The sequence below is a fragment of the Equus asinus genome, chromosome 14 (assembly GCF_041296235.1).
Source record: "Equus asinus isolate D_3611 breed Donkey chromosome 14, EquAss-T2T_v2, whole genome shotgun sequence".
NCBI classification, from domain to species: Eukaryota; Metazoa; Chordata; class Mammalia; order Perissodactyla; family Equidae; genus Equus; species Equus asinus.
In genome coordinates this window covers 16,315,010-16,600,036 of record NC_091803.1, presented here as the reverse complement: position 1 = coordinate 16,600,036, position 285,027 = coordinate 16,315,010, and the positions used below count along the sequence as shown (strand labels likewise).

Sequence of the window (285,027 nt, the reverse complement as noted above, 5' to 3'; positions counted from 1 at the left end):
GGGAAGTACCTCAACATGATAAAAGCCATATACGACAAACCCACAGCTAACATCATACTTAACGGTGAAAAACTGAAAGCCATCCCTCAGAGAACAGGAACAAGACAAGGGTGCCCACACTTATTCAACATAGAACTGGAGGTTTTGGCCAGAGCAAGTAGGCAAGAAAAAGAAATAAAAGGTATCCAAATTGGCAACAAAGAAGTAAAACTCTTGCTGTTTGCAGACAACATGATTTTATATATAGAAAACCCTAAAGAATCCATTGGAAAACTATTAGAAATAATCAACAACTACAGCAAAGTTGCAGGGTACAAAATCAACTTACAAAAATAAGTTTCATTTCTGTACTCTAATGACGAAGTAGCAGAAAGAGAACTCAAGAATACAATCACATTTACAATCACAACAAAAATAATAAAATATCTAGGAATAAATTTAACCAAGGAAGTGAAAGACCTATACAATAAAACCTATAAGACATCATTGAAAGAAATCAATGGTTACATAAAGAAATGGAAAGATATTCCGTTAACATGGATTGGAAGACTAAACATAGTTAAATGTCCATACTACCTAAAGCAATCTACACATTCAATGCAATCTCAATCGGAATCCCAATGACATTCTTTATAGAAATAGAACAAAGAATCCTAAAATTCATATGGGGCAACAAAAGGCCCCAAAGAGCTAAAGCAATCCTGAGAAAAAAGAACAAAGCTGGAGGCAGCACAATCCCTGACTTTAAAATATACTACAAAGCTATAGTAATCAAAACAGCATGGTTCTGGTACAAAAATGGACACACAGATCAATAGAACAGGATCAAAAGCCCAGAAATAAAACCACACATCTATGGACAGTTAATCTTCAACAAAGGAGCTGAGAACATACAATGGAGAAAGGAAAGTCTCTTTAATAAATGGTGTTGGGAAAACTGGACAGCCACATGCAAAAGAATGAAAGTAGACCACTATCTTTCATCATACACAAAAATTAACTCAGAATGGATTAAAGGTGTAAGGTAAGATGTGAAACCATAAAACTCCTGGAAGAAAACGTAGGTAGTACTCTCTTTGACATTAATCTTAGAAGGATCTTTTCATCAGACTAAAGAGATTCTGAAAGGCAAAGAAAATCAGGAACAAAATTAAAAGACAACCCACCAACTGTGAGAAAATATTTGCAAATCATATATCCGACAAGGGGTCAATCTCCAAAATTTATGAAGAACTCAACAAGAAAAAAAACCAAACAATTCAGTCAAAACGGGCAGAGGACATGAACAGACATTTTTCCAGAGAAGATATACAGATGGCCAACAGGCACACAGAGATGTTCAACATCACTAATCGTTAGGGAACTACAAATCAAAACTACAATGAGATATCACCTTACTCTTGTTAGAACGGCTGTAATTACCAAGACAAAAAACAGCAAATGTTGGAGAGGGTTTGGAGAAGAGGGAACCCTCATACACTGCTGGTGGGAGTGCAAACTGGTACAGCCACTATGGAAAACAGTATGGAGATTTCTCAAAAAATTAAAAATAGAAATATCATACGACCCAGCTATCCCACTACTGAAAGAACTTGAAATCAACGATTCAAAGAGACTTGTGCCCCACTACGTTCATTGCAGCATTATTCACAATAGCCAAGATGTGGAAGCAACCCAAGCGCCCATCAGTTGATGAACGGATAAAGAAGACGTGGTGTATATATATATATATACAATGGAATACACTCAGCCATAAAAAAGACAAAATCATCCCATTTGCAACAACACGAATGGACCTTGAGGGTATTATGTTCAGCGAAATAAGCCAGACAGAGAAAGACAAACACTGTGGAAGATATGTGGAAGATAAACTAACACACGGGCAAAGACAACAGATTAGTGGTTACCAGAGGGGATCAGGTTGGGGGGGTGGGCATAAGAGGTAAAGGGGCTCATATATATGGTGACTGACAAATAATAATGAACACCTGAAATTTCACAGTGTTATAAACTATTATGACTTCAATAAAATTTTTTAAAAATCAAAACAAAAACAAAAGGCAACAGAATGACGAAAAAAAATTCTGGCTAGTGGTAACTGGGTGGGACGAGGGGAGGCAGGAGATGGTAGGAGAGGAGCACGAACCCAAGTGGACACCTTAAACATTGTGGCAATGCTCCAGTTTTTAAGGTGTGCAGAGGTTCCCAGATGTTCAATTTATGAGTTTACATTCGAGTGAGCGGGAGCTCTATCTTGCAGTCTGTTACCCTCACTCACGGAGGTTCAACCGACGAGAATGAGCAGGAACGGTGGCGGAGGCCCCTGAACCTGAACAATCATAGTCAGACTTTACAACCTATGGCAACTGGTGGTGAAGGTCAGGCCATCTGGGGAAAAGTCTGAGTTGTGAACCAACCAATTTTTGTTTTTAAATAGACTTTATTTTTAGAGCAGTTTTAGGTTCACAGCAAAATTGAGGAGAAGACACCAAGATTTCCTGTGTACTTCCTCCCCCGACATAGGCATAGCCTCCTCCATTATCCTTACCTCCCAAGCGGCATGTTTGTTACAATTGAACCAACATGGGCTCATCATTATCACCCAGAGACCACAGGGTACGTGAGGGTTGACTTTTGGTGGACCAAGCAATTTTAAAAAACAGTTTTGTTGCTTTCAAGTACCTCCGTCTCATTGATGACAAGGATAAAGAGCAGTGGGTGTGGCTGCGTCAGAGTATTCATTCTCACCCCTTCCAAAGACTTGCAAACCTATAATCGTGGGATTTTATGATTCTTCATACTCCCCCTTGCACCATTATGTACATAAATAAGAAAAATAACTGTATGACATTTTAAAAATTGTTTTAGCTTTTAGAAATCTTTAATATTTAAAAACAAAATCTAAAAGATTTTGACCAGAGCCAATGGAAGAGTGTCAAGCCATTTACTGAGATGGAGAAGAAAATCAAAACAAAACAAAATCTTTGGTACAGTCAAAAGAAAATATATAATGTATAATTTATGAAGCTGATAATAATCATAGCTGTTTGTATATAGCTTTTGAAATATGTATTAGGCCCAAGGAATACCACACAACTGTTCTACAAGTAATGATCTTATTCTTTGAAAAAGAAATACCTATTTCCTACCTCTGTCCACTGAAAAGTCCTAGAAACAATGACCATTATGTAGCAATGAGTACCCCTAATGCCCAGATGGTGGTCTCTAAATATGATTTCCCACTCAAGAAACCAGGAAACTTTGGAGAAAATGGCTTATTTCAGTTCTGGAGTAGGAAATGTCCAAGAGAAGCAAAGAGGCAATCAAACATAACTGAGGTTGTTGGGGCTGGCCCAGTGGCACAGTGGTTAAGTTCACGCACTCTGCTTGTTCAGCCTGGGCAGCCAGTTCGAATCCTGGGCGTGGACCTACACACCGCTCATCAAGCCATGCTGTGGTGGCATCCCACATACAAAATAGAGGAAGATTGGCACAGATGTTAGCTCAGGGCCAATCTTCCTCAAGCAAAAAGAGGAGGATTAGCAACAGATATTAGCTCAGGGCCAACCTTCCTCACCAATAAATAAATAAATACATAAATAAACAAAAGATGACTGAGGTTGTGTCAAAGGGACTCAGGAGCCAATGTGAAGAGGCCGCCCCTGACCAAAGACTGGACAATTTGAAACTTATCAAAAGGTAATACCTGCAATGGATTAAAACAAAAAATATTTTAAAATTGGTGAGTTCATAATAATATTTAAAAAATAAGACATTGGTCACTGTATTAGTTTCCTAGGGCTGCCATAACAAAGTGCCACCAACTGGGTGGCCCGAAAGAACAGAAATGTATTGTCTCACAGTTTGGAGGCCAGAAGTTGAAAATCAAGGTGTCGGCAGGGCCACGATCCATCTGAAACCCTCAGGGGAGAATCCTTCCTTGCCTCTTCTTGCTTCTGGTATTTGCTGGCCATCCTTGGCATTCCTTGGCCTGTGGGAGCATCACTGCTCCCATCATCACGTGGTAATCTTCTCCCTGTGGGTCTCTTTCCTCTTCCTCCTATAAGGACCCCACTCACATGGGATTGAGTGCCTGCCCTACTCCGGGATGACATCGTCTTAACTAAATACATCTGCAATGACCCTATTTCCAAAAATCTCACATTCTCAGGTACTGAGGGTTAGAACTTTCACATATCTTTTTAGGGGACACAATCAACCCATAGCAGTCATTTTTAGGGGATCTTAAAGAACTAACTCATTCTGAAAACTAAATAAAGGGAAAGAATCAAGTGATCAACCTGGCTTTCCTGTACAAACTGTGTCTCAGGACAACCAAGTAGTGGGCAGGGGAAAGTCTTCCTCTAAGAAGAATTTCATCTAACAGATAAAAAAGAAACAATGGGATTGAAATATCACATTCTTCAAACTCCTAATGAAATAATGGACCCAGGCAATGATCATTTCTGTCCACTACTACAAAAAGACAGAGAGAAAAAGGGACATTAGATGCCTCCCAATGGAAAGACACAATACCCCCATGCAGTAGTCTTTGCAAAACAATTGAACCTGAATCAGACCAAACCTCTAATCGCAAGTTTCCTAGAAATACTGGGGTTGAGGAATGTGTTAAATAACACCCTGGGGATGCAATCAGCAATGTAGGAACTCTACAAGACCAACAACCCAGTTTCCTCAAATGAAAAATTCCAAGGGGAGAAACATACCAACTGTAAAAAAAAATATTTATTATGGAGTTATTGGGGAAATTTGAACATGGAATGATGAATAATTTTTAGTTGTAATAACGGTATTGTGGTTATGTTTTAAAAGAGAATCCTTATATTTTTCACGTACGTACTGAAATATTTGCAGCTGAAATGAAGTGATATGTGATCTGGGATTTGCCTCAAAATAATACAGAAGGGAGGGAGGGAGAAGCGAGGGAGACACATGTATGAGGAACGACTCGCCATGAACTGATGATTGCTGAGCTGAATGACGAGTTAATGGAAGTTCACTGTAATATTCTCTCTGCTTTTTTATATGTTTAAAATATTCTATAACACAAAGTGGGATAAAAGCAATATACTATTTCATGATAAAAATATTCTAAAAATAAACAATATGGAAATAGATATTTTGTAGATATCACAAATGGCTGCTTATGACTTGAGAGAAGATTTCTAATGATGGCCTCATATACAGTTTCAGAAAGTGCTCTATTTAAAACCTGACACGACTTAAATATGATGCACTCTGGACCCTCTGGTGAACAAATCAAGATGTTGCTCTAGATACACATGAGTTGGAGTAAAATCATTTCATGAAAGGTGAGAATGGGAGAAGCAGTATTCTTAATCAGTATATTATTTCCTATAATAGGTGCAAATACGTGAAAATTAAATATTGTAAGAAAGACAGAGATTTAAGAAACATTGCAACTGAGTGTGTGTGTCATCCTAGTTGGGGTCTCCTTGGAACAAACCAACTGTAAAAAGACATTTTTGAGACAATTGGGGAAATTGAACACATACTGGGTATTAGGTGATACTCAAAAATTATTGTTGATTTTGAAAGACGTCATAATGGTATTATGGTTATATTACCCACAAAAAGGCCTTATTTATTAGAGACATAAACTGAAGCATCTATGGGTGAAATGATGTGTTGTCTGGGATTTGCTTTAAAATAATACCAAAAATGGAGGTGGAAGAGTAATGAAACAATCAGTAAAATGTTGATCACGGTTGAAACCAGGTGATGAACGCATCCTTTGCTTGAAATTTTCCATTGTAAAAAGTTTTTAAAAAAATAAAAACTAATACATTTGATCATAATCATTATTTATCATCATCAAATATAATTATTTGATCATAATTGGCACTATGATGGTATTATACTGGGACTAAATAATATCCACAACCTGCCTTGGCCCCTTTTTGTGTCTTCTTGTCACAAGCTCTTCCAGGAGATGTGTGCACAAAAGAAGCACAGAAAGATAAGTATCTCAGGCCTTGATCTCAAATCTCAGCGTAGAACCCAGGGGAATGGCTCGGCATGGCTTCCTCGAGCGCATTAGCCCTCAAGAACCTCAAGCCCAAACAACCCTTCATTAGGCTGCTTGGTTTTTTTCAATGGCCAAATCTGAATTCAGCCAACTATTCCTCCAAGAAGACAAAAGCCACTCCTGGAGTAACAGAGTCATTGCCACAATGTCCAGGGTGAAGATGGCCTCAGATGTTGTCCCCAATCTTCCTGGGCTTGGCTGCCACATGAGAGGCAGAGAGTGAAGATGTTATATTCTGGAAAATGATTAACTGATTCAACCAGGGACTATGACATATGTTTACATAGGTAATTATCTGATGCCTGAAATTTGCTTCAAAATAATATGGGAGGTGATGAAAAAAATGGAAAATAACGAGTGCTGGCAAGGATGTGGAGCAATTAGAACCTGGATTGTTGGTTCCAATGCATTGCTGGGAATGTAAAATGGTACAGCCACTACGGAAAACAGTTTGTCAGTTCCTGAAAACACTCAGCTTAGAATTACCCCATGACCCAGTGTGTTAAGCATATCTTTTTATCTTTTCTATTTTGATGCTTTGACATCTGGGACCTTGCTGACCCTGGAGAGACTGTCCCTCCCAGGGTTAGCTAATTCCCAGAGATAACAAACAACTCATCTGGCCTGTCAGTGGGCCTTTCACATGCAAACTGACCAATCCAGAGCTCATACCCCCCACCCACCTCCTTTATCAGGCTCTCACACTCCAGGCCCCATCCCCTGCCCTAATCACCCCACGGCCAGGTACCATGCAACTAAGGGCAGCCCCTGTGATCCAAAGCCCCCTGGAATTACTCAAACCAGCCAAGCCTAACCCTGTTTATGCTGCCTTGTCTGTTCCTTCCCACAGAAATAATAGTAGAGGCTCTTGCCCTTGTTTTCCCCCCTCCCTCTGCCTCCTGACCAACCCTGGTGCTTCCTTGTGTGGCCCTTCATGATGTGTTGTGCCTCCTGTTTCTAGGGATATGTGAGTATTAGAAACTTCCTTCATAACAGTGATTTCCATGTCTGAATGTCTTACCATACCTGATTAGATCAAATTCCAGTTACCTTTAAAATACCCAGCAATTCTACTTGTAGATATATACCCAAAAGAATTGAACGCAGGCACTCAAACTAACACTTGTACAAGAATGTTCATAACAACATTATTCAAAATAGCCAGAGGGTGGAAAAAATCCAAATGTCCCTCAAGGGAGGAATAGATAAAGAGATTAGAGGACATACATAAAATGGAATATTATTCAGCCATAAAAAGGAATAATGTGCTAATATATACTATCAATATGGATGGACCTTGAACACATTATACTAAGTGAAAGAAGCCCGACACAGAAGGTCACATATTGTATGAAATATCCAGAACAGTAAATCTACAGCAACAGCAAGCAGAGTAGTGGTTGTCAAGGGCTGGTGGGAGGAACTAATTCTTGATGGGTATATGTTTTTTTCTGGGTATGATGAAAATGTTTTGAAACTAGACGGAAGTAGTGGTTGTACAACATTGTGAATGTGCTAAATGCCACTGAATTGTCCACTTTAAAACGGTTTATTTTATATTACGTGACTTTTACCTCAATTAAAGAAAAGGAAAATAATAATACAGGAGAGAAAAAGTGGGTGGGGTATAAAGGAAACAAGATTGGCCAGGTGTTGATAATTATCGAAGCTGGCGATGGATACTTGGCATTTCACTATACTCCTCTCTTGACTTGTATATGTGTTTAAAATGTTCCATAATAGAAGGGTCTCTGTGTGTGTGCATGCATGTGTATGTGTGTGGGGGAGGGTTCCAGTAATAATAAGGACACTGGTGTCAAAGATTCAGGGGAAGATTTGAAAAAAAAAATTAGTGTCATGAAGCCAGAGAGTAGAAAATTCAATATTCGTAAATTAACAAATTGTTATCTATTACACGTGAGTTAAAAAATGAATATATACCAAAGTTAATATGTACAATATTATAAATATACTATTACAAATAGGCATCTGCCTCCCTAAAAGTTTATATACTCAAGTTGGAAAAAAAACTTTATTTTAGATTTCTTCAGAAGAAGTGTTGTCTTTGTGATCTTCTTATATTCCAGCATGTGAAGTATATTTATGTAGCAAACAAGAGAATCAAGCCTTTAGAAAGGCATCGTCATTCCTGGATCAGGGCTACAGCCCCCTCGCTTTAGCAGAGCCTGTGCAACATTTGGTGCCTTATGAGTCCCACCAAGCCACTTGGCTCCAGGTCCTTGCCCACCAACCACCTCACTTTACCAACTTGGTTTCCATGTTGAATAATTCTGATCTTCTGTCCACAAAAAAGGTAAGTCCAAGACCTTTCCAAATAAAGTCACGTTATTTTTGTTAAATCCCCAAATGAGATTTACTCAGAGTCTACTTTGCCCATGCTGGGACCCAGATCCCCTCACATTTGCCATCTCTTATTTCTGCATGTCCCCCAAGGTTCTGCTTCTCATGGGCTCAAGGTGAATTTCTGGTTCTTCCCCTCTGGCCTTCTGACCACACCTGTCTCCTGTGAGATGACCATGCCCAGGGCACACATCTTTTCTGACAGTGGTCTTCACTGCTCCTGCCTCTCTGACTCCTAGAGAAGGCACCAGTCAACCTTTGATACCATATATCCCTTAATTCCCCACAGCACAGCCGAGATCAGACTTTAACATCCGACAAGAGTAAACTGCACATTAATAGATAACAACCCACAGCGGGGTCACCAAACTTGTTTTTGTAAAATGATAAATAAATGAGATATTGCAGGCGACATATAGACTCTATCACATATTCTTCTTTGTTGTTTGAACAACCGTTTAAACATACAAAACCATTCTTAAGTCCTTGGGCTGCACACAATGGGCTGGGCATCAATTTGGTTCACAGGCCATAATCTGCAGACCCTGGTCCAGACCCTCCCAGTTGAGTCCTGGAAGGGGCTGCAATCGGAGTCCACAAATGCCAATCCACCCACAGGATCCCTTCCAACACTGTTCCTGCCCAACTCCCAGCCTCAGCCCTAACAATAGGAGTCCATGTCTGCAGAAACTACCTGTGAAAGTCATGATGCTCAGAGAAACAGAACCAATAAGATATGTAGAGATAGAGATAGAGATTTATTTTAAGGAACTGGCTCATGTGATTGTGGGTGCTGACAAGTCAAAAATCTATAGTGATACTGACCCTGATATCAGTTTTCCCACATTAAACCCAGTATATATGGGGTTAAAACCAAAACACTCTTTCCCTGCTTACTCGCTGGCTTCCTGGCTCCAGAATCCACTATCCTCCATGGAGACAGACACCGCCAAGGACAAGCACCTGGATGCATTATCTCCTTCCTGCAAAGAGACATGGGCTGGTGGGAAAGCTGCTGACCAGCAAGGTCATGGGCCCCCTCCTCTCTGCAAGTAGTCTCAAGACCAAAGACAGGCTGGTGGGAAAGCTCCGACTAGCAAGGCCGTATGCTCCCCCTCTCCTACCTAAAACCCCAAATAAAAACCCTTCCTTTTAGCTTTTTGGGGAGTTTGGGATTTCAGCATTAGCTGCCCTCTCTCCTTGCTTAGCACTGTGCAATAATAAAATTCCTACTTTCTTCCACTACACCTGGTGTCAGAGATTGGCTTGCTGCGCAACGCGTGAGCGAACTCACTTCAGGTTCGATATCAATAGGACAAGATGGCAGGCTGAAAATTCAGGCAAGAGTTGATGTCACAGTCTTGAGTCCAGACGCCACAGGGTAGCAGACTGGAAAGTTGGGGGGGGGGGGATTTCTATGTTAGTCTTGAGGAGGAGAATTCCGTCTTCTTCAGGAACCCTCAGTCTTTGCTCTTAAGGCTGTCAACTGACTGGTGAGCCTTATCCACATTATAGAGGGTAAGACGCTTTACTCAAAGTCTACTGATTTAAATGTTAAACATGTCTAAAAAATACCTTCACAGCAACATCTAGACTGGTGATTGACCCAACAACTGAGCACCTTAACTCAGGCAAGTTGACACACAAAATGAACCATCCCCTTGCCTGTGCCTCAGAATCCAGGTTCAGGGAGCCGGAGGCCAGGAGAGAGAGAGAGAAGACTTTCACTTTCCCTTCACTCTGAGACCTGTCTCCCATGCCTCATTCATTGTCCAAGGATTGGCCTCTCTCCAGGATCACTTACAGGGAAATTTCCCCTCCTTTCAGGGGAAACACAACTCCCACCCACAGAGATAAAGGACACTTCCCTAGTGCTGAGTCAGGATGATGAGAATCGAATTCTAGTTTCAGTTCAGCTACTAACCCACTGTGCAACCTGGTTTTGCACCAGCTCCAGGCCTCCTGCTGACCACAGGACCCAATACACAGCAGAACCCTGTAGGACAAAGCAGAAGTTCAACAGATACTTGTTAGGCCACCTTAGCTTTAGGAAGCCTTATCTGATCATAAAATACCTTTATTTCCCCCAGGCCAGGCCTCCCTGCACCTCTTTTGCCCCCAGCTTCGTGTCATAGTGTTTGTATTTGGACCCAAAGAGCAGTACTCGAGTGTTTGCAGCTTGGACCCAAAGCTGAAAGTTAGTTTCCAGCTGAGTAATGAGAACTTACCACTGACGAGTGTCTACCACGTGCCAGACACTGTAAAAGTTCTATCTAACCCTCAAAACAGCCCATAAACAAGAAAGAGGCCATGGTCCCCATGTTGCCATTCCCAGGGGCCAGCACTGGGACAGGAAGCACCCCTCTCAGAGGGGAACGTAATCAGGAAGACCAATTTACATTTCCAAACCAGGACAGTAACTCTTCTTAAATGTTTCCCCTGGTAGAGGGGACTCCACCAATTTCCCATGATATTAGCTTGTCATGTGTGTCATCACTTAACGATTCTGTAATACAAGAGAACAGTCATCCCACAGATGAAGCAAGCCAACATTCCTAAGATCCAGGACACTGCTTGCAGCTTCAAAAGACTAGTTTTTCCAGACTCTACTTGTTCCAAACCAACAAATAAACATTCACACTTGACAACCCTTGAGATATGTTGAGATATGCTAGTCCCTGCATCCTGCTTCTCCAGTCCTTCAGCCTTTCCTCATGTCAAGTCATCTCAAGCTCTCATCTCACCCATCTTGTCAGCTCCTCCCAGAACTCACCCTATTCAGTGGTTCTCAATGGTGGCTGCTCATTGGACTCACCCATGAAGCTTTGATAAATACTGAAGCTTGAGAAAGTTTGAGGAGGAACAGGATATTTGTATGGTCCTCAAGTATCTCCTCCAAGACTGTATTAAGTATAAAGAGAAAAATAGCAACTTAACACTGGAGAATCCCAGAAGACACCACTTTAACCAAAAGATCAAGGTGAATCTTGATTTTATTAGGAAAAAACATCCAGGAGTCTTTCCTCCTGTGAGTGTCCTTTACATTCACATGGGACATTTCACTTCTGACACTTCCGGTCACCAAATATGTGGAGATTTTCCCCCACCAAGCAATTCTGTGTGACACCAGCTGAGTGTCCTACAATTTAACTCGGTTGTCCCTGGAGTTGGCATCAGACCCCACAGCTTAGGGGCTCAATCCCACAAGACTTCCCCCCACTTCAGATGCCAATCATGCATGGTAGGTCCTCAGGTTACTCACAACTTCTGTCCAACTTGGCTACAAATCAGATGTCCCCATGACCTCCTCCCCCTTTGGTTCGATTAAAGTGCTAGAGTGGCTCATAGAACTCAGAGAAATGCTTACTTACCTTTACCAATTTATTATATAATAAGGGATATGATAAAGGATGCAAAAGACAGCCAAATGAGGAGATCCGGGAGGGTCCCAAGCACAGGAGATTCTGTCTCCTCGGAGTTGGGGGTATGTCACCCTCCTGGTACTTGGATGTGTTCACTAACCTAGAAGCTCTCTGAACCCCATACTTTTGGAATTTTATGGAGGCTTCCTCATGTAGGCATGATCAATTATTAACTCCATTTCCAGACCTTCTCCCTTCTCAAAAGAATAGAGGGTGGGGCTGAAAATTCCAAGCTTCTAATCATGGCTTGGTCTTTCCAGTGACCAGCCCTCATCCAGGAGTCCAGCAAGAGTCACCTCATTAGAAAAGGAAATATTCCTTTTACCCAAGAAATTACAAGGGTTTCAAGAGTTCTATGCCAGGAACGAGGGGCAGAGAGCAATACATACTTTCTATAATCTCACAAAGATGTATTGACATCATGAATCCTCTCATACAATGCACTGAGAAGGACACAAGTTCACCACTATGGTATCCTTGACAAAAATGTGTAACTTCAATCTAATTATGAAAGAACAAATTGACAGATGTTTTACAAAATAACTGTCCAGCACTCTTCAGAAGCGTCAAGGTCATGAAAGGCAAAGAAGAATGGAGGACCTGTCCCAGAGTGGAGAAGGCTAAGGAGACATGACCGTTAAATACAAAGTGGGATCCTAGACAGGATCCTGGGTCAGAGAAAGGACAATAGTGGAAAAACCGGTGGAATCTGTATAAGGTCTATCATCGTTATTACTAGTACCAGCACCAATGGTACCAATAGTACTGTACCAGTGTTCATTTCTTAGCCTTGGTCATTGGGCTGTAGTTATGCAAGACACCAACATACAGGGAAGCTGGGTGAAGGGTATACGGGAGTTTTCTGTACTATTTTTGCAACTCTTCTGTAATTCTAAACAAATTTATTTTAAGTTTAAAAAATACTGATGCCTGAGCCCCTCTCCCAGAGATTCTGATTGGTCTAGTGCATGGCCTGGGCATCCAGAATTGAAAGCTCCCTGGTGATTCTAATGTGTAGCTAGGGTTGAGAACCATTGTGCTGGTTTGTCTGTCTATCACAGAGTGCAATTTTCAGAACCAAACACCATAGTCCACGTGTGGTCTGACAGGAACACAAGAGGACTCTCATCTCCTTCCTTCTGGACACTGGACCTTTATTAATGCTGCCTGGAGCCCAGTAGCTTCCTTTAAAGTCACAGACTTTAGCCACCCACAGCTTCTTCTTTTCTAAAACCTCTGAGTCTTTCTTCACAGGCTGGCCTGCTGGGCCACGCCTCTCCTTTCCTGGGCTTGTACAAGGTTTTATAGGCTGAATCCTGAATATTTAGTCTTCTCAGATTTGGCCCTTTGCTCCAGCCTGTCAGGATCCTGAATGCCTCCTGCCACATTCTCTCCTCTCCCACCCCCTAGATTTGGGCACACACTCTTGAAAATGACACAAGTGACAGCATTGGACAGGCGGAGAGAGCCCTACAGCCCATCCCCAGATGTCCTGGTTAGCATCTGTCTGATTGCCTCTGTTAGGGGCCTGGGCTTGTGGTTCCGAGGGGCAAAGCTGGCCAATCAAGGAAGTTATCCAAATTGTTCAGGACTAGGAAGGGCCAGAGGAAAAGTAGGAGCCAGGTCCTCAGAGAGGACCAAAGATCCAACCAGGGAAGCTGTGTATTGTCACCAAGGTCAAGGGAAGGAGAAGACAAGAGGCTGGAAGGCATGCAGATCCTGAAACAAAGAGGACAGCAAGAGCGATGATGGGAATAGAGTGGGGGCCAGGCTGAACTGCCTCCAATTTCCCATTGTGCCAGCCGCCAAGCCTTGCCCATATCATGCCCTCTGCCTGGATCGCTGTTTCTCCTGAGGGCCATTGTGAACCCCTATCCTTCTCTTAAGACACTGCTTAAGTGTCATCTCTTCTGCGAAGCCTTCCCCATCTTTCACAGGTAGAACTGGGGGAGAACGGAAGGAAGGGGAAAACTGCTCCTCTCTTGGAACTGGGAATCAGTTGAATCCTTGATCCAAATCTGGAGAAGCCTGGAGTGGTTCAGGGAGCAGAAGGATGAACCGCGCCTGGCCTCGAGGAGAAGGGCAGAAACAAGGTGGTTTGTGGCCCATGAAGGGTACGCCTAGTTAGGACGCATCACACAGGCGTCTGACTATGAGCCCCTGGAGGACAGAGCCTCGTTATCATCGTCTTCCCGGCCAGTGCTGAGCCCAGAGTAGCGCTCCACGACCCCACCTCTCCTCATCGCCGGTTGGCCATTCTTGAATGATCCATTGACCAGCCTGAAGGTAACAGCACTCTGCTGGGTGAACAGCTCTGCAGAACAATGGATTCTGAATCCAAATGTATCTCAGCAGTTAGAACAGTGGAGTGGAACAGCTACAATGACTTATAACATGGAGGTTTGGAAAGACCTAAATCTGAGCCGGTAAACCCAATCGAGTGCTCAGAAATCGTGGCTGAACTGCAGCTCCTGTGACATAACTCAGGAATGCGGCTGATTACAGGCAAGGGGAGTCAATGACACAACAAGGTGCCTGCCACAGCTGTCATGGCCTGTAACTGCAAGGCTGGGGGGACAAGGTTCCGAGTAAGGAGACTTTGGCCATGGTCTGCTCTGTTTACATAGCCCAGGCTGCCCCTGGAGTGGGCCGTTCAGTCTAGATGCTGTCCTATGAGAGAGACGTGTTGCCAAGCTTGAACCGCCCATAAAAACCACTTGTAATCCCACTACCTAGAGGCAGCTCCTGTTTATGTGCGGCGTATGTCCTCACAGTCTTTCAGATATATCATATATAGGAGCTTATGCTGCATACAAAGTTTCATATTTTGCCAATTCCACCTAATATTATAACACAAACATTTCCTAATGTCATTAAAAATTATTTGGTAAACATATTTTTAACAGCTTAATTGAGACATAATTCACGTACCATACAATTTATCTGTTTAAATCGTACAATTCTATGGCGTTTAGTGTACTCAGAAGGTTTTGAAATCACCACCACAATCAACTTTAGAACATTTTCATCACCCCAAAAGGAAACCCACACCCATTAGCAGTCACTCCCCATTGCTCCATACCTCCAACCCCTGGCAACCACTAATCTACTTTCTGTTACCGATTTGCCTGTTCTGCACATTTCATATAAATGGAATCATACAGTATATGGCCTTTAGTGACTGGCTTCTTTCACTTAGCATAATTTTTTCAAGGTTCAGCCATGTTGTAACATGTATCAGTACCTTGTTCCTTTTTAAGGCTGAATAATATTCCATTGTGTGGATATTCCACATTTCTTTATCCATCCATCAGTTGATGGACATTGGGTTATTTCTACCTTTTTGCTATTATGAATAGTGCTGCTGTGAATACCCTGGTACAAGTTTTTCCATGGACATATATTTTCACTTCTCTTAGGTTGATAAACATAATTTTAAACTACAGCATAATATTGTGTGCAGCTATTTCATACTGGACTGTAAACACATAACCATTTCACTAACCTTAGAGATAAATTTTGGATTCTTTCTGCCTTACAAACAATTCTGTGATGAATAATGTTGCATGTGAAGCCTTGCTGATGTTTTGGGTTATTTTCTGTGTAAACGCGATTAACAAGGCGGATTGTGTTTAGAGGAGAGTGACCAGGATCGAGACTGGATTTCAAATCCACGCATTGTAATAACTTACAGTTACGTGACACTTTACATTTTATGAAACACTTATCTCTTTCTCTCTTTTGAAGATATACAAAAAACACGGGGATATTTAACTTGAAGAAGACGAGATTTAGAGGGTCATAATCTTCGTCTGTAAGTACCCGAATGGCCGCCATTTGAAAGGCAAGAGACTAATTTTACACAGTTCCAAAGGACAGGCTCTGCTCACTGTTGGCCAAGCCTCTTGGGATTGGACTTTTTCTCCCAGCCCTGCCATACAGTGGGCAGCCTTTGCATATCTCGGTGCTTCTGCTTGTAATTCAGAGTAGACCTTGGGGGCCTCCTATGAAATAAAGATGGGTTCTGTCTGTGAAAGAGGATTTGTAACTCTTTAGTAAGAGAGCTCAATCTAAAGTTGGGCTGTCAGCAGAGATGAGGTTTACCACAGAGCTGACTGCTAGCAAGAAGGGAACATTTTGGTCTGGGGACTTGTCCAGGGATTGAGGTAGGGGCGTGTGTTGAGAAATTTGGCTGCAGCTGGAGAGGAGGCAGAGGAAGTTGGGCTAAAATGTGTACAAGAAGTTGTGGCTGGGGTCCAGTTAGACTGAGGGCTTGTTTCTTTGGAAGGCACAGGGAACATTGACCTAGGGTGGCACTTGGCAACATCGCAGAAAGAGATTCTCTAGGTCATCGTGTGCTCACTGTTGTTGAAGACATGTCAATCACTGAGAGATACGAACCTCCTGTCAGCACTGGGACATGGGAAGAGAAGAACATTTGCCCTAAATTTGTTAATGTTTGCCCGAAGAAGATGATTTTTAACTTAATTAGCATATATTTTAATAAGCAGTTCTAAAATGTCCCTGGGCATACCTTGCAAAAGTTTCCTACCTGGGATTGGGGGGAAACTCCTTGACTTCCAGACCTACCCCCAGTACTCACCAACATACGATGTGGAGTAGGAAATGTTAACCACAGCAAACACTCCCAAGTAGGGGGAAGATGGAAGGCTGCCTACCAGCAATTGGGCAAAATTACTTGACTGGATCTTGGTTCTGTCTCTGGAAATGACTCCCTGTGGTTCTTGGGTCCACTATTTGGGAGGCTCTATCTGTACCATTATTCCCAGTGGCCACATCTGAAGCAGGCATGGGACCGTATGTTCTCCACGGAGGCTGAGCAGCTTTCTCAGCTTGCTTCCTGCCTGTAGAATGTTGGGGGATCCAAGGGTTATTTCAAGTATTGAAATACACTGTTTCTTTTAGTTCAGATTAACGGGTTTTTTTAGCACTACAACTTTCTCAAAAATTTAGTTGGCTTTACGAATATTTGTCAAACGCAACCAATAGAAAACAACTCATACTAGCAAAATTCTGCTTTCCCATTTCTTTACCCAAAGCCAAAAACTCGTTAGCTAAATTATCTTCCTTCCAAGTTATCTCAGGTGATAATTTTAACAAAGGCTTTGCCATTGCATGACATGGACTGCCATTTTTCCAACTTCCAACGATAGTGCCCTCATAATCCACCACCTCGCCCCAAAGCCAAAGCCACTTACTCTAGATTTTCATACTTCCAGGTACCAATTTTTGTATAGGCCAGTGTTCACTATTATGCTACAATAACCACCCCTAAATGTCAGTGGCTTACAAAATAAAATAAAGGTTTATTTCTTGCTCACTTTACATGTTATTCTAGAGTTTGCCCCAGCTATGCTCACGGGTCCCAGACTGGCAGAGCAACTCATATCGGGGTCAAATCAAGATCATGGCAGAGAAAAAGGACAAAAAGCAACGGTGGGAGCATGCATTGGGTCTTAGGACTTCTTCCGGGAAGCGGCACCTGTCACTTCTACTCACGGGTTCGTTAGCCATGTTAAATAAATGATCAAGTCTGACTTTAGTGGGAGTGGGGGGAATCATCTCACGAGGCGGACAGTGAATATTTGGAACAATAATACAATCTACCACAGAGGCAGCTAACAGACCCCTCTCTCTCACCTGAGTCCCGAACTAAGACATAAAACAAATGAGCCCACACGTGGACAGTCAAAATGACTCCTTTATTACTAATATAGGCTAGACTGGAGGATGGCAGCTTGGTGTGAGAGCCAAAATGGGCCTGCTAATAAAAAGCCCGCACTTTAAAAGCTTCCTGCCCAGCCGCTGCGTTGCCGAATGGGGCAGGCCTGTAGACACCAGCTCTCAGCACATGGGAGGAGGGTGCAGGATGGATGGAGACCTGGTTTCTCCTCCCACACTTTCCAGGCAAATAAGTTATTCCAAATTCCCTGAAACAGAGTGAGTGCACAGACAGAGGAAGGCCAGGAGCGTAATGCTCATAAACTCCAGCCACCGGGAAAGAAACTTCAGGAGTGAGGAGTGAAGTGAGTATCTTTCAGATGAGGAAACTGAGGTCAGTGAAGACCAATAACTTGCTTGAGTCCCAGGTGGGCAGCTGAGTGCCACCCAACTCTGAAGAGGAAAGGGGTGGCTCTCTACTTAGAGATCAGGGTGCACTCCATGGAGAGGAATCTGCGATCCGGGTAGAAAGATTAAGGTTTGAGGAACATTTTCTGTGTACCTTCCTGTACCCTTCTTGTGTCTGCTGATTTCATCTAAATCTTCTCTTTGCGTTTAGTGAGCAGGAACGGTGGTAGACCCTACCCCCATTCCAAGCCTCAGGACGGTCGTTCAGGAAACCATAGAATCAGTAAAAATTGGTTGACTGAATAAGAACAGGCTTTCGGGGACTTACTAGGCCTACTTTACAGGCCCAGAAGGCCTGAATCCCAGGCCCTTGGAGGCAAGGATGGGATGTAAGCCCTTGTCTTATTCCATGCAGTGTTCCTTCTCCTACCTCACACCGCCTGTCTCCCCCGGAGAGGGGCCTTGGATGTCTCAATGCACCCGTCCCTCTCCCCAGTCCTCTGAGATGGGGGATGGCTGCCCGGACGGATGCAATCACACATCGGGAGCCAAGGCCAGGCCCACCCATGCAGGGCTCCCGATGACGGGTCTTTGCCTTTCATCAGGCTGTGATTCCTTCCAGGCAGCAAAGCCCACAGACAGAAGAGGTAAGAAATCACAGACGTGCAATCCCAGGATTTGAGGCCCGAAGAAGCAGGCCAGGAGCAAGTTGGTGGTCCAAACCCCTTCCCAAATTCTCCCCAAATCTGCCCCCAAGTCGGAGCTAACAAGACCGTGCGTCAACCTGATCCTTCAGGACTCCTGTTTCCCACCTCTGCTCGTGTTTTCTCTCCTGAGGCATCCCCAGGAGTGGGGTCGGAGTCTGTTGCCAGAGCAACCGGAGTGGCATTCCCTCAGATTCATTTTTTCAGATTCCCTCTGTGTTCTCGGCTTTCCTCACTCTTGCTGCCAAAAGAATGCAAACCGTGTCATCCTGCTGCTTCCTTTTCTCTCCTTATCTTGTTTCTTTCTCCAAGGTTTGAATGTCTCGCAGCAAGATCACGTTGATCTCTATCGTTTCCTGCAGTCTACTCACTTGTGTCTCTTTATTCCTCTTGCCAGTCTGGATGCCTTTGCCATCTTCTGGATAACAGACTCTTGGATTTCTCCCTCAGGTCCATACTTCCCAGCGGTGAGGACTCTGTAGTTCGTTTCTGACCCACAAGCACTCGCAGGTGCGTTTGAGCCCCGTCTGTTCTTTGCGGAGATTGATCTGGCTCCAGTGGGGGGTCAATAATAGTGGCTATTATTTATTGACCTCTCACTTTGCCATATTACTTCTAACGTTTTGAGGGAAGCTTTACTGTACCCATTTTGCAGCTGAGAACATTAAGTCTCAGAGGATTAAGCCAGGTCTCCAGCCAATGAGTGGCAAAGTCAGGATTCAACCCCACATCTATATGGCTCCAACTTCTGCGTCCTTCCTGTGTCCCCTCCAGGAAGGAGCCAGAGGTAGGGAGGCCACTTGGGAAACCACTGGGGATGACCGAGGCCAAAATGAGGACAGTACACGGGGAATTTAGACGTATGTCTGCAGGAATGTAGAGTCCGTGTTGGCTGGTGGTCCCGGGGAGGGACAGGCATGGGTGCGGAGTAATTGCAGTAAATATTTTTGTCTAGTACTTTATAAAACACTGCTCCAAACGTGAACTTGTTTGTTCCTCTTCACAGATTTGGGAAGTACAGCAAATCCTATCCTCCCCTTAAATTCAGGTATTCTGACTCAAAAGCTGAGGCATCCTTGCCCTCTTACTCCCCGGCCTGCATCACAAACTCTAAGGAATAAACTCTGGGACGGAGATTTGACTCTCGGGTGTGGTGTAATTTAGGGTGAGTAGCAATGGCAGCTATAACAGGGTGGGCAGGACATTTTCCATTCTCCAGACACACCCTCCACCCTTCTCCATCCTTCTCTGTGGAGTAGGCTGACCTTTACGCACAGGAGGCTCCCTGGCCCTCTGGCTTAAGGAGACTTGACCAATGGAAGGCACTAGCAAGCTGGCTCATCCTTCTACTGGTACAGCCACTCTCATCAGGGCCAGGAGTGACTCCTCCCCTTGCCCCTTCACTCCTAGGCAGTGTCATGGCGGTCACTCATTCCCAGCCCTGGGGACTGCCCCATCCCTACCTCACTCGCACCGTATTTATAGTCCCTTCAGTAAGTTCCCCTCAAGGGCCCATTTTGCACGTGTGTGCCATCTGATTGCTTCAGGGCCTCGATGAGACGGATAAACCTGTAAATCTCAGTGGCGTGACCCAATGAAAGGTTATCTCTTGCTCGTGTCACAATCCATTGTGGGTCTGTGTGTGCGATATACATATATCTCTCTCTATAAATGTATTCTTCCCGCACATGTGTAGAGACTCTGGGAAGGAGACAGAGGAAGTTGGGTCAGAATGTACAAGAGAGCAGTTGTGGGTGGAGGACGGTCTTTCTAGTCAGACCAAGGGTTTGTTTCTCTGGAAAGCATAGGGTACACTGACCTCTGTCAACAGTTGATCTCATCTCCGAAATGACTCTCCAGGTCAAAGCGCACTCAATGTAATGGAAGGCTTGTCAATCACCAAGAAATAGAAACATCTTGTCAGGACTGGGCCATGGAAATGAACGAGCAGTTGCGCAACGGTGGCAATGCTTGAGCAAAGAAAATAATTTTGACTTAATTATCATTTACTTTAGGACACAGCTACTAAGCAAAAGGCATTGTACTGGACTTTCTGGGAGGTACACATTTGATCCAGATATAGGGTCTACTCTCAAGAAACTTGACATTTCCTCACATTTAAAATTTATGTTTAAAGTCACACGCAGTAAAATTCATTCTTTTTGGTATATGCTTCTATCAGGTTTTTAGTTTATATTTTAATTTGTATTTCTTTGTGCATATTTTTTATGGAGATATAACTCACATACCATAAATATCACTGATTTAAGGTATAGTCATGTGTTGCTTAACGACAGGGACACGTTCTGAGAAATGCATTGTTAGGCGATTTCGTCGTTGTGCGCACATCATAGAGTATTTACACAAGCTGAGATGGTATAGCCTACTACACGCCTAGGCTAAATGATACTAATTGTATGGGCCACCGTCATATATGTGGTCCGTCATTGACTGAAACATTGTTATGTGGCGCATGACTGTATATTCAGAGTTATGCCACCATCAACACTAACTTTAGAACATTTTTATCCCCCCCAACAAAGAGACCCGTACCTATTAACACTCACTCCTCACTCCCCGTTCCTCTCACTCCAGGGCAACCACTAACATATTTTCTGTCTCTATGGATTTGCCTACTCCGGATATTTCATATAAATGGATTCGTACAATATGTGCTCCTTTCAGACTTGTTTCTTTCACTTAGCACAATGTTTTCAAGGTCTATCCATGTTATAGCACTTTTCAGTACTTCATTCTTTTTTATGGCTGAATATTTCGTTGTACGTATAGACCACATTTTGTCTACCCATTCATCAGTTGATGAGTTGTTTCCTATTTTGGGCTATTATGAATAATGCTGCTATACACATTCCTGTACAAGTTTTTGTTGAACACCTGTTTTCAATTTTCTTGGGTGCATACATAAGATTAGAATTGCTGAGTCATATGATAATTCTATGTATAACTTTTTGAAGAACTGCCGCTGTTTTCCACAGTTGCTTTACCATTTTACTTTCTCTCCAGCAGTGTACAAGGGTTCTAACTTCTCCACATCCTTGCTAATACTTTGCTTTCTGTTTTTTTTTTCCTGAGGAAGATTGGCCGTGAGCTAACATCTGTGCCCACCTTCCTCTACTTTATATGTAGGATGCCTGCCACAGCATGGTTTGACAAGCGGTGCCATGTCTGCACCCGGGATCCGAACCAGTGAACCCTGGGCTGCTGAAGTGGAATGTGCAAGCTTAATTGCTGCGCCACCAGGCAAGCCCCCCCCCCCATTTTTTTATTATAGCCATCCTAGTAGTGTGAAGAGGTATCTCAATATGGTTTTACTATGCATTTCCCAAATGATTAATCATGTTGAGCATGTGCTTATTGGCCATTTGTATATCTTCTTTGGAGAAATGTCTATTCAAATCCTTTGCCCTTTTTAATTGGTTTGTCTTTTTATTGTTGAATTATAAAAACTCTTTATATATTCTGGATACTAGGCCCTTATCAGATATGTGATTTACAAACATTTCTCTCATTCTGTGAGTTGTCGTTTCATTTTTTTGATAGTGTCCTTTGACACATAAAGGTTCTTAATTTTGATGAAGTCCAATTTATCTATATTTCCTTTGGTTCCTTGTGTTTTTGGTGTCAAAACTAAGAAACAATTGCCTAATCAAAGGTCACAAAGATTTACACCCACATTTCCTTCAAAGAATTTTCTCCCATTCTGTGAGTTGTCTTTTCACTCTCTTGATAGTGTCCTTTGATGCACGAAAGTTTTTAATTTTGATGAAGTTCAACGTATCTATTTTTTATTTTATTGCCTGTACTTTTGGTGTTATATCCAAGAAATCATTGCCAAATTCAATTTCATGAAGATTTTCCCCCATGTTTTCTTCTAAGAGTTTTATAATTTTACGGTTTTGATCCATTTTGAGCTAATTTTTGTATATGATAAAGATCCAACTTTATTCTTTAGCATATGGATATCCAGCTTTCCCAGCACCATTTGTTGAAAAGATTACCTTTTCCCCATAGAAAGGCATCCATCATGGATCTTGGCACTTCTGTTGAAAATCGATTGACCATAGATGTGAGGGTTTATTTCTCAGTTCTCTATTCTATTACAGTGGTCTGTATGCCTGTCGTTATGCCAGTACCACACCATTTTGATTACGGCTGGGGGCAGAATCAACATTTGATCGGCTGTTTGACAGGGTCCAGCCAATCGAGAAGAGCTGAGGGGTGCAGGGCGTGCCTCTGCAAGAAAATGAAAAACCGGCCTTCCCCCAAGCTATGCTGAACTTTAAAAACTTGTTTTTCTTCTCTTTGTCTTATACCCCATTTTCCTACTCATGCTGTAATTTTCCAGATGGCCGCTTTAGAGAAAAGGGCATGCTCCCCCCACGGGGTTGGTACTGAGAAAATTATGTGACCACCTGCACATAGTCTTCAGGATATCGTAAGGGGCAAGTTCCCCCTGAGGCACGTAGATAGTGGGAGAACATTCCTCCCTAATGAGGGGTTCATACTGAAGAGAGTATTTGGATCAAAGCAGCTGCCTCCTTCTGGTTAATGTTTTGCTCTTCCCCCACTTTCCCTGATAAGAATAGATATACCACTTCCTCTGTAGTTGATTAGAAAATTCCTCCATATGTTAGTTATTGAAAATACATTGTTCCTTTCAATGTGTTTCGCAAGACTTTATAGAAGTCTTTTTCTTAGAAACTGCTGATAATAGATATTACTGAAGTCGCTTTTGCGCAGGAAAAGATAGTTAACCTCGGCCCCCCTAAAAGTTAACTCTGTTCCCTGTAAGATTATGCTTATCAATGATTGCCTTTTGGTTTACTCTGCAAGAACATCTGTACTGCTATATGTATCCCCTGCTAAAAAAGATATAAAAACGCTGTGAAAGCCCAGTAAAGCTAGACTTGCTTGCACCGACATCAAGTCTCACGTCTCTTGCTTTCACTTGGCCGACTCCATCTCTCCCTCAGGAACCTGGACTCTGCTGGAGCTGGACTCCGGCAGATTACTGCAGCTGTGTACAGACTCATTCTTGATTCACCCTGCTCCCTTGCCCCCAGTGCCTTCCCCACCTTTCAGATTCTTCCAATCCTTCCTTTCCTTCAAAATGACTTCTACTGGGGCCAGCCTGGTGGTGTAGCGGTTAAGTTCACACACTCTGCTTCAGCAGCCTGGGATTCACGGGTTTGCAACCCCAGGCATGGACCTACACACCACTCATCAAGCCATGCTGTGGCGGCATCCTACATACAAAGTAAAAGAAGATTGGCACAGATGTTAGCTCAGCAACAATCTTCCTCAAGCAAAAAGAGGAAGATTGGCGACAGATGTCAGCTGTTGGCTCAGGGCCAGTCTTCCTCACTGAAACAAACAAACAAAGAAACCAAAATGATTTCTATTGCTACCCTAATCTTGTTCTCCTCCTAGTTTTCCCCAGGTCTTCACGGGGTACCATAATTGATGTAGGAGTTCCCCTTGGTTTCTCCCTTTGTCTTAGTCTGCACACCCATATCATCAGCCATCTCCTAGGCTCCAGATTCCATTCCAGTTCCATCCCCTTCCCTCCACCTCCACTGCTACTGCCTGTGTCCAGCCATTGTCCTCTCTCTCCAGGACCCTGCACTACCTAATGATGGGACTCCTTGTTTTCACTCTCTTTTTGGTTTCATTTTTAATATTTTTATTTGTATTCAAGCATTTCACCAAATGGCCAACAATCACTATCATTAGCCATCATGGAAACGCAAATGCAAACCAGAATGCGCACAAACCCATACCAAGAAAGCTGTGAAGCAACTGGAACTCTTATTTGCTGCTGGTGGGAATATAAAAGAGCACATCCACTTTAGACTTCTACTACAACTAAACTTAGGTTGTCGCAGGTTGCGTTCTCCGGGAAGCACAGTCTGAGGGTGGGGTTAGCATTATTGGGGGAGCGCTCTTGGGATCAGAGCTAATGGAAGGGAAGGAAGCAGGATTGAGGAGAGAAACTGGGGTATAACACAGTCTCCGTGGAGGCCTCAGCCAACCCCAGGGGAGTTTGAAACGGCAATGATCCTTCAGCGTTGTCACACGTTGGGGTGAGGGGTGGGCCTTTGCACCCCAAAGCTTACAGTCATTTAATGTGGGCCACCCAGAAAAGAGCTGTGACCTCAGGTGAGGCAGCTCTCTTTAAGTGAGGCTATCATCATAGGGTCCCAATGGTTGAGCACTTTCTGCTGGTAGCATGCCCAGCAGCTGGAAAAATAAGGGCTTCATTTTTAAAGGGTGCTCTGAAGAGTACATCACAGAGTCCATCACACACACCTAGCCTCAACTCCTGGATATAACCTAAAAATACCCAGTGCATATATATACACACACACACAAACCAGGCCCAGGAATGCTCATAGAAGCTTCGCTCATAATAGCCGAAAAAAAAAAAAAAAAAAAGAGAGAAAGAAAACAATCCAAATGTTCATGAACAGGAAGCTGGATAAATACATTGTAATATATTCGCACAACACAATACTTACACACAGCGGTAATAATAATAGAACAAACTACTGCCACTTAGAACGATGCAGATGAATCTCATAGACAACACAGTGTGTAAGAGAAACCAAGCATAAAGGCACACTATATGATTCTGTCTGTATAAAGTTCAAGAAGAGACAAAATGAATCCATGATAACAGCAGTCAGAATAAAAGTTACCGGAGGATGAGGGTGGGGGGCCGGGGGTGGGGTGGGAGAAGAGCGTAAACCAAAAAAGGGCAGCAGGGGACCTAAGGGATGCAGGAAATTCTCTTCATCTGGGTGGAAATCACATGGGATACGGATATAGATATAGATGTTAAAACTTGCCAATTATATTTAATATTAACACTTTATATGGTAGATATGCCTTCATAAAAAAATAACTGAGTAAAAACTTTTTATCAATTTTATTTACTTCTTAAAATAGTATTACTTGCACATATGTCAGTCCACGTGGGCAGCTATGACAAAACACCCCAGACTTGGGGGCTTGAACAAGAGGTACTTATTTCTCACCGTTCTGGCCACTGGAAGTCCAGGATCAAGGTGCTGGCAGGTTCTGTCCTGGTGAGGGCTCTCTTCCTGGCTTGCAGAGGGCCGCCTCCTCACTGTGTCCTCACAGGCCAGAGAGAAAGGAAGCTCTGGTCTCTCTTCTTGTTCTTATGACACTAATCCCATCGTGGGGGCCCCACCCTCCCGACCTCATCTAAACCTAGTGACCTCCCAAAGGCACCACCTCCGAAAACCATCACCTCGGGGGTTAGGGCTTTGACATACGGATTTGGGAGGGACACAGTCAGTCTATAACAATATGGTTCAAAATTTATATTGTAGAAAAGAATTTACAAAAAAGGATATTCTCCCAGACCTGTTCCCCAGCTGCTCAGTTCCTCTCCCTAGAAGCCTCAGAATTATTCTATGCAGAGTAAGGCATTTTGATCTCTCTACCTCTTTACATTTATGGTAGCACGTTATATCCACTGTGTTAACCTGGCTTCTCCCACTCAAAAATGTATTTTCGGCATCATTCAATATTGATAAATCGCTTTCTCAGTTTTCTGTTTTGTTGATTTTGTTTTTAAGACTGTAGAGTATTCCTTTGAAGGGATGTGCTAGAATTTATTAGTCATTCTCACACTGTTGGACATCTGGGTTTTGTCCAGTCATTTAATTTACTATTGCAATCAACACTGCAATGAAGAGTTTTTTGCATAAGACATTTTCCATTTATGCAAGTATTTCTGTAGGTTAAAATCGTGGCCAAGTGGTTAAGTTTGAGCGCTCTGCTTCGGCAGCCCAGGGTTTCGCCAGTTCGGATCTTGAGATTGGACCTAGCACTGCTCATCAAGCCATGCTGAGGCAGCATCCCACACGCCACAACTAGAAGGACCCATAACTAAAATATACAACTATGTACTGGGGGGCTTTAGGGAGAAGAAGAAGAAGAAGAAGAAAGAAGATTGCCAACAGATGTCAGCTCAGGTGCCAATCTTTAAAAAAAAAAGAAAGAAAACAGAAAAATAAGATCTTTTAAAAAAAATCCTAAAAGTGGAATTGCTACATCAAAGATATGTGCATTAGTCATTTTGAAAGGTATTGCCAAATTTCCTGCTACAGAAACTGCACCAATTTTGAATCCCTTCTGCAATGTAACCAGCGCTCATCCCTCCCTCCCCAGCTTCTAAATGGGGCGTGACGCTTCGAGCTTAACCCCTCCAAGCTTCCCGGTGTCTTGGAATCATATCCACATTCCTCACAGCAGCCTGCGAGGACTTGCGCTATACCGCTCCCGCCTGCCTCACTTTCCACGCCCGAGTGAAGCAAAGCGTTTGGAGAGATCCAAGAGGATCATTGTAGACACCGGGATTCCGGCCTGACCAGGTGGGGGAACTGGCATCCTATCCCGGGGGGCATGTGTGCTTAGGCAGTGGGCCTTGCTGCTGGGCGCCCCATCCTGTGAGTGTGGGAAAAGAGAACTGGGGAGAGATGGCATGGCAAACGAATGCCACGGAAGGCTGCAGTTACATTACCTCGCGGGGGGGCGCGTACCATCCAGGATTTTGGACCTAAGGAGGCTACTCAGCTGATTAAAGCCATCCGCCTGGATGTGAGCCGCTTCTCAGGACAGCCAGCAAGGGGCAGTATTCTGCTTCGGGATGGGGTCTTTTCTCCATCAGACTAGAGGGACCCCGCGCCGAGCTGTCCACCAGGGGGCAGTAAGGACATGGCTTGGAGGCTGAGAGCGGCTAAAAGAAGCTGCCATCCTCAGGGGACTGAGGAGGGAAGAGAGGAAAGTGCGGGCCAATAAGGAGCCGCGCGACTCAGTGGACTCCGGCCCGAAAGGCTGAGTGGGACCACTCGGGGGGGCCGAAGGACCTGATGTCCTGTTCCCCCGCAACGCCCGTGGGGATGGGCGAGGTTCAGTCCCCACCCTACCCCCGCCCTCCGGAGTCCTGCAGACGTGCCCTGGGGGCGGCGGGTGAGGGAAGTGGTTGGCACTGGTCCGAGAGCTGTCTCAGCTGTGCAAAGTGCGACATCTGTGACTTGTTTATCACCTCCTCAAACCCTCCACTCACCACAGCCTCTTCTTCCCCACACAGAGAGAGACACCAGCTGTGTAAAGGAGCGACTGACAAGTACTTCTGAGCACCGGCTGTGTGCTGGGCTCTATTCTACAGGTAGGGGGCATAGCAGGTCTCTGCCCTCAGAGTACCTATGGTCTAGTAAGACTGACAAGCAGACAAGTAAAGACACAAATAGGAGAGAGAATTTCGAGACTGTGACAAGTGCACTGAAAGAAGTAACAGGGCGAGGTGGTGTGGGAAGGCCCTTCTGAGGAAGCAGCATGTGAGCCAGAGACCTGCTGGCTGAGAAGAAGGCCACCACAGTAAGAGCCAGGAGAAGAATGTTTCAGCAGAGGGAAGAGCACGTACAAAGGCCCTGAGGTGAGAAGAACCTTAGCCTGTTTGAAAAACAGAAAGGAGACCAGTGTAGTGAGTAAGGGTATGTATTCGTTTCCTATTGCTGCTGTAACAAATTTCTGCAAACTTAGTGGCTTAAAACAGCACAAATTTACCACCTCACATCCATTAGGATGGCTACTATCAAAAAAAAAAAAATAGGAAACAAGGATGGATGAGGATGTGGCAAAACTGGAAGGCTTGCACATTGTGGGTAGGAATGTAAAATAGTACAGCTGCTGTGGAAAACAGTATGGCAGTTCCTCAAAAAATTAAAAATAGAACTACCATATGATTCCGCTATTCCGCTTCTGTATATATACCCAACAAAGTTCACAGCAGGATCTCAAAGGGATATTTGTACATCCATGTTCTTAGCGGCATCATTTACAGCAGCCAAAAGGTGGAAGCAACCCAAGTGGCCCTCCACGGATGAATGGATAAAGGCAATGTGGTTTATCCATACAATGGATTATTAAGCAGCCTTAAAAAGGAAGGCAATTCTGACACATGCTACAACACAGATGAACCTTAAAGACATTGTTAAGTAAAATAAATCAATCACAAAAAGACACTGATGTATGATGCCACTTATATAACGCCTCTAGGCTAGTCAAATTCATAGAAACAGAAAACAGAATGGTGATTGCCAGGGGCTGAGGGAGTGGGGAATGGGGAAGTTTTGTTTAACGGGTACAGAGTTTCAGTTTTACAAGATGAAAAGAGTTCCAGAGATGGACGGTGGTGATGGTGGCACAACCTTATGAATGTTCTTAATGCCACTGAACTGTACACTTAAAAATGGTTAAGATGGTAGATGTTATGCGTACTTTCCAAAAATAAAAAAATTGGGGGAATCCCCCCTCACAAATTCATAATATTACAGTTCTGGAGGTTAGAAGTCCAAAATGCGCGCTGGCCCCGTGGCCAAGTGGTTAAGTTCACGCGCTCCGCTTGGGCGGCCCAGGGTTTTGCTGGTTCGGATCCTGGGTGTGGACATGGCACCGCTCGTCAGGCCACGCTAAGGCAGTGTCCCACATGCCACAACTAGAAGGACCCACAACTAAAAAAAATGTACAACTACATACTGGGGTGGGGGGATTGAAGGGGAAACAAAAGAAGATTGGCAACAGATGTTAGCTCAGGTACCAATCTTTAAAAAAAGAAGAAGAAGTCCAAAATGAATTTTACAGGGCTAAAATCAAGGTGTTCACAGAGCTCTAGTCCTTCTAGACGGTCTAGGGAAGAATCTGTTTCCTTGTCTTTTCCAGCATCTAGAGGCTGTCTCATTCCTTGGCTGGTGGCCCTTGCCTCCATCTTCAAAGCACAGAGCTCCAACCTCTGCTTCTGTCATCACATCATCTTCCCTCCCTCTCACCCTCCTGGCTCCTTAAAAGGACTCTCATGATTCCATTGTACCCACTCAGATAATCCAGGATAATCTCCCCATCTCAAGACCCTTAACAATCACACCTGCGAACTCCCTTTTGCTACATAAGGTAACATATACGTAGGTTCCAGGCATTAGGACATGGACATCTTTGGGGGCCACGATTCCATCTCCCACAGGGAGTGTAGGGTGATGAGATGAGGAAGATTAGCATGGAACAGAACACGCGGGATGGACCCAGGCTCATAAATTGTAACAAGAGCAGCAACACCTTCTGAGTTACTTAAAAACAAAACAAAACAACAACAACAACAAAACCCTACCTTCTGGGCAAAGAATGGGTTGGAGGTAGAGCTTGTCAACTGAAATAAAGAGTCTGGGTGATATTAGCGAAGGAGTTTATTCAATAATCAGCCTCAGAAATTTAACCCTGGGAAAGAAGTTCAACAGAGTGCTCCGATGGAACTGCTGCGAGGGATATGAGTTCAAGTGCAGCTAACATCTCTTTCACAAACGGTGCATGTGCAGGGAAAAGGAAAAAGAACTTACAACTGGATATCCTACATGTCCAAAAAGGGATAGGGCATATCTGGGTTTTCCTCTAGATTATACATTGAAGGTAACATAAACAAGAATTCCTTGGTTCTACATCAAACAAGTTCAGAGATGCTGAGGTTATCTATGAGTGGAGGGAGGCAAGGACCAGGGTCATTATTTATTCCCTCAATCTCCAAGAAATGCAGCTGTGGATGCAGGAGCTGGGTACTCTTTATCTCTTCCTGTTGCGGATGTCTCCAGCTGACGTCTTCCGAATGAGGCATGGTGTTGCAGGGTCATTCAGACACAGGCTGAAGATGGCCTGCACAGCTGCTGCACAGGACAGCGTGGATTTTATTGTACTGACTTCAAGCCTATGCAGTTTGCTTGCTAGATTCGGCTGTTGGACCAGGGAGAGGGGTCTCAAAAATCTGTCCAGAGGATGACAGTATTTGCTCATGGATTTGATCTCGAAATGTCCATACCATTGTGTGTGCACTCCCTGGGAAGTTACCTGTCCCCCAGATTCCAAGTCTGGCACGTGGAGAATCAGACACTCCCCAAGTAGGAAGAGGACGCCTGGTAAAACTGTAGAGTGGTGTCTCCGGGTAACATATTTGAGGCTGGAAATCTCTTTGTGGATCAAGGGTGAAGCAAATAGGACAAAGGTGATTCATAGTCCAGCGGTGCCATAACCCCATGCCCGCCTGCTGAAGAAGACTCTGCTTTGCTCATTCCAGTTCTCTATCCCCTGAGCTTAAGAGAGGGTTTTAGGGTTTTTTGGAGGCATAATTGGAAAAAATGAGGAAAGGGAAGCAGAATCAAAGACGGGAGACCATTAGGTGCTCTCTGCATTAGAGTACACGGTCCTTGGCTGCAGGCTCTGTAAAGTCACCACAGTGCTCACTCTGCAGGGAGAGCAAATTCAATTATCCACGACCCTCTGGTAAATAGAAAATGTATCAACACTCCATATGCATTTGTGTTTGTTTATGGAGCCTTAGAATTAAGGATCCAAAGAGACTTTAAAAGGCATCTACTTCCACCTCCAACCTATGCTCAAATATCTCTTCAATATTCTCATCAAGTCACCAGATAGCCTCTGCTTGCACACTTCTAGTATCAGGGAGATCACCACCCATCAAGGTTCCGTGGATGAACAACCCAAACTGTCAGAAAGTTCTTTCTTAAGTCAAGTGTGTCTTCCTGTCATTTCCGTCTTTTTGCCTCAGCTCTCCCCTTGGGGGTCACACAGAGTAGATCTACTGGCTCTCCTCAAGAAAAGCCCTTCAGACAGGTACAGCCAGGGGCCAGGACCCCGGAAGCTTCTTCAGGGAAGTCTCTGTGGTCCCTTTAATTGTTTCTCATCAGACATGATTTGAAGTCCCCTCTCCCCCTCCCAATCCTGGTCACTTTTTGTTGGACAAGCTCCAATTTTCTAGATCCTTTTTCAAAGAGTGTATCTGCAAGTAGACCCAGAACTCCTGGCATGGCCTGACTGGCACAGGGGAGATGAGACCAACACCCCGTTCCTCTCTCCAAGGCCCAGACTTCGGTTCCAGCAGCCCAAGTTCCCATTTGCTATTTTTGGCAGCGCCATCTCATTCCTGATTCATTCCTTGCTTCCTGTTGAGTAAAACCCTAATTAATTTTCGTGTCCACTGCTGCATCATAAGCCACATTAGTTTAAATGTGCGCAGTATTCATTTAAATATGTCCCATTGCTTTATATTCAGATCTGAAAAATTATGTGGTTATATTTCAGCACTAAACAGAAGAGTTCAAAAGAATCTCAGGTTCTCTTCCAGAGGTTCACGGGGACACAGGCACTGGCAGAACTACAGAGAGGAGGTCCGAGAACAATCTGAATGTCCAGCACAGAGAGTGAAGCATTTTTCGTTTGTCAGTAGTCTGTGCGGCCTCAAGTCAAATTTACATACAGGGAGTAGTAGGCACTATATTAGAGGGAAATAGTGAAAGGGGCAGAAAATTGGGACCTAGCAAAACCCGATTCGAATCCTAGTCCTACCACTTCCCACTGGTGGCCTTGGGCAAGTTTCCCCACCTTCTGGAGCATCTATAATAGGGGAAACAATATTCCAATTGTCTGCCTTAAACAGCTGTCCTCTCGCAAGGCACTTTTCAAATTCGAAATGCGGAAATAGACCTTGGTTATTAAGGTGAATACACATTTCTAACACTTTGCTGCCTTCAGTAGAGTCCCTCCCTCGTCTCCCGCCCCTTCATCTCCGATCCAGCCACCGAAGGCTGCCCCGGCTGGACCCAGCCAAATCCAGGTCACAGCAGCGAGGGGGTGGACCAGAGTTCTAATTCTGTCTTTGCCATTTAACTGAATTACCCAGGGACCTCCCCAGACCTCAGTTTCCTCATCGGTATAATGTGGATCAACACAGATAGTGGAGGTGTGTGTGTGTGAACGGGCTCCGTAAACCGCAAGGCACAATCAGCATTAGGCATCTACAGCGGAGACGATGAAATCCAAGCCCTACTCGCTAGAGCGGCACCCACCCGGGACGCCGGGGGACCCAAGGACTAGCTGCCAGGAGCCGCGGGGCCGATCCTTCACCGCCTACGCGCGGGGGAGGGCGATCAGCGCGACCGCATTGGGCAGCTCGCCGCGGGGCGGGGCCTCGGGGAGGCGGGGCTTCCGGCCGCCGCCTCCGCTGTTGCCAGGGGAGACAGCCGCAGGGAGGCGGAAGGAGCTGAGGACCGGCGGGTGGCGAGCGGGCGCGGGAGCCGGCGCCAGAGCGATGGCGGCCATGGCGGTCTCGGAGCCCGGGCTTCGCAGCTGGTCCCTGTGCCCCGAGGTGCCGTCCGCCACCTTCTTCACCGCGCTGCTCTCGCTGCTGGTGTCCGGGCCCCGCCTGTTCCTGCTGCAGCCGCCCCTGGCGCCCTCGGGCCTCTCGCTGCGGTCCGAGGCCCTGCGCAACTGGCAAGGTGAGCAGGGGCGGGGCCGGGGTGCCAGCCCTCTTCCCCCGACCTCGCCGGGCCCCGGGCTCCGGACCCCCAGTACCCGCGCCATCAGGCCTCGCCCCCAACCTCTCCGTCCATCGTTCTCCTCATCCGGAGGACCAGCCCCATAGTCCACGTCTTTGTCTCTCCAGAGCCCCGTCGTCGTCGTCACCGTAATCCTTCCCCACCCGAATTTGTTCCCTTCCCTGTCTCCACACAAGGCCCCCACATCCATTCGCTAGCGAACTGGTTTCGTTCACCCATGCTCACTCTCCAAGGAGAAGGATTTTTGTTCTCCCCCCTTCCTTGTCACAAACACACCCACGTCTGCTTTAGGGCCTAACCCCCACTGGAAAAAATTTCTCGCGCCTTCGTGAAGACGCTTAAGCCTTATCTGTAGTTCCCCCTCTAAGCATCTTAGGGTTTAGAATTTCTTCTGCTTCCTCCGTTGGTATCTTAATCCTGACTCCGATTCCCAGCTCATGGGAGGAGGGGGTATCTTGTGCCTTTGGGAGAGGTGCTTGTTTTCTCAGGGAGAGAAATTTTACAGACCGATTAAGTATAAATATCCGCTCATAAAAGACATTCCTAGTCTCTGTTTCTTCCCCATTTTCTGGGGAAGAAAATGGGAAATGTGTATAGCTCTTGCTGTTTTGCAAAGCACACTCACCTGCTTTAATCTCATTCAGTTCTCACGATGATCCCATGACGTAGGCTTTGTTATTGCCCATTATTTAGATGAAAGTGAGGCTTAATGCGAAGAGTCTCAGAGCTGTTCAGTCATACAATTGGACGGGAACCCAGATTTTTCTTTTTATTGTGTGATGTTTTGGAACTGGAGCCTTGGGGTATGTAATCCTCGAATCATGTAGAGTTGCTGCTAGAATCTTCACATTTATACTTGGAATTTTGGTTTTGGAAGTACTCAACAAGTGGTCGAGTACTCTCAGACAATGAAGGCTTATAGAGATGGCCTGACTGAGTATATGCTTCACAGCCTGCCTCCCTGCTCAAATCTAAAACTCCCCCCACCCCCGTACACACAGCACATCTGTCCTCATAGACAGATGCAAATGCCAGCCTAAACTGAGCTCTCTTTTTTTTTTTTCTTACTTCACAGCTTCTCTGAGTGTGGGGTTCATGGGCATGTGAGTATCGGACTCATAAGAGACCTTTGAAGGCCTCAAGTGTAGTCCTCTTACTTTACAAGGAGGAGACTGAAGCCAACAGGGCCGGTGGCTTGCTTGAGCTCAGCCAGCTTGGACGTAAGAGGGCCAGGAATCCCCTCCAAGCCTTGAGGCTCTCAGGTCCAGTGTAACTGCTGCTTCACTGGTCCATCTCCTTCAGTTTAGTGTTTTGACCTGCAGGGATGTAAAAGTACGTAAGAGATGACTGCTTCTCGAAAAATAGAAATGAGAGTGTTTGCTGTCTTACTCCACGGAAACATTGCTCTACCTGTAAGAGTGGATGAGCACTTTCAAGGAAGACTTCTGAGTTCTATATCGATATTATTAGTGATAGTTTTGTAATCTTTATAGGCGCAAAATAATTCATGGTCCCTTTTTTCTTCCTCTGAACAGCCACTATGGAAGGAGAGGTCAGGATTACAGCCGAGGAGACTGGCACAAAGAGTGTTAAGTGACACCCACTCAGTCCACCCTGAAGCTGTTACAATTAATTAACCCTCAAACTGTCTGGTGAGATAGGTCAGTATTAAAACCAAAAAAAGGGTTGTAAAGCACATTGTAAATTCAAAGACCATCCCATGCTAAAAAGTGTTATTTTTTTCCCATATGGAAGCCAGTCACTGATAAGACTTGCTCCAGGTCCGGGAAAGACCAAGAGTTAGATATTCACACCTCTACTTTGAGTCCTGGGTCCTTCATTGTTGCCTCCCACTGCTTGTCATGGCTCCTGACTGATTTTCACTGGCACTGAGAGCCAACGACTGCCCCCTTCCTAGGTGGGTTGTAACCTGGCTTTCCCTCCTTGGAGCAGCCCACCATCAGGCCTCTAACGCAGCTCCCTCTACAGTTTACAGGCTGGTGACCTACATCTTTGTCTATGAGAATCCAGTCTCCCTGCTCTGTGGTGCTATCATCATCTGGCGCTTTGCTGGCAATTTTGAGAGAACCGTGGGCACTGTCCGCCACTGCTTCTTCACCGTGATCTTCGCCATCTTCTCCGCTATCATCTTCCTGTCGTTTGAAGCTGTGTCATCACTGTCAAAGCTGGGGGAGGTGGAGGATGCCAGAGGTTTCACTCCAGTGGCTTTTGCCATGCTGGGAGTCAACTCTGTCCGCTCTCGGGTGAGGAGGGCCCTGGTGTTTGGCATGGTCGTGCCCTCAATGCTGGTGCCGTGGCTCCTGCTGTGTGCCTCCTGGCTCATTCCCCAGACCTCATTCCTCAGTAATGTCTGTGGACTTGGAATTGGGCTAACGTGTATCCTTTCTAGAAGGGAATTGTAGAAGGATAACGTGCCAAAGGGTAAACCAAGTTGGAGGGTCTCAGGAGTGAAGTAGACAGAGCTGTGGGCTCAGATGTAGGTTATCTGGGTTCTAGCTTCCGCTTTGAAAACCACGTGGCGTTGGGCTGGTCATTTCCCTTCTCTAGGCCAGAATTTCCTCATATGGAAAGTGTCAACAGAGCTATTTCCTCATGTCAGCTTAGCACTGTCAGTTAGTGAAATATTCTGATTTGGTTTTTTTCCTTGCAGACTGAGTTGTAAACCTGCATTTGACTAATTATGATAAGAATTTTCCTTGGAAGAATGTGAAGTACCCATGAACTGGAGATGTTCCATGAAAGGAATAGGAAACATGTTTGTTTATTCGTTTTTGTTTGATTTAGTCATTTTCTCAGAAAAAAAAATTTTTTAAGATAGGCTCTTACCATATGGGTGGTTAAAAGCTTAGGCTAAGCCTTACATCCCTTGTATAAATATTCTGGCAATGAGGGGGTGGGAATTCTAAAATACAATGTGGGTTACTTTTTAAACGTCAGAATTGATAATGTCAGGGGTTGGACAAGGTACGTTCCTAAAATCTCTTTCAATTTGTGATTCTGTAAGCTATTAGAGTAGGTAGTGTGTAAATACACATTGATAACATTGCTCTTCTTTATCTTATTTTTCAATTTTGATTTCATTTATTTTAAACCTTTTTTTCTACTATGAAAATTTAAAACTATAAACTCGTCTGTAAGTACTACTTTAGTTGCATCCCACAAATTTTATAAGTTGTGTTTTCATTATCACTCAGTTAAAAGTATTTTCTAGTTTTCCTTGGGATTTCTTCTTTGATACAAGGATTATTTATAAATGAGTTGCTTAATTTGTAAGTGTGTGGTGACTTACCAGATTTCTTTTTGTCATTGATTTCTAATTTCAATTCAAGTGTCAAAGAACATTCTTTGTAAGACTGCAGTCTTTTTACGTTGTTTCTGGCGCAGTATTGGTATATCTTGGTGAATGTTCTGTGTGTAGTTGGAGAGAATGTGCCTTCTGCAGCTCATAGGTATAATGTTTAACATATGTCAGTTAGGTCAAGGTGTTGATGTATTCAAGCCTTATAACTTGCTCTATCAATTACTGAGAGGACTGTCAAGATCTCCAGCTAAAATTGTGGATTTGTCTATTTTTTCCTTTCAGTTCTTCTCAGTGTTTACTTCAGGTGTTTGGAACCTCTGTTATTGGATGCATACACATTTAGGATTGTTATGTCATCTTAATGAATTCACCCTTTATCGTTACGAAATTGCCCCTTTTACTCTGATAATAGTCTTTGCCCTAAAGTCTTCATTGTCTGATATTAATATAGTTACTCCAGCTTTCTTAAAATTAGGATTTACATGGTATATATTTTTCCATTCTTGTGTTTTTAACATGTTTGTGTCTTTATATTTAAAGCATATTGCTGGTAGGTGGCATATAGTTGGTCCTTCAATCTGGCAATCTCTGCCTTGTAAATGGCATGTTTAGCCCATTTACATTTAGTGTAATTATTGATATGGTTGAAGTTAAGTCTCCCAGCTTGGTGTTTGTTTTTAATTTGTCCCACATGTTCTTTGTTCCTTTTTATCTCCTTTCCTGCCTTCAGTTTGCATGTTTTTTTAGTATTTCATTTTATCTTCTCTGTTTGCTTATTAACTGTTCCTCTTTGTTTTATTTTGTAGTGGTTGCTGTAGAGTTTATAATATGCATTTTTAGTTTATCACAGACAACGTTCAGATAATATAACACTTTGTATATAATGTAAGAATCTCATAGCATTGTTTTTCCATTTTTCTTCTTTCCATCCTTTGTGTTATTGTTGTCATACATTGTATTTTCACATATATTTTAAGCCTCACGATACATTGCTATTACTTTTGTCTTAAACAGTCAATTATATGTTTTTTAATTAAAAAGCAACATTTATCCACATATTTACCATTTCTAGTTCTACTCTTTCTTTTGTGTAGATCCAAGTTTCCATCTGGTATCATTTTCCTAAAGCCTGAAGAACTTTCTTTAGCATTTCTTGTACAGTGGGTATGCTGGTGTCAACTTCTCTCAGTTTTTGGTTCCCTGAAAATGCCTTTATTTCACTAAATAGAGAATTCTAGCCTTCTGTGATCTCCTTTCACTTTTAAGATGTTGTTTCTAATGAGAAATCACTAGTCGTTTTTATTGTTTCCCATTATTTATTGTTTTTCTCTGGCTCCTTTCACAATTTTTTCTTTTATCATTGGTTTTCAGCTATTTAATTGTCATGTGCCTTAGGGTGGTTTTCTTTGTGTTTACCTTGCTTGGAGTTCATTGATCTTGAATCTGTAAGTTTAGTTTTTATCGAATCTGAAAAAAACAATTATTATTTCTTTGAGTATTTTTTCTATTCTCTTTTTCTCTTCTTCTTTTAGGATGCTAGTTACACATATGTTAGACTACTCGATATTCTTCAGTGGGTCACTGAGGCTCTCTTTATGTTTTATTTTTTAGCTTCTTTCTCCTCTGCATTTCAGTTTGTATAATTTCTATCACACTGCCGTCAAGTTCAATGATCTTTCCTTCTGCAGTGTCTACTCTGCTGTTAAACCCATCCAGTTTTTTATTTCTCATGTATGTTTTAGCTCAAGAGGTTCCATTTGGTTCTTTTTTATAGTTTTCATTTCCGTATTGAGATTCTTTATCTGTTCCTTCATGATGTTTGTGTTTTCCTTTAAACACGTATACTTACACCTTTATAATAGCTGTTTTAAATTACTTCTCTATTGATGCCATCATCTCTCTCATTTCTGGATCCGTTTCTTTTGACCGTTTTCTTCCTGATTATAGACCACATTTTCTTGTTTTGTCACTTGTCTTGTAATTTTTTATTTGATGCTAGACGTTGTGAATTCTATGTTATTGAGGGCTGAGTTTTTTTGTTTTCATTTAAAGAGTGTTTTGGGTGTGTGTGTGTGATACGCAGTTAATGTACTTGTTAAGGCATTGCCTTTTTGGAGGTCTCTTCTGAATGCCCCGGGTGTTCAGTGAGGTCTCTTTACTCTGTCTGGTTAGAATGTGAGTGTGTCGCTCCCCTGAGTGAGCTCCAGTAGTTGTTAGGCTTACAGCTCCTTGATAGTTGTTATTTCCTAAGTAGCTATTCTTTGCTAGGCTTGAGGAGTCTCCCCCTACGTGTGTGCATGTTAGTATTCAGCCAAAGTCTCAGAACCCCTGTGCACATTTCTGGAGCTCCTTCTCTGAGCAGCTCACTCTTCTCCATTACTCTGACCTGTAAATCCCAGGCACTTTTGCCTCTCTGAATTCTGTCTCTCCAGCTCAGCAAAAAATGCTATACTCTGCTTTGATTCCCCTTCCTGTGCTGTAGTTAGGAAAGTGCCTCCAGGCAGAAACCCAGCTTGATCTTGAGGCTCAGTTCATTTGTTTCCCTTTTCTTAGGTATCACAGTCTGGCAGTGTTTGTTGTCCAATATTTATAAAATATTATAGTTAGTTATGGTGGGAGGACTAGTCTAGAATTATTACTTCTTCGGAATCAGAATCAGAACATATTCTTGAGCTCATTCTGAAGTCATCAGCCGTGACAACTTTTGACTTCCTTATAGCATTGGGTATCACCTGGAATCAACATTTGGAAATATACTGCCCTCCCTGAAAGAATTTAGAAATATGCAGGGGCATCTTTGGTTATCTCATGACTAATGAGATGCTACTGCCATTTAGTGGCTGGTGGCCAGGTGCTAAATGTCCCACAATGAGTGACACAGTCTAGACTAGCAAAGAATTGTCTTGCTAAAATGCCAGTAGCATTCCAGTTGGGAACACTGCTTCCAGGAACAGCTTTCTCTTGCGCTTCCCTACAGCCTTCTCTCCACCACCACTCCCCTTCCAGCTATTGCTATTCACAAGGTAGGTTCAGCGTACACACCACTTCCTTAGATAAAGAAAGCCTTCTCACTCTCCCTAAACTAGGTTAGGATCCCCAACATGGTCTTCCATAGATAAGCTTTTGCTTATCCCCACTTATTCTACCCCAGTTACTGATTCCTTGTCTGGAACTTATTACTTATTCCTTAGTTTCTGGTATACGCTAGATGGTCTATAGATATTTGTTGGAAGGATGGATGGACGGATGCAGGCTGAATCTTTGACTTCTTAGGCGGTGGTGGGTTGACACAAGTCAGATGACCAGAGTGCCATCACGTCATGGGGGCTGGTGACAGTGTAAGACTAATGCTGCCAGAGCGGCCCTCATGAAGCTCATTTGGCCACATTGAGGCAAAGTGCCTTCTATTTGGGACAAAAAGTGCAAAATGTTGTCAGTCCTCCTGAGAAGGTATTAGGACAGCCTCCTGCCTCATCCCACTGCAAGGACCAAGGTGTGTGCTGCCTCATGACTGTGCTTGCAGGGATTAGAGCAGCTCAGGAGAGAGGCTGGGTTGGCATGGGGGAAGGTGAAGTGTTAGCACCTCTCTGCCCTTCCCTCTTGCTGGGTCATATTCCCTCTGAGGTACGGTGGATGGAAACTCAACTCTTGGTTTCCCCTGAGCTTGAAGCTTCAGTCCGAGTTTCTGTGGAAGGAGCGCCAGTGGCCCTGCAGAATAAATGGGGGACTTGTGTTCTTCTGTGGGGAGTATTCAGCCCTCCCTTTGGCTGCCTCCAGTTTCCCTTAACGTGCCGACCTCAGATGGCCTCACTTACTGCTATTCCATCGACCTCTCAGAGCGAGTGGCACTGAAGCTCGACCAGAAGTTCCCCTTTAGCCTGATGAGGAGGATTTCGGTGTTCAAGTACGTCTCGGGCTCTTCAGCGGAAAGAAGGGCAGCCCACAGCCGCAAGTAAGTTCCGGAACTCTTAAATCTTATTCTTAAAGCGCTTTTAGGGCCTGTAGAGGCTGTGACTGGTTCAGTGTCATCGGGGAAAAGAGTAGAGTTTGGGCAGCCCTGGGCCCGGAAAATCTATGTGCAGATGTCTTCTGAGCACTCTAGATTCTGCCCACCTGCATGTGGAGTAGGCACCGAGCAGGAATGGGAGAGGGAAGGCATCTGAAGCGCTTGTGCGTAATCCTGAGTGACTTGTGGCAGACTGGGAGCGAGTGGCCCTGTGCCGCGTCCTTCCTGGCTCTCAGCACTGACAGGCACTCCGTGCACATCAGATTGGGCTCCGGCCTGTGGCACTGGTAAGCAGCACAGACAGGCCACACGGCTGACCAAGTGCCTTGGGAAGTGGCACAGCTGGGCCTGAGAGAGCGGTTTGCTTGGCCACCCAGCAAGAGGAGGTGAGGTTTACTGTTTTCCAGTCCAGGCTCATTAACTCTCAATGGAAAGTGCTAGGCACGTGGCCAGAGCTCATGTAGCCTCACTCCTTCCTTTTAGAGAGGAGGCCCAACGAGGACAAGAGTCCTTCTCCAGGTAACAGAGAAGCAGGAGAGCCAGTCTCGAGCCAAGCCTCCTGCTTCCATGTCCTCCCCGCTCCCTGTCCACTGTTCCACACTGCCGGCCTCTCATGTCCTTCCCTGGTTTTTGTCCATGCTGAGTCTCCACAGCGAAGGAGGTTTTCTTTTCTTCACCAGTCCGTCCCAGAGAAAGGACTCGCTGTGAAGTCAGGATGCTCTCGGCAGCCCTTTTGGCCTGCAGCCAGCGGTGGAGTCAATGCTGCCCTCCGTGCTGGCCTGCATGCAGGGTTTTGATTGAATTGGATGTTGCTCCTTGTAGCCAATTTCAGCTGATGGGTGCTCCCAGCCCTCACTGGCTCAGGCCCTTTGACCCTTTCTCAAGGCAGGGACGGGTACTGGGAAAATAGACATGCAGACTCACCCATTGTGCCTTGGGCCGGTCCTTCCTAGAGGCTAAATGTGTGGGAGGCGGTTTAGTTTAGAATTAGTGTAGTGTGGCCTTTTGGCTTTTCATTGTTCTCACAGAATCTAGAGAGGACGTAAGGGGTCCACGATACAAACTCCCACCCTGTGAAGGAAACCCCTCTAAAACAGCCGAGGGTGGTCACCTGGCCTTAATTCACCCCCGCTGGTGACGGGCCTCACTCTCCAGGGGGCCCCTGCTGAGAAAGTTCTTCCACACTGAGTGCAGTCGCTTCTGTGTAACTGTGACACGTGGTACCATGTCTGATCCTGCTTCACCATAACATGCAGATGTAGGGTAGGTGATGGCCCTCTCAGCTCCTTCCGTGTTCCTCACGTGCTGTGGTGTTCAAGCCCTCGTTATCCTGGCCCGCTCAAGGCACTTGGAACAGAACATGATGTTCCAGAAGGCCTGAGGATGGGACACAGGCAGTGTTACAACACATGTTTGTTTTGTTGATTGACAGGCTATCTGGACAGCTTCAATTCCCTGGAGGCTCTTGTCGAGCTTCTGGGTAAGCCCAAACCTCTATGTTTTTAAAAATCCCCGGAGCGCTGTTAGAGTGTCCTGTATATGTACTTAAGCAGCAGATTTGTAAGGTCAGGTTTTAATTGAAAGCTGTACAGGGTCAGTCCAGTCAGCCAACAGAAACATCAGTGGTGTTCACTCATTCTCCATATTTGGAACTTTGCACAAAAGTTCGGAGGATAAACCCTTAGAATGTGTCTCCATTCATAGTTTTAGTCACATGTGTCTGTGGTGGGATCTTTAACCTCAGCACAGGCAGCCCCCCGACGTCTGTCGTGTCGGCTCCTGCCAGCCAGGACTTGGAGCTGTGACTCTTCATTTCTGAATTCACAGGTAGAAAGTCTCACCGTGGTCACAGCCTGGGCCCAAGCCCTGTGTTATGCCACTAGGGCCCCTGCCCTCGCACCCACAGAGGTGGATCCATTCTCATTGGGTAGAATTGCTGAGCCAGCCACCAACACACTGACGCTGTGACCTGGTCCCCATTGCCTCCTCCAGGTTACAAACTGCTGTGTGTAGGTTCCACGTCAGGTGGTCTGCTGCTGGCCGGGGGGTGGGCCCTGCGCTCTCTGGGCATCTGTTTTCTGATCAGTTGAGATTAGCCTTTTTCCCCACTTGATCCTTACAGCTTGTTCCAGAAAATGCCCAAAGCATGTTGTAACATAAAGCAGTACAGCGACCCCAAGCTTTTCTCACGTGGAACGACAGCTGGGGGTGCTGTGCCTTGGCATGACTAGCTGAATGACCGTTTTCTCTCCTGTTCCTTTCCAGGCTGAACCCTGTACCTGGCTCCTACCCCTCGCAGAGTGGCCACCCTCACCTGACCCCGAGCCACCCTGTCGCCCAGATGCAGCATGCCAGTGGCCAGAAACTAGCCTCCTGGCCAGCCTGTGCTCCTGGGCACATGCCCAGCCTGCCTCCATACCAGCCTGCCTCCGGCCTGTGTTACGTGCAGAACCACTTTGGCACAGTCCCTAACTCCTCTGGTGTCTACCCGGCTTCTGCGGGTGCCTCCCTGGGGGTCCAGCCCCCCGCCCCCCTCAACTGCCCTGGCACAGTGTATTCTGGGGCCCTGGCCGCTCCAGTGGCTGCAGGCTCCAAGGAGTGCTCGAGAGTCCTGATCCCCTGACAGGGAGTTTCCAGGGGAGCTGTCTCACGTCTTGGCCTTCTGAAGAAGGTCCTCTCTGAGCTAAGATTTTCTTGACAGTTATTTATTGAACACCTCTGTATGCCAGGCTCTGTCTTGAGTATTTTGATATGTGTCCCTATTTCAGTCTCATTCATCCTCACGATGCCTTTGTGAAGTACCGTTTATTGCCCCAGTTTACAGATGCAGAAAGCGAGGCACTCTGATTACATAATGTCAGGTAGCCCTGTGGTGGCACAGCTGGAGTTCTTGGAGAGCTCTTCCCACCCGCTGTCCTGCCCCTCAGAGGACACCTGGGAGAAGAGGACTTTGGTTGTCAGTGGCTGCCAGTAGTTAATTCCAGCTCTGTACTTCCTTCCTGCCATTGTGCATAATGCTCTTGGTTATATAGTGTCCGTGTGTCTGTGTCTGCCCTTCAGGAGCTCTAGCTGGTGTGCTCAGCAGTCTCCAGGCCTGTGTAGTGTTTCTCCCCCGCAGTGACCTCCCCACCTGGACTTCTGCCCCAGAAGCGGTGAGACAGGCCCCTGTGAGCCGCAGCAGCATGCTGATGGGTCCTTAGTGTTGATGACCTTTGTATAAAGAAACAGCGTCGAACCTGCCCTCGGTGTGTCGTCTCTCTGTGGTCTGGCTGGGGAGTGAAGAGAGTGTGATTTGGGCAGTGGTGATGTGGAGAGTGTTGGCCAAGAGGAGAGGTGTGTCAGGGTTGAGTCCGGCAAACGGCCTCCGCCCAGTGGGGATCTGACGTGGGGAGTGAGGCGCACAGATGCTGAGCTGAAAGGGCAACAGGAAGCTGTGGCAGCCCTAACATGGGCAGCAGCAGGAAGCCACCACTGCCCCTAGGGAACAGGGCTGTTCCCAGAGCTCCAAGCTGGTCCCGCCACGAGAAGGGCTGCCTGGCAGGACATTATGCCAAGGAGTGGCACGGGTGCTGGCAGCAATGGCACCTGAGGCAAGGGTCAGGGAGAAGCTCTCTGGCTCCCTCTGCCTGTCATCTGATCTACCGCCAAGGTCTTCCACTGGCCAAACGAACCAGAAGCCCAGTGGCAAGTGAGCCCAGGAAATGGAGCTTGGGGAGGTTGGCCCCCCTGATGGAGGGCAGGACAAGGACGGGAATGTGACTGAGCCGACAGGCACCTGACCAGCCTGAGGAGAGCTCATGCCTTTTGATCAGCCATCGGCTGGAAGTCCTCACAGTGGGCTCACGTCGAGAGAGCATGCCAACTTGCAGGTGTTTTCACAGACATCCCAACACACGGCCTTCACTTGCTCCAGTAGCTGAATGGCCTACTCTGGGCTGGCTTTTTGATGGGTCTTGGGTATTAAAGGTGACTAAGACACACAATCTCCCCAGCCTGGGGAGGGTGGGGCAGTGACAGGCCCAGTGGGGTGGGGGATGAGGCTTAGAGAGTGACTCCTGAGCTGGATTGTGAAGCAGGATTTGCCAGCCACAGAGCTGGGGGCCCAATCTGCAGCTGAGATTCATCTTCAGTCACAGAACAAGTCTGGGAGGGCCTGGCCTGGGGTCTCTGACCACAGCCACACCTGACACCTCTCCTATATTGTCACTTGGTGAGCATAGGCTGCTGTGTCTCCCTTAGACATTTTCCCTTCACTCCAGTCCCAGGCCTCTACCCAGAAACAGGTGAGAGGGCTATCCACTCCCAGTATGGCAGAGTCACATCCCTTGTGTCTGGCCTCCCTGCGTGGGCTGTCTGGCCGGAGCTGCAGAGGCCATGGGCTGTGGGGATGGTCAGGCTGGTAGGCCCTCTGCCAGGTCCCTGAGTAGCAGAGCCATGAGGGGCCTCCGGGGGTTCAGTCCAGTCATCTCCTCCACCCCTCTTTCACTAACGGGGTACCAGGGAGGCAGGAGGGGTCTGGCAGGGCAGCCAGGAGCAGCTCCTGACTCGGGTATCTGCAGCAACTGCCTCTCTGACACTGGTGAGTCTTATTCTGGTGGTTCCTCTGGACTTTCCTTGGTCTGGCCGTAGCTGGCAGCCTGGAGCCAGGTCAGAGGGGGATGCTTCTCCCCACAAGAGGCATGTTAGAGGACATGGAGGGGATCCCAAGCCCTCCCCCATTTGCCTGTCAATCATCCACTAGTGTGTCCCACTGAGTGTGTGCCAAGCCTCAGGCTGGGGCTAGGGACTGAGATGAAAGTATGCTTCAGGAGCACAGAGAACTCCAACACAGGGCTGGCGCTCAATAAATATTTGCTAATGAATGAATGAACAGGTGATGCCCGCCCTTGGGGAGCTCAGTCTAGGGGGAAAATGGAGAAATAAAGAATTGTAATTTAGCAATGCTTTTCAGGGGCTCAGAGTGTTGCCACCCAAGGGGCATTGTCTGCTCGCTGCAAGACATGCCAATAGGAGGCAAGGTGCTAGGAGAGAAAGGGTTTTTTATTACAGCTTGCTAGCAAGAGGGAAGATGGCCGACTTATGTCTGAAAGAACCATCTTATAGAACAAAGACTTACAGGCCAGTTATACATGGGGCTGGTCTCCAAGTGAGGGAGGTGGCTGGTCCGAGTGGGACCTCCATCTGATCTGCCAGTGGGGAAAGACATCTGGTCTTAGTTCCTGATAGTCTTTTGTTTTACTGGATATGCATCAGGGACCCTGGGATGCCCTATGCCCTGATCTTTCAGTTGTCATTGATGATGGCTGTCAGCACAGACTCTGCCCCGGGTCATCACATTCCTAAAGAACTCAAAAGAACAAAGTTAGCAACTTATAGCAGCTGGAAGAGACCATAAAACCCACAAGAGCCTGTAAATCCCTCAAAGACAGACCCTTACTTATCTGGGCAAATTAAAGCAAAGATTCAAAGGGGCTGGTGAGCCTGGGTTAGTTAATCAGAAGTCATTCAAAGGTACAGTATGGTTTCTTTTCTACAGTATGGCTTCCCTTATGTCAACCTTGTGTTGAGCAGGTATCAAGAGGAGGCCCCAGCCCAGTTAAGAGACTTGGAAAGCTGGGGATCAGTCTGACACCAAACACAAACCCTTCAGCGGAGAGAGAGGGGCTTTGGTGAAGGGGCAGAGGGAGGCACTAACCATGTCCTCTGGCAGTTGTCAGGAGAATGAAGAGTATGGCACATTCAGCATAAAGGAAAGTCATGTCCTGCATGCCAGAAACTTTGCTCCTATCCCCAGGCAAGACAGGACCTACTGCAGCCAAAGAAGCTTCCAGACTTTGTCCAGTTTCCCTGCTTCGTCAGCAGGGGGCAGCAGAGAAGCCGAGTGGTACCATGGCAGCGTCTACAAACCTTCCCTGGGGCAGGCTGTGCTCCCCAGCCTTGGAGGTACAGGAGGAAAAAGGTCCCCTCCTGTCCTCCGTGGAACACACCTGTCCTCCCAGGGACACACATCCTGTGAGGAAGTCAGATTTGCAGATAACTGATGCAGGCTTAGTGAGCCAAGGAGTTGAAAGAAAGGTTTCTTGGACTCTCAAGGTCTGGAGGTAGTGCTCCTTTACTCAGAGAATTGCATGGAGTAGCATGGGGACAGGACCCATGGGCAGTGAACTGCAATGGGTTGAGGGCAGGGCTAAATTTATAAGGCATAGGTATGTGAGTTATTTCTTTACAAGACAAGGGAAAGATCATGTGAAAAACCATTAAAATGGTATTAGTGCAGGTGGGGTGTGGTTATCAGGTTGTCCTATAACTTTGGATATGAATCAGGTTGGATCAGGTCAGGATGGCCTATGCTTCCCAGAGGATACTATAGATCAGTATGTAGGCCAGGACGCCTTGGGCTTCTCTCCCTGGGACAGCCTTGATTCTCATCAATAACCACAACACAAGATAATGACTGCCAGTAAACTCAACCCTGTGGGGCTTTGTTCCTTCACATACCTGTTCACTCATTCCCTCTCTCATTTAACAAACACTTTGTGAGCCAGTGCAAAGCTCTAGGGATGTGAAGATGGAAAGAAGTGGCCCTGTCTTGGATGCACTCATAGTTCATTCAGGGAGACATGCTATGTGGAGTGAGAGGGAGAGAGGAGACCACCTGGGAGGGTCAGAGAAGGGACTTCAGGAGGAGGAGAGTTAATCATGCAAGGACAGGGCAAGGAGGGCAGAGAGTGACAGCGTGAGCAAAGACAGGAAGATAGGGTGAGTAGCGGGGTGGAAAATGTGAGCATGGAGGCTGGGAGGGCCGGTAGGAAAGAGATGGTTGCAGTAGCCCAAGCTGGAAGTGCTGAGAGCCAGGCCAGAGGCCCTGGCAGTGCACTCTAGAAATGGAGCTCAGAGCACAAGGCGACTTTGTGGGGTCACACCAAGCATGTGGCCAAGCTGAGAGTGTGCACACAGCTTTCCCACTTAAGTCCAGTCTCCTGTCCTGCCTGAAGGTGCCTGCTGCTCTCAGTGAGTGGACGAGGGCCCAGAGTAGGGTTGGAGGCAGGACAATCCTATAGGATGAGGTTCCCCGAATCATGGAGTGTGTGGAAGAGGAGAGCTAGCTTCAGAGTTAGGTTCTGGACCCTTGGGCTCCTGAGGCCCACAGAGGCATCTCCTCTGGCCTCTATCCCAAGATGTTTCCCGAGCTCTGATATGCTGGTGCATGCCTGGACAACTGCCAGCTGCAAGAGCAGCACCCCGACTTGGACCTGCAGCTTGGCTCCTAAGGGCCCTCCATATCATCTCCAGATCACAGGATGCCTGAGACCTTGCTCCGTGGTTCTGTTTTGAGCCTAGAGCCCCTCCCCAAGAAAGGTCTCCAAAGGCTTGCCTGCCAACCCTGCTCTTGAGCTATGGCCAGAACCTTCCAAGGCTTTCTCCTTAATGGAGCTCCTCCTCCTGGGGGCCTAGCTACAGCCCCCCAGGCACCAAGGGCCAGGTGGGCTGCCCAGTGAAGTAGCTCTAGGATAGCTCAGGGCTTCCCAGTGCCCAGGGCAGTTGGAACCCTGCAGGGTCTGTTTGTGTGCACACATACACACCCACACCCTACACAGGCACATATAAACACATGACATTTTGAACTCACAAGTCTGGGCCCTCACCCACACTTCAAGTTCAAACAGGTAGATGCTGTAGGGGAGGAAGAATTATTCCTCTACCTTCTAGGTCTTTCTGGCTTGTCTAGGAATTAAATTGACATGAGACAGAATAACAGGAGAAATAACAGGAGAAAATCAAAGTTTAATAGCATGTATACATGGGAGAGACACAGGAACACTGAGTAACTCACCAAAATGGCCAAAGCCACCACCTTAAATACCATCTTCAGCTAAAGACAAAGGAGGATATTGGGGGTAGTGGTTTGGGACTTCAAAGGAGATGAAGGCAATTTATATGGAGATGGAAAAGCAAGCGTTTGATAAACAAATGTTTCCTGAGCCATCTGTAGACAACAAGATCTGAAAGAGAACTTTGATAAAAATGGGCTCAGCAAGGATCCTCCCAGTCTATTCTACCCAAAGTTATCTATGGTGATAACTCCTTCCAGGGACAGGCCTTCTATCTTAAATTCTTTTAGGGAGTTGAGGAAAGGTCAAAGTTTCTTTCAGAGTCTTTTGCCCTTAAAAATAATCAAGCCAAAGAGACACATTTTCGCATAGCTAATTCTGATCCTCCCGCCTTTGAAGCTTGAAGAAGTTTCACAGTCCAGAAGCTGGGTTGGTAGATTGTACCATCTCATTAAACACATCTCTTAGTCCTGATAATAGATCAGTCCACTTAAATTCATTTCAAACAGTGATGTAGGTAGGCTCCCATAGTTAGGCCTATATCATGTAAGCAAGCAACTAGGTATTTAATAAGAAACATTTCTATGGAAACAAAAAGAAAAACAAGGTTAATGGTTGGAGCAAATTATAAACTAGGAGACAACCCAGGAGACAACCAGGCAAGATTTCTAGATGTCAGGGTCAAAGCATCTTTTGCAGTTTAAAATGTCTCTGATGATGTCATTGTGTGTTCATGTGTCTTTTGAGTAGTTTACATATCAATTGGCTGCTATTGTGGTGATCTCTCTTAAGTTTATATCAAGTTGTCCAGCTTCAGTTTGCAGGGCTTCAGGAACAAGCGTGATTTCAGTTCTTAATGATTTCAAATGGAAAAATTGCAAATGTTAGTTTGGAGACTTGTAGCTAGATATGTCAGGAGACTACAAGAATTCAGGATCCAGTCTAGTTTACACATAGAAAACAAAAACCTCAAAGACAATTAATAGAACTAGAATCTAATGTCTACAAATGAACACTATAGTTTCTACTGAAACATAATTTCTCTCTCTAAACTCGTCATCATTTTTACCAAAGGATCACCAAATTAAGACTAATTGGCATGTAAAATAAGTCCAGTTTCAATAAACTTAGCCCAGTTATTTACATAAGTACAGCAAGAATAGCAATTGATCATATAGGCTCTTTCAAATCTGTTTTGCTGGAACTTTTTATAAGGAATCTCAGATTGAAGGCCTCTTGAGGCCAGGAAAACAAAGCCAAAGACTTGTCATCAGACTCTGCCTGCAATACCTATTGACTTGGATGAATTCCTCTCTTCTTGAGATTCCCAAAATATCCTGAGATTCTTTGCATCTGCCAAGGAAGAGATCTTCTTTACTCACCTGGTAAGGTGGCTGGGAACCCTGTAAGCAAGATACTAGGTCAATATTTCCGAGTGCCTTTATTTGTTTCATAAAGTCAATCTTTGTCCCTTAGCTGTCTGGTCAGATCTAAGTCTATGCATGTTTTTCTCAAATATGACATTCCACTCTAAGCTTTAGTAATATAACCAACATTTCTAACTGTGTCCTGTTGTAAGAAGAATAGATTCTTATTGAACTTATAAGTTCATGGCAAATAAGTGTATTGCCATGAAAATAAGATACTCACTTACTAAAAGTTTGCAAATTCTGGAGGGATCAGGTAGGGAGAAAAATATAAATGTTTCAATTCTGCTTACAAAGGTATAATTTATGAAATTGCTCTAAGTCATAGTTAGCTTAAGAGAAAAGAGAAAAACTTTTCCTTAAATCTGAAAAAACAAAACATTAAAAAATCAGCAATATTTCAAATGAAAATTCATAAAAATTATAATTGTCCTCATCAGTTCATTCAGTCCCATGAAATCAACTCTTGATCTTGATCTTTTTTTTTTTTTTAAAGATTTTATTTTTTCCTTTTTCTCCCCAAAGCCCCCCGGTACATAGTTGTGTATTCTTCGTTGTGGGTTCCTCTAGTTGTGGCATGTGGGACGCTGCCTCAGCGTGGTCTGATGAGCAGTGCCATGTCCGCGCCCAGGATTCGAACCGACGAAACACTGGGCCACCTGCAGCGGAGCACGCGAACTTAACCACTCAGCCACGGGGCCAGCCCCCGATCTTGATCTTTTATTAACAGTTTCTTGAATTCATCAGTTTCTCCATTAGAGTTCTGTAACTTCTTACCCAGTTTAGTTTTATGATCTGAAGGTTTGTCAGAAATCTGTATTCTAGGGTAAGTGTCAGAGCCCTTTCCGTGAACCTTTCTGAAGATGAAACATATCTGCAAAAGCAGAGTAAAACAAAACTGTCTCAAAATGACAAAAGAGTTAAAAATGGCAATTGACAGAGAAATTTGGTTATTTTTGTGACATATAACACTTTAAGACAATAAGTAGAATTATGACTGACAATCAGGATAAATCAGAATTTTAGGAATGTTATATAATTTTTAAAACAATAAAATTAATAACATTTACCCACACAATATCATAGGTCCCTATGAAACAATGCTTTGTTATCCATTTAACCTTGGTGACAAAGATTTTCAGGTGAATGCAGAGAATTAAATAGCTGTAAGAAAAATGTTAGCACATGGGATTAAAGTCCTGGTAAAAACAGCATAGGAAATTTATTTTGATAAAACGTAAAATCCCTACACTTCTGGTAGACTGCTCAAAAGGAAAACAATCCATAATCTCTTTATCAAGAGCAGACTAAAAATTCAAGAAGATTATCCTTTTAAGAGAGAGAACCAAATTCTAATTTTGCACCAGCTTACTTTTGACCTTAAAATTCATTTACTTAATTAAATTCATTTTAATCTTAGCAAACTCGACCATGCACGAAGCTCTTAGTTTTTATTTTACAAACCTTTTAACAAACAAAAATGTCTGCGTTTTTTATACCTTTTTTTAAACCAAAAACATACATCTTAGTTTTCTTGAATACTAAGACGTTTTCCTATTAAATTTTGGTAGCTTTATTCACATATTAATTAGAATTCTTAACCCTTGCAGACATTTTTTTAGTGAAAATGAAGAAGTAAGCAATTATAAACTGTCTTTTACATCAGCATTTTGTGGCTTGGCAAGTTTACAAATACTTTTTATAATTTCTAGAAACATGCTACTTCCTAGTACAATCCTTTAATAAAACACAAGACCTGTTTACTAATGGACCCAAACATACTTTAGTTTCTCTGCAATAAGCCAAAGTAGATAAACTTATATTTAATAATTAACATCTAATATTTTATCTTATTTGGAAATGACCTAAATATTTAATTTTCCATCATTTAATTTAATGTAGCAAAACTTCAAAGTTTCAAATTACCAAAGAGATTTTGGAAGGTATTTTAAATACACATGCCATAAAATATACTTGTTGCTAAAAGTTTATCTACAATTCTTATCTCATTTAAATCTAAATCATTTGCTCCCAACAATTATGTTTATATTACCCACAAAAACTTCATGAGACATTAGACAAAATTAGCTTATCATTTTAAGTTATTATTTTGCTGACAGATTTTTAACAGGATAACATGAGCTTATTTGGCTAGTAAACCCAGGCTCCGTGTCTGCATCATATCCAATGCTGATAACTCTGAGGAGTCCATTTCAATCTACATGTCTATTTGAATCAAACCAACAAACTTAAGCTTTTGTTTACCAAAGATTATTTCATATCATGTTAACTTGAAAGACATTCAGGTTAGTTTCTATTACATTTAGAAATAATTTATGTAAGCACTTACTTTAAGCCAATTGAACAGAGTTCTCTTAGAAATTATTCCATCCAGAGGCAAAATATCACACATATATAACATACATATAGACACACATACACAGACTCCACAGCTATTGTTTTAAAACTAGAATAATGCACCACACCTCTAAAAGTCTGCACAAAGTGTTTAACAAAGGCCCTCTTTCTAAGTGTACAATTTAACCCTGGGCCAACTTACCTTATAGGGGGTGGGGCCTTTATTAGCATCTATAATACCATGAGAGGAAGCTGAGACCCCAAATTTAATTAAGGCTAGTCATTATTTCTTTGTATTTCCTTTTTAATTTGGGCATTTCATGGGTGCCAATAAAACAATTATGATAAGAACTCTCTAAAAATGTTTCCAATTTAGAAGTTTCTCCAATTTAAATGATCCATCATCTGGCCATTCACGAGTAGGATCTTAATAGCAACTCGAACCAATAAGCCTGGGCTGGCCTGGTGGTGTAGTGGTTAAGTACTTAAGCTCTGCTTCGGTGGCCCAGGGTTTGAGGGTTCAGATTCCTGGCACAGACCTAGCACTGCTCATCAAACCATGATGTGGCAGTGCCCCACATACAAAATAGAGGAAGATTGGCACAGGTGTTAACTCAGTGACAATCTTCCTCAAGCAAGAAGAGGAAGATTGGCAAGAGATATTGGCTTAAGACCAATCTTCCTCACCAAAAAACCCAAACAAACCAACAAACAAAAACCAATAAGCCTTGTATGACTTAACCATGGACACAAGAGATGTCCCCAAAAGAGAGTGCAAAAGAAGCAGCCCTCACAAGATCCACAAAGTCCACCCCCAAAAATAGTCTAAGAAAGCAAAGCCCTTCATTGCACATTCAGTGCTGCGCTAGCAAGCAGCAAAGGTTGAGACAACAAAGGCCCCTTACAAAAGAAATTGAGTCCCCTTGTGACAAACCCATCTGAGAGCTGATACAGCCGGACAAAGAGACTTCATCTTGGAGCCCCAGTCTATTCGACTGGCTGCCAAAATGCATCCTCCAGATGGTGGAGACCAGGAAGGTCACAAAGCCAAGCTCTCAAGACATAGAACAAGACGAAAGAAAAAACCTCATCTGATAAGCACATTAACAGCTTTGGCTAAGCCTTGGGTCTCTTGGAGCCAGAATAATACCTAGGAGGGAGGGGCCATGGAGTTGGGAATTGTGTGTGTTTTACAGAGTATCCCGTTGCAGGGACATTTTCTTGAGGTTGGTGGGGGATCTGTGCCATTTTACCCTGTTCTGTGATCAACTTATTCTATCAAGGGAGTCTTCTTGGGGTGGTGAGCACCCTAGTGGTTCTTAACTGCTCGACCCATGCCTGCTAAATTTCTGGCCTCTTTGGCTTCCAGCATGGCCCTTGGTGACAGCTTTCACCTTATGCACATATTCCAGGACAACAGGATTATAGAGATGCCTGCATCTTGCCCAATAATTTTTCCTTTGTATGACGAGTGACAGAAAAGACAAAGACAAGGAAAAATAGTGACCATCTCTGGGAGGCAAAGGATCAATAAATCAATGAGTACTCAAACCAAATTTCCCAGAGTCACTGAGTCTGAGAAGCTAGCTTCACCAATATTTTCTCTTGCAAACCTACATTTAGAAAAGGAAACTCACAAGGGCCAGCCTGGTGGTGTAGTGGTTGGGTTCACATGCTCCACTTTGGGTGCCCAGGGTTCACAGGTTCAGACCCCAGGCACAGACCTACACACTGCTCATCAAGCCATGCTGTGGTGGTATCCCACATACAAAACAGAGGAAGATTGGCACAGATGTGACAAACAGAAATGGAAAGCAGTAGTATATATTGGAGTATATGAGGAAGCCATTTGGTGTAAACCTAATTCAGCCTGACTTTGTTTTTCCAAAAGGGCCTGACATGGCCATCAAACATGCATTGTATATCTGCTTTAAACATTTACTATGGCAAGAGCAAATGCCCTTACGATTAAGGTGCAACTTCCCCCACATTGGCATTTCCTTAGGGATAAGCATCTTTCTTTAGACTAGGAACTGATTGCTGTGCTCACCTTTGACCACCCAGCTCACCTGTGACCACCTAGCTCAAGACAACAGACCTGCTTCCTGCTGCACCTGCCGAGACAGCAGACCCACTACCTGCTGTGTCCATCAATCACTGTGCCCATAGAGCAGTCTTGTGACTACTATAAAAGGGACATTTCAATCATATGTGAAACATCCTCTTTGGGGGTATATAACCACTCTGTACACCCCACTTCTTTGGTGCCCTTTCTTCCTTTGGGAAAAAAGGTCCCAGGCCATGGACCTCATATTTTAGCTCAGAATAAACTCTCCAAAATTTTCATTTATAGATTGGTTATGGATTATTTTTGTCGACAGATGTTAGCTCAGGGACAATATTCCTCAAGCAAAAAGAGGAAACTCATGACTCTTGCTTCCACTGGACCCTGCAGGCAGAGATCCAAGAGACTGACGTGATAAGAACATTTACCTCCTACCGGCTCTTGTCGGGGTCCAAGATCTTTCAGCTGCAGTAGTCCAGGAGCAAGCAGCATCCACCCAGTGAAGTTTTATCGCATTCTCGTTGCCAAACTATAAGGAAGGAAGAACGATTCCTCTGCCCTCTAGGTCCTTCTGGCTGGTCTAAGAACTAAATTGACATGAGACAGAATAACAGGAGAAAATCAAAGAAAGCTTTATAACATGTATACGTGGGAGAAACCCAGGAAAACTGAGTAACTCAACAAAATGGCTGAGCTGCCAGCTTAAATACCATCTTCAGCTAAAGACAAAGGAGGATGTTGGGGGTAGTGGTTTGGGACTTCAAACGGGAGAAAGGCGATTTACATAGAGATGGAAAAGCAAATGTTTGCTAAACAAACATCTGCTGAGCCATCTATAGGCAATGAGACCCGAAAGAGAACTTTGATAAAAATGGGCTCAGCAAGGATCTTCCCAGTCTATTCTACCCAGAGTTGTCTATGGTGATAACTCCTTCCAGGGACAGGCCTTCTATCTTAAATTCTTTTAGGTAGTTAGGGGGAAGGTCAAAGTTTCTTTCAGTCTTTTGTCCTTAAAAATAATCAAGCCAGGGGCCAGCCCAGTGGCACAGCGGTTAAGTTCACACGTTCTGCTTCAGCAGCCCAGGGTTCGCCAGTTCGGATCCCGGGTGCGGACACGGCACCACTTGGCATGCCATGCTGTGGTAGGCGTCCCACATATAAAGTAGAGGAAGATGGGCATGGATGTTAGCTCAGGGCCAGTCTTCCTCAGCAAAAAGAGGAGGATTGGCAGCAGTTAGCTCAGGGCTAATATTCCTCAAAAAAATATTAAAAAATTTAAAAAAATAATCAAGCCAAAGAGACAGATTTGGGGGGGCCCAATCCTGATCCCCCCCCTACATCCCCAATTTTATCTCCCACCACCTGCTTGCCCTTCCCCCCACATGATGTGCTGCTGGCACTGTGTGAGATGACCAGACAGCTGGCAGGAAGTTTCTGGAAATGAGTGAAATGTTCAGGAGCAGATGTAGCCACTTGTGGCCCTTGAAGAGCAGGGCAACAGGAAAGTCCTCTGGGCCTGAACCTTGCCTTCCATCTGCCCATCACACACCGCCTGGGATTCCCCCATCAGAGGGCCATTCCTACTGGAAAGATACTGCATCCAACCTCGCACTGTCCTCAAGATCATGAGGCCCAGAGAGGGGAAGTTACTTGAGTAAGGACACACAGAGAATCTATGACAAAGCCAGCACAGAACCCAGATCTCCTGACTCTTGTCTTGGCTCCACTGTTCTGACCAATGTGTGGATGAGTGGCTGACAGACACCTGGGATCAGGCCCAGGCCCAGGCAGGGGCTCTCATCTGGTTCAGCTGAGCCCACGCAGGTGCGCTTACTCCAGGAGCCTAGGCATGAGTCTGGGGCCCTGGTGCTCCCAGGGCGTCCTGAGGCCCTCTTTAATCAGACTCTCTTGTGGATGGGGGTGGCGTTGGCCTGTGGTAGTATTCCAAATCCTCCCAGGGTGGTTGGGAACTCTGGAGAGAGACCAGGAACCGGGACAAGAGCAGGTGAGACCCCTCTCCCATCAGGCTGGGCCAGGCCCTGAAGGCAGGACACACAAGACCCCCGCCCGGCCCCATCTGCAGCCTGGGCTCTCCCTGGGGAGAGGAGAGCAGAAAGGACCCCCTCCTGGGGCTGCATGAGGCCAACCTCCACCCGTAGTTCCCCTTGCCAGGACCAGACCCCCTCCACTCAGCTTCCTAAAGGGAGATTTCAGGGGATGTTTTACCGGCACAGGAGAGATGCTCTCCCCTATGAACCTCAGCCCTGCCCCTTGCCCCGGGCAGGGACGTATGCCCTGTACCCTTGGCAGAGCCAGGCCTCACCCAGGAAGAAGCAGATCAGGGTGATAAGGAAAGTCGAAGCTGCAGGGTGGCCCAACCCAGCAGCGGACGTGCCACCTGGGCTGTGACATGGAGTGTGGCTTGGGGAGCAATCAGCCTCTCCCCAGGGGCCCACCCTGTCAGTGCAGCAGCCTCCTGGCCCAGCTTCAGTCATCTCCAGGATCTTCCAAGCCACCCTGTACCCTTTGATCAGTGTTGCGGGTTGAGTGGTGTCCCCCCAAAAAGATAGGCTGAAGTCCTGACTGATGCCTGTGAATGTGACTTTATTTGGAAATAGCATCTTTACAGATGCAGTCCAGTTAAGATGAAGTCATACTGGATTAGGGGGCGTCCTAAATCCAACCACTAGTGTCCTTATAAGGCCACATGAAGACACAGGGTCACAGACATGTGCAGGGAGAAGACGGCCATGTGAGGACAGAGGCAGACATTGGAGCGATGTGTCTACAAGCCAAGGGATGCCAAAGATTGCCAGAAGCCACCAGAAGCTGGGAAGGGGAAAGAAGGATTCCTTCCTAGGGCCTTCAGTGGAAGCATGGCCTTGATTTTGGACTTCTAGTCTCCAGCACTATGAGAGAATACATCTCTGTGTTTTAGGCCACCCACTTTGTCACAGCACCCCTAGGAAGTCAATACAGGCAAGTTCATCTTCCCAAATGGCTACATTTGGCACTTTGCCGTCCTGCTCAGAGCCTCTGGGAGCTCCCACTGCCAGCTGCACCCAGCACTCAAGGCCCCTCTAACCCCACTCCACTCTTTGCCATCTCTCCACCAGCAACCTTGTTGGCTCCGTGCACCCTGTTCTCATTCAGTGGGAGGGAAAGAAGGAAAGGAAGAGAAGAGAAATGAAATTATAAACTTGGGTGACAGGAGTCACTGCTGGAAATCAGAAGGCTGTGTTGACGAAAATAATCCATAACCAATCTATAAATGAAAATTTGAGTGAGTTTATTCTGAGCTGAAATCTGAGGACCATGACCCGGGGCCTTTCTTCCCGAAGGTAGAAAGGGCACCAAAGAAGTGGGGTGCACAGAGTGGTTATATACCCCCAGAGAGGATGTTTCATATAGGATTGAAATGTCCCTTTTACAATAGTCACGAGACTGCTCTGTTGCCACAGCGATTGATGAAACAGCAGGTAGGTCTGCTGTCTCGGTGAACACAGCAGGATGGCAAGTCTGTTGTCTCCAGCTGAGTGGTCACAGGTGAGCTGGGTGGTCAAAGGTGAGTGCAGCAATCAGTTCCTAGACTGAGGAAAGATGCTTATCTCTAAGGGAATGCCAATGTGGGGGGAAGTTGCACCTTTATCTCAAGGGCCTTTGTTCTTGCCATAGGAAATATCTAAAGCAGATATACAACGCGTGCTCGACAACCACAGTCAGACCCTTTTGGAAAAAACAAAGTCAGGCCGAATTAGGTTTATACCAAATGGCTTCCTCATATACTCCAATATATCCTATTGCTTTCCATTTTTATTTGTCATTTTCCCCTTTTGATCTATAATCTTTTGATAGAAAGCATTAATGATCAAAATATTGTCCCTCGGCACCAGTGTGGTTGCTGCCTGCCCTGGGTCCATCATGTCCCTCGCTGCTAGGCTTTTATCTCATTATTTGCCTAGTCATCCACGTTGGGGGGAAATAGTGGACAAGCATGGAGTTATATATATTAACAGAGGAAGCATTTCATATGTCATGTAATTTCCAATTAATTTTAGGTTGTTGCACAAACATTGTATATGTGCTTTTCTATGACACTTCACATTTACATTGCATATGATTATAGAACAAGCACAGTAACAATAATAATTAAACATATTTGAAAGGATTGGTCTGAAATGAATTCTTAGTCATAGTCCCTATCAGAAAAGGAAATTTGTCCAGGGTTATAAGACAGATCGACCATCTCAAGCCATAGAGCAATCATTACTTTAGTTTGTATGCTACTCTTACAACACTGAGTAAAGAAAACAACAATTAGTTTGAATATTATGACCAGTACAAGGATTCCAATAAGTAATAGAAATAGGAATTCCAATCCGGATCGAAAAAGGGAACTGATACTGAAAAGGGAGCCAACCAAACAAATCAAAACTGGGTGTAGGATCGCATAAGGCATCCACCTGCTTCTTCATGTGCTTTAGCAGAGATGACGCATTGGAAGATTCATCACGTATAAAAGCACAGCATTCAGTCTGAATGACTGTATATGTACCACCTTGGGATGCAGTAAGAATATCTAAAGCCATTCTGTTTTGAAGGACAGCCCTTCTCATTACAGACATTTCGGTATTTGAATAAGGTTATTCCTGCTTGACTATCATTAAGGGCTTCTTGAGTAAATTTAGCCAGACCTTCCATATGTAATAATGACACATTTTAACTGCAAAGAAGAAGCACATATAGCTGAAAATATAGCCATACCAGTGTAACAATGAACAAGCCCATCTGGCCTTAACAGAGGGAGATTGACACCAGGTTTTAACTCAGCCTGACTCCTTCCCTGCTTTTAAAGGAAACTCAGGGTGCAGTGTCTTAGCCATCCAGGCAGTAGCCAAGGCCAAAGATTTGTTCCACATAACCACTGAGTTCCATTAGGTGTCACTCGATAAATGCCTGGCCTTCAAGACCACTCTGTTCCAAATTAATCAGTTTCTTTAAGTATAATAATATTCCAAACAAATTATAAAATACGTATACAGTTTAAGCATAACAAACATTTAAATGAGGAGATATAAGGTTGAGAATACAGGCCTGGTCCGGAGTCTTGGGACAGCTGTCTACAATAGATGCCATCTTCTTCTCTTCCTGGTTTGGTCCTTTCCAACAGGGCTGTATAGAGTATTATGTTTGATGTCTTTTTCAATAAACAAATTCTCCAGGTTATAGTCCAAGATCCTTAAGTTCTGGGAATTCTCTGTGAAAGAATCAGCTACCAATCTTTCATTTCTTTTCAGCACATCAATAAGACCACGACAACAATGTAATACATCCCTTAAGCAAAGCTGGTTCATATATTTCTTCATCCAATTGCATAGGCTGTTTTATTATTTCAAAAGGAGACAGCTGATGTTTACAAAAAGTATAGATCTAAGATTAAGGAGCACTAACACAAGAGCTTTCGGCCGTGAGAGATTAAATGCTTCTGAAAGCTTGCCAACTAAGTTCTGGTTGTGCCATTAGTTCTTTTTACCAGTCCTGAGGATCGAGGATGGTAAGCGCAGTGGAAATGCTGCAATATTGGCCAAACATTACAAATAGATTTGAGTTCCCAGTCACTGAATAACTCAGGAGGAATTCCTCAAACAGGAATTTATTCTTTTCAATAATAATTTACCTAAAGCCATCGCTCTTCTGTAAGGAAAAACCTCAAAACAATGTGAGAACATACAGATCATTACAAGACATATTTATCCTTGAGAGGGTGGCATTTGTACAAAGTCCAATTGTCATACCTCAAAAGGTCCCTTAGGAAGGGAAAGTGGCCTTGTGACTCGTGAAGTGGCTTCTCTGGATTATGCTTAGGGCATATAGCACAACAAGTAGAGGCTATATGAGCCACTGGGAGAAAGTTTCCAAAAGTACTGTTTTTCCCTTTTGTTGCAACCTATATATATATATTACATTTCTTCTTCCGTGGTGATTTCTTAAGCCTGTAGAAAGAAATCTTTTTACTGGGTTAACAGAGTTAACAGAAAGTAGCAGGCATTCTTGAGGCTGGACAGCATATCCAGCTTGATAACATCCTCACTTATCGTTTAAGTAAGACCCATTTGTAAACCAAATTAAACAATAGAATGCAGTCGTGGTCTTCTCTCCCTTGTGATGTTGGAAGCAAGGTAACAAGGTTAATGGTTGGAGCAAATTATAAACTACTTCCTGAGTCCAGGGAACAGGCAGTCAGGAAGACTTCTAGATGTCACAGTCAAAGCATCTTTTGCAGCTCGAAATGTCTCTGATGATGTCATCGGGCGTTCAGGTATCTTTCTGAGTGGCTTACAGCTTACACAGCAACAGACAGGAATCTCTCTTAAGTTTCTATCAAGTCGTTCAGCTTCCGTTTGCAAGGTTTCAGGAAAAAGAGCAGGTCAATTCTCAATGATTCCAAATGAAAATGAGGGAAAAATGGAAAACATTCGTTTGGAGATTTGTAACCAGGTATTTCAGTAGAAGAATTCAGGATGCAGTCCAGCTCACAGGTAGAAAAAGCCTCAAAGACAATTAACAGAACTAGGATCTAATATCTACAAATGTGCATTATAGTTTTACGCTGAAACATAACTCTTCTCTCTAAAATGACCCTCATTTTTACCAAAGATAGTCAAATTAAGACTAATTGGTTTGCAATATAAGTTTATTTTCAAGAAACTTGGCCCAATTATTTACATAAGTGCAGCAAGAATAGCAATTGATCATATAGGCTCTTAAATCTGCTTTTGCTGGAATTTTTTTATGAGGAATCTCAGATTGAACCTTAAAGACTTCTCGAGGCCAGGAAAGCCACGCCAAGGATTTGTGCCATCAGGCCTTGCCTGCAATACCTTAGATTTGGGTGAATTTCTCTCCTACCTTGAGATTCCCCGGAATATTTCGAGGTTTATTGCACCTGCCGGATAAGCAAGCTTCCTTACTGACCAGGTAAGATTGCTGGAATGTCTCTCTGTAAAGCAAGGTACCAGGCCCATATTTCCAAGTGGCTTTATTTTCAGAAAGTCAACATTATTCCTCAAGGGCAGTATTGTCATATCTGAGTCTGTATGTTTCTCTCAAATATGACATTCCAGTCAAAGCTTTGGTAAGATAACAAACGTGCCTTGGGCTGGGCAGTCACAGATGAGGGCTGCAATCGGTTCCCAGCCTAAAGAAAGATGCTTGGTCTTTAAGGAGATGCCAACGTTGGGAGGGGGAAGGAAGTTGCACCTTTATCTCAAGGGCCTTCGCTCTTGCCACATGGAATCTCTAAAGCAGATATACAATGCATGCTCAATGGCCTTGGTCAGGCCCTTTTGGAAAAACAAGGTCAGGCCGAATTAGGTTTACAAAAATGGCTTCCTCATATACTCCAATATATCCTATTACTTGCCATTTTTATTTGCCATTTTCCCCTTTGATCTCTAATCTTTTGATAGAAAGCATTGATGATCAAAATATTGTCCCTCGGCACCAGGGTGGTTGCTGCCTGCCCTGGGTCCATCACGTCCCTCAGTGCTAGGGTTATATCTCATTTATTTGCCTAGTTGTCCATGTGTGGGGAAATAGTGGACAAGCATAAGTTATATATACTAACAGAGGAAGCATTTCATGTGTCATGTAATTTCCAGTTAATTTTAGGTTGTTGCACACTGTATATGTGCTTTTCCACGACACTTCATATTTACATTGTCTATGATTATAGAACAAGCACAGTAACAATAATAACACAGCATTTTTAAAAGGATTGGTCTGAAATGAATTCTTAGCCATAGTCCCTATCAGAAAAGGAAATTTGTCCAGGGTTATAAGACAGATCAACCATCTCAAGCCGTCGAGCAATCATTACTCTAGGTTGTATGCTACTCTTACAACACTGAGTAAAGAAAACAACAATTAGTTTGAATATTATGACTAGTACAAGAATTCCAAGAAGTAGTAGAAATAGGATTTGTAATCTGGATCGGAAAAGGGAACTGATAGGGGAAGGGAGCTAACCAAACAATTCAAGACTGGGTGTCAGATCGCATAAGGCATCCACTTGCTTCTTCATGTGCTTCAGCAGAGATGACACATTGGAAGATTCATCAGGTGTAAAAGCACAGCATCCAGTCTGAATGACTGTATATGTACCACCTTGGGATGCAGTAAGACTATCTAAAGCCATTCTGTTTTGAAGGACAGCCCTCTCATTACAGACATTTCGGCATTTGAATAAGGCCATTCCTGCTTGACTATCATTAAGGGCTTCTTGAGTAAATTTAGCCAGAGCTTCCATATGTAATAATGACATCTTTTAGCCCCAAAGAAGAAGCACATATAGCTGCAAATATAGCCATACCAGTGTAACACCGAACAAGCCCATCTGGCCTTAAAGAGAGGGAGGTTGGCAACAGGTTTTAACTCAGCTTGACTCCTTCCCTGCTTTTAAAAGAAACTCAGGGTGCAGTGTTTTAGCCATCCAGGCAGTAGCCAAGGCCAAAGATTTGTTCCACATAACCACTGAGTTCCATTAGGAGTCACTCGATAAATGCCTGGCCTTCAAGACCACTCTGTTCCAAATTAATCACTTTAAGTATGATAGCATTTCAAACAAATTATAAAATAGGCATACAGTTTAAGCATAACAAATGTTTAAATGAGGAGATACAAGGTTAGGAATACAGGCCTGGTCCGGAGTCTTGGGACAGCTGTCTACAACAGATGCCGTCTTCTTCTCCTCCTGGTTTGGTCCTTTTCAACAGGGCTGCAAACAGTCTTATTTGATGTCTCTTTCAATAAATAAATTCTTCAGGTTACAGTCCCAGATCCTTAAGTTCTGGGAGCTCTGTGGAAGAATCAGCTACCAATCTTTCATTTTACTTTAAGTACCTCAATAAGACCGTGACAACAATGTAATATATCCCTTAAGGAAAGCTGGTTCATATATTTCTTCATCTAATTGCATAGGCTGTTTTATTATTATTTCAAAATGAGACAGCCGATGTTTACAAAAAGTAGAGAACTAAGATTAAGGAGCACTAACACAAGAGCTTTTGGCCGTGAGAGATTAAATGCTTCTGAAAGCTTGCCAATTAAGTTCTAGTTGTGCCATTAGTTTACCAGTCCTGAGGATTGAGGATGGTAAGCGCAGTGGAAATGCTGCAATATTGGCCAAACATTACAAATAGATTTGAGTTCCCCAGTCACTGTGTAACTCAGGAGGAATACCCCAAACAGGAATTATTCTCTCTAATAGCAATTTACCTACTGTTAAAGCCGTTGCTCTTCTGCAAGGAAAGGCCTCAATCCAATGTGAAAGCATGCAAATCATTACCAAGATGTATTTATACCCTTGAGATGGTGGCATTTGGACAAAGTCCAATTGCCATACCTCAAAGGGTCCCTTAGGAAGGGGAAAGTGGCCTTGTGACCCATGGAGTGGGTTTTTCCCCATAAAATCATCTTTTCAGGTGCCCAGTGGGTTACTTGGTGTATATGCTGGAGCAGTGGCAATTGTGCTCCAATAGGTACTATGGGTTTCTTACTGGGCCCGAACCACAACTGCGAGGGGCTGTCAAAAATTCCACCTTTTGACTGCCGTATCTGTTTCTCTTGTTCCATGGCAATTTCTTGAGCCTGTAGAAGGAAATCTTTTACTGGGTTAGCAGAGCTAATGCGAAGCAGCAGGCGTTCTTGAGGCTGGACAGCATATCCAGCTTGATAACATCCTCACTTATCGTTTAAGTAAGACCCATTTGTAAACCAAATTAAACAATAGAATGCAGTCGTGGTCTTCTCTCCCTTGTGATGTTGGAAGCAAGGTAACAAGGTTAATGGTTGGAGCAAATTATAAACTACTTCCTGAGTCCAGGGAACAGGCAGTCAGGAAGACTTCTAGATGTCACAGTCAAAGCATCTTTTGCAGCTCGAAATGTCTCTGATGATGTCATCGGGCGTTCAGGTATCTTTCTGAGTGGCTTACAGCTTACACAGCAACAGACAGGAATCTCTCTTAAGTTTCTATCAAGTCGTTCAGCTTCCGTTTGCAAGGTTTCAGGAAAAAGAGCAGGTCAATTCTCAATGATTCCAAATGAAAATGAGGGAAAAATGGAAAACATTCGTTTGGAGATTTGTAACCAGGTATTTCAGTAGAAGAATTCAGGATGCAGTCCAGCTCACAGGTAGAAAAAGCCTCAAAGACAATTAACAGAACTAGGATCTAATATCTACAAATGTGCATTATAGTTTTACGCTGAAACATAACTCTTCTCTCTAAAATGACCCTCATTTTTACCAAAGCTAGTCAAATTAAGACTAATTGGTTTGCAATATAAGTTTATTTTCAAGAAACTTGGCCCAATTATTTACATAAGTGCAGCAAGAATAGCAATTGACCATATAGGTCTTAAATCTGCTTTTGCTGGAATTTTTTTATGAGGAATCTCAGATTGAACCTTAAAGACTTCTCGAGGCCAGGAAAGCCACGCCAAGGATTTGTGCCATCAGGCCTTGCCTGCAATACCTTAGATTTGGGTGAATTTCTCTCCTACCTTGAGATTCCCCGGAATATTTCGAGGTTTATTGCACCTGCCGGATAAGCAAGCTTCCTTACTTACCAGGTAAGATTGCTGGAATGTCTCTCTGTAAAGCAAGGTACCAGGCCCATATTTCCAAGTGGCTTTATTTTCAGAAAGTCAACCTTATTCCTCAAGGGCAGTGTTGTCATATCTGAGTCTGTATGTTTCTCTCAAATATGACATTCCAGTCAAAGCTTTGGTAAGACAACAAACGTGTCCTGTTATAAGGAGAACAGATTCTTATTGAACTTATGCAAATAACTATAATGCTGTGAAATAACCATACTCACTCACTCACTAAGTTTCCAAACTCTGGAGGGATCAAGTAGGGAGAGAAAGATAAATGTTTCAGTTTTGCTCACAAAGGTATAATTTCACCAAATTGCCAAAAGTCGTAGTTAGGATAAGAGAAAAGAGAAAAAGATTTTCTTAAATCGGAGAAAACAAAGCAAAACATCAAAAAATCAACAATATTTCAAATAACAGTCACAAAAATTATAATCATCCCCAGTTCATTCAGTCCTGTATAACCGGTTCTTGATCTTAATCTTCTGTTAGCAGTTTTATGTGGTCATCAGTTTCTCCATTAGATTTCTGTAATTTCTTACCCAGTTCAGTTCTGTGATCTCAAAGTTTGTCAGAAACCTGTATTCCAGAGTAAGTGTCAGAGTCCTTTCCATGAATTCCTCTGAAGATGAGACATATTTGCAAAAGCAAAAAGCATCAGAGTAAAACAACTGACTGTAAACAACAAAAGACTTAAAAATGACAATTGACAGAGAAACTTATTATTCCTGTGATATACAACACCTTAAACTAATAATTGGAATTATGGCTGATAGCCAGGACAGATCAGAATTTTAGGAATGTTATATAATTTTCAAAACGCTTATATCAGTAACATTTACCCACATAATACCAACTAAGAAAGATTATCATCACTTATCTGACAATGCTTCCAATGTAATTTAACAGGCCAAATAAGCCTAATTACTTTAGAATCTTCCACCTTATAGGAAGAGAGAGCAAATTTCTCTGTGAAGTCCCAGGGGCCCTCTGAAAATCCTCAGAGAAATTCTCCTCCTTCATTCAGGTCAAAGGAAAACCTTTATTTAGGACTTGACTACTGTTTGAGGGAGAAGCCTATCAAAAATATCAAAAGATTTTTAAAAACTTATTTAAACAACATCAAGAGGTTGCTGACCTTGTCATTGTAAAACAAGGGTCAATGAAACAATGCTTCATAATATTTAACCAAAATGACAACAGCAAAAAGACCTTAATAGAGACACCTGTCTTTTATCTTAACAAAACATAGATCTTCTGTAAACTCACTCAGAAGGAAAAACCTTTTATAATCTCTTTATCAAGAGCAGACTAAGAGTTTAAGAAAGTTATCCTTTTAAGAGAGAAGGCCAAATTCTAATTTTTGTACCAGTTTACTTTTTCATATTAAAACCCATTTACTTAATTAGATTCGTTTCAATCTTAACCAACTAGACCAGGTACAAAACTCTTTTCTGACTTTCTCTCACACAAACCTTCTATAGCTTTCTTTTTGCTTTCAGAATTTGTCCCATGTCTTGATTCTTTCTTCTTTTTTTTTCCCACCTAGTACTTTAGGACAAATTTATCTTTCTTAACCAACCAAGCAAAATATTTCCATTCTTTATACCTTCTTTACTGAAAACTTACGCCTTACTTTCCTTGAATATAAATACATTTTCCTTATTAACTTCTAATAGCTTTAATCACATATATTACAACTCTTTAACCTTTAACGGACTGTAGTAAACACTAAAATGGTAAGCAATTACGAATTGTCTTTTGTATCAGCATTCTAAATACTTTTCATAATTTCTAGGAACACGTCACTTTACAGTAAAAGACCCAAAGACTTTTAGCCTCTCTGCAATAAGAAGGCAAAAGTAGATAAACTTAGATATGTTTAACAATAATGTTTCAGTGCTCTATCCAATCCAAAAATGACCCAGATATTCAGATTTTTTATCATTTCACTTAACTTGGCAAAACTCAAGATTGTTACCAAAAAGAATTTTGAAGGTGTTTTTTTTTTCCAAGTATACAGACCATAAAAGTTATTTTACCCAGTTTTATCTATTTAAATCATGTTTCCAACAATTATGTTCAGATTACCTACGAAAACCTCACGAGACATTAGACAAAACTGGTCACCATTTAAAGCTATTATTTTGCTGACGAATGTAACAGACAACGTGAGCTTATTTGACTAGTAAACCCAGGCTGCATGCCTGCATCATATGCAAATGCTGACAACTCTTGAGGACATGCCTTTTCAATCAAACCAATAACTTAAACTTTCATTAACCAAAGATTAACCTTTATCATGTTAACTTGAAAGACATTTGGGTTAAAACTTTTTGTAAGCGCTTACTTTAAGTCAATGGAATAGAGCTCTTTAGAAATTGTACCATCTGGAGGTAAAGTATCACATGGTCGTAACATGTGTAGACACACACAGACAGACATGTAGACCTTAGATTTCTGTTCTCATAGCAGACTGCGGTGGAAAAACTTCTTTTCCTAGTTTTTTTTCCCTCTTTCTCTCTTTCTTTCTTTCTTTTGGCCTTAGCAATCTGGCTTGGGATTCCCCTTTGTTAAGCAATTGCAGTCACAGTATGAAGCCAACCTGAGTCTGGAGGAGAGGCTGCGCATTCAGGAACTGATCGGGCTTTTTAAAAGCTCGATTTCCCGCTTCTCTTTTAATTTTGTTTTGTTTAAGGCCCTAACAACTTCTAAGGACAGTGTCGTGGGTCAGAAAGTGTGCTGCTTGTGAGTGTTACTCCCTGTAGAAAGGTCGTAAACACTCTCTTATGTGCCTCGCTTTCTCCTCCGGCGATCTAAAACCACCGTGGATCTCGGAGCATCGGGTGACCAGCCCTTATGTGCGCGTGCCCGGACGAGCCTGTAATTAATTACCGTGAATGAGAGTGGAGTTCCCTATGGGACCTGACAAATAAAAATGGCAAGTAATAGCATATATTGGAGTATATGAGGAGGGCATTTTGTGTAAACCTAATTCGGCCTGACCTTGTCTTTCCAAAAGGGCCTGACCAAGGCCATTGAGCATGCATTGTATATCTGCTTTAGAGATTCCATGTGGCAAGAGCGAAGGCCCTTGAGATAAAGGTGCAACTTCCCTCCCCCTCCCAACGTTGGCATCTCCTTAAAGACCAAGCATCTTTCTTTAGGATGGGAACCGATTGCAGCCCTCATCTGTGACCGCCCAGCCCGAGGCAACACACCTGCCACCCAGCAGTGTTCACTGAGACAGCCGACCTATCTGCCGTTTCCATCAATCGCTGTGCTGACAGAGCGGCCTCGTGACTATTGTAAAAGGGACGTTTCAGTCACATGTGAAACATACTCTTTGAGGGTATATAACCACCCTGTATACCCCCACTTCTTTGGAGTGCTCTGTTCCTTTGTGGAAGGACTCTCCCGGGTTACAATCCTCAGATTTAAGCTCAGAATAAACTCACCCAAATTTTCATTTATAGATTGGTTATGGATTATTTTCTTCGACAGTTCTTGGCGTAGTCACAGCAGGATTTCAGAGAAACCCACTGGAGGCCACCTGGAATCTACACTGAGCTGGCATTCGGTACCAATAAGGACCCATTGAGCCCCCTGGATCATTGCATTCTTCAGGTGACCTTGGTGAGTTCTCCTGAAACCCGGACATCCTTATTTTAAGTTGACGGTCCAAGAGTTTATATGAGCTAGGTAAGGTCTTAAGACTAGAGGTTTGAGAGGTACCGGTACATACCCTAGGCAAGAGGAACCTAGGAGGAATTTGCTAGGCCAGAGGAGCCTAGAGGGAGGTTCCTAGGCCAGAGGAGCCTAGAGGGAAGTTTCTAGGTCAGAGGAGCCTAGAGGAACTTGGGAGTGAATGGAGAAGGCTGACGTTTTTAATTTGGCTTTAAATTGGAAAGAATTGTGTTTATAAAGTCTGAACAAACTGCTTGATAGAGAAATGAGAGACTGAACGTGTTCAGCTCTGAAGAAAAGGGACACTTGCTCCTCCCGGCCTTTACCAAAAGGCGTCCTTAGGCGACTAAGGACCTCAGTGGGAGTGTCAGAGGATCACTCCTCGCGACGTGCAGTGGTCCCATAGGGAACTCCACTCATTCACGGTAATTAATGACAGGCTCATCCGGGGATGCGCACATAAGGGCTGGTCACCTGCGCTCAGAGCCCCACAGTGGTTTTAGACTGCCAGGGGAGAAACCGAGGCACGTAAGAGAGTATTTACGACCTTTCTATAGGGAGTAACACTCACAAGCAGCACACTTTCTGACCCACGACACTGTCCTTAGAAGTTGTTCAGACTTTATTATTAGAAAAAAAACAGACAAGCAAAAAGAAAATGGGAAACCTTGCTTCTAAAGCCGGCCAGCTCTCGGATGGACAACCTCCCACTGGCACTCCAGCTGGTTTCATGTATAATGCATATGGAAACAATGCATGCAAGTATTTAACAAAATGGGAAGGATTAACTAAGAATGACTTAAGTCTTAAATGGCCAAAGTGGGGAATGTTCGATATCTCAAAGCTACTGTATTTGCACACACAAGTAGAAAGAGTTGGCTCTAAAACTAAAGCAAAAGAATGGGAAGCTTATTATCATTGGCATGTAGAGGCTTCAAAACGTAATAACGATAAAATGAATTCTTTACAGGAGACTAACCGTAAATTGGCAGAGACTGTATCTGAATTAAAAAAGGATGAGAAGTCAGAGACCGTCCCACCCCGCTTATCCCTTCCATGTCCCCTGCAGCTGCCTTTGGAATCTCAGAGCTCATCTCCTTCTTCTCCCTCAGCACCCTTACAATTTCTAAAGAGCTCTATTCCATTGACTTAAAGTAAGCGCTTACAAAAAGCTTTTCTGAATAGAACTAACCCAAATGTCTTTAAAGTTTATGGTATGAATTAGGGCTGCCCCAGTGAGAGAAGCCCAGGGCATCCTCACCTACATACCGATCTATATGATCAGATTCATATCTAAAGTTATACCACCGCACAATAACTGATGAGGATTTTAGGCTCGTTAATTTTAAAACTGCAGATGAGAAGCAGGCTCCGAGGAGCAGAGTTTGCTTGCCCTTTGAGAGACATTTGCATTTGTGAAGGAAATCTCCATGCCTTCCCCTCTACACCAGGAGGAAGAGGGGATGGCCTTATCTCTGGAAACTCTTAATGGGGGAGGCAAGGACTTAAGTTGGTTACTGTCTGGCAACCTCATGTAACTGATTTAGGGTGGTGGCTTCTGGCCTTTACTTAATCCGATTTGATTCTTATCTAAAAGTTGTGAGACCACCCAATGCCAGACCCCACCTGAACTGACACCATTTTAACTTTTTACGTGTTCTTTCCTTTGTCTTGTAAAGAGATGGCTCACATACCTATGCCTTAAATTTAGCCTGACTCTCCATCCATGTCGACAGCAGTAGCGGGGGCAGCAGCAGCTCCTCCTGCCTGTGGGTCCTGTCCTCATGCAGCAGCTCTGCCTGCCCATGGGTCCTGTCCCCACGCTGGCAGCAGCAGCTCTGACTGCCCATGGGTCCTTTCCCTACTACTGCCAGATCTTGAGAGTCCAAGAAATCTTTCTTTCGACTCCTCGGCTCACCGACCCCGCATGAATAACCAGACCCCATCTGCACTGAAATCATCATCCCTTGCTACAGGAACCCCAGTGGGGGGATTTTCAAGGTAATGGCTCCTTTTCTTTCATCTCTCTTAGAGTTACAATGGCCGTTTTCGTCTCCTTTTGAGCTTTGCAACTGGGAAACAAAGAAATCTTTAAAGAGTCAAAAGTTCCACCCCTGGGAGCCCCGACTTTGGGATTCTGGGCCTGATCACCCCAGCAACCCTAAGTGGGGTGCCCTCTCTTGACGCTTGACTCATTGAGTATTTTAGTCACCTACTGAGTCAGTTATAAGGATAGGAAACCTGTGATTTATTCTGTGAACTGTCCTGCTGGGGTTGTGTGCCCTGCACAGGAGCTGTTGTGTGACTCTTATCTTGATAACGCTCTGGAACAGGTCATGAGGGCGAGGTTTGATATCTTCTTTTCCTTTCTTTGTCTGTTTTGCTCATCATCTCTTCTGTTGTCACCAAGTCAAGGTTAAGTTCAGGCTGGACCTGAGCAGAACCTGGACCTTCTGTAAAATTGAAAACTTGAGGGGTTTCTCTGTGCCTTTATGAGGCAGTTGGACAGGTAGATCAACCTAGAACGTCATTCAAGTTACAATCCAGTTTCTGGGAAATGAGAGCAACTGTCCTTAGAAAATCCTTGCAAGAATGGAAATACAGCTCTAGAGGCAGTTCAGATTCCACCCAGTGCCTTTATCTCAAAAAGGATTATCATCTCCCCTATCCAGGAACTACTACCTAGCCCATCACTAATTCCTAAGACTGAAGAAAAAAAAAGGGGGGGGGGGGAGGAAAAACAGCTTCCAAATTCTTTTTGGTAGCAATCTTGAGTTCTGTTGAGTTAAGTGATAAAAATCTGAGTATCTGGGTAATTTTTGGATTGGACAGAACACAAACGTTGCTAAACATCTAAGTTTGTCTACTTTTGGCTTTTTATTGCAAAGATGCTAAAAGTCTTTGGGTCTTTTACTGTAAAGTGACGTGTTCCTAGAAATTATGAAAAGTATTTAGAATGCTGATACAAAAGACAATTCGTAATTGCTTACCATTTTAGTGTTTACTACAGTCCGTTAAAGGTTAAAGAGTTGTAATATATGTGATTAAAGCTATTAGAAGTTAATAAGGAAAATGTATTTATATTCAAGGAAAGTAAGGTGTAAGTTTTCAGTAAAGAAGGTATAAAGAATGGAAATATTTTGCTTGGTTGGTTAAGAAAGATAAATTTGTCCTAAAGTACTAGGTGGGAAAAAAAAGAAGAAAGAATCAAGACATGGGACAAATTCTGAAAGCAAAAAGAAAGCTATAGAAGGTTTGTGTGAGAGAAAGTCAGAAAAGAGTTTTGTACCTGGTCTAGTTGGTTAAGATTGAAACGAATCTAATTAAGTAAATGGGTTTTAATATGAAAAAGTAAACTGGTACAAAAATTAGAATTTGGCCTTCTCTCTTAAAAGGATAACTTTCTTAAACTCTTAGTCTGCTCTTGATAAAGAGATTATAAAAGGTTTTTCCTTCTGAGTGAGTTTACAGAAGATCTATGTTTTGTTAAGATAAAAGACAGGTGTCTCTATTAAGGTCTTTTTGCTGTTGTCATTTTGGTTAAATATTATGAAGCATTGTTTCATTGACCCTTGTTTTACAATGACAAGGTCAGCAACCTCTTGATGTTGTTTAAATAAGTTTTTAAAAATCTTTTGATATTTTTGATAGGCTTCTCCCTCAAACAGTAGTCAAGTCCTAAATAAAGGTTTTCCTTTGACCTGAATGAAGGAGGAGAATTTCTCTGAGGATTTTCAGAGGGCCCCTGGGACTTCACAGAGAAATTTGCTCTCTCTTCCTATAAGGTGGAAGATTCTAAAGTAATTAGGCTTATTTGGCCTGTTAAATTACATTGGAAGCATTGTCAGATAAGTGATGATAATCTTTCTTAGTTGGTATTATGTGGGTAAATGTTACTGATATAAGTGTTTTGAAAATTATATAACATTCCTAAAATTCTGATCTGTCCTGGCTATCAGCCATAATTCCAATTATTAGTTTAAGGTGTTGTATATCACAGGAATAATAAGTTTCTCTGTCAATTGTCATTTTTAAGTCTTTTGTTGTTTACAGTCAGTTGTTTTACTCTGATGCTTTTTGCTTTTGCAAATATGTCTCATCTTCAGAGGAATTCATGGAAAGGACTCTGACACTTACTCTGGAATACAGGTTTCTGACAAACTTTGAGATCACAGAACTGAACTGGGTAAGAAATTACAGAAATCTAATGGAGAAACTGATGACCACATAAAACTGCTAACAGAAGATTAAGATCAAGAACCGGTTATACAGGACTGAATGAACTGGGGATGATTATAATTTTTGTGACTGTTATTTGAAATATTGTTGATTTTTTGATGTTTTGCTTTGTTTTCTCCGATTTAAGAAAATCTTTTTCTCTTTTCTCTTATCCTAACTACGACTTTTGGCAATTTGGTGAAATTATACCTTTGTGAGCAAAACTGAAACATTTATCTTTCTCTCCCTACTTGATCCCTCCAGAGTTTGGAAACTTAGTGAGTGAGTGAGTATGGTTATTTCACAGCATTATAGTTATTTGCATAAGTTCAATAAGAATCTGTTCTCCTTATAACAGGACACGTTTGTTGTCTTACCAAAGCTTTGACTGGAATGTCATATTTGAGAGAAACATACAGACTCAGATATGACAACACTGCCCTTGAGGAATAAGGTTGACTTTCTGAAAATAAAGCCACTTGGAAATATGGGCCTGGTACCTTGCTTTACAGAGAGACATTCCAGCAATCTTACCTGGTAAGTAAGGAAGCTTGCTTATCCGGCAGGTGCAATAAACCTCGAAATATTCCGGGGAATCTCAAGGTAGGAGAGAAATTCACCCAAATCTAAGGTATTGCAGGCAAGGCCTGATGGCACAAATCCTTGGCGTGGCTTTCCTGGCCTCGAGAAGTCTTTAAGGTTCAATCTGAGATTCCTCATAAAAAAATTCCAGCAAAGCAGATTTAAGACCTATATGGTCAATTGCTATTCTTGCTGCACTTATGTAAATAATTGGGCCAAGTTTCTTGAAAATAAACTTATATTGCAAACCAATTAGTCTTAATTTGACTAGCTTTGGTAAAAATGAGGGTCATTTTAGAGAGAAGAGTTATGTTTCAGCGTAAAACTATAATGCACATTTGTAGATATTAGATCCTAGTTCTGTTAATTGTCTTTGAGGCTTTTTCTACCTGTGAGCTGGACTGCATCCTGAATTCTTCTACTGAAATACCTGGTTACAAATCTCCAAACGAATGTTTTCCATTTTTCCCTCATTTTCATTTGGAATCATTGAGAATTGACCTGCTCTTTTTCCTGAAACCTTGCAAACGGAAGCTGAACGACTTGATAGAAACTTAAGAGAGATTCCTGTCTGTTGCTGTGTAAGCTGTAAGCCACTCAGAAAGATACCTGAACGCCCGATGACATCATCAGAGACATTTCGAGCTGCAAAAGATGCTTTGACTGTGACATCTAGAAGTCTTCCTGACTGCCTGTTCCCTGGACTCAGGAAGTAGTTTATAATTTGCTCCAACCATTAACCTTGTTACCTTGCTTCCAACATCACAAGGGAGAGAAGACCACGACTGCATTCTATTGTTTAATTTGGTTTACAAATGGGTCTTACTTAAACGATAAGTGAGGATGTTATCAAGCTGGATATGCTGTCCAGCCTCAAGAACGCCTGCTGCTTCGCATTAGCTCTGCTAACCCAGTAAAAGATTTCCTTCTACAGGCTCAAGAAATTGCCATGGAACAAGAGAAACAGATACGGCAGTCAAAAGGTGGAATTTTTGACAGCCCCTCGCAGTTGTGGTTCGGGCCCAGTAAGAAACCCATAGTACCTATTGGAGCACAATTGCCACTGCTCCAGCATATACACCAAGTAACCCACTGGGCACCTGAAAAGATGATTTTATGGGGAAAAACCCACTCCATGGGTCACAAGGCCACTTTCCCCTTCCTAAGGGACCCTTTGAGGTATGGCAATTGGACTTTGTCCAAATGCCACCATCTCAAGGGTATAAATACATCTTGGTAATGATTTGCATGCTTTCACATTGGATTGAGGCCTTTCCTTGCAGAAGAGCAACGGCTTTAACAGTAGGTAAATTGCTATTAGAGAGAATAATTCCTGTTTGGGGTATTCCTCCTGAGTTACACAGTGACTGGGGAACTCAAATCTATTTGTAATGTTTGGCCAATATTGCAGCATTTCCACTGCGCTTACCATCCTCAATCCTCAGGACTGGTAAACTAATGGCACAACTAGAACTTAATTGGCAAGCTTTCAGAAGCATTTAATCTCTCACGGCCAAAAGCTCTTGTGTTAGTGCTCCTTAATCTTAGTTCTCTACTTTTTGTAAACATCGGCTGTCTCATTTTGAAATAATAATAAAACAGCCTATGCAATTAGATGAAGAAATATATGAACCAGCTTTCCTTAAGGGATATATTACATTGTTGTCACGGTCTTATTGAGGTACTTAAAGTAAAATGAAAGATTGGTAGCTGATTCTTCCACAGAGCTCCCAGAACTTAAGGATCTGGGACTGTAACCTGAAGAATTTATTTATTGAAAGAGACATCAAATAAGACTGTTTGCAGCCCTGTTGAAAAGGACCAAACCAGGAGGAGAAGAAGACGGCATCTGTTGTAGACAGCTGTCCCAAGACTCCGGACCAGGCCTGTATTCCTAACCTTGTATCTCCTCATTTAAACATTTGTTATGCTTAAACTGTATGCCTATTTTATAATTTGTTTGAAATGCTATCATACTTAAAGTGATTAATTTGGAACAGAGTGGTCTTGAAGGCCAGGCATTTATCGAGTGACTCCTAATGGAACTCAGTGGTTATGTGGAACAAATCTTTGGCCTTGGCTACTGCCTGGATGGCTAAAACACTGCACCCTGAGTTTCTTTTAAAAGCAGGGAAGGAGTCAAGCTGAGTTAAAACCTGTTGCCAACCTCCCTCTCTTTAAGGCCAGATGGGCTTGTTCGGTGTTACACTGGTATGGCTATATTTGCAGCTATATGTGCTTCTTCTTTGGGGCTAAAAGATGTCATTATTACATATGGAAGCTCTGGCTAAATTTACTCAAGAAGCCCTTAATGATAGTCAAGCAGGAATGGCCTTATTCAAATGCCGAAATGTCTGTAATGAGAGGGGCTGTCCTTCAAAACAGAATGGCTTTAGATATTCTTACTGCATCCCAAGGTGGTACATATACAGTCATTCAGACTGGATGCTGTGCTTTTACACCTGATGAATCTTCCAATGTGTCATCTCTGCTGAAGCACATGAAGAAGCAAGTGGATGCCTTATGCGATCTGACACCCAGTCTTGAATTGTTTGGTTAGCTCCCTTCCCCTATCAGTTCCCTTTTCTGATCCAGATTACAAATCCTATTTCTACTACTTCTTGGAATTCTTGTACTAGTCATAATATTCAAACTAATTGTTGTTTTCTTTACTCAGTGTTGTAAGAGTAGCATACAACCTAGAGTAATGATTGCTCGACGGCTTGAGATGGTTGATCTGTCTTATAACCCTGGACAAATTTCCTTTTCTGATAGGGACTATGGCTAAGAATTCATTTCAGACCAATCCTTTTAAAAATGCTGTGTTATTATTGTTACTGTGCTTGTTCTATAATCATAGACAATGTAAATGTGAAGTGTCGTAGAAAAGCACATATACAGTGTGCAACAACCTAAAATTAACTGGAAATTACATGACACATGAAATGCTTCCTCTGTTAGTATATATAACTTATGCTTGTCCACTATTTCCCCCAACATGGACAACTAGGCAAATAAATGAGATATAACCCTAGCACTGAGGGACGTGATGGACCCAGGGCAGGCAGCAACCACCCTGGTGCCGAGGGACAATATTTTGATCATCAATGCTTTCTATCAAAAGATTAGAGATCAAAGGGGAAAATGGCAAATAAAAATGGCAAGTAATAGGATATATTGGAGTATATGAGGAAGCCATTTTTGTAAACCTAATTCGGCCTGACCTTGTTTTTCCAAAAGGGCCTGACCAAGGCCATTGAGCATGCATTGTATATCTGCTTTAGAGATTCCATGTGGCAAGAGCGAAGGCCCTTGAGATAAAGGTGCAACTTCCCTCCCCCTCCCAACGTTGGCATCTCCTTAAAGACCAAGCATCTTTCTTTAGGCTGGGAACCGATTGCAGAGCTCATCTGTGACCACCCAGCCCGAGGCAACACACCTGCCACCCCACGGTGTTCACTGAGACAGCAGACCTATCTGCCGTTTCCATCAATCGCTGAGCTGACAGAGCGGCCTCGTGACTATTGTAAAAGGGACGTTTCAGTCACATGTGAAACATACTCTTTGAGGGTATATAACCACCCTGTATACCCCCACTTCTTTGGAGTGCTCTGTTCCTTTGTGGAAGGACTCTCCCAGGTTATAATCCTCAGATTTAAGCTCAGAATAAACTCACCCAAATTTTCATTTATAGATTGGTTATGGATTATTTTCATCGACAGACCACTGCACGTTGTGAGGAGTGATCCTCTGGCACTCCTGCTGAGGTCCTTAGTCACCTAAGGACACCTTTTGGTAAAGGCCGGGAGGAGCAAGTGTCCCTTTTCTTCGGAGTTGAACACGTTCAGTCTCTCATTTCTCTATCAAGCTGTTTGTTCAGACTTTATACACACAATTCTTTCCAATTTAAAGCCAAATTAAAAATGTCAGCCTTCCCCATTCACTCCCAAGTTCCTCTCGGCTCCTCCTGCGTAGGAATTTCCCTCTAGTCTCCCTCTGGCCTAGCAAATTCCTCCTAGGTTCCTGTTACCTAGGGTATGTACTGGTACCCCTTAAGACACCTAGTCTTAAGACCTTACCCAGCTCATATAAACTCTTGGACTGTCAACTTAAAGTAAGCAGGTCCGGGTTTCAGGAGAACTCACCAGGGTCACCTGAAGACTGCAGTGATCCAGGGGGCTCAATGGGCCCTTATTGGTACCGAATACCAGTTCAGTGTAGATTCCAGGTGGCCTCTGGTGGGTTTCTCTGAAATCGTGCTGTGACTATGCCAAGAACTGTCAATGAAAATAATCCATAACCAATCTATAAATGAAAATTTGGGTGAGTTTATTCTGAGCTGAAATCTGAGGACCATGGCCCTGGGCCTTTCTTCCCGAAGAAAGAAAGGGCACCAAAGAAGTGGGGTGCACAGAGTGGTTATATACCCCCAGAGAGGATGTTTCATATAGGATTGAAATGTCCCTTTTACAATAGTCGCGAGACTGCTCTGTTGCCACAGCGATTGATGAAACAGCAGGTAGGTCTGCTGTCTCGGTGAACACAGCAGGATGGCAAGTCTGTTGTCTCCAGCTGAGTGGTCACAGGTGAGCTGGGTGGTCAAAGGTGAGTGCAGCAATCAGTTCCTAGACTGAGGAAAGATGCTTATCTCTAAGGGAATGCCAATGTGGGGGGAAGTTGCACCTTTATCTCAAGGGCCTCTGTTCTTGCCATAGGAAATATCTAAAGCAGATATACAATGCGTGCTCAACAGCCACAGTCAGACCCTTTTGGAAAAAACAAAGTCAGGCCGAATTAGGTTTATACCAAATGGCTTCCTCATATACTCCAATATATCCTATTGCTTGCCATTTTTATTTGTCAGCTGGAAGAGGGAGGTGGTCTGCAGGCAGGGGCACAGGGGGGACGTGACACGTAGGCCAGTTTGATTTTACAGTCACAAGAGGCACATTGGCAGAGGTGGCCTGAGGCATCGGGAAGAGATAATGTTAGAATCCAGAGCTGGAGAATATAAATAAGGGTCTTCAGCCCTCGCCCCCATCCCCCAGGCCTGAGACTGAAGAAGAGAGACAGAGAAAGAGAGAGCGAGCTGCAGAGCTGCCTCTCCAGGAAGGCCAGAATTGACCTCGAGGCCCAAGGGAGGAGCTCTGAGCAGAAGACAGAGGGGGAGCTCCAAGGCTCCAGCAGCCTCCCCCCGCCTGTGAGGGCAATCACCCAACTTCGCTGAGCCTCCGGTTCTTATCTGGAAAGAGGGAGAGCTGTGCCTGCCGCACAGAGGGAGGTCGTATATGTAACCGAGGGGGGGGGGTGAAGCCCCTGCTTCTTTTTAGTGTTTAACCCGGGGCAGGCATGCAGGCTCCCTGAGCTTCCTGTCCTTCCCCCCCCCCCCCCGCCCCCGATGGAAAGCGTAATCCCCACCTTTAGGGAGGTTGTCAGCAGTAGAGCAAGGCACAGAGGTGCCGAACGTGATGTGAACTCAATAAATGCAGCTTCCGTGGGTGTGAAAGTTGGTAAGACTGTAGCAAATTGTACCAATTCGCCGTGGCGTTTTCCAGGGAGGTGTCTGTCAACTGCACCATCGACTCCTCCCTGAGGACAGGGACTCTAGGCTGGGGCCCTCATCACGAAGCCTGGCATTCACTAGTCCACTGAACACCTACTGAGCACGTCCCGTGTGCCAGGCTCCATTCCAGGTGTGGGGACACAGCCACGAGCAAGGCAGCCAAGACTGCCTTCGAAGAGCATAACAATCTCTGCATGTGTGTCGAGGGAGGGGGGAGGGAGAGATGATGAGCAAATAGACAAAGAAGAAAAACCTGAGCTAGTGGTAAGCATGGTGCAGAGCATTAAAACGGGACGACAAGACATAGAGAGTGGTGACTTTAATCAGGGAAGGCCTCCCGGAGGAGGGGGCTTTTCTGCTGGGACCTGATGAAATCCAGGGAGCAGCCACGGCAGGATCAGGGCAAAGGAAGAGCAGTCAAGGTGGACAGAGGAACGAGAGCAGAGGGCCCAGTGGGAATGGGCCAGGCGTGATCAAGGAGTAAGGGGTGATGCACACAGAAGGTGCCCAATCAATGCTGTTGCCCTAGGAATCTGCACGAGGCCGCCTGGGCTCAGGAGACCACACTCGAGCTCACAGTTTGGTGCTCTGAGCTCAGATGACCTGTTTACCCGGCCCACAAGGAGCTCAGAGTCAAGGGCCATCGATCCTGGGAGCCTGGGCCCTGCCAATGCCCACCCTCACCCCTTCACTCCTTCATTCATTCATTCCCTCACCAAATAGTTACCGAGCGCCTGCTACATGCTGGACCTCACAGCAGGGCCTGGGGACACAAAGACGGCCAGGCCTGGTCCCAGCACAGTCTGGTAAGGGAGACAGAACCCACAGTGATCCCAGGAGGCACCAGCTCTGGGAGGGACATCTGCTCACCCCCTGCAGAGCACAGAAGAGGGAGCAGCCAGCCCTCAGGACCCGGGGAAGATGTCCCAGAGGACGTGCTCCCTGAACCTGGCCTCTCCAGAATGGAACGTGGAGAAGGGCGTGCCAGCGTGTGCCCAGATGGATGTGTTCAGCCTGGCTAGACCAGAAAGTGGGGTGTGGAAAGAGCCACGGGATTAGCAAGGAGAGATGGGCGTGGAGAGGCCACAAGGGCCGGGGTGGGAAGGGCCCTGAGGGCCAGCCTGAGGAGCCTGGGCTGGATCCTGTGGGCGGTGGAGACCACCGTGAGGTTTCCCTGCTTGTTTCCTGTGCAGGGGTCTGAGGGGAGCGCACAAATTCACCCAGCGACAGAGCCTGAGCTAATCCCAGGGCTCGGTGGACTCGAGGAGGACATTTAGGGACAGGCAGAGCTGGCCCTTCCCAGTGCCTGAAACCTCTGCCGATGCACGTGGGCGCCTCCGCCCCATGCCGGCCACAGGGGCATTCCTGTGGTTGGTGGAGAAGGAATGGAAAACCCTTGAGCCTCCTGTTTGTTCTCTGTTATTTTCACTCCCAGGTGTTTCAAGCCCTTTTGTTAACTCTCAGGGCTCCAGGTGCACAGAAAGTTTACCTGCCATTGGAGGTGAGGTGGGGTGTACTCCAACTCCCCAAGGGAAGGATGGAGCCCAGATGTCCTGCTTCCAGGATCCCACCTGCCCCGAGCTCTTCCCCTCTCTGCCGTGAGGAAGTGGGCAGAAGACAGGAGGTTTCTCTCTGCCCTCACATCCCGAGGAGGAAAGCTCTCTGCCATCTTGGCCACGGGTGCTGGGATGGCACTGAGCCATGTCCCTCCCCATCCTGTAAGAGAAGACAGCTGGCCTGAACTGCAGGTGTCAAATCCCACTAAGCTGGTATCCCTTCTCCATACCGAGATGCAGGGAGGGAGGAAAAGAGGGACCGGAACTCTCCGGGGGCCTAAGGGAGAGGGTGGTAGGTCCCAGTAACAGCACCCCATCAGTCCTCCGTCCCTGGAGGAACCCAGAAGTGGACAGAGGAGTAACTGAGTGTGTGTGGGTGTGGCAGTTTGGGCGGGTTGAGAGCAGATGCACCGCTGTGTGCATTCAACGTGGGAGCGGGGGGATAAGTTCCAGGGGCAGGTGACACAGCACGGGCACCTGCCTATTGGATATTTCTCCATTGGAGGCCCTTCCGAGGCTGGTTGGACCTAGGGGCACTGAAGGAGGTGCTGGCAAGGGCCTTTGAGCCCCTCTGGTCCAGAGAGGAAAGAAGTCTTTCCTGAGGCTGCACAGGGCGTGGATGCAAATCCCACACATCACATCCCATTCCGGCTAGACTCTTTCTCCCTCGAGTGAGGACCGCCCTGGCCTGTGTCAGCCTCGGCCTGGCCTCTCCTGCCAACGTGGCTCAGTCCCTCTTGGTGTCCAGAAGCCATCGGGGATGTTTGGAGTGGAACTGTCTGCTGGAGTCTAGCCTTGAGCCCTCATGCTGAATCCCAGTTCCGACGGAAGAAGCCTGGGCCTCCCTGCAGGCCCCCAGCCCCTCCCTTCCCAAGGGTGCCAGGCCCTCCTGGTGGCTTCTGCACCTGGGAGAGGCTCAGCTTTCCTGAGAACCCAGATCTGGCTGGGAGTCGGGTTACAGCAGGCCACAGGGAGAAGGAGGCTGGAGCTCAGGTTGCTGCCCGCCTGCCCGGGAGGTGCCAGGTGGCATTAGGTAACAGCTCCAGCCCTCTCCAGCTGTAAGGTGCCTTACGGGGGTGGGGGGGGGGGCCAGGAAGGCATCTCTGATGAGGGGACCATTAAACTGACACCTGAAGGAAGTCAGGGAGTGAACCATGCAGACATCTGGGGGAGCCACCTCCAGACAGACAGTGCAGCAGGTGCAAAGGCCCTGAGCAGGGGGCATGCTCAACATGCAGTCCTAGGTTCAAGTGCTCAATAGGGAAGAACAGGTCACTTCTTTAGCCAGGATCCCAGGCTGGGAGCCAGTCCTTTGGTGGCCTGCAGGGGCCTTGGCCCTGCTACCGCATCCCCTGACAGATGGGCACTGATGAGAGGGAGAGTCAGCTGAGGCATGAGGAAAGACCCAGGCTTCATCTTTGCCCCGCTGTCCCGGCTGTGTGACCTTGGGCAGGGTTCTTCCTCCGTCTGCGCCTCCCCTGCTTTATTCTCATGGCATCTCCCGCCACCTGACTTCTTATGCAAGAACTCTTCCCCCACTAGAGCGTGAGTTCCATCAGATCAGAGCTTTTGTTTTGTTCACAACTCTACCCCCAATGCCCAGAACAGTTCAGGTTCTCCCTGTCATGGCACATGGCAGGCACTGAACAAATATTTGCTCAACAAACGTGGTGACTCATTGAATCACTCGAATGCCCCTCTGGAGTAGGGGTTACTTTCATCCCAATTTCATAGAGCAAACTGAGACACAGAGAAGCAAAGGAAAGCATCAAGGGTCCTACAACGCAGAGGTGAGGACTGAACTGAGGTGGCAGAATGCCAGAGCTCAGCCTCCTGACCATGATGCCAGCCTGCTGGGGTGCAGCCAGGTCCATTGCACGGCAGCGTGGGGCGCAGGGAGTGTCATGCTCAGCTGGAAACGCAGTTCCTGGGCCCACAGGCAGGCCTGGGGTGGCCAGTGTCCAGCCTTCCAAGCCCTTCTTGAGGGTTCTGCTGGCCCTCCTGGCCTCATCCCTCCTTTGCAGTGAGAGCCCAGCAGCACTGTCTCCTTGAGCAGAGAGGTGCTGGGCCCAGATGGGGACACAGACAGACAAAGGGAAGGTCCCAGGGAAAGGTCCAGAAGGCCCCGTGTGCAGCTGCTCACGGCAGAGGGTCAGCTTCCAGCACAGGTCAGGGGGAACTAGAAAGATGAGCAGGGGTGCTGGGTGCCTGAAGCTCCCTCTGCAGACGAGCCTTGGCGCGGGAAGCGTGCGTGTGCGTGTGTGTGTGTGTGTGTGTGTGTGTGTTTTCCTCTGGGAGGAGGAAAAGGAGGTAGACCAGAGCGGGCTGAGCATTGGAGAGGGAGGGAGCACAGGGCACTGCCCGCTCCCTGGTGGAGGGAGCCCGGCATGCGCACGAGGAGGCCCGCTTTTCAAAGTGACCTTGGGCAAGTCACTTGGCCTCCCAGCCCAGTTCATTGGGCTGCAAAGTGAAGATCCTGCTGCCACCTCGGAGGGCTTCTGGGAACCGCGTGGGCTGGTGCAGCGGCATAGCGGGGCCTCTCTGAAGATAAACGGCTGCTTGGGAGACGGTGGGTTCCCGTCACTGAGGTGCGCAGAGGAGGGGCACTGTGGAGGGCTGAATGTGACGAGCTATAGGGTCCAGGCATCTGGTCTTCTCTGCCCTGGGATCAGGAAAGATGTGGGGGGACGGGGTGCAGATCACAGGGCCCAAGGTCCCCCGGGAGCCCTCAGTCCCCCTGCAGGCTGAGGGGGTCAGGGCCAGCGGGAATGGAAACGAGCTGCCAGATAGGGGAGGGACTGTCCCTCCACACCCAGCCAGGACTCCAGGCTTGGCTGTCACCCCTCTCCCACCAGAGATGACCTGGGTGTGGCCCCACTGCCCCATGAAGAGTCCCCTTTTGCCCACCCTGGGCATCACTGAACTGCAGGCTCCATGATGAAAACATGCCTGGCCACGCCCAGCCTGGGCTGATTTCCCAAAATATCGCCACCACTCTCATGGGCACGTACTGGGATCCACATATTGCAATAACACCCTGAAATAATAAAGGTTATCATATAGCCCCCATTTCAAAGAGGAGGAAACTGAGGCCTCGAGGGAGAGTGTGACTTCCCTAGGCTTACCCAGCTAGTGTCGTTGGGGTTTGAATCCGGCTCCGTCTGAACCTGAGGCTGCTCCTCACTCAGAGGACAGCCAGGTTCGGCCTCTGCCTGACATTCAAGGCCTTTCCCAGTGTCAGCCTGCCTTGCTCACATTCTCTGTCACTTTTTGTAGTTGTTAGTGCCATTGAGTCTATTCCGACTCCAGTGACCCTGTGGACAGCAGAGCGGAACCCTGCCCGGTCTTTTTGTGCTATCCCCTCACCTTCCAGCACTGTACCAGACGATGCTCCCCTGCTGTTCATGGGGTTTTCACGGCCAATTTTTCCACAAATGGTGGCCAGGTCCTTCTTCCTCGTCTGTCCTAGCCTGGAAGCTCCGCTGAATCCTGTCCACCATGAATCACCCCGCTGGTGTTTGAAATACCGGTGGCATAGCTTTCAGCACCACAGCAACACGCAGCTGCCACAGTGTGACACCCGACAGACGGGTGGTGTGGTTCCCTGACCAGGACAGGGCCTCAGCGTTGAGAGCACCGAGTCTTCAGCACTAGATCACCATCTTGCTCCCCGCCCCTGTTCAAATGCTCTACTCCAGAAAGCTAGTCTCCACGTCTCCAGTCTATTGTGCAAGCAAGTCCCCTGTGTAAGACAGCTTCTGGGTCTTCATCATATCCCGCCCCATCTTCAGGGACCCAATCCTCTCCCCCTCCTCCAGGAAGCCTTCCCTGTACTCCCAGCCCACAGCTCTCAGTTACTCCTCCCCTCTTTGAACCCCAGGGTATTGGGTCCCAGATTCTTTGTGGGATCTAGTCTAGATCTTGTTCCTCAAAGTGTGGTCCCTGGACAGCAGTATCAGCATCACCTGGAGAGAAACGGATGATCTTGGGCCCACCCTAGACCTGAGAGTCAGATTCTGCGTGTTAATGAGATCCCCAGTTGACTGGCGCTCACGTTAAAGCCTGAGAAGAGCTGCTCCAGAGGCCAGAAGACCATTAAGTCTCTGAGAATTAGGGCAGAATTGGGGTGGTCACAGTCTGCCTGGGCCTCATCCATATACTGGGCATTTCTCCAGACGCTAGGCTTCTGTCTATTCCTTGCTGTCCGAGCTACGCCTGGAGCCAGCCTGTCTCCTCTCCTCCCTCATGGCCCTGTGCCGGAGTCCCATCCTTTGTGGGCTGTGCTTCCCTGGGGGCTCTGGAAGGGCAGGTAGAGGACGGGACAGTGGTGTCAGCAGCCCTTGCCTCCCCAGGGACCTGTGGATCATTGCTCAGGAGCAAGTGCACCACTCTTCTCCTCCCTGGTGCCCTGTTCGGGCTCTCCTGGCATTCGCTGGGTCCCTGAGGACGTTCCTGCAGATGACTAGAGAGTGCAGCCCACCCTGGACCAGCAGGTATGTACACAGGAAGGGGGCCACTCGAAAAGAATGCCATCACTCTCTCTGACGCCTTTGCCCCCAGCTGGCCATGGAGGGGACAGCTGGGCATTACCATCCTCTTCTTATGAGGAGAAAGCCAGATGCCCAGAGATGAGACATACGAGTTGGGAATCAGATCTTCTCCTTTTGCCCCATGGAGCCCTGTCTGTTCGGGTCTGGGGTCCTCAGAGACAGAAGCAAAGATCTGGATAGCATCCTATCTGGTCTATCTGGTCTCCCCTCTGCAGCTTGCCTGCACCTCATCCCCCATCCCTGTCCCCTGTCATCAGTGGGCAACGGAATGATGGGAACACAAGAGAAAAGCCACAGCTCTTCCCAGTCCACACCCTTTCAATGCCGCCATCACCCCCACCCCACCCCACCTTCACATTGCCCAGTGCCCACTCCCCTCTTCTTTCTTGCCGAAAGAACTCTGGTTTTCTCTGGAGCTGCAATGTTCCCAGCCCCAGCAATTCTTTAGGATTGGTCTAATCCAGTCATGATAATCCTATAGTCAACTTTTCCAGCCTCTCTTGCAATTAGATGTTGCCATATGACCCAGTTATGCCCAATAAGACATATGAGTGTGTCCCATATAATATTTGGGACATACTTGTAGTAAAAAAGATTTCTTGTTGACCTTAAATTCACATTTCACTGGGCATCCTGTATTTTTATTTGCTAAATCTATTTAGGGCTGTTTTCTACAAGGTGCCCTCACTTGTGTTGAGGGGCCCTGCAGTGGGCATGGATGGGGGTGCACCTGTCCATGAGGAGAGAGGCTATTCCTGGGGCCCGAGCTTGGGCAAAATGGGATGGGATGACTCTGGGGGCCTTGCTGGCTTTCTGGCTCCAGAATAAGTAAGAATGAAGCTGGTGATGGGGCCGGCCCAGTGGCATAGTGGTTAAGTTCGAGCGCTTCGCTTCGGCAGCCTGAGGTTCACGGGTTTGGATCCCGGACATGGGCCTATACACCGCTCATCAAGCCATGCTGGGACGGCATCCCACATACAAAATAGAGGAAGAGTGGCACAGCTGTTACCTCAGGGTGAATCTTCCTCAAGCAAAAAGAGGGAGATTGGCAACAGATGTTAGCTCAGAGCCAATCTTCCTCACTGAGAAAAAAAAAAAGAATGCAGCTGGTGAGGAGCCCCAGTGGGCCACTGCCAGGAGGGCCGGCGGGGTATATGGAGGTGCTGGGAACAATGAATCAGACTTTGTGGAAGGGCAGTGCCGAGGCCAGGCCCTTCATATCCTCTGGCAGAGGCAAGCATGGAGACCTCCTCCCAGTGGCCTATAGGTTGGAAGAACTGATGAGTTGGTGTCTGTTCCACCTGTCCCCTGTGCCAGGGCCTCTCACACAACCCACAGCACCTCCTGTCCTGCTCAGCAGGCTGCGAGGTGTCTGCCTGTCTCCCTTGCTGACCCCTAAGTCCCTTGAGGGGTGCACAGACCCCCACCCGGCACAGGGTGAAGAGCTTTGTAAAGGAACGTGGATCTTGAGGCCAAGGTGAGGGGTACGGCACTCCCTTCCTTCAGCAGCAACTAAGGAAGCTCCTGTGCTGCCTTCCTTCCCATGAGGTTCTTAGAGGACAGAAGCAGGGGCTGGATCCCTGCCCTCAAGGGCTCCTAGGCCTGGCCCTGAGCTGCAGAAAGGAGAGGAACCTGTGTTTCCTGAAAGCCACTGAATCAGGGGGCTGACTCAGGCTGGCCTTGCAGGACACTGTAAATGCCAGAGGCGCCATCCATCCTCAATCTGTCCAGCTGCACGGCCAGCTCCAGAGGGACGCAGCCCAGAGTCACCCCCCTGGAGAGGTCAACACCGGGGACTTAGGCTGGCTGCCGGCTGGGAGACTGGGGCAAGCCGCGCAGCACGGTTCCTGGGGCTGGGCTCTCCAGCCTTTGCACCCCGCCAACCAGGCCCCAGGCTGTGCCGAGGACCCACTGTGTGCTCAGGCAGGCTGTGGAGCCCCCCACAGCCTGGAAGCAGACCTGCTTCTGATTCAGGCCCTGCCACTGACAAACTGTATAATCTTGAGCAAGTCACTCCCCCTCTAGGAGCCTCGTTTCCCCCTCTGTAAAACAGGAATTCTAACCACCTCCTGGGGCTGGTTGCAGCAATAAAGTTTGTTTATGGGAAAATGGTCTGTGAGCTATAAAGAGAGGTGGATGGAGGCACGGCCCAGGTGGCTGGGGAGTGATAATAATAATCCTCGTTCACTCCAGGAAAGACAGTTAGGGGAATAAGATCTTGGTGGTCTAGGTCCCTGTATTAGTTATCTATTGCTGCAAAAACAGCAGACATAAATGTTACATTTAAGTAACAAATATTTATTATCTCACAGTGTTGGTGGATCAGAAATTTGGGAGCAGCTTAGCCGGGTGGTTATGCTCTAGGTCTCTCTTGAGATTACAGCCAAGCTGTCGACTGGTGCTGCAGTCATCCGAAGGCTCGACTGGAGCCAGAGGATCTGCTTCCATGATGGCTTACTCACATGGCTGTTGGTGGGAGAGCCCAGTGCGTGGCTGGCTGTCGGCAGAAAGCCCCAGTCCTGTACCACACAGGGCTCTCTGGGAGGCTGCTTGAGTGTTTCCACGATGTGCCAGCTGGCTTTTCCCAGAGCTGGTGACCTAAGAGAGAGTAAGGCAGAAGTTACAACATCTTTTATGATCTGGCTTTGGGAGTCACATATCATCGTTTCTGCATATTCTGTTGGTCACGTAGGCCAGTCCTGATACAGCATGGGAGGGGACCACACAGTGGTGTGCCTAGCAGGGGGTGGGATCACTGGGGGTCATCCCGGAGTCTGGCTACGACAGTCCTCCACTGCAAGACTTACACAGCCACCCCTCCTCCTCACACACCAGGAACCCGGCCGCTACCTTCCCCTCCTCTGTCACCCTCACTCTCTCCCTTGGTCACTGAGGCCCTACAATGTAGGGCCTGTTCCTTCTCACTGCCCCCACCTAGTACACTCCTTGTCACTTCTTTCCTGAATACCCAGGCTCTTCTGATCCAAAATGTACCCATTGCATAAACCCTTCCCTGGCTCCCCAGCACACACAGACTCCTGAGGCACACAGCCCCATACTGGCCTCCTCCTACTCCCCCCCAGCCCTTGCTCGTCACCCCCAATGGGCCTAACTTGAGTATCACCAGATATTCTCTAAGCAAGCTACACCCCTTCACTGGCCTTGTGACCTCTGTCTGGAACACGTTCTTTTTGGCTGTCCGTAAAACTCCTTGGCATCCTGCAAGTGCCACCTCCCAGAACCCTTCTCATACTGCCCAGGACAGTTAGTCCGTCCCTGCCCAGAAATCCTCAGTCTCTGCTCACAAGCTTGTAACCATCAAATTACCTGCCACTCAATCTCTTCAGAACTATGAACTTCCACAGGGCAGGCACAGAGCCTGGCTCATCTCGGGGTCCCGGGTCAGAACAAAGCCAGGGCTAGGCACGTGGCTGGGTGTTCTGCTGACTGATGATGAGGGCGATGCAGGTGGGGTTGGGGAGAAGATCAGGTAGGATACACTCCCCTGCAAGTAACAGAACCCTCATCTGAATTGGGTTAATGAACGAGGACATTTGTTATTTCACATGGCAAGCAGTCCAGAGGCAGGTGGACGGCTGGCATGGTGTGACCCGCGGTTCAGGAACCCTCTGCTCTATGGTCCTCACCATTGGCTTCATCCGCGGGCCAGTCCCCCTCACAGACACAAGACAGCGTTCTGGGTGTCACAACAGAATATGACAATATCCAGTGACAGAAAGGGGCCATTTCCTCTAGTATCTTTCCCTTGGGAGCCAGGAGTCCCTCCCCTGCAGCCTCCCAGCAGACCTCCCCTCCTGTTTCCTTGGTCAGAACCGGGTCATTTGTCACTCCTATGCCAATCACCACTGAGGCAATCACCTGGGCACAGGGGCTGTCGGGAGTCAACCAGCAGGACTTGGAGGGAGACACACCCTGACAGTGAGAGCAAAGTGGGGGACATTCATGGATGGAGGTGGGAAATGGGGAGAGGCCTTAGGCCTGTCTGGATCAGGCAAGGTGAGATGTTAAAGAAATAAAGTTGCTAAGATATGTTTGGACTGATTTCCAGAGACCTCATTGTCCTAGTCACCTTTTTGTCCATTCATTCACTCATTCATTCATTCAAATAGTGATTGATTACCCATGCAGTAGGTCCCATGTCAATCCTATGAACTGAGTATTATTATTTCTATCTTAGAGATGAAGAAACTGAGGCTCAGAAGTGGCATAACCCATTCAAGGTCCCCAGCGTAGGTGAGAATTGTCATATCTGTCTGGCTGCTGATGCGGGGGTCTGAGCCCCCCAAGAGAAGACCACAGGGCGCTGGGGAGGTCATGTGTCCTGAATGGGCCTCACCCCCCTGGCCCTGCTTTCAGCCCCACAGGAAGCCTGGGCTTGGCTGGATGGGCTTCTGTGCTGTTTGAAGGGTGAGGGCCACGGCCAGGGCTCAGGCTGTTCTGAAACCAGCTCCAGCCTCACCCTGCTGTCTTTGGTGCCTGGCAGCAACACTCAGGGTGGTGACATTTCTCAGGTACAGTTACCCTGGGCCACACCCCTAATCCCTCACACCACACCTCTCCGCCCCATAAAAGGCCACCACGGAGCTCAAGCCCTGGGACAGCCCTCAGCACTCGACGTGCCCCGGCTGATCGGCCAGCTGCCCAGGTGGGTGTCTCCTCAGCACCGGGACAGGGCAGGATGGTGGGGTGGGGGTGGAGACCAGAGGCTGAGCACTAGGAGGTGGCAGTCCTGCTGCCCCCATCCTTGGCCCTCAGCAGGAAGCCTGGTTCAGGGCAAGGAGGGCAGAGAGCAGGCTGGCTGCACCTGGCAGGTCAACAGGAACTGAGACCTGAGGGCATCTGGGGGCGGGATAACCAGAGCCAGGCCTCGGTGAGGGGGCAGAGTAGCTGGCAGGCTATGCCATGCCCTCTGTCCTGTGGCTCTCTGGGGGTGGGGGAGGGGGAGGAGGAGGGAGCTGCTGTGGGGCCCACCCCCACCTGTGCCTGGCCTGGTGGTGTAGCGGGAAAAGTCCTGGATGGGGATACTGAACCAAGGGCTCTAGTCCCAGCCCTGCCATTGATTTACTGTGTGACCTTGAGCAAACGCTTCCACCTCTCTGGACTGAGTTTTTTCCTCTGTAAAATGAGGAGGCTGCACGTGATGATCTTGAAGCTTCCCCTGGGCTGACCATCTCTGCTTTAAGTGTGTGGGGGAACAAGATGTTGGGGCCCCTCCCTCTCCCATCCTCCACCTCACCTGCTCTCACTCTCATCCCATCTGGTAGCCATTTCCAATTTCCAGTCCTGAGTCCCCAAGCCAAGGACTGGCGACTCTGGGTAATTTTCCAAGGCCTTGTGGGGCACCAGGCTTTATGGTCACCTCTCTCCCCAGGAGGCAGGCCAGGGAGGCACTGTCGGCTGAGAGAAGTGGAGTGGAGTACTCAAGGCCGCACAGCTGTGGCGGCATGGGGCCAGCCTGTCGTGAGCAGTGCTTGCTGAACATTTCCAGTGGGCCTGGGGTGGGGCGGTGGGGGCTCCAGTGGGTGCTAGCCCAGCTGTAGGGCATGGGGTGGAGTCCCTGGAGAAGGACCCCTAATTTCTCTGGCTCTGTGCTTCCTGGACCACCTGAAGAGTGAAAATGCTTATAAAAATGTGCACAGATTCCTGCCCCTGGCCTCCTGGATGGGGCTCCAGGGCGTGGTGCCTGGGGATTCCTCTGCTTAAAGAAGTTTGGAAAGCACTTCTCTGGATGACCTGGGAATGGGGGACGTTGGGGGAGACTGAGTCTGTCCTGCAAGCAGGCCTACAGAGATGATAAGGTGCCGATGGCAGCCTGGAGGCTCCCAGACTCTCCATGGGTGGGTGCCAACAGCCACCTGCAACTGGAGACCCCAAGGCACCTGGCTTAGGCCAGGAGTGATGGTGTTCTCTAGAGACTGTTTAAAAAGGAGAGGAGGATGACCTCGACAAAGGAGACGCCCTCTTCAAACCGAGAGTGTGGACAGCCACGTGCAAGCCGGGCAGCCTGGGCAAGGACAGACTCTATAGGTCTCTTTCCTTCCCACACCAAACACTAATCTCTCTTGAAAAACATGTTCTGGGGAATGAGGCCAGAGTTGTTTTAATTTCCTGAGCTACAGCATCATCTTTTTCTCTTGGCAGACTTGGCAGAGCCAATGTCACCAAAATGATTAAAATACTCCTGTTACCGTCCCGCGGATCTGCCTGATCCGGTTTCCTTCCTTGTGGGACATGACCTTCCAGAAGCAAAGCATTTCTTGCAGGTCCCGGTGAGCTGCCTCTGGGGTGAAAAGTCTCTCTGAGCCCAATTATGGGCAAAGCCCCTCCTCCAGAAATGCATTGAGGGCCATTTTGGAAAGAATCTTGTGAAAAATAATCCTGAAAACCAAAAACAGTGATTGGTGACAAGGGGTCATTTCACTATCTTTATGAGAGGGCTAGTCCTCTGAACTCGTTGGTTCTCCCACATGCAGAATGCTAAGCTGGGATGCCCTCTGCCACTCTCCCCTCCCATTGGGGACGGATCAACTAGTTGCCCTCACACCCTGGCTCCAAGCATTCCTCTTTAGGAATCAGAGAATATAATGATATCTTGGCATATATTTTCCCCTTCATTTAACCCTCAAATCAGCTTTGGAAAGTGGGCAGGCTCACCCTCATTTTACAAATGGGAAACTGAGGCCCAGAGACAGGGACAAATTGTCTGGGGTAGAGGCAGATTTCCATGAAGCTGAAGTTGCTTAAACTCCAGGATCCCCGTTTGCTGAAAACAATAATATATATGAAAATGATCACTGTGTCGATGAAAAGTAATCCATAACCAATCTATAAATGAAAATTTGGGTGAGTATATTCTGAGCTTAAATCTGAGGATTATAACCCGGGAGAGTTCTTCTACAAAGGAACAGAGCACTCCAAAGAAGTGGGGGTATACAGGGTGGTTATATACCCTCAAAGAGTATGTTTCACATGTGACTGAAATGTCCCTTTTACAATAGCCACGAAGCTGCTCTGTCAGCACAGCGATTGATGGAAATGGCAGATAGGTCTGCTGTCTCAGTGAACGCCGCAGGGTGGCAGGTGTGTTGCCTCGGGCTGGGTGGTCACAGATGAGTGCTGCAATCGGTTCCCATCCTAAAGAAAGATGCTTGGTCTTTAAGGAGATGCCAACATTGGGAGGGGGAGGGAAGTTGCACCTTTATCTCAAGGGCCTTTGTTCTGGCCATAGGGAATCTCTAAAGCAGATATACAATGCTTGCTCAACGGCCTTGGTCAGGCCCTTTTGGAAAGACAAGGTCAGGCCAAATTAGGTTTACACAAAATGGCTTCCTCATATACTCCAATATATCCTATTACTTGCCATTTTTATTTGTCATTTTCCCCTTTTGATCTATAATCTTTTGATAGAAAGCATTGATGATCAAAATATTGTCCCTCGGCACCAGGGTGGTTGCTGCCTGCCCTGGGTCCATCGTGTCCCTTGCTGCTAGGCTTTTATCTCATTTATTTGCCTAGTCGACCACGTTGGGGGGAAATAGTGGACAAGCATGGAGTTATATATATTAACAGAGGAAGCATTTCATATGTCATGTAATTTCCAATTAATTTTAGGTTGTTGCACACTGTATATGTGCTTTTCTATGACACTTCACATTTACATTGCATATGATTATAGAACAAGCACAGTAACAATAATAACTCAGCATTTTTAAAAGGATTGGTCTGAAATGAATTCTTAGTCATAGTCCCTATCAGAAAAGGAAATTTGTCCAGGGTTATAAGACAGATCGACCATCTCAAGCCATAGAGCAATCATTACTCTAGGTTGTATCCTACTCTTACAACACTGAGTAAAGAAAACAACAATTAGTTTGAATATTATGACTAGTACAAGAATTCCAAGAAGTAGTAGAAATAGGAATTCTAATCTGGATCGGAAAAGGGAACTGATAGGAGAAGGGAGCTAACCAAACAATTCAAGACTGGGTGTCAGATCGCATAAGGCATCCACTTGCTTCTTCATGTGCTTCAGCAGAGATGACACATTGGAAGATTCATCAGGTGTAAAAGCACAGCATCCAGTCTGAATGACTGTATATGTACCACCTTGGGATGCAGTAAGAATATCTAAAGCCATTCTGTTTTGAAGGACAGCCCCTCTCATTACAGACATTTCAGCATTTGAATAAGGCTATTCCTGCTTGACTATCATTAAGGGCTTCTTGAGTAAATTTAGTCAGAGCTTTCATATGTAATAATGACATCTTTTAGCCCCAAAGAAGAAGTAAATATAGCTGCAAATATAGCCATACCAGTGTAACACCGAACAAGCCCATCTGGCCTTAAAGAGAGGGAGGTTGGCAACAGGTTTTAACTCAGCCTGACTCCTTCCCTGCTTTTAAAGGAAACTCAGGGTGCAGTGTTTTAGCCATCCAGGCAGTAGCCAAGGCCAAAGATTTGTTCCACATAACCATTGAGTTCCATTGGGAGTCACTCGATAAATGCCTGGCCCTCAAAACCAGTCTGTTCCAAATTAATCACTTTCTTTAAGTATAATAATATTCCAAACAAATTATAAAATACGTATACAGTTTAAACATAACAAATGTTTAAATGAAGAGATATAAGGTTGGGAATACAGGCCTGGTCCGGAGTCTTGGGACAGCTGTCTGCAACAGACGTCGTCTTCTTCTCCTCCTGGTACGGTCCTTTTCAACAGGGCTACAAACAGTCTTATTTGATGTCTCTTTCAATAAATAAATTCTTCAGGTTACAGTCCCAGATCCTTAAGTTCTGGGAATTCTCTGTGAAAGAATCAGCTACCAATCTTTCATTTCTTTTAAGTGCCTCAATGAGACCTTGACAATAATGTAAAATGTCTCCTTTAAGTAAAGTTGGTTCATACATTCCTTCCTTTAATTGCATAGGCCGTCCGGTTATTATCTCGAAAGGAGACAGTCGATGTTTACCAAAGGGTGTAGATCTAAGATTGAGGAGCGCTAGTGGAAGAGCCTTCGGCCGTGAGAGATTAAATGCTTCTGAAAGTTTTGCCAATTGAGTTTTGATTGTGCCGTTGGTTCTTTTTACCAATCCTGAGTATCGAGGATGGTAAGCACCGTAGAAATGCTGCAATATTTGCCAAACATTACAAATAGATTTGAGTTCCTAGTCACTGTGTAACTGGGGAGGAATTCCTCAAACAGGAATTCAATATTTTCGATAATAATGTACCTAAAGCCATTGCTCTTCTGCAAGGAAAAGCCTCAAAACAATGTGAGAACATGCAAATCATTACCAAGATGTGTTTATATCCTTGAGATGGTGGCATTTGGACAAAGTCCAATTGCCATACCTCAAAGGGTCCCTTAGGAAGGGGAAAGTGGCCTTGTGACCCATGGAGTGGGTTTTTCCCCATAAAATCATCTTTTCAGGTGCCCAGTGGGTTACTTGGTGTATATGCTGGAGCAGTGGCAATTGTGCTCCAATAGGTACTATGGGTTTCTTACTGGGCCCGAACCACAACTGCGAGGGGGTGTCAAAAATTCCCCCTTTTGACTGTCATATCTGTTTCTCTTGTTCCGTGGCAATTTCTTGAGCCTGTAGAAGGAAATCTTTTACTGGGTTAGCAGAGCTAATGGGAAGCAGCAGGCATTCTTGAGGCTGGACAGCATACCAAACTTGATAACTGCCATCCTTGTTTAGCATTTAAGTAAGACCCATTTGTAAACCAAAATAAACAATAGAATGCAGTCATGGTCTTCTCTCCCTTGTGATGTTGGAAGCAAGGTAACAAGGTTAATGATTGGAGCAAATTGTAAACTACTTCCTGAGTCCAAGAGGCAGCCAGTCAAGAAGACTTCTTGATGTCAGAGTCAAAGCATCTTTTGCAGCTCGAAATGTCTCTGATGATGTCATCGGGCGTTCAGGTATCTTTCTGAGTGGCTTACAGCTTACACAGCAACAGACAGGAATCTCTCTTAAGTTTCTATCAAGTCGTTCAGCTTCCGTTTGCAAGGTTTCAGGAAAAAGAGCAGGTCAATTCTCAATGATTCCAAATGAAAATGAGGGAAAAATGGAAAACATTCGTTTGGAGATTTGTAACCAGGTATTTCAGTAGAAGAATTCAGGATGCAGTCCAGCTCACAGGTAGAAAAAGCCTCAAAGACAATTAACAGAACTAGGATCTAATATCTACAAATGTGCATTATAGTTTTACACTGAAACATAATTCTTCTCTCTAAAATCACCCTCATTTCTACCAAAGATAGTCAAATTAAGACTAATTGGTTTACAAAATAAGTTTATTTTCAAGAAACTTGGCCCAATTATTTACATAAGTGCAGCAAGAATAGCAATTGACCATATAGGCTCTTAAATCTGCTTTGCTGGAATTTTTTTATGAGGAATCTCAGATTGAACCTTAAAGACTTCTCGAGGCCAGGAAAGCCACGCCAAGGATTTGTGCCATCAGGCCTTGACTGCAATACCTTAGATTTGCGTGAATTTCTCTCCTACCTTGAGATTCCCCGGAATATTTCGAGGTTTATTGCACCTGCCGGATAAGCAAGCTTCCTTACTTACCAGGTAAGATTGCTGGAATGTCTCTCTGTAAAGCAAGGTACCAGGCCCATATTTCCAAGTGGCTTTATTTTCAGAAAGTCAACCTTATTCCTCAAGGGCAGTGTTGTCATATCTGAGTCTGTATGTTTCTCTCAAATATGACATTCCAGTCAAAGCTTTGGTAAGACAACAAACGTGTCCTGTTATAAGGAGAACAGATTCTTATTGAACTTATGCAAATAACTATAATGCTGTGAAATAACCATACTCACTCACAAAGAGTTTCCAAATTCTGGAGTGATCAGGTAGGGAGAAAAAGATAAATGTTTTAGTTCTGCTCATAAAGTTATAATTTCACTGAATTGCTATAAGGCATAGTTAGCATAAAAGAAAAGAGAAAAAGATTTCCTTAAATCTGAGAAAACAAAACAACACAGCAAAAACAATATTTCAAACAAAAGTCATAAAAAAATTATAATCATCCTCAGTTCATTCGGTCCTGTATAAGTGGTTCTTGATCTTAATCTTCTGTTAACAGTTTTATGTGGTCATCAGTTTCTCCATTAGATTTCTGTAATTTCTTACCCAGTTCAGTTCTATGTTCTCAAAGTTTGTCAGAAACCTGTATTCCAGAGTAAGTGTCAGAGTCCTTTCCATGAATTCCTCTGAAGATGAGACATATTTGCAAAAGCAAAAAGCATCAGAGTAAAACAACTGACTGTAAACAACAAAAGACTTAAAAATGACAATTGACAGAGAAACTTATTATTCCTGTGATATACAACACCTTAAACTAATAATTGGAATTATGGCTGATAGCCAGGACAGATCAGAATTTTAGGAATGTTATATAATTTTCAAAACACTTATATCAGTAACATTTACCTACATAATACCAACTAAGAAAGATTATCATCACTTATCTGACAATGCTTCCAATGTAATTTAACAGACCAAATAAGCCTAATTAGTTTAGAATCTTTCACCTTATAGGAAGAGAGAGCAAATTTCTCTGTGAAGTCCCAGGGGCCCTCTGAAAATCCTCAGAGAAATTCTCCTCCTTCATTCAGGTCAAAAGAAAGCCTTTATTCAGGATTTGAATATTTTAGAGGGAGCAGCTTGTCAAAAATATCAAAAGGTTTTTAAAACACTTATTTAAACAACGCTCACTGTGAAACAATGCTTAGGTACCAACAGCAAAACAAACCTTAATAGAGAGACCTCTGTCTTTTTGCACCTAGGAAACATAAACATAGATACAACAAAACATAGATCTTTTGTAAACTTACTCAGAAGGAAAAACCTTTTATAATCTCTTTATCAAGAGCAGACTAAGAGTTTAAGAAAGTTATCCTTTTAAGAGAGAAAGCCAAATTCTAATTTTTGTACCAGTTTACTTTTTCATATTAAAACCCATTTACTTAATTAGATTCGTTTCAATCTTAACCAAATTGACGAGGTACAAAACTCTTTCAGAATTTCTCTTACACAAACCTTCTGTAACTTTCTTTTGCATTCAGAATTTGTCCCATGTCTTTTTATTTTTATTTTTATTCCTCCTAGTACTTTAGGACAAATTTATCTTTCTTAACCAACCAAACAAAATATTTCCATTCTTTATACCTTCTTTACTGAAAACTTACACCTTACTTTCCTTGAGTATAAATACATTTTCCTTATTAATTTCTAGTAGCTTTAATCGCATATAGAACTTTTTAACCTTTAACAGACCATAGTAAACACTAAAAGGTAAGCAATTATGAGCTGTCTTTTATATCAGCATTCTAAATACTTTTCATAATTTCTAGGAACACGTCACTTTACAGTAAAAGACCCAAAGACTTTTAGCATCTTTGCAATAAAAAACCAAAAGCAGATAAACTTAGATGTTTAGCAACGTTTGTGTTCTGTCCAATCCAAAAATTACCCAGATACTCAGATTTTTATCACTTGACTTAGCAGAACTCAAGATTGTTACCAAAAAGAATTTGGGAGCTGTTTTTTTCTTAGCCCCCCCCCTTCCCTTTTTTGTATTTTTCTTCAGTCTTAGGAATTTGTGATGGGCTAGGTAGTAGTTCCTGGAGAGGTGAGATGATAATCCTTTTCGAGATAAACGCACTGGGTGGAATCTGAACTGCCTCTAGAGCTGTATTTCTAGTCTTGCAAGGATTTTCTAAGGACAGCTGCTCTTGATTTCCCAGAAACTGGATTGTAACTTGAATGACATTCTAGGTTGATCTACCTGTCCAACTGCATCATAAGGGACAGAGAAACCCCTCAAGTTTTCGATTTTACAGAAGGTCCAGGTTCTGGTCAGGTCCAGCCTGAACTTAACCTCGACTTGGTGACAACAGAAGAGATGATGAGCAAAACAGACAAAGAAAGGAAAAGAAGAGATCAAACCTCGCCCTCATGGCCTGTTCCAGAGGGTTATCAAGATAAGAGTCACTCAACAGTTCCTGTGCAGGGCACACAACCCCAGCAGGACAGTTCACAGAAGAAATCACAGTGATGCGGGAACGGTGAGCCGAGGAGTCGAAAGAAAGATTTCTTGGACTCTCAAGATCTGGCAGTAGTGCTCTTTTTATATAGAGAATAGTGTGGAATAGCATGGGGACAGGACCCATGGGCAGTGAGGAGCTGCAGGCATGGGGACAGGACCCATGGGCAGTGAAGAGCTGCTGCTGCTGCTGCATGGGGATAGGACCCATGGGCAGTCAGAGCTCCTGCTGCTGCCATGGGGACAGGACCCATGGGCAGTCAGAGCTCCTGCTGCTGCCCTGAGTTGAGGGTTAGGGCTAATTTTATAAGGCATGGGTACATGACTTATTTTTACTGGAAAAAGAAAAGATCATGTAAAATTCATTAAATGATTTTAGTGCAGATGGGTCTGGTTATTGTGCGGTCATATAACTTTAGATACGAGTAGGTGAGGATGCACTGGGCTTCTCTCCCTGGGGCAGCCCTAATTCATACCATAAAAAAATCCACCGGGTCATATAGTTTGGCATGTAGGCCAGGTCACCTTGGGCTGCTCTAGCTGGGGCAGCCTTAATCCACATCATAAACCCCCCCGAACCCATTTGGTCCCGAAATCTTTTGGGGATATGGACGATGGTCAGTCTTCTGTAACTACTTCTGGCTGTACAAGGTCGTAGAGCTGTCCCTAAATGGGGCCATAGGTATAGGTAGGAAGTTCAGTGGACCGGAAGGCTGCACCCGTGGAGTCCAAGGCTGACAAGGCGTACAGATCCTCTGGAGACGAGAGAATCATTTGACGAGAGGTGGTCCAGGAGGTGAAACTTTGTTGACATGCAGAAGACAAACAACGAAACAGACAACAAATCATAATAAGAGATACTAGCAATATGATTAACCCAATGAATAAGGTTTTGATAGTAGTCCAGAAACCTGGTCCTGACCAGGAGTTCAACCAATCGTTTAGAGATAGGGTAGGGTCAGACATGGACTTAATTTGGTGGTTCATATCAGATAGGAAGCCGGAGATATTTTGATGGTAGTCAGGAATATAAACACAACATTCGGTTTTTATAATGGCACAAGTGTCCCCTTGTGCTGCTGTCAAGACATCCAGTGCCATTCGGTTTTGGAGGACTGCCTTACACATTTGGGATACTTCTAAATCGAGCAGCGAAAGGCTATGTTGTGTATCATTTAATGCCTTCACAGTAAATTTGTTTAGGACTTCCATGTGCAAGATGACACTTTCGATTCCTAATTGGGGAAGGAAAATTGAGGAAAGATGGTCATACCAGTGGAAGACAGAGCGGGTCCAGCGCTGTTGCAGGTTGGGTAGGTTAGCAGGAGGAGATATAGTAAATGCAGTTCTACCTTGCATCCAGACGAAACCTAGGGTGCATCGTCCAATCCATCCAGGTGGCAGCCAAGGCCATAAGTTGGAGCCACATAGCCACTGAGTGCCATTAGGGGCTAACCAACATGTGCTGGGCCATCTATCCCAGTTAGTCCCAAACCAATCAGTGTTTTTTAAGGTTATGATATGAGAACACATATGAAGGGGAATTTTTCCCGTAGATCGGGTGCTATTAGGCCATGTGTCACAGGTGTGATTGGTTTGTTCCCAACATAGAGTGGCCTTTTGACTGAGTTAACCACTAGTAGGAGTGAGCCAAATGTATTCGCCCCAAATTTGATATAGTCCATCCTGTGTGTATCGATAAGTTGGGGACTTTACCTTTGGAACTTGTTGTTTATGATCCACCTGTGACAAGGCAAATCTAGTTAGTATTTGGGCAGTAGCGTTGAAGGAAAAGGTTTGCTTGTGGCCAGGGAACTCCCAGGTATCGGAGATGGATGGCCACAAGGAAACATTATGATTAGTAACAGATGAATCTTGCGGAAGAGAAGAGCTAGAATCTAATATCCATGAATGCGTACTATACCTTCTACTGAAACATAATTTGTTCTCTCTAAAATCACCCTCATTTTTATAAAAGATAGCCAAATTAAGATTAACTGGTCTGCCAATTATTTACATAAGTGCAGCAAGAATACCAATTGATTATACAGGCTTTTTTAAAATCTGCTTTGCTGGAATTTTTTTTTATGAGGAATCTCAGATTGAACTGTAAAGGCCTCTCGAGGCCAGAAAAGCCAAGCCCAGGACTTGCCATCAGATTTTGCCTGCAGTACCTCCAGATTTGGGTGGACTCCTCTCTTCTCGAGGTCCCCCAAAACATTTTGAGGTTCCTTGAACCTGCCAGACAAGCAAGCTTCCTTACTTACCGGGTAAGATTGCTAGAATCTCTGTAAACAAGGTACCAGGCCCATATTTCCAAGTGGCTTTAGTTCCAGAAAGTCCAATCTTTGTTCCTGAAAAGCTGTGTTGTCATATCTGAGCCTGTATGTTTCTCTCAAATATGACATTCCAGTCAAAGCCTTGGTAAGATAACCAATGTGTCCTGTTATAAGGAGACCAAATTCTTATTGAAATTATGCAAACAACTATATTGCCATGAAATAACCATACTCACAAAGAGTTTCCAAATTCTGGAGGTATCAGGTAGGGAGAAAAAGATAAATGTTTCAATTTTGCTCATAAAGGTGTAATTTCACTAATTGCTGTAAGTCATAGTTAGCGTAAGAGAAAAGATTTCCTTAAATCTGAGAAAACAAAACAATACATCAAAACTCAACAATATTTCAAACAGAAGTCATAAAAAATTATAATCATCCTCATCAGTTCACACAACCCTGTATAATCAATTCTTGAGCTTAATCTTCTGTTAGCAGATCTATGAGCTCAGTTTCTCTGTTAGAATTCTATAATTTCTTACCCAGTTCAGTTTTACAGTCTGAAAGTTTATCAGAAACCTGTAGTTTAGAACCCTTGTGTCAGAATCCTTTCCAGGAATTTCTCTGGAGAAGAAACATATTTGCAAAAGCAAAAAGCATCAGAGTAAAACAGCAACTATCTGCAAATAGACAAGACTCAAAAGGGCAATGAACAAAGAAACTTGACTACTTCTGTGACATACAACACTTCAAGATAAGAATTGGAATTATGACTGATAACCAGGACAGATCAAAATTTTAGGAATGCTGTATAATTTTAAGGCATCTATGTCAATAGCATTTATCCACATAATACCACCCAAGGAAGTTTATCATCACTTATTTGACAATGCTTCCCATGTAGTTTAATAGACCAAATAAGCCTAATTAGTTTTTTCCTCCTTATAGGAAGAGAGAGCAAATTTCTTTGAGAAGTCTCAGGGGCCCTCTGAAAATCCTCAGAGAAATTTTTCTTCCATCTGCCAGGTCAAAAGAAAGTCTTCATTCAGGATTTGAATATTTTTGAAGGAGAAACTTGTCAAAAATATCAAAAGTTTTTAAAATACTTGTTTAAATAGGAAACAACACTGTTAAACAATGCTCAGGTATCCATTCAAAGTGACAACAGAGACAGTCAAGAGCAAACAACACAGTCAAAAAATTTTAGGAGACCTCTTTCTTTCTGAATATAGGAAATTGTTTTAACAAAACATAGATTTTTGTCTTTAAGGTAGAGTTAGAGCAGACCAAAAGTTCAAAAAAATTATCCTTTGAGAGAAAACCAAATTTTAATTTCTGTACCAGCTTATTTTTAACATTAAAACTCATTCACTTAATTGGATTTACTTTAATCTTAGTCTACTTGACCAGGCATAAAACTCCTTTCAGAATTTCTCTTTCACAAACCTTCTACAACTTTCTTTTTGCCTTCAGAATTTGTCCCAAAGTCTTTCTTTTTTTCATTTCTAGTACTTTAGGACAAATTTATCTTTCTTAACCCCTCAAACAAAAATACTTCCATTCTTTATACCCTCTTTACTGAAAACATACATTTTAACTTTCCTTGAATACAGAGCTGTTTTCCTTATTAATTTCCAGTAGCTTTAATTATATATGTTAATTAGAACTTTTAACCATTAACAGACCTTAGTAAACACTAAAAGGTAAGCAATTACGAATTGTCTTTTATATCAGCATTCTAAACACTTCATAATTTCTAGAAACACGCTGCTTTACAGTAACAGACCCAAAGACTTTTAGCCTCTCTGCAATAAGAAGCCAAAAGTAGATAACTTCAATAAGTTTAGCTGTAATGCTTGTGTGCTATCCAATCCAAAAATGACCCACATGCTCAGATTTTTATCATTTAACTTAAGTTGGCAAAACTCAAGATTGTTATCAAAAAGAATTTGGAAGCTGTTTTTTTTTTAAGTATACAGACCATAAAACAGTGTTGTACCCACAAAAACTTCATGAGACATTAGACAAAACTGGTATTCATTTAAAGCTATTATTTTGCTGACGAATTTAACAGACAATGTGAACTTATTTGACGAGTAAACCCAGGCTGCATGCCTGCATCATATGCAAATACCGACAACTCTGACAACAAGACTATTTTCAATCAAACCAATTAACTTAAACAAGCTTTCACTTACCAAAGATTAATTCACATCATGTTAACTTGAAAGACACTGGGTTAATTTCTACTACATTTAGAATTTATGTAAGCACTTACTTTAAGCCAATTAAACAGAGCTCTTAATTTTGGCAATACATCTGGAGGTAAAATATCACACATATAACATACATAAGACATATGTACACAGAGACTGCACAGCTATTGTTTTTTTACCAATATTTGTGGAGAAGACACTCAAGATGCTAGATTTTTTGCAAGGGCACACTTATGGCTGTTTTTCCTCTCCCCTCCTCTTTTTTTTTTTTTCTCCTTCAGTCTTAGGAATTAGTGATGGGCTAGATAGTAGTTCCTGGAGAGGGGAGATGATAATCCTTTTCATGATAAAGGAACTAGGTGGAATCTGAACTGCCTCTAGAGCTGTATTTCCAGTCTTGCAAGGATTTTCTAAGGACAGTTGCTCTTGATTTCCCAGAAACTGGATTGTAACTCAAATTACATTCTAGGTTGATCTACCTGTCCAACTGCATCACAAAGCCACAGAGAAACCCCTCAAGTTTTCTCCCAGCTGGAATTTCTGGGGCATAACCCATCCAATTGAAAGTGTTCCTAATTAGTTAGAATGCACCCGAGCAGTGAGTCTCTGGGGATGCTTAGGGTGTTCCCCATGGCGGTAAAGCCAGCGTCCGACTGACAGTGGATTGGAGAAGGATGCAGAGTCCTATTGTGGGTGTTGACATAGTTATAAGATTTAGTCAAGTCTCGCTCAGCCTGGGCACTTTGTCTCCGAGCCAGCACTGTTGAGGCAGGGAAGCAGGAGGCAAAGGCCTGGAACTGGCTGGAGGCTGGGGCTCCCAGCACCAGGGTTGAGAGTTAAATCCCTGGCAAAAGGCTTATTTTTTCAATTTTACAGAAGGTCAAGGTTCTGCTCAGGTCCAGCCTGAACTTAACCTCGACTTGGTGACAACAAAGGAGGTGATGAACAAGACAGACAAAGAAAGGAAAAGAAGAGATCAGACCTCGCCCTCCTGGCCTCTTCCAGAGGGTTATCAAGATAAGAGTCACACAACAGTTCCCGTGCTGGGGCACACTACCCTAGCACAACAGTTCACAGAATAAATTACAGGTCTCCTACCCTCATAGCCGACTCAGTAGGTGATTAAAATACTCAATGAGTCAACCGTCAAGAGAGGGCACCCCCACTTAGGGTTGCTGGGGTGATCAGACCCAGAAACCCAAAGCTGGGGCTCCCAGGGTGGAGCCTTTTACTCTTTAAAGATTTTTTTGTTTGCCAGTTGCAAAGCTCAAAAGGAGACAAAAGTGGCCATTGCAACTCCAAGAGAGACAAAAGAAACGGGCCCATTACCTTGAAAATCCCCCCTGAACTTAGGGCAGCGTCCTACCCGTCGTTCCTACTGTGGGGTTCCTATAGCAAGGGGTGATGGGGGCATTCCCAGGCATTGCATCCTTGTATATCTTCCCTGTTATGCCTGGCAGTAACAGGTGCCTGGTGAACATCTTTCCTATTCTGCCTGTCAGCATAGGCCTGGTGAATGGTCCCCGAGAGAAAAGGAGAAAGAAAAGGAGCCATTACCTTGAAAATCCCCCCATTGGGGTTCCTGTAGCAAGGGATGATGGGGGCATCCCTTGAACATCTTCCCTATTCTGCCTGGCAGTAATAGGTGCCTGGTGAATGGTCCCCAGGATAAAAGGATAGAGAAAAACAGTGAGGAATTTTCCGCCAGTCTGGGGGACATTCTACCCAATTGCAGCCTGGAGCCATTCTCCCAAAGGTTAGAGTTTGGTACTTTCCTTGAACTGGAGTCCTGACTGGGACTTTCTCACAGTTCAGACCGTGGTCAGGTGCCATGGGAGGGATCCCAATCCAGCCTTAGGAAAAGAAACCTTCCACAGGAGTCTTGGAGATTGGCGACCATCCTAATGACTTAAGTGGCTGACCCATGCCCATGCAAAATTTGTCTATTAGAGATAGAGTCAAGAAGGAATGGATTAATTCATTCTTCATCACCCTGAGGCTTAAGGTATTGATTCTCTTCAAGCTGAATGCCACAATTTGCCCCATAGAGTAGCCATGGGCAGCAAACATGGATTCATACAGCCGTCCAAGAAAGTTCCCGATGGAGAAGTGAATTTAGATCCATCCTTGAAAACGAGAAAGGCACAAGGAAAAAAGGGCACTTACCAGAACTCGAGCTCACAAGCCGATGAAGCAAATTCCCCGTACGGGCCACCAGAAATGATGTGGGAACAGTGAGCCGAGGAGTCGAAAGAAAGATTTCTTGGACTCTCAAGATCTGGCAGTAGTGCTCTTTTTATTTAGAGAATAGTGTGGAATAGCATGGGGACAGGACCCATAGGCAGTCAGAGCTCCTGCTGCTGCTGCATGGGGACAGGACCCATGAGCAGTCAGAGCTTCTGCTGCTGCTGCATGGGGACAGGACCCATGAGCAGTCAGAGCTCCTGCTGCTGCCCTGAGTTGAGGGTTAGGGCTAATTTTATAAGGCATGGGTATGTGACTTATTTTTACTGGAAAAAGAAAAGATGATGTAAAAAGTCATTAAATGATTTCAGTGCAGATGGGGTCTGGTTATTGTGCGGTCATATAACTTTTAGATACGAACCTGGCCATATTGATCGGCATGTAGGTGAGGATGCCCTGGGCTTCTCTCCCTGGGGCAGCCCTAATTCATACCATAAAAAAATCCACCGGGTCATATAGTTTGGCATGTAGGCCAGGTCACCTTGGGCTGCTCTAGCTGGGGCAGCCTTAATCCACATCAACAGGTCTCCTACCCTCATAACTGACTCAGTAGGTGACTAAAATACTCAATGAGACAACCGTCAGGAGAGGGCACCCCACTTAGGGTTGCTGGGGTGATCAGGCCCAGAAACCCAAAGTTGGGGCTCCCAGGGGTGGAGTCTTTGACTCTTTAAAGATTTCTTTGTTTCCTGGTTGCAAAGCTCAAAAGGAGACGAAAATGGCCATTGTAACTCTAAGAGAGATGGAAGAAAAGTAGCCATTACCTTGAAAATCCCCCCAGTGGGGTTCCCGTAGCAAGGGATGATGATTTCAGTGGTTTTGATGCAGGGTCGGTGAGCCGAGGAGTCGAAAGAAAGATTTCTTGGACTCTCAAGATCTGGCAGTAGTGCTCTTTTATTTAGAGAATGGTGTGGAATAGCATGGGGACAGGACCCACGGGCAGGAGGAGCTGCTGCTGCCCCCACTACTGCTGCCGACATGGGTGGAGAGTCAGGCTAAATTTAAGGCATAGGTATGTGAGCCATCTCTTTACAAGACAAAGGAAAGAACATGTAAAAAGTTAAAATGGTGTCAGTGCAGGTGGGGTCTGGCATTGGGTGGTCTCACAACTTTTAGATAAGAATCAAATCGGATTAAGTAAAGGCCAGAAGCCACCACCCTAAATCAGTTACATGAGGTTGCCAGACAGTAACCAACTTAAGTCCTTGCCTTCCCCATTAAGAGTTTCCAGAGATAAGGCCATCCCCTCTTCCTCCTGGTGCAGAGGGGAAGGCATGGAGATTTCCTTCACAAATGCAAATGTCTCTCAAAGGGCAAGCAAACTCTGCTCCTCGGAGCCTGCTTCTCATCTGCAGTTTTAAAATTAACCAGCCCAAAATCCTCATCAGTTATTGTGCAGTGGTATAACTTTAGATATGAATCTGATCATATAGATCGGTATGTAGGTGAGGATGCCCTGGGCTTCTCTCACTGGGGCAGCCCTAATTCATACCATAAACTTTAAAGACATTTGGGTTAGTTCTATTCAGAAAAGCTTTTTGTAAGCGCTTACTTTAAGTCAATGGAATAGAGCTCTTTAGAAATTGTAAGGGTGCTGAGGGAGAAGAAGGAGATGAGCTCTGAGATTCCAAAGGCAGCTGCAGGGGACATGGAAGGGATAAGCGGGGTGGGACGGTCTCTGACTTCTCATCCTTTTTTAATTCAGATACAGTCTCTGCCAATTTACGGTTAGTCTCCTGTAAAGAATTCATTTTATCGTTATTACGTTTTGAAGCCTCTACATGCCAATGATAATAAGCTTCCCATTCTTTTGCTTTAGTTTTAGAGCCGGCTCTTTCTACTTGTGCGTGCAAATACAGTAGCTTTGAGATATCGAACGTTCCCCACTTTGGCCATTTAAGACTTAAGTCATTCTTAGTTAATCCTTCCCATTTTGTTAAATACTTGCATGCATTGTTTCCATATGCATTATACATGAAACCAGCTGGAGTGCCAGTGGGAGGTTGTCCATCCGAGAGCTGGCCGGCTTTAGAAGCAAGGTTTCCCATTTTCTTTTTGCTTGTCTGTTTTTTTTCTAATAATAAAGTCTGAACAACTTCTAAGGACAGTGTCGTGGGTCAGAAAGTGTGCTGCTTGTGAGTGTTACTCCCTATAGAAAGGTCGTAAATACTCTCTTACGTGCCTCGGTTTCTCCCCTGGCAGTCTAAAACCACTGTGGGGCTCTGAGCGCGGGTGACCAGCCCTTATGTGCCCATCCCTGGACGAGCCTGTCATTAATTACCGTGAATGAGTGGAGTTCCCTATGGGACCACTGCACGTCTCGAGGAGTGATCCTCTGACACTCCCACTGAGGTCCTTAGTCGCCTAAGGACGCCTTTTGGTAAAGGCCGGGAGGAGCAAGTGTCCCTTTTCTTTGGAGCTGAACACGTTCAGTCTCTCATTTCTCTATCAAGCAGTTTGTTCAGACTTTATAAACACAATTCTTTCCAATTTAAAGCCAAATTAAAAACGTCAGCCTTCTCCATTCACTCCCAAGTTCCTCTAGGCTCCTCTGACCTAGAAACTTCCCTCTAGGCTCCTCTGGCCTAGCAAATTCCTCCTAGGTTCCTCTTGCCTAGGGTATGTACCGGTACCTCTCAAACCTCTAGTCTTAAGACCTTACCTAGCTCATATAAACTCTTGGACCGTCAACTTAAAATAAGGATGTCCGGGTTTCAGGAGAACTCACCAAGGTCACCTGAAGAATGCAATGATCCAGGGGGCTCAATGGGTCCTTATTGGTACCGAATGCCAGCTCAGTGTAGATTCCAGGTGGCCTCCAGTGGGTTTCTCTGAAATCCTGCTGTGACTACGCCAAGAACTGTCAATGAAAATAATCCATAACCAATCTATAAATGAAAATTTGGGTGAGTTTATTCTGAGCTTAAATCTGAGGATTATAACCCGGGAGAGTCTTTCCACAAAGGAACAGAGCACTCCAAAGAAGTGGGGGTATACAGGGTGGTTATATACCCTCAAAGAGTATGTTTCACATGTGACTGAAATGTCCCTTTTACAATAGTCACGAGGCCGCTCTGTCAGCAGAGCGATTGATGGAAACGGCAGATAGGTCTGCTGTCTCAGTGAACACCGCTGGGTGGCAGGTGTGTTGCCTCAGGCTGGGGGGTCACAGATGAGCACTGCAATCGGTTCCCACCCTAAAGAAAGATGCTTAGTCTTTAAGGAGAGGGAAGTTGCACCTTTATCTCAAGGGCCTTTGCTCTTGCCATAGGGAATCTCTAAAGCAGATATACAATGCATGCTCAACGACCTCGGTCAGGCCCTTTTGGAAAGACAAGGTCAGGCCAAATTAGGTTTACACAAAATGGCTTCCTCATATACTCCAATATATCCTATTACTTGCCATTTTTATTTGTCAACTGAAAACGCTATGAGTGAGTTTTAACTTTTCTGTCATTACAAACCATCCTTCTGTTGGTTTATTCAACAAAAATGAATCAAGTTCTGAGTAATTTTATTCTTGATAGTTATATTTGTAATATCATGTTCTTTTTCTTGAAGGGGGTACCGATACGCATCAGCCCCCCAAACCTGCTCCGCTCCTGCCAGGATCTCTGAGGTACTCAGTGGCAGGATGGAGGCTCCGAGTCATCCGTGCTTCCTTCTGCCTCCTCCGGTCCTTCCTCCTGCCTCTCTCCACTCCCAACCCGCCCTTGTTCCTCCTCTCCTGGAGGTAATCGTTTGGTGTGTGCTACCTGCCTTGTTCATCTGCAGAGGCGGGTGGTAGATTCATGGGAAATGATTGGCATAGACGTCCTTACTTCATATCACACCTTAGAGATAAGCCTTTAATCTCTGCTAGAAGGGATTAGGCTAACTCATACTGTAGAAGAGGGAAATTACACAGAGATGTGTATCAGCTTATTCAAAGGGAAACTTAAGCCAGTCAGAGATTTCCTAGATGAGTGGGCTGCCTGAGAAGGCAGTGATGGCCCCACCATGGGCTGCGTGCAAAAAAAGGCTGGATGCCATGACCTGCTGAAGAAGTGATTCCAAATCTGGGGAGGGGCGTGTTCAGGCAGATGCTGTGTGAGATGGGACCCTGAGAGTCCGTCGGGGCAGAAGCATGGCAAGAGCCCAACCTAGCATGTAGGTGAGCTAGATCTCAGGATCGGGGTTTGGGCAGGAAGGGGAGTGGAAGCCTGCATGGCCTCAGCCAGAGGGCATTATGTCAGCTCAGCGTTGCCACATTTGGGGCAGGTGGTTGTCACCAGCTCTGCTCTTCCTGACTCTACTGCCAGCTCTTTTCTGCTCCCATGTGAGGCTCTGATTTCTCCCTGCGTGTGTCATTGTGCTCAGCCTCTGACCCTGCTGGATGCAGTGTAAGGTATCTCCATGGGCCTAGGTTTCTCCAGTCAGACCCCAGGAAGCACAATGTCTGCTCATTCTCTTATCACAGGTGCCTCAGAGGCAGAATTTGACCCAGGAAGGGACCTGAGAGTCCAACCCCTTTGTAACCTGTCAGCCAGTCTGCGCACCAGGACAGCACAGAGCCTCAGTTTTCTCATCTGTAATATGAGAACAATAGTACCCATTGTTTGGGATCGCATGAGGTTTTAACCAGATCTGTGGTTCTCAACCTTCGTCCTACATCAGCATCACCTGGGGGCTTCTTTTGAAACACAGATTTCAGGGCCCCCTCGCCCCCAGGGTTTCTGATTCCCAAGTTTACTAGCTTGGGAAAGGGCCTGACATTTGGCATTTCTAACAAACTCCCAGGTGTGTTTATGCTCCTGATTTGGGTACCACACTTTGAGAATCACTGAACTAGACCAGTAGGTTCTCGACGGTGAGTTGGTCAGGAGATCACCAGCCCCTCAAGGCCAGGGACCAGCTCTAACCCACTTCTGTCTCTGCTAAGTGACTGCTCATGCCCTGGATGCACTCAAGAAGTGCTGTTTGGCCAGAGGAACATTAATGGAAGCCAAACAGGCTCCTCCTCAGAAGCCCTTTCACAATGCTTGTCAGTGGGTTCTGGTTACCATGGCGACAGCTGCTAGCAGCCAGGCGATTGGGGAACATAATCATGGGGCTTTCTGCATGAGGAGAGTGGGCAAAGATCATGGCCTAGCTGCACGTGGACAAGAATGTGGACGGGAGAAGGGAAGGAGAGAGGCTGTGGCTTTCCAAGCCTCCCCCTTACAGGACACCCTCACGTTAGCTCTGAGGCTCGCCCTAGCTCCTCTGTGCAAATCTAGGAAGGATTTAAACTTTGGTTGCATAACAGAGAAAAGAACAAAGAGATGGGGGTGTGTGGGGACATAGGGAGTAGGAAAGAGGAAGGGATCCTGGGCCCAGAGAACCACTGTGCACGTGGCCACTTCACACACACTTTAAGCCCTTTAACTCTCACCCAGACCCTAAGGGGCCATGTGACAAGGGCCCACCAGACCCACACGAGGTCACACAGCTGGCTGGGCCTTGGTGTCCAGGTGTGCTATTGCCAAAGGCCATGTTTGCTCTTTCATTTCAGGCCTGCCTTTTTGAAGTCATTGAACTTTGGACGTGGTTAGAGGGACCTAGGGGTGCGGTGGTGGCCCGGAGGCAGTGAGGCAGCGCTGGGGAAATTTCTTTAACATCTCAGGGGACCAGGCCACTCATCATCAGGGCTTCACCCTTCACAGCAGCCCCTCCTCTTTATCTGCTTTCATGTTTGGATCCATCTGAGCCATGCTGTGGACACCCCGTCCCCACCCCAGTTCTGGCCAAGTCAATCCCACAAGGCAGTGGTTTGCATATTCCAGTGCGGATAAGAATGAAGATTATTTAAAATGTCAATTTCTGTCTTGCCTCCAGAGATTCTGACCAGAGATTCTGTGGGTAAGGACGCCCTAGGAATTGGCAGTTTTAACAGGCCCCATTATGATTCTGATGTAGGTAGTTCACTGACTGCCCTTTGAGACATGCAGGGCCTCCGCCCTCCCCTTTCACGGTCCCTTCTGGAAGCCCGCAGGTTTGCGTCCAGGACCCCAGCTGCCCCTGCCCCTGCCTTCTCTCAGCTGTTGCTTGAGAACAATTCATCTAGTTCCCATATCACCACCCACAGACAGCGTATCCACAGCTGCCCACACCTGGCCAGCTCACCCTGTCTCCAGCAGGGCCACACACATCTGGCTTAGCAAGCTCAGCAGCCTGGCCCTCCGCTCTGTTTTATAAGAACCTGGCCCGTGACCAGCCGGGAGGTCTGAGCCAGGAGGCTTTAAGCAGGCTGAGCCACCTGTCCCTGACATCAGAAAGGAACTGGGATGTCTGGGCCCCTTTGTAAAAGAGATTTGGGCAGAGAAGCAGCCCATCTGTGGAGAAAGAACTGACTTTGGGGTGCATCGGCCAGATGGGGCCGCCCCATTTCTCTGCTTCAGTTTCCTCGTCTGTAAAGATGAGGGAAGATGACCAGGGGCTCATTGAAGGACTTCAGGAAGTTCGGGGTCCTCCGAGGCGTGAGGTTTGGCCAGGGGCTTAGAGGTCAGGAGGTGTGTCTTCAGGCTCCTCCCTCATCCCTGACAATAAGGCTCACCTGGGTACCTGCCTTCCATCCTGCTGTCACACATCCATCCTTTAATCATCATCATGAACCCAGAACCCCTGGGAGAAGTGGGCAAGGACAGAATTCTCCCACCCCCCTACCCTGGCCAATTTTGCCGATAAGGAAACTGATTTCTTATCCAGGGGGGGAAATAAAGAGACTTGGCCAAGGCCACACATCTTGTTAGCAGTGGAAGTGGAATTTGGACCCTGATCTCCAGATGGAGTTTCCGTGCTTCGGTGACTACCTGATCCCTGACCTCATAGGTATCAGAGTGAACACAGCCCTGTGGCATCAGGAAATCTGCAAACACATTTCCCCTGCACTCTCACTGAAACCTCCCCAGGGATAGGGCCAGGGCAGTGCTTAGTTCAAAGGGCGTAGAGGGCCGCTGGGGGCGCTTCAGACACCAGCCAGAGAGCTGGTGTGACATCTGTCATTTTTGAGAAGGAAGGGGGCTTACATCAGTTTATCACCCACGTCCCTCTGTGTCTGTGGAGGATGTCACCCCAGCTTCTCTGAGCACCCAGCTGATCTGGGACCCTCCTTGTTTTCTTATGAGAGGACACGTCAGCCCCTTTCAGGCAGCTTGCAGTGACTTCCTGCTGAGGCAGGGTGTTGCGTAGCACGACCTTGGAGATTCTTTTTTTTCTGAATGCTCTTTGGTGAGGAAGATTAGCCCTGAGCTAACATCTGTTGCCAATCTTCCTCTTTTTTTTTTTTCTCCCAAAGCCCCAGTTCATAGTTGTATATCCTAGTTGTAGGTAATTCTAGCTCTTCTATGTGGGACGCTGCCACAGTGTGGCTTGATGAGCGGTGCTAGGTCTGTGCCCAGGATCCAAACAGATGAACCCTGGCTGTTGAAGTGGAGAGCACGAATTTAACCACTCGGCCACAGGGCCAGCTCCACCTTGGAGATTCTTTAATGCTTGTGAAGGAGAAAGGCTGAGTCAGAGGGTACAGGGACGAGTCAGGCCTGCTGGAACAGGGGCCCTGAGAGGCTGAGGCTGGAGCCCCCAGCAGAAGGGGCTGCCCTGGGTGTGAGTGTGGGAGCCTGCACCAGCTTGGGGAGTGGTACCACTCCAAGGACAGAGCTGAGCAGAGACCCCAGGGGCTGGGTGGGTGCCCCTGGGAAGCCAGGCTGTTCACACTGAGGAGAATCTTGGCGGTGCAGGGGGTAGGGGTGAGGAGGGTGTGGGACTGGACTGCCTGCCGCAGAGAAAGGCCCCCTATCCTGGTGGCCCCCCACCTCTCCCTTAGAAGATCACACCTTCCCGATGAGTTCTTAATGCAGCAGCACCTGCACCTCCACCAGGACAAACCTTCTTCCATTCTGTTCAGTGGTGATAGCCCCCAAAACCCAACAAAGCAGGCCCATGGACAGGCCATAAAGCCTTGTCCAGTAATGACCACAGGCCAGTCCCCTAGCTCCCTCTCAGCCCAGCCTAGGTTCTGTAACTCCAGCCCATCCTGCCTGGAGTCCCTGCCCCTTGGACCCTTACTCCCTTTCACCCAAGCCCGAGCTCCTTAACTCCAGCGCACCTTTTCTGGATCCTCTGTGGCTCATCCAGCAAATGCCTCCTGCTGCCTGCGTTTGGCAGGACTTGGGGGTGGGGAGACAGAGAGAGGAGACACAGACCCGCCCCCAAGTGACTCCAGATCAACAGGAGACCAATACTCTGGAGACAGGATGTAAAGTAAGAAGTACTCCGGGCCCTGGAGGGCTGGACAGCACTAAGGGAGCCATCACTCTGGAGGCATCAGTGCATCTTTCTGGAGGTGGGAGCACTGGTAGGATATGGACACATAAACATGAGTAAGAACGACATTCCTGATGGCTCAGAGGAATAAAAGTGCACAGCATGTATGAGAATTTGTCCAGTTTCACTGGAGTGCAGAGTTTGTAGAGGGAAGTTATGAAGATCAAGCCGGAAAGAGGTTAGGGCCAGATTTTGAATGCCCTGGCACTCAGACTAACGAGACCCATTCATTCCACAAGCTTTGGTTGTGCACCTGCCATGAGAACTGAAACACAGACAGGAGTTCAGCCTCTGTCCTTGCCAGTAACCAGTCTGGATGGGGGCAGGGAGTTTTCTAAGAACCCTGGAGGAGGTCTCTGGAAAAAGCTTGATACACCAGATCCATAGAGAGATTGAGGATGTTTCTTTTAAATCGTGCCAGGAAAAAAAAGAACTTCCAGAAAGTTCCAGCAGCACAGGAAAAGCCCAGTAATCACAGTATGGTTGGCTCGGCTGTGTACATCCTATACAATGTTACAACAATGTCAATGTTGCTATTTGACTTGACTTTTAGATCCAAGCCATGGGCAAAGCAAAGAACACACATGTAGGATGTAAATGTTATCAAGCTCACTAATGAAAATGTGGAGGTTCAGAGGGCAGAGGTTGGGAGGCAGAAGTGGGGGTGCAGAGCAAAGGGAAGGGCTAGGATGCTGAGAACTCACGGTACAGCAGAAAGAGAGACTGCCTGCAGTGGGTGGATCAAGAAATAAAGGTCCAAGGCCGTTAAATCAATTATAAAGATGACTAACAGAGAACGTAAAGTAGGTTTATAAATAACTACGTAGAAAGATATAGGCAGGGGAGGCGGGCTGTGGTTTTAATGACCTGAAACATCATTAACAGGACTTAAGAGGTAACACCTAAAATATAGGACAACAGCCAGCCACGCAAACATTTATTTACCAGCATGGAAATAAGGACCAGAAGAAAGTGCTAAACAAGGGAAGAACTCATTCTCTCTGGGCAGTGAAGATGAGGAGAAACGGAGGGGCATTGGCAGGAAGCTGTTGTCTGTAACCCCACACATGTAGAATTTTGATTTAAGAAAAATGAAGTATATAGTTACTATTCTTTAGGTATTGGGAGCCAGTAAAAGAGTTGGTTCTTTGCCTAGTGACAAGGTTGCTTGGGTATTAAAAAAAGTATTTAGGTATTCAACTTAGAAAAGTAAAACATTTGTAAGGCACAAAATGTGAAAGATACCAAGGACACACAGTGAAGGCTCGCTTCGCCCCGGTCCCAATTTCCCCAGTTCTCTAGAGACAACCAAAGTTACCTTTTTTTTTTTTTCCTTTTCAGAGAGGTCATGTACATACAACCAAATACATATACGCAGGACGTACATTCTTCCTCCACATTCCCTTGCGGCAATGTTTTTTAGCAACACTAATGGTAGCATTCTAGACCTACTGCTCATCACCTTACTTTTTTTTAATCAATTTATCTCAGAGATTGTTCTGGATCAGAAATGAGCCTCCTTGGTTGTCTTTTTTATAGCTGGATGATATTCACATATGGATGTGGCAACAATAAATGACAGTGTCTATTTCCACACAGCTCCACCAACAGTGTGCCATCAAACTTTGGAAGTTTGTCATCATGCCACAGGGAAAAAATGGTATCTCACCAAGTTTTAATTTGCATTTCTTTTATGTGCTGGGTTGCAAAATTTTTCATATGGTTAAGAGTCATTTGTATTTCTTTTTTTTTTTTTTGATTGGCACCTGGGCTAACAACTGTTGCCAATCTTTTTTTTTTTTTCTGCTTTATCTCCCCCAACCCCCCCGTACACAGTTGTATATCTTAGTTGCATGTCCTTCTAGTTGTGGGGTGTGGCACACCGCCTCAAAGTGGCCTGACGAGCGGTGCCATGTCCGTGCCCAGGATCCGAACCCTGGGCCGCTGCAGCGGAGCGTGCGAACTTAACCACCCGGCCATGAAGCCGGCCCCTGTATTTCTTTTTCTGTGAACTGATGGTTCATATCTTTTGTCCATTTATGTTAATTAGTTATTTTTTTTTTGGTGAGGAAGATTCACCCTGAGCTAACATCTGTTGACAATCTTCCTGGGTTTTTTTTGCTTGAGGAAGATTAGCCCTGAGCTAACATCTGTGCCAATCTTCCTCTACTTTTTATATGTGGGATGCCTCCACAGCATGGCTGATGAGTGGGGTAGGTCCGCACCAGGATCTGAACCTGTGAATCTGTGGCTGCTGAAGCAGTGTGCTGAACTTTAACCACTTGGCCACAGGGCTGGTCCGTTAATTAGTTTTTAAAATTGATTAATTAGGGACTCTTTATTAAGGCTCTAGTCCTTTGATTATTAATAACTGCAAATATTCCTCCTGGTTTGTCATTTGCCTTTTGATTTTACCTGCAGGTCTTTGTTACACATCAAGTTGTCATTTTTATGTAGGCAGATTTCTTAATCTTCTCATTTATGGCTTCTGGGATTTGTACCATAACTCAGAAAGGCTTTTTGGAGATTATTAACACAAATTCTCCCATGGTTTCTTACAGGAGTTTTCCTTTTTCTTCTTTTTTTTAAAATCACTTAAATCTTCTATCTGGTGTTTAAGATTCGGGGCTTTCACTGCCATGGCCTGGGTTTGTGTCCCGGTCAGGGAACCACACCACCTGTCTTGTTGGTTGTCATATTGTGATGGCTGCGTGTTGCCGTGATGCTGAAAGCTGTGCCACCAAGATTTCAAATACCAGTGGCATCACCCATGGCGGACAGGTTTCAGCAGAGCTTCCAGACTCAGACAGACTAGGAAGAAGGACCTGACCACCAGTTCTGAAATAATTGGCCATGAAAACCCTAAGAATAACAGCAGAGCATCTTCCGACACAGCACTGGACAGTGAGAGGATGGCACAAAAAGACTGGGCAGAGTTCCTCTCTGCTGTACACAGGGTTGCAAGGAGTTGGAATCAACTCAACAGCACTAACAACAAAACCTTCATGTATTAGGAATTTATATTAGTGTCAGATGTGAGGTGTGTATCCAACTTAGTTTTTTTCCCTGCTGGCTAATGAGAGTGTGTCTTGAGGAGGGAGGGTAAAGGGCCAGGAAGGTAGAGCAGAGAGCAGAGCACTGTATGACCAGTTACCACGGCAGAGGGTGTAGAAGAAACTGGAGGTGGCATGCACAGTCTGGAACTGCTGAGATAATCCAGGTGAAAGGTGAGCTCAGGTGGGCGTGCACTAGGGCAGGAGCAGCAGGAAAGGTGAGGTGGGGGTGGAGCTGGAGATGGAATCCATCAGACTCAGTTACTCCTTCAATGGGAAAAACAAAAGGCCCCCGGTAAGAATCCTCTAAGACTAGTTTTCAAAGCATTCGGTCGTTGGTTAGTTGGTCTCGTTTTTAAAGACGGAGAACGGGCTCTGAATGAAGTGAGTTGCCCACTGTTCCAAAAGGAATTCGCAGCAGATCCTGTAATAATAACAGTAATAATAATAATGACAATGACTTACATTTCTAGAGCACTTACTATCGCACTAAGCTAAATCCTTTAGGATCGAGTTATATCACCAAATCCCCGTGACCCTATAACGTACGAGCCATGGGAGGAGGCAGAGGTGGGATTCTAACTCCGGACCAAGGCAGCCAGACTTTTCAAAGCCCAGACGCCTTCTGCCCCTCCCCGCGTCTTCGGTCCAGTCCTCGACCCCTGCCTGGTCACTGTCCGCCCCCTGCCCGAGTAGGCCTGCATTCCAATCCACGCCCTCCGCGTTCAGGCTGGAGGGACCCGGGGCCCTCTGCGCACCCAGCCTCGCCATTTTCAAGGGAGAGGGGTGAGAGCCGTGGAGGAGAAAAAGCCACCAACACACGCGAGCGGTAGGAAGCCAGACGGCGCGGCGCACAGCCACCGCCCCGCGGGGCCCCAAGGGAGGGCGGGAAGCCGGCTCCGGGCAAAGCACGTCGGGGACGGGAGGAACTGCTAGCGCCGGCGCTCCCCTCCCACCTGCAACGCGGTGCCGGGTTCTCAAGCCCGGCGGCTGAGCCGGCAGGCGAGGGGGCGTGGCCGGTCGGGCCGTACCAAGAGCACAGACTCGCAGGGGGGAGGCCTGGCCCCGGGGGCGTGCGCGCTGCCCGGTTGAGCGGGGCGGTGCCCCGACGGCCACGCCCCCACCCCCGCGGCCCGCGCGGTGGTGGTAGCGTCTCAGTGGTTCGGGCCTGCGTCCTGCTCAGGTGCCGGCAGAGCTGCCGGGCCGCCAGCGGTGAGTGGGCCCGTACGCGGGCGCGGGGCTGGCGAGGTAGGGGCGCCGGGGCTTCGGGTGCGGGGGCTGTGAGACCAGACGACTTCTGGCGGCATCCGCCGCCCGGGACCTGGGCGCTGGAGCGGGCTCTCAGGCCGAGTCGCTGCGTGTCTCACCCGACGCTCGCGCGGAAAGCGCGGCTCCCACCTCGGCCCTTCCCCTCCAGCTGACCTCTCGCGGCGGCTTGAGGGTAGTTGTTTGCACGGCTCAGCACGCCCGATGGGCCCTTCGGCCGAGGATTGGGTCTCGGCGTCAGGGGGTTCCGGCTCCAGTCCCCGCGCTCCCACCCTCAGGCTGAAACCCCTTCCCTTTCCGAGCCTCAGTTTCCCCATCTGTACGATATGCCTCAGGAGGCGGCCAGTTGTTGGGATAACTCACGTAGGAGGCTCTCGATGAATGCGAATGGGGCCGGAGTCTCACCCTGCAGCATCAGGTGGGCTCAGTCGAGGGCTTAGGGGAGCCCGCCAGCCCGGCCTCTCCGGGAATCCCTCTGCGTGCTGGCGAGGCCGCGGTACCCTTGGGGGGCAGTGCCCCTCGCAGGCAGGTGCTTTGGCAGCCGCGGCGACAGGTCGTTGGCCGGGCTCAGCTGGGCAGCCGTGACATCCTTAGCTCGTGGGAGCAATTGGGTAAGAGGTCAAGGTCTTGTAGGCGGTGGGGAGGGTTGCTTCAGGGTACTTGACCTCGGCTTTTTGCTTTTCATTTAAGGCTAGTCACCCTTGTGTAGGCTGGTGACCAATGCTGAGGAGTTTTGGGCCGTCTCCATGAATGTGCCTGCTGTCTCTCTCAGACCCATAAACTGCAGCCTTCCCTCTGAGCTTGGCCAACCTAGAGAATAGTGCTAGCAAGGGAGACGGGGGAGGAGTGGGTGGTCCTGGGCTTGAATCTTGGCACCTTGGCAGGACACTTAACTTCTTTGAGCCTCTGTTTCCTCCTCAGTAGCAGAGTGATACAGCTCATTTTGCTGCCGCGCAGGGTCGATGTTCTGAGGATCAAAACAAGAAGGTCCTGGAGGGTGACATTGAGAACTGTAACATTGCTTTAAGCTGAGCGGTTAACTAACCCTCTGGTCTCCAGTGTCCTCACTGTGCAAAGCTGGAATTCCTCGGGCCCTCTCTCCTGTTGGGGGAGAAGACATTGATACATTAACCACTCACAAGTTCTGCCCACACAAATCCCCTTTGAATGGTTGTGGGCTGGTGTGATCAGAGAAAGATCCCAAAGTCCCAGCTAGGAAAGCAGTGTACCTAGGAGGGATCACTTTCTTGTCTTTGTGTCCCTCTAGGGAGCTCTCTTTTCCTTTTGAGAGAGTGGTCAGTTATGAGCTTCTCAGGATTTTCATGCCCCTGCTGTGGGAAACTGTTTCCTTGGGCAGTTAGTGATCATTGTCTCAAGTGGCCAAATAGCAGGTCTGCATTTCAGAGAATGGAATGTTAGCTTGCAGTTGTGTTGCTGAAAGCTTCGGAGTGATCTTAACTGCACAGTTCTTCAGATCTAGCACTTGAAACAATAACAGGGTGGTTTAGGATGAAAGGAACCCCGGGGATGTACATCATCACCTGGGAAGAGCGGCATTGCCTGCAGCCAGCAAGAGTAAGGCAGGTGAATACTCCTGGGCAGTGTGAGTATATAAACAGCCACAGGAGATGTGGGTTGCCTGACAAACCTGAAAGTTTAGGACCTGCCGGTGACACTGGGTCCATCCTTGCCTCATCCCTTGAAAATCAGGATCTGAGTTAGATATGTCCGTGTGTCCTTAGGAGAAAGACTATCTATCTGAAGTCAGAAGTGCTCGGCAAATCCAGAACTTTCGCTTGTGAAACCCACGGAACGTTTCAAGTTCATAAGAGTTCAGCTCTTAAGCAACTTTTTTTTCCCCCCTGATAGAAGCTTCTGTAGTTGTAAGACCTTTCATGGTTCCAGAGGGCACAGCTGCCAGTGCAGTATCTCTGCTTCCCAGGGCTTTCGGAGGGAGCAGGGAGGGTCAGCAACCTGAGTTCAGGCTGGCACTAGCACCGTGTGCCTTTTGACAAACCACCCCCAGGCCCGTGGGCCTCAGTTTAATGCTTTGGGATTTAACTTTTTATTATATGTCAGATTGATTTAAAGTTTAAAATCAGAAAAAAGTGAAATGGAGAAATGACTTTTTATGAAAATGTGTTTTTTCTGTTTACAAAAATATCAAGTGCTCTTTGTTTAAAAAAAAACTGTTACAGAAATATGTAATATAGACAATGAACATCCCTCATAGCCCTACACGGAGACAGAAAATCACCGTTAGTGGTGTGTATATATTCTCCAGTTATTTTTCTTCCCAAATAAAAACATTTATTATGTACCTTGTTTTTTGCTTGTAACAATAGAAATTTTTAACTCAACTTTAGACACAAAACTAGTGATACTGTTCTGAAGCTTGCTTTTTATTACTTAACATGATGTCTTTCTATCTCACTATGTAAAGATCTACCTCATTTGTTTTTTTCAACCTCATTCTTTTTAAAAATGACGGGGCCAGCCCGGCAGTGCAGCAGTTAAGCTCACACGTTCTGCTTCGGCGGCCCGGGGTTCACCAGTTTGCATCCCGGGTGTGGACATGGCACCGCTTGTCAAGCCATGCTGCAGCAGACCTCACAAGTAGAAAGTAGAGGAAGATGGGCACGGATGTTAGCTCAGGACTAATCTTCCTCAAAAAAAATTTAAATAAATAAATAAAAATAAATAAAAATGACAGAAGATTCTAGTAACCCGTATTATTGAAAAAAGTTTATGTCGTTTGCAGCTCTTTGCTATTATGAATTCTTCTGCAGTCAGCAGCAGTTCTTTATCTTTGTGCAATTGGGCAAGTGTTTTTGCATAATGAATTCCTAGGTGTGGAAGACCTGGAACAATGTTTGTGAGCTTTTCAGTGTATTTGTTTAACAGATATTGACTACCACGACATCCCAGGCACTATTTGAGGTGTAGAGGGGATTAAAGTAAACACAACACACAACCCCCCCGTGGATCTGATGTTCTAGTAGGGGAGACAAAAAACACTCATGGTTTGTGAAATGGTGATCGATAATTTGGGTTTAACTTTCTATTATAGACAGGGTCATTTAAAAATGCAAATCCTAAAAAAATGTGAAATGGAGAAATGGCTTTTTGTAAAAATGTATTTTTTAAAAAAGTGCTCATTATTTTTAAAAGAAAGGCTGTTGTAGAAATACGCATTATCAACAGTGAACGTCCTTCACAGCCTTACACTGAGACATTTTCTCAGTGGAGATAAATCATGCAGAGGAGTGTGTATGTGTTTGTAGAAATGGTGTGACTTTAAATGTCAATAGATAGTGCCAAACTCCCCTCCAAAAATGGTATCTTGTTATGTTCCCACCAGCAGAGACTCATCATTTTTAAATTCAGAATTTTAAGACCTGTTGTGAAGACGAGCTGCTAATGGCAGAGGTGCTTTTAATTCAGGAAAATTTATGCCAGACTCTGTGTGTGCTAAGTTTGTAATAAACATACACCTGTGTGCGTGTGCATACACACATCATATATATATATATATATATATATTTTTTTTTTTTTTTTTTAAGTTTTTCTGATGACCCCAAAAGGTTGGTGTTTCCATGCCCTCTCCACAGCTGGGAGGCCACATCAGAAACAAAATCACTTGCTCCAGGCTGTGAGGGCGAATCTGAGGCCTCACCCAGGGCCATCTGCTTCCAGAGCCCTCACTCCTTTTTGTGCTGTGTTATCTCATTTTCTGATGGTGGAGGATTGTTGTATGTTTTGTTTTTCTTTTACTTTTGGTGGATGGAAGGGAAATCTCCTAATATATATAATTACTTAATAATATGATTGTTCCTCCTCGCTTTCAGTACCACAAAGCACAAGTAAGTATGTCTTGTATGTCTCATTGTACGTTTCATTATAGTGTAAGGAACATAATGAAGTGAGGATCTTACAGAGAGATAGACAATGCCAGTTCTTCTATTATTATTCTTATTATGTAGCCTACAGAACAAAACTTGTTTTCCTGTGCAGTTCTGTTATCTGGCATTTGGTGGAAATTTGGACTCGCCGCGCAGGAGGGGAGAAGCTCCCAGGTCAGAGGTAGCTTACCAGCTTATGCAGGCATTGGCCCATTCCACACCTTACTTTCTCCATCCATGTAGTGGGGGAAAGACTCCCTGCTCCCCCTACCTCCTGTGTTTATTTCTCAGCAGTTAGTTCTCCCTGTTCTTGGCAATGTTTCCATCTCTGTGGAATGACACTTAAGAAACACATGTTGGGCCCTCAGGGTCTACGCTTCAGTGTGTAGGGCCTGATTCTGGCACTTGAGAACTCTGACAGGGAGGGGAACAAGCAGAGAGGCGAACAACACGGCAGAGAGTGTTGAGTTCATTCTTGAGATAATGCGTGAAAGGTGCCTATTTTTGGTGCTGAGCCCGGTATGCGCTGGGGAGCACTCAGGACAAGCTGCCTTGTTGTGGGGGATCATGCAAGCCTCCATAGAAGTGGTGACATTGGAGTTGGGTCTTGGAGAGTGAGTAGGGATTCCCTGAGCCCACCAGTGCACACCCCGTCTGGGAGTGTAGGGTGCAGGTTGCATGAGGCCTGGAAGCGGTTGGGGCTTACCTGAAGGGGTCTCATGAACCATGCCAGGTGGTGGGGATGCTGTTCCATAGGTTGGTGATGTGACTTGCACAGAGCAGTGTTTTCTTGTATTAGATTTTCAGCTTTCTTGCTGCCCACTGTCCTCTCTGGGTGAACTCGTCATTTAGCAATCTCACTCTGACAAAATCTGTATCATTCTGGTTTAGAGCTCTATGTCTTAGGAGTGTTTTTCCTTCCCCAACCCCCTTTCCAAGTGAGGTGTTTGTATCTGTTGGGATGTGAGTGTGTGTGAAGTTGGAGGAGTCCCATGGGGCAAACCGTGGCTCCTTGCGAGCTGATGGCTCCTGGTCGTTGAGGCCACTGGAGCCAATTCATCAGCCTCTGTTTTGCCTGATGCTGGTTGGTGTGGCAACTCCGTTAACACTTGGGTGTGTTGTGGACAAAGCACCTAGGGACCTGGTCCTTCTTCTGTGTGGAAAACTTCTGGTATAGGGGGCTTACTTATTTCGCTTATAAAGAGGTGACTGTGGTGGGGGGAAATTGAAGAATTATCCTTTAATTGGAGCGCAGGAGGGCGAGGCATTCTGATCTCCTTTGCATAGTTTCTGTACACAGCTGAGAGAACTGTATGCGTGCTTCCCAGAAGTTAGTCAGTTTCAAGAATGTAGTGATGGCCCACACTGTGGTGCCGTCAGCCATGGACTGTTTCTCAGAGAACTAGATTCTTTAGACACATCCTGCAGTAGGCAAATGGAATGGAAGGAGCTGGTGTTAGTCCCCCTGGTTGGCATACCGGAGGAAGATGGACCCTGAGGGGGACGATGGGACTTACGTGATTTACCTCTAGGTGAAATTTATGAATCATGTTTTGTCATTTCTTTTTATCTCCCCTAGTTTTATCTTCAGTGCCTTTTCTTGTGGCCCTGCCCACCCCACCCTGTTGGCCGGGTTCAGCCTCCACATCCCCTCTTGCTTTGGTGCTTGTATAAGAGTGCCATGATCTTGCGAGCCTTTGATCCTAGGACACACATCATCATTGCGCTGGGTAGGCTGGGTCTGTACAAAGGTTTGAGGTCTGGGCAGGAACACATGAACTTCTGCTCACCTTCTCTGAACCCAGAGATGTTGACTGTGTATCTGTAGGTCATTTGGGGTTGGTTTTCAACACAGCAAACAGGGGTGGTGGTTCTTGAGTGCACGGAATGTATTAACCAATTGTGCCCAGCTGCTTTCAGGGGTGGGGTTTGGGTTGGGACACATTCCAGGCATGGGAAAGTTTTCCATCAGGAATCTGTGGTCTTGTGAAGAAGGGCATTTGTTGGTTTCAGTTTTTCAAAGCCTTTGTGACTGTTTAAGAAACCACATGTGTTACGAGCACATGTTGGGTGCAGTCCCTTTTGTAATGTGATTTGCAAACTCTAAAACGTTGTTTAAAACCACAGCAGTGATGAAAAAGCCCCATCCAGCCTACCTGAAACCCCCACCAGCAAGGTCTCTATCCACGTTAGTGACCTTCCAATCTTCCTGATCTCTGAAGCTCTAAGGACAAAAGACATTTTTCCCTTTTCCCTCATCTTTATTCTGGGTTTCGGCCACCATGCGGTCCTGTCCATTTTTAGTCTTTGAATCTCTTCCCACTGCTTTGCCCTTTTCACTGCCTCTGCGCTAGCCCCCTGATTGGCCTCTCTGAGTCCATAATTCTTCCTCCCCAGCACGTCTCAAGATCTGTCCATGGTACCATTGCTAGGTTATCTCCAAGCCCGCCTTTATCACCCCTCCTTTGCACAAGAATTTAGCGTTGCTCTCTCTTAGTGTTCTGTGGGTTTTTTTCCTTCTCCATCTACCTCCATAAAGGATATGGAAGTGGCTTATAATAAAGGGAGTCTAATTCTCCCTCTCCCTAACAGCAATGTGGTTGGAATAGAATGTGGATTCAGTGAGGAGAGGGAACTTCCTCATCATTTCTGTAAGTGTGTAAGCCAGTGCATAGAGCGGCGCCAGGCGTAAGGTAGTCACTCAGTAAGTACTAACTGGATGATCAGAGGGATAAATGGATGACTGAAAGATCATGGCTTCTTTCTCCCAAGTGGACTGCTAAGCTTTCTCCTGCGTATTCACTGAGGCCAGGTGTCACTATTGGGTCTGATCTGTATTTTTCAAGATTATTCTAAGGTGCAATGTGAACTTTTTGTAGGATTTTAGTTTTCCATCCAGGTATGAAATTTTAAATGTTTCAGGTTCCTCCTGCAGTTGATAGTTTGTTCAATAGTTAATCATTTTCTAATTGAAGAAGAGAAAGAACTTGGGTAACCCCCCCATAGTATTCTGTCTTTCTAAATGTTTCTAAATCAGAAAACATGCCAAAAACATGAATAAATTTTATTTTTAAAATTCTAATGAAATGAATAAAAGGGATCTAGTCTAACCCTTGAGTGTCTGTTGTATGCCAGGTCCTGTGCTGGGTATTTTATATTTCATGTGATGATCATAACACTGAGAGGATGGTCAGTGAGGGGACTGAGGCTGAGTGATAAGTAAGGTGCCCAGGGTGTCATGGTGTGTGGGTGGCATATCTGGGATTTGAACCAAGGTCTGTCTACGTGCAAGGCTCATGTTCTTTCATGGCTCAGCTGGGTTTTAAGTTTATTGAATGCCAAGGCCCATACTCTCTTTAGCAAACCAAAACCTATGGAAAGAACTAGTATTTGAGAGGAGGACCCTGGGAAGCCGGTAATTGTACCAAAAGACAGTCAAGGGAAGCTATTGTGATTGAGCTCAGAGCTTCCTGGAAGACAAGACAAAGAAGGATGAGATTGCACAACAAATCTTCTGGAAAAAAGGAAGCAGATGAGTTTATCACAAGAAACACTTTTCCCTGGGCCTGCACGCAAGGTTCATTGAATAAGACAGTGCACAGCAGCCTGCGTACTCCACAGGTGTTTATAGAGTACCTCGTGGGTACCAGGCCCTCTGGGAGGTACTGAGACTGCACTTGTGTGTGCAAAAGACTGACAGGATGATGATGACTTAGGCTAGAGTGGAGGGAATGTTCTAAAGAACAGAGGAGCATGACCCACAGGTAGACCTTTCTGGGACCCCCTCGGGTGAAGGCAGAAAAGTTCAGGCTCTGTTATAATACTGTAAGGGCAGATCTTTGAGGGGATGGGAGCAAGACAATAGAATCAGAGGGATGTATTTTGTCAGGCAGGGGTAAAGCCGGAGAATCTGGGAGAGTGAGTGGGAAGAGACCTTTTGCCAGAGTTGGGAGGCAGACAGTCCAAAGTGGAGGTCCTGAGGTTCTTAGCACGTCCCATGCGCAGTGTCCTGCCATTTTGTTGTGAAAGTTGAAAAGCCTACCTTGGCTTCTTGCACCCTAGTGGTGACCATAGGCAGATTTGGGAGTTCTCAGGAGGCAGCACAAGTTCTGGTCAGATGCTCCTGGTTGAAGGGCCAACATGCTCTTCCAAGTGTGGAGTGATGACTCTGGTCTTGGAGATTTTGTTAATTCAGTCATTCAGCAAATATGTATTGAGCACCATGCCAGGCATGTTGAACAGTGCAGAAATGCAAGATAGCCCCAGCCAGACACCAGCCTCTACCGTGTCTCCAGTTGTTTTTGTCACGTGCCCTTAAGTCAGCTCTGACTCTTGGTGACCCTGTGAGTGAGTGATGTCCACGATGCCCTGTCCTCAGCAGCCCTACTGAGCTCCTGTAGACTCATGCCTATGGCTTCCTTTATGGAGTCAGTCCATCTCATATTTGGTCTTCTTTTCTTGATGCCTTCTACTTTTCCCACCATAAGAATCCTGGCTTCTCATGAGGTACCCAAAGCAGGACAGCCTCTGTTTTATCATTTTTGCCTCCAGCGATTGTTCAAGGCTTAATTTGCTCTAGGACCCACTTGTCCGTCTTTCTGGCAGTCCAGGGCATCCACTGAGCTCTCCTCCAACACCATCTTTCAAATGAATCCGTTTTGCTCCTGCCAGACTTCCTCACTGTCTAGCTTTCACACCCATACATAGTAATTAGGAATATGAGGGTGTGGATAATCTTGACCTTGGTCTCTAATGACACTTCCTTGCACTTGGTGATCTTTCCTATTTCTTTCATTGCTGCCCTTGCAAGTCTCAGTCGTCTCTTGATTTCTTGGCTGCAGTCTCCATTTAAATTGATGGCGGAACCAAGAGAAACAAAATCTTTAACAATTTCAGTGTCTTCATGTTGACATTAAAGTTGTATAGTTCTTACTTAGTCATGATCTTTGTCTTCTTAATGTTCAAATGCAGTCCTGCTTTGGCCTTTTCTTCTTTCACTTTCTCCAGAAGTCGTTTCAAGTCATTGCTGCTTTCTGCCAGAGAGGTGATGTCATCTGCCTTTCTTAGATTGTTGATATTTCTTCCATCAGTTTCACTTCTCCTTCATCTGAGTCTAGCCCAGATTTCATATGATACGTTCTGCATGCACGTTAAACAGATAAGGAGATAAAATGCCCCCTTGTCTGACACCTTTGCCTGTAGGAAACCATTCTATCTCTCCGTATTCTGCCCTGATAGTGGCTTCTTGTCTGCCATACAGGGTACCATCAGGACCGCCAAGTGCAGAGGTGCGCCTCTTTCTTTCAGAGCAGCCCATGGATTTCATGGTCTGCACAGTCAAAGGCTTTCCTAGAGTCTGTGAAACATAGCCTGACTTTCTGGAATTCTTTGGAGCACTCCAAGAGCCAATGAATAATCACAGGTAGATCTCATGGGCCTCCATTTTCAAGATGCAGCTTGCACAGCAGGCATTTCCTGCTGCCTGGAAGGTAAAAGCCTTTGCTGCAGCACCTTGAGCATCACTTCACTTGCCTGGGAGATGAGAGCAGTGGTCCTGTAGCTACTGCGCTGCTTGGCATCTCTGTTCTTGGGCACTGGGATGTGTTTGAACGCTTTCAGTCTGTAGGCCATTGTTTTGTTTTCCATATTTTTTGGCATATCCTTGTTAGGATTTTGACAGATTCAGTCTCTGTGGCTTGAAATAACTCCATCTACCCCTGGTGACTTATTTCTCCTCACTATGTTCAGGGCAACTATCACTTCACTTTCTAGAATTACACGTTCTTCCTCGTAGAAATCTTCCTCAAAGGCGTCTGTCATTCTTTTGTCCCTTCTGCCTAGATCTTCAGTGTCCCGATTCCACTTTCCCTTCACTTCCTCCTGCTCAGATAGTGTGCTTCTTGGTTGTTCAGCAGTGCTTATCTAGGTTTAAATTTCCTGTTGATTTCTTGAAACTTCTGGAAGAGACCTCTTTTCCTTTCTGTGGTTCTCTTCTATCTCTGTATTGGCCACTAGAGTGGTCCCCTTTATCTCTTTCTGTTAGGCCCTGAAAAGCTACATTCAGGATTCAAACCCTGCTTTTGTCACCTTTTACTTTGCTCCTCGCCTCTCCTTAATTTTTAGTATCTCTTCTCTCCTCCATCTCAATGTTTTTCTTTCTGCTTCAGGCGCTGGCTTTTCATATTCTTCCTTAATGATATTTCTGGTCTCACCCCACAGTTGTTCTGCTTCTCAGTCAGTTAAGTTTATCAATGCAAATTTGGTTTTTATGTGGACTTTAAATTCATTGGGAATGTTGTTTATGTTATATTTTAGCACTAGGATTCTTTTAGTGCTCTTCTTCAGCTGTACTCTGATATTTGATGTTAGCAGTTCGTTATCAGGACCTCAATCTTCTCCTGGTCTTGTTCTGGCAGAGAATACAGCCTCTTCATCTCCTGCTTCCAGTTATGTGGTTTATCTGATTTCTGTATCGGCATCTGGCGATGTCCATGTCGACAGTCGTCTGTTCAGTTGCTTGAAGCACATATTTGTTGGCATTGCAGAAATCCGTGAGGCAGTCTCCTGCCATTTCTGACCCCTAGTCCAAATTTTCTGATGATATTTGATTCTGCTTTTGCATTCTAGTCACCTATCATTGAGCGTATCTTGTCTTGGTGTATGATCAGTTTCTTCTTGGATATTTGCATAAAATCTTCCGGTTTTGTCTTCTTCAGCATCTTTGGTTGGAGCACAGACTCACACATGGTTGTGTTAATAGGTCTTCCCAGAAGTCTGACTGATGCTATTAGAGCCCTAATTGCTTGTGCCTCCATATTAGAGCCACTTGTTTCTTCTGAGTTTGTCATTTCTGTAGTAGAACACTTTGTAGCCATCTAACTGAAGGTGTCCCATTCTCATCCATTTTAGTTGGCTAACGCCGAGCACTGTGATATTTAAACGTTCCATTTCTTGCTTTACAATTTCCATTTACCTTGGTTCCTGCTTCTCACATTCCGTGTTCCCGTTGTGCTTGTTGTTCAGCATCGGACTTTTGTCTTTGTCTGTTTCAGCCGCTGGACATCCTTCGGGCCTTAATCTGGTTGTGTCATCAGCAGCAGTGCTATTCATACTTGGTCTTTGCTCTTAGCCAGGAGCCGCTTGAGTGTCTTCCAACCTGGGGCAGGGGAGTCTCATCTTCTAGCACTACCTCATATTTCATTTTGGACTGTCTCATCGCCGGGTTTTCAAGGTAAAAAAAAAAAAATTTTAAAACAAGAGGAAAACACAGCAGTGGTTTTCCAATGCCCTCTGCTGCACTCTGTGCATCCAGACCACACGTGCTCAGGTCCATGGTGTCTCAATCACCCATCACCTGCGAAAGGTAGGCGCCCCTGTGGCATGTCTCCAGGGGTTATTTAATTTTGAGCAATGCTGTCACCTAATGGTACAGCCACGCAATGGTACAGGGACTGCAAAATGACCCCAGGTCATTCAGTGAAGCAACTTCTATCTATAACTTTGCCTTGTTCTAAAAAGGTTTTGAAGGACATACAGATGGATGATAGAGTGGCTCTGATGCCAGCCACTCTGTCATCTTGCTGTGGCCAAGGTTCCTTTTGTCTGGGTTTGAACCCTGTTCCGCTGTTTATCAACTCCCTGACTTGAACAAGGTGCTTTAATCTCTGTGATGATTACAGCTCTGTACCTGACAGGGCTGTCGCAAGGATGAAACGAAATAGTAGAGTGTCATGATGTAAATGCTTCATATATGTTCATTGTTGTTGCAATTGGTATTTATTTAGAAAAAATAAATAGAAGAGGCAAATAGAAACTGAGGGAGGGGCACCTAGGGTTAAGGACAGTATGTGGCTGCGAGAGGCTCTTTGCATTTGTTCAGCTTCCTGATGTCCAGAGGGAAGAGGGGAAGACAGATCCACAATGAGGAGTGGCTGTTGATGAGCCCAAGATTTCTTTTTGCGGCAATGAAAATGTTCTGGAATTAGCCATGATCACTGCACAGTGGGTGAATGTCCTGAAAGTCACTGAATTGTACACTTTAAAGTGATGAATTTTACAGTGTGTGAGTAATATCTCCCTTTTAGAAATCTGGCTCATAGGTCGTGAGTCCTTGAGCAGCTGACCTCCCTCCAGCTCTGCCACCAGCTCCCCACCACCTCGAGTGAGGCCTGCACACCTGCAGCACACGCATTCTCTGCTCACTGCCTACTTCTGTGCCCCTACATTTCTTAGCCCTCTTGAAGTTAACCTCAGCTAACGATCTGTGAGAGGGCGTGACATGTGTCGCTTCTGGCCTGAAGCATTTAAACGCTGGGGCTGATCCCTCCCCGAGTCTTCTCCCTATCACAGCAGTCCTGGAATTTATCCATTGAGGTGGTGGAGTCACAAGGAAAAAGCTGCTTAAACTACTGAGTCCTTTTATGGAAGCCAGGAGCCTAGCAGAGTCACCTTGCCTACACAGATGTTGCATAAAGTTGTGCATTAAGCCACTTGGGAAGTGGGTCAGTTCTCGGAGGACACGTTTTCCCAGTACTGTGGCCTAGAGAAATGTCCTCATTGCCCCTCCTGCCTGTGTGATGTGGTGGGCATCTTTTCTAACAGGAAGCCACAGCAGGTGCAGGTGTGTCCCCACAGCTTGCTGTGGCCAAGTGTCTGCCAGAGGGAGATTAAACCGTCAGCCTCAGGAGCATCTCTCGTGACCCAGTGTACCTATCCTGAGCGCAGCCTGGTGTAATGTCAGGCCAGCACCAAAGGATTTTGTCTTCCTGCTCCCTAAGAGAACGTGGTTGGGGCAATAAGAAACCGTCAAGAGCTACTGGTTTACCGCTGATGGACAGTCCTGTAAATGGTGTAATATTTGTCGATGCTTTTATAGACACCACAAGACAGTCTTCTGTCACCGTGGCATCTGATTATTACTGACCTGTCCCTGTCATTGTGAGTTTTTAATAACCCTCCTCCCCAAATCCTGCAACTTAAAAGCATGATATGAACCCACAGACACAGACCACAGAGATGACCTACAGGTGGTGCTCAATACACATTTGATTGGCACCAGCCTTTAATGTGTGGCGGTGGCCTAATGTCAAGGTGAAATGCAGGCAAAGCTGGGGGAGACAAAACAATGCCATCTGAGGCCTGAGCCCAAATCCGGCCTGACCTCTTGATAAAGTCTGACCTTTCAAGACGTGGATCCCCACCTCTGTCAGATGGTCTTTCTTCAGTAGTCTTGCTTCCTGTCAGCTCATGGGAAGAGTGAGTCTGAAGCCACTTGTCAGACAGAAGGAAGGCACTGCCTAGGACCTGCTCTGCCCATAGCAGCCTTATGTGGCTACTGGTCCTTGCTGCCCAGCAGAAGCTCAGGTTTTGCTGAATGGCACAGCTTTCTGCTGGCTGAACCTGGGGTGACTGGCCAGCACGACAACCGACTGGGACCGTGTGAGCCAGGAGGTGGGCCACACCCTTTCTTGTCTGTGGGTAGCAAACAATAGCTAGGGTTGCACCAAGAAGTGGCAGAAAGGGGCTCACAAGGCCCTTAAATCTCCCTCTTTGAGTAGCTGGCATTTGTGGTATTCTTGCCCCAAATTCATAACCTCACTCCAATCATGAGAAAACATCTGTCGAACCCAAACTGAAGGGCATTCTGCTAAATAACTGTCCAGTAGGTTCTGAGAGTAATTTGCTCAGCCCTTAGGTCTTTGACTCTGTGTCTGTAAAATGGGTGAAATAATACTTATCTAAACAGGTTTATCATACGAATCAAAAGAAGGAGCTTGTGTAAAGTGCCTAGCATGCTGCTTGGCACACAGTAGGTGTTGAGTCAATGTTCGTTCCTGTTGCCTCCTCCTGCCCACTAAGCTGGCGGTGCACGCTGTGCTGAATAGGGCTGCGTAGGCCTTTCTCTCTCCCGCAATTCTGAATGCTTGTTTTTTGAGAACCAATGGTACTGACCTTTGTTTCTTGGAGTTTATGAGGAATCCAGGTCATCAGACATTTAGCCAACACTTCCTAGAGGCATACAAAGATGAATAAGACATAATTCTTTTCTTCCTTTTTTTTTTTGACTGAGGAAGGTTGACCCTGAGCCACCCTCTGTTGCCAATCTTTCTCTTTTTGCTTGAGAAAGATTCACCCTGAGCTAACATCTATGCCAATCTTCCTCTGTTTTGTTTGTGGGTCGCTGCCACAGCATGCTGCCAGTGAGTGGTGTAGGTCTGCGCCTAGGAACTAAACCATGGCCACCAAAATGGAGTGCACCGAACTTAACCGCTAGGCCATGGGGCTGGCCCCTAAGACATAATTCTTGATCTTCCAAGGAGTTCATAATCAGATGAGAGAAGTGGACATGGAAGTAACTGTCTATAATACAAGGCAGATGCTGCCACATGCCGTAACTGAGCATGATTAGGAAGTAGGAAGGGCAGATTTTATGGGGGAAGTGGCACTTGAGTTAATCCTTGCAGATATAGCTTTGATGGCTACAGACAGAGAGGGAAGGACATCCTTAGGACAGACGGAACAGTGAAGCAAAAACAGACCAGCAGTATGTATAAGATGTGTCTAGGGAAGCTGATAAGAAGTCCCTGCAATAAGGAGGCTACTGGATTTTTTTCCTAACTTCTTATTTTTAACCAATTTTTGACTTACTGAAAAATTGCAAAAATGGCACAAAGAGTTGCCTTATATTTCTCACCCAGTTTCCCCTGATGTTAACATTTTACATAATTATAATACAATTATCAAGAACAGGAAGTTAACATTGGTACAGTATCATTAACCTAGGGGTCACAAAGTTTTTCTGTAAAGGGCCAGATAGTAAATACTTTAGTCTTTGTGAGCCGTAAGGTCTCTGTCACAACTACCCAATATTCTTGTTTTAGCAAGAAAGCAGCCATAGATAATCTGTAAATGGACGAGCATGGCTGTCTTCTAATAAAACTTTATTTTCGAAAACAGTCAGCAGACTGGGCTTGGCCTAAGGGCCAGAGTTTGCAACCTCTGAGCTAAACTACACCCTTACTAGAATTTCATCAGTTTTTGCAGTAATGTCTTCTTTCTGTTCCAGGATCCTGTCCCGCTTTGTGTTTACTCGTTACGTCTCCTTGGTCTCCTCGAGTCTGTGACAGTTCCTTCGCCTTTCCTAAACCTTGATGCTTTGGGAGAGTACCAGTCAGTTATTTGGTAGAATGCCTCTCAGTTTGGGGCCAACTGATGTTTTCTCATGGTTGGAGTGAGGTTATGCATTTGTGGCAGGAATACCGCCAAATGGTGGTGTGCCCTTCTCAGTGCGTTGTCTCAAGGGGTTTATTAGTAGCGATGTCTACCTTGATCTCTTGGTTAGGTTGGTGTCTGCAGGGTTTCTCCACTGTAAAGTTACTATTTTTCCCTTTGTAATTAAGAAGTATCTGGGGGGAGATACCTTGAGACTCCGCAAATCCTGTCTCTCCAGGGATTTTTGCCTGCTGGTTTTAGCATGCCCATTGTAGATCTTATCTGCAACAGTTATTACTGTGGTATTTGTCTATGGTAATTCTCTATTTCCCTCTTTCCTTCTACATTTATTAGTTGGAATTCTACCATAAGGAGGAGCTGTTCCTTCTCTCCCATTTATGTATTTATTTGATTATATCAGTATGGACTCATGGATATTTATTTATTCTATGGTTAAAAGTCCAGTACTCTACTAGCAGCGAACAATCCAAAGAGGAAATTAAGAAAACAGTTTCATTTATAATAGCATCAAAAAGAATAAAATACTTTGGAATAAATATAAACAAAGAGATGCAAGACTTTTACACTGAAAACTGCAAAAACATTGCTGAAAGAAAATAAAGAAGACCGAAATAAACGGAAAGACATTCTGTGTCCGTAGATTGTAAGACTTACGATTGTTAAGGTGGCGTTACCCCCCAGAGCAATTTACAGAGTCCTCAAAATCCCAGTGGCTTTTTATGCTCACGTGCAAAAACTGATCTTAAAATTTCTATGGAATTGCGTGGAACCCCATAGCCAAAACACTCTTGAAAAAGAAGAACAAAATTGGAGGACTCATACCTCCTGATTTCAACATTTACTACAAAGCCACACTAATTAAGACAGTGGTGGTACTGTCGTAAGGATAGACATATAGGTCAATGGAATAGAACTGAGAATCCAGAAATAAACTCATACATCTGTGGTTAAATGATTTTTGACAAGGGTGCCAAGACCATTCAATAGGGAAAGAATAGTCTCTTCAGCAAATGGTGCTGGGATAACTGGATATCCACACACAGAAGAATGAAGAGGGACTCTTACCTTACACTGTGTACCAAAATCAAGATCCACAAAGACCTAAATGTGAGAGCTAAAATTATAAGACTCTTAGAAGAAAACATGGGGGTAAATCTTCGTGACCTTGGATTTGGCAGTGCTTTCTTAGATAAGACACCAAAATCACAACAAAAGAAAAATTAGATAAATTGGACTGTTATGGACTGAATATTTGTGTCCCCCTAAAATTGATATGTTGAAATCCTAACCCCAAATGTGATAGTATTAGGTCAGAGGAGTAGTACCTTTTGGGAGGTAACTAGGTCATGGGGTGGAGCCCTCATGAATGGGATTAGTGACTTTCTAAGAAGAGACGCGAGAGCTTGCTTCCTCTCCCTGCTCTCTGCTACGTGAGGATGCAAGAAAGCAGCTGTCTACAGGCCAGGCAGCAGGCTGCCTCCAGACACTGGATCTACTGACGCCTTGATCTTAGACTTTGCAGCCTCCATAACTGTGAGAAATAAATGTTGTTTAAGCTGCCTACTCTATGGTATTTGTCACAGCAGCCCAAGCTAAGACATGGACTTCATCAAAATTAAAAACTTTTGTGCATCAAAGGACACTGTCAAGAGAGTGAAAAGACAACCCACAAAATGGGAAAAAGTATTTCAAATTATATGTCTCATAAGGGTCTAGTATCTAGAATATATAAAGAACTCTTATAGCTCAACAACAATAAGGAAAAACCCAACTGAAAAATGAGCAAAGGACCTGAATAGATATTTTTCCACATAAGACATACAAATGGCCAACAGGCACATGAGAAGATGCTCAGCATCCTTGGTCGTTAGGGAAGTGCAGATCAAGTGCAAATCTCAAGCACAGTGAGATCCCACTTCACACCGCGAGGATGGCTGTTTAAAGCCAAACAGGACCAGAAAACAACTCCTGCCGGTTCGAATGTGGAGAAATTGGAGCCCTTGTACGTTGCCGTTGAGAGTGTAAGTGGTGCATTCGCTGTGGAAAACAGTTTGGCATTTCCTCAGTACGTTTGGCATAGGATTACCATGTGACCCAGCAGTTCCACTTCTAGTTGTATACCCAAGAGAATCGAAGAGAGGTACTCCAACAAGTACTTGTACATGAATGTAGCAGCATTATTTATAATATCCAAAAATTGGAAACAACCCAAATGTCCATCACATGATGAATGGCTAAAATATGGTCTGTCGATACAATGGAATATTATTCATCCATAAAAAAGAATGAAGGGCTGATATGTACCACTACGTGGACAAGCCTCGAACATGTTATGTTAAGTGAAAGAAGCCCGTCACAAAGGAACACATATGAGATGTCTGTCATAGGCAAATTCACAGAGCCAGAAAGTAGATTAGTGGCTGCCGGGAGCTAGGCAATGAGGAGTGACTGCTTAATGGCTACAGTGTTTCCTTTTGGGGTGATGAAAAACTTCTGGAACGAGATAGTGGTGATGGTCACACAATATTTTCAATGTATTTAACGCCACTGCACTGTACACTTTGAAACAATAAAATGGTAAATTTTATATTACGTGTATTTTACCACAATAAGAAAATAACTTTAGAGACGAATACCCCCCCCCACACACAGGAAAATACAATAATAGCATTATTTATTCGTTGTGTCAGTTTTTCTGGCTTTAGCCATTAGGAACTCCTGCCAGCTGTCTCCTGGTTCTCGCAGGAGCCCCCTCTTTGTCTGAGCATTTCCCTAATTGGCTGCACCACAAGATGTCCCAGGCTCGTCTTTTGTTTTCCACGCCTCAGCCCCGGAATCAGCCCTTTCCTTAAGAGGCCCTGGTTCCTTTGATTGGAGAACGGGGTTTAGAAACAAGATCTGGGTGCTAAGTGACACTCTTATTTTTGATCTGCTTCTGCCCCGAAGTGCCCAAGTCGGAGAGAGAAGTGAGCCAGCGTTCTTTGAGCGTCTGCCAGTGTCCTGTGCAGGTTTACCCATGTTATCCTCCCGAGAGCCCTTCTGGAGTTATTGATATTGATGTGATACTCCAGCTTAGATAGGAAAGCAGCTGAGAGGCGTTGAGTTGGGTTTGCCCCAAGTCATAGAACAAGTGGCAGAGCAGTTTGTGAATTTGTTTTTTTAAGCTATGACCCCACTTTCTCTTCATACCCTTTTTTTTTTTTTTTTTGAGGAAGATTAGCCCTGAGCTAACTGCTGCCAGTCCTCCTCTTTTTGCTGAGGAAGACTGGCCCTGAGCTAACATCCATGCCCATCTTCCTCTACTTTATACATGGGACGCCTGCCACAGCATGGTGTGCCAAGTGGTGCCATGTCTGCACCGGGAATCCGAACCGGCAAACCCCGGGCCACCGAAGCAGAACGTGCGCACTTAACCACTGCACCACTGGGCTGGCCCAACCCTTCATACCCTTCTCTACACTCTCTCCCCACCGCTCTCTCCCCTGCCGTTTTGTGTCTCTTTCCGTCAAGAAGCCCCACTAACCACTTTGGCTCACGCCAGCCTCACCCAGCCGTGAACTGGCACTGGCCGTCTGTACTGTTCTGTTCGTTTTGGCAAGGAAGTAACCGTGTGTCTTGTCTCTTTCTGCCGGAAGGGCGGAGGACATCCCTGACTTAGTGGTCCGGCTGGCATGGTGCTGGGCACGTGGCGCACTGGGTGGATGTGGAAGAGCCACTCTGCTGAGTGGAGGGTTCCTTCTCAAGACAATGTCACTTCGGGCAGTCGTTTTCAACATCACCGTCAGTAGTTCTCTGAGACTTTGCAGAATGTTTCCACAAGCATCGTTTGTACAAAAGCCAAACAAGGATTAACACCCCTTGTTGGCAAAGGCTTGGCGAGGAGAAGCGCTTTGCTGAGGTGGTGGTGAAGCCGACTCCCAAATTTGGGTCTTTGAGCTCCCGCCGAGTCCCAGACCCTTTCACCAGATGCTCTGCCCCAGTTTTTCTACTAATACTGCTTTGTGATCCAGTGGACTAGAGAGGAATCAGGACAATGTGGCTCTTTTGCTCCCCTCAGTGTTGCATCCCTTCTCTGTGAAAACACTTCTAGTTAGAAAAGTCATGATTTTAGTTAAAATTCAGATATTACTTTTGGAAAGTAACCTTGGTTTCCTTTGATATGACTGAAAGGTAGGAATTCCAGAGTCAACAGATGATGATGAAGTAGTTACTTCCTTTCTTCAGGGGATGTTAGAATGGGGGCATTTGGAAATTTGACGGAATCCCATCACTGTGAAGGAATAAATGAAGAGTAGTGGGTTTTGTTTGTTTTGTTTTGTTTTCCTCCTGAAATGGTTTCCCGCAAGTACTGGCTACTCTTGACACCAGAACAGACACGTGAGCTGGGATAAAGGCGCCGTCGTTTTCCCATTCCGCCTGGTGGAGTTCGCAGAGACCGGGCTGCTGCCATCTGCCAACGGTGGGAACGCTGCGACAGAGGAGCCCTGGCTTTGCAGGAGTCAGGTCTAACCTATGTGTTCTGAAAGGCCAGAAGAGCTGTCCCTGCGCCTTCTAGATCATTCCAGGCCTTCCGAGCACTCTTCCGTGCCTGCCCTTTGCCCTTCCTGTTGTCTTCTGTCTTCCTCACGGTAGCTTCTGGGGCCTTTGTCCACTCCCTGCCCTCCACCACTTTAGTGAGGGGGCTTTATATTGCATGGGCCATAAAGTGACCTGACCTAGACATAAAAGAAGGCTTTCCTGTTGGAAGTCAAGGTGAGCTGATCAAGAACGGTTGAAAGACGATACATTCAAACTCGACGTGCTCCTGTTGGCTGGGGGGCACTGCGGAGGGAGGGGTGCTGGTCCCTCCAGTTCCTGCTCAGCCTGAGGCACGTCTCTGGGCAAGTCCTCTGATCGGTCGTGTTCCCTGAACGACAGGATTGGACAGACTCTAGCAGTTCTAGACCTCAGAACCCAGACCCTCACTTTCCCCACAGAAAAGGTGGGTTTCCCCAGAGCTTTTGGATTTCTCCAGATTGTATTTCTCTAAACTCTTAAGGAAATCCAGGAGCTCTTGGGAGTCACCTAGACAAGCTCCCAGGGAACAGAGCTGAAGTATTCTGCCACTTACCTGTGTTCTCCTGGTTTGAGCACACCCAGTATGCCATGCACAAAACGGAACAATAGTTAACAGCTTTCTTTCTTACACAGGTGTCGTACCAGCACATTGATTGTCTTGAAATATAATCCCAGCGGCAGCTCCTGTGAGGTGGGTAGCATTACCTCTATTTTATAAATGAAGAAACTGAGGCCCAGAGAGATTTCAAGATCCCTGTATGTGTGTGTGTAAATGTTATCACGACGGAAGGACTTTAAACCTGTGATCTGGTTTCAGAGGCAAAATGTGTGTAAGTGATTATTGAAATGTGCTTCCCCAGGACTCTGATTCTTGCTTTCCGTGTCACCCACTGCCCTGCCTTGACAGTCTCCCCTCCAGCCCCCACACCCAGGAGGGCTCACGGGACTGAGGAGCGGGTAATGCATGACTCACGACACATGGAGAGCTAAGAGGTGGACCGTGTATGTCCCAGGCTGTGGTGCTCAGGTTGGTGTGTGCTTGTGACCCTGACAGCACCTCCCACTGCACACCTTTCCCACTTTATACCACAGCGGGTCTTATTGACCGGGAATCCTTTTCATCGCTGACAGGGCCTGTCTGATCTATGCATCCATCTCTCCAGTTTCTTCTGTTTGCCCGTCCTTCTGGGACACAGGCGTCATGGCCTCCTTGGAGTGTTTATTGATTCTTGCAGTATTTAGGGGTTTTTTTTTTGACTTGTTTCCCTCACAGGCTTCTGTGAGCACAGTGCTTTGTGGAGTAGCTCCCTTCTGTGCAGGTTAGCCGAAGGTCTTACGGAGGGAAAGCTGCAGAGAAATGGTGAAAATAAATTTCTTTTTTTGGGAAATAATTTGATGATAAGTTAAGAGCCTTAAAAATATTTATTCCCTTTGACTCGGAAATATTTCTAAGATAAATTCAGAAACTCTATTTTAAGGAAATAATCAGAGGTGCACAAAGATTTACCTTGAAAAGAGATCAATCATCATGTTTATCATGGCATCATTCATAATAGTGAAAATATTCAGTAAACAACTCAATATTCATAGGCTGGAATAACATTTTAGAGTTTATAATATTCACAATTTAATAAATGAAAAAAGCAGGACAAGATTATATGAGTATAAAACCAATAATATTAAAAATAAGTATTTTGTGAGATACACATAAAAAACCGTATAGAACAAAAACAAATAGTAGGTGTTAGGATTATGTTTCCTTTGTATTTTTAAATTTAGCGTAGTTTCTTCAATAATCATGTGTATTTTTACCTTTGTGTTTTGAAATAGTTTGATTTACAGAAAAGTTGAAAGAATTCTTTGCATTCAGATTCCCCAAATATTAGCGTTTTACCATATTTACTTTATCATTTTCTCTCTCTATATATATGTATATTTTTTAACATTTTTTTCCTGACCTACTTGAGAATAAGTTGCAGACATGGTGCTCATTTACCCCTAAGTACTTCAGTGTATATTTTCTAAAATTCAAGGATATATTCTTACATAACCGTAGCACAATAATCAACATCAGAAAATTAACATTGATAGACTATGTTGTCTAAATGTAGAGTTTATTCAGATTTTGCCACTAATGTCTTTTATAGCAGAAGAAAAATCTTTTTTATCCCCCTGGTCCAGGATTTAACTGGAACCACTCTTTAGAGGTGGAACTAGTCTCCTTTGATCTGGAGCAGGTCCTTAGTCTTTCTTGGTCTTTTATGACCTTGACATTTTTCAAAAGGTCAGGCCATTTCTTTGTAGAATGCCCCTCAGTGTGGGTTTATCTGATGTTTTAAGATTCAGATTATGTATTTTTGGCAGAACATCACAGAAATGGCATTGTGTCCTTAGAGTGCCTTATCAAGTGGCAGGAGATGTCACTTTGCCCCAATATTGGAACTGCTAAGTTGATCACTTGGTTATGTGGTGTCAGCCAAGTTCCCCACTGAGAAGTTCTGTTTTTCCCTATGTGATCAGATGTTTCTCATCAGACTTTCACCCACAAGTTTCAGCATTCGCGATTGTTGTCTGAAACAGTTATGACTGTGGGGTTTGCCGACTGGTGACTTTCTTGGTCCTTCATTCCTCCTCCATTGTTAGTGACTACTGCACAGAAGAAATTTCCCTTCTCGCCTGCGTATTTATTTATTCATTTATGTACTTATATCACTGTTGACTCATGTTATTCTTTTATCCTATGGGTTATAATTTGTCACTGTTATTTATTTTGATGCTCAAATTGTCCCAGATTTGGCCAATGAGAACCCCTTCGGGTATACTCCTATGTCCTTTTGACATGTCCCTGTCATTCTTCAAGCCCTCCCTTACTCTTTGGCACAGCAAGGTGATCCACATTCATTCATTCCTTTTCCTGCCCCAGTTCTGGAGTCAGCCATTTCTCCAAGGAGCCCTGGTTCCTTTACATGGAGAATGGTGTTAGAAACCAAGATCTGGATGCTACATGACTCCTTGCTACTGAGATATTGTTACTTCTTGGCCCTCTCAGCAGACAAAACTAGGAAATACACACAAACAGATGCATTTCTATATCTGTCTTTATATCTTAAAAATCCATTGTGCATACTGATGCCTCCAGTTTCGGTCCAACACCACAGCATTTATTCCGCGTTCTCTCTTTCCGTATTGTTAACTCCCTTCTTCAACAGAAGAAATCCAGCTCCCATGATTTATGTTTAATTTCAGAAATAACACATGAATACCAGCCGTCTCATTATAGAAGGACAGACAAAGCAAAGGTCCCTCTATTTTGTACGTGGGATGCCTCCACAGCGTGGCTGATGAGTGGAGCAGGTCCGCACCTGGGATCCAAACCCATGAACCCAGGCCACCGAAGCGGAGCACATGGAACTTTAACCACTTGGCCATAGGGCCAGCCCATCTAATTATTTTATGGGATTTTTTGGTGAGGAAGATTGGCCCTGAGCTAACATCTGTTGCCAATCATCTTCTTTTTGCTTGAGGAAGATTGTCCCTGAGCTAACATCTATGCCAATCTTCCTCTACTTTTTTGTGTGGGATACTGCGACAGCATGGCTTGATGAGTGGTATATAAGTCTGTACCCAGGATCCAAACCCATGAACCCTAGGCTGTTGAAGTGGAGTGCGTGGACTTAACCACTACACCACTGGGCCAGCCCCCCACCGCCATCTATTTATTTTTTAACTGCTGCATAGCATTCTAGTGTTTGGAATTGAAAACATAAGCACCCGATTTGGGGCTGTTACAAGCAGCATTGCAGCCGACGTGTGCTGGGCCCAGTGAGAGGCACATTCCAAGAAGAGAACCACTGGACCCAAGGGCTTGGGCATTCTTTTCTCCATAAGAAAACAGCATTAAAAATATTTTTTTGATTAGGTAAGTAACACATACTCATGTTTAAAAAAAAAGTAAATAGTGCATAAAGAAGACAGAAGTGGGAAAAAATTAAGATCTCACTCTTGAGATAATGTTTTGTGATGATCCTTTTTTCATATCATCTTATACATAAATGCATACATAAATACGTATACGTACATAAATATTTTTACATCACTGGGGCCATAGCACATATGCTGTTGCATTGTGGACACTTATTTACTTTGCAGTGTAACTTACATTCAGTAAAGTGCACAAATCTTCAAAGTACAGCTTGGTGAATTTTACATCGATAATCTCCCCTGTAACTACCGCCCCAAATCAAGATACCGCACATTGTTCAGCATGACAGAAGCTTCCCTGGTGTCTCCTCCTGCTCATGACCGTTGACCCAAAGGTGACCACTTTTCTGCCCTCAGTCACTCTAGATTACTTTTGTCTGTTCTTAAACTTCAACTATAAAGGCTTGGTACGCTTCTGTGTTTGGCTTCTCTCCGTCAACATTATGGCTCTGAGATTTGTCCATGTTATTGCAGGTAGCAGTGGCTGCTTAATACTTTTGGTTGTTATTGTTTACTTCTTATCATTCAGAATTTTTAATAGTAGTAACAGCGACATTTATTACAGCACATACTCTGTGCTAGGCACTGTTCTAAACCCTTTACAAGCTCAGTTTATTTAATTCTCACGATAACCCAATGAAGTGAGAACTGTTATTATTATAATGACGTGTCCATGACTCTTTATCAGGTTGAGGAAGCTCCTTATTATTCCTAGTTTACCAAGTGTTTTCATTATAAATGGATGCCGAATTTTGTCAGATGCTTGCTCTCCATCTATTGAGACGATCATATGGGTTTTTTAAGCCTGTTGATATAATGAATTATACTGATGTTTGAATGCCAAACCAACGTTGTATTCCTGGAGTAAACTCCGTTTGATCGTGGTGTAGTATCCTTTTCATGTATTGCTGGATTCAATTTGCTAATATTTTAGAGGACTTTTGCTTCTGTGTTCATGAGGCATATTGGTCTGCAGTTTTCGTTTTTTGTGCTGTCTTTGGTTTCGATATCAGGGTAATGCAGGCCTCATAAAATGACTTGGGAAGTCTTCTATTTTCTGAACGAGTTTGTATAGAATGGTATTATTTCTTCCTTCAATGTTTGATAGAATTCACCAGTGAAGCTGCCTGCTCCTGGTGTTCATTTTTGGTGAAGGCTTTAACTACTAATTTGAATCCTTTTCGAGAACTCTTCAGGTTATCTGTTTTTCTTGGGTGAGCTCTAGCAGTTTGTGTCTATTAAGAAATTTGTCCATTTCCTCTAAGTTATCAAATATTGGCATAATGTCATTCATAATTTCCCATTCATCCTTTTAATGTCTGTAGAATCTAATGATGTCCCCTCTTTCGTTCTCTATATTGGTAATTAATGTCTTCTTTTCTTTTTTTCCTGATCAGTCTGGCTAGAAGTTGATCCTATTTGAAGACAACATATGTATCAAGAGTTATAAAAAATCCAAATCTAGTTGAGAACTTAAGGACTTTTTTTAAAGAGAAAAGCTTTTTGTTTAAGATGCTTTTATTAATATCGTTGAGGAAGGAACTCAGAACGGACTTCAGAAACAGACACACACTTTGATTTGAGCTCCACCACTCACCAGCTGTGTGGCCTCACAAACCACTTGGACTGATGTAGCGTTGATCGCATCGTTGAAGAGTAACTCCAGTGCAGGGCGGCTGAGACACTAAGAGACACTGGAAAAGTGCCAGGCCCGGTGCCTGCTTAGAGCGGGCAGCCACTGCCACCCTTGTTTAGCAAAGTGAGAAGCTGGAAACAGCCCTGCTAAGATTGGGGCTTTGTGGAGTATCCCCCCATTTCCCTGGGGCGTGTTATTCACTTCTTCCTCTTTGTCCCCACAGCACTTTGTACGCATTTAGTTTATTCCATTTCTCACATTTCACTGCAGTGTTTTCTGTGTTTCCTGGACCAGACTGTGAACCTCTGCATAGCAGGTCATGTTTTTCTCATCTTTTCTCCCTTGTGCTTATATGTGTTTAAGGGATCAAAAATATTTTAATAAACGAAGAATTGGGAGGTAATTAAGTAAATAATGGTGCATCAAATCAGTGGGCTATTGGGCAAAGAAAATATATGGTATAGATATATATAAAATACAATATAAAATCATTATAAAGGCTCCTCCAGCAACATGAAAAAACGTTTTACAAAACAGAATACATTTTATCTGCTTTCTCGAGGAGTGTTTGTACGTGTGTGTGTAGTATATTTGTGTATGGAAAAAATGAAGGAAGATGCTAGAGAGAAAGCAGTTCTGTGGATGGTCAGCTTCTGGCCTGACTTGCCATGCTTCAGCACAAACATCTGAGCAGGCTGAGGCTAGGCCAGGAGGTGGTGAGTCCCCTGTCCCTGGAGGCTGTTTCGACAGAGGCTGGAGTCACTGGGCACAAATGGCGCCTGGGCTGAGTCCTTCCTCTTGGAACCAGAAGGAGCAGTGCGAGTCCCATCAGGGAGCAGCATCTTGTGTCTGTGCGGAATGAGCTGGGTTTGAAAAGATGTGATACAGACACGATAGTGGTGTGCTTCGAGCAGGAGGTTCACTTACTCCTGAAGATGCTCCCCGTTAAAGCTGAAAGCCCGCCTCCGTGGGAAGCAGAGACTGTTCTTGGGTCCAGTTTTTCAGTCGAAAGAGGTAGTACTTCTCCCTTCCTGTCTTTTTCAGAGGTCTGCCCTGAGCCCGCTTTCCTCCTTCTCCTCCCTGAGTCCTCAGGGTGTGCCGTGGGGTCACGTATCACTGTGTCCGTTGTCTGCCTTTGCTTTCTCCAGCTCTCGTTTAACATGACCTAGAACTCTGTGTGTGTGTGTTTCAAGGTTCAGTGAAAGAGATCCAGGAATTAGTATTTAAGTATTAACTCCAGTCAGAGACCTGGAGTATCCCCCTAGCGTTGTCACCCGTCCACCAGTTTAATGAACGTTAATTTGGTGGGTGTGTGTCCCAGGTCCCCAGGGTGGCAGGCACTCTCTCTGTCAGTGAACCTAGATTACTCAGCTTTCTGTTGACATAACTCGAGTGATAAGGGCCACGCCTTGCAGCACCTCACTCCCTCTCCAAATACCGGTGTCAGAAAGTTCTTGGACAATGTGTAAATCTCTGTCCTCTGTTGCCAGGGTCTCTCCCTCCTCTGTTTGCTCACTGCCCAAAGAAGGGTCTGAATCTTTCCTTTAGGGTAAACTTCTCCAGTGTCCTGTTTCTCATGTGGTATGGTTTGGGGACTGCCGCATCCTGGGGACTCTTTCTGGCTGAGTTCCAGCTTGTCTTGGATGCTGAGTGTGGAGCCCATTTGAAACTCTATGAATGAGCCCTCAGTGCACATTCACTTTTGGGAGGCCATATCGGCACTGGCCCACCCCATTCCCAGTTCTGTAAAAGGGGCAGGGGCATCATCGTGTGTCCCGTAAGCTTGCCGTGGGGATGTGCCATGTGACCATGCCCTGCCTGGGGCGGGGTTCTGATTGCTCTCTGGGGGTTCTCATCACGCTGTCACTCCTTATTCCTGCTGTTGCGGTAGAGGCAGCAGCAGACACCAGAACTGGTCTGCCTAGAACTTGAGTAAACTAAGGCAAGTCCTCTGGCTTTCTGTTTTCCAGATTTGTGTTCAAAATGACTTGAGGCAAAGGAGTGGTCACCAGGATGACCCAGTATGAACTTGCGTTAGAAAACTCCAGTCCTTCCTCCTGTGTCTCTCCTTTACTCTCACACTACTCCGCCTTCACAACACTTAGGACACCACGTGTGTAGGGATTTCCCCCACCAAGCAATTTTCTGTGACACCAGCTCGGTGTCTTACGGTTCAACTCAATTCAGACACTCTACCCAGAGGTAGCATCAGATCCTGCAGGTTAAGGACTCAGTCCCACAAGACTACTCCCACTTCGGATGCCAATTGCAAGTCCAGGATGTCACCTGTGCTTCTGACCAATGGGCTATAAGTGGGGATTCCCACAACCCCCTCCCCAGATTTGATTAATTTGCTAAAGCAGCTCAAAGAATTCGGGAAAAGAGTTAGGTTTACCAGTGTATTAAAGGATATGATAAAGGATACAGATGAACAGCCAGATGAAGAGATGCCTAGGGCGAGGTCTGGGCGGGTCCTGAGCACAGGAGCTTCTGTCCCCACGGAGTTGGGGTGTGTCACCCCCCAGTGTGTGGATGGGTTCACCAACCTGGAAACTCCCAGAACCACATACTATTGGGGTTTTATGGAGGCTTCCTCATGTGGGCGTGATCAGTTTCCATTTCCAGCACTCCTCCCTTCTCAAAAGACTAGGGAGCAGGCCTGAAAGTTCCAAGCTTCTCATCGTGACTTGGTTTTTCTGGTGACCAGCCCTCATCCAGCAGCCATCCAGGAGCCTGCCAAGAGTTGCATCATTGAAACAAAAGACAGTCCTATCACCCAGAAAATTAGAAGGATTTTAGGAGCTCTGTGCCAGGAACTGGGGACAGAGACCAATATATGTGTTTTCTGTTATCTCTCAGAACTCCTTTGAAGTATCTTGTGCACATAAATTGCCCTGTGCTGACTTTTAATAGTGTTACTAAGTTGTACCCACAAAATGCCCTGGAGCACGTGGCCGGGGACTTCGGGAAGCTGTGGGTTCACCCCACTTGGAGTTCAGGCCAGGTGGCCGAGGGCCCTGAGAGGCTGATAGGAACAAGCCCACGTGGCTCTCCACGACCAGCTGCAGTTCAGTGCTCAGCCCCCTTGGGCTTTGTCAGCTTGATTTGTGCTGAGTAATGCTAGCTCCTCTGCCTGCTTCTGGCCGAGTCATGCTTTCACAGATCCACTTTTCCTGGCTGCCTTCCTCTTTCACATAATTGCATCAGGCACAATGACAGTCACATGTCTCTAGACCACACCCATAGGCCCTCTTATGTGAGGGAGATGTCATCAGCTGGGGTCATTGACCTGAGTGTGTTCTAGTCTAGGATGCGTGGTCGAGGTCCATGACAGTATTGACAGGTATTGATGTTGTGAGTGTAAGCTCCATTGCTCAGGGTTACACCTTATGGCATAGTTCTGATGATGCCACACCCTTACCCTGTCATCACGGCTGCCCAGGGCCCAAAGACCTTAGACACATAGAGGGCTCCTGGACCCTTCGTACGCTGGTCTCGGTCTCTTAAATGTTCATCTCTTACTCACCACCCTTACACCCACACCCACAAATGCCTCCCATCGTACCCAACTCAGGTCACACCAGATTCTGAGGCTACTGCTCTTTCTTGGTTTAGGCCTTAGTGCATGCTTTGCCAGTCTGGAACTTCTCTCAGAGACTCCCTTATCTGGCTGGTGGACCCTGCTCAGTTTTCGTGACCCAGCTCAGATGTGGGCCCCTGGGTGCACCTTCCTTGACTGTTCCGCACCATCTTCTTCTTCCTCAGAGCTCTATATTTTCCCCACGCCTGGCCTCCCCATGGCCTTGTAACTGTTGGGATATGCCTATGAATGACAGCGATGAGTTGGCACTCTCTGTCCCCCACCAGCATGGTGGTAGAGGAAGCCTGATAGAAGATTCAAATAAGATTCAGAATGTTATAATACCCCAAATGTACAGGATACTATCAAAAATCACTCACCATACTAAGAACTAGGAAAATCTCAACTTGAATGAATAAAGGCAATTAACAGACGCCAACATCAAGATAGCACAGATGCTGGAATCATGCAAGATATAGAGAAGAGCACAAGAGACATCTTGGAACTGGAAAATATAATCATGAAACGAAAACCCTCAGTGGATGGCTTCACAGCCAAATGGAGAAGACAGAGGACCTTGAAAAAGAGTGACCTTGAAGATAGAACAGGAGAAATTACGCAATCTAAACAGCAGAGAGAAACTGGCCTGATACAACTCAACAGAGCCTCGGGGACTTGTGGGACCCGTAACAAAACACAGGCATCATAGTCCCAGAGGAGAGGAGAAAGCGGGTGGGGCTGAGAAAGTATTGGAAGAAGTAATGGCTGAAAAGTTCTCAAACTTACAGGTTCAAGAAGCTGAGTGAACCTCAAGAGGATAAACCCCCAAACCCAGAAAAATCCACACCTGCCCTGTCTCAGTGTGGATGATAAACTTTGTGGACACTCCAGATGGAAGGGAATCTGTTCCGGTTCCTCTTCTGAGCACTGCTTTGAGCAAGTGCCTTGGAAAGGTACTTTCCCCTGAGGGTCTCTCCGTCTCTGGAGGATGAGTTACTAGGCAAGAATAGGCTTTGTTTCCTTGAATGTCTTCCCTCATTTTGAAGCCACTAACCCTGGACAGAGGTGTGTGAACCTGAGCAGACTGTTGCCACTGCAGCTGAGGGACAGATGCCAAACCCTCATCTGGGCTGTGGCAAGGTGACAGTCACTTTTTGCTGCTGGGTGATCTGCATGCCAAAGGGGCTGACTGAGTCACTTACTGGCTTCCTTCCTGCCTGTTGCTGCTTCAGATGCCTGGCTCACCCAGATGTCAGTGCTGGGTCGGTTGATCAATCGTGTTTACTGCCCAGAAGTTGTGTACAGTAAATGCAAAGCCACAGATGCTTCCTGGAGGATGATGTTGTAAACGTCAGATGGAGAAAGGGCCCTCTGTTCTTACCTTATTTGCCCTCTCAGAAGCTGGCGAGGCTTCTAGCTGTGCGTCTGGCCTGGCGGCCAGCAATTTGTCCACCCTGTTTTGTAGTGTCCTGGGCTGCCTGCCGGCTCCGGCACCAGTACTGGAGTTGCTGCCCTTGGCCCGCAGCATCAGCCAGAACTGGCCAGCTGTTGAAATTCAGGAGGAGTAACATCTGTCTAAATATCTATCTGTATCCCCTTTTCTTTATGTATGTTGTCTTTTATAAGAAAAATGAAAATGAATGTACAGACTAATTTGCAATAAAAGATCAAAGATCAGATCTGCTCTGTTGGAGGTAGGGGACACCTACTTGGGTGGCTTTTGGATGTACCCCTTTTTCTGAGCCTAATTCCGCAGATGAGGACATCAAAGCCTCCTGCCCATAAGGGATTTGCCCGGAGTCTCAGCCAGCTGGTGGCGGGGCTGTAGCAAGAGCCTGGTCTAGTTGAGAAATTACTCTCTCTATTTTCTCGTTTGCATTTTATCTTTTTTTTTTTTTCCTGTTGTCGAGAAATGTTGCGTTTGGCCCCAGGAACCCTGTGCTGTCCAGTGTTCCTCTTTCCCACTAAATGTGGAAAGAAGAACCGACTCAGAGATTAAAGACCCTTCCAGGGCAGAAAGATCACACAGGGCTCCCCAAGTCTCCTTGGAGTACCACTGGGGACCTCAGACAGACAGACTGTCTCGTGGTCACCCTGCCCCACCTGAAATGAAGGACACTCATCAGGCAGGACATCCAGAACTTTCCCATCAAGGTATTACACAGCAGAGGAGAGCGATTATGTCGTGGAGTTTTGGTTCCCAGACTGTGCCGAGGTGCCTCAGGGCGCCACGGCAGCCCCCAGCAGGGCCTAATTTTCCAGCGCAGTGAAAGTCCCCATCTGTCCGCATTAGCACTGGCTTGTGGTGGTTCACAGTTTCGACATTAGAGCTTCCACATTCCTTTTGATGACTTAGTGTCTTTGCAAAGCTGGGGTTTCAGTGATTCTTTGGACCGACCTCCTTCATAAATGGAACTTCATTTCCTTGGGCCACGGGATACCATGAATATTTTACTGAGATACTAGGGGCTCCACGAGCTGAGGAAATTTGAGAACCTGTGTCTAGAGGATTGCCGAATGAGCACAGTACCAGCCCTAATTTCTTTTAAGTCTGCACGCTTCATGTTATTGGCCCATGCGGATTTTGCACTGTGTCATAATGTGTTCACTGGCACCCTTCACTCATTTCCTGGGTGGTATTGAGCACTGAATTCTGTGCCAAGCACTGTGCCAGGGAAATGTGGCCCATGGAAGGGGCGGTCGAGCTGAGGTCTGTGGACGGAGTAGGAAGCCACTTGTGGAAGAGGTGCAGGCTGGAGAGAGGGCTGGATGTTTTGCGTGTGCTTCAGTGTGAAAATGCGGGTCTAAGTCTTCGCAGTGTCTGTGGCTTCTGCCCCAGGATCGTTGCCCCCGCCCTAGACAGGGAGGAAGCCTGGGGTTAAGGCTTTTCCTCCCAGGCTGGCTTCCTTCTTGCCAGCCTGCCAGCCCTTCCTTCCCACCACGGGCCGGGTACGGAGGTGCCTAGGAGACCCAGACCGTTCCGTCAAGAGCTCACGGCAGAGCAGGAGAGACACGTGTCTAAGAAGTCTTCCTACTTAGACGGGTGCTGAGCGCAGCCCTCCCCTGGGAAGTGGGGGCCCTTCCTAGTTTTGCCACTCCAGTGATCTGCTTACCTCGTGGAGCCTCCGAGGCCCCTGGTAGACCAAGGCCTCGGGTAAAATGATCACCAGGTGCTTTCCACTGCTCCTCCGTACTCTCACCTGTCTCAAGTCTTATGCCTCAGAGTCAGAGCTGCTGGGGACTTTCTCAGTTCTGTTGGGACCCGAGGTCTGCGGGCAGGCAGTGTCCACCGTGCTGTGGGGGGCCCCAGGGCCTGAGCCCCACCCCTCCCTGCTGCAGGGAGTCGGTCGTATTCCCAGTGGGCAGCACCTGGTCGTGTCCGCAGTGGCGCAGGAGTCCGTGGCGTCCTTACTGTGAACTCGGGGGAGGCCGCGGTGCTGAAGGAAGCGTAAGAGCTGGGGTAGAGCACGCGTGGGGATGGAGGACGTAGCCTCACCACCTGGGGGGTTGTCATGATGTGTCTGCCAGGCCTTGCCAATCCAGCTGTCCAGAGTCCTATGTTCATTTATTCAACGAGTTGACATTACGTGCTCATTATCTGCCAGGCTGTGAAGAAAGTCAGGTCCCTGCCCTTGTGGGCTGACCCTGTAGTCAGGGAGATGGCCAGTGGGAAAAAATGTGTAATATTATGATCAGTGCTGGGCAGGGGCAAGAGGTGGGAGAGTGACCAGATACTATAGCGAAGCAGAGTCTCTCTGAGATGGTGACATCTGAGCAGAGACCTGAACGAAGTAACAGAGAGAACCTTACAGACAACTAGAAGAGAGTCCAGCCAGCAGCATTAACATGTGCAAAGGCCCTGAGGCAGGAACAGGCCTGGAGGCTAGAGGAGTGGCAACGAGGCCAATGTGGCTGGTGAGGCGTGGGGAAAGGGAGGGCAGTAAGAAACATGGTGGGAGTCGTATCCAGAGGGCAGATCATGTGGGGCTTATAGGCCAGGTAAGGACTTTAGTTTTTCACTAAATATGACATGAAGCCATCTGAGGGTCTTGATTAGGGGGGTGACGTGATCTGACTAACTTTTTACAGGTTCCTTCTGGCTCCTGTATGGAGAACAGCCCATTAGGAGTCAGCTGCAGGGGCCTGGGTGGCTTGAACCAAACGTTCTTAGAAAGAATGGGGTTGTGTGCATGCCGCCCTACGGCCTCCCTTGCCCTCCCGCACACCATCACCTTAGAAACCGCCTGCTGGCATGAGCTTTCTCTTCTGAGGTGTGTGGTCGGCTTGTCCACGAACACCCGTTTAACTTCCTGGGCTTTAGTAAAGGAAAGGGGCCGGGCGACAGTGGGGCGGGGGCGGACGTCCACTGACTGCTGCCTTGTGAGGGCCCCCCGCTGGGGCCTTTGCTCTGTCTGCAGAGCCCTGATCGCAGCCCCCAGCTGGTTCCAGCCGGGCTCTGAGTGTCTGCACCTCATGATTCTGTGGGACGAGTCCTTCCATACTGCGTCCCAGCAGGTCCTCCCCATGGTTTTGTGAGAGCCTGACAGAAGGCTTGTGGACACGACAGACGACACTGACAGGGCTGGACAGAAAGACATGACTGACACTGAATAAATATGAAATGTGTTCATAAGTTAAGACTTAAATATAAACAGAAATCTCTCTGTGGGGACTAGAATTAAATTTGTCCTTGAAGGTCAAACATCAAAAAAGGTAAGTCGAGATGCTCTCAGGAACTCGGCCACTAGAAAAGCCCCTCAGATTAATGAGAAAACAAAGAAGCAAGCTTGAGGGCCCGTTCTGAATGGCCTGCTCCCAACAGGAGCTGTGGAACAGTCGGGCTAACGCCCGGAGCCCAGAGCTCTTAACGTCAGGGTACCCTAGCTGCTGGGGCCCGGCCCTGGGGTTTCCTGGAGGCAGTGGCAGCTAACGCAAGTTAATGTGAAGCAATCTCCGGTTGCCTCAGTCGCCGTGATATGATGTGGTGACTAAGGCATTTCTGACTGAGGCTGGGAACCACGGTTGTGAAAGCAACCCAGTTTCAGGTACTCCCACTTTGCCCTTTGCTGACTCATATCAGCTCTACTCACTTGCCGGGTTTCAGTGGTGGAAGGACCCGTTGAGCATCTTTCAGGGGAACTAACGAGGTTGGCGTGTGGGGAGTCCCCAAGACCCGCCTCTGGTTCAGTGATTCACCAGAACTCACAGAACTCGGAAGAGCATTTAGGGTTTGTCGTGGCAGGATACAGACTAAAATCGGCAAAGGAAAAGGCTACAGGGGGTGGAGTCCAAAGAAACCAGGCACAAGCTTCCAGGTGTCCTCTCCCAAGGGAGTCATACGGCAGTGCTTCATTCTCCCAGCAGTGCATATGAAGTATTTCCTACCAGGGAAGCTCACTCGAGCCTTGGTGTCCAGGGTTTTTACTGGGAGTTGGTCTTGTAGGCGTGGAGTGCCCACTTCTCTAAACTTACCTACTCAGTCCCCAGCACCCCGGAAGTCGAACTGATACGGTGTGACTCAGAGCCCCAGGCATTCACCCTAAATGACAACGTTAGCATAAACTGTGTGCGTGGCCCAAGGTCTCAGGTAGACAGAGACACTCTTATCAGGCAGCATATTCCAAGGGCTAACAGATTATTTCCCAGGTGCCACCCAAGGGCCAGTCCTGAAGTCCTTTGGAATATGCAGGGTGTCGGGCAACCCAGCCCTGCCATATGGCTGGGGAAAGGGTTTGTGGTGAAGTGGGCCCCTCTCTCGTGTGGAACCAGCCCCTCTGCTGTGTCCTCGTGGGCTGAGGATGCTCCGTGGTACTGGGTGTCTGTGGCTCCCATTCTTTCTGTTTGCAGGGGCCCATTCCTGGCTCCAGCCGTAGCCGTCACACAAGGTACACCCTGGGCTGCGCCAACACCCTGAGGGCTACTCACTGTTTTAGTTCCCATCCAAGGCTGCAGCTGCATCTTGGCGGGGTCCTTGCTGAGCCGGCAGCTCCTGCCCCCGGTGCTTTGCCTGTTGCTGCAGCCCTTGAGGCACTGAGACCCCGCTGAAGCTCGCGGGGCTCCCCAGCAGGCCTCAGGTGGACCCTGCTCCTCCCTGCTGACGTCTGTCATTTCTCTCTCTCGACAGTTTTGTGATCAAGATGGGGGACTCCAACATGGACGCCAGCGCGCCCACGTCTGAGACAGTGGCTGAAGAAGTCTCTCTTTTCAGCATGATGGACATGTTTCTGTTCTCACTCATTGTGGGCCTCCTGACCTACTGGTTCCTCTTCAGAAAGAAAAAAGACGAAATCCCCGAGTTCACCAAAATTCAAACAACGTAAGTGATGCTGCGCACCCTCCCTCTTTCTCTGCCTTCTAGGGCGTGTCTGTCAGTCCAGGCAGGGTTCTGTACTGGGGCCTCGGTCAGGAGCAGCCAGCCAAGAGAGGCATAAGCTTCCTTACAGCATTTTGGGTTGAGTTTTGGAATTTGCCTGATTAGTAGATTATGCTTCACGTCTACCATAAATAATCCCTAATGTTTACACAGCACTTTACAGTGTACAAGATCCTTTTATATCTGTTCCTATTTGATTTTCCCGGGGACCATTCAGAGTAGAAGGCCCCACTTCACAGATAGATAACCTGCAGCTCGGGGATGTTAAAGGCGCTGCCGAAGGTCACGTGCACAAGGCAGAGCTGGAGCTGGCACCTGGTTAATATTTTGCTCCAGGCCTGCGATCTTTCCATTTTGTAACCAGATGAAATCCTAGAAATGCTGTTTGCACAGGCCCGTATAGCCCGGCAGCTACTGCTCTTGCAGTTTCCCTTCAGTCCTGTCCATTACGGACAAGGAGACGGTGGCAGTTTGGTACTAATATGTGTTTATGACCTAACCTTTGGCTCCTTTCTCTTTGGAACTGAAGAGAGCAACCTTAAGCTTAGAGCTTTGGGGAGTGACAGCGTCAGAGGAAACTTGCTCTCCTCTACTCAAGACTCACTCTGCACACTTCTGTGAGGATGCGACCAGAAGGGTGGGGAGTGTTCCCCACACCAAGAAATTCTCCAACTCTCTGGATGCCAACTGGGTCTGACACTATCTACCCGGAGTTAGCATCAGATCCCATAGGTTAAGGGCTCCGTCCCACAAGACTGCCCAGTCTCTCTCCCCACACCGCCCCCCCCGACACCCCCGACTCCTTCAGAAACCCGTCACAAGTCCAGGGTCACCTGTGCTTCTGACCAGCCTGCTATAAATCAGAGGTTCCCATAACCCGCTCCTCGGCTTTGATTAATTTGCTAGAGCAGCTCACAGAACTCAGGAAAATAGTTTACTTACTAGGTTATCGGTTTATTATAAAAGGTTATAACTCAGGACCAGCCAGATGGAAGAGATGCACAGGGCAAGGGATTGGGAAGGGGCACGAAGCTTCCATGCCCTCTCCGGGCCTGCCACCCTCCCAGCACTGCCACTGCTCAGCAGCCCTCTCTAACCGCCCCCCTCCTTTTGGGTTTTTATGGAAGCTTCTACATAGGCATGCTCGATTAAGTCACTGGCCACTGGGGATGAATTCACCTTCCACCCCACTCCCCCTTCCCCCAGAGGTCAGGGATGGGCTGAAAGTTTCAACTCTCTCATCACAGGTTCGTTCCCTTGGCTACCAGCCCTATGCTTAGAGCCTTTCCAAAAGTCACTTTATTAACATAAACTCCAGTGTGGTTGAGAGGGACTTGTTCTGAATGACAGAGACGCCTTTATTGCCCTTATGACTTAGGAAATTACAAGGGTTTTAGGAGCTGGTGCTAGGAACAGGTCAAAGACCAAATATGTATTTCTTACTGTAAGTCACAGTATCACAGACAGCATCCAGCTTGTCTTTACGAACACTGTTTTTATTTTATTGATTTTTTTAACCTTCCATAAAGCTTCCGTTTTACAAAGTTTAAGAAGGTGAATTAGTTTAAAGAAAAATACTAAGGAAGTAAGAGTAAAATGGTTTTTGGTTTGAACAAATGATGATGAGGATGTGACTGGCTTCCCTGTCTCCTTGACATTGATTCCGTGTCGTTCCTGCAACCAGCTCATGTTCTGGCCTTTACTGTGGGCTGTGTTTTACCCCCAACTCAGACTCCAGAGCCCTGCAGGCGGCTTTGAGTGGGGACAAGGCCACGTCCCGTGCTGAGAGAGCCCCAGGGCCAGGCCCACCCTCGGGAAGCTCCTGGAATTCCCCAGGAGCGGGGCTCAAGTGCAGAGCATGGGGCCGTATTCAGGCCAGAATTCCTGGGCTGGGCGGGGTCAGCATTCGGGTTCATGTCAGCTTCTAATTCCCTCTTCAGTTTCACTGACCGTTTTCTCTCCTGAAAAAATTACAGTGTTTGAACTTGAAAGCAAATATTCAGGGACTACAATCCTTGTGCCACTGACAGGGCATTAGTTTTACGTTTTAAAAACTCAGCAGATACTGACTGAGGCCCTCCGGAGTCCCGATAGCCACGGGTAGAAGAGATGAAGTCGCGTGTTCGTCAAGCTTGCGGTCTAGTGCTGGGCAGGTCCTGGGCGAGACCCTTAACCTCACTCTGCCTCAGTTTCCTCATCTGCTAAATGGAGGCAGTGGGACCCTGACCTAATGGGCTCCTGTGAGTATTACATGCGGTGATGTTCGTGACGTCACCCAGCACCGTTCCTGGCCGTGGTCGCTGCTTCGTCTTTGTGTCCGAATATATTTTATGCCAAGCACTAGTCAGGTACCACAAGAATGCAAAGAAGGTGTTGACCTTAAAGAAGCCGAGAAGTCTGGACGGTGAAGGGACGTTTAAAAATGGTTTAGGAAATGCTTTCACGGGCGTCCTTTAATCAGGGCCCCTCTGCCACGGCACCGTGCGCCAGGCGGGGGGCCTTGTCACTCTCATGGACAGGCCGGCACCTGTAGAGCCAGGCCCGAGACACAGGCCCCAGGAGCTCCAGCCGAGAAGGCCTTAATTCCCCCTGGTAGGGGGCGAGAAGGTATGCTGCGGGAGGTGGCCGTGTGCAGGTCCTTGAGGGTGGTGCCACAGCCCGAGGCCAGGAGGCTTTGCCAGCTGAGGGCCAGAGGGAGGACGGGCAGGTGAGCTGGAGTCCAGCCTGTTCCAGCAGGCTGATCCGATAGGGGCATTTCTGGTTGGGAATGTGTTTTTTGGTGCAAAAGTGTGGGACTCAAGATAAGGGCGCCAGTCAGGTCTCAGTTCACAGTGGCCCTGGGTTTCCTCAGCTGTCAAATGCAGGTGTCCCCCACTCCCGCCCTGAGCGAGGACTGGGTGTGCTGTGGGAGCGTGTGCAGCTGCCCTTTCCCTGTCACCTCTCTGGCCTTGCAGGATGGACTTAACACGAAACTCCTAGACGTGGGAGCACTTGTATTTTGTGGCTTCTGATGGTTTCTCTTTGCCAGGATGCAGAAAATGTATTTCCCTCCTCATAATCATAACCTTTTAACAGCGTGGTGTCCTACACCCTGCAAGCCCCTCCTCATCCTCGTCATCTCGTGGTGAAGACGTGCTGTGGCGGGGGTGACAGCCACACTGTACAGGCGACATTTACACTGCAGAGATTAAGTTCCGGCCCTAAAGCTGGCTGCCTGAGATTTGGATCCTGACTCCACCACGTTTTAGCCGTATGACATTTGCCGTTACTTAATCTTTTGAAGTCTGTGCCCTCAACTGTAAATTGGAGATAATAACAGTACTAACTTCATAGGGCCTTAAAAGTTAAATGACCTAATCCGTCACAGAGCTCTTTGCCCAGGGCCTGGTGCCTGCTGAGCCCTGAAGTGGTATGGATTATTACTTTCATCCTGATTATTAGTATCATCTCCAGTCTCTTACCAGAGCACTTCAAGAAGACGTTATTACCCCATTTTGAAGATGAGGAAACTGAGGCATTTGTGACTGAGGGGTTTGCCCGAGGCCACCTAACTTGTATGTAGCAGGGCCAGCTTTTGAAGCCAGATCTTCCATCTCCACAACCCACGCTTTCCCCACTTTGCCTCAGTCTCTTAAGATGTCGTTACTGTCCCTATTTCATAGATGAAAGAACTGAGACTCAGAGCTGATACAGCCAGACCTGGCCCTCCCACTGTAAGTCCCATGTCAGTGTCCCTGACCGCTTAGATTTCCAGTGAGCACAGGTCATTCCTGCCACAGCCCAGAACGTCCCCTACCCACCAGGTCAGAGGGGAACGCTAGGGCTCAGTGTGGGCTCCACAGGTGATCCTGGGCTGTGTCAGGAATTCTCACCAGGACTTCTGGTGGCTTCTAGAACTGGTGTTGTAAGGCCTTTAGCGCCTTAGCCACCTGGGACACTGTGTCCAAACCCTCGGCCATGGATTTTTTTAAAAAAAAACAAACCAACAGGACCAACTGTAGTCTGACCAGCACGCACCTTGAATAGCAGAGAGGCCCAGGAAACATCTGCAGTCCCCCGAGTCAGGTCTTCTAGGCAAGGGGATCCGGAAGGAGCCCCTGTGTGCACAGGTGACTCTCCCCAGGTGTGCTGGCCCCCAGGGCCCCCGCTACCAATCTAGATTTGGCTTCCAGAACCTCAGGAGCTCGGGTGCTGTCTCTGCTGCCACTGGCCGTGAGTGGCTGACAAAGGTGCCACCTGTGGACCCTTTTAGAGACAGCGTCCTAGAGCCTGGAGCTTGCTCTCTGGGTCCAGATGAGCATCAGTCCAGGAGGACACTCAAGATGGTCTTTGCCCTCCGGGGTGAGGGTGGGAGAGGGTTTGATAGGGCAGTCCGAGCAGACTTTGCCCGGACTCTCCTTCCTGGCGCACTTGCAGCTCAGGGTGTGTGTTCAGCATGGGGTGGGGCCGGGGGTGAGGAAAAGGCAAGTTGGAGCGCGATTGGAGATGCTCTGTAGAGCAACAAAATGATCAGACCCCGGTTTCAAAAGGGCCCCGTGTGGGCTGCATGGGGATTGATCAAGGGTTGTCAGGAGGCAGGAGACAGGTTAAGTGGGTGTTCCAGGAAGTGGTCCAGAGAGAGATGATGCAGCCTGAGAGGAGAGTCCTGAGGGCCGAGGACAGTGAAGCCCTGTTGATGGGACCTGGGGCCTGGTTGGGCCTGGAGGACTGGACAGTTGAACCTGGACAGTTGAAGGAGAGCCCGAGTAAGGCACACAGGCTCGGGAGCAGGTCTGGGGGGGGGGGGAGACTTACCACGTGGAACTGGAGGATTGCTCTACGTGGGGCAAGGGAGTGGAGCGAAACCCAAATTTAAGAGATTTGGACCCTTTGCAAGCAACAGGGGATGGGGGCGACCTAAGAAAAGAGAGATCGAGGCTGTTAGGAAGACAGTGACATTTTTCTTAATTTTTTTTAAGGCTGAGCGTGAGCTGTGGTTAGCAGGGTTAAGCCACTTACCATCCCTTCCCTTGTCTCTGGACCTCAGGGCTGACCTGGAGAGATGAGGAGCAAGAGACTAGGAGGCTCAGAGGGCAGGCCCGTTCTAGCAGGCCTCCACGCTGCTCATAAACTTTTTACTGAAGGATGTAACACGCAAACGGAAGAGTCCACAATCATAAGCGCACGGTTTGATTATGTCACAAAATGAACCTACACACGTAACCAGCACCCAGGTCAACAGACAGCCCCTCGGCCCCCTCCGGTCACACTGCCCCCGTCACCACTGTCCTGACTTCTCGTGACATGCGAGAGTGTTGTCTGTCCTAGAACGTGTATTCTGGGGGTTCCCCATGTTGTGTGTAGTCGCGTGTTCCTTCTCATTGTTGCATAGCATTCCATTGTGTGAACAAACCATGATTTACTTATCCTGATGGTCACGGATGGTTAGATTGTTTCCAGCCTGGAGTACTATTACGAATGGTACTGCAGTGAACATTCTAGAATGTGTGTTTTGGTTCGCATGTGGGTGTATTTCTGTTAGGTATTTGCTGTGAAGTGGAATGGGGGGTCCTTGGGCAGGCTCACGTGCAGCTCCCTTAGATAGAGCCAAAGGGTCTTCCGCGTCCCGCCCCCACGAGCACAGGGGGTTTCGGTTGCTTCCCATCCTCACTAAGGCTTATTTCTGTCAACTTTTTTATTTTAGTCATTCCAAGGGTATCCTGTTTTAATTTGCATTTCTCTGATGACCAAGGACCTTTTCGTATGCTTATTGGCCATTTAGAGATCTTTTGTGAAGGTCTGCCCCCTTTTCTCTGTTGGGTTATCTCCCGGCCTTGTTGATTTGTCAGGGTTTTTTATGATCCGAGTCCTTTGTTAGATTAATGCATTGCAAATATCATCTCCCTTCTGGAGCTTGGCTTTTTACTCCCTAAATAGTGTCTTTTGATGATCAGAAGTTTACTTGACTTAAACTTAGTCCAATTTGCAACTTTTTGGTTGACCTTAACCTTTACAGTTGATGGTTTTGTCTCCAGTTTAAGAAATCTATATTTATCTTAAGGTCATGAAGAAGTTCTATGTTTTCTTCTGAAAGCTTCATGGTTGTAGCTTTTAAACTTAGCTCTGCCACCCAGCTGAAATGGATTTGGCATTGGCGAATGGTGTGAGGTGCTTCAGAACTCATTTTTTTTCTTTATCCCCTCAGCCCAGCACCATTTATTGAAAAAGGTCACGCTTTCCCCACTGCACTTCAGTGTCACTTGATATGAATCAGGTGACTATATATAAGGGAGTCGATGTCTAGACTCTATTCTGTACTATCGATCTGTTTACTGTCCTTTCACCATTCCCACACTGTTCTATGATTTTATAGTAACTCTTGACTTGACACCTGGTGGGCTAAGTCCTACAGCTTTTGTCAACGAAAATAATCCATGACCAATCTATAAATGAAAATTTGGGTGAGTTTATTCTGAGTTTAAATCTGAGGATTAAACCCGGGAGAGTCTTTCCACAAAGGAACAGAGCACTCCAAAGAAGTGGGGGTATACAGGGTGGTTATATACCCTCAAAGAGTATGTTTCACATATGATTGAAATGTCCCTTTTACACTAGTCACGAGGCTGCTCTGTCAGCACAGCGATTGATGGAAACGGCAGATAGGTCTGCTGTCTCAGTGAACGCTGCGGGGTGGCAGGTGTGTTGCCTCGGGCTGGGCGGTCACAGATGAGGGCTGCAATCGGTTTCCAGCCTAAAGAAAGATGCTTGGTCTTTAAGGGGATGCCAGTGTTGGGAGGGGGAGAGAAGTTGCACCTTTATCTCAAGGGTCTTTGCTCTTGCCATAGGGAATCTCTAAAGCAGATATACAATGCATGCTCAACGGCCTTGGTCAGCCCCTTTTGGAAAGACAAGGTCAGGCCGAATTAGGTTTACACAAAATGGCTTCCTCATATACTCCAATATATCCTATTACTTGCCATCTTTATTTGTCACTTTGTTCTCTTTTAAGATTCTCTGGGCTTTTGGGGGCCCTTGACATTTCCTTATCGCTTTTAGAATCAGCTTCTCAGTGTCCACGAAAACCAAACCAATTTTACAGAACCTGTTGGGATTTTATCTGGGATTGGTCAAATCTGTACATTAGTTGGCATCTTACAACATTGAGCCTTCTAATCTACAAGCATGGTTTTATCGCCCAGGGGAAGTCTTTTGAACTGTGTGTGACAGCAATTAAAGACTTGTGAAGGGGGAGCAGTTACAAGCAGCACATTCTCTTAATAATAGTTTTAAAAGTGGCTCTTTCATATCCACCTGGCTCCCCCCCCCTCGCCCCAGCCTTCACTCAGCTTGTGCCTCTGGACAGAGCATTCCTCACCAGGGCAGCTTCTGATCTAAGGGAGCCCTGGGGGAATGATGGCTCCCACAGGAGTCTGGAGCTCCAGGACTCCTCTGTGTCCCCGCATGTGATGACACTCTGCGCGGAGCACCTCTCTCGTTGAGTGGGAAATTCTTTGTATTTCTGCCTCCTATAGAGCAGAGCGCAGGCCCGTTCCCGCCTGGGTCCCTAGCTTGGTGCAGAGCTTGTCAGAGTGAAGCTCCCCAGGGAATGGCTGTTGGATTAATAAATGCTCGATCTGTATGTGAGGCTGCCTCTAGGGCAAACTGGCCCACGGGCTGCGTTTGGCTTACACAGTATTTTAAAGTTTTCTAATTAGAACATTGAAAGGGCTGTCAATTTCACATAAAAACCCAGACTTACAGCCTCTTTTGAAAAGAATCAGAGGATCTGGCCACACCGGGCCCACAGTGATGCCTGCCAGCAGTGGCTGGACCCGAGCAGTGGCCACCGTGCTCAACCGGGCCTGCCCCCGTCCCGCCCAGCCGGCACAGGCCACCGTGCCTCTCCTCTGCCACACGCACATGATGCCTGTCCACCCTGGGAAGCACTGGGAGCCTTCACTGCACCCTGCTTCACTTCTGGTGCCTGAGAGTACTTTAAAGCAAAATAAAGCTTTTCATTATGGAACGTTTCAAATAAACACCAAAGCATAAATAGGAGAGTGAACTCATTGCACCCGTCATCCAGTTTTAACATTATGCACTTCTGGCCAGTCTTGTTCCCCTCCCCTCCCCACTGCTGCTGGATTATCTGAAAGCCATACTCAGAAATCATATCATTTCATAGGAAATCGGAAATATCTCCTATGAAATTATGAACATCTAGAAATATTTCATTCCTGTAAAATTTAAGGATTCCTCTTTTTAAACATAACACATGGCCATCCTCAGACTCCTGAAAGTCAGCAGAGAGCTGCAGTAGCATCAGATACTCAGTTAGCATTTGGTCATAGTTCCCTGACTGATACAATTTTTTTAACAGTTTTTAAAAAATTCAGGATCTAAACAAGACCCATGCATTGCAGTTAATTAATCAATCTTATAAGTCTCTTATAAGTCTGTCACGGCTAGTTTTCTGTTCTTGGCCCCTGTCTGTGGAGATAGCTGCTATTTTTTATTTAAGCTCAAGCGAACCAGATTGTTTTTAACAAAGGCAGCTCTTCCAAACCATCGACTTTCTGCCATGAGGCTCTGGGGCTGCTTTGCCCATGGTGGAGAAATCTGGGTCCACTTCGTGGAGCCATCTTCCCATGGTAGAATACTCAAAGCCGAACTCTGTCCTGTTCCAGCCAGCCTGCTGCCCAGCTCTGCGGCCATCCCACAGCGTTTCTCAGCTCTTATCCCCTCTCTGATGGTGGCTGCCTGTTACCCTGGGGTTGGAGAACTTGGCCCCCACACACACCAGGCTCTGGAAGGGGGCCACTCAAAAGCAGCTGCCCCATGTGTCCCCAAGGATGGGAGAAAGTCCCAGAAGAAATCAGTTCTGCTGTGCAGGAAATTAAATTTGAGTTGTTGCAGTTTTCAGAACTCCTTCTGAGTGTTGCCTGGGACTGGAGACAAAATGAATCACACCAGGACCTCTTGGTTCATCTCTGTCCAGATGACTCAGGGCTGCAGGCCACCCTCCCTTTCGTCCTCCTCACACGCAGGCTCCTGCTCCCAATTTAGGAGTGGAGAGCCCTAATTGGAAGCTTTTGTGCTCCTTTCGGGAGCCGCATGGTCTCTGGGCCCGAGGCTGGCCAGCGCTGCCCCTTCCGATGGGCGGGCTGTCCTTGGGTTCTTAGGAGGATGCTCCTTCAGAGGAAACGCGTGAGCACCTTCCCACCGCGTGATGGGAGGGCGAGCTGTGCACACTGCACTCCCGGGTGACATCGGCCAAGACCCCGTGTCTTAGGCGCTATTGCGCACAGTTCTTTTGTGGGGACGAAGACGGGAACCAGATCTAATTTAATATGATCCTGAGGCGCCCTGGCAGCGGGATCAATCTGGCTTCCTTTATGGAGAAACGGCCCTGCCATAGCAACCTGCACAACTGCCTTCGAGTGTCTAGAGAGCTTTATTCAGCCGACATGACTTCCTTTTTTTTTTTATGGGAAAGAGGGAGGATGTGGGGAGAAAGTGCTGTCATATAAACAGTTACCAAGGAGACCCGAGTCGGGGTTGGAAAGGTTTTCTCCTTCCCTTGGTCCATACAGCGGCAGGAGGAGGGGTGTGTGCCCAAACGCAGAGGCTCACGGGAGGTTTCAGCCTTGAGTCCTGATTCCTCCCTGCTGGGACCGCCAGATGTTGCCGCGTTCTCAGGCTCCTGGGGACGGATGCAGGCTGGGGCCCGGCCGAGGTTCTGAGAGGCCTGGGCTGGCTGGAGCACTCTGAGTTCACAGCCTGGTTTGCTGGCCCTGCCAGCCCCGCGGAGGGGATGGATGGAACCCCACTTCCCGGTCACTGGCCCCCTGCCTGTTTCCAGGAGAGAGCTGTAACCTGCCTTTTTCCTTAAGTTCTGGAGCTGGGAGTGAAAGCCCATGGGGTGCATGTACTCATCTCCGAGGGACGAGCCCACCCTGAGAAGGTCAGTTCCAGATAGTGTCCCTAGCTGCAGACTGCCTGATGCCCCACGGACAGGGGGGCATCTGGTGCCCAGACTCACCCATGGATGGAACTTCTTCCCAGGCAGGGACGCCCTCGAGGTACGAAGAGGGCGCTGTGTGTGGCATTACGAGCAGAGTCGGGGGCAGTCCCCGGGGGCTCAGCTGGGACTGGAAACCAGGAAGGCTCCAGTCACCGACTCCCCTGCCTGTGAAAGATCAGGTTCCATGTGCAAATGCCGGTGGGAAGCTGTCGGGTTGGGTGAAGCCAGTTGAGGGCACTCAGGTGTGGCCGCACCTGTGCTGAGCAGCTGACCTGCTGCTCTGAGCCTGGCAGCAGGGCTCTGGGTGGGGCTGGGGAGGCAGGTCCCGCTGCCCCCTGCCGACCAGGTATAACCAGTGGGACCAGGAGGAAGCTGCTTGAGTCAGGGTGGTGACTAGAGGCCCAGGATCTTCCTTCGTCTCCTCGGGTTTCCCTTTCCCCATGGACCGCGGTCTGCCCTGGACCTTTGAAAGCCATTCTGAGCTGAGGGAGAGGGTGGGCATGTTCCTCCTTTCCCCAGGGGCTGAAGCCAACAAAGGGCCTGGTGCTGGCCTCCGGAAGTGCTCGGGCTTCTTGGGAGAACCCTTCCTCTGGGGCGGGGAGGGCTGGCATGTCTTGCCTGTCCTGTGGCGTTCCCAGCTAGAGCTGCACTCCCCACTGGCTGCATGGGCCTCATCCAGGAGCCATTTGGCTGCCGGTTTCCATGGCTTTCTCTCTTGGGAGGCGTTTTCTGTCCCTGAGAATAGAGCCCAGCTCTTCCCAGAGGCTTTTCTTGGTTTCTTGAGCCAGAGTGCCTGCTCCCTTAGAAGCCCGGGGCGTGGATGTCTGATCCATCCGTTTGGTCTTAGCATGTGCCACCTTGTACCATGGGGCATCTTTGAAATCACAGAGTGACCCAAACAGCTTTCTTCTAGAGAACACCCTCTTTGTCCCTGAGAGTTAAGTGAGTTCTGGGTGCCGTGCAAGGCTCTGAGGAGGCTGCAGAAGCCAAGATGGGGGTTTTCAATAAGAGGGATTCGCGGTCTCGAGAAGCCACAACTTCTCCAGTCACAGGCCTGTTTGGTGGCAGAACCAGGCTTTGACCCGAGTCTCTGCTCCTGCTGTGCGGCCCCTCGCCTCCCCCATGCTGCTCCTCGGAGCCTGTCTCCCCAGCCTTGGAAGCCCTTGGAAGGTCGAGGCGGCCTCATTTCATCTCATGCCCTCGGGGCTGGCACAGTGCCCACCCCACCCAGGCTGGAAGTGTCACCTGTAGATGGAGAAAGAGCAGCCTGGCACTCACTGCGTGGTGGCGGGGCCTCTTGTCGCTTGTCTTCAGCAAGTCCTCAAATCCATTCTTTAGATATGCATCTTCTATGGAGACCTCTGTCCTTTGTGAAGAGACCGGAGTTGGCTTTTCAGTTGAACTCAGACCCTCTCAGGTGGGTAGAGAAGCCCTCTGAAGGCCTTCTCAGGCCACCTGCCAGCCTTCTGGTGGGAAGAGGACTCAGGCCCACCCCAGAAGCCGATAGAACGCCGTGTGCTGAGTGTCCCCCAAATCATTAAACCCAGGGCTCTAATCGAGTAATGAGAATACACTGAGTCACATGCCTGTGTGCTGCGTTGAAGGTGGTGACAAAACACCTTCTTTTTGAGTGGCAATGAAAGGTGCTCTGATGAGGAAATTGAGCGTCGCGTCTTAAGGGGTAAGCGGAAGTTTGTGAGAGAGGGTTAGCGGAAGGACATTCAAGGCAAAGGCAGCAGTGGGTCCAGAGGCACAGAGGAGCCACGGGAAATGGCGAGTAGGTCAGTGTGGCCCCGAGCGTTTGGAAGGTGGACGGTGGGAGATGGGGCCTGGGCTGTGCGAGATAAATTCTGACCCGCTGCTTCCCGATGTCTTATTTAGAATATCTTCCCTGGTAGGGGTCTGGACTTGAGACTCAGCCATTTTCATTGTCCTCAGCGGAGCCTTGAGCATCAATCTATAGCCACACACAACATTCTTACAATAAAAAGAAATTTTTATTTTATTGCAGAAGCATTACATGTTCATTGTAGGGAAAAACGGGTAGGGGAGTTGACAATAGAAATTAGCAAAAAAAGGAAAAAGAAAGACTCATAATCGCTAGGCCCTAGGAGAGAACAGCTCGACCCTGTCAGCGTATGTCCTTTTATACCTTACCTTTTAAACAGAACGGGGTCACGGCCTCCATATTCTTTTGTAACCTGCTTTTTCTACTTAACAAACAGCGTATCAAGAGCTTCTTGCGACGGCAGCAGGTGACAACCTGCACACTTCTGTTTAGTAGTAAAGAGCGTGAGTCCCATGGCTCCATGTATCCCACGCAGCCTCTCCCTCATTTTTAGACATTTGAGTTGCCCCTCTTTTTTAACTATAAAATGTATTTTTAATTTTAAACATCGGGGAAGCCATTTCACCCACTATCCTAACCTTTGGATGTTCTCTCTCAAGATGCTGGTGTGTTTCTCTTCAGGCCTTTTTTCTATGAACAATTAACAGCAGGCATTCCGTTTTTTATGGACACAGATTCTTGTTTTCCTCCTGGCAGTCGTATGTGATACCCTGGGAGAGGCCGAGCGTGAGGGAAGATGTGTTTACTACCTCGGGGGCACAACCGAAACTGGCTTTTCACCTGGCTTTGCATCGTCATTCTAAATTTCTACCGGAGTTTCTGCTGTGGGGCATCCACGCACAGTGGACTGGCAGGAGTTGAGAAACTAAGAAGAGTTCCATATAAGCGAATATTCCAAAAACTCAAGCCTAGCCCTTTGTAGGCATTTAGTTCATTTTCGGTTTTTAATTGAGGTAAAATTCACACCCCTTAAAATTCACCATTTTGACCATTTTAATTGCAAAAGTGCAATTCAGTGGCTTTTAGTATAGTCACAATGTCGTACAACCATCATCACCATCTAATTCAAAACATTTTCATCACCCCAAAGGGAAGCACTGTGCCCGTTACGCAGTCACTGCCCATCCCCATCCCCCAGCCCCTGGCACCACTGGTCTACCTTCTGTCTCTGTGGATTGCCTCTTGCAGACATGTCATAGGAGTGGAAATTGCATAGTTTTGTACCTGCCTTTTTTTCTCATGACGTTTCATCAGAAACATTTGTTCAGGTTGCTGCTGGTTTCCTTAAAGATGAGTTTAAATTTACATTGATGTTTAGTGGGTAATATGTCTCATGTCTCAGGACTCAGAAGGTCCACCATGGTAGAGGTCACATCGTTGTGCACCTCGCTTTCTTCTTCTCTGTGTGTGTTGGAGAGCGTGCGTGTCAGCGCAGAGGGAGGTGGTGTTCCAGTTTAGGCTGCACATCGTCTAGAGGGGCAGTGACAACGTGGCTGTTCGTGGCTGGGCATGGACAGAAGTTGGACATGTGGGCTGACATGCCCACACACAAGACCCCTTTGGAGTGCAGGATGGAGCTGGGAGTGGGAAGAGAGAGGGGCAGGCCTGAGGGCCTCCCTCCGTGCCCTTGCTCTGGCCCTGCTGATGTTGGGATGGGCCTGTCCGGGTGATGTGGGGGTGCTGGGGAGTTGCGGGGAGGGCCTGCCTGAGTCCCTGTGGGGCTGGGCCTTTGCCGGGTGGGAAAGTCTGGGCAGCCAGCCACCATCTGCCTCCCTTCTGCCACTGATGGGGCCCTCCAGCACGGAGGAGAGGAGAAGCTGGAGTGGCTGAGGCAGGCACTGGACCTCGCCTCCCACGGGGCCCTATGTGTGACATTACTTAACACTAAGGCCCTGAAAATAACTTGGTCTTGAACCTACCAACCTAGTGAAAAACCCAGCGGAGGCTTAAACATGAAACTTCTGATATCTTTATGTTCATAAAATTATGTGTCTAACAGCTTTACAGAGGTATCCTTAAAAGAAACCCTCACTTATATAAATTTTCCCACAGATTCCAGGACTCTACTAGCCCTGAAGGACGTGACTTGTGATGCGTGTGCGTATATGTGTGAGTGAGTGGGGTGGGCGCTGGCACTCCTCTCCACTCTAATACGCTTTTCTCTGCACGGGAGGCCATGGATGCAGTGGAAAGAGCCAAGACCTGGAGTCAGACTGGGATTGGGTCCTTGCCTGACTACTTACTGGCCATGTGACCAGGCACAAGGGCTGCCACTGGACCTCTGTGAAACTCATTCATTCTCTCTGTGCGGTGGGGTGGGCCTGCATTGTGACAGGGGCTTTCCTGGATCGAACGTCATGTAACCTTGCCTGCGCCCCCCCATCACCGACATGCAGCCCAGAGCCCACAGTGCCCCTGGCCGGCCTTACTGACCAGTGTGTAGACCCCGTGGCCGCAGGCTGAGGGCAGAAGGGAGTCTGTGAGCTCTAGATGGCATCCAGGGAGCTTCCATCCCACTTCTGATCCCAGCCTGCCCCGCACACAGCCCATTCTGGGCCCCTTCTTCCCTCATCGAGTCCCTTTCTGCCCAGCTCTGATGCCATTCGTGGCCCATCCACATTTCATGCAAAACGCAACCCCATCACTGGGCTTGTCTGAATTGGAAACTGGGTTACTCTTGGCCACTCTGTGAAAACGATTTGCTGAGTAAATAAATGGCACGAGTGTAGAGGAGGTCAGCCATCAGGTAACTGTTGGCAAACTGCAGGAGTCCGCAGCACCTTTCTGTGTACACCTGCTGCCGCTCCTCCATACCACACGCTTTCATACAAGGACTTCGTGGCTCCCTCTGGCTTCCCAGAGGCCCTTTGTCCCTAGGCTGCAGTCTGGCAGGTGAGGTGCCCAGGCAAGTGGCTGTAGCTTCTTCCCAGCGACAGCCCCCCGTTAGGGAGAGTCTGCGTCGTGCGGGGTGCTGTTCCGGGTCCTTTACGTACTTTCTTTTCATTTAATCTTTGCAGAAACCTCTGACGTGGGGTTTGTTATTCCCATTTTCTAGTTGAGGAGCAATGCAGTCCTGGTTCACGTTCACTCAGCTGCAAGTTGACAGGCTGGGGATGGCACCCTGCTCCGCCCCCTCCGCCTCTTGGCCTCCCACGCCTGCCCCAGAGTCTTGGCAGAAGGAGAAAGTGGGTTTTGGAAGTAAATTCTATGTATGTGTATATGAAGTTTAAGTATAAACTTTTAATTGAAATATAATATCTACAGAAAGGTGCATACTGACCAGTGATCCTCGCCATGTGAACAAGTGGTGTTTACCCCCCTGCTGGCCCTTCCCCACCCCAGGGGTCACCACTGTCCTGGCTTCAGTCCCCATAGATTAGTTTGCCTGTTTGGTACCTGAGCGGGGCCTTGGGGATGGAGCTGGGGTCTCTTGGGTCTGTGTGGAGGCGATGGCATGACAGATCTCAGAGGACCATCATGGAGGGAGTATCAGGCGAGCCTGGGGACAGCTTCTGAAGGGACTTGGGTACCTCTGTCATGTGAGTCGTGGGAGTGATTGAAGGTTTCAGAGTAGAGCAGGGCAGTGGTATGGGCACAACCATATTCAGGAGACTCCTGGCTGCCGTGTGAGGCAGGGAGTGGAGGTGAGACAAGGCTGTGGGGACCGCTGGCTGTAGATGGTGAGGGGTGGGGAGTGAAGTCTGTGACCCGTCTTTGTTCTCATCTGTCTGGAGCCTGGAAGTCCTGGCTCTGCAAGGTGTTGATGTCTCAAGAGCCTTTGGATTTCCTGCAGGGGCCACAGGGAGGAGGCCTGGGAGCCCCGGTCCTGCCTGTCCAGCCGGGCAGTGGACCAGAGGCAGCTGTTGGCGTGGTCACCGGGGAGTGGCATGGGGCAGAGCTGGGATGCCCCTCAATGCTGCCACCTGCACCCCATGCCCATTGGACACTTTTGTTTTTCAGGACAACCTCTGTGAAAGACAGCAGCTTCGTGGAAAAGATGAAGAAGACGGTGAGTGTTGTCTGCGCTCCTCCCAGTGGTCTCGGCCCTGGACGTGGCGGAGTCGAGCAGAAGGCTGGCTTCACTGGACAGGAGCGGGGCGGGAACCCGGGCCCAGCCCCCTCGTGCGTCCATTCTCCTCTAACCAGAGCCCCGAAGCTGCTCTGCTCTTGCTGCACAGTTCCCTTTCTTTCTTGACTGCTTACTTCTTGAACAAGCCGAACTGTAAGAGGAGACCCTCCCTCTCACTCAGGATGCTGTCTCGCCTGCTGCCTCCCTCCCGGTCCAGGCTCTGTCCACAAGCAGACGTAACCCTCACGTAGCCGTGGTCGTGGCACAGCTACAATTTTATCTCTGTTTGTCCTTATTTATTTAAGTATTAAATTTTCTGAAAATCCGTTCACATGGAGCATTCCAAAACATAAACTATTCCGTGGAAAGCTCTCTCCTATTCCTGCCGCTCATCACTGTTCTTCGTACTTTATGGCTCCTTCTAGAGCTTCTTTATGTGCAAAAAAAAAAACCAAATAGAGGTTCTTATTTTACACTTTTTAAACACAAAAGGTGGGGAGCCGGCCCGGTGGTGCATCGGTTAAGTGCACACATTCTGCTTCAGTGGCCCAGTGTTCGCCAGTTCGGATCCTGGGTGCGGACATGGCACTGCTTGGCAAGTCATGCTGTGGCAGGCGTCCCATATATAAAGTAGAGGAACGTGGGCACAGATGTGAGCTCAGGGCCAGTCTTCCTCAGCAAAAAGAGGAGGATTGGCAGCAGATGTTAGTCCAGGGCTAATCTTCCTCAAAAGAAAAAAAAAACACAAAAGGTGGCACATTACATAGACTGTTATAGAGCATACTTTTTTTTTTCACTTAATGATCGGTCTTGGAGATCCTCCCTGTGCAATTCAGAGACGCCACCCTCGTTCTTGATGATGGCTGCATGGTGCTTCCATTATGTGGCCATAAGGACCGTAATTTGGTTAAACCCTGCTGTGTTGATGGGCATTCGGAATATTTGGAATCTTTAGCTCTTACAAATAATGCTGCTGTGAATATGTAGATTAACTTGCACATTTGCAAATGCAGTCAAATCCCAGAAGTGGAATTGTTGGATGAAAAGGTGTGTGCATTTGTAGTTGTGATGGAAGCTGCCAAGTTGCCCCCACAAGGGTGACACCAGGGCACACTCATAGCAATGTGTGAGAAAACCTGTTCCCCCATAGCCTTGCCAACAGAGTGGATTATCAAAGTTTGGGGTTTTACCACTTTTCTAGGTTAAAAAAAAGATCTCTCTTTGTAGTTCTAATTTGCATTTTTCCTGTGATTTAGTTTAAGCAGATTCTCATATGTCAAGATGGCAGTTATTAATTTTTTTTTTATAGATTCTCTATTCAAATCTTCTACCCACTTTTCCGTTGGGATGATCTTTCTTGAGGAACTCCTTAAAATTATTAGGGAGATTCACCCTTTGTCTGTGATATGAGCTAGAAATATTTTTCCCAGTTAATAGTTTGTCTTTTGACTTGGCTTCTGTGTGTGTCTGCTTGTTTGTTTTGCCGTGTGAAAGTTACACAGTCTGCTTTAGGATTCTTTGTTTTTATTGACTTCCTGGACTTGGGGTCATCATCTGAAAGGCCTTCCCCACTCTGAAGAGATAAAGGAACTCTTCCATGTTTTCTTCTAGTACTTTGATGGTTTTGTTTTTCAATTTAAAATTCATGTTATTGGGAATTCATCCTGGCTGAAGATGTAAGGTATGGATCCAACGCTACTTTTTGCACACAGCTGTCTAAATTCCGTGTAAGAGAGTCCATCTTTTCCCCACTGATTTTATCACATACATAATTCCCATGTGTGTTTGGGTCTGTTTCTGTATTTTCCTCTTCTAATACTGAGCCCTCTTTTGACTCTAAGTAACTGTTAATCTCCTTTTTGTTTTTGTGGAGTTGCCTGTTCTGGACATTCTGTCTGTAGAGAATCATACGACATGAGGCCTTTGTGTTGGAGTCTTGCTCTCAGCATATTGTCTTCAAGTTTCATCCATGTAGTGTGTGTCAGCATTTCATTTCCTTTTATTGCCACATAATGTTCCAGTAGATGGATTCATATTTATTTTTCCACATGACTTTTAAGAGTGATTTGTTGAGGAAGAAAGAGCTGTTCAGATTCTTAGGATCGTGTTACGTTCTGTGTTGACACAGGGAGAACCGACATCTTGGGTGAGTCTTCCTGGGCAAGATGAGGGCGCCTTCCCTTTGGTTGAGTCCTTTATTGCTCAGTAGCTTCTTGCGTGTTTCTTGTAAGGTTTACTTCTAGCTACTTGGTATATTTTGATGCTACCGTGAATACTTTACTATTTTATATCCTTTTTTTTCCCTTAACCTGATATCATAAACATTTTCTTCTTGATTAAGTAGTTTTTATAGTGACTAATTTAAAATACCTTTCTAAATGATTTATAGGAAACTCAGGAAATGTAAAAGGTATGAGAGCTCTTTGTAATGCAGCTCTTTATTTTGTCCTCTGTACCTGTATCAGTTTGAGCTCAGTGTAAAAACTGGAGCCCGCTCTCAGGACTTGGGACGCTGGAAGACTCTGCCGAGAACCTCATGTCCACGTAAAGGGACCAGAAGGTGGCCTGTGCCCCACTTCCACCTTCTAGATCTTGCAAAGCACATCCGATTGGCTGGACCTAATCTGCTGCATCCCTAGCTGCAAGGGAGTCTGGGGAATAGAATTTGGGCTTTTCAGTAGCTGCTGTAGAAGGCACAGTAGGAGAGTGGAATGAAGAGCATCTGAGCCAGTCTGATGGGTACCTCTCTCTATTGTCTAGATTTCTGTAAAGAATATGTACTACTTTTATAACCATCCAGAAAAACTCAGAAACTCACCGATAATTCCCCATTTGGAGACTCTTGGTATATTTCATGCCAGTCTTTCTCCTTTGCACATTTGTGTATAAACAAAAACAAAAATACACACACACACACACACACACATACATATGTGTGTGGGTACATAACAAAACTGGATTATTCTATACATACTGTTTGGTCACCTTTTTTTTTTTTAAAGATTTTATTTTTCCTTTTTCTTCCCAAAGCCCCCTGGTACATAGTTGTGTATTTTTAGTTGTGGGTCCTTCTAGTTGTGGCATATGGGACACCACCTCAGCATGGCTTGACGAGTGGTGCCATGTCTGCGCCCAGGATTTGAACCGGCAAAACTCTGGGCCACCAAAGCGGAATGCGCGAACTTAACCACTCGGCCACGGGGCCGGCCCCCACCTTCTTTTTTTAACTAAGCATTATGTTGTGTTTTGTCGCATGTCATTTAAAAATCTGTCCACAGTGTGACCTTGAGCAGCTGCCTGGTAAGATTACCTTCACAGCTCCAGCTGGAGTCCTCTGGTGGCCTCTGCCCCCATCCACCATGGTAGCTGTGGCCAGGAGATACCAGCCCCTGAGTAGCTTACAAAGGACTTGAAGGAGGAAGGGAGGAGGGTGCCCTTGAGGGGCCCTGCCTGCCTGGCCTGCCCCTGTGGGCACCTGGAGTCTCTGGTGAAGCCTGTCGCTCTTGGCCCCTCACTGACCCCATGTGTCTGGCCTTCCCTAGGGCAGGAACATCATCGTGTTCTATGGCTCCCAGACGGGGACCGCCGAGGAGTTTGCCAACCGCCTGTCCAAGGACGCCCACCGCTATGGAATGCGGGGCATGGCAGCAGACCCTGAAGAGTATGACTTGGTGAGCTCTCGCCACGCCCTGGCCCCTTCCTGCCGGCTCCTCCAGCAGCATTAAGGAAGGCGTCTCTGGATAGTGGAAACAGTTACAGGGCTGTCCCCAGTTTTAAGGACCTTGAGAACACCTGGCTCAGGTGTGCACGCGTGAGCTCCCAGCACTGCTCATGCTCAGCCCATGGTGCTCTCCACGCCGTGGGCTTTCCGAGCGCTGGGAGATGTGAGCAGAAGGGACTCAGTAGGTTGGGAGTGGCTTGGAATATGAAAGGGTCTCGGTGGGTCCAGAGAGGAACTGTTTCCCATCTCTCTGTCCAGCCCCACCCTGGGCTGCAGCCGCAGGGGAGCCGCATCGAGGAGTCAGGGGATGTGGGCCCTGATCCTGCTCTGCCCTGACTGCCCCTGAGGGCCTTCCCTGCCTGGTCTGCAGAGAATGGATAGGGCATTAGATAAGCCGTCTCTGGGACCCTTTAGCAGGGCTTTGAAATGAGGCTGTTAGTAACTCGTGCATCTGGACCAGAGCAGGAGCCGGGACAGGGCGGGACCTGAGGGAAGCGTGTAGCCAGGGAGAGGCCAGCAGAGCCGGAGAACTGGGGGAAGGGCCCTCAGTTTGGAGCTGCGGGATACCCCCTCCTCCTGTCAGCCATCCTCAACAGGCCACTCTGTGGGCCACCGCAGGACTCTCTGCAGGACTGAGTCCCGACTTCCTGGCCCGTCTCTCAGGGCTGTGGGGGCAGGCTCGCCTCGCTTACTCTCCTCCTGGCCCTGGCTCCTTCCCCCGACGTGGTTGTAGCTCTCCAAAATGTAAGAAGCTTCTAGCAGTCTACTCGCCTGTTTCTGGGTCCGGAAAGCTAATGACAGCCATGCCACCAGCTCCAGGTGGAGGCAGTGGACAGGGAAGGGGAGCCGGGCTTTAGGCACCTGGGAGGGGAGGGCCGGCAGGGATCAGGTCTGGGAACAAGTCCCCGGGAGCTGCCGTCCTGCTTCTCCCTCGTGCGGTCCTTGCCCGTCACCAGCCGGGCTGTTCCCACAGCTCCAACCACATGACGGACGTGCTTTCCCTCGGAACCACTCTCTCCTGAGCGGCAGCTGCTTCCTGCCTGTGCCCCTCCATCTCCCAAACCAAACCGTCCTCCGCCTGCTCCACCCCTCTGCCTTCGGCACTGCCTCCCGTCCATCTCCAGACTGGGTTTCGAGCTGGGGGACAGTGGTTAGGAAGGACTACTGAGCCCAGGCCCTGCTGTGCCCCCGGGACTTTGTGGGACGATGAGGTTCTCCCACAGTGTCCCAGGGCCTGACGCACAGGGAACTGCGTTCTAGTGCCAGCTGGTGGCCCGGAACGTGGCCTGCTCCTGCCTGGCAGCACCCCAGGCCTTCACACCTGTTCTTTTGTGCCTGCTGTTCCCTTTTCTCTGGAAATGCACGCCCTCCACTCGAACGCTCGTCTGCATCCTGTTAGGTTCAGACCTGCCCGAGAGCAGGCTCAATGATGGTTGCTGGGCCCGGCCCTGCTCTTGTCTCTCCAGGCTGACCTGGGCAGCCTTTCAGAGATAGAGAACTCCCTGGCAGTGTTCTGCATGGCCACCTACGGCGAGGGGGACCCCACTGACAATGCCCAGGACTTCTATGACTGGCTCCAGGAGGCGGACGTGGACCTCTCTGGAGTCAAGTATGCGGTGAGTCACCTGTCTTTCCTCCAGTGCCTCCCTGGGGGTTGTGGCAGCCTGCAGCGCCTCCCCTGGGCCTCCCCTGTGTCCAAGAGGAAACCCTCCAGCTGTCACCTTGTTCTGATCAGCCAGGGCAGGCCAAGGTGCCAGGACAGGGGGGCCTGGTGGGGAGCCCGTGGGCTCGTGGGGCAACCCTCTCTTCTGCCCTGGGCCCTAGCAGTAAGAGAGCTTCTCCTCCCATGTCCCGAGCCCCACTTTGCTCCAGGGGGTACTTGTTGCTGGAGACTAAAGTCAAGAAAGGTGTGGCCGGATGGCCAAGATTTGGCTGGGCAAGGAGAGTAGGGCAGGGAGGGTGAATTGCCCCTGCTGGCCACCCAGGGTTGAGGCTTAGAGGCTGGCTGCAGAGGGAGCCCTGGGCTGCAGGTCACTGAAACAAAGCCATGTCCAGGGGCCAGAGGTGGCCCACCTCACAGTGCAAGGCATCTGGCAGGTACTGAGGCCTGCGGGTGCTGCCCAGTGGCTTGGCCGGCACTGAGAGAAACACCCCCAACTGCTAGCTGGGCCTCAGACCCCGCCCCTCTGTCCACACAGGTGTTCGGCCTTGGGAACAAGACCTACGAGCACTTCAATGCCATGGGCAAGTATGTGGACAAGCGGCTGGAGCAGCTCGGTGCCCAGAGGATCTTTGAGCTGGGGTTGGGCGACGATGACGGAAAGTGAGTGTCCCCCACCCAGCCCTGCATGCCGACCCCCAACCCCGGAGTCCCCCTACCCTGGCTGTCAGAGGTCAGGAGCCACAGAGTTGGGGCTTGGTGTGGCACATGAGGGGAGTGCAAAGCCATGGTGTCTACTAAATCTCCGTGACACGCATCACCAAGGGCAGGGAAAGGAGTGCCCTCACCACCCCCCAGCCCCTGCTCAGTGTTCTTTGCGTTTCCACATCCTCTTGGCCTGCCCAGCTCACAGAGAAGCCACCCCCAGTTAGCACAGACCCTCTAGATCCTTCCTGATGCCTTGGGTTACATCACTGGGCAGACCAGAGTGAAGTGAGCCCTTGAGCTCTGGAGGCTACTGAGGGAGGGTCCAAGCTGGCCTGGCAGCCCCCTGGCGCCCAGGCTTTGGGGAAGCCAGCCCGTCGCAGGTCTTGCTGCCCCAACCGGCTCATCCCTCTCTCCCCAGCCTGGAGGAGGATTTCATCACGTGGCGAGAGCAGTTCTGGCCGGCCGTGTGTGAACACTTTGGGGTGGAAGCCACAGGAGAGGAGTCCAGGTGAGTGTGTGCCCGCACACAGGGCAGGACGCCCTGGGCGAGGGCCATGAGGGTGGGAGGCCAGGGGGCAGGATCTGGCGGAAGATCAGTCAGAGTGCGGGAGGGTCTCAGGTCCTGGGCCGAAGTGATGGAGTCTGGGCAGGGCTTTCCTTACCTTTCCCAGAATCGCCTCGAAGCCTGCTGACCCCCAGGCCTCCCTTGGCTCCATGCCAGCTCTCCTACTTCCCATCCTCATGCATCTCCCATCTGCCCGTCATATCTGGTCCTCAGCTCCCTGCGGCATGCACCGTCTCCTCACAGTCTCACTCCGAGGCAGCCTCCCTCCCTGGGGACAGACCCCTGCCACCTCCCAGCCTCCCCTCACCCCCGGTCTCCCCTTTCCAGCATTCGCCAGTATGAGCTGCTGGTGCACACAGACATAGACGCAGCCAAGGTGTACGTGGGTGAGATGGGCCGCCTGAAGAGCTATGAGACCCAGAAACCGTGAGTAGAGAACGTGGCTGGGGCCAGGCCCTGTGGCCCTTGGAACACCCCGTCTCATGGGCCTGGGGATGGGAAACAACTGGCAGTCCCACGTGTCCCCGCAGGACCGTTCCTCCCAGACCCCATCTCGTGGGGCATCCTTATCTCCACCCTTGTCCAGGAGTGGGCATGGGTGGGGGCACCACGTTTTCATCTCCACTGCGCAGGAGGGGGCCTGAGCCCAGAGGGGAGAGACGGGAGGCTGCTCTGTGCTCAGGGCCCCGAGGACCCCGCCCTGCCCAGTGGACCCTCATCCAGGGCCCGGCCTTGAGGAGACTGGCCCTTGCGCAGTTTGTACTTAATTTGCTTTGACATTGTACTCTGAATATCCCGGGGTGGGGCGAGGTGGTGGTGCCCACCAGGTCCTGGACCAGGACGTAGTGAGTTCGGCTCTGGGTCCAGGGTGAACTTTAGCATAAGGTTTCACTTCCTTAAATCTGCCTCAACATAGGGCTTGTTCCTTTCCTGGGGCCCTGACTTGCCTTCCCCTGGATGCTGCCCAGACTCCTGCTGGAGCCGCCCAGGACTGTCCCCCCCGTACCCCTGGGATTCAAGACCACAGCCCAGCTTTAGTCAGTCCTGCTGTACCTGTGACAGGAAGCACCAACATTCAATGACCTTATGGAGTAAAAGTTTATCTCCTGTTCCTGTCACAGTCCAGGGCACGTAAGGGAAGGAGCTCTGCTCCACACCGTCACTTGGGGACCCCAGACACCTTCTGTCTTGGGAGCCGTCTTCAAGGGCCCAGTCCTCCTCTGCACTCAGCCCACCAGTGGGTACAGAGTGTGGAAGGTCTCCCAGGTTTTTAGGGCCCAGCCTGTTTCCTTATGTGTCAGTGGGACACTGATAACCTAGCTCTGCCCACTTTGTGGTGTTGCTGGGAGCACTGCCCTGGATTGCACTGGGAGAACCCTTTACATAATTGGCGAGGTTTCTTCGTAGCCCTTAAACGCCAGCTCTGAGGTTCCTATGTTCCATGAAAGCTGAAGGTCCCTTGGGGGTGGGGGATTCAGATGCAAGACCTGGCCAATCACTGAGCTGCTTTCCTCCCCACCCAGCCCCTTTGATGCCAAGAATCCATTCTTGGCCGTAGTCACCACCAACCGGAAGCTGAACCAGGGAACTGAGCGCCACCTCATGCACCTGGAATTAGACATCTCAGATTCCAAAATCAGGTACCAGCTGCTGCCACCCCTCCCCTGAACCTTCACTCGAGCCTCCTGATCTGGGTGCAGAGCCCCTTCCACCCTCCTGAACCTCACATCTCCCCCCAGGTATGAATCCGGGGACCATGTGGCCGTTTACCCGGCCAATGACTCTGCCCTGGTCAACCAGCTTGGCGAGATCCTGGGTGCCGACCTGGACGTCATCATGTCCCTAAACAATCTCGATGGTGAGTCCTGGAATCCAGCCCACCCCCCTCCCTGCCTGGCCCAAGGCAGCTGGTAGGAATGGCCCTTGGCAAGTCCCAGAGGTTGAACTTTCGTGCTCAGGCCTGAGCTCTGGTGCCTAGAGGCCCTAACGGTGATGGTTCTGGAGCAAACTCAGAGGGCAGGGGGCAAAGGTAGCTGTTAGGTCTGCCTGTCTCCCTTGGGGTCCCCCCATCCCTGCACTGGCAGCCCCTTGAGGGAGGGAGGGGTGCCCAGAGACAGAGCTAGTCCCGACTGCCCACCCAGCCCCCATGTCCTGTGGAGAAGAGGGGATTGCAGACCAGGGCCCTGGTCCTCAGTTCTGGCTCTACCATGACTAGCCACTGAGGGCCCGGGGCTGCCCTCTCCCTCTCCAGGGCCTCCGGCTCCTCCCCTGTACACCCGGGGATCAGAGTGAGCAACTGACAGCCCTCAGGTCCATCCCGGGCACTTGGAGTGCAGGAGGCACTAGCATGGGACAGGGCTTCCCCAGGCCGCTTAGGGCTGCCACCTGAGCCGCCCTGGGAGCCCTGTGGGGCCCCCACTCTCCACTGACCTGGGGCCCAGCTCCACCTGGCCCTGCCTCACTCACTGTGGTCCTCGGGGATCCCAGCCTGGGCTGCCCCCTCAGCAGTTCCAGAGGCACCCCTTGAGAGGACCGGCACCCGAGGCGACTGACTTATATCAGAATTTGCCATGCAAACACGACGTGGAAGCCCAGAGGGTACACATGTGGGCCGTTCTCTCACTCTGTGGGGCATGTTCCTTGTGCCTTCAAAGACGGGACCTTGCTAGGAGAGGCTGTGCTGCTCACTCTCCCCCAGGAGAATCGGAGCCCCTATGGGTCCTTTACTGCCAAGAGCTGCAGAGAGAGGGCCACGGAGGCAGACGCGCAGCTTTAAAAAGGACGTGCTCACACACCCTGTGTGCCCTGGAGTGCAAGGCCTGAGCCCTGGCTTCTGGGCCCGGCTCAAGAGGGTTCTGGGTGCTGGGAACACCTGCTTCTTGGTCTGGGTGCTGGCTATGTGAGCATGTTCAGTTCATGAAAATCCACCAAGCCATACACGTGTGACTTGTACACTTTACATAGGTCATACTTCAGTACGTTCAAGCCCCTCCAGACAGACCCAGACCCCTAAACGCTGAGCCTCTGTCCTAGGCCAGGCCCTCTCCACGTGTCCTCGGCAGTTCTCCGGTGGCTCATTTGTGCCCAGGAATAAACAAGCCCACAGTCACGCCTCTAAGACACGGAGCTGCGTCTTGCTTGGTCCCGGGCTCAGCTCCACTGGAACCTGACTATGGGGAGGGGGTCAGTAGAGCCGGCTTGTTGGTGGGTGGCAGTGGACGGGCCCAGCAAGGGCTGGCACTGGGCCTGTGCCGGTGGCTGGCGTGTACAGGACGCCTCTCCAAGAGCTCGGCCTCTGGGTGCCCCATGTATAGACCTCCACGTGTGTCCAAGCACAAAAATGACTGGAGGTGAACCTGCCATCAGAGGTGAGGGCCTCAGTATTGGCATCTCACAGTCATGAGCCTGGGGCCCCCACAGTGGACCAGGCCCAGCCCACGGTCAGACAGGACACACTTGGGGAGCTCTGCCTCTTCTGCCCTCTGAGCAGCTCTCGGCAGGCAAAGGGCCCCCCACAGGGGCTCAGCTTCTCCTGGAGTGGGGACAGTGAGCGCCAGGCCTCCCCCAGCAATGCCCGCCTCTGTGGAGGACTGCCTGTCAGGCCTGAGCTTTGCCCCAGGGCCGAGGAAGCACCAGAAAGAGCTGGCCTCGCTTCCAGTGCCAGCTGGGCCACCTGCTTCCTGCAGAGCAGACCTGGGGCTTCGCCCACCGCATCCGGGGTGGTGGCCACTAACCCCAAATCCTGCCTTCTCTCCGCCTGCAGAGGAGTCCAACAAGAAACACCCGTTCCCCTGCCCCACCTCCTACCGGACGGCCCTCACCTACTATCTGGATATCACCAACCCGCCGCGCACCAACGTGCTCTACGAGCTGGCCCAGTACGCCTCGGAGCCCTTCGAGCAGGAGCAGTTGCGCAAAATGGCCTCCTCCTCAGGCGAGGGCAAGGTAAGCCTACCTCTCCCGTCCCCAGAACCCAGAGTGCCACCACGGCAGCCCTGGGCTGCAGCTCCCAGCCATTCTCCAAGCCTGTTTTGGGCCCAACTTCAGCCCTGTTGCCCCCTGTGCCTCTGGGTCCCCTCGCCCGTGTCTCACCCGCATTCTGTCTTCCTCAGGAGTTGTACTTGACCTGGGTCGTGGAGGCCCGGAGGCACATCCTGGCCATCCTGCAGGACTACCCATCCCTGCGGCCCCCCATCGACCACCTGTGTGAGCTGCTGCCTCGGCTCCAGGCCCGCTACTACTCCATCGCCTCGTCCTCCAAGGTGGGGGTGCCGGCGCTGCTGTCAGCCCTGGGCTCGAGGCCCGGCCCACGCATGGAAGGCACAGCATTGGCTCCTTCGGGGTGCACAGGTGCCCTGAGCCACGGCCCAGCTCTGCCCCAAATGCCTGGGCAGTCAGCTCGAGAGTCCCCGAGCTGTGCATCCAGTAGGCTGGACTATAAGACTGCAGACTGCTCTCAGCCCCGGTGCCCAGAACCCATCAGGGACGCTGCTGCGAAGGGGCTGAGGCGGCTTGGGTGCCTCAGAGGGTGTGAACAGGTCCCGAGCAGGGCCCCCATGCCGAGGCAGCTCAGGGGACAGGGTGGCAGGAGAGGGAAGGGGCCTCGGGCAAGGCTACCACACTCACTCCTGACCCCCTAACCAGGTCCACCCCAACTCCGTGCACATTTGTGCCGTGGCTGTGGAATATGAAACCAAGACTGGCCGCATCAACAAAGGTGTGGCCACCACCTGGCTGCGGGCCAAGGAGCCCGCCAAGGAGAATGGCCGCCGGGCCCTGGTGCCCATGTTTGTGCGCAAGTCCCAGTTCCGCCTGCCATTCAAGGCCACCACGCCCGTCATCATGGTGGGCCCTGGCACTGGGATTGCCCCCTTCATAGGCTTCATCCAGGAGCGGGCCTGGCTGCAGCAGCAGGGTGAGTGTATGGGCCCGGGGGCGGGGACAGGGACGGCATGGGGTCAGGCCAGGTCCACGACTAACCCTGGCTGCTGCCGCCCCAGGCAAGGAGGTGGGGGAGACGCTGCTCTACTACGGCTGCCGCCGGTCGGATGAGGACTACCTGTACCGCGACGAGCTGGCCCAGTTCCACAGGGACGGCTCCCTCACCCAGCTCAACGTGGCCTTCTCCCGGGAGCAGGCCCACAAGGTGAGGCCGTGGGCAGGCCGCTCAAGGGGACTGGGGGGCTGTGGGCCAGCCCTCCTCACTGGCACCCTCCGCCCCCAGGTCTATGTGCAGCACTTACTGAAAAGGGACAAGGAGCACCTGTGGAAGCTGATCCATGAGGGAGGCGCCCACATCTACGTCTGCGGGTGAGTGAGGGCAGTGGAAGGGGGGGCCCTGCCTGCCTGTCTGGGGGCCCCTGGCCCAGCCCCCAGTGTCACCTCCTTCCTGCCCCCAGGGATGCTCGGAACATGGCGAGGGATGTGCAGAACACGTTCTACGACATCGTGGCCGAGCTGGGGACCATGGAGCATGCCCAGGCCGTGGACTACATCAAGAAGCTGATGACCAAGGGCCGCTACTCGCTGGACGTGTGGAGCTAGGAGTGACCCAGCACAGTCTTGCTCTACCCTCTCACTCTATAGACTCGCCTGCCCATGTAATCACTTTCCTTACTCCCTTCTGCTGGTCTCCCGGGCAGTTCCTGCTGGGCCTTGCCACCAGAGGCAGGCCCAGTGACAGACTGTTCTGGGCCCACGATGTGCCCTCCAGAGCCCCCCAGCCCCAGGGCACGTGGCCAAGGGTGACCGGGCCCGCACTTTGTGAACACCTCAGGCCCAGTGGCTATACAAAAGGGGCTCCTCTCTCAGCTGAGCTGGGGCCTGCCCCTTCCACGTGATTTTCAATGAGTGTAAATAATTTTAAATAACTTCTGGCCCTTAGAATAAAGTTCTGTTTTCTGTATTTGCGTTGAGTGGATCTGGGGCCTCCACCTGGGTTTAGTTAGACCTACGCAGCGAGACCAACAGCTCTGGAGCCCCAAGAACCCAGGGTGGCACAGAGAGCCACCGAGCCCCTGCCATATGGAGAACACACCTGGAGCCACCACTGTGCCTCTCCCTTTATTGAGGCCGCTGGCCCCAGCTCCCCACAGGGCTGGGGCCCAGGTCTTCCTCTCCAGCATAACGTTAGGGGCCCACAGAGCCCACAAAATCCAGGGGAGAGCAGAAGAGACCCTCCCGGATGAGGGAAGCCCCCCACTCCCTCAACATATGGGGTACAGAAGCCCTTCCGGGCCGGGGTGCCATAGGGAGCCGAGCCTGCAGGCAGGGGAAGGCCCAGCCTCATTCTTTCTTGTTCCCGTGCCGCTGACTGTGGAATTTCTGGTGCACAACCCGCAGGGTGGTGAAGAAATTGCCGAGGAAGAGGAGGAGGAAGGGGAGGCCGCACATGAGCACCTAGGGGAGGAATCTCGGTTAGGACGGGGGCCGCGCCAGGCCCCCCCCCCCCCCCCCCAGCACCTTTTCCAGGGGCCCTGGCTCACCTGCCACTCCTTGCACTCAGGGTCCCGGGCCAGGCTGAACAACGTCAGCGCGTTAAAAAGCTGCCAGAACTGGGAGAGAGGGGAGTTTACACAGTAGAATGCAGTTGCTACTCAAGCCAGAGCAGGGGATGGACAGCCACGTGGACGGGGACATGCACAGAAACTTACCTGTCCAAAGAAAAGAAAGGGCAGCAAGAAGGTGAGGCCCCGCCACATCCAGGACTGGAAGCCCTCTGCAGGGAAGGAGGGACAGAGCAGAGAACAACCAAGGACAGATGTCACCTGACCCGGGTCGAGAGGAGAGGACTCCGCCTTCCCAGCAGCCTTGTCAGGATCCTAGAGGGCGGCCATGCCAACTCACCCACAGTGAGGTCCATGGTGTGCCTCTCGCCCAGGGCCCGCAGGCGGTACAGACAGCCGCTCTGGTAGTAATACTGCAGGAACTGCACAAAACCTGGGGAGAGCGGCGTCAGGACTGGGCTGGAGCCCAGAGTCCTCTCCCCAGCCCTCCCTGCAGACGAGTGCTGAGCCGACCAGGGACCCCGAGACACTCACTCTGGTACATGGAGAAGGACAGGAACTGGTTCCGGAACTTCTGATACATGAGGCCATCAGGCCTAAGGCAGAAGGAAGAGGAAGGTGGAGAGCTTGGAGGGCGCCATCTCTGTGTCCCGCCCCGGGGCCCTGGGAGCCAAGCTGGGCCACTCACCATGTCAACATGACTCCTGACAGGAACGTAGACACGTAATGATGGAAAACCCACCAGCCTTTGATCCTGTATCAGGAAGCCACTGTCACTCCTGTCCCCTCAGCCCCCAGGATTGGTGCTCGGGGACAAGGATGGGGCTGAGATGGGAAGAAAGCAGTACCCCCAGTTCCTCCTCCTCAGAGGGCCACGGCATCCCCGCAACTTTCTCGGGTAGCTCCAGTGCCCCCACCCACCTCAGGAGCCAGGGTCAGCCCCGCCCTCACCCACCGGGAGCCGTTGTTGATGAGGATGCTCTCTCGGATGGTCAGGGTGCAGTAATACCAGACCAGAAGGAAGTTGAAGGTAGCGTCTGTCACCCTGGGGAGGGGTACAGAGCGTTGGTGCCAGAGCTGGAGAGGGTGCAGGGTCCAGCCCCAAGCAGTGGGACACCCACCTGGAGTTGAGGAGGAAGCGGCAGGTGAAGGAGATGAGGATGAGGATGATGGTGAGGTAGAGCTTGAACTTCTCGTACTCGTCTTTGTAGGCGAACCTGGGGTGGGCACACGCTCATGGGACAGTCTGAAGTGCTGGTGGCGCCCACCCTCGCCTCCGCCCAAGGAGAGAGGCTCCTGCTCTGGACACACTTCTGTGGGTGGCATGGGACCAGCACGGGGGAGCAGTCCCTGAACCCCAAGGCTTAGCCAGGGAAGCTGGGGCAGAAATGGAAAGAACCCGGGAGAGCAGGGTTGAGACCCAGCCCACTACAAATTACTTAGCCTGCTTGCTCAGGAGGGTCACGTTGACGTTGCCCAGAACCAGGCTCAGGTACAACCTATTGGGGGGAGGTGGAGGGGAGAGACCAGGTGAGGAGAGGCTCTGACTGAGAGGGAAGCCAAAGGGCACAGAGCCCGCCAGGTGGGCCAGGCCTGGCCAAGATCCGGGTCACCACCCCACCCAGCCTTCCCATGGCCTTGGCTTTGAGTTCTGACCTTGAGGATGTACAGACCAACTGCATGGGAAACACTGATGCCCGGCCTTTCTCCCTGCCTGCTCCCAAATCCTGCTCCAGGGCACACTGACCTCCCCTCCCTCCCTCCTCTGCCCCCAAGCTCCCCCACCTCAGGGCCTCAAGGGCAGCCTGGCTCTCCCCCCACCCCTCGGAAGCCGTGCCCACATCTCAGATCGCCTGGGCAGTGGACTCAATGCCCCTGTGCATGATCACCATCTATCACCTACCCTACAGTTCCTGCCACTTCGAGCACCCTCAGCCCTGAGTTCACTGCAGCAACCCACGTCCGCAGCCACCCCAGGACCTCCTCCCAACCCAGAATGGCCTCCTCAGAAGCTGGTTGTATTCTGACCCCAAGCGCCCACCTGCCAGGACCATTCCACCACTTGGACCCTCCCCTCCCTGAGGCTTCCAGGCCCTCCTGACTGTTCTCCTTTCCTGAGCCAGCTGAGTCCCCACACCCTCCTTCACATGTCAACCACTTTCTTGCCAACCCCGTGACTCCCAGCTCCTTGCACTGCCATCACACCCACCAACAAAGCTCATCTCTTCCTTCTCTGCCAGGGAAACTCTGAGAGGTGACCCGAAAGTCAGCCATGTACAGGCAGCTGCACCCACACAGGGGCTCTTGTTCACACTCAAGCCACATGGACCAGCTCAGAGTGGTTAGGGGACTTGCCCAAGGGTGCAAAGGGACTCGGGCATGGCGGGACTCCAACCAGGCTGCCAGGCTGCCTCTCCCCATCGCCGCTAGCTCCCTATCCCATTCCCAGCGACGGCCTCATCCAACCCTCTCCTGCAAACCCTCCATCCCGTGTCCCTCCAGCAGCCAACATCTCCCCGCCTGCCGCCTCCCATCCCAAAGAGGAAGGGCCTGGCCCAGCCCAGCCCATCTCCCCAGGGACTTCCCTCCATCGCTTAGCACCCCTTTCCTGGGTCTCTCCCCTCTGCTGGCCCCACCTCTCAGCAGTAGAGATGCCCAAGTCTTTCCTGTGTGCAAACAAACCTAAACACACACCTACACATGCCCCGAAACCCTCGTGCCAAGTTTTAGTGATCAGTTTCTAGTTACTAGTTTCTGCTTCCACTCACAGCCAAGTTTCTGAAGAGTGGCCTAAACTTGGCTGCCTGCTCGGCTCTCCTGTCATCCCCAACATCCACTTCCACCAACACCATCCTGGGTCAGCCCGACTTCCAGTGAAACATTTCCCCTTCCTTATGACATGTGACCCCGGTGGGCCGTCTGATCTGAGGCCACTGACCACGCCTTCTTTCCTTACCTTGTGGGACATGCTCTCTCCCTGTTGCACTCTCCCACTGCCTGCAGTCTCTGCTGGATGTTTTTCGCTCAGCCTAGGGTCCTGCCCTGTCCCCTGCCCATCCTCCTGGGTGACTAGGGCTGATCTAAGTGCATATCTGACCTGTCACTGTCCCCCGCCTACTGGGCTGAGGCAAACTCTGCAGCCTGGCTCCCCCTGTGGTCTTACTGTGACCTCTCACCTCCCATGCTGAGCTCTGGCCATCACCTTCCCGTGTCTGCCCCGCTCACCCCTTTATTCTTTACACTTGGCTCAGGCACCACTCACTCCAGGAGGCTCCCTCTGACCTCCTGGGCTGGGTTAGGGGCCTCACTGGGCTCCCCCATTCCCTGTATACCCCCACAAAGCACTCATCGTGGCGAGCCATCACTGTCGCTCGGGCTGTCTCCCCTGACATGGGGCTGTGCCCGAGTGCTCAGCCAGAGCGGGTCCAGGGAGCTTTGCTGACTGAACAACCAAGCAGAGGAAGACAGGGCTTCAGGCCTCTCTCCCAGGAGTGGCTGTGAACTGAGCTTGGGCGAGGGGTCTCACCCATTCTTCTTGGGCAAATAGGCCTCCATGTCGAAGAAGAGGCCTTGGCGCTCCTTGATCTGGTTCTCCAGCTCCTGGGCGGCCTCCTCAGCCCCCGACGGGAGGGAAGATTTGCATCTGCAGGTGGGGCCAGAAGCCAGAGTCAGAGCAGGAGGCACCAGGTATCACACCTGACACCGGTGGGGCAGGAGGGCAAACGGGAGAAGCCATGCCCAGGGACGCTCCAGGAGTCAGCACCAGCCGTCCACCCCACCAGGCCAGCCACCTACTCCCAGCCCAAGGCTAGGGGGGTATGCGGGAGCTTGAGGGGGGGGGTCCTAACTTCTTCAGGAGGAGGGCCAGCTCCTGGAGCCGTTTCTTCTGTCGAGTGATGGAGCCGGTACAGCTGTTCTGCAGCTTGGTCAGCTCCTCCAGCTTCAGGCGGTACAGCCGGTGGGTCTCCTGGGGACCGGGTTGGGGGAAGGCTTGGGCTGACTGTGAAGCCCCTGAGCCAGAGCCTGCTGGGCAGGAACGCCCCCAGGGCTCCTTGAGAGGGTCTGAGCAGGAAAGGAAGCAGCCAGCTGTGCCAGCCCAGGGACCTCCTTGAGGGTGCTCTCTCCCCAAGGCAGGCAAGGAGATAGGGTTCTTCTTGCAAGCCCAGAAGCCCCCGCGGCACCCCTCTCCCAGAAACAGGCTAGTTCCCTGAAGGTTTTCTCAGCCTCAACCCATCTACTAGTTGTTCCTCTGCTCTCTCCCTACCCTGAGTCTGGACTCCAGGACCACAGGTCCACCTTCTGGACCAGGCAGGCTGCCTGAAGCCACCCCTGCCCTCTCAGACCCTCCTGCCCAGCCAGCCTGCAAGAGCGGGGGGGAGTTGAACCTATCCAAGATGCCCTCTGCTCCAGCACTCCCAGCATCTTGCTTCCAGCTTAAAGGTCATCAGGCTTCTGCCCTTGGACTTCCTGCTATAAGGCTAGCCCCTCTACCCCTCCCCCAGCACCTTTGGCCTAAGGCTTCCCAGAGCACTTTGCCCTGGTGGGTGAATCTCGAGAAGCAGCCTGGAGATTGGGCAAGGGGCGGTGTGAGGAAGATGAGGCAGGGGCCGAGGCCAGGACAGTGGTGGCCAGGCGGGGAGACTTGGTCTGCTCTGCCCAGGACTCTGGGCAGCAGCGCCAACCGCAGCAGGCGTGGCCAGGCCAGGGGGCAGCTGGGCTTCAATGCGGACAGGAAGGGGCTGGCACCAGACCAGGAGAGGCAAGCCCTGATCAAGTGCCCAGCTGGCCTGGGCTCTACCTTGTCTGGGTCTTGTTTCTCACGCCCAGGAAGAGCCACCACACCCCCTCAGAAACCCAGCTTGTGCCACCTCTGCCCACCCAAGCCACCACCATCTCCTGTCGCCGGGAGGCCAGCAGCCTCCTCCTCCCTGGCCTTCCCCCAGAACAGCACAGTGGCCCATACGAGTGAGGTGCAGACAATCCTCCCATGGCTCCCCACTGGCCTCAGAGAGACCCCAGTCCCGGCCAGGCCCCTGAGGTTCCTGCAGAGTCTGGCCGGCCCACTTCGCCCCTCCTTCTCTGTGCAGCAGCCACATGGTCCTGTCTTCGTGGGCGCTGTCCTTCATCCTGGACCGGCCAGGCCCGGCCCCCATCCAGGCCGGGACTTCACCTCACCACCACTTCCCCTGGCCGCACTGAGCCCAGACCGCTGCCCGAGGGCGGGGACGCGCTGCTCGCAGCTCCGGCCGGTCAGCGCCCGCGGCACGCCGGCTGAGTGACCGCCCCAAGACTGGGCCGGGCCAGCTCTGACTCCGGCGGCCGCTCTCCAAGGCCCCGGCGAGAGGCCCGAGTCCGCCTGGCGCAGTGGGGTCCCGCCGGGGTCGCGGCGGCCGCGCGGCAGAAGGGCGCCGCGACCGGACACTCATTTGGGGCCGAGAAGAGGGTCCAGCCGGCGACACCGGGACCCGGGGCCTCGCCGCCCTCGGGAACGACGCCAGGGTCCCCGACCCCTGACCCCGAGCTCCCCGCTGCCTGACCTGGGGCTGCCCGACCCTTGACCTCGAGCCAGACAGACGAAGCTGGAGACCAATGGGCGCCCGCATTGGCGCTCACCTGGATGCTCTGGAAGTCCTGCTGAAGCTCCTCCCAGTCCCGCAGGCAGTCGCCCAGCGGGCCCGGGGGCGGGGGCTGCATGGCTGCCGGGCCACGCGCCGGACAAGCCGCGACTGGAGGACAGCGCCGCAACCTCCGCGGTCCTAGGAGCCCCCGCCTCCGCCGCCCCCCCCCCCGCCCGCTTCCGGGCTCGCGCCGCCGCGACCACCAATAGGCAAAGGCCTCGAGCCGCAAACGCGCTGGTCCCGCCCTCCGCCTGAGCCAATCAGCGCCCGGGGCGGCCCCGGGGCGGGGCCACGTGTGCCTGAGGCCGCTAGCCTCTCTACTCCCCGCCCCGCTACTCCCCGCCCGGGCTGGGGCGGTGGCGGCCCATCTCTCGGCTGCACGGGTCGCGCCAACCCCTTGGTGCAGCTGGCGGTGCCCTTGCCCGTCAGGCTGGAAGTAAACCAAGGCCCAGGGAGGTGACACCTGCCTCAAACACTTTCGCCCTTGGGAAGCGGCGCCTCTGCGGGGACGGGATTACGAGCCTCTTCTCTCGCCTGGATTTTTATAGCAGCCACCTTACTGTCTCTCTGCCTCAGGCTCACTGCTACTGTCCCTTCACACAGCCACCAGACGGCCCTTCCTAAAACAGAAGACTAATCCCCACCATGTCCCTGCCCAAAACTTTCCAACGGCTCTGCCCTGCCTACCAGGAGCTCCCTAACCGACAGCCGTTGCTCTGCAGCCATCCCTAGGCTCTGTCCCAGCTCAGACCCCGAATAAAGCCCGTGCTGCCTGAAAAGCCCTTACACCTCTGGCAAAACCCCACTCCTTGAGGACTTGGGCTTCCGTTTGAGGCGGGCAGGGGATGAGGCAAGGCTGTGCGCTTGTGCCAGGAGCCTCTCAGAGCCGTGGAGCCTGGGGCCAGGGCCTAGGCTGGGGCTGGGGGATCTCCACTCATGGGCGAGTACTGTGACACCCCCTATGGACCAGCACAAGGTGGGAACCCCTGGAGCTCCCCCCAAGCAGCCTCCAAGTCATGGGGGCACGTGGGGCAGCTGCTCTGGCAGCCTTCCAGAGGCAGCCTCAGGAGTGCAGTGGGGGTGGTCCAGAATGCCCCAGGGATGGGGGCAGTCGCTGAGTCCGAGCAGACTGCACCTGCTGTGTGGTGTGAAGGAGGAGCCTGGGAAGAACCACTGCAGGAGGCTGACATGAGGTTCCAGGCAGCAGAGGCCTTCTCCTTCCACATCAACCTGGTTACTGCCTTTGGCCCACTATACACAACATGCCCCCAACCAAGGTTCTTCAGGACCCATAGCTGGGCCACAGAGAAGATCAGTAGAGATCCTTGATGTCTGTGACCAAGTCTCCAAGGACGATCTTCTCCCACTCCAACAGCTGAGTCACCAAGCCCTGATTTGGACACATGTTGTTTTGGCACTTCTTGACATAGGCCCAGGACCTCTGTGAATGCAAGAAAAGAAAGCAGACTTCAGGATTGCACCTGGGCCCTTTCCACCTCCATCAGAGCCAGCTCAGGAAGGACAGGAGGCACTCATCCAGGGGCCAGCAACGTGGCTTAAGGGCCGGACACAGAAACAGCAGCAGCTTGGGATTAATACATTAGGGCAAGGAGTCTTCAGAGCTGGCTCTGCCTTGGGCAAGTCCCTCTATACCTCTGCTTCTCAATGTGGACACAGAAGTCCTTCTTGTTTCAGATGGTTCCTGTGAAGACTGAGGCAGCGTGTGTGAACCCTCGCAAGGCAGGAAAGCAGCTTGCCCAAGCCTGGCACGCAGTGCAGCCTCAGCAAAGGTTTGTGTTGTGAGTGGGTAAATTAATGGAAAGAGGAAGAGAACCACAGGCAAATTCTCTGAAGAAGGAAAATCAAAGCTCCCTTCTTTCAGGCATCCAGCCTAAAATGCAGGAAGGGTTGTTACATGAAGGAAGGTGACAGGCTGGTCTCCATCTGGATTGAGGACAGAGGAAAAAGGAAAAGGTAAACGTGGTGTCTCAACAAACTAGGAATCGAAGGAAACGACCTCAAAATAATAAAGGTCATATATGAAAGCATATAACATCATACTCAGTGTGAAAGTCTGAAAGCTTTCCCTCTAAGATCAGGAACAAGGCAAAGATGCTCGCTTTTACCACTTCTATTCAACACTGTATTAGAAGTCCTAACTCGAGCAATTAGGCAAAAAAAGAAAAAAAGAAAAGGCATCCAAATTGGAAAGGAAGTAGTAAAATGATCTCTGTTTGCCGATGGCATGATCTTATAAGTAGAAAACCTTAAAGATAGACCAAAAAGACCTATTAGTTATTAGTTAGAACTAATAAAGGAATTCAGCAAAGCTGCAAGATACAAAATCAGTCAAAATCCATTGCATATCTATACACTAACAATGAACAATCTGAAAAGGAAATTAAGAAATTCCCATTTACAACAGCATCAAAATGAATAAAATACTTAGGAATAAACTTATCCATGGAGGCAGAAGACTTGTACCCTGAAAACTACAAAATGTTGCTGAAAGAAATTAAAGAAGACATAAATAAGAGGAACGTCCCATGGACACGGATTGGAAGACAATATTGTTAAGATGTCAATACCACCCAAAGTGAATATCGATTTGATGCAATCTGTATCAAAATCCTAACAGCATTTCTGCAGAACTAGAAAAACCCGTCCTAAAATTCATATGGAATCTCAAGGGATCCCCTAATAGCCAAAACAATCTTGAAAAAAGAAGAACAAAGTTGGAATTCTCACACTTCCCAATTTCAAGCCTTTGAAGTTATTACAAACCTATAGTAATCAAAATGGTACAGTACTGACATAAAGACAGACATTTAAACCAATGGAATAGAACAGAAAGCCCAGAAATAAACCCTCACATATCTGGTCAAATGGTTTCAACGAGGGTGCCAAAACATTCAATGGAGAAAGGACAGTGTTTTCAACAAATGGTACTGGGAAACTGGATATCCACATGCAAAAGAACGAAGTTGGATCCTTACCTTATACCATGTACAAAATTAACTCAAAAGGATTGAAGATCTAAGCGTAAGAGCTAAGACTATAAGACTCTTAGAATAAAACATAAGGGAAAAGCTTCATGACATTGAATTTGGCAATGATTTCTTGCATAAGTCACCAAAAGCACAAGCAATAAAAGAAAAAATAGACAAATTGAACTATATCAAATTAAAAACTTCTGTGCACCAAAAGACACAATCAGGGGCCGGTCCCATGGCCGAGCGGTTAAGTTTGTGCCCTCTGCTTCAGCGGCTCGGGGTTTTGCCAGTTTGGATCCCGGGCACGGACATGGCACCACTCATCAGGCCATGCTGAGGTGGCATCCCACATCGCACAACCAGAGGCACTCACAACTGGAATATACAACTATGTACTGGGGGGCTTTGAGGAGAAGAAGAAGGAAAAATAAAAGAAGCTTGGCAACAGATGTAACAGATGTTAGCTCAGGTGTCAATCTTCAAAAGAAAAAAAGATACAATCAACAGAGTAAAAAGGCAAGCCACAGAATGGGAGGAAACATTTGTAAATCATATATCTGATTTATATCCAGATATATATCCAGGTGTTAATATGAAGAATATATAAGGAACTCCTAAAGCTCAACAACAAAAAACAAACAACTCAATTAAAAAATGGGCAAAGGACTTGAACAGACATTTCTCCAAAGAAGATATACAAATTGCCAATAAGCTCATAAAAATATTTGCTCAACATCACTAATCATTAGGGAAATTCAAATTAAAACTACATAAAGATACCACCTCACCCCCATTAGGATGGTTACCATCAAACAAACAGAAAACAAGAAGCACTGGCAAGGATGTGGAGAAAGTGGAACTCTTGTGCACTGTTGGTGGGAATATAAAATGGTACAGCCACTGTGGAAAACAGCATGGAGATTCCTCAAAAAATTAAAAATAGAATTACTGTATGGCCCAACAATTCCACTTCTGGGTATATACCCAAATGAATTGAAAGCAGGGTCTCAAAGAGACGTTTATACACCCATATTCATAGCGGCGTTGTTCACAGTAGCTAAAACATGGAAGCGACCTAAGTATCCATCAATGGATGAATGGATAAGCAAAATGTTGTATATATATATATATATATATATATATATATACAAGGGAGTATTATTCAGCCTTAACAAGGAAGGAAATTCTGACATGTGCTGCAACATGAATGAACCCTGAGGGCATTATGCAAGGTGAAATAAGCCAGTCACAAAAGGACAAATGCTGTGTGATCCACCTATATGAGGTACCTAGAAGAGTCAAAATCATAGAGCCAGAAAGCAGAATGGTGGTCGCTGGGGTAGGGGAGAATGGAGATTTATTGTTTAATAGGTACAGGCATTCCTCAGAGATATTGTGGGTTCAGTTCCAGACCACTGAAATAAAGTGAGTATCACAAAAAAGCAAGTCACATGATTTTTTTTGGTTTCCCAGTGCATATAAAAGTTATGTTTACACTGTATTGTAATCTATTAAGTGTACAATAGCATTATGTCTGAAAACACAATATACATACCTTAATTAAAAAATACTTTATTACTAAAAAATACTAACCATCACCTGAGCCTTCAGCAAGTCATAATCTTTTTGCTGGTGGGGGGTCTTGTGAAAACACAGTCTCTGTGAAGCACAATAAAGTGAAGGACAATAAAACGAGGTATACCTGTAGAGGGTTTCAATTCTACAAGATGAAAAGAGTTATGAGGATGGATGGTGGTGACGGCTGCACAACAGCGTGAACGTGTTTAACACCACTCAACTGCACACTTAAAACACGGTTAAGATGGTCCATTTTATGTTAGGTGTATTTTAACACAATAAAAAAGAGAGGGAGAGAAAAACTACAATGAGATACCACTTCATAGCCATTAGGATGGCTACTATTAAACAAACAGAAAATAAGGGGCTAGCCCTGTGGCCAAATGGTTAAAGTTCCACATGCTCCACTTCGGCAGCCCAGGTTCATGGGTTCAGATCCCCGGGCACGAACCTGTTCCACTCATTAGCCAGGCTGTGGAGGCACCCCACATACAAAATGGAGGAAGAGTGGCACAGATGTTAGCTCAGGGATAAGGTTCCTCAAGCCAAAAAAAGAGGAAGACTGGCAACAGATGTCAGCTCAGAGCAAATCTTCCTTACCAAAAAAAAAAAAAAAAGAACAAGTGTTGCACAATAAGTGTAGGCACAATTTGGAAACTTATGTGCTGTCGGTAGGAATGTAAAATGGTGCAGCTGTGATGGAAAACAGTATAGTGGTTCCACAGAAAAGTAAAAATAGAATTACCATATGATCCAGCAATTCCACTCCGGGTATGGACCCAAAAGAATTAAAAGCAGGTGCCTAGTGGGGCTTGTATTCATGGGTTCAACAGGACAGTAGCAAACAAAGTAATAGTTCTTAACTGTCTATCACCCCAAGGCTCAGTGCAGAGGGAGCAAACAGAAACTTCCATCTTCCAGTCTTCCCCTGAAAGACGTATATTTGCCCACTTTAAAAGCTGCTGCTTGAGGGTCTGGCGTCCAATCAGGCTGAATCAAGGTACAGACTGAGATTCTCTCCTCTGGGACAGTGACAAGTCTTGCCATGCCCTCAACTACTAGGAGCCACTAAGTACAAAGTAGGCTGCTTGCACAACCAAAAAGGTTTGAGAGACAACCAAGAACTAGGGAAGGGCTAAACAATAAGGTTCATCTCCAGGCCACTCCTTCAAGACTGAGAGGTGGCTGTCTTATCTAATGTATAGAAACCAACAGAGAGAGTCAAAGAAAATGAAGAAACAAAGGAATATGTTCCAAACAAAAGAACAAGATAAAACCTCATGGGGCCAGCCCCGGGGCGCAGCGGTTAAGTGCGCACATTCTGCTTCGGCAGCCCAGGGTTCGTCAGTTCAGATCCCAGGTGCGACATGGCACCACTTGGCAAGCCATGCTGTGGTAGGCGTCCCACATATAAACTGGAGGAAAATGGGCATGGATGTTAGCTCAGGGCCAGTCTTCCTCAGCAAAAAGAGGAGGACTGGCAGAAGTTAGCTCAGGGCTGATCTTCCTCAAATAAATAAATAATTAATTAATTTTTTTAAAAAAAGATAAAACCTCAGAAGAACATCTTGATGATATAGAGAGACATGATTTACCTGATAAAGAGTTCAAAATAACAGTCATAAAGATGCTCACTGAGGTCAGGAGAATAATGCATGAACAAAGTAACAATTTCAACTAAGAGACAGAAAATATAAGAAAGTATCAAACAAAAATTACAGAACTGATGGGCTGGCCCTGTGGCCAAGTGGTTAAGTTCGCGCGTTCCGCTGCAGGCGGCCCAGTGTTTCATTGGTTCGAATCCTGGGCGCGGACATGGCACTGCTCGTCAAACCACGCTGAGGCAGCGTCCCACGTGCCACAACTAGAAGGACCCACAACGAAGAATATACAACTATGTACCAGAGGGGCTTTGGGGAGAAAAAGGAAAAAATAAAATCTTTGAAAAAAAAAAAATTACAGAACTGAAGAATACAATAACTGAACTAAAAAAAAATACCATAGAAGGATTCAACAGCAGACTAGATGAAGTGGAAGAAAAGATTAGTGAACTCAAAGACAGGGCAGTGGGACTCATCCAATCAGCAGAAAAAGAAAGTGAAAAAGAGTGAAGATAGGGGCCAGCCTCATGGCCTAGTGGTTAGGCTTGGCACACTTCACTTTGGCAGCCCAGGTTCAGTTCCTGGGCACAGATGTACACCACTTGTCAGCGGCCATGCTGTGGCAGCAACCCACAGACAAAATAGAGGAAGACTGGCACAGATGTTAGCTCAGGGCAAATCTTCCTCAGCAAAAAGAAAATAAAAGAAAAAGAGTGAAGATAGCTTAAAGGACTTATGGGACAACATCAAGAGGATCAATATTCACATTACAGGGGTCCCAGAAGGAGAAGATAGAAAGAAAGGGGCATGAAACTTATTTCAAGAAATAAAGGCTGAAAATTTCCCTAACCTGGGGAAGGAAACAGATATCTAGATCCAGGAAGTTTCAAACAAGATGAACCCAAAGAGATACACACCAAGACATATTATAAGTAAATTGTCAAAAGTTAAAGACAAGGAGAGACTCTTAAAAGCAGCAAGAGAAAAACAACTTGTTACATACAAGGGAACCCCCATACGACCATCAGCAAATTTTCAGCAGAAACTTTGCAGGCCAGAAGGAACTGGCACAGTATGTTAAAAAAAATTGCTAACCGAGAATACTCCACCTAGAAAAGTTGTCCTTCAGAATTGAAGAAGAGCTAAAGAGTTTTCCAGACAAGCAAAAGCTGAAGGAGCTCCTCAGCACCAGACTGGCATTACAAGAAATTTTAAAGGCATTTCTTTAAGCTGAAATGAAAGGGCACTAATTAGTCACAGGAAAACATATGAAAGTATAAATCTCACTGGTAAAGGTAAATACATAGTAAAATTCAGAATACTGTTGTAAAGGTGGTGGGTTAATCACTTATATATCTAGTATGAAGAATGAAAGACAAAAATACTAAAAATATCTATAACTACAATAATTTGTTAATGGATACACAAGATAAAAAGATATAAACTGTGAAATCAAAAACATAAAATGGCAGGAGGAGTAAAAATGTAAAGCTTCAGAATGCACTTGAACTTAAGTTGTTATCAACTTAAAAAAGCCTATTATAAATATAAGTTGTTTTATGTAAGCCTCATGGTAACCACATAGCAAAAACCTATAGTAAATATACAAAAGAGAAAGAGAAAGGAATCTAAGCACACCAATATAGAAAATCATCAAATCACAAAGGAAGAGAGCAAGAGAAGAAGAAAAGAACAAAGGAATTACAAAACAGACAGAAAAACAATCAACAAAATGGCAGTAAGTCTATACTAGTCAATAATTACCTTAAATGTAAATGAACTAAATTCTCTAATCAAAAGACATAGAGTGGCTAAATGCTTAAAAAAGGAAGATCCATTTATATACTGTCTAAGAGACTCACTTCAGATGTAAAAATACACACAGACTGAAAGTGAAAGGATGGAAAAAGATATTCCATGCAAATGGAAACTAAAAGCTGGCTGAGGTAGCTTTACCTACATCAAACAAAAGAGACTTTGAGACAGAGACAAAGAAGGCCATTATATAATGACAAACAGGTCAATCCAACAAGAGGACATTACACTGGAGCATCTAAAGATACAAGGCAAATATTAACAGACCTAAATGGAGAAATAGACAGCAATACGATAATAGTAGGAGACTTTAATACCCCCACTTTCATCAATAGGTAGATCATCCAGACAGAAAATCAATAAGGAAACTTCGGACATAAACTACATGTTAAGCCAGATGGCCTTAACAGATGTTTACAGAATATTCCAGCCAATAGCAGCAGAATACACATTCTTCTTTTTTTTTTTTTTTTTAAAGATTGGCACCTGGGCTAATGACTGTCGCCAATCTTTTTTTTTTTTTTTTCTGCTTTATCTCCCCAAACCCCCCCTGTACATAGTTGTAGATCTTAGTTGCAGGTCCTTCTAGTTGTGGGATGTGGGACACTGCCTCAATGTGGCCTGACGAGCGGTGCCATGTCCGCGCCCAGGATCCGAACCCTGGGCCACCGCAGTGGAGCGGGCGAACTTAACCACTCGGCCACGGAGCCGGCCCCTACACATTCTTCTTAAGTGCACATGGAACATTCTCCAGGATAGATCATGTGTTAGGCTATGAAACGAGTCTTATAAATTTAAAAAGATTGACATCATATCAAGCATCTTTTCTGATCACAATGGTATGAAACTAGAAATCAATTACAAGAAGAAAATTGGAAAATTTACAAATATGTGGAGATTAAACAACATGCTACTGAACGACCAATGGGTCAAAGAAGAAACCAAAAGAGAAATCAAAAAATATCTTGAGACAAATGAAAATGGAAATACAACATACCAAACTCATGGGATGCAGCAAAGGCAGTACTGAGAGGGAAATTCATAGAAATACACACCTACACCCACATTAAGAAACAAAAAAGATCTCAAATAAGCAATTTAACTGTACAGCTCAAGGATCTAGAAAAAGAACAAACTAAGCCAAAAGTTAATAGAAGGAAGGAAATAACAAAGATCAGAGCAGAAATAAATGAAAGAGAGACTAAAAAGACAATAGAGAAGATCAATGAAAATAAGAGCTGTTTTTTTGAAAAGATAAACAAAATAGACAAATCTTTAGCTAGACTCACCAAAAAGAGAGAGAGAGAGACAGAGAGAGAGAGGGGGGACTCAAACAAATAATATCATAAATTAAAGAGGAGATGCTACAACTATACCAAAGAAATACAAAGGACCATAAGAGATTACTATGAACAATTGTATGCCAACAAATTGTACAACCTAGAAAAAATGGATAAATTCCTAGAAACAGACAACCTACCAAGACTGAGTCAGGAAGAAAGAGAAAATCTAAACAGACCAATTACTAGCAAAGAGAATTAAATCAGTAATCAAAAACTTCCCCCAAAATGAAAGTCCAGACCAGAGAGCTTCACTGGTGAATTCTACGAGACGTTTAAAGAAGAATTACTATCCATCTTTCTCAAATTCCTCCAATAAAACAGAAGAGGGAACACTCCAAACTTATTCTACAAGGCCAGCATTACCCTGATACCAAAACCAGACAAGGACACTACAAGAAAAGAAAATTACAGGCCAATATCCCCAATGAACATACATGTAAATATCCTCAACAAAATATTAGCAACCCAAATGCAATACATTAAAATGATCATACACCACAATCAAATGGGATTTATTCCAGGGATTCAAGGATGGTTCAACATCTGCAAATCAATCAATGTGATACAGCACATTAACAAAATGAAGGATAAAAATTATATGATCATCTCAGTAGATGCAGAAAAAGCATTTGACAAAATTCAACATCCATTTACGATAAAAACTCTCAACAAAGTGGGTATAGAAGGACTGTACCTCAAGATAGTAAAGGCCATATATGACAAACCCACAGATAACATCATACTCAATGGTGAAAAGCTGAAAGATTAGGAACAAGACAAGGATGCTCACTCTCACCACATTTATTCAACATAGTATTGCAAGTCCTAGACAGAGTAATCAGGCAAGAAAAAGAAATAAAAGGCATCTAAACAGGAAAAGAATAAGTAAAACTACCTCCCTTTGTAGATGACATATATATATATATATATATATATATATATATATATATATATATATAAAACCCTAAAGACTTCATCAAAAAACTGTTAGAACTAATAAACAAATTCAGTAAAGTTCCAGGATACAAAAATCAGTCATGTTTCTATATACTAATAACAAACTATCAGAGAAATGAAGAAAACAATCCTATTTGCAATTGCATCAAAAAGAATAAAATATTAGAATAAATTTAACCAAAGTGGTAAAAGACCTGTATACTGAAACTATAAGGCATTGATAAAAGAAACTGAAGAAGACACAAATAAATGGAAAGATACTCTCTGTTCATGGATTGGAAGAATTAACATTGTTAAAATGTCCATACAGCCCAAAGCAATCTACAGATTCAATATAATCCCTATCAAAATTCTAACAGCATTTTTCACAGAAATAGAACAAACAATCCTAAAATTTGTATGGAACCACAAAAGACCCCAAATAGCCAAAGCGATTTTTGTTCAATCTCCTGAAAGAACAAAGCTGGAAGCATCATGCTCTCTGGTTTCAAACTATATTATAAAGCTATAGTAATCAAAGTTGTGGTATTGGCATAAAAATATACACATAGATCAATGGAACAGAATAGAGGGTACAGAAATAAACCCATGCATATATGGTCAATTGATTTACAACAAAGGAGCCAAGAATATACAATGGGAAAAGGACAGTCTCTTCAATAAATGGAGTTGGGAAAACTGGACAGCCACATGCAAAAGAAAGAAACTGGACCACTATCTTACCCCGTACACAAAAATCAACTCAAAATGGATTAAAAGCTTGAATGTAATACCTGAAACCATGAAGCTCCCAGAAGAGAACAGGCAGTAAGCTCCCTGACATTGGTCTTGGCGATGATTTTTTGGATTTGACACCAAAAGCAAAGGCAACAAGAACAAAAATAAACAAGTGGGACCACATCAAACTAAAAAGCTTCTGCATAGCAAAAGAAGCCATCGACAAAATGAAAAGGCAACCTACTGCATGGGAGAAAATATTTTTAAACCATATATCTGATAAGGGGTTAATATCCAAAATATAAAGAACTCATACAACTCAACAGCAGAAAAACAAAAAACAAGCCAATGAAAAAAAGGGCAGAGGATCTGAATAGACAATTTTTCCAAAGAAGATATGCAGATGGCCAACAGGTACATGAAATGGTGCTCAACATTACTAATCGTCAGGGAAATGCAAATCAAAACCACAATGAGATATTACCTCACACCCTGTTAGAATGACTATTATCAGAAAGGTAAGAAATAACAAGCGTTGGAAAGGATGTGGGGGAAAGGGAACCCTTGTACACTGTTGGTGGCAATGTAATTGGGTGCAACCACCATGGAAAACAGTATGGAGGTTCCTCAAAAAATTAAAAATACAGAACTACCATATGATCCAGCAAATCCACTTCTGAGTATTTATTCAAAGGAAATGAAAACACTAACTCAAAAAGATATCTGCATCCCTATGTTCATTGCAGCATTGTTTACAGTAGCCAAGACATGGAAACAACCCCCTGATGGATGCCCACTGATGGATGAATGGGTAAAGAAGATGTGGCAGTATATATATATATATATATATATAGTGGAATACTATTCAGCCATGAAAAATAAGAAAATCTCGCCATTTGTGACAACATGGATGGATCTTGAGGGCATTATGCCAAGTGAAATAAATCAGAGAAAAATAAATACCATATGATCTCACTTATATGTGGAATCTAAAACAAAAAACAACCCTGAACTCATCCACACAGAGTACACAGTGATGGTTGTCAGAGGTGGGGCTAGGGGGTGAGTGAAAAGGGTGAAGGCAGTTAAAAGATACAAGCTTTCAGTTACAAAATAAATAAGTTCTAGGGTTGTAATGTACGGCATGGTGACTATAGTTAATAATACTGTATTGTATATATTTTTTTTTTGAGGAAGATTAGCGCTGAGCTAACTACCGCCAATCCTCCTCTTTTTGCTGAGGCAAGGAAGGCTTCTCCCCTGCAGGTTTCAGATGGACTGTGGTCCCGCCGACACTTTGATTTTGGACTTCTGGCCTCCAAACTGTGAGACAATAAATTTCTGTTCTTTGGGGCCACCCAGTTTGTGGTACTTTGTTATGGCAGCCCTAGGAAACTAACACAGTGACCAATGTTTTATTTTTTAAATATTCTTAGGAACTCACCAATTTTAAGATTTTTTTTTTCAGGAAGATTAGCCCTGAGCTAACTGCTGCCAGTCCTCCTCTTTTTGCTGAGGAAGACTGGCCCTGAGCTAACATCCGTGCCCATCTTCCTCTACTTGATACATGGGACACCTACCACAGCATGGCTTGCCAAGTGGTGCCATGTCCACACCCAGAATCCAAACCAGCGAACCCTGGGCAGCCGAGCAGCAGAACGTGCAAACTTAACCGCTGCGCCACCGGGCTGGCCCCTGTATTATATATTTGAAAGCTGCTAAGAGAGTAGATCTTAAAAGTTCTCCTCATAAGAAAAAAATGTGTAACTATGTGTGGTGACAGATCTTAACATTGTGGTGATCATTTTGCAATATGTACATCTATTTAATCATTATATTGTACACTTGAAACTAATATGTTATCTGTCAATTACACATCAATAAAAAATATGTAAAGCAGACAAAAAAGAATTGAAAGCAGGATCTCAAAGAGATATTTGTACATCCATGTTCACAGCAGCACTAGTCACAATAGACAAAAGGTGGAAGTAATCCAAGGGTCCATCAACACATAAACAAAGTGTGGTATATACATGGTATGTAGGTATATACAATGGTATGTACCCAACAGAGCATCAATGGATGCGAGGCAAAAACTGTTAGAACTGCAAGGAGAAATAGATGAATCCACTATTATAGTTGGAGACTTCATCACCTCCCTATCAGTAATAGACAGATAGGGTAGGCAGAAAATCAGTAAGGCCATAGCTGAACTCAACAGCATCATTAATTAACTGGATATAATTGACATCTATAGAATATTTCATCCAAGGACAGAATACATATTCTTCTCAAGTTCACCAAGATGAATGTTCATGTAAATCAATCATATAAGCTTCCATCTTAGGAAACTAAAAATAGAAGAGTAAATTAAATTCAAAGTAAGCAGAAGAAAAAAATAGAGCAGAAATCAATGAAATCGAACACAGAAAATCAATAGAGAAAATCAGTGAAAAAAGCTGGTTCTTTGAAAAGACCAATATAATTGATAAGCCTCTAGCCAGGGCTAAGAAAAGAAGAGAGAAGACACAAATTACTAATATCAAAAATGAAAAAGAGGACAACATTACAGATCCCAGGGACACTGAAAAGATAATAAAGGAATACTGTGAACAACTTTATGCCCACACTGAATCTAGATGAAATGGACCAATTCCTTGAAAGACACAATCTGCCAAAACTCACACAAGAACACATAATCTGAATAGGCCTATATCTATTAAAGAAATTGAATCAATAAAAAAATAATCTCCCAAAGCAGAAAGCACCAGGCCCAGATGGGTTCACTGGTGAATTCTACATACAATGGAATATTATTCAGCCTCAAAAAGGAAGGACATTCTGACACATGCTATACCATGGATGAACCTTGAGGACATTATGCTGAGTGAAACAAGCTACTCACAAAAGGACAAATGCTGTGTGATTCCACTTATATGAGGGACCTAGCAAGCCAAATAGAGACAGAAAGTAGAACAGCTGGTGCCAGGGGCTAGGGGAGTGAGAAATGAGGGGTTGTTGTGTAATGGGTACAGAGTTTCAGTTTTGCAAGACGAAAAGAGTTCTGGAGATTGGTTGCACATCAATGTAAATGTACTTTACACTGCTGAATTGTACACTTAAAAATGACTAAGATGGTAAATTTTATATTACATGTGTTTTCCACAGTTTTTTAAAAAATAGAATACAGCAGTGCCAGGGGCAGATCTGTGCAGTGACAAGGTTTACTAAGTCCTGGCCAGATCAGAGCAGGCCCTTGAGGACCGCCACAAACAGCCTCACACACCCATCCACACACCCCACTTCCAGCCCACCAAGCATCCCCTGGGACGCACAGCAAATGCAGAAGGCAGGAAGGACAGGCCTTATTCTGCCTACTGAGGAAACAGAAAGGCAAAGGGACATGCTCAGGCCGCTCTTGGTAAAGGGCAGCACCCAGCCCGTGGCCTCATTCTTCAGACTGCAAGGCCAGCACTCTCCCTGCTGCCTTAGGTCCTGTTGAAAGCCCAGATTCTCAAGCGGGGCCATCTGGCTTTGGATTCTAGCTCTGCCACTTACAGCTGTGGGGCCCCGGGCAAGTTACCCAGCTTCTATATGCCTCCTGCCAAACAGGGATAATAGCATGTCACGGGGTCACTGTATTCTTACTACATATGGAGTACTCAAAACAGCCTGGCATGTGGGAAGCACTCTGCCAGCGTTAGCTATTATAGTGTCTCAAGAGTTGGTTTCTGTTTTTTCCCTGAAGATCTTTAAGGGACAAAGCCACTCCCAGCAGTTTAAAGACACTGAAATTGACCTCTTAAGGGATTGCTGGCTCTGGGATCCCACACAATGTTGTGCCAAAGCTTTGAAAGCCCAGGACAAGGATGGGTCTGGGTGCCAGGTTCTTATCGGCTCTCTCCTCAACCTCCCACCCTTGGCCTTGGTGCCCCCAGGAGCTGAGCTAGGACCATAAACCCCAGGAGGCAGTGTGGAGTTTGGCCCATCAGTGGCCCATACCATGGGCTCTGCTCATCATAGCTGAGCTGACAACAACCATGGACACAGCACTCGCAGTGCGCTGAGGAGGACCCTGAGGACCACACAGACAGTGAGACGCAGGCACGTCTCTGCAGACCCCTGACAGCAGCAGAGCTGAGCCCGGGTCAGCCTGAGTCAGTGATCCAGGGTAACCCTTGGCAGCAGGCAAAGCTAACCGCCACACAAGACTCGCTCAGTCTGGAGAGGACCCAACAAGGTCACAGTGGCAGTCCTTCCCACCCACAGTTCCAGGAGCCAGGCCGCTTTTCTGGCTAAGTCATGTAGATGGTATCTCTGGGCAGAGTGGCAGGAACAGGACTTCTCTGCAGATGAGACAAAGATTGCTACTCCAGGAAGGGAGAGTCAAGTTCTGAGAGCAGGGTCGTCTAGACCTCGGGGGCCCAAGTGCCTCTCCACCACTGACCAGGATGACCATGCCCAGATGTCCCTTATCCTCACTGCCGGAGCTGTGCATCTCCCTGCAGGGGCCAGTAAAGGTCGGGGTACCCATCGCAGTGGGGGCCAGCCCTCGCTGCTGGGGAACTTAGAGGAGCCGAGTGGGAGAAGGGACTTCCTCTCTTTGCTCTCACCTCGGCCGACTTGAAGCAGCTGAGACCTCTGCTTTTGATGCTGCCAGAGAGAGGGCTGTGATTTGCTTGTCAGGGCCGGGAAACATCACTAAATGTCAGAGTTGGAGGGCTCCAAAGACCTTTTTGTGCCCCAGCCTCCCTGTGAGCAATGAGGAAACCCAGGGCCACAGGACGGCAGGGGCAAGATGAAGACGGCCAGACTGGCCCCATTCAAACTCCGGGGGAGCTCAAATCCCAGACACCCCCTCCCCCTGGCCCAGATCCCTACAGGCAGGTGAGCTCAGCCTGGCCCGCCTTCCGCTAGCTCCTCCGGGCCTCCTCTGCAAACCAGCTCAACAAGGCAGCGACGGAGAGGCCCCTTCTAGGACAGAGCCCATTCCTGGGGAGGGGGCTGGAGAGGCACCTCTGCAGGAGCGACAGCACAGCCCCCACCCCCACTCCAGTTTATCAGCAACACCACCTCCTCCCCAGTGCACACCAAATACTCCTCAAGCAGTCAGGGACCCCAGTGCAAGGGCCCCCGACAATTCACCTTGGATGAGGGGAAAGAACAGGGATCAAGGCCCCTGATTCTGCATCCAGACTCTTCTTTTTTTTAATGGTGGTAAAATACACACAACACAAGATTTACCATTTTAACCATTTTACATTTACAGTTCAATAGCATAAAGTACATTCACCATATTGTGCAACCGTCACCACCATCCATCTCCAGAACTTTTTCATCTTCCCAAACTATGACTCCCTATCTTTTAAACAATGACTCTCTATGCCCCCTCCCCCCAGCCCCTTGCATCCACCATCCTACTGTCTACGAATTTGCCTGCTCCAGGTACCTCATACAAGTAGAATCATACAGGATTTGTCTTTCTGCGGGACTGGCTTATTTCACTCAGCGTAATGTCCTCAAGGTTCATCCATGTTGTGGCATGTGCCAGATTTCCTTCCTTTTTAAGGCTGAATAGTATTCCATTGTATGCATATACCATTCATTTATTATCCATTCATCTGTCAATAGACATTCGGGTTACTCCCACCTCTTGGCTATTGTGAAGAATGCTGCTATGAACACAGTATACAAATAACTGTTTGTGCCCTTGTTTTCACTTCTTTGGGGTATATACCCAGAAGTGGGATTACTGGATATGCAAGACTCTTTCTAGCCTGCAATATCACCTGCAAAGAGCACACTGGGTCAACATCCGAAACCACCAGCAATGGGCTCTGACCATGGCCACTCTTTGTCCCTCCCCTTTCTCCAAACACACCCCTGGGGACATGTGGGAGCCTTCTGGGTCCTACACAAGCCCTCTGAAATCATGTACAAACCGTGCCAGGCAAGGTATCCCCCCCACCGGTCCCTGCTTCCCCCATTCTGGGCCCTGCACTCCTTGAGGGTAAAGGAAGACTGTTGGAGTGCGTGTGCCCTGGGCCCTGCCAGCACTGCAATTCTATGACTCCAAGCAGCAGCTAAAATGTACCTCCCTTGGAGAACCCTGGACAAACGCTGGTGGACACACTGACAGCAGTGAGAGACATGGAGATGGTGCTGCTGGCTGCAGCCTTGCCCGGCCTGTGTCGCTGGGCTGCTCCCTGTGCCCAGCCTTAGCCTCTAACCTGGACTGTTGGGACCTAGGCCTTGAGTGCAATGCGCTGGGTAAAGCCCTGGACTTGGAGCTCCCCTCTCTGATCGTTCCCTCTTCCCTTCCCCCAATTAGGGCCCTGAGGTAGTCCTGGGGCCCCATTCCTTCCGGATCCAGCTCTGTCTCCACCTCCTGGAGGAGGCTGTTGGCCAAGCCTGGACCAGAGAATGCATACCTTCAAGGTCTGCTCATTCCGGTGCATGAGATAAGCCAAGATGGCAGCACAGCTGCGACTGATGCCCAGGGTGGAAAAGACCAGGATGACAGAGCCAAGCTCAAGGTGAATTTCTGCAAAAGGAAGGAAAGATGGGGAGCCGTGCATGGCCCTCTTCCCTGTGGACCTGAGTTGCTGTAAGACAACTGGCTTCAGCGGGCCTATGGTCCAAGACTGGGCTCAGAACCAGCACACCATGGTCTAGGCAAGTTACATGACATCTCTAGGACACCGCTTCATCACCTGGCAAATGGGGATCTTCAGACCCAGCTGGAAGATCAAGAGAATCACACCAGGGCATTCAGCACGATCATGCAAAGGCCTCTTCTTGGCTCTGCAGTCTTCCAGCCCAGGAAGCTCTGCTACCAGTTGGCCTCCCCAGGTAGGGATGAGAGGATCATCCCGCAAGGGCACTTGGGTGCTGACAGAGGCAGCGTAGCAGGGGTGTGAATCCGGCTCTGCCACTCACTGGCTGTGGGCTTGGGCATGTTATTCTAAAACAGTTTCCTCATCTGGAAAATGGGAGAACAGTATATGACCTACCTCACAAGGCTTTGTACTGAGCTTAGCCCAGTGCCAGGCACAGGAATGTTAGCCATAACCACACCTAACAATGCCCCGGAGGCCGTGAGTCCCGCCCACTGAGGGGTGGGGAGGAAGTCTAATTGGCATCCTAGGATGGTCTGGTAACCCCAAGAACCAAAGATAAGCATACCAAGTGCAGGATCACAGACTCAGAGATGACTAAGGCCAACAGCCTCATAGTACAGATAAGGAAACTGAGGCACAGAGCAGTTAAGGACAGCCCAGAGCCACCCAGTGAGGTGGGGCTGGAGTGGGGCCTCTGTACTACAGGCCTCTGCCATCCCAGGATGGGACACGCGGCATGTCTCTCTCTCAGCTCCTAGTCAAGTGACAGTTGCAACGTCCTTGGGCCAAAACGCCCTTCTCTGGCCCCTCTTGTGGGGGCTCAGGCTGCGGGTTGCGTTGGTGCTGAGCAGGCAGTCATAGGGCGGGGCCTCTAACCTGACTCAAACTCGCTCTCTCCGGGGTCCTGCTCTCCATGGGCAATCCTGAGCCCTGGGAAGGACTGAAAACACCCACTCTCAGTGAGACAAGCGAATGGCAGGCACTGCTGTGTGTGGCAGGAGGATAGAGGGGCACTGGGCGCACTGGGGATCATGGAAGTCAGAGCAGAAGGGTTCTGGACTCTTCCACCCCACCCCGCTGACCAGACAGAAGGCAAAGATGGAGTGAGATTCACCTCCAGGTCCCCAGAGCAGGACTCCATGAACATATGCACCCATGGTGGGCCAACACCTTCATTCCACAACAGGCCAAGAGGCACAGCAAGGCCAGGGCTGGCGCTTGGCCAGGCCCCAAAAGGCACAGTGGTCCAGCCAGGGCCAGTACACCAGGCACTCAACCACAGCCTGGTGCTCTCATTTGGCCCCACTGCCCCCAAGGTAAACACGCGGCTGTGCATATTGCACAGGGCCTCAGGGAGGCGGGTTTGTCCACACCTGGCCGGGCATGTGCTGGGCCCTACTCTTTCTCTCCTTAGTGCTGGAGTGGAAATCAGGAATAGGCACAGGCCAGTTGCGGCCTGGTTAGATAATGCTCCTTACCAACAAAGTGACAGACGTGGCGTAAAAAGGGGGAAATGTTGGCTTCCGGGGAATCTTCTATCTGGATATGCAGCAGCTTGTCAGCGTCACCTGTGAAACTGAACAGAAGAAAAGTGTAGGTGACTGGGCAGACACAGCCCTCTCAACTCTACAGATGCACGGCGCTGGGAATCTTGCGTAAACGAGTGATACTTAACCTAAACGAATCAACAGTATTTCCACTTACAACGGCCCTGTCTCCATGGAGACATTGACATGTGCTTTGATTTTCAAATCCTTCTGAATTTTAGGGTCGCAGGCTTGCCTGAAATTGCCCAGGTAGATCTTGCCTGGCATTATTTCAACAGGATATGGCTGAAATGCATCCAGTTCCTGAGGTAAGGAAGGAGAAAGACTGCTAAGTATAATATGCACATGATACACAATACAATATAATACTCCCCAGGGAGGGAGTTGTTCTGGTTTTTTGTTTTTGAAGGGGTCTCTTGAAACGTGGCTCAGCAAACAAGCTTAGAAAGATAATCCAGCACAGTGAACGAGACTGAGATCTGGGCATTCGAAGAGACTGGCAAGCAGTAACTTGCATGCGGAGTTGGAGGGCTGGTATAACAGAAGGACAGAGCCACAGCATCACGTGCAGCGCGCTGAATCTGAACACTGACATCGCACCGCTCTCCACGGCTCCTGTTTGCACTTTGCCAGGTGCACAAGGGTTGGGGCCAAGCATCCCACGGCCCGGAACTGCGTAAGCCCAGGGTGTGTCTAGCTGGGGGAGGGGCAGGGGGAGAAGGGATAGCCTTTTCATTATACTTGGAAGCCACCAGAATTTAAACACCTTAAAAAAAAACTAAACAGCAAAACTACTCACACAGAGCCTATTTGTCATTAGGAAATGAGTTCTGATGAAGAGAGGCAGGGAGAACAGGACATCACTTAAATGGAAGTGTACTGAATTCCAGGTCCAAATTATAACAAGAAAAATTTTGGTTTCTTTGAAAAACAAAGGAATAAAGAGAAGGATTATTTCTACATTTGCCAAAGCGCGTTCTCAGAAACACAGGTCCCTCACAATGCACTGTGAGAAAAGGGCTCAGGGAACCAGGTACTGACGGCAAGCAGCAGCTGTGACAGCCCCTCTCAGGCACTCACAATGCACACGAGCAGTTAAAGGCCAAGAAAGTCCTGCTGTAAAGAAACCCACTAACTGCTCACTATGGAAAATACCACGGAGTCCCCTCAAAAAATTAAAAATGGAACTCCCGGATGGCAACTAAACTCTCAGTGGTAGACACAATGTAGTCTATACAGAAGCTGAAATAGAATGATGTACACTTGAAATTTACATAATGTTACTTCAATTAAAACAAAGTAGAACTACCATATGATCCAGCCATCCCACTTCTTGCTATTTATCCAAAGGAAATTAAAGGAAATCACTATTTCAAAGAAATATCTGCACCTCCATGTTCACTACAGCATTATTCACAGTTGCCAAGACATAGAAAAAACTAAGCATCCATCAACAGATAAGTGGGTAAAGGAGCTGTGGTGCATATACACAGAGGAACGTTGTTCATCCATGAGAAAGAAGGAGATGCTGCCACTTATGACAACACGGATGGACCCTGAGGGCGTTAGGGTGAGTGAAATAGGTCAGACAGAGAAATACAAATACTGCAAGTTCTCATTTATACGTGAAATCAAAAAAAGCCAAGGGCCAGCCCCATGGCCAAGTGGTTAATCCGCATGCTCTGCTGCAGTGGCCCAGTTTCACCGGTTCGGATCCTGGGGGCGGACCTGGCACAGGTTATGTGAGGCGGTGTCCCACATAACACAACTAGAAGGACCCACAACTAAAATATACAACTATGTACTGGGGGGATTTGGGGAGAAAAAAAGCAGGAAAAAAAAAAAGCCAAACTCATGGAAACAGTAGAATGGTAGTTGCCAGGGGCTGGGGTGGGGGGTGGGAACAGGGTGATGTTGGTCAAAGGATACAAACTTCCAGATATAAGACAAATAAGTTCTGGGGATCTAACGTACAACATGGTGACTGTAGTTAACAATACTGTATTGTATACTTGAAATTTGCTAAAAGTAGATCTTAAATGTTTTTTACCACACACACAAAACAACGGTAATTATGTAAGGTGATAGATATGTTAATTAACCTTGTGGTAATCCTTTCAAAATATACACATGTATCAAATCAACATGTTGCACACCTTAAATTTCCACAACGTTATATGTCAATTATATCTGAATAGAACTGGAGGGAAAAATTACAAAATTTGATTGTTCCAAGGAAAGATTATTAGAGTGCCAATCAAGTGGTTAGAGAAAATTCTCATCAAATAATAAAACTAATCTTATAAACTATTTGGAAAACAGCCAGAAAAGCATGCCAGTCTAAGATTGTTCTCAAAGCGTGCCTCCAGGGAACTAGAAGCTGGGGGAAATGTTCCTAATGATTCCTGGGGTGACCTCTTGCAGCTCGGATGTCTGTAATAAAACAGTGGCTACATATTTATTGTTGGCATGGATTGAAAACTTACTTGCGATATTTGGTAAAGTAAAATATAGGTATAACCTCAAAAAAAAAAATCCACTAACATTGTCTAAACTAATGTTTCCAATACAACCTGTTCAGAGAGCCCTTTTCTCCCATCAGTATTCCATGGAACCCATGTAATTTCAAAGGTCAAACCCAGTTCTAAAACTCCTCTGGCTCCAACCCTGACTCAGAAATAACATCTTAAGTACCTCAGGCCACTCTGCTGTCCACTTCAGTCCTTCCGAGCCTTCTGGCCTCAGCACATCTCCCCTCAGTGAACCCACTACAAGCTCACATTCTTCCCAAGTTATCAGCCTCAAAAGCCTTTACCAAAGAGCAGACACCAAACTGAGCCAATCTTCAAGTTTATGTGAGGGACTAGGACCCTTCCACCTGCAGGCAGGCCTGCTGCTTACAGATGTGGCCCAAAGTGTCCCCCAGAGCTTGCGCTGACCCCACCCAGGCCACTCAGCCTGCTGGAGCCACATGAAATCCTCCTCGTTTCAATTGAACAAGCTCACGAAACACCCATCACAAATCTGTCAACTCTATTCCTGATGCTTTCACACCAGCTTCCCTTCCTGTGGTTGTACAGCTGTGGGGAAGAGGGTGTGGCATGGGTAAAAACACACTGAGCTATAAAGAGCAAGCGCAGGGGAATTCTAGATGACAATTTTGACCACACACTGACAAACCTAAAAGAAATAGGTATCTCTTGGAGCCAGCCCAGTGGCACAGCAGTTAAGTTCACATGTTCCGCTTCAGCACCCTGGGGTTCCTGGTGCAGATCCTGGGTGCAGACCTATACACTGCTCATCAAGCCATGCTGTGGCAAGTGTCCCACATGTAAAGTAGAGGACGATGGGCCCGGAAGTTAGCTCAGGGCCCGTCTTCCTCAGCAAAAAGAGGAGGATTGGTGGCAAATGTTAGCTCAGGGCTAATCTTCCTCAAAAAAAAAAAGAAAAAGAAATAGGTATCTCAAATCAACACGTCCAAACTGAGCCCACTGCCTTCCCCCTACCACTGCCTCCTCCTTCCATGTCCCCATCTCAGTAAGCCACACCACTGGCCACCTGTCGCCCACACCTAAACCACAGCATTATCCTAGACTCCTTCCTCTCCCATGCCCCTCCCCCATGTCTAATCAATGCCACTTCCTAAATATGTCCTGAACCTGTCCTCTCCTCTCATCCCTGCCTCTGGCAGGTCTCCCCAGATCCACTCTGCCTGCACCGATCTGCTCTCCACACTGCAACCAGAGTTGATCTTTCTCAAATGCAATCTGACCACGCCACCCCTCGACTTAAAGCCGTTCAGCGGCTCGCCATCGTCTGTCAGTGTGGCCTTCAGACATGTGTTAGTCACAGCGCCCCTCTGCTCAAGGCGAGGTCTTCTTTAAGGGATGCCACGTATAAAACAGAGGAAATTAGAGGTTGCTCTGTCTAAGGTGGAGAGGCTGTCTTGGAGCCCAAATTCTGTCCCTCCATCTCCCTCATAGGAGGAGTTTCTTGGGGAGCAGTAGGGACGCCCCCACTTTACAGCGTGCCAGACACGTAACGGGAGGGCAGAGGGGCTTCCACTCTTGCTGGCGAATTAGTAACAAAGGTCCCAAAGTGGGGAGAGGCAAATACTAGGCACCCACATTCTAAAGGGGCCACAAACAACCAGGGCAGAACTCAGTCAATCCAGCCACCAGCCACCCTGTTCCTGTATACATGAGAAGACCAGGGCCGAGGGCAAGTCACAGGTGTACACACATCGAAACTGAGCAAACTGTACATTTTCCACATATGCAGTTCACCCCATGTCAACTACCCCTTACTAAATCTTAAAAAAAAAAAGGTGGGGATGAATTATCAGCAGTGTAATGTTTGCAGAGAAGTACTCACTCTGCATACTGCAAAGCCAGTAAGGGGGTGCTCCTCCGGGAGCAAGGAAGAGAGGCCGGCAGGATGGGGAGACAGGCTGTACACCCATCCAGATGAAAATCATAGTGCAGTTACCTCCGTGGAAGGAGGGGAGGCAGACATGAATACCCTGGACTTGGGAACATGCACCACCTCAGACATGAATCTCTGCCTTTTCATCCAGGCTGGCAGGAGCAGCCGAGCCAGCAAGGCAAGGAGGGGCTGCAGTGAAGTCGGCCTGGGCCCCTCCCCCACTGTCACACTCCCTTGCGGCTCGGCTCATTCTGGGATGCAGATGAAGGAGTGTGGATGCGGTAGGGGGTCCTGGGCTACTAAGGAGGGAAAGGGAATTGGGGGTCCACCTGGCATGAAGCCTCAGCTGGCTCACTCTGAAGGATCCTTGGTAACAGACGGGGCCCCTGAAAACCAGCAGCAAAGGCCACCAGCAGCGCATTGAACCAGGCTGGGCCAGAGTGAGAGCAAGGCACTTCCCCACCACTGACGGCAGCCAGTCACACAAGACAGGCCCAGCTCTGGACACCCAGCATCAAAGGGGCCAGGCCCAGGAGAAGGGAAGAGAGGAGACATCCTTGAAGGTAACACACATCCCTCGCCACTCCCATCCCCCCGGCAAATGGAAGGCTGCCCAGCTCTAGGGGATGGGAGGAGATGAGCTCTGGTTCAGATTTGCGGTTGGAATGTTAAACTGCCCTACTTGTAGTGAACTGATTGTTTTTACTCCCTTCTAAAAATTTATTTCAAAAACACACAAAAGTAGAGAGAACAGTAATAATAAACCCCTGGATCTATCACCTCTCTGCAAACATTATCAACTAATGGCCAATTTTGTTTCATCAATGCCCCCATTGCCTTCCCAACCCACCACAGATTATTTTGAAGAAATTCCAGGCATCATATCATTTTACCCATAAATATTTCATTATGTATCTCTAAAAGATAGGGACTCATATTTTTAAAAACTAACCATAATAATGTCATCACAACCTAAAAAGACATATAGCAATAATTCTTACCATCATCAAATATCCAGTTAATATGCACATTTCCCCAATCGTTTTATAATACGACTAGATTGCAATTTTTCATAACTGAAAGTGGCCAGAAAGCATGGAGTCTGCCTAAGGTGTTGCCAAGGGCAAGAATGAGAGGACAGCTGAAGGTAGCTGTTGGAAGAAATGAACTCCTGCTGGTCACGTTGCACTGCGTTCAGACTCTTCAACGCACCAGATACCGCACAGAATCCCCCAGGGACTGCTCCCCACCTGCCAGTCATGGCCACCCAATGACTGCCTTCCACGTGCCCCCAGGGTTCTCTTCCTCACACGCTCCTCCTCCTTAGGTTTGGCTCCAGGAAGGAAGTGCCTCTCCTCTGGGCTCCAGACCCCTGGTGTCCCCCCTGCCTTCCCTATTAGACAAGAACTTCTCATAGGCAAGGACTGCTACCTCACCCTTTTGTTGTATCCTCTGGACCCAGCCAGGGTTGTGGGACCAGACAGCTAAGAATGGAGAGGCAGCCTTGAATCATGAGGCCCCTGCCTGTCTGACTTTGCCTACGGCACACCATCCAGAACTCTGCCTGGGATCCCTGCCCTCTAAGTGGGCCCCATCTCTTAAACACCACATTGGCTTTTGCCTGACTCTGGCAATGATAAATTCATCATACTGGACTAGACTTCCTGGCTGCCCCAAGTTCATTTCCCAAGCGCAGGCTTTGACATCTCTTCCATCTTTTCCCTGCTGTCTGCCTCATTCTCCTCTTTCTCCTACCCTGGCCCCACTGCTTGGCCCCAGGGGAAGCCCACCCTCCCCTCTGAGCCTGTCTGCGCTCGGCACCCTGCCTTACCTGCGGCATCCAGATGATCTTCTGCGTCCGGAAGAAGTGGTACATGGCCGAGAAGCGCTCATAGCCCCCCTTCAGGATACGGACAGGGTGGCGGGTGAGGTGGGTCAGGGCTTTGCCACACTTAATGGCGGCTCCGAGAACCGGTCCTAAGAGTGGAGATCAAAGAGATGAACGTCCTCTGAGTGCTCACCATTTGTCTATGGCTCCAGCGGACGGCCACTTTATTCTGAAAAGCAATTATCGAGGAAGCTGAAGCAAATATAGAGACGAGTGTTACAATTAAAACTTAAAAAGCAACTTACCACCAAGTAAGCTATCTTTTTTTTCTGTAAACTCTGAGATTATATATATATATCTCCACATTGTTGTAAGGAAGGACGATTTAACATAAGGGAAATATATATTGTATGTATATATCATATATTACATTTATATTGTATATTGTGTATTATACAGCACATGTATATCATATATTATATACCACACAATTCACCTATTTAAAGTGCATAAACTAAATGGTTTCTGGTATATTTACAGAGTTGTGTAACCATTACCACAATCAATTTTAGAACATTTTCACCACCCCACAAAGAAACCCTGTACCGGTTAGAGGGTTTCACTCCTCATTTCCCTCCAAACACCCAGCTCTAGGCAATCACTAACCTAACTCTTCTCTATGGGTTTACCTAGTCTGGACATTTCATATAAATGGAATCATACAATATGTGGCATTTTGTGTCTGGCTTTTTCCTCTACATAATATTTTCAAAGTTCATGCATATTGTAGCATATATCAGTATTCCATACTTTTTTACGGCTGAATAACGCTCCATGGTGTGGATCAACACCTTTTATTTATCCATTCATCTGTTGACGGACATTTGGGTTGTTTCCACGTTTTGGCTGTTGGAAATAATGCTGCTATGAACATTCGTGTGCAAGGTTTTATGTGCACATGTCTTCCTTTCTCTTGGGTACATACCTAGGAGTGGAATTTCTGGACCATATGGTACCTCTACGTTCAACTTTTTGAGGAAACGCCAAACTGTTTCCCACAGCAATTGCACCATTTTACGTTCCGACCAGCGGTACATGAGGGTTGCAATTTCTCCACAGCCTCATCGACACTTGATATTATCTGCCTTTTTGATTATGGCCATTCTAGCAGGTGTGAAGTGGTATCTCATCATGGTCTTGACATCAATTTAATCTCTTTTTTTTGAGGAAGATTAGCCCTGAGCTGACTTCTGCCAATCCTCCTCTTTTTGCTGAGGAAGACTGGCCCTGAGCTAACATCTGTGCCCACCTTCCTCTACTTTATATGTGGGACGCCTGCCACAGCATGGCTGGCCAAGTGGTGCCATGTCCACACTGGGATCCGAACCGGTGAACCCCAGGCCACCAAAGCGGAACGTGCCAAATTCACCGCTGTGCCGCCGGGCCAGTCCCGACATCAATTTAATCTTAAACGCCTTCACTGATCTGCAGAATCACTATTAGATTGTATGCACCCTAGATATATATGACAGGAAGGATGCAAAATTAAGGCCAAGCCGAACTATCCTGAGGCCAGGATCCGGCTCATAAGAGAAACACTGTGCAGCAGACTCTGGAGAGCCAGCGGCAAGGAGGAAGGGAAGGGCATGGACCCTGACTTCTATATTGAACCTTTGTCCAGGGAGAGAAGGCCAATTTCAGCAGGGGCTGCTAAGGACATAAATGGCCTGAGACGCTTCAGAGAGGCTATATTTGCAAGAAGAGCCAGGAGTCAACAGCCAGGCCAGGAGGCAACCTGTAACTGGCAAGACAGGAGCCAAAGCCCACCCCAGAGGGCCAGGCTTGGCAGCCAGGGAGGCTTGAGCAAGAGCCTGAACAATGACCGGTGGAGTCAGAGGACCCAGGTGAGTTGGGCAGAGAGTCCCAGGCCACAATGCTGCTGCCTTTAAGCCAGACAGCTGCTCCCCGCCAAAGTCACACGACCCGCTGGAGGCTTATTCAGACTCAGGAGTGATGGGGTCAGGGCTGGAGGAAGGTCAGTTTCCAGGGGACAATTAGAGACTCTGGCGGAAAGCCATGAGAACATCCCAAGGCCCAGGCTATCCAGCCAAGGAGGTAACGGGGTTAAGATTTTTTGAAACATTAAATCTGTTCATTTTTATTCCCACTAATCCTGAGTTCTCCATTGACACGAGGTTTCCCACACTTGGAACGGGGCGCCCACTGCTTCAGGGGGCGGGGGGCATCACCAGGAACAAGGGGGTCGCCACTCAGCTGGGTATGTTAAATTATTTTCGGTCCTTACAGACAATTGTCTTGAAAGTGAAGCCTTGCTGAGAGGAGAAAAAGAATCCCCGAATTCCCAAGCTTCCCTTCACAGTTGGTGTGAATGCCCGGCCCAGGGATCTCCCCCCACACATATCAAGAGCCCAGCTCAGGGCTCCATACTCCAAATGTCACAAGGAAGGACAATTTCTCATCAGGGAAATGTCTCTCATACAAGAAGGGGCTGCCCTCTGCTGCTCAAAGGAGCTTGGAGACAGAGTCCGAGGGCCAAGACAAGGGAAGACACTTGTTGGGTTCTTAAGAAGAGACCCAGCTGAGGCGGTAGAAACACATGGGCTGGAGGGGGAGCTGAAAATAGCTTGTGCCCCATTCTCCACCAGGATTCTGAGGCACCCCCCAGCGGAGGTGTGGAGTGGTTAACCTAACGCTGGAGACCAACCTAATGCCGGAAGGAAGACACAGCAGGCCCAGGGGTCAGCAGCACCTGTGGACAGTCAGGTAGGGGGTAGGAGGGGATGGGGCTGAGGCCCCAGGAGCCATTGCCACGCACTGCCAGCTGGAGGGAACCGCTCACGTCTTACACTAGCTGTGGACATTTTGGCCACGACACAGCAAGGACAGAGGCCACAGAGACTGAGCTGCACCTCACCCAGAGGCCCACAGGAAAGGACGACACAGAGCCGGACACCTGAATCTGGGATGCAATGAAGGCTCCCTCCACACTCACATTTCCCTGGGGGTCTGGGAGGCAGGTTCTTAACAGCGGAAGGGAGAAGGGAGTGGAGAGAAAAACCTTAAAGTGGTCTTTTACCCAAAAGACTCTGCATTTACCTGAAAGATGCCATTTTAAAGGAGAAAAGTTGCCTCGAGTGGGCTAGGTGTACACGTGTGTGGTTTCCTGTTTTGTTGTGTTGTTGTTTTGTGGTTGTGGCTTCCTACCGAGAATGGAGACTCCACAGCACAGTGAGCTCACTTATATAACACAGAGGGGGTTATCTTTATTGACCACCATTTCCTAGGGTTTCAGCATCCCGCTATCATCCTAGGATTGCAAACCGGAGCCCAATAGGATGAGTTTAGGGAAGAGGGGACAATTTCCTGGCTAAGGACCTCCTGGGAAGATTGGTTTTATTAAAGGTGGAAGCCTAGCGCCACCCAGTGACCACTGGTATGAATGCCCTGGCCCATGGAACCACCCACACATATGACTGAGCCACAGCAGCAGAGCCCCATGCCAATGGCACATGGTGTCAGTCCAAAACCAGAGGCTGGATGGAGAATGCAACAGAGTCTCAGTGAAGCCGATTAGAACTGACCACATTTTTTTTTTCCTCAGGAAGATTCGCCCTGAGCTACCATCCATGCCAATCTTCTCTATTTTTCAGTATGTGGGCCACCAGTGCAGCATGGCTACAAACCAAGCGGTGTAGATCTGTGCCCAGGAACTGAACCCAGGCCATCAAAGCGGAGCACGCTGAACTTAACCACTAGGCCACTGGGGCTGGCCCAAGAACTGACCACATTTTGCTCCAACTAGGAGCTGGCATGACTGCATTGTTCCCCACCATCACTGTCCAGGCCTTCGGAGACTGACAGAGCCAAACTGCCCAGGTTTGAATCCTGGCCTCACCACTTGCTAGGTGTAGTGGTTTAAAAAAAAGCCCACAAATTCTTTCAAATGCCTCCCTTTAAAAGGTCGAGCCTAATTCCCCTCTCCCTGAGGGTAAGCTATACTCAGTGACCTCCTTCTAAGGAACAGAACGTGGCAGAGGTGACTGTGTCTAAGGCCCAAGACTAGATCATAAAAAGCAGGCGGCTTCCCCTCGTTCTCCCTCTCTCAGATCGTTCACTCCAGGAGAAACCAGCTGCCATGCTGTGAGGACGGCAGCCTCGCTGATGTCTTGACTACAAACTCAGGACAGATCCTGTACCAGAATCTTCCAGTCAAGCTACTCCTGAATTCTGGACCCACAGAAACTATGAGATAATTAATGTTTGCCATATTAAGCTACATTGTGGGGGTAATTTGTTTGGGGGTAGTTTGTTACGCAGCAATAGACAACTCATTCACTAGGTATGGGACTTCAGATGAGTCACTTTTCTGGGCCCCAATTTCCCCATCTATAAATTTGGGCTGTTACCTATCAGGAGACAATTCTCCACGGTCTCTCACATTTCCACATATCCTTTGAGCAAAGGCACTGGTTTTTCAAGGACATTTACATAACAAATAGCCTTGGAAGACAGAGACAGTTTCTCCCTCCAGAGCCAAGGGCCACCAGGCTTTCTGCCCATTATGAAAGATTCAGGTCCCCTAAGCTCAGAATTCTCCTATAATACAACACACTGCGTGGATAGATATTACTTGGCCCTCTTCATGTCACCCTGTGAGAACTGGGATGTGGGGCATCAGGGCAGGAAAATGATGACAATCTGTCTAGTTTTACGGTTCTGAGTAATAAAGTCCTTTGTCTCTGACCCAGGAGCCTCATGTCTTCTGCCAGAATCTATGAAACTGACTGACTCACTTGTCGTCTTGTGAGGACGAACAGCCTCAGATCCTTCCCGGTTCTCGACATCACCGTCCTCACAGGCTGTTCTGCAGATGGCATGAGGTGACCCGGGCAGAGCACTCAGCATGGCTGCTGGCACGTGGCAAAGTGTCTGACCGCCGTTAACTATTATTCTTGCTGCTGTTGTAAGGACTCACCTTCTCTGCTCTCATCAGAGACGTCATCATCACTGCTGTGTCTTAAGATCTCCAGGAAGCTGGTGTTGTTATCGTACACCACACAGTATTTCACGCACTCCAGATCCACAGACTCCGGGATAAGATATTCATTTGCCTTCTAAAGAAACCACGAGAGAATCCTGTTGACAGGTCGGTTCAGCTGAGCAAATATTCCCTGAGCACCAGCACCAGGAGGACTGTGCCTCTTCCCCTGACTACACACACAGGCACAGAAGCACCGAGAGTGCACTGGAGAGTCTGCTAAATTCCAAGGATCTTTCACACCCACATCCCTGCTGCAAAAAGCTGACCCTGGGTCACTGGACCAGAGGTAAGTGCCTGGCCAAAGAACGGCTGGTCCACGGACCGGCACGCAGCCTGTTAGGTGCCCCAGCACAAGCGCTATCAGAGAGGCCGTGGCGAACCGAACTAACAGTATCCTCACTCCGGGGGAGAGTGGTTGGCAGTGGGGGCCAGATCCAAAATCCCCCATAAAGAGGGCAATAAGTAGAAGGCTTGAATAAGCAGAAGTCACGAGGCCAAATGGAAGCTCAAATGGAAGCCCTGTGAGAGCGGGAACTTTTGTCCGTTTTCAGTCACCTATGTGTCCCGAGCTTCCGGAACACTGCCTGGCAAATGATAGGCCTTAAACATAGTTAAAGGAAGGACTGGGCAAACAGGAGCCATGTGGTCTCGAGGAGTAGCTGGGGAGTGGCTGAGTTGCCATGATGGCAGACCGCAGCGGCAGGACACAGATGCCTTCTGCCAAGGAGGTGATGAGCTCTCGCAGCATCCTAACTGCCCAGCATCCCAAAGAGTGTCCCAGAGCTCAGGGAGGCCTGGCTGGGCAGTGGCTAAGAGGTTAGTCTTCACTTGTTCGCAAGGCTTCCCGAAAGCCCCCACTATTCAGGGGCACCTGAGCCTGACTGTGTCCCTGGCGCCCTGGTCTGGCTGACATGGAGGCTCTGACAGAGGACAGGTGTACCCTACTCTACCACCGGCAGTGAGGGAACACCCATGGAGGCACAGACCAGGGAAGTTCTCTGGGACTCAACGGGGAGAAACCATACTAGTCTAAAGGAATTAGGAGACAGATGGCGCTCTGAGCAGGACTTAGACGGGGGAGGGGGAGGATGAGGAAAGGGGCATTCTGGGTGTGAAAACCATGAGCAAAGGAGAAGGTGGGAATAGCTCACAGAGGCTGGAGCTGGTGGGGGAGCAGGAGAGATGTAGCTGGACATTCATCCGTCTGTTTGATAAACATTCATTGAGGACCCACTTTGCGCTTACACTGCGCTAGGTTCTGGAATACAGAGACTCAAAAAAGAAAAGGGAAATGGCTAAGTTGGCCTGGAGGACTCAGAGAGGCCGCACGGAGAGGCCGCCCAAGGCAGGAAGCCTTTGAGATGAGACTGCAGGGGCGAGTGGAAACTTACCACATGGACAAGGGCTGGGGGAGTGTTCGAGGCAGAAGGAACAGCTTCCAATCATTCATTTTCATCAACAAATAGGTACTGAGCACCTACCAGATGCCAGGGACCAGATTGAGCATCTGGGCTACAATGACGCACTGCCAGGGTTAGCAAGGACCTGAGAGAGAAGAGACCCTGGGGGTGGGGGTTGGGGGGGGGAAAGACTGCATGCAGGGCTCTGTCTTCTTAAAAAGCTGGAATGGACAAAGGAAGTTGGGAAGGGAGGAGCGGGGAGCTTCCATCTTTGGGTTATAATAACTATCTCTATGGTTTATTGTCTGTTCCCTGAGTGGAACAGAAGCTCATGAGGTCAGAGGCAATGAATGAAGGGCATCTTGTATTCTGTTTTATCCCCCAGGATCCGGAACAGTGCCCGGGATGTCAAGGACTTAAATCAATATTTGCTTAACGAAGCTGTTGACCATGATGAGGGTGGGGTGGGGTGTGGACACTTTAGGGAGTGTATGAGAAGTGGGGAGACCCTCGTAATGGATGCATAGGGGCGGTCCTGCCTCTGCTGCCCACAGTGGCCAACAGCAGGTGCCGCCTCCTGGATCTTGGAGACAATCTCCCATCCTCCCCACCTCCTGTGGGGTAGCCAGGCTGCCTAGATTCTGACTCTGCTGGTATACCTTCTTCACTCGACGGGCCGTAATCACATGGCTTTCATCATACTCCCGTTTGGAACGCACATCTGAAAGGGAAAAGTATTGAGCTAATAACTGTATTTGCAAAGGAGAACATGACCAAATTACTTAGAGTACTCACATCATCATCAAGATATATTTGTTTGGCAGTTAGGTGACAGGGACCGACAGTATAAATTCAAGGTGTGTAGTTTCACTGCTCTGGGCTGCCCACATGACTCCCTTGCCCCATCATACCACACACCTCCTTCAAGGGTGTTGAGACTTTGAGTCTTTGATTTAGGGAGAATTTTCTCTGAGGTCCAATAAAGCAGGGAGGGAAGAAATCAAAGCCAGACTGAGCTCATCCTAAATGCCCCTTGTAATTTTAGACCCAAACGCAGACTGTAGAAGCTAGAAGCTGAGGGTCTAACGCCCCTGCTAGGACAGAAGATGTGGTATTGCTGCTCCTCAAAGCTGGGAGGAACGTGGAGCAGGAATTGAGGCTTACGCATAAATCCTGAAAAGGACCGTTATCCCAAATATCCAAACAATTTTCAAAATTCAACAATAGGAAAATAAACAACCCAATTAAAAAACGGGCAAAAGATATGAACAGACACCTTACCAAAGAAGATATACAGATGGCATATATGCATATGAAAAGAAGTTCGACATCACATGTCACTAGGGAATTGCAAATTAAAACAACAATGAAATCTCTCTCTCATCTATAAGAATGTTGAAAATCCAAAATACTGACAACACCAAATGCTGGTGAGATGGGGAACAACAGGACTCTCATTCATTGCTGATGGAAACGCAAAATGGTACAGCCACTTTGGAAGACAGTGTGGCTATTTCTAACAAAACTATACATACTCTTCTTAGCAATCGTGCTCCTTGGTATTCACCTAAATGGGTTGAAAATTTATGAACACACAAAAACCTACACACAGATGTTTATAGCAGTTTTATAATTGTCAAAACTTGGGAGCAACCAAGTTGTCCTTCAGTAGGTGAATGGATAAACAAACTGTGGTACACCCAGACAACAGAATATTGCTCAGCGCTAAAAACAAAAGAGCTATCAAGCCATGCAAAGACACAGAGGAAAGTGAAATGCATGCTACTAAGTGAGAGAAGCCAATCTGAAAAGGCTACATACTGTTTGCCTCCAACCCTGTGACATTCCTGGAAAGGCAAAACTGTGGAGACAGTGAAAAGACCAGTGTTGCCATGGGTTGGGGGAAGGAGGGAGGAATAGATGGAGCAGAAAGGGTTTTTAGGGAAGTGAAACTACTCTGTATGATACTATAGTGATGGATACATGTCATTAAACATCTGTCAAAACCCACAGCATGTGAAATACTGAGTGCTGTAAACTGTGGGCTTTGAGTGATAATGACATGTCAGTGCACGCTCATTAACTTTAACAAAGATACCACTCTGGGGTGGAGGGAGGCCGGCCCCACGGCGTAGCAGTTAAGCTCACATGCTCCACTTCGCCAGTTTGTATCCCGGGTTTGGATCCCTAGCGTGGACATACACACCACCTATTAGGCCATGCTGTGGCAGGTGTCCCACATATAAAGTAGAGGAAGATGGGCACGGGTGTTAGCTCATGGCCAGTCTTCCTCCTCAAACATAAATAAATAGATAAATATATGCCCCACTCCAATTTGGGATGAGAATCGTGGGAGGGCCTGTGCTTGCATGGGGGAAGGGAGTATATGGGAGCTCTCTGTACTTGCTGCTCAATTTTGCTGTGAACCTAAAACTGCTCTAAAAAATAAAGTCTCTTTTAAAAAAAGATATAAGAAAGCACTAACCACAAAAGAAAATATGGATAAATCTAATCCTACTAAATTAAGAATTTTGGGGGGCTGGCTCTGTGGCTGAGCGGTTAAGTTCTCGCGCTCTGTTTCAGTGGCCCAGGGTTTTGCTGGTTCGGATCCTTGGCGCAGACACGGCACCGCTCATCAAGCCCTGCTGAGGCAGCGTCCTACATGCCACAACTAGAAGGACCCACAGAAAAGAAAGTAAAAGAGCAAGCCATAGAGTGAGAGAAAACATCTGTAACACAAATAACTAACAGAAGACCTATATCCAGAATACATAAAGAACTCATACATCAATGGGGGAAAAGAACTTCAGATATCTGAAGATATCTTTATTTTAAGATACCTTAAGAAACAGCTCAAGGCCGCACCCCCAGGATGACCACAGCCCCCCGTAAAGTGCCTGCCTGAGAAAACTCAAGGGGGCCACTGTCTGTTCCAGCAACATCTGAAGATGGGGCCCATCTCCCAGCCTCTGCAGAGGGGAGGAGCCTAACTTTGATGAGCGCCACTTAGCAAGCCCAGACGGGTTTCACATGGACCAACCCCCTCCCCTGTTTATAATTTTTCCCTTCCCTGACTCTACTGAGCCCCTGCTCACCCCCTCCCGCCTCCCTCACTCTCCCTTTAAAATGCCCAGTCTTCTCTGTGCAAATTGAACTGAAGTTCAGTTCACACTGGACTCTTTTCCCTATTGCAATAGAATATTACCGATTAAAATCTGTCCTCACCACTTTACTAGTGTCTGGCTTCGTTTCTCTTTGACACTATTTAGCAACAAGAATGAACAAACTACAGCATAGCCACATCCAACAACATGAGTGAATCTTAATAATATAATCTTGAGCAAAAGAAGTCCGATACATAGTCTGCATGGCTCGAAAACAAGTGAAACTAAGCACAGTATATTGTAAGCTCATTTCATTTATTTATATAGATGCGAAAATCTGAAATGAATAGTAAGCCAAATCTAACAGTGTGCAGAAAAAATAATGTATCATGATCTAGTAGGAGCTATGTAATACTAGAAAACCACATATTAAAGGAGGAAAATTGTATGTTCATTTCCATAGATGCAGGAAAATTTCAATTCATATCATGGAAAAAAGTTCTTAGTAAATTAGGAATATAAGGCAACTTCCTTAACTCAATGGATACCTTACTAAATATCTACAGCAAACATCATACTGACTGGTAAAGCGAGAAACAAGTCCAATGCTCACTATGCTCCTCTTTAACATGGTATTGGAGGGCAAAGGGTACAGCAATGTAGTAAGATAAGAAAAAATTAAGTGTATAAGAATTGAAACAGAAGACATAAAACTGTCATCATAAACAGAGAAATATGACGGTCTATATAGAAAATCCAAGAGAATTGCAAACAATTAGAATTAGTCAGAGAGCACACCAAGGTTGCTAGATACAATATCAACATAAAAAAATCAATAATGGTCTGTAAAAGTGGAGAAAAAAAATGTTTCAAAAGAGGAAAAGCCTTGTAATAATGCTTCAATATTCCAAGTGTCCACCAGAACCCACAAAAGAGCAACAGAGACTAAAGAGATGGATGTGCACACAGGAAATAATTCAGAAAAGTCCTGTAAAACCACGAAAAGCTACAGGAAGACAGAAGCTGAAGCCCATCCCTTAAATGATCCTTGAATGAGGAAGAACCTGGGACAAAAAAGAAAAAGAAGGTAGAAAACAAATCCAAAAATGGTCAGGAAGTGCCAAAGGGGGACAGCAAAGAAGAAGAGAATAAGAAGCAAAATACTTGCATGAAAAAAAGTACAAAGATGAAAAGTAAATCAAATAAAAGCAGCAAGCCAGCTCGGAAGGGGCCTGCTCAGGTAGGTGGGGCCTGCTCAGGTGGGAGGGGCCTGCTCAGGTGGGTGGGGCCTGCTCTGGTGGGAGGGGCCTGCTCAGGTGGGAGGGGCCTGCTCAGGTGGGAGGGGCCTGCTCAGGTGGGAGGGGCCTGCTCAGGTGGGTGGGGCCTGCTCAGGAGGGAGGGGCCTGCTCAGGTGGGAGGGGCCTGCTCAGGTGGGTGGGGCCTGCTCAGGTGTGATAGGCCTCCTCAGGTGGAACCACCTCCTCTCATGGAGCTTCCTCTTCACATGGAGGCACAAGGTTTCCTTCCCAAAAAGATAATACAGTCATGTGTTGCTTAACGACGGGTACATTCTGAGAAATGCATCATTAGGTGATTTTGTCATTGTGTGAACATCACAGAATGTCCTTACACAAACATACATGGTATAGCCTACTAAACACCTAGGCTGTGTGGCACTAATCTTACGGGTCCACTGTCCTACATGCAGTCCATCATCGATCAAAACACCATCACGCGGCACATGACGATAAAAAGGAAAAGTCCAATGTGCGGAGTGAATCTAAAGGAAAGTGCAGCAGCTAAAGGAGAGTGCAGGTGCCCAGGAGCTCTTACCACATCACCACCACCGCCCAAGGAAAAGTGAAAAGAAGAGGAGTCAAAAGACCAAGAACTAATCTCCAAAGGGAAGGAAACAGAGAGGCCCCTCTTCAGGAAGCAGAAGCAGAAGAGGCAGAGAAGAGTCAGCTGGTCTTGATGGAGAGGAAGGAACCCACAGTATTTCATCCTCTGCATAAAACCTGAACATGCCAGAGGGTGAAAGCTCAGATGGTAAACGTCAGGCTGACACTATGCTTTGTGAAAAGGAAACGGACAGCGATCCAAACACAGCAGAGAATCTCCCAGGTAACGACTGGGCAGCGCAAGAACCAGTTTCCTTCCTCCACCAATAGAAAAGGGTGAAGCAGGGTCCCCACCTGCCCTGGCATCACCTCCTGCTACCATTGCAGTAAATCAGTCTCAGGAAACCAGTGAAGACGAAGGCATCCATGGTCATGGCAGAAGTGACCTAAGGGACAATGTGTCAGAGGGTAGCGACGATTCTGGCCTGAATGGGGCCCGGCTGGTTGCACAAGAAACTAGTAGAAAAAATGCAAGGAGGTCTTGGCAGTCAAGTGGCTGAGGGAGATTTTGTGTCTATCTTCTGTGCTCGTTCTTTTAGAAAGGAACGAGATTACAGCAAACACTTCAATCAATCGCCATTCGGTTAATATACACTTCCTTGAAAAGGCAGCTAAAGGGCAGGAATAATTAACCTTTGGCCAAGGCTTCAGTTCTTAGTCTGTAAGATCTCTTACCTTTTATATTCATCCACACTGAAAGACAACCTTTTCTTTTGAAGACTGCTTTAACGTCCAATGCTGATTTTTGAGTTGTATTCTTTTCCTTAGGACATTATGTATACCTATTGATTGTTGTACAAATTTTAGCAAATCCAAGGGAGTTAGTATACTAAACCAGTAGACACCCACTCTGTTAGCCGAAGTGTTTAATGGAAACGAGAAGGCCAAGATGGTATAACAGCCTTCTATCGCTTTGTCCAGCTACAACTCACTAGTTTGTTCCCTTTGTCTATCTTCCTGCTTCACTTTAGTTTACTCTTAGTTTTGTTACTGAACCAGGTTCGTTTTTACCCGCCGCCCAGAAAGCCAAACACCGAGATGACGAGATTGCAGCCGAGAGAGAGTTTACTCACAAGGCAGCCATGGGAGGAAGCAAGAGCATGAGCCTCAAATTCGCTTCCCCGAAAATAGGGACTCAGGGATATTTGTGGGATGGGGGGCAAGGTGGTCTGAAATGTGGAGAGAGGTGATTGGAGGTGAGGAGAGGTGAGGTAATTGATGATCTGTGCAAGCGTAGTCAGACGCCATGCCTCTTCATAGCACCCATGTTCACAAAATGGCAGCATTAGCATGATGTGAGGGTGGAGTTTTTAGCCTCTTGACATCAAAAGGTCACCTATCGGACATCTGCGGACATCTGGGAGGGCCCAGTTGATGAGCTGGTGGTCTCAACTGGCCTGAAGTGGACAAGGAGCTCTAATTCCTGAAAAACAGCTCACACACTCATTCCCATGGTGACCCAGACTCCAGGAAGATGTTATCTATAGAACCTAGGGGGAGTCAGATAGCATAGTGCCAAACAGCACAGTTAACAATGGGCGGGTGAGCAGCTAAAAGCTATAATCAGTAATCGCAAAAAGGAAAAAAAGAACTTTAGTTCCTAGCTACTCAATCATCAATAGCTCACTCTCCGCCGGTTTCAGTTTCTTGTTTAGCTGTACAAAAATTGGCAAACTTAATAGCAAATTACTTGAAGGATTTGCCTGCTTTATATATATGCTAGCACTTTGAAAATTTTTTTGAGAGATGATAGACATTTAAATTGAAGAAAAATTCTCCCAACAATCGACATTCTATCAGTCAAGGTATTTACTTCCTGAGCTTTGATCAATATTTCTTATCTGTGTATGTTAGTCATCATTAAAACAGTGACTTTGATGTGTTTTTGAAATTTTGGTCCTTTAATGGCTTTAGATGTTGCACATTGTTGTTTTAACCCATGCAGTTAACGTTTTTCTAGAAACATCATTTGTGTTGAACAGTAACACTTTAAACATATATATGTACATGTTTATTTTGGTCTCTGGAGAGACACTTTTACGTTTCTTTGCAAAAGAGCAGTTTCCTAACAACATGCTACTGAAGAGCCCGAGGGGCCAACGAAGACATCAAAAGAGAAATGAAAAGGGCAGTTTTCTTTGCTACAATTGTCTTTTTGCAGAATATTAGTGTGTTCAAGTTTGCAAGCAAATGAAACATGCAGGTTCAATCCACAGATTCTGATTTTCACATCTTGTTTATGATGAGGATTTTAGGCCGGTTACTTTTAAAACTGCAGATGAGAAGCAGGCTCCGAGGAGCAGAGTTTGCTTGCCTTTTGTTGGGAGGCATTTACATTTGTGGGGGAAACCCCCATCTGTGGGGATGCCTCCCTCTCTGTGCCAGGAAGAAGGGAGATGACCTTGTCTCTGGAAACTCTTAATCAATGCCAAAGGCAAGAACTTAAGTTGGTTACTGTCTGGCAACCTCATGTAACTGATTCAAGGTGGTGGCTTCTGGCCTTTACTTAATCTGATTTGATTCTTATCTAAAAGTTGTGGGACCACCCAATGGCCAGACCCCACCTGCACTGACACCATTTTAACTTTTTTACATGTTCTTTCCTTTGTCTTGTAAAGAGATGGCTCACATACCTATGCCTTAAATTTAGCCTGACTCTCCACTCATGTTTGCAGCAGAAGCGGTGGCAGCAGCACCTCCTCCTGCCCATGGGCCCTGTCCCCACACAGCAGCCTGACTGCCCATGGGTCCTGTCCCCATGCTATTCCACACTATTCTCTAAATAAAAGAGCACTACTGCCAGATCTTGAGAGTCCAAGAAATCTTTCTTTCGACTCCTCAGCTCACCAACCCTGCATCAATATCTATGCCAGAATCTATATTTCATATGTTATTTATTTTGAATGGACACAGTAAATTCACAACTCTCAGTTTTGCTTTTGCAATAAATCAACCATGGGCTCTATATTGAATGGATTTTTATCTCAAATACCAACCATCAGTCTTTTTCTTTGAATTGTTTTGGTACAGTTACTTCCTAAATGACAATGTTAAATCATATATTTGAGAAAAGCCTTTTTTCACAGATGGTCGGTGTCCATATAGCTACTCAACTGAATAAAGAATTCTAAGTGATATCTGGAAACTGCAAACCCTCTTGACATCAAAAGGTCACCTATCGGACATCTGCAGACATGGTTTTCCTTCAAATTATACAGAATACCACTTGTGAGATTCCAAAGCCACAGACAGCCCTTACACAACAAACTAGTGGGTGTCGTGGCTGTCCCATGACAGCCTCTCTCCACAGGTGAGGCCTCAAATGAATTGTGTCTATCCTGTGATTCATCCCATGGGGGCACTTTGTATGAAAAAGAGTAGGTACTCCCAAACTCTTCTGCAGCTTCTCTGGCCAGTCATCAAAGAATACAAAAGAACCTAATATAGGATTTGGCAATTCTTGCTGATAATAGTAATTCATTGCAGTAAAATAAAGTATGACCCCAACAGGCAATCTTGAACAATTCTGACCTCCCAGGTTCTATTCTGAAGTAATCACTTTATATTTCATTTATTTTCTTGTACATGATGATCTTTTCGAGGCAGGTTTTAGATTTTGGCAGTACAACATGAAAGATTAGGAAAAGCATTGATAAAGTATAAGCGGAAAACGTGTCAAAAAGCTGAGAGTGAATTTGAGTTGAGACAGTTAAGACGTTAATCTGAGAGTTAAATTTCAGTTAAGAAATAATAGACTTGAAAGTGATTCGAAGGCCAAAGATTTAAAGAAGCAGAAGATTCCCCCAAGACCCAAGGAGTAAGTTGTGTGATAACGGTGTGTGTTTGGGGTTGTGGGGGATCAGAATTGGCCACCCCAAAAGGTGTCTCTTTGCCTTACCTTGATTATTTTTAAGAACAAAAGACTCTGAAAGAAACTGACCCTCCCTCTAACTGCCTAAAAGAAATTCAAGATAAAAGGCCTGTCCCACAGCTAACTCTGGGTATCGGTAGACTGGGAGGGTCCTTGCCAAATCCATTTTTATCAAAGTTCTGTCTACCAAACTTTTGCTTTTCCATTTCCATGTGAATTGCCTGCCTCCCCTTTGAAGTCCCAAACCACTACCCTCAACATCCTCCTTTGTCTTTAGCTGAAGACGATATTTAAGCTGGCAGCTCAGCCATTTTGTTGAGTTACTCGGCTTTCCTGGGTCTCTCCCACGTATACATGTTATAAAGCTTTGTTTGATTTTTTATTTTCTCTTGTTATTCTGTCTCATGTCAATTTAATTCACAAGACCAGCCTGAAGGACCTAGAGTGGGTAGAGGAAATGATCTTCCTCTCCTACAGAGTGCACAAATGGGAATTAGGAGGTGATGTTGAATTCCAGGCTGACAATCATCCTCAACAAGAAGATCAAGCTGCAAATACTTAGGTTTTAAAACTGAAGTTACAAAGCTAGTTAAATCTTTCTAACAACTAGCTTTAATGTTCATGGGCACATTTTATGAAAGTTACCTTTAACATTAATATATAAAAAGAATCATCTTAAGCACAGAAGAAATTTTAGTGGATTCTTTCATACTGCTCATACCGCAAAGAAAAAAAATTACTTCATGGGGAATTCAACTAATTTCTAGTTTATTTTTTAAGACTAGAAAACTAAAAACAAAAATACAAAGAAAACTAAAACCTCTTATTTTTAAAAAATCACCTTTTTTCGGGAATCTCCACAAACTAGTGGGTGTGCTGGCTGTCCCTAAGACAGCCTTTTTCTACAGGTGAAGTTTCAAATGAATTGCAACTATCCTGGTACAGCAATGGGGGCACCTGGTCTAAAAACACTGTAAAAACATTCTACTCTATAAAAATATTTTACTGGAAATGGAGCAGGACTTAAGAACTTTATTTCAGAAAACAAGGCCTTGATTGTCAGGCCTATATTAAGTTCTGAACCTTAATGCTATATATTTGTACTTATTAAAAACTATATCAAGAAAAGTGTGCTAGTAATATGAACTTTTAGTCCAGTTGGGAGTTCTTCCATTTGACAAATGTGGTATTTGCATAGAACTGTTTGCACCTTTTTTATTTTTCAGTTTCCCCCTCTACTGGGCAGAATTAAAGCTAGAACTTTCTCTTTTGATAACGGTACAAAAAATGAACACGTTATTTGTAAATTGATGTTTTGTAACTACTGATAAACTTAGAATACTAGAATAAAATACTGGAATAAGCCTAATCCTAGGTAGTCTTATGAAAATGGATCACTTTTAACTATCTTTTCAATCTATATTCACATTGCTTTTCAAGACATTTTAAGATATATTTTTTTCCTCTTTTTTCACAGCTGCTTCTTCTGTTGGGGGCTATGTTTGCTTTTCCTTTCTTTTTTTTTTTTTTTTTTTTTTTTGAGGTATAATTTACAAGGGGCTACATTTTTTGATAAGGTTTCTTATCCAAAAGAAGACTGGATGTTTTGCTCTTGTCTCCCAAGAAGGGCCATTTTATTCTCTAGAGTAATTTCTAAAGTCATGTGGTCTTCACCTTGGGGACTATTTTGCATATGACTGCATATGATACAAATGGCAATGCAGGCAGACATCACCACATGCCCCCCAGGGATGCTGACTATGGAAGGAATACCTTGCCTACAGTGTAATATCAGTTCTGGACTGAAAAGCTGATGAAGAAACTCAGTTTTCTTTTTTGCATAAATCAGGAAAACTTACAGCTAGTATGCCATGTCTCCTTACTGACCTCAGCAGATGAGTTGAGCTGATGGTGTTACTTGAGATTCGAGAAATTATCTGAATGTTGGCTTGTGTAGGTTCATATCTACGTGCAATATTAACTAAATCAGAGAACTTTTACAGTTTCACGGCTGCATAGGCTGCCCTGTCCCCCATTCCATGTCCCCCATTCCACATCCATTCGTTACTGAACTTCATCAATGGGCATGGAAAGGTTACAATGTTTTCTTACACCAATTTTGTAAACACTTACAGTACAATACATGTTACTTTTCTGAGGCAAACCAAAGGTAAACTTCTCAAGGTTCTTGCTGCCTGCTATAGTAGCATTTGATGGAGTTATCTTTGACTTATTTGTAGCAGATGAAGAATAAACTAGATTACAAAACCTTTTTTCAAATCTTAAACCATGTACCAAGTTTTTGGTCCAAATTATGTAAGATAAAGGTAAACTTAAATTGCATTCTATTAACCAATATGAGTGTATCTCTGTAAGCACAGTTACGTTGAAATAAAGTTTTAAGAAGCAAAAAAGAAAAACATCAATAATGCTTCTACATACCGGCAATTAGAAAATAACTAATTAGAAAATATAATTAAAATGAATCGCATTAAGACCATTGGCTGTGTATACAGAAAGAAAATAAAATAAGATTCCTACCTAAAACCACATCTAAAAGTAAATTCCAGATGGATTGATGTCTTAAATGTGAAAAGAAAATCTTTCAAAAGAAAACAGAGGAGTAGTTTTATGACATTAAAGTTTGTAAAGATTTCTCAATTAGGCTTGCACAGGGAAACATAAACCTTAAAGGAAAATATTGATCAATGTGGCCACAGCCATTTAAAAACAGCTATATAATAAAAGTCATCATAAAACATGATTTAAAATAAGCCAAAGATCTTATTTGCTAAGACTAAACACACATGCCCTTTGACCTAGCAATCCTACCCCAAGGAATAAACTCAACAGGAAGGTGTGCACATGTGCAGCAAGAGACATGCTCAAACATGTTCACAGAATCATTATTTGTAATAGCCAAAAACTGAAAATAACCCGAATGTCTACCAAAAGTAGAATGGATGAATTGTGACATATTCACAGAATGGAATGCCAGAAAGCAGTGAAAAGGAAGGAACAGCTATATACAACCACCTGGATGAATTTCACAAACACAATGGAGAACAAAAGAAGCCAGACACAAAGAAGAAGGCCCTATATGATAGCATTTATATAAAATTCAAACACCAGGCAAAACTACCCTATAGGCATGTATGCTTAGGTGGGAAGATCATAAGGGAAAGCAAGGAGTGCAGGACAGTGGCTACCTCTGGATGGGGAGCAATAGGTAGTGACAGGAGGACCACATAAAAGGCCTTCCGGGGGCCAATATTCTCTCTTGATCTGGGTGGTAGTTCCATGGATGTTTGCTTTATGATAAATCATTAAGCTCAAAATTTCTATTTTTACTATGTTTCTTTAAGTGTGTTATGTTTCACAAGGAAAGAAGATCTAAAAAACTCTAAAGAGTACAAGAAGATATTTGCAACAAGTGTAAATGACAAGGATTAGTGTTCAGAGTATATAAAGAATTCTTACAAATCAGTAAGAAAAAGACAAATGACCCAACAGAAACAAGGAAGAAACACGAATAGGTACTTCACAGAAGAGGAAACCAGAATGGCCAATAAATGCATGAAAAGATGCTCAACCTTATTAGCAATTAGGAAATGAAAATTAAAACATCATAATACAAAAGAGGATTCTGGGAAGATGGCAGAGTAGGAAGCACCAGGAATCTGTCTCCCCTCCTAGATGCCAATTTCACTGGCAGAATCTGTCTGATGTAACTATTTCAGAACTCTGGAGTCTAGTGAAGGCTTGCAATTTCCAGGGAAAGGCCTGGACAGTAAATTGCAGTTAATATTGGTCAATTTCAGCTCTCAGCACAGTAGCAGCTCCCCACCCCCTACCTCCAGCCCCACGGCAGGCAGCTGTGCATATGTTCCTGGAGAAGGTTGCACATGGCTTGCAGAAGCCAGTTTGCAAAACGTACCCTGTCCTCTAAGTATCAGAGATCTGTCCCCTGATTGCTCATTGATGCTTCTGTTCACAGAGGTACAGTCAAAGAGGTGGGTGGACATTGTTGCTGCACCTCCACACATTGTTGCAAGCCCTTCCCCCTCTGGCCGAAGTGATTTCCAGGGAATTTAAAGGGCTGGTGATCCTCTTATCCCTCCTTCATTTTTCTCTTTTTCCCTTTTTTGGAACCAGACATTAAAAACTAGAATATTTAAAAACAAATTCGCATATAGGGAAAATCAGAAAACGGCTGCATATGCCCAGGGAAAAGCATAGACTTGAAAAAGACCTGGAATGACCTTAAGTTTACAGCTCAGGCTGATCCTCACCACAGAGACAGCCTACATAAATCAAAAAACCAAAAACATTACACAAAAAAATAATACAAAATGGCAAACCCTGGGGAAGGAGGAGAATCTGATTTCTAGAGTTACCACATCATTAGATTCAAATGTCCAGTTTTCAACAACAAAAAAAAATCACAAGGCATACAAAGAAATAGGAAAGTATGGCCCATTCAAAGGAAAAAGATCAATCAACAGAAACTGTCCCTGAGAAAGATCTGATGGTACGTCTACTAGACAAAGACTTTAAAACACTCCTCTTTAAGATGTTCAAAAAACTAAAGGAACACACAGAGAAAGTCAAGAAAATGAAGTATGAACAAAATGGAAATATCAATAAAGAGACAGAAAACCTTTAAAAAATGTAGAGCTGAAAAGTATAATAACTGAAATAATAAATTGATTAGAGGAATTCAAAGGCAGATTTGAGGAGGGAGAAGAAAGAATCAGCAAACTTGAAGATAGGACAATGGAAATTATTGAGTTTGAAGAATAGAAAGAAAAAAGATTGAAGAAACATAAATAAAGCATAAGGGACGTGTGGGGCACGATAAAGTGGACCAATGTGTGCATTGTGGTAGTCCCAGAAGCAGGAAAGAGAAAGGGGCAGAGAGAATATTTGAAGAAATAATGACTGACAACTTCCCAAATTTGACGAGAGATATGAACATAAACATCCAAGAAGCTCAACTAACTCCAAGTAAAATGAACTCAAAGAGACCCACTCCAAGACCCATTATAACCAAACTTTCAAAAGACAAAGAGAGAATCTTGAAAGCAAGAGAGAAGTAACTCATCACACACAAAGGCTCCTCAATAAGATTCTGAGCAGATTTCTCATCTGAAACATTGGAGGCCAGAAGACAGTGGGCTGATATATTGAAGCGCTCAAACAAAAAACCTGTCAACCAAAAATCCTATATCTGGCAAAACTGTCCTTTCAAAAGTGAGGGAGAAATTAAGACATTCCCAGATAAGCAAAAGCTGAGGGAGTTTGTTACCACTAGACCCTACAAGAAATGTTCAAGGGAGTCCTGCAAGGTGAAATAAAAGGACACTGAACAGTAATTTGAAGCTGTATAAAGAAATAAAGATCTCAACAAAGGTAAATATATGGTCAACTATAAAAGCTAGTATTATTGTCACAACAGTTTGTGACTCCACTTTGTGTTTTCTACATGATTTAAGAGACTAATATTTTTTAATTAATTATTAATTTAAAAGCTACTATTATTGTTAACTTCAGTTTGTAACTATACATTTTGTTTCTTATATAATTTAAGAGATCAATATATTTAAAAGAATTATGAGTTTATGTTTTTGAGCACAGAATGTATAAAGGTATAATTTTGTGACATCAACAGCTGAAAGGGGTGGGGACACATCTGTAAAGGAGCAGAGTTTTGTACGCTATTGAAGTTAATCTGGATAAATTCAAATTAGAGTGCTATAACTTTAGGGTGTTGCATGTAATACCCATGGCAACCTCAAAGAACATAACTAGAGTATATACACAAAAGGAAATGAGAAATAATTTAAACATTTCACTACAAAAAAATCAATCAAACACAAAAGTAGACAGTAATGCAGGAAATAAAGGACAAAAAAGCTATAAGGCATATAGAAAACAAACAGCAAAATGACAGAAGTAAGTCCCTCCTTATCAGTAGTTACTTCAAATGTAAATGGATTAAACTCTCCCATCAAAAGAAAGAGATTAGATAAAAACAGATGATCCAACTATATGCTGTTTACAAGAGACTCATTTTATATCCCAAAACACAAATAGACAGCAAATGAAAGGATCAAAAAAGATATTCCATGCAAATAGCAACCAAAAGAGTGCAGGGGTGATTAAACTAATATCAGAGAAAATCGATTTTAAATCAAAAAACACTAGAAGAGACAAAGAAGGACATGATATATTAATAAAAGATTTGATACAGCAATAAGATATAGCAATTATAAACACTTACACACCTAATGACAGACCATCGAAATACATGAAACAAAAACTGACAGAACTGAAGGGAGAAATAGACAGTGCCACAATAATAGTTGGAGACTTCAATACTCTACTTGCAATAATGGCTGGAACAACCAGACAGAAGATAAGTAAGGAAACAGACAACAAACAACACAACAGACCAACTAGATCCAACAGACACATACGGAGCACTCTGTCCCACAACAGCAGCATACAAAGGGACATGGGACATTTTCCGGGATAGGCCATATGCTGGGAGACAAATTAAGGCTCAATAGATTTAAAAAGATAGCTATCATACAAAGTATCTTCTCTGACCACAATGGGATAGAGTTAGAAATCAATAACACAAGTAAAACGGGAAAATTCACAAATTTGTAAAAGTTAAACAACACACTCTTAAACAACCAATGGATCAAAGAAGAAATCACGAAGGAAATTAGAAAATACTTAGGAACTGGATGAAAATGAAAGCACAACATACCAAAACTTATGGGACACAGCAAAAGCAGTGCTAATGAGGAAATTTATAGCTATAAATGCTTACATTAAAAAACAAGAAAGATCTCAAATTAACAATATAAGTTCACAACTTAAGGAACTAAAAAAAGGATAACAAACTAAACCCAAAGCTAGCAGAAGGAAGGAAATAATAAAGATTAGAGCAAAGATAAATGAAATAGAGCACAGAAAAACAACAGAGAAAAAAGTAATAAAGCCAAAAGTTGGTTATTTGAAAAGATAAACAAAATTGACAAACCTTTAGCTAGATGAACCAAGAAAAACAGAGAGAAGACTCCAATTACTAAAATCAGAAATGAAAAGGGGGACATTATTACTGGTTCTACAGAAACAAAAAGGATTATAAGAAAGTACTATGAACAATTATATGCCAACAAATTGGATAACCTAGATGAAATGGACAAATTCCTAGAAATACAAAACCTACCCACACTAAATCATGAAGAAATAGAAAATCTGAGGAGACGTAAAGCTAGTAAGGAGACTGAATCAGTAATCAAAAATTGCCTGACAAAGAAAAGCCCTGCACAGACCACTTTAACACTCTACTTAGGAAACTGGATCTTTACAGGGTGTACATTCACAGGGAAGGGTATAGTATTATAATTCACATATATACTCTCCTACCAGCAGAGTTGACCCAAAGCAGAATTATAAGTCAAGTACAGTATGTGCACTGAAGCTTTTCTCTGGTCTGTAGCCTCTGCAATTCAGTACCCAGACAGGGCCTTTCCCATATCTAATCAACCAACAGCTGCTGTCAAGAAAGGATCTCATCCATCACTCCTTGGGAATATAACACTTTAATTCAGACTATCCCTTATTGTCCTGAAAAATGAAGACAAACCTCTTGAAATTTCTGACCTAAATGTCTATTCATTCTCATAGAGAAAAACTTCACGTGTTTATTAAAATATAATTGATTTTTTAAACTAAAACAAAAGCCTTGGACCTGATGGATTCACTGCTGAATTCTACCAAACATTTAAAGAAGAATTAATACCAATCCTTCTCAAATTTTTCCAAAAATTTGAAGAGGAGAGAACACTCCCTAATTCATTCTGTAAGGACAGCATTACCCTGATACTATAGCCAAACAAAGACACTACAATAAAAGAAAACTAGAGATCAATATCTCTCATGACCATTGATGTAAAAACAGTCAACAAAATGCTAGCAAAACAATTCAGCAACATATTAAAAGGATTATACATGGGGCCAGCCCCATGGCCGAGTGGTTAAGTTCGCGTACTCCACTTTGGTGGCCCAGGGTTTCGCTGGTTCAGATCCTGGGCGCAGACATAGCACCACTCATCAGGCCACGATGAGGTGGCATCCCACATGCCACAACTAGAAGGACCCACAATTAAAATATGCAACTATGTACCGCGGGGCTTTGGGGAGAAAAAGGAAAAATAAAATCTTTAAAAAAAAAAAAAGTATTATACAACATGATCAAGTGGGATTTATTCCTAGAAGCCAAGGATGGTTAAACATATGAAAGTTAATCAATATAATATACCACTTTAACAGAATGAAGGGGAAAAATTCATGATTATCTCAATTGATGCAGAAAAAGCATTTTAAAAAATTCAATACACTTTCATGATAAAAACACTCAACAAACTAGGAGTAGAAGGAAACTACCTCAACATAATAAAAGCTATATATGAAAAACCCACAGTGAACTTATACTGAATGGTGAAAGACTGCAAGCTTTTCTTCTAAGATCAGGAATAAGACAAAGATGCCCACTTTTACCACTTCTATTTAACAGAATACTGGAAGTTCTGGCCAGAGTAATTAGGCAAGAAAAAGAAATAAAGGGTATCCAAATTGGAAAGGAAGAAGCAAAATCATCTCAGTCTCAGATGATATGCTCGCATATGTAAAAACCCTAAAGATTCCACACAAAAGACCTGTTATAAGTTATAAATCAAGTCAGCAAAGTTGCAGGACACGAGGTCAATATACAAAAATCAGTTGTTTTTCTATACACTAACAATGAACAATCTGAAAATGAAATTAAGAAAACAATTCCATTTCCAATATCAAAAAGAATAAAATACTTACAAATAAATTTAACCAAGGAGATGAAGGACTTGTACTCTGGAAACTATAAAATATTGCTAAAAGAAATTAAAGAAGAGAAAAATAAATGGAAAAACAGTCCATGTTCATGTATTAGAAGACTTGATATTGTTGAGATGTCAATACTACCCAAAGCAATCTACAGATTCAGTGCAATCCCTATCAATATCCCAATGACATTTTTTTGCAGAAATAGAAAAACCCATCCTAAAATTCATATGCAATGTCAAGGGACCATAAATAGGAAAGTCTTTTCAACAAATGGTACTGGGAAAACTGGATATCCACAAGCAAAAGAACGAAGTTGACCCCTTTAACACCACCTACAAAAATTAACTCAAAATGGATCAAAGACCCAAATATAAGGCCTAAAAGTATAAAACTCTTGGAAGAAAACAAACATAGGGCAAAAGCTTCATGACACTGGATTTGGCAATGATTTCCTGGATATGACACCAAAGGCATAGGCAACAAAAGAAAAAATAGACAAATTGAGCTTTATGAAAATTTTAAAATCCTCTACTTCAAAAGACAATATCAACAGAGTAAAACACAACCCAGAGAATGAGAGAAAATATTTGAAAGTCATATGTCTGATAAGGGATTAATACCCAGAATATACAGAGAACTCCTAAAACTCAACAATAAAAAAAAAATCTCAATTCAAAAATCAGCAAAGGACTTGAACAGACATTGCTCCAAAGAAGATACACAAATGGCCAATAAGGACATGAAAAGATGTTCAACATCACTAATCACTAGGTAACTACAAATCAAAACCACAATAAGATATCACCTCACACCCATTAGGACAATTACTATTTAAAAAAAACAAAAAACAGAAAATAACAAGTATTGACAAAGATGTGGAGAACTTGGAACCCTGTCTACTATTGATGGGAGTGTAAAATGGTACAGCCACTGTGGAAAACACTATGGCGGTTCCTCAAAAAATTAAAAAGAGAACTGCCATATGATCCAGCAATTCCACATCTGGGTGTATCCAAAAGAATTGAAAGCAGGGTCTCAGAGATATTTTGTACACCCATGTTCACAACAGCATCATTCACAATAGCTAAAAGGCAAATGCAACTCAAGTGTCCATCAATGGATGAATGGATAAGCAAAATGTAGTAAATACATACAACGGAATATTATTCAGTCTTAAAAAGGAAGGAAATTTTGACACATGCTATATCTTGGATGAACCTTGAGGACATTATACAAAGTGAAATAAGCCAGTCAACAAAAGAATAAATACTGTGTGGTCCACTTATATGAGGTCCCAAGAGTAGGCTAGCAGTGGTCTAGTGGTTAAGATTTGGCACTCTCACCATCACAGCTCAGGTTCGTTTTCTGGCCAGAGAACCACACTACCCATCTGTTGCTTGTCATACTGTGGTGGCTGCGTGTTGCTGTGATGTAGAAAGCTATCCCACCCGTATTTCAAATACCAGTAGGGTCACCCATGGTGGACAAGTTTCAGCAGAGCTTGCAGACCAAGAAAGACTAGGAAGAAGGACCTGGCCATCCACTCCCCAAAAAACTGGCCATGAAAACCCTATGAATAACAATGGAGCCCTGTCTGGTATAGCACCAGAAGATGAGAGGATGGCACGACAAGACCAGGCAGGGTTCCACTCTGCTACACACAGGATCCCTAGGAGTTGGAATCAACTCAACAGCACTAGTAACAAGAGCAGTTAAAATTATAGAAACAGAAAGTAGAGTGGTGGTTGCCAGGGCTGGTGCGAGGGGAGAACAGGGAGTTATTGTTTGATGGGTATAGAGTTTCAGTTTTACAAGATGAAAAGAGCTATAGAGATGATGGTGGTGATAGCAGCACAACATTATGAATGTATTTAACACCACTGAACTGTACATTTAAAAAGGTTTAAGATGGAAATGTTTATGTTATGTGTACTTTATCACAATTTTTTTAATTGGGGGAAAAAACATCATGATACAGGTCACACCAATTAGACTGCAAAAAATATTTTTTCCTCCTTCTTCTCCCCAAAGCCCCCCAGTACATAGTTGTATCTTCTAGTTGTGAGTGCCTCTGGTGCCACTGAAGCAGAGTGCATGAACTTAACCACTCAGCCAGCAGGCTGGCCCTGATTGCAAAAATTTTAAATGCTGACAAAACCAGGTACTGATAGGAATGTTTCTTACACTGCTGATGGGAGTTTAAACTGACACAATCTTTTTGGAGGGCAATTTGACAATAATGTAGTGAAACTGAATTTTCAACTGGCAATTCCATTTCTAGGTAGGGAACCTGAAGAAATTCTTGCCCACGAGTAAGGAGAGATGCACACAGTTGTTCAATGCAGCACTGTTCAGAATAGCAACACAACGCAAGCAACACATTGCAATCAATAAGGAATGGATACAGAGTCCAGCTAACAGTTAAAATAAATAAATTAGATCTCCACATTTAGACAGGAACGGGATCTCAAAAATATGGTTTTAAGCAAAAGAAAAAGCAAGTTGCAGGATGATTGGACATTACGGTATAGTTGTGTAAATGCTTCAACCACACATTATTTTGGGATGCCTGCACAGGAAGTGAAAATGTGAAATGAATAGTCACCAATTCATTTCTTTTTTCTGCAAATAGTTACTGAGCACTTCCTATATGCCAGCCACTGGAAATAACTGTGGTAAACTAGACCTGCCCTCGTGACGCTTACAGTCTAGCACGGAATGGAGCACTGGACAAAAAAACACATTACAAGTAGGAAAAGCACCGCATCCAGCGTACAGAAGCAGTCATCTTCGGCAGGGAAAGGAGCGGGACCAGGATGGGGTACAAACAGAGGCGCACATCCATGTGTGTAACATTGTATTCATTATGTTAAATCTGAGTGGTGGGTACTTGAGTGTTTACTAGTGTTACCATATATGTGTTAGATGTTTAAAATATTTCACTAAAAACAATAACAAGAGGACTCAGAACACGAGTCTTCCAGGAACTTCTCTTCCAGATTTAATCTGGGATGATTTCCAAGTATGTGACAGTTAGCAGCAATTTTAAGCCACACTTACTGAGTCTAACAATTTTCTAAAGTCATTTATTTCCCCCATCCCCAAAAGTTTGTTCATTCATCAAAAATGTTTGAAGGACACTGTCCGCAACATATTTTTTTGAAATACTTACCCAATAAACAGAGATAGTTGGGTTCAGTCAATCTGGATAGTTTTGTGACCTGATTCAAGATGTTGTAAAGCTCTATTGGTTCACACAAAACCAAATCAGCCATCCTGTTGGGAAGAGTCAATAATGTGCAAGCTTAGTACCTCTTTCCATTTTAAACAAATGGCCGCAAAGTAAGATACTGAATTAAATTCTTTCTTAAAACACCTTTACGTGAAGATGAAAGTGATCAAGAAAGCTTCAAAAATTTGTAGTGAAATGTGTGCAGGGGAGAACAAAATCTGGAACATATCTGAGCCATAGAAATACCAAGTGGGCTGTAAAACACTCACCAATTCATTTGTTCTTTCACCAAATAATTACCAAGTGCCTGCCATATGTCAGGCACTGAAAACAGCTATGGGAAACTAGACTTGCCCTCATGACAGTTACAATTCAGCATGGAATGCAGACACTGGACACGAAATGCATGACACAAGGGAAAAGCACTGTCAACAAGTCAGCATCAAGGGTCAGAGGAGGAGCTACGAGGATGGCCTCCCCCAGTCAGGGCGATCAGAGAAGGGCTGTCTGAGATGGGACTGCTAAGCTGAGATAGGAGGCTAGACTAGACAGCCAGGTGGAAGAGGGATAGCGGGTGGAGGAGGTAAGAACATTCGGTATCTGAGAGAGGTCGGGGAGCCTGGTGTGGCGACAGCAGGGAGAGAGTGGTGAGTGAAGACCCTGAGGAGACCGACACAAGTCCCCTCGTGAGGGGCCTATCTGGATGAGGATAAGGATCACGATGGTCAACATGGGGTGGAGACTCGCTGCCGTGCATTGACAGAACTGCCTGGCAGGCCTGGGCTCTGGCCCTGATGGCAGGGCTGTCTCTGGTGCCCCAGGGACACTGAGGGGGAAGGCTGGGCCTGTGCAGCAGCTTCCTGCAGGGGCAGGGGCTACAAGGAGTTGCCCAGCAGACCTCTGGAGGCCAACAGGGACCGGGTGGGGAGAAGCTGAGTCCAGCGGTAATCTTGCTCACAACAGTTAGGGTCCACTTCAGAGTCACCAGTACGATGCTCCCGGGAGAGGCCACCCCGTGGACACAGGCCCTGGATCCTTCTCACCTCCTCAAGACTTCGGTTCTCAGCCTACCCTCCGTCACCAATTCCAGCCTCCACACGGATCATTCCTGCCGGCATGCAAACACCCACTACTGTACCTGTCGCTGTTCGCCTTTACAGCAAGGCTTCTCAAAAGCCTAGTGTTGACCCACTGCCTCCGCTTCCTCACCTCCAAACTCTAAAGGTCCAAATCCTGGCTCTGCCACTATCGGCTGCCTGACCTTGGGGAGTAATTAGCCTCTCTGTGCCTCAGTTTCCACCCCTGTAAAACAGGGGTAATGACAGTATTGCCACTTCTGTAAAATGAGGATTAATGAAATTACAGACGTAAGGCATTCTGAGCAGGGAGGAAACACTCAGTAATTGTTGGCTATTGGCACAACCTTCTCCCCTGGAGCTTCTAACCCCATCAAACCACAGAAACCGCTCTTCTCAAGGTCATCAACAAAGTCCATCTTGCCTAAGCCATTAGTCGCTTCTCTCTGGGCTCAAACAAAGGCATCTCTTAGCAGCATTTAGCCCAGTTGAGCACTCCTCCTTCCCCAACACTCTCTAGGCTTCCATCCCGCTTCTCAGACTGTTCCTGCTCAGTCTTCTTTGCAGGAGGCTCTGTTCTTCACAGAAGAAGGCCCCTTGGACAGAGCCATCTTTTCTTCTCTATCCACACTCTCACTCTAGGACAGGACTTCCCAACCTCAGCACCACTGACATTTGGGGCCAGATAATTCTTTGTTGTAGGGAGCTGACCTGTGCATTGCAGGATGCTGAGCAGCATCCCTGGCCTCTACTCAGTAGATACCAGTAGCAAACCTTCCCCCACCCAGTTGTAACAACCAAAAATGTTTCCAGGCATTGCCAAATGTCCCCTGAAAGAAAAGGGCAAAGTCACTGCTAGTTAAGAACCACCACTCTAAGATCTTGAGTCTAGGTGCTTCGTCTAGCCCCTTGAATATACCACTTGTTTACCAATGAGTCCCAAACTGCAGCCCCAGCTCGAGCTCTCCACTGGGCACCCAACTCCACTGGGATGCCTGACGGGCATCTCAAATATAATATGGCCAGAACAGAACTTTTAATCCACACAGCCCCACATCTCCAATAATGGTTTGTCCTGTAGTCTTCTCAGTCTCAATATAAACAGCATCATTATCCACCTAGTCACTCAACTCCACACAACTCCGAGTCCCTCGGCCCCTCACATCCAATCGATTAGCTCTACTATCTAAATATATTCCAAATGCATGCATTTCTCTCCACCTCTAGGGCTAACATCCTAGACCAAGTACGATCTTCTCTCTCCTGATGATATAACACTTCCCAACAGGACTTCTTGCCTCTTGCTTTCTCCCTACAGTCTAATCTTCATATGGTGGTCAGGGCGATCTCTCAAAATACGAGTTTCTTTGTCTTCGCCCCACTAGCTGTTATCTGACATTATCAGGCTCATTCGTTTGCTTGCTTTATCAGCAGTCTCCCCCCACCGGAACGTACAGGTCATAAGGGCTGGGATCCTGTCCTTCTTGTTCACTGCTGTATCCCCACCCAGGGCCCGGGATTTTCGGGGCAGAGTAGTGCTCAATGTTTTGAATGAATAAATTGTTAGTCACCATTCCTGCCTTCACCAACGGGGCCATCTTGACTTGATGCCATACATATAGATGCCACAGTTAGATTCCTCCTTAGGGCCTCCCCACCCCCACCCCCAGTCAGGTCCCAGGTCCTGTGCCTCCGAAAGCCATGTCTAGGCCATTTTGGAAGTGGTAACAGGATGGACTCTGTGTCTAGTCCCACAACTTTGTTAAGCTAACCCAACAGCTGGCTCCTAACCTATCTGGTCTGTGGCTCCGGGCCCACCCTGGAGCTCCCAGCTACTTTCCCCCATTACAAGCTCCATCTCTTCATTCACCAGCTGAGGGACTGTCTCCAGGCATTCAGGTACAAACCAACCAGCCCCAGGGATCAACTCCTTCAGACCTCCCTCCTTCCCAAAAGGGGCACTCTCCCTGGTCAAGCAAGACAGCCGCTCACCTGCCGGGAAAGTGCAGAAGGGGGAGAGCAGTGCCTGAAGCTCACAGCGTGGCTCGTGTGAGTGAGACGAGGGGCATGGCTAGTCAGGAGGACTGAGCACCAACGTCCCTCCCAGCGCCACTCTGAACTCTGCAGGGTTTAAGACGTCTTAGCTCCACCGTTTGGGCCCTAAGAATATTTTGATACTGAGCTTTTACATAAAACCATTAAACCAACATTGATGAGTTTTTGCCCAAAGCATTTTCCTTAGTGAATTCCATTAACCCACTTTACTTCCTTATTTGATTTTATTTCATAGTTAACCAATTCCAATTTTTTCCCTTTCAATTTTGTTTAGCCAAAATTATTTTTGCCAAGACCAAGTCTTTTTTGTGTGTGAATCTTACAATAAAGATTTGATTCCTTAATCAGATTTTTATCGTATCAGGCTTCACTGAGTATGGTTTCTCCCGCTGAGTTCCATTCATATCGATTATTTCTAACAAGTCTCCTTTTCCTAGTGACTGCTCAAAACAGTGGTGTCAAAATGGTAAGTTTAAGACATCCCCCTTTGGACTCTCAGCACAGCACAGCTCTTTATAAGAGAGTTTCCGGGCAGTTAATGTGATAGTTCTTGCAGGGGAATGGGCAGGCAGGTGGGAAGAGGGGTCAGAGAGAGCACCTCTGGGGGTCTAGCTTGATGGGGCGAGAGACAGATTGATCCTCCTAAGAAGTGACCAGTCTGAGAAATTCACACAACTTTCCGGGTGGCAAGCAGACCCACTTACGCTGTCAGGAGAGCAGGGTGCCGACACAGTCCTTGTCCCTGCACACTGGCCACCCACCAGCAGGAAGGGTCTTTACCCTTCCAGTGATGGCCCAGCCTTTCTTCAAACCAGGGAGCTAGTGTGTGGCTCTCTCTCCCAGTCAGCACAGGGCTGTCTGGAGACAGGTGGACTGGTGAGCTCAGATCCAGTGAGAGCACGTGTCTGTATCTGGGGAAAACTGCCAGTTGGGAAGGGGTGTTTCATTAGGGGTAGGCATAGCCTGAGACTAAGAGGGAAACAGACCAAACCCAGCCCTTCTTGCCTCCCTGTGCCTGACCAAGGCCTGGAGCCTTCCATTCTCATTGACACCATTGCTGTCAGAGGAGTTCCAGGACACTGAGAGCTCTGTCTAGCGTTCAGCCCCAGTCAGTCTCAGCGGACACAAGTGATGGGATTTGCTTCCAGTGGGTAAGATGAGCCAGACCATCAGCTTCCCTTTGGGCTCCTGGCTCAGGCTGAGCAGGGACCAGAGGACTGCACAGATACAAGTCGGGGTCCACAGCCAACTTCACTATGCCCTGGTTCTCTGCAGGGAACTGAGGCTGTACTAGGATGACCAAGGCTTAAATGCAGTGACAGGCATCAGTGCCGTCACCTGTAAACTGAGGCAGTGATACACACTGGGAAGGTGGAGGGATGTTATGTTGAGACAACTGACATAAATTGCCCAGCACTCGGCCTGGCATTGAGCAGGAGGTTAGGAAACAGATGTTCCTTTACTCCTACCTTTCTTTTCTCTTTGCAACTCCATCTAGGAGCCTCTGATAGCTACAAGTCCAGTAGACATAAAGCACCATGCAGAGAATCTCAGGACAAAGACCGGAGCAGGAGCTGGCCAAGTTTATAAGCAAGGGGAGCCTATGGTGTGGCCTGGGGGCCAGGATCCTAAGGGACCTGGTACAGTCTTTCCTCGATTCCGGCCTGACATGTTCTTTGTGGCCTTAACCTTGACAAAGCTAGAAGACATAGTCCCTGGCCAGAAGTGGTCCTGAAATGTGTCTCTTAGTTCAGAGGGGCGCCAGGTCCGACTGTTAGCGACCGCTAGTATCTCTGTATTTTGGAAGCAAGAGGTATGGGCCAGAGGCCTAGACCAGCTGCCCACATCCCTGTCCCTTGTCTTCTATCTTGCTTTCACTTCCATGTTCCCAAACCTAGGCCCACTACACCCTTGAGAGGTACCCTAGTGGTCCTGTGAGGGGGACAGGCCTACCCACGCAGCAAGTCAGCTGTCAGAGGTAGGAACTGCAACAGTCTCCCAAAGGCCATGACCACCACGTCTGGTCTCACCTCCTCCAACTCTGCCTCCAGCACATGCTTCTCCTCCGCTCCTTGACTGGGCCTAGGCCCCACCCTCTGTTCCTCTGACATGGGACCTTTGCCCCGACCAGGCTCAGAGCTTTGCCCTCACTTCCCTGACCTCTGGCTGGCCTCAGGACTGAAGGCTCTGCTCCTGACTTAGATCCGCCTCCCTCGGCACCTCTCTGTTCTTGGGAGTGCCTTGCCAGCAGCTTTTGGCTGCCTCTGCTGTCGCCAGTCTACCACCTCCTAGTTGTTGGGCTGGAATGTATGTTGGAGAGCCAAATCCTTTGACTTCCAGCAGGTATGGGCCACAACTAAAAGTGAAAGCTATTTATCTAAATACAGTTCTGGCTTAAAACACGTCCCCATTTTCCAATACCCTAGAGCACACAGAGGCAAATAAACTCCCATGCAAGGTGGAATGATTACCACCTTTCTGACTCTTCTTCATTTTAGCTCAAGGACCTGAAAGGAAAGATCCAAAATACTTGACTTGAGGTATGACTGTCGGGTTGAAGAGAACATAGGTTAGCATATAATACACGCACCCAACAGCAAAAATCTGATAGTGCATGACCGTGGCCTAAGCCTATTGTAGGGTAAAAAACGGTCAGTGGATATGGATGTGTGGGGCTTGTGTATATGTGAGAGTGGGGCAACGAGGCTGTCAATGCATTTGTATATTTGTATATAAAAATATACATTGAAGAACAGGCAAAACGAATCTATAGTGATAGAAATCAGGAAGTAGCTGTTTGGAGAGACTAATGGAAAGGAGCATGAGGGAACTTTCTAGAATAATGAAAATGTTCTATAGTTTGTTTTGGGTGGTGGTCGCAAGGGTGTAAACTGTCAAAACCATCTAATTGAACACTTAAGATCTGTATACTATATTACATGTAAACTATATGGCAATAAAAAATAAAAATACATCCCCTGTGTAGAGCCACGTCTTCATGTGTTCAAGGATGTGAATATGCAGGGGTGTGTGTGGATGTGAGTTTGTGTGTGTAGCCCCACCTGTAAGTCCATGAGCTTGGCGTGGGGTCTGGGCTGTAGGACATCATGAGGACTTGGGCACACAGAAAGTACCCATTGCAGAATTTCATCTTGGCCCCATAGCCACCAGCTAATCCCTTTGTCGTCATTCGTCATCTGCCCAGCACTTCGCCAGTGGCTACTAGTTACCCAAACCTTCTCAAGTCTCCCTGGGTGTCCCCTGGTCTCCCTCTCGGTCTCTCAGCATCTCAAAGCTCTTCCCCTCTATTAGCATCTCTCGCTCCGATTTCAAACATGCACAAGTCTTAGCTTTCTTGAACAATTCATGCAACCAGAAAGAAAACTCCTAGAATAGCTTGGTCTCTACCCTCCGAAGCTTGCGTGGGCATAGAGGCTGGTGGTAGGCCCAGCCTGGAAAAGTGTGAGGCTGAACAGCTGTTAGCAAAGCAAGGAGAGGCAGCTGCATCTGAAACAACCTGCACTCCCAGAATTTGTTGGGGCAAAAGACGCATGAGTATTTCCTGTAGACCAGATGTGGGCCAGGCAGGAGGAAGGACCAATCAGACCATCTTAGAGAGACTTTGCCCAAGAGGGCCCCTTGCAGGGACCACTAGGACCAATTGCAGGCAGTGGGGGATTCCAGAACCAGGGGCTGAGGGAGCAACTGAAAGCAGCAAGACTGAGGTATAACCACCTAGGTCTGGGGAGATACAGGTAGGAGAGACCCACTGCATGGAGGAAGGAGTCAGCTACAAACCGTCTTCAAGGTCAGAGAATATTAACACCAGATGACAAAGGTGTCCTACCCGTCTCTCTACTCTTTTTTGGGTTTTTTTGTGTTTTTTTTTTTGAGGAAGATTAGCCCTGAGCTAACTGCTGCCAATCCTTCTCTTTTTGCTGAGGAAGACTGGCCCTGAGCTAACATCCATGCCCATCCTCCTCCACTTTATATGTGGGACGCCTACCACAGCATGGCTTGCCAAGCAGTGCCATGTCCACACCCGAGATCCAAACTGGCGAACCCAGGGCTGCTGACGTGGAACGTGCGAACTTAACCGCTGCACCACCGGGCCGGCCCCCATCGTCTCTCTACTCTTACAACCCCCCTCCACCAACACTGATGGGTCTGAAGCTTCAGTGCGCCTGGTGGGAAGGGGGGGATGAGAAAGCAAGATGGAGAAATAGAGAAGTCAATCAGTCTCCTCTCCAAAGGTGGGAGCCTAAAGGAAGTTCGAGAGGGAAAGGGCATACACTTTACCTTTGAGTTAAGTTCAGAGTTTTGCTCGTATAGGTGAACTGGACATTTAGGCTATTGCACTAAGTCTGTCCTGGTGACCAGATGTAATCCAAGGGCAAGGAAAGATTTCAAGAAAGAGAAGAGATGAAGACAAAGCTGTTTTATGATCGTACTCTGCTTCTTGATTGCTGCCCTGCCACGTTCAGTATAACAGCTACACGTGCAACACAGAGCATGGTGCCTGGCGCAGAGCCAGTGCTTGATGCAGCAGCTGTTAAGACAGTTATGAACAATCTTGGGATTTAAAGGGAAGCAGCTAGAAGCTGAAAGCAAGGACAGCTTTTCCAATAGGCAAGTTGTTTGGGATGGCCAGAGTAGAGGACTTGGGAGGTAGCGATTCCTTGTCATGGAGATGCTGACAGGGGTTGACTGACTTGGCAGGGATGGGGAGATGGAGCCCAGATGTGGGAGCAACCTGAGAATCTGTGAATCTAGTTTCTCTCTTATGGCCTCAACTCTCCCCTCTACAGGGATGACGTCAGCCCTGGCCTTTCCTCAGTTTCAATCCCACCTTTCCTCTTGGGAGTAACCCCCCATCTGTCCACTGATATTTCCATGTGGACAACTCACCATCACTTCCAATTCAGCCCACCTAAAACGGAGCTCTTGATTTTTCTCTCCAGCCAGTTCTCCTTCCACATGGCCCCCGAGTTCCCTGATTCTGTACATATATACTTCTTCCAGCCTGATTTTCCACATCCCTTTCATGCATTTCTTAAACCCAAATGAGCATAAACTCTTAAATCTTTCCTTGAGACCCCCTCATCAGCCCCACCCTCTCCTTGTCTGCAACCACCATCATAACTCAAGATCTTTATCATCTCACACAACAGCCTCCTGACAATCTTCCTGCGCTCCACACTTTTCCCTGGAATCCTTAGCATGCCTTAGCAAGGTCAGTCTAATCTTCCTCAAATGCGGTTCTGGTGGCATCATAAAAGCCTTTGATAAACACATACTTCCCAAGGAATAAAGTACAGACTTTTCAGCTAACATTCACAGGTCTTGCGCAATCTGGTTTTTCCAACCTGCTTTTTCCAGTCTTATCTAAAACTGTTCAACTCACTCAAAATTCAGAGACCCACTCTCAGCCTGGTCACGTATTGGACAATAAAGATAGAGAGGAAAGCCATACATGACCACAAGCTGCTCTCTGGTTCTAGTGATAAGATACAGGGGTAAATAATTAACCAGAGAACACAGTCAATGATAAAATAAAGGATACTGCTAGTCCTCATGTCCCCATCCCAACAGAAAAGTGTCCCCTGAATAAAGGCCTAGGCTTTCCTACCTCCAGGTTTTTCTTGGGACTCTCCCCCTCCCCACCAAGTGCCCCTCCTTTGAGAATTCCCTTGCCCAGGCGAGGATCTCTCCCTCCTCTGGAGTTGAATGGTTCGACTGAGTAACTTCTACTCTACTCATGTCTCAGCTTAGACGCTTCATCCTCTGGAGGTCCTCTCTCACATGGTCCCCACCTGCGCCCCAAAAGGGTTAGATGCACCTCCTGTGTCCCCACAGCACGTCGTAATTCTCCTAGTGTTGCCCATATCATGCTGCTTGCAGTTTACCTGTCTCCCCCACTACACCCTGAGCTCCTTGAAGGTAGAAATTGTGCGGATCTTTTTCACAGTTGATTATCCAGCACCAAGATTGGGTTGGCACATCTTAGAAGCTCAATAAACAAGCGGGAGGGAGGGAATAGTAAGCCAGTCACCACTCACGCCCTTCTCCTCTGTTCCCTTTACATCTGTCCTTTTACACTCCTGCTTCCCTAACCACCGTTCCCAAGCAGGCTCAGTCATTGGTCCTCCCACTGGCTTTGTACGTTCCCATCAAGGGAGTGACTTCTCGCATTCTCTATTTGTCCCACTTGACTCTGAACTTTTTGGGGCAAGGAACTCTATGCCCAGAAAACAGTAGGGGGGAAGGGATGAAGCTTGTAATTTAGTTTGTAAATTTAAATGATAAGCTCCTTATAAGCAGGAACTAAATGCTTACTTTCTGTCTGGGTAAGCTTTGAACAAATCCACTGAACCAATTTCCTCGTCCCTAAAGCAGAAACAGTGTGCCCGTGCTCACAGCATTACTGGGCGGACCTGAGCAGGGCGCGGGCGACTGCGCAAGTTAGAACCTGGATACCTGCTTCCTCCTCTGTAACACAGGACTGCTCTCCTGTAACCCGCACGGCAGTGCCCAGCGCTAAGTCAGTGCTCGGTGGCAGCATCTCAGCAGCGCTGCCTCTAAAGCTTTGTAAACCGTAACGAAGGCCCACCGCACCTCGAGGGACCACGGCACGGCGAGCGGAACCAGCGAGGGTGTGAGCAAGGGAGCGCACGGGAGCGACGGATCGGAGGAGCTCCCATCCTCCCGCCCCATCCCCGGGACTCTCAACCTCCCCCCTCCACTCCCCCCTTTCCTTTCCAGAGCTTTCCTGAGCTCGGGGCCCCCTCCCGCCTCCAGGGGCAGGAGGGGTGGGTTTGGCTGAGGCCAGGGGCTAGGACCGCACCCCCTCTGCCGGGCCTGCTCCGTGACCTTGGCCGATCTCCTTATCAGAGCCTCTGGCTAGGGCCGCACCTGGAAAATGGCTCCTCTAAGGCTCTGCTAGCCTAAACCCGTCCTCTTCCGCCTCGAACGCAGGCTGTCCCTCCCACACGGGCCGCACGGAACACGACGCGCGCTAGGACCCAACCCCAGACTGCACTCCCACCGAGCGGGCCACCTTCCTCCTCTACGGCCCGGAAGTGGCCGTGTTACCGCGACATCTGGGAGGTGGGGGTGGGGCCGGAAGCCGGGACAGTCTCGCGAGGCCAGGCGGAGCGGAGCCCGGAGGCCTTGGGGAGTGTGGAGGTCGTTGGAGTCATCTGTGTGCTGCCAGCTCGTTCGCTTGCCGGTCCGCGCCCCGCCCGCCCCAGCCATGCTCTCCGCCTTCGCCCGGCCCGCCGGCGCCGCTCTCCGCCGCAGCCTCAGCACCTCAGCCCAGGTAGGCCCCCGGCCTGGGCCACGTGTCTTCCCGGCTCGCGAGCAGCCCTGAGTCCCGGGACCGCAGGGCCGCCGAGTTCTGGTCGGCGGCTGTGGCGCCCTGCGCCGACCCTGACACCGGGCGGGGAGTGCGGAGAGAAACCCGGGGGAGGGGCAGGTAGCCCAGCTCCAGGGCGGTGCGCCTCTCCGAGCCCCCCAGCTCGCCCCCGGGGCCCCCAGGGGGCCTGCGCTCCAAGGTTGAGAAGCCAGGGCTCTAGGCCGAAAGTGATTTCCGTTTTTATGCAACTTTCCAGAGTGCATGGTGAGCAGCCTCGTTCTTCTTGCAGCATCCGTACAAACAATGTGTAATTATTAACTCTGTAGTCCAGATAGACTGAGGTACCAGGGCAGAGAACTGGTCCAAGGTTACACCGTCATTTGGCCGGAGGATTAACAGTTGTGCCCGCAGTGGCTTTTGGATCACCAAGCCTCCTAGGAGTCTGAAGACTCTTCCTCCTCTTAAGGACTTTTTTGAGGGATTCTTCCAGCTGCGGGCGGACTGGGCCTGCCCCCAGGTGGTGTAACAGTGCAGGACTTGGTCTGGGAGTACTTAACCCTAAGCTATTTTTAGCCATCTTTTTTCTAGGACAGTGGTTCTCAAACTCCTGTGTGTGGGAATCACCTGAAAGCTAATGAGGAACAGAGGCCCAGACTCACTGAAGAAGGGATGGACCTGGGCCTTTCTGTTTTTGCCGAGTGCCCCGAGTGATTCTAGTACAACCAGTTTGAGCACCCAGGAGATGCCCACGTTGCCTCTTCAGTACCGCACCCAAAAGGGAGGTGATTATTAAAGGAGATTCCAAATTTCTTATTTAGCTTCCGTCCGTCAGATCAGTTTCCTGTGGATTCGATTCATTTGAAAAATAAATATACAGATAAGTACATTGCGTATGCGTGCTTGCCAAGAACTCTGCTGGCTGCAAAAATATACAGATAAGTACATTGCGTATGCGTGCTTGCCAAGAACTCTGCTGGCTGCGGCAGGGGATGCCACGATGAGTAAGAAGCACTTGAGATAGGCCAAAATGAGTGAACTTAGCACAGGAAGATTGATGCCAAGGAGTAGGGGAGGGGAGCTGACCAAAGGTAGAACAGTGGGATTTGCTCACATGACTTGCTGGGGGGGAGGGGTATGAGAGGAACGTGGAGGACACCAAGGCTTTGAGCTCTGAAATTGCTCTTGGCTGACATGGGAAAGACGGCTGGAAGAGAGTGGGCGGGCGGGCAGGCGGGCAACATCAGGAGCTCAGTTTGCGAGATTGGGAGTTTAAAATGCCTGTTGGACATACGAGTGGGGATCTTGAGAAGGCAGTTGAATAAGTCAGAAGATGAGCTTGAGCCAAACAGTACATTGGTCTAGAGACTTTGGGTCCTGTATCCTTATCAGCAAAAATGTATTGAGCACACGACCTCAATATATTTATTTGTACTTACATGTACTAATGTACTAACAATATATATCTTATGACAAACAAAAAATAGAAATCTAGAAAGAAAGCATAATAGACCTACATTGTAGAGCAAACTTGCAAATGAGGGAACTGTTACTGTATATCCATTTTCAAAACCGTTGCTAGGTGTTGTGCTGTTCACAACCTCTCCTCAGCTCAGAAAAGGTCAGCAAGTTTGGAGACAGCTTTTACAAAGAGATCTTGAGCTAACCCCTGTAAAACAAAGATTGTCGTCTCGTTGTAAAGATTCCACCACTTACGGACTGTGTTTTTATAAATATTAACTGAGTTGATGAAATCTTGTAATATACCAACAATAGCATCCCTCAACACACTGAAAGCGAGAGAATGAGGGAGGTCAGCTCCCTGATGTCCCCCCAGTGTTGTGTTCGTCTTATGTATCATATGGAACTTATTCACTTGAGGACCCTTGTGAAGGCACCAGGTCAGTGTGCTGCTTGGTAGAGTTTAATTCATTATTAGATAAAAATAGCACAAATTTTGACATTTTCATCCCCCAACCTCATGGAATTGTCTAGTGCCCCCTGCGTGGGAACCACTGCCCCAGTCAGGTTTGGAGATGGAGCTGAGGACCTCAGTTAGATGATGGAATGGGAATGGAAATCAGGGGCAGGTTGGGAAGATGTTTGAGATGCCAAGTCCTTCGTGTCCTAACTGGGTGTCTCTAATAAGGGAAGAGGGAGAAAATGGCTCTAAAAGTTTGAATTTGGGAGAACATAGGTACTACTGGGGGACAGAGTTGGGAGAGGTAGAGAAGATAAATTTGTTTACACACTTGGGTTTGTGGGTCCATTGGAGTGCCTAACAGAACTGGGCATGTGGAGCTGGAATTTGGGAATCCTTAGGATTGGGGACAAGATGTGGGAGTGATAATTGAAGATCTGGAAGTGGGTGAGATTGCCAGACCTCGGGTTCTGGGTTGGTCTGGCTGATTAAGTTTTCTGCGAAGTCAGGGCTCCACCTTTAAAGCACCAACTAAAAAGAAACACAAAAAGAACAACTGCATTCAAATCTTAGTTGTAGTATGTGCTTTTAGAGTTTAACTTCCTTCAGCAGGTTACACTGCCTGGGGGTTTTTTGGTGAGTTTGGTTTGGGGTTTGGATAACCGAGGTCCATTATGACTGGCCTCGGTTGCTATAGAGCACAGTGTGCAGTGAGAGTGGAAGGACCCAGGGTGGACGGCTGCCCGAGATGACCACACACGGTGCTTTGAGTTCTTGAGTATGCTGTTTTCTCTCTTGCTCTCCTCCTCCCTGGGCAGCTGCCTGCCTGCCTGCCGGGAAGAATTTCCCCTTCTTATTTGGACGTTTAGGTTAGAAGCGGGCTCTCCGAGGTTGGCTGGAATTTCGGTTAGGCTTGCGTGAGATCTAGCCGGGAAGAGTGCCTTTTGTATAGCGGGAGTGAGCTTTAGGGCAGGGCTTCGAGTAGATCTGTTTTCCCTAAGACTTCCCCTTTTTTGAAGTCCAAATTCGAGTCAAATTGCCTGTTGGGCTTGTATCCCAGCTTCATCACTTGCTGTCTTTGTGGACTTAAGCACGTTCACAACCTGTATGCTTCAGTTCCTCATCTGTAAAATGGATCTGTTAATACTACTTAACAGAGTTGTGCAAACTAAATAAGGAAGAACTTAGCTCAGTGCCTGCCGCAGGACAGACCCTGGTAAGTGGCCAGCTGTTACTGTTTGTTTCCAGTGTTCCCTGTAAATGAAGTTGCCGATGACTTGAATTTTTCAGGTAAGGTATTACTGTATTATAAATTCTGCCCCTCGTAGGAAAGGTCACCAAGAAGCAGTCGTTGAATTGGTTGTTAAAAGTGGCTGGGTGTGGGTGGCCTGAGGTGCTAGTTGATCACCACCCTTCAGGGACTCCTTCCGCCCACCCGGTAAATGCTGACGTTCATAGGGTTCTGTCCCCAGTGCTCTTTTCACTGTGTCTTCCCTTTTGTGCCTTGTCTTCATCCAGGGCGTCCATTAATCCCAGTGCAGACACTAATGACCTCCATATCTAGCCCTTTGTCCGGGGACCAACTGGGCGCATGTGTGTGTCTGGATGTTTCAGGTTGTTGAAACTCAACATGCAAAACTGAATTCATTATCTTTTCTCCCAAACCCCTTACCCCCCCTCACTTCCCTCTGTTGCTTAAAGGCAGTGCTGTCTACTTAAGCCAGGAAATTATTACCCCAGATTTCTCTCTCTACTCACCATTTGGAAGGAAGAGGCAGGGGATGGGGGCGACTTAAGTCTTTTGATCCTGTTTCTCAGATCACTCCTAACCCACCCATTCTCCTTGCTGCTGCTGCCGTTGCCCACCCTTGAATCATGCTTGGACCATCGCGTAGTCCCTCTGCTTCCATTCCTGTAGATTTCCATCCATCTTCCGGTCTGCCTCAAATCTTTCTAAAACACAGATCTGGTCATGTTCTTCCCAGCTTTTGAGGCACTTCAGTGGTTCCCCATTGCCTACAAGGAGCAGATAGACTGTTTGGCCCTCAGCTCTTGCCCTGCCCCTTCCTTCCTCTAAAATATCCAGCAATGCTACAGCCATCAAGAACTATTGGCACCACTTCACCTCCATGGGCCATTCTGTCCATATCTCCTGCCCCCACCATCCACCTGGTAAAGGCCTCATGCTTCAACCCTTCCACAGTTTATTCTTTCCTTCGAGCTGCTGCTCTTCCTAGTGTCTGTCTCTGTCGCACTTGTCACACTAGGTGCTGTTTCTTCAGTTTACAGGTCTTATCATTGGTGCTAGCAAGTCAGTCTGGCATGGCAGAGGTAGGAAGTTGGTGTCTGGTGAATTGTAGGTGAGCCTTAAAGGATGAATAGGCAGCCTCTTTAGAAAGCAGTCTGGCAGTTTCTCGAAAGGTTAAACATGGAGTTGCCACGTGACTCATCACTTCCATTCCTCGGTGTATACCGAGAGAAGTGAAAGCATGTCTACACAAGAGCTTGTACAGGAAAGTTCATAGCAGCACTATTCGCCAGAGCCAAAAGCTAGAAACAACCCAGGTGTCCACCAGCTGATGAACGGATAAACAAAAGGTGGTATATCTCTACGGTGAATGTTATTCGGCCGTAAAAAGAAATGGAGAACTGCTACAGCTACAACACAGATGAACCTTGAAAACGTTACGCTAAGTGAAAGAAGCCAACACAAAAGGCCACATATTGTGTGATTCCATCGATATGTGAAATATCCAGAATAGGCAAAGGCACATCCACAGAGACAAAGTCGGTTAGTGGTTGCCAGGGGTTGTAGGGAAATCGGAAGTGACTGCTCTGGGTGTGGAGTTTCTTTATGGGGTGATGTTGTACAACGCTGTGAACATGCTAAAAACCATTGGGTTGTACATTTTAAATGAGCGAATTGTGTATATGGGAGATACAGCTCAGTGAAGCTGTTTTTGAAAAATGCATGGGGGGCTGGCCCCGTGGCCAAGTGGTTAAGTTTTCGCGCTCCGCTGCAGGCGGCCCAGTGTTTCGTTAGTTCGAATCCTGGGCGCGGACATGGCACTGCTCATCAAACCACGCTGAAGCAGCGTCCCACATGCCACAACTAGAAGGACCCACAACAAAGAATATACAACTATGTACTGGGCGGCTTTGGGGAGAAAGAGGAAAAAAAATAAAATCTTTAAAAAATGCATGGGTTTAGGTGATGACCACTTGTTAGATGTACTTAGCTGTGAAGTGGCTGTTGAAAGTCAAGTGTTTTGACTTTACTTCCTGTAAGTTGACCAATAAACTGATACACATTCTTCTAGCTCTGGCCTTTTAGATGTTAGTGAGATAGTCTAGTCCCTTTGGACCCCTACTCCAGGGGACTAGTGACTTCACTGACTGTGTCGCTTCTTCAGCTGCCCCAGCTGACATGCCCAGGCCCAGCTGCTCCTTGGGCTTCTGCTTAGCTTGGTGTGGAGCAGTGGTGATTCTCAAACTTTGGCCCGGGTCAGAATCACCTGGGAAACTCAGTAAAAGGCCTAAGCCGTCTCCTACTTCAAGGAGCCTGGCCCTCTGTGGCCTTTGTTAGCTCAGCAGGTGATTCTGATGGACTCTGGAGTCTGGAAACTGCTGTGGGGTGCGGGTGCCTGAGGCTGCAGATCGTTCTTACCTGGCAGGGAAGGAGCCTTTTCAAAATACACATCCCCCCTCATCCTGCTTCGGGCTCCAGCCAAGATTGTGCCGCCTGGATGCAGTCTTCCCTGCCTCCGATCCCCAGACAGTTGGTTGCCCTCCACCCCCTTCTGCACACATGACTTCTGCTAAGTCCCTTTCCCTCCACCCATGCATTTCCTTCCTTGTCTCCTGCAGAGCTGGCAGGGGTCTTCATTCCTGCAACTCCTAGTACAGTGACAGCACTGTGGCTAGGCACTCAGTAAACGTCTGTTTATAGTTTTTAAAACTGAGGATGGAGGGTAAGGCTGCTTTTAGCCATCCAGCTGCCTGAGTAAAGCTTGTTCATCTTTGGAGCGTGTAGGAGTATGACCCTGACTGTCCCAACATCTGTAGACGTTGAGTTCCCTCATTTTCCTGAGGCAAGCCTATAAACTGCAGAAGGAAGCTGGACCTTTGCACTGGTAGAAATTCGACAATTGTGATGTCTTCCTTTGACACCCCTGCAGTCAGAGGCCCAGTGCAGTATTTTGCAGGATATAGCGTGAATTCGTTTAATGCTAATTCAAGCTAAGAGTCTTTTCTTGTGCTTCTTTTTAGAACAATGCGAAAGTAGCTGTGCTAGGGGCTTCTGGAGGAATTGGGCAGCCCCTTTCGCTTCTCCTGAAGAACAGCCCCCTGGTGAGCCGCCTGACCCTCTACGATATTGCTCACACACCTGGAGTGGCCGCAGATCTGAGCCACATTGAGACCAGAGCGACTGTGAAAGGTACTGGGCATGCTGACCTTGGAGAACTTAATCTCCTCACCGGTAGACCAGGATCCAAGTTTAGAGGAAGATTCTTTGAAGAAACTAGTTGAGAGACTTGAAGTTTCCATGTTCATTTTAGAATTAAATTTTACAAATGACTACACTTTTTTGGACTTGAATCTGTAAAAATGTAAATGGCAGTGTCTTTCAGAAACAAAGATGATCTAAGCTTCCCATTTTTCACTTTTTCTAATTTGAAAAGTAATATGAGGCTGGGGAGGGGCACCGGTCAGGAACCTTCTGCAGGGACTTGGGGGCAGTAGAAACACTGTTCCGGTTGCCTTCCTGTGCCATGGGCCATCCCCCCAGCCAAGGGTTACCTTTGCCGGCTTCTCCCAAGCACGGCCACCTTGGGGAAGTCCGCCCTTCCTGTTAAGTAAATATAGGTGTGTTATCCAAGAAATATTTCTTCATTATATATAATTATATATCCTGCTTAAACCTTCACACTATAGCAACATTTTTCCACATCACCGAATTCTTGGTAAAATGATTTTTTTAAGCTGTACTGTAATTTATCACTTATTTATTTTCATCCCCATACTGTCCACCGTTGGGCGGTGTCCTGTTTTGCTCTGCTATAAATATAAACACATAAACTGTGATAAACATCCTCATCTTTACATCTTAGGAACTGAAAGCAGAATTAGTAGCACAGGTGTTTTAAAGCTTGTACTACAAAGTCAAAGTTGCCGTCCAGAAAGTTTGCGCTGCTTTCTGTCTCTACCGACCGTGTGAGAAGGCGCTGCCTGATGGTGTCGGCACGCGTCCTCCGTCAGTGTGAACCGCTCAGGAGGTCGCCTGTCCAGTCAGGTGTTCACGTGCCTCCCGTAGTCCCTCTGAATCGTTTGGGCTGTACATTTGATTTCTGAAAGCTGCCATCAGGAAAAAGTCAAAATCAAAGCAGATTTTGGTCATTGGAGCAAATTTCCCTGAAATCTTTGAAAATAGACCTTTTTTCCCCTCAGGGGACAGGAGTAAACAAAATAAATTCTCATATTAGAGTGCTCATTGATCAGCACAGGGGTCTTTTGTGGCCTTCAGCGTGCCTTCCTGATCTGGCCTGAGATGCAGCTTTTGTTCCGATGACCCTGAAACGGAGAAGCGGCTCTTCTAACTGGGAGCTGAGAAGGACTTACAGGTGCCAGCGAGGCAGATGAAGACAGGCAGCTGACTGGGTTTTGCGGCGGGTTAATCCATTCTGAAGCGGGGACCTGGGCAAGTGGAGGCTGGAGGAAAGGAGAGCGAGAATCGTCAGGCTCGGGGCTGTAGTCCAGGAAAGGAATCACTTCACGGGTGGGTCTTGAGGTTGAGGCCCATGGTCAGCATTGAACCTGGGGGACATTCCTTCTCGGGCTCTGTCCCCACAGACGTGCCAGCCTCTCCGGGTCAGAAAAAGTGAAATTGCTCCTATGGGGGTTTTTTCTAGGCTACCTGGGACCTGAGCAGCTGCCAGACTGCCTGAAAGGTTGCGATGTGGTGGTCATCCCGGCTGGAGTCCCAAGAAAACCAGGTGTGTGTTTGAAAGCCTTGCCTAGCATCTCCCTGCAAGTCAGGCAAGGAAGTGGTTTCCCGTTAAAATATGGATCTAGTCAGATCCCTCCGCTGCAGACAAAATTCCAAAGGTTCCCCAGTGCCTATAGGATAAAGGTCGGCTCTCTTCCTGGCCTGGCGTTTAAAGCCGTCCCGTGTCTGCTGTGTTTCTGCCCGCGCAGTCCTCTCTGTGCCTGTGCGTGCTTTTTCTCCGTGGAGTGCCTTTTCCTCCACCTGTCTCCACCCTGGGAATTCTTACTGATCCCCCTCGCATGTCATCCCCATTGCGCTCCCCACGCTCCACCCCAAAGACCTCTGTTTTGGCACTGGTCACACTGGCCTGTCCCGTACAAGAGAGATTTACTTGAAACAGGGACCCTGTCTCGCTCATGTTTGAATTTCCTGTACCAACAAACACACAGCACTTGGCACATACTTAGAAATTCATCCTGTGCTTTGTGAGCATCTTGAATTGGATCATTCTCAGGCATGACACGAGATGACCTGTTCAACACCAATGCCACGATTGTGGCCACCCTGACTGCTGCCTGTGCCCAGCATTGCCCCGAGGCCATGGTCTGCATCATTTCAAATCCGGTGAGTGCTGCTGGCAGCTGGGCTGCCGAAAGCTCACAGTTAGCAAAAGTGTGCTAATGTGCTTCTGGGGAGAATAATCAGATTAATGTGCCGAGATGGATAAATTGGATGAACTAAGGGTGAGTTTTAACCTGGGTTTCCTACCAACTGTGTGCCTTTGGGCAAATCACTTCCCCTCTCTGTGTCCTAGTTTCTCCACCTGGAAAATAAGTCCATTCTAAGGCTCCTCTCAGCCGTGATTGTGGCAGCCCGTGAACTCCTCTTACTGTGTTCTTGGAGCGTGCAGTTCCTGGGCCCCCACTGTCCCCTTTCTTCTCACGCTTACACACATGATCTCATACACAGCCGCCCAGGCCCTGCACGCTCCCTGAGAGGAAGCTGTGGCCCCCATGCGTGCTCTAGCAGCGCCTGGGGCTGCGTCCACAGCAGCCCTCCATTCCTGCCTCCTGGTGGACTCGGGATTCTCGCCTCTGAGTACAAGAAGGATCTGGGGGAAAGTGCAGTGATGGTGATCAGTGCCCATATCTTGTGCCCGTGGCCTCTGAGGAGAGGATCCTGCCTTCCCCAGGCTTCCCCAAGCCAGCTCATCTTTAGGGGCGACTGTCAGAAGTAGAAGGGGTGCTGCTTTTGCTGGGGAGCTGGCTAACTAGTGCTGTTTTGTATTGTGTACCAGCCATCATGTTAGCACTTGCCAGATGATAAGTCACTTCCCTTCACGCCACCTCGTGAGGTAGCTTTCTCCCACATTTACAGATAAACCACTCCTGGGGAGTTGGCGTCACCTGGCCAGGGTTACAGCAGAATGACAGCTGGGACCTGACCCTAGGCCAGCTGAGCTGTTAGCCCTCTCTGTGCTCTTTTTTTTTTTTTTCGGAATGAATGGCTGTTCAAGCGTAAGCCCCAGCTGGAGCAGGAGGTGCCCTTTGGCACCATCATCATCCTTTTAAATTGATAGTCGAAGGGTCACATACATATTTGAACTGTTGACTCAGACACCCCCAAGGGGAAGAGAGTCTGCTGCAGCGAAGAGTTTCTTTGTTGATGTGGAGGGGAAAGAAGCACTCTTCCAGGGGCCGGCCCCGCGGCCGAATGGTTAAGTTCACGCACTCTGCTGCAGCAGCCCAGGGTTTCACTGGTTCGGATCCTGGGCACGGACATGGCATCGCTCATCAAGCCATGCTGAGGCGGCATCCCACGTGAGTCCGCCCACTATGACCTATTCTATCGTGAGGATGGCTTGCCTGTGACAGAGTAATCAGGGCAATTTAGTTCTGTGCCTTAGGACTTGCCAGTGGTCTGGAGAAAAGATTTCTCCTTTCGTTTCATGGCTTTGTTATCAGAATGCAGGGCAAATTATGCCTCTCTCTTGGATTTACTAGGTTAACTCCACCATCCCAATCACAGCGGAAGTTTTCAAGAAACATGGAGTATACAACCCCGATAAAATCTTCGGGGTGACAACCCTGGACATTGTCAGAGCCAACACTTTTGTTGCAGAACTGAAGGTAAGAGCTGCATCGGGCGTCTTTGCTTTTACCTTTCTGGACTTCTCTGACCACCCTGGGCTCCCTTATAGCCATAGAAGACACCAGGCCACTTACAGGTCACTTGTAACTTGGGAGTTTTAAATGTCTGTGTAGCTTGCCTGCTGGCTCTCAGGTTTTCTCGGGGAATCCAACAGCAGGCCCCTGCGGGTTGAAACCGTGGCTGCCTTCTGTCTCAGCTCAGCTCACTCTCTCTTACTTCTCCCTGGTGCATTAGGGGTCCAGGCACATCGATGGGGACGTCTGTTTGTGTGTGTCTCCTATTAGACAGTGAGTTTCTGGAAAGCAGGGGCTCTGTCTGTCTGTGCCTGTGTCCCTGGTGACCAGCACAGTGCCTTGGCATGTAGGCCCTGCTGTGAGCTCCCTACTCCAGTAACTTGGTCCTGCTGAGTCTACCCATCCTTGAGGCTGGGCCTGCCTTCCTGGGGAAGGCTGGTTCCTAACTTAGGGCTGCTCTTGTCAGCATTTGGGGAAGGTAGCATCATTTGGGGACTGCTCACCTCCCTCTCAGAACTCCCACCAGATTCCCTTTTTGACCATCTTAAGAAATACCTGGTTCACAGATTCTTGGGGGCATCATACCTCCGGTTTAACAAATGAGTCAGCCTCTCTTAGCCAGCCTGATAACAAACTGTGGTGTTTTGACCGCTTACAACTTAGTTTTGTTCTTTCGCGACCACTGTGTGTTGACAGACTTCTCACCCCTGTGTCTGCTGGAATTGTTTTGAATTTTGCTCTGAAATGAGGGAAAGGGAATTTGCTTCGTACTCTGTGACAGAGTGCGGGGCCATGAGTCTGCGCTTGCGTGTTGGGAATGACATTAGCTATGGGAAAGAGGACTGTCATCCTCTGATTCTGAGAAGACACCAGACTGATGGGGACCACTGGGGGGCCCTACAAGGAGGCGGTTTTCAGCTCATTATAAAGGGAAAACCACAGTGACCTCACCAGATGACAAGTTACTCCTCACTGTACATGTTCAAACTGATGGTAGGCCGTGTGGGGGCCCGTGCTGGGAGGTCCAAGCACGGCTGGAGTTGGACCGTCTCTTCTGATTTCTTTGTTTTGTTCTGAGTTCTGTGGATTTTTCCAGTATTGCTTTAGGTGGATATGACATGTTTTATACTCAAAGAGCCTGTTAAAAACTAATCAAGCTTCACACTTTGGTGACCAGGGTTTGGATCCGGCTCGAGTCAATGTTCCTGTCATTGGCGGCCACGCTGGGAAGACCATCATCCCCGTCATCTCTCAGGTCTGTATGTTCCCTCCAGGAAGCCGTAAGCTCACGGCTTTAAGAGGTTCCACTTTGAGGTGCTCAGGACAGACTGACAAAGATCTAACCATCTACTGTGTTTTGAAAGGATTCCTGCTAGCCCTACCCCAGTCATCTGGGGGTGTCTTGACTGGCCTATCTGGCTGTGGTCAGGCTCCAGCATTTCAGGGGTCCCCTGTGGTCCAGCTATGGGAATGAGTGGGGTCAGAAGGTGCTCAAAGCGGCCAGTTCAGGCACACAGTGAAAACTGGTAGAAACAACACTGCATTCCTAGTTAGGTCAGAACAGGCAAAGCTGCTTTGTTTAAAAATTAGTAGAGACAAGGTGAAAACGTATAAAGTAGAGGAAGATGGGCATGGATGTTAGCTCAGGGCCAGTCTTTCTCAGCAAAAAGAGGAGGATTGGCAGCAGATGTTAGCTCAGTGCTAATCTTCCTGAAAAAAAAAAAAAACTTAAAAAAAAAATGAGTAGAGACAAGGTAAACGCTGAGCATAAGATATATCAGATCACCCTCACAACCCTGAGAATAATACCCTGAGAAGAACACAGAGTGTGTGGTATTCTTGCCAAAAATGCATAACCTTACAAGAGAATCCCGGGGAAACACCTTACAGCAGGTTGATGGACATTCTACAAAACGAGTGATCAGTCCTCTTGCCAGATGTCACAAAGGCCAGGGGACACTGGGGATCTGTTAGAGAGTAGACTAAGGCAAAAAAAACTGGTATCTGTTCCTAGATAGGAGCCCAGAACAGAAAAGGGACAGTGGTGGAAAAGTTGCACTTTCATGAATTTTTGAAAATTTGAATAAGGTCTGTAGTAATGTACCAATATTCATTTCCTGTTCTTCACAATTGCACTGTGGTTATGTAAGATGTTAACAGTAGTGTAAGCTGGCGGGGGCGGGTCTTTGTACTGTTTTCTCTAAGTCTGAAATTAGTCCAAAGTATAAGTAGTTCTTTAACAATGAGTAGGGAACTGGCTCCACCTCCTAACAGAGTTGACTTTCTCTTTGAAGAAAAGGTCTTGGTGTCTCCTGTAGTGGTGAGGAGAGTGTGGGCTGTGGGAATGGTGACAAATGCTGACGTGGTCCCTGTGGCTTGGCTTGCAGTGCACTCCCAAGGTGGACTTTCCGCAGGACCAGCTGACAACCCTCATCGGACGGATCCAGGAGGCCGGCACCGAGGTGGTGAAGGCTAAGGCTGGAGCAGGTGGGTTCCTAGAGGCAGCCGCGGGTCGGGGGGTGCTGACGCCCGTTAGAGTTCAGAGGTGAGGACTCGCCAGGTCCTGGGCAAGGAGCGGATCCTTTTCTAAGTTTCCTACTCGTTCACGTGGTCAGAGGCAGCCCGGCCAGCTTGTGGAGTGGAGCAGTGTTTGAGGTTAGCTGAGCTAAAGCCATGCCATTCATGAGTTTGTAAAAGTAGGGCATGCTGACCTTGATTCTTGACAACTAAAGCTGCAGGTTTTGCAGATGCTTTGTTTAGCTGGCGGGGTGGGCTCACCTGGACTTTACGGTCACAGTGCTAGCTTGGCTAACCTTCCCGTGTCTTAGGCTCTGCCACCCTGTCCATGGCGTATGCTGGAGCCCGGTTTGTCTTCTCCCTCGTGGATGCGATGAACGGAAAGGAAGGAGTTGTCGAATGTTCCTTTGTTAAGTCTCAAGAAACGGACTGTCCCTATTTCTCCACGCCATTACTGCTGGGGGTACGTATCCTGAGGCTGGGCCGCTTGACTGTGAAAGAAGCAGAGTTCTCTGTATTTACCACTCAGGAGCGCGGCCCTGCCCGTTTGCTCCAGATTTCCTTTGTGCAGTAACTGTGTCTCACTGCCTGCCGTGTGCTTGGGTTTTTGAGGGTGGAAGCACACACATCACAGAATTCAGAGCAGGGAGAAACCTCAGACCTGGGGTTGGAACCTCCCGCACGTGAATCTCATTCCGCATGGATCTGACAGCTGATCAGCAGCAGCTGCGTGGCTGTTTCCTGAGGAGACACCGGTTCCTTTTCCAGGCAGCCCCCTGACTGGCAGCTCTGGAGGAGAAGCTTCCCTCCACTGGCCTGCGTGCCGTCTCCCTGTAGCTTGGACTTGCTGGGCCTTGTTCTAACCTCAGGGCCTGCCAAGCCTGGCTCTCCTCCCAGGCGGCCTAGAGCTGGTGCACAACTTAGACTTTCCAGTTCAGGCATTCCTGGTTCCTTGCCCCTTACCCTACTGGTTTTCCTTCTCGGAATGTGCTGTAGATTGCCCCCTTGAAACTGTGGCATCTAGGACAGAGCCATTTGGTCACATTGCTGGCTTCAGCCAGGCTGTTTTGGGGCAACTGTCTGGTCTGGTTGACTCTCACTGAGTGATCACCGAGCAGGAACCCCTAGGTCTCGCTCACACACTCCCAGTCAAGCCAGGTTTCCATTTCTTATGTGTGGGCAGCTGCTGAAGTCAGGTAAATGTGTGGCTGCCTTCATCTCATTCCCAGAAAGAAACAGTCGAGTGGCTTGCTGAGCCACTCAGAGGCCCTTCCCACAGACACTGTGATGTTCAAAGATCCATAATTTATGGCCCTGGGGGGTCCGTGTGGAGGAGAGGTGGGCACTAAACAGATTACTTCAGTAACCGTTTCAGCACAGGTGTGTGTAGACTCGGAGGGGGCGGCCTGGAAGCCGAGGCTGCTGTTGGAGCACAAACAGGGCTCAGCTGTGGTGACAGTGCCAAGACACCTGTTCTTTTCTTGATGTCAGAGCTCACCTCCGTAATTACACTGGATTCAGGGGGATATGAGAACGTTTCTTCAGTCCTTTACCAACTTGAGAAAGAGACTAGAACCAAAAGTCTGCTCTGTGTCAGGGAGAATAACATTAACGCTGCTGATGACCGAGTACTTTATGTGCCGAGTCGCCAGCGTCTGTTCTCCCAGCCTCCTCCGAGGTAGAGAGTCCGCTCACTTTATGGATAGGGTAGCAGAGCACGGAAGCGGTTGTCCTGAGTGCGCGCACAGTGCTGAGGGAGCCCAGTCCCAGCCCACCGCTGACAACCTGCGGGCCGGCACCGGTGTCTCTGCTCCCTCAGCCGCCTGCGCAGCAGCCGTGGGCGTGGAGAGCAGGCAGAGCTGATGGAGTTACAAGGTGGGTTTCTGTAGCAAACTCATTCACGGAAACTTCATTGTAAAATTTCACTGCCTCCCCTCTCTCCTTCAGAAAAAGGGCATCGAGAAGAATCTAGGCCTTGGCAAACTCTCCTCTTTCGAAGAGAAGATGATAGCCGAGGCCCTTCCTGAGCTGAAAGCCTCAATCAAGAAAGGAGAAGAGTTTGTAAAGAGCATGAAATGAGAAAGCAGCTGATGAGCAGCCGTTTCCCTAACTTATTAAGGCGTCATGTCATGTAAAGCCATTTCAGACCCCTTTGTATTTCACTTTGCTTCCATGATGAGTGTTGTATTACTGTCACCGTCCCTTCCAGATCTCGGGCGGTCCGCTGGTGCATCAATAAAAGCAGGCTCTGGTTTTCTTTTTCAAGGTCTCTCCAGAAAGACTGTGCTTTCTCCCCCGTTAGAGCTGACTTCACAGTGTGTCTGCGCCTCTTTCATCATGAGTCAGAACTAGGTGTTATTTAAACATGAGACTGAAGCGTGATGGTTTCATCAGTAGCTTCAGGAAAGTCTAAAATATTCATCCGTGAGCGCTCCTCCCGCTGTTCTCTTTGCCCCATTGCATCTCAGGTGTGCACACCGAGAAGGGCTGGCTCGGGCCCGGTCCTCATGGTGTCCCTTCACCCGCACGGGTGGTGGCTCGGTGGCTGAGGCCAGGCCGCCGTTTTCTGTCCCTAGTTGTGTGTGGTATTTTCCAGCTGAGCAGACAGCACTGTCCTCTACGTTAAAGCTGCGTTGGCCCGCTCTGAATTTCCTCCTCTTCAGATCGAGCACTGGTGTTCAGTGACAGTGACTTCCCGTGGCCAGAATTGTGAGGAAAGCTGGGGTGGGGACAGGAGCAACCAAAATCAGCTGCTGTGGCAGGGCTGAGGACATAGGTGGCGGCATGTCTTCATCAGTGGCCTGAAAGGGACTTCACTGCGTTCGCCAGGCTTAGGTAAGTGTGGGAGTTAGAGGGAGACCTGACTCCCGGTAGTGTCGGGCTCAAACTGCTCCCCTGAAGCCATGGCCTCAAGTGGAAACAGAACTTTCTAGCAACAGATGACCTTCCATTGACAGGTGAGAGGGTAGGTGGGGCTGGAGCTACACTCAATGGTGGACACTCATTTATCTATAGTAGGTTTTTTTAAAATTAAAACTGAAATGGATTTTATCAAGTATGGCATCATTGTTTTCTTATACTACTTAAGTAATACATGTTCATGGTTTAAAACCTAAAATGTAGCCAAAAAATAAAGCAGGAAATAATCACTGGCAATAGTATTTGTCCTCTTAACTTCGCGTATTTCATGAGTTGAGAGAATGCTTCATGTGCCATTTGGCAGTCTGTTCTTCTGGTTTTCTGTTACTAACACATGCGCACACCCAGTTTAGCTGTTTGTAAGCCATTTTGGTACGGCTCATGATTCTGTGGGTTGGAGGTTCTGCTCCGCAGGTGCGGGGCCTGGCCGGACGGTGGCGGGCGCATGGCTGGTGTCCGGGGCTGCGGTACAGCATGGCGGGCGGATTTCTTCCTTGATGGCTCCGGGCTCCTAAAAGGGCAAAAGCAGAAGCCAGGCATTAAGACTTAGGCTCAGAATCGGCACAGCATCACTTCCGGCACGTCTTGTGGTTAAAGGTCACAAGGCCAGCCCAGGGGCGGTGGGAGGGGACTGACCACACAAGGGCCTGAGCACCAGGAGGCCTGGTTCTCTGGGAGCCAACTTTGGACATTACCTGCCCCACACGATCCATTTACAAGCGTGTGTTTTCCCATATCACTTTTTTAATAGCTGGGTAATGCTTGGGATGAACACACTCTAAAATTGCTTCCTCTGTTGGATAACTAGGTGGTTGAGGTTTTCACTGCTGCAGAGCGTGGCTCTGGACATCATTGTGCTTTTGGACTAGTCTTGGTGGTTCTGTGGGGGAAGCACTGTGCCCGCTCTGTTTGGGGCGCGTTTGCTCTTTCAGGGGATCCTTGCAGTGCCCTGGCAGGCAGGACCTGGTACAGCTCACTCAAAGCAGGTGGTCTTGGTTCAGGATGATCTGTGCCCATCATAGGCCAGTGGTTACCACACGGGGCCTCCCAAAGAGGTCCCACTGCTTAAAATGCAGGCTCCTGTCCCCGCCCCTCGGCAGTTCTGATCTAGCAGTCCAGGAGGGAGGACCAACACCCTAAAATATTACAGATTCTTCCAGATCATGCGGAGGAGGCTGCAGGTGGTCATCACGCTTGACACTGGCTCCCCCAGAGCTCTTTTCACTGTTTAAGCCTCCTGCCTTTCAGGACTTACAGACAAGTCAGGGACATGAGAAAAACACAGATAAAGTCCTGCAGGACTCAGGAGAGAACAAGGTTATTTCTGGATGTCTTGCAGAGGCAAGGATCAGAGAAGATTGCCCCATCAAGGTAGCCAGGAGGGAGGGGGAGGTGGTGGCAGTGGAGCTGGCCCTGCAGGCTGTGTGGGATTCCAGCCAGCGGGAGGACAGGATATGCACGTCAGGCCGCCAGGTGTGTTGAAGGAATGGCGAAGTGTTTGCTTTGCAGCACAGGGCCCACGACAAGGGGAGTGAGGCCATTCTGGGGGTGTTGGGTGCCAGGCTGAAGAGCTTGGATCTCACCCTGTGGATGGTGGGAACAGGGAGGATGTCAAAGGTGCTGAGCAGGGTGGTGACAGGATCCTAGGGTGGGGCTTGTTACCAAGCAGAGTGTGACTCAGGTTCTGGGGTGGGCCCAGGTGATGCCATGCTGCAGGCCACACTAAGTAGGAAAGATGTGGCAACAGACCAGAGGATGCTCCCCAGCAGAAGGGCTGAGGGCTCAAAATGGGGTGGCACTTTGGGAGGGGGATGACGGGGATGTGGAGAAAAGACAGTACTCCCAGCCCCTTTTCCTCTACCCTGAAGTCCATCAGCCACTTAGCAGCACGGATTAAATAGCAGCGCCCCCACTTTCAAGCTCCAATTATCCGCCTCCCAGGCCGAGAGCTGGCTGCCATCCCTGCCTTCTGGTTGCCTCCTGACGCACAACTCCTGACCCCCTCAGCGAGGAACAAAAGCCCAGGGATTGAGTGTATGGTGTTAATGACCATAATGAGCTGGCTGAGGCCTTTGCTGGGGGAAACCAAGAACCAGTCTTTAGAGAGCAGAGAGGAGCTGGTGTGGAAGCAGCGGGGCACCCACGACGAGGTAATTAGACGGCGCATGAACTGGTCCTGCAAAGGAGCTGCCGCTGAAGTCCCGGGTAGACATAGCCAAGTTGGGTAATTATGAGGAAAGTGGAGTATTGCGTCCTCGCTGCGAAGCCAGAGGGCTGAACAGCTTAACCTAGAATGACCCTGACCCACGTCAGGAGGGACTGGTGTGTGGCAGGCCAAACCTCCTCTGCAGTTCTGCTGAGTTGCCTGCAGAGGGAGCTGGAGGCCGCTGCTGCCAAGTGACTCCTTGGCCCTGCCTAGGCCAGGCGGAGTGAGGAGCAGCGTTCCAGCCCAGAGCCACCCCTGCCCTGTCTGGTCTCTGCTCCCTCTGATGGCAAGGGACAGCCGCCTTCAGACAGGGACGATGCAGGTGGGAGTGAGTCCAGGGAGGGCGGGGAATCAGCTCCTGGGTTTGGAGGCAGGACCCAGAGACACAATATCAGTGCAATGGGGTCCAGGGGGAGTGGGTCTGGGAAGAAAACACCCCCCACCCTTCAGCCTTGCTCAAGAGACTCAGGCCATGCCGCACAAGATGAGGGCAGAGCAGCGTGAAGGATAACTTCCCACTTCCACTAGCCAGGTAACCTTGGGCTCCTCCCTGTGTAGACAGCAAGGCAGGCCACTCCCTCCGGCAGCCCAGGGTGGACAGAGCTATTAGGTGACCGAGAGGGAAGGCACCGGGCCTGCAGGGGCCTGAGACCTGCAGGCGCTGTGGGTGTCCTCAGTAGCTCCTCCATCGCACCCTGCAGGGGACCGGGCCTGGGGCCTCTGCGTGCTTGCAGCTTGGCCTTCCAGAGGAGTGCTTTCCAGACGTCTCCAGTTTCTCATCCCCTAGGGCTTGAGATGGATCTCCTCAATTAACCCACTTTAGGAGGCCGCCCATGTCCTCCCCCGCCTGCCTGCCTGCCGTCCTGCGCCTGTGGGCTCACTGCTGGGGGCCAACTCCTGAGAGCCACCTAGCTGACCAACCAGAAATGTGTTCTTCTTTCCTCCCCTTCACTTTCTTCTAGATGCTTAATTCAATTTCCTCATGAAGTCGAATAGGGTCACCCAGAACCAGATGCCAAAAGTAGGGCCCGTGGGTTGATGATCAGCCGGCTGGCAGCAGTATAGCTGATCTGGTTATGAAATCACTACCTGAACCGACTGGTCAACAGCTGCTGCCCAGGCTGCTGGCCCCACCCCTGGGGCCCCCTGGACCTGCCCATCATAAAGGGGTGACACCTGGCAGTGTGGCACCTCCCAAATCGGTTCACCAGGACCAGAGTGCTTCCGATGGTAAATATTTTAATACGGAAGTCCCCGTCTCTGTGGGGGATACATTCTGAGACCCCCAGTGGATGCCTGAAACCAAGGATAGTACCAAGCTCTACATACACTACGTTTTTTCCTATACGTACATACCCAGGATAAAGCTTAATTTATAAATTAGGCACAGGAAGAGATTCGCAACAATAACTGATAATAAAGCTGGCTTTGGGGCCATTATTAAGTAAAATAAGGGTGACTTGAACACAAGCACTGTGATACCGTGACCGTTGATCTGATAACCGAGACGGCTCCTAAGTGACTCAGGCGGTGGGGGAGCGTCAACAGCCTGGATCCGCTGGACAGAGAGATGAGTCACGTCCCGGGCGGGATGGAGCGGGACGGCAAGAGATTTCGTCACGCTGCTCAGAACAGCGTGCACTGTAAAACTTATGAATTGTTTATTTCTGGAATTTTCCATATAATATTTTCGGACCATGGTTGACCATGGGTAACTGAAAACACAGAAGGAGAAACCACGGATGAAGGGGGAACTAGTGTCCCACAGTGGAACAGGGCCCCTTCTGCGGAGGAACCGGAGAGCGGGCCCAGAGAACAAACTCCCCACCCAGCACGGTGACCCACGTTGCTGACCCCCAGCTGAGCTTCAGCCAGAGGGGAGGGTCCAGGTGCTGCTTTCCCAGCAGTCTCACCTACCCCATCTCCCTCCCCATGGCCAAGGCTAGTAAATGAAGTGCTGACGTGACTCGAAAGGCTCTCCACAGCCTATTAAATGAAAACAAATGTGTATCGTATGATTCCATGTACAGCAAAAAAAAAAAAAAAATCAACAAAATTCCCCCAAAGCTATGTATATTTGAATGTAAGTGCATAGAAAGAGATCTTGAAGGAATGCCCACCAGGTGGCATGGCGTTCACTTCTAGAATGGAGAGGGAGCTGCCTTTGGGGTGTGTGCTCTATGTGGAGTGCTCTCAGCTTTCCGCTCTCTATACTTGTGTTATGAGTTGAACTTGTCCCTAAAAATTCATATGTTGAAGTCCCAACTCCCAGTTCCTCATAATGTGACCTTATTGGAAATCAGGTCATGGCAGATACGATTCACACTGGAGTAGGGTGGGCCCCTAATCCAGAATGACTGGTGTCCTTATAGAAAGGGGGAATTTGGACACAGACACAAGGAGCTCATCATGTGAGGATGAAGGCAGAGATGGGGTGAGGCGTCTACAAGCCAAGGACCTCCAAATATTGCCAGCAAACCGCCAGAAGCCCGGAGAGAGGCTGGGACAGTCCCCCTCCGAGCCCTGGGAAGAAGGTAACACGGCCACCACCCTGATCTCGGGCTTGTGGCCTCCAGCTCTGTGAGACAATAAGCCACTCAGTTTGTAGTAGGTTGTTCCAGCAGCCCCGGTAAACGCATACAATTTGTACAGTTCAATATTGCACAGTGAGAAATCCCTCCTAACAGAGGTCAGAATGCACAATGAGTGTTACTTATGAAATTAAAAATCAAACACGCGAGGCTGGCCCCGTGGCTGAGTAACCACGCTCTGTTTCGGCGGCCCAGGGTTTCACCAGTTCAGATCCTGGGCACAGATATGGCACCGCTCATCAGGCCATGCTGAGGCGGCGTCCCACATAGCACAACCAGAAGGACCCACAACTAAAATATACAACTATGTACTGGGGGGATTTGGGGAGAAAAAAAACAGAGGAAAAATTAAAAAAAGAAGATTGGCAACAGTTGTTAGCTCAGGTGACAATCTTTAAAGAAGAAGAAAAAAAATCAAACGTATATCTTTCCAAAGCATGTGATTGAGCTGACCCCACACTCCAGCGCCACTGCCTGAGTTCACACATGGGTCTTGTCACTTAATGCAGCAGCCACCCATTGCCGCTCTTCTATGGATCAGGTGACTTGCCCAAGCTCACACAGCTTGAGTGACAGTGCAGCACGGGAGCCCTGGCTGCTGGGCCCCGAGCCCATTGCCCTTTGCACTTCTCTGGGTGCTGTGCCCACTCCCAGCCTCCGGCCCCTAACCTATCCCGCGTTCATCAGCTGTGGTGGGCGCCGAGGCACCTGGGGTGCGTGGGAAGAGCCCCTAGACTTGGAGTCAAACAGCCCTGAATTCAAATCCTGGTTCTGCCACATACACCTGATGACCTTGAGTGGAGCGTCATCCGCTTGCTGAGTCTCAGTTTCCTCATCTATGAGCTCACGAAAAGCCCTTTACAAACTGTAAGGAGCTGTGCACCAGAGAATTGTAATGTCTCAGGTACCCTAACCCTATGTCACCTTTTGCCTAAAACAGGGCCAACATTTCCTGGCAGCCCCCGGAAAGCCCTATTGACTAGGCATCCCCTGGCTGTGTAAGCGGTGTCACCTGTCCAGGCCGTGAGCACTTTTCCCCCTCTCTCACGTCTGCTGAGCGCTCACTACCTCCCAAGCCGCCTTATGGGAGGCAGAATAATGGCCCCAAAGATGTCCATGTCCTAAGGCCTGGAACCTGTGACTGTGTTATCCTCCACGGCAGAGGGACTTTTGTGGCTGTGATTACATTAAAGGTTTTAGGATGAGGAGAGTCTCCTGGATTATCTGGGTGGGCCTGATGTAATTACGATAGTCCTTATAAAAGGGGGGCAGGAGGGTCAGACTCAGAGGAGGAGATGTGGGACAGAAGCAGGCCAGACAGAGGAAGAGAGAAAGATTTGAAGATGTTATGCTGGGAGCCTTGAAGATGGAGTGAGGGGCCACGAGCCAAGGAATACAGGCAGCCTCCAGAAAGGCAGCCAAGGAAACAGGTTCTCCGCTAGAGCCTCCAAAAGGAACGCAGCCCTTGATTTTAGAACTTCTGACCTCCAGAACTGTTAGAGAATGACTTTATGCTGTTTTAAGCCACTAAGTTTGTAGTAATTGTTACAGCAGCCATAGGAAACCAGTACGCGCCTCCTAAGTATTTTGTAGGCATGTTCCCTTTAATCCTCATCACGACCCTCTAAAGGGGGTACAATTAGCATCTCCATTCTACCACCAAGAGAACTGATGCCCAGAGAGTTTGAGTAACCTGCTCGAGGTCACACAGCAGGTAAAGGGAGCTGGGATTTGAACGCAGGCAGTCTGGCTACAGAGCTTTCCTCCTTCAGCAAGGTGCCCGCAGCCTGTGCAGGGCGGTGCCTCAGACATCGCGTCATCTCCCAATAGCTCCCTCTACCGCTAAGCAGACCCTCCCTGCACGTGGGTTGGTCCTGTCTCTTGAAAACAGACCCTGGGATTTCTTGGGTTCCTGGTTCACTGAGCTTTGATGTCTTATGTGCTTCTGGAGAGAGAATTAAGGGCGGGGGGAGGCAGAATCTTGGTAGCACTCCATAGGGGATGGGGGGTCATTGACCCCAGATCAGGAGCCTTAATGGAAGGGGCCAGCCCTTCACAGAGGGTCTGGCCTGCCCCCAGGAAGTCACAGCCACTGCCACTGCCCAGCCACTCTCAAAGGCCTGACAGAGAAGCGCCGCCCTGCTCCCCCTTCCCACCCCGTGTGTGTCTGTCTGTGGGGGTGGGCGGGGGTGGGGCTGGCAGATCACGCGGAGCCTTCTCCCCATTTTAGAGCCATTTCTCATTCTCCCCAGCTGGCAACCCAGCCCAGTGGGACGGCTCTGCTAGGAGGCTCGGCAAGTCCCTCTTTCCTTCTCTTGGCCCCCTCCCCACTTCCCAGGAGCCCCAAGCCGGCCTGGTCCCTCTTAGGCGAGGCAGCAGCCAGGCTGCCTCATCCCCCTGACCTGAGCCCTCCGTCGCTCGAAGCCCCCTCTTCCCTTCGCCACCAGCCCAGCTCCACTGCCAACCCCACCTCCGTCGCCTAAAAATAACTCCTCTCGGCCCTGCTCTCCTCCCTCCCTCCCTCCCGGGCTCCTGCCGGTGTTAATGTTCTCCCAGCCAGCCCAGAGCCTCGCGCCAGGCAGACCGGCGGTAATTAGGTTAACTCCCCTCCTGCCGGGGCCAGGTGGGGGCGACCGGAAATGCTCCTTTCACGGCTGGGGTGATTCTGTGTCTGTGGTGTGGTGTGGGGGGGGTCTGTGTGATGTGTGGTGTGTGATGTGTGTATGGTGTGTGTGTGTTGTAGTGCGTGTGTGGGGTGTGGGGTGCGTGGGGGGTGCTGGGGGCCGGCACTGCGAGCTCTGGAGCAGATGCCGACGTTTCTGGGCTGGGCTCAGGGGAAAGATGTGGCTCAGGAAGCGGGTGGGGTGGCGGTGGCAGTGGGATCCTCGAACCCCCCTGCTGCCCGTTTGGAGCAAACCAAGAAGTGCCTATTTGCAGAGCATCTCGTCCTCACCAGAACCTTCCACATGTACCGCAGTGTGCTGTGAGGAGGCCTCGGTCACAGACGGGAAAGCCCGTCCCAGGGGGAGCCCAGCGCAGCTTTGGCCTCCTCGAGGGGACGCTTCTCTGTGCCAGGCACCTCTTGGCACGGGCATGATGTGGGGACAATTAGCAAACTGAGGCTCAAGTCAAGTGACCTCGCCAGCCCAGCCGTGGTTGGTGGCAGGACCTGAGGCCTCACTGAGACCGAGCAGACCCCAGCCCGGGCGCTCTCCACGGGGAGGGCAGGTCCTTGGCGTGCTGCTGGGGACCACGGACTGTCCCAGCAGCTTTGGTGAAGGACACGGAGGAGGCGGCAGGGGACACGCTGGCCACACGCTGGAGGTCCTGGCACGGAGGCAGAGCCCAGGCCTCTCCAAGGGGCCCCAACTTGGGCACACTTATTATGACGTGTGTCTATGTGTTAGAAACCAGCAGGTGGTGCCTGCCACACCTGGGGCAGCACTGCTCACACAGGCTGAGGACAAACAGGAGCTGGTTGAAAGAAAGAGCTCACTAGCAGTACGAAAGAAAGAGTTCACTAGCAGTACGGGAGATGCTGCAGGAGCAAAAACGTGGAGATGGACCACGAATTGCCAAACTTTCAGTGGCATTGTGCTACGTCACAAATTTGACTCCGTGCTTCCCAGTGAACGGAAACTTCCAGAAGGAAGAGTCCAACAGGGCTGGAGTAGTCCGGAAGGACAGCTTGGAAGATGAGGCTGCTGAGGGCCAACAAGAGGTCACCTCACTCCAGACCCCAGACCTCCTCCCCATTCCCCCAGCCTCCAAGGCTGTGGAGCCTTGAGCAAATTACTTACCTTCCCTGGGCCTCAGCTTCCTTACTAGTAAAATGGAGGTGATAATGCCCATTCCCAGGCCTGCTGAGAGGATTAAGCGTGCAAAGTCCACAACACCCAGTAGGCACTCAATAAATGGTGACAGTCCTTGTGATTTTCCTCATTTGGAGGTCAGGGCCCTCCTGTGGCTCCTAGGGATGCTCCAGGCTTGGCTTGACGTGGGGCTGCTGGGAGGAGGGCTCTGGCTGGGCCGTGGGAGCCAGAGATAAAGCAGCAGGGGTCCAAGGGGCGGTCACAGGCAGAGCAGATGCCCAGGGCCTCGGCGCCCCTCCACAGGGCTGGCCAGCACAGGCTTTGACTGAGCTCGCCTCTGCAAATTCAGCCTGCCAGGCTCCCTGGAGGAGTAATTAAAGCACGGCCGGAGGGCAGAAAGAGGCCCTGCTGCCAGTGGGTTGGGAGGCTTTTTGGTCGTGTGCAGTGAAATGCACCATATTTACACCAGTCGCTGTGTGTGTGTAGACACACACGCAGGCCTTTTCCAGGGAGCCTGGCTCCCTCTGTGTCCCACACAGACAGCCTGTGCAAGCCATGCGCCTCCCCCTACAACAGCCGATGGAGAGGGCAGGCTGAGCTCGGTCCAGTGCAAGCTTCCTGGAGCTCCCACGGGGCTCTGCCTCCCAGCCCTGCTCCCAGCTCTCTCTGGGGGCCGCCCCAGCTGGGGCAGGGCCTGGGCCCCGGCAGAGACCTGCAAGAACTCGAAGTTTCTGTTCTTTCTCATAAGCCAGGGGTTCCGCAGCTCGAAGCGGGCTTCTATGTCCACTGGACAGTTGGGAAAGGCCTCACGGAAGAGGTGGGCCTGGGTTACAGCCCACGAAGGAACCCTCAGTTAACCCACTCCTGCCCCTGGGGGCCTGGGGGTCCGGGTCTCTGTGGGTGTGCCTCTCCCACAGGCAGGCCCTCTCTCGCCATCCCTGCCCCAGGGTCTGATGTGTTGGTGCATTTATTTGTGTGTGGCTGCACGTGTGTGGGGCCCATGTTGATGCGAGAGTGTGTGTGTGCTGTGCATGTCAGGAGTTGTGTGATGTGGTGTGTGTGTGAGGTTTGGGCCATACAGGTGTAGAGGAGATAAAAATGTGTTCATGAGTGTGTGTACGTGGGTGAGTAGATATGGAGTATGTATGTGGCATGCATATGAGGCACGGCTATGGGACATGTGTATGGGGTGTGTCTATGGAGCATGAAGGACATGGGGGCCATGATGTGGCATGTCTAAGGGACTCAGTGCACGTGGCATGTATATGAGAGACGTGTGAGATGTGTGTGAGTGGTACACGTGTGCCATGTGGACGTGTGTAATGGGTTCAGGTGACTAGAATCTATTCTGCTGGCAGACGGATGGCAGAGATGAAACTGGGTCACATCCTCCAAGACAGCCTCAGCTGCCGTCTCTGCAGCCGCCCCCATACCCCTCCACCTCCATCCAGCCCCACCCCCTCTCCCCAAGTGCCCTGTCCTGTTCAGAACACGTGGACCCAGGTGTGGAGCCCCAGGCCTCCAAGGAGAGCTTGCTGCACACTCCTTGGGGGTGAGGGTCCCTAGGCCAGGGCACCTGGCCAGGGGGAAGGCCTGGATGCTTCCTGGACCTGGACACAGTAGGTGCCCAGTGTGGGATAGAGGGACAATGGGTGGTGGGTGACAGACTATGGTGACCTGCCAGTGAAAGAGAGAAGACATACATCTCAGGACCGCAGTGCCGGGTGAAGGGGTGGGGCTGCCCTCTGCCCCCTGCCCCACCTGTGCTCCTCCTTTGTCCCCCTGCTGACATTCTCCCCTTGTTTCCACCCTGTCTTCTTTCACTCTTTTTCTGTCCTTACCTTAACCTTCTCTCTTCTGGGCACTTAAAAAAAATTTCTTGAAATACAATATACTTAAAGAAAGTGTAGAAATCACCCTTATACAGTTCAGTGGATTTTCACAATTGAACACTCCCATGTACCCAGCACCCAGATCAAGAAACAGGAATTCCCACCTCTGCCTGTGCCCTTCCTGGTCCCCACTCCCAAGGATGCCCACTATTCTGACTTCTGACACTGGAGATTAGTTTTGTCTAATTAGTCGTTTTTAACCCCAACACCTGAGTCCCTCCCCCAACCCAGGAGCAACATGAACTCCTTCCTGAATGTGAGAGGTGAGGAGAAAGTTGTGAGGTCATGCTGTCTGTCCCCCCTGCTGGCCCTCACCATGGATCCCTGTCGAGGGTCCCCACAGCCCCCGTCTGAGTGTTTCAGGGCTGAGTTCCACAGCCTGACAGTGAATAACTAGCTTATGTGAGTGTGCTAGCGAGGGCAACACCAGCTACCATAACAAAGAAACTCTAAAATTCCAGTAGCTTATCACTACCTCTTGTTTCTCATTTATTAATAGTCCTATACTGATGTTCCTTGTCGGCAGGCAGCTCTCCTCCACGCGATGATACAGGGACCCAGGCTCCTTCCGTCTTGTGGCTCCCTCTCCCCTCCCCTGGGCCTCAGAGTCTTGTGGATCCTGCCAGCAGATGGAAGAAGAGAGGGCATCCCTGCTTCTTAGGTGCCTCTTCCAGGGAAATGTCATTTCCGCCTGCATTCCGTTAGTGAGAATTAGTCACATGGTCTATCTACATGCAAGGAATGCTGGGAGACGTAGTCCTTGGATGCGCATTCATGTCCCATTGACAACTGTCCACTCTGGAAGGATAATATGAACATTTGGTGGGAATCTCCAGCACAGTGGGCTTCAGGGGGAGAGAGAGCCCAGAGGACACAGTCTGTTTGCTCCTGCCTCTACCTTGCCTGGCGGGCAGAGTTCATTGACTCAATGCCTCATTCACTTATCCACTTGAGTGACTTCTCATTCATTCACTCATTTCCAAATTTATTCACTCATTTTTACCCCCACACCCTTTATGCACGCTATATGCATTCATCTGTGCACACATATCCATACACACATCTACACCTCCTATACACCTGTAAGACCCATTCAAGGCCTAAGGGGCAGAGTAGCTGGGCCAGCCGGAGTCACACACGCACCATGTGGACAGCTCAAGGAAGTCCAGGTTCTGGGGTCCCAAAAGGTCCAGGGGGAAAGGGGAACAAACTGAGGAGGCAGGGAATTGGCAACCTGGTTCTGGGTGGTCCGTCCCTCCCACAGAGCCCACGTCCAAGGGCCTGAGTGGGTTCCAGGAGGAGGCGGAAGAGGAGCTGTGTGCCCTGGTCAGGGCAGGGGCCAGAGCCCCAGGCCCAGGGAGGAAAAATAAGACTGTGCACAGCTCTGAGGCCAGTGGTTCAGGTGTCAAGCTTGGCTTTGGGTCACACAGATCGTGGCTCAAGTCATTGCTCAGGTCACCTATGGACTGAGTGGCTATGGGAAGCTCTGAAACTCTCTGATCCTCAGTGTCCTCATCTACAAGAGGGGACAATAGTCTCCAGCTTATGGGCTCATTGTGAGGATTAGAGGTAACGAGGATGAACACAATTGCTGGGATACAGCCATGTTCAAAGTGTGGGTCCCTCTCACTCCTGAGCCCAGGTTGAGTGGGACCTGGGTCTGTGGGGGACCTGATTCCAAGTCTCCTGAGTGAGTTAGGCCTAGGCTGCTGAGACAGCCCCCCAACTCCAGCCAAGGTTGGCCTTGGGCCAGTGTCGGGAACTGAACCACTGGGACAGTTACGAAGACTGGCTGGGGAGGAGGTTCCTTGAAAAGCTCTAAGGCAGAAGCAGGCCGAGCCCACAGCCTCAGAACGCAGCCTCCTCTCCTCCTCTCCTACACCACTTTCCTTATCCCAACTAAAGGTGTTTTTGTTTTGCTTTGTTTTGTTTTTTTGGGGAGGAAGATTGGCCCTAAGCTAACATCTGTTGCCAATCTTCCTCTTTTTTGTTTTCTCCCCAAAGCCCCAATAAATAGTTAAATATCCTAGTTGTAGGTCATTCCAGTTCTTCTACGTGGGATGCCACCACACCATGGCTTGATGAGTGGTGCATAGGTCTGCACACAGGATCCAAACCTGCGAGCCCCAGGCCACCAAAGCGGAGCACAGGATCTTGCCACTCAGCCATGGGGCCAGCCCCCCAGGAAAAGCTTATTTCCTTCACACTCCCGCATCCAGGGATTTGCACTCTCCAAAAGGACCCTAGTGAGGGCAATGCTTAACCCAGGGCAAAGGCCCCTTATGGTAGATTTACAAGGGAAGGAGAGGAGAGCAAGAGGCCGGAGGGAGGAGGGGAGGGCAGGGGAGGCGAGCCGGGGCTGCTGCCGCCTCCGCTCATTTTTTATTAAAGATGTGCTTCAAGGTCAGCCCTGCCCGCCTGCCACAAGGGACTCCTCAATTTCCCAGGCTCTGCGGTGAGGGGGAGAGAGTGATGTGCTGGGAGGAGGGGAAGGAAAAGCAGAGGAAGAGGCCTGGGGGCCAGGCAGGGAGGCACAGAAAGAAAGAGGCCGTGTGGTCCCTGAACGCAGTGTTGACCCAGCAGAGTGCGACAGGGAAGGGAGCAAGGAGAGAGAAAGGACCCCAGCAGGGAACCGCTGATGGGTTGGGTCAGGGGCAAAGAATGAACAGGAAGGGTATCGGGATGGGGGAGGGACCAGGATGCCCAGGTTTTGTCATTTTCCAGATAAAAGACATCAGAACATCACTGGCCTTTCCCTGTATCACAGATGAGCTGCAAGCTATGACCATGAGAAGATCTAGAATAATTAGGAAGGAGCACAACCCCTCAGTGACAAGTATCAATAGCCCCACTTTACAGATGAGGAAACTGAGGCTCAGTGAGGCCTCAGTCACTTTCCTGCATGCACACAGCTGGTTAGCAGCAAGTCTGGGCTTCAGGCCTGGGTCTGACTCCAGACCCCACTGCTCCCACTGGACCAGTCACACCCTCCCCACCCTTTGGGCCCAGCTCAAGACTCTCCCTCCAAGTACACCTCCTAGATTGCTCCAGTAGCCCCCTGAGAGCCCAAGTCCAGACAGTCTTAGAAGACATTTTAGGCACCAGGACCCCGCCCCACTCTCGCCTGCACAGAGAGGGCAGTAACAAGGTCTTCGGAGACCCCAGGCCCACAGCCAGCCAGGCAAGCACCAGGCACACACTCATTTTCACTTCTTGGAGAGTCAACAAGTCCAGGTGGCCTCAGACTGTCACCTCTTGTCTATGTGCCCTGGGTGGCTTTACACAAGCTCCCCTGGAGTTGAGCTTCAAAGACTGTTTTTGTCTTTCAGTTCCAGACCTTTCTCTCCAGTAAGAACAGGATCGTGCAATCAAAAAACATCCACCGTGTGCCTGGTGCAGTCTCTTTGGAAATGCCTGCTGGCTGCTCATGCTTAAATCCTGCCATCCTTCTGTGGCATACCCATGTGTCTCACAGAAGTGTCAGTGTGTGCTGGGGGGAGGTGGGCGAAGGAGTGGGGCTGGCTAATGACAGTGGGGTGAGCGTGGGTTGACAGCATCTAAGCCTATGGCGACAGGCCGTGATGCATGCTGGGCAAAGGAACAGCCCAGGGAATGAGGAGCAGGAACTCTAGGCAGATGAGGGCCATAGCATTGGGTCTTCAAGTTCAGGAGAATGATTGTGGGTCTACCCCAAAGAGCGTGACTCAGTAGGTATGGCAGATTAAAGATGGCCACCAATTCCTTGCCCCTTCTCCCATCAAGAGTTGGGATCTATGTCTCCCACCTTTGGCTATAAGCAAGAAAGCACTATTTCATTTTTTTTAATTTTTTGTTTGCTGAGGGAGATGAGCCCTGAGCTAACACCTGCGCCAATCTTCATCTACTTTGCATGTGGGTCACCACCATAGCATGGCCACCGACGAGTGGTGTAGGTCCACACCTGGGAACCAAACCCGGGCCGCCAAAGTGGAGCACACCAAACTTAACCACTAGGCTACGGTGCCGGCCCCAAGAAAGCACTATTTTAAATGGCGTAGTCTGTAATTGCTTTGACCAATAGAAAATGGGGGAAAGTGGGGCCGGCCCCATGGCCAAGTAGTTAAGTTTGCACACTCCACTTTGGTGGCTCAGGGCTTCCCTGGTTTGGATGCTGGGCATTGACCTAGCACCGCTCATCAGGCCATGCTGAGGCAGCGTACCACTTAGCACAACCAGAAGGACATGCAACTAGAATATACAACTATGTACTGGGGAGCTTTGGGGAGAAGAAGGGGGAAAAAACATTGGCAATAGATGTTAGCGCAGGGCCAATCTTAAGAAAAAAAAAAAAGAAAGAAAATGGGGAAGTGATGTCATGCCTTCTGAGCCTAGACCTTAAGAGATTGACAGCTTCTACCTCCTCTCTTTGGAGCACTTGCTCTCAGAGGCCTGAGCTACCATGGAAGAAGTCTGCAGACTCTGCTGGAGACAGCACATGGAGAGGCCTGAGACTACCTGGACAAGAGACGTAGAGCTGAGCCCAGCCCTGCAGCCATCCCCACCAGGGCCCCGGACAGGTAACTGAAGGTGTCCTGGACCTTCCAGTCCACAGCCCATCCATCAGCTGAAAACCACCAAGGGACCGCATTTATGTCTCATGGAGCCAAAGAACCACCTAGCCAAGCCCTGCCCAAATTTCTGACCCACAAACCACATAATAAAACAGTGGTTGTTTTGGCGTATTTGTTACGCAGCAGTAGGTAACCATCAGAGCAGGTCTGAGAAAAGGCTCCAACACCAACACTTTCAACTTCAGGTGGTTCTGATGCAGAGGATCGAGGAAACACGTTGGGAAGCACCAGAAGAGAGGGGCTGACTCCAAGGCCAAGTGCCCCAGGTCTACAGCCCATCATACAGGGAGGTAAATGGAAAGAGACAAGGCAGAGCCAGAGAGAAAGGGAGCAGAGTCGACTGGGGGATGGAGAGGCAAAAACAGGTGAAAGGGAGGACAGAGAACAGCTTTGAGACAGACAGAAAACCTGACAACTCAACTCAACAAATGGTGATTCTTGCCTCCTCCGTGCTGGTGTGGAAGATGCAGAGACGGGGTGACCCAGCCCCGCATCTTGGAGTTCATGTTCTAGACACAGGATGGCACAGAGTGAGGGTGGCAGAGACAGGGAAGAATAAGACAGAAAGGGCAGGGCTAATTCTGAGGTCAAGGCCACCAGAAACCACTCTCTGGGCCTGGGAGCTCCCGCCTGACCTGATCACAGGATCCTTCCTGCTCTTGCCTCTGAGCATGAGGCCCCTGGAAGGGCTGATCAGGCATTGGGGGTGGGGGATGGGGGCACCTGGAAGGGGAGTTCACCCTGGAGCTGAGTGTTGAAGGACAGGGAAGTCATAAGAGGTGCTGCAGTGGGGAGAACAGCAAAAATAAAGGTCAGTGGGGGGTACAGGAGTTGGTGGGGGAGGAGACAGAGGAGGTGGGCAATGCCAAATTTAGTGACAGATTGAAGGCAAGTGAGTCTGGCTCCCAGATGGGAAAGCATGAATCTGTCCCAGGTGGAAGGGTCCGCTGTCTACTTTGGAAAGGCTCATTCATGGCACTATTTTTCTCATGATATGAATGGCAGAATGTAAGACAGACAAAATTTTGGCTAATGAGGTTGGACAGAAAATGGATTGAGAAAACATCAAGGGAAATATTTAGATATTCAATCAACAAATATTTATTGAGCATCTACTATGAGCTGGAACTGGGATACAGCAGGGAACAAAGTCCTTGCCCTCATGGAGCTCAAGGTCTAGAATATGAAGACAGAAAAAAACACAAGTGGATGAGTAATATGACCGGTGGTCATAAGATGAAAACAAGGGAGGGCACTCCACAGAAGATAGACAAATGGCCAACAAGCACACGAAAAGATGCTCAGCATCACTTGTCATCAGGGAAATGCAAACCAAAACCAAAATGAGACATGACTTCACACTTATTAGGATGACTATTATTTTTTAAGAAACAGAAAACAAGTGTTGACAAGGATGTGAAGAAATTGGAACCCTTGTGCATTGGTGGTAGGAATTAGAATGATTTAGCCACTATGGAAAACAGTATGGCAGTTCCTCAAAAAATTAAACATAGAATTACGATATAATCCAGTTACTCCTCCTCTGGGTATATACCCAAAAGAATTGAAAGCAGGGACTCAAACCTATTTGAACACCCATGTTCCTAGCAGCGTTATTCACAATAGCCAGGAAGTGGAAACAAACCAAAGGTCCATTGGTAGACGAATGGATGAACAAAATGTGGTCTATCCATACGATGGAATATCATTCAGCCTTAAAGAGGAAAGAAGTTCGGACACAATCGACAACATGGATGAATCTTCAGGACATTATGCCAAGTGAAATAAGCCAGACACAAAAAGGTAACTATTGTATGATTCCACTTACATGAGGTACCTAGAGCAGCCAAATGCATAGAGACAGAGAGGAGAACGGAGGTTGCCGGGGGCTGGGGGGACAGGAACGGGGAGTCAGTGTCTAATAGCAGCCCACCCCTCTCCCCCACCCCAATGAAAAAAGTTATGAGGATGGATGGTGGTGATGGCTGAAGAACAATGCAAATGTGTTTAACACCACTCAACTGCACGCTTAAAGTGGCTAAGAAGGTAAATATTATGTTATGTGTATTTTACCACATTTTTTTAAAAAAAAGGGTAAGAAGGAAAAATAGTGCCGGGTGGGGAGACACTATTTCATATGGGGAGGTCTTGGAAGGGTTCATTGATCACATGCTATCCGAGCAGAGATGTATGTTCCAGCGGAGAGTGGATGGGGAGGGGGGAGGCACCAGGCAGGCAACGAGGACCAAGGCCTGGGCCAGGCAGACGCTCTGGGTGTGAAGAAGAGGAACGGTTCCAGAAGGTGGAAGGTCTGCAGGGAGAAGGGGGAACTGGAAGGCTCAGGGGACTCCCAGGGCTCTGGCTTAGAGTCTGGACTTGACAGAGACATGGGTCAGGGACCCAGGATGAAGCAGACAGCACCTCCAAAGGTTTAAGTGAGGAGAGCTTGATGAAGGGACTGTGGACAGAGGTGCAGGCAAGGACACGAGAACAGACCAACAAGGGCTAGAGAGGCACCCAGAGACTTATAACAACGGGAGCCATTACCACCTCTGAAGGGCCACAGGGAGGAAACTCAATGCCAGAGATTCGCCAGAAGAACTGGAGCCATAGATGAGGGGCCACTGGACCAGAGCTGGACAGGGCTTCAGAGGGGAATATATACCTAACTTCTCTCTCCTCCCACCCTTCCTTCTCCTGGTGATGCTTCCCCTTGGATGGAGCCAACCAAAAGTCAAGGACAAGGGAACCTGGGTAGTCAGTCTGCAGACGTCAGCCTCCCAAGGCCCAGAGCAGGGCAGAGAGCAGACCCAGAGGGGCGAGCAGAGAAAACCCTGCACGGATGGTGATGCCCTTTGTTGAAAAGAGGAACAAAAGGGAAGGAGATCTTTTTGGAAAAGTTAGCAGGCTGGTAGGGAAACCAAGGCAGAGGTCTATTCCTTGGAGCCAGGGCAAGGGAGTACAAGAGCTGAGAGGGCTTCTGGGGCTGAGACTGCCCAGGCCTCCAGGGCTCCCCCCGCCCTCCGTGTAATAGAACAGAGGACCAGGGACGGTGGGGGAGGTTTGCCGGCAGCCAGCTTGCAGGACCCTCGGCAGATGAGGGGAGGGCAGGAGGTGTGCCCAGTGGGGGTGAAGTGTTGCCAGGTACTAGTCCCAAACAGAGTTGAGACCAGGGCTGGTCAGGAACCAAATCATTGTGGCGAGGTATCATAAAGCCGACTTGACTTCATTTAAGGAATGGGCTTTCCTCAGAAAGGATGGTGTGTCCCTGCACCTCCTGTGGCCTCCTCTGCCCCCTCCACACCCAGCCCTGGCTCCCCAGGCAAGGAGAGGCCTGTGGGCCCTCCAGAGGGCACTCTCCCAGCCCTTGATCTGCCTACTCCCTGCTCTGCCTTGGGAGGCCCAGCCAGGCAAAGGGGGCAGCGTGTCTCTGGCAGGGGAAGCAAGCACATTGGTGCTAGGCCAGCCCAAGGTCCCAGCAGATGAAATATTCATGCAGCCAGAAGGCAGGAGACTAACAGAGGACTCGCCCCTGGGGCTATGGGGCTGTGGTAATGGCGGCAGCAGCTGCAGCCCACCCCTCTCCCCCACCCCAAGCTTTGTTCTGCAGACTGGGATGGGCCTGCAGAGCCAGGATCCCAACGACTCTCTCTCCATGTCTCTAACACATACACCACACA

The 285,027-nt window shown here is 47.4% G+C and overlaps 5 protein-coding genes across 25 annotated transcripts; 3 read left to right on the top strand and 2 right to left on the bottom strand.

The window, feature by feature from the left end:
* The first annotated feature begins 32,728 nt into the window (after positions 1-32,728).
* RHBDD2 (rhomboid domain containing 2) lies at positions 32,729-43,663 on the top strand. Of its 6 annotated transcripts, none has more exons than XM_070484424.1 (5): positions 34,630-34,755; positions 34,854-35,012; positions 35,084-35,491; positions 40,218-40,368; positions 42,688-43,663. In XM_070484424.1, the coding sequence occupies exons 3-5, from the start codon at positions 35,329-35,331 to the stop codon at positions 43,043-43,045; spliced, it is 672 nt and encodes a 223-aa protein (XP_070340525.1). In that variant the 5' UTR covers positions 34,630-34,755; positions 34,854-35,012; positions 35,084-35,328; the 3' UTR covers positions 43,046-43,663. The 6 variants fall into 6 exon arrangements, with proteins under 6 accessions (XP_014705913.1, XP_044602976.1, XP_044602975.1 ...); XM_070484423.1 differs by having other exon boundaries at positions 34,850-35,012; XM_014850427.3 differs by lacking the exons at positions 34,630-34,755; positions 34,854-35,012 and adding an exon at positions 32,729-33,034.
* A 45,850-nt stretch (positions 43,664-89,513) lies between these two features.
* POR (cytochrome p450 oxidoreductase) lies at positions 89,514-181,135 on the top strand. Of its 7 annotated transcripts, none has more exons than XM_044747226.2 (17): positions 89,514-89,581; positions 137,719-137,776; positions 152,407-152,598; positions 168,468-168,516; positions 172,119-172,247; positions 173,764-173,913; positions 174,496-174,620; positions 175,084-175,173; positions 175,558-175,656; positions 176,754-176,870; positions 176,970-177,088; positions 178,994-179,175; positions 179,343-179,492; positions 179,875-180,145; positions 180,231-180,376; positions 180,455-180,540; positions 180,630-181,135. In XM_044747226.2, the coding sequence occupies exons 3-17, from the start codon at positions 152,420-152,422 to the stop codon at positions 180,772-180,774; spliced, it is 2,037 nt and encodes a 678-aa protein (XP_044603161.2). In that variant the 5' UTR covers positions 89,514-89,581; positions 137,719-137,776; positions 152,407-152,419; the 3' UTR covers positions 180,775-181,135. The 7 variants fall into 7 exon arrangements, with proteins under 7 accessions (XP_044603161.2, XP_014709380.3, XP_044603162.2 ...); XM_014853894.3 differs by lacking the exon at positions 89,514-89,581 and adding an exon at positions 117,189-117,340; XM_070484413.1 differs by lacking the exon at positions 89,514-89,581 and adding an exon at positions 117,278-117,376.
* A 145-nt stretch (positions 181,136-181,280) lies between these two features.
* TMEM120A (transmembrane protein 120A) lies at positions 181,281-187,536 on the bottom strand. Its single transcript, XM_044747237.2, has 12 exons — positions 187,350-187,536; positions 185,585-185,703; positions 185,263-185,379; positions 183,176-183,235; positions 182,858-182,953; positions 182,692-182,781; positions 182,425-182,490; positions 182,271-182,332; positions 182,077-182,169; positions 181,884-181,948; positions 181,716-181,784; positions 181,281-181,629 (listed from the first exon to the last, which is right to left on the bottom strand). The coding sequence occupies exons 1-12, from the start codon at positions 187,428-187,430 to the stop codon at positions 181,516-181,518; spliced, it is 1,032 nt and encodes a 343-aa protein (XP_044603172.1). The 5' UTR covers positions 187,431-187,536; the 3' UTR covers positions 181,281-181,515.
* A 630-nt stretch (positions 187,537-188,166) lies between these two features.
* Positions 188,167-250,458, bottom strand: STYXL1 (serine/threonine/tyrosine interacting like 1). Of its 10 annotated transcripts, none has more exons than XM_070484418.1 (9): positions 250,290-250,458; positions 240,187-240,290; positions 219,900-219,961; positions 217,775-217,913; positions 212,782-212,927; positions 206,683-206,828; positions 206,457-206,554; positions 204,790-204,902; positions 188,544-188,795 (listed from the first exon to the last, which is right to left on the bottom strand). In XM_070484418.1, exons 2-9 carry the CDS (start codon positions 240,287-240,289, stop codon positions 188,667-188,669), a joined length of 936 nt encoding a protein of 311 aa, XP_070340519.1. In that variant the 5' UTR covers position 240,290; positions 250,290-250,458; the 3' UTR covers positions 188,544-188,666. The 10 variants fall into 10 exon arrangements, with proteins under 10 accessions (XP_044603165.2, XP_044603167.2, XP_044603164.2 ...); XM_070484419.1 differs by having other exon boundaries at positions 250,222-250,307; XM_070484417.1 differs by lacking the exon at positions 250,290-250,458 and adding an exon at positions 249,993-250,090.
* On the top strand, positions 250,433-265,582 carry MDH2 (malate dehydrogenase 2). Its single transcript, XM_014853900.3, has 9 exons — positions 250,433-250,695; positions 256,919-257,087; positions 258,559-258,642; positions 259,150-259,259; positions 260,639-260,764; positions 261,978-262,055; positions 263,188-263,287; positions 263,629-263,780; positions 265,265-265,582. Exons 1-9 carry the CDS (start codon positions 250,630-250,632, stop codon positions 265,394-265,396), a joined length of 1,017 nt encoding a protein of 338 aa, XP_014709386.1. The 5' UTR covers positions 250,433-250,629; the 3' UTR covers positions 265,397-265,582.
* Positions 265,583-285,027: the final 19,445 nt, after the last annotated feature.

Excerpts from the sequence above, each read along its gene's own strand:
- RHBDD2 (XM_014850427.3), top strand. The coding sequence starts at position 32,848 with ATGGCGGCCATGGCGGTCTCGGAGCCCGGGCTTCGCAGCTGGTCCCTG. Across the intron at positions 35,492-40,217 it reads ACTTGGAATTGGGCTAACGT|ATGGCCTCACTTACTGCTAT; the intron begins GTATCCTTTCTA and ends TGCCGACCTCAG. Across the intron at positions 40,369-42,687 it reads AGGGCAGCCCACAGCCGCAA|GCTGAACCCTGTACCTGGCT; the intron begins GTAAGTTCCGGA and ends GTTCCTTTCCAG.
- POR (XM_044747226.2), top strand. The coding sequence starts at position 152,420 with ATGGGGGACTCCAACATGGACGCCAGCGCGCCCACGTCTGAGACAGTG. Across the intron at positions 174,621-175,083 it reads TTGGGCGACGATGACGGAAA|CCTGGAGGAGGATTTCATCA; the intron begins GTGAGTGTCCCC and ends CTCTCTCCCCAG. Across the intron at positions 175,174-175,557 it reads GCCACAGGAGAGGAGTCCAG|CATTCGCCAGTATGAGCTGC; the intron begins GTGAGTGTGTGC and ends TCCCCTTTCCAG.
- TMEM120A (XM_044747237.2), bottom strand. The coding sequence starts at position 187,430 with ATGCAGCCCCCGCCCCCGGGCCCGCTGGGCGACTGCCTGCGGGACTGG. Across the intron at positions 182,170-182,270 it reads GTCCTTCTCCATGTACCAGA|GTTTTGTGCAGTTCCTGCAG; the intron begins GTGAGTGTCTCG and ends CGCTCTCCCCAG. Across the intron at positions 181,630-181,715 it reads CTGAGTGCAAGGAGTGGCAG|GTGCTCATGTGCGGCCTCCC; the intron begins GTGAGCCAGGGC and ends TTCCTCCCCTAG.
- STYXL1 (XM_044747229.2), bottom strand. The coding sequence starts at position 250,078 with ATGGGAGCTCCTCCGATCCGTCGCTCCCGTGCGCTCCCTTGCTCACAC. Across the intron at positions 206,555-206,682 it reads TCCATGGAGACAGGGCCGTT|TTTCACAGGTGACGCTGACA; the intron begins GTAAGTGGAAAT and ends TCTTCTGTTCAG. Across the intron at positions 188,796-206,456 it reads CCACGTCTGTCACTTTGTTG|AGGTCCTGGGCCTATGTCAA; the intron begins GTAAGGAGCATT and ends TTGCATTCACAG.
- MDH2 (XM_014853900.3), top strand. The coding sequence starts at position 250,630 with ATGCTCTCCGCCTTCGCCCGGCCCGCCGGCGCCGCTCTCCGCCGCAGC. Across the intron at positions 258,643-259,149 it reads TGGAGTCCCAAGAAAACCAG|GCATGACACGAGATGACCTG; the intron begins GTGTGTGTTTGA and ends GATCATTCTCAG. Across the intron at positions 263,781-265,264 it reads CCACGCCATTACTGCTGGGG|AAAAAGGGCATCGAGAAGAA; the intron begins GTACGTATCCTG and ends TCTCTCCTTCAG.